At 39.8% G+C, this 233610-nt stretch overlaps 10 protein-coding genes across 13 annotated transcripts in view; 6 read left to right on the top strand and 4 right to left on the bottom strand.

The window, feature by feature from the left end:
• tbc1d1 (TBC1 (tre-2/USP6, BUB2, cdc16) domain family, member 1) overlaps positions 1 to 14782 on the top strand; it is a 41002-nt gene extending 26220 nt beyond the window's left edge. Inside the window, exons 14-21 of the mRNA XM_079263896.1 lie at positions 102 to 263; positions 691 to 849; positions 3931 to 4031; positions 4184 to 4327; positions 6231 to 6390; positions 7444 to 7613; positions 13130 to 13306; positions 13378 to 14782. Coding sequence (XP_079120022.1) covers positions 102 to 263; positions 691 to 849; positions 3931 to 4031; positions 4184 to 4327; positions 6231 to 6390; positions 7444 to 7613; positions 13130 to 13306; positions 13378 to 13626 — 1322 coding nt within the window. The 3' untranslated portion in view covers positions 13627 to 14782. The remainder of the gene's footprint in view (positions 1 to 101; positions 264 to 690; positions 850 to 3930; positions 4032 to 4183; positions 4328 to 6230; positions 6391 to 7443; positions 7614 to 13129; positions 13307 to 13377) is intronic.
• A 45066-nt stretch (positions 14783 to 59848) lies between these two features.
• klf3 (Kruppel like factor 3 (basic)) lies at positions 59849 to 73096 on the top strand. The gene is made up of 6 exons (XM_079264674.1): positions 59849 to 60093; positions 67636 to 67696; positions 68206 to 68683; positions 70044 to 70185; positions 72181 to 72347; positions 72471 to 73096. Exons 2-6 carry the CDS (start codon positions 67655 to 67657, stop codon positions 72650 to 72652), a joined length of 1011 nt encoding a protein of 336 aa, XP_079120800.1. The 5' UTR covers positions 59849 to 60093; positions 67636 to 67654; the 3' UTR covers positions 72653 to 73096.
• A 2462-nt stretch (positions 73097 to 75558) lies between these two features.
• On the top strand, positions 75559 to 89309 carry fam114a1 (family with sequence similarity 114 member A1). 2 transcript variants are annotated; one of them, XM_079264916.1, is made up of 13 exons: positions 75559 to 75574; positions 76959 to 77288; positions 77620 to 77701; positions 80644 to 80879; positions 82452 to 82586; positions 82829 to 82981; positions 83071 to 83212; positions 84903 to 84988; positions 85941 to 86177; positions 86284 to 86423; positions 87557 to 87629; positions 88149 to 88202; positions 88555 to 89309. In XM_079264916.1, exons 2-13 carry the CDS (start codon positions 76965 to 76967, stop codon positions 88660 to 88662), a joined length of 1770 nt encoding a protein of 589 aa, XP_079121042.1. In that variant the 5' UTR covers positions 75559 to 75574; positions 76959 to 76964; the 3' UTR covers positions 88663 to 89309. The 2 variants fall into 2 exon arrangements, with proteins under 2 accessions (XP_079121042.1, XP_079121041.1); XM_079264915.1 differs by having other exon boundaries at positions 83071 to 83251.
• A 33326-nt stretch (positions 89310 to 122635) lies between these two features.
• Positions 122636 to 153314, top strand: klhl5 (kelch-like family member 5; the record flags this gene model as incomplete). The annotated part of the gene is made up of 13 exons (XM_079238370.1): positions 122636 to 123228; positions 126898 to 127086; positions 133237 to 133373; positions 133971 to 134167; positions 135373 to 135585; positions 142248 to 142434; positions 144104 to 144328; positions 144879 to 144954; positions 145261 to 145347; positions 147489 to 147563; positions 147835 to 147972; positions 148763 to 148934; positions 152607 to 153314. The coding sequence occupies 13 exons, from the start codon at positions 122636 to 122638 to the stop codon at positions 152661 to 152663; spliced, it is 2346 nt and encodes a 781-aa protein (XP_079094496.1). The 3' UTR covers positions 152664 to 153314.
• Positions 153315 to 164017: 10703 nt separating this feature from the next.
• On the top strand, positions 164018 to 180264 carry wdr19 (WD repeat domain 19). The gene is made up of 36 exons (XM_079264608.1): positions 164018 to 164067; positions 165695 to 165786; positions 165890 to 165955; positions 166025 to 166150; positions 166240 to 166358; positions 166455 to 166570; positions 166697 to 166777; positions 167037 to 167149; positions 167254 to 167427; positions 167509 to 167579; positions 167663 to 167835; positions 169144 to 169264; positions 169377 to 169483; positions 169599 to 169715; positions 170013 to 170168; positions 170416 to 170563; positions 170731 to 170944; positions 172040 to 172199; positions 172351 to 172461; positions 173621 to 173730; positions 173806 to 173863; positions 174097 to 174243; positions 175261 to 175343; positions 175432 to 175515; positions 175607 to 175753; positions 176294 to 176418; positions 176563 to 176672; positions 176762 to 176830; positions 176916 to 176993; positions 177206 to 177302; positions 177381 to 177505; positions 178978 to 179059; positions 179167 to 179317; positions 179487 to 179610; positions 179696 to 179772; positions 179962 to 180264. The coding sequence occupies exons 1-36, from the start codon at positions 164062 to 164064 to the stop codon at positions 180074 to 180076; spliced, it is 4053 nt and encodes a 1350-aa protein (XP_079120734.1). The 5' UTR covers positions 164018 to 164061; the 3' UTR covers positions 180077 to 180264.
• Positions 180265 to 181707: 1443 nt separating this feature from the next.
• On the bottom strand, positions 181708 to 189968 carry rfc1 (replication factor C (activator 1) 1). 2 transcript variants are annotated; one of them, XM_079264321.1, is made up of 21 exons: positions 189897 to 189968; positions 189150 to 189272; positions 188759 to 189051; positions 188580 to 188654; positions 187692 to 187769; positions 187268 to 187618; positions 187057 to 187164; positions 186799 to 186978; positions 186480 to 186584; positions 185749 to 186160; positions 185545 to 185657; positions 185334 to 185448; positions 185004 to 185092; positions 184707 to 184844; positions 184469 to 184564; positions 184125 to 184378; positions 183910 to 184027; positions 183608 to 183753; positions 183299 to 183512; positions 182186 to 182371; positions 181708 to 182079 (listed from the first exon to the last, which is right to left on the bottom strand). In XM_079264321.1, exons 2-21 carry the CDS (start codon positions 189241 to 189243, stop codon positions 181987 to 181989), a joined length of 3258 nt encoding a protein of 1085 aa, XP_079120447.1. In that variant the 5' UTR covers positions 189244 to 189272; positions 189897 to 189968; the 3' UTR covers positions 181708 to 181986. The 2 variants fall into 2 exon arrangements, with proteins under 2 accessions (XP_079120447.1, XP_079120448.1); XM_079264322.1 differs by having other exon boundaries at positions 185545 to 185654.
• An 8805-nt stretch (positions 189969 to 198773) lies between these two features.
• rpl9 (ribosomal protein L9) lies at positions 198774 to 205010 on the bottom strand. 2 transcript variants are annotated; one of them, XM_079264736.1, is made up of 8 exons: positions 204967 to 205010; positions 204338 to 204384; positions 204108 to 204223; positions 203159 to 203254; positions 202823 to 202955; positions 201263 to 201343; positions 200614 to 200737; positions 198774 to 198933 (listed from the first exon to the last, which is right to left on the bottom strand). In XM_079264736.1, the coding sequence occupies exons 2-7, from the start codon at positions 204381 to 204383 to the stop codon at positions 200631 to 200633; spliced, it is 579 nt and encodes a 192-aa protein (XP_079120862.1). In that variant the 5' UTR covers position 204384; positions 204967 to 205010; the 3' UTR covers positions 198774 to 198933; positions 200614 to 200630. The 2 variants fall into 2 exon arrangements, with proteins under 2 accessions (XP_079120862.1, XP_079120863.1); XM_079264737.1 differs by having other exon boundaries at positions 204962 to 204981.
• Positions 205011 to 205959: 949 nt separating this feature from the next.
• On the top strand, positions 205960 to 212544 carry lias (lipoic acid synthetase). Its single transcript, XM_079238242.1, has 11 exons — positions 205960 to 206077; positions 206275 to 206450; positions 207652 to 207745; positions 208022 to 208102; positions 208275 to 208431; positions 208953 to 209010; positions 209092 to 209220; positions 209457 to 209602; positions 209681 to 209751; positions 209843 to 209954; positions 211766 to 212544. The coding sequence occupies exons 1-11, from the start codon at positions 205994 to 205996 to the stop codon at positions 211825 to 211827; spliced, it is 1170 nt and encodes a 389-aa protein (XP_079094368.1). The 5' UTR covers positions 205960 to 205993; the 3' UTR covers positions 211828 to 212544.
• A 212-nt stretch (positions 212545 to 212756) lies between these two features.
• Positions 212757 to 218277, bottom strand: ugdh (UDP-glucose 6-dehydrogenase). Its single transcript, XM_079238299.1, has 12 exons — positions 218173 to 218277; positions 217044 to 217205; positions 216394 to 216495; positions 216101 to 216301; positions 215834 to 216031; positions 215452 to 215599; positions 215073 to 215167; positions 214852 to 214982; positions 214435 to 214574; positions 213433 to 213524; positions 213227 to 213337; positions 212757 to 213143 (listed from the first exon to the last, which is right to left on the bottom strand). Exons 2-12 carry the CDS (start codon positions 217203 to 217205, stop codon positions 213033 to 213035), a joined length of 1491 nt encoding a protein of 496 aa, XP_079094425.1. The 5' UTR covers positions 218173 to 218277; the 3' UTR covers positions 212757 to 213032.
• A 6617-nt stretch (positions 218278 to 224894) lies between these two features.
• Positions 224895 to 231541, bottom strand: map9 (microtubule-associated protein 9; the record flags this gene model as incomplete). Its single annotated transcript, XM_079238342.1, has 13 exons — positions 231428 to 231541; positions 231263 to 231350; positions 230684 to 231185; positions 230424 to 230592; positions 230226 to 230334; positions 229578 to 229645; positions 229420 to 229481; positions 229185 to 229347; positions 227510 to 227596; positions 227256 to 227417; positions 227025 to 227174; positions 226144 to 226272; positions 224895 to 225014 (listed from the first exon to the last, which is right to left on the bottom strand). Exons 1-13 carry the CDS (start codon positions 231500 to 231502, stop codon positions 224895 to 224897), a joined length of 1884 nt encoding a protein of 627 aa, XP_079094468.1. The 5' UTR covers positions 231503 to 231541.
• Between the last annotated feature and the right edge of the window lie 2069 nt (positions 231542 to 233610).

Here is a 233610-nt window from a genome sequence, read left to right as displayed (position 1 = left end):
GTCTTTGCAAGATGAATATTGCCCATGTTCATTGCACGAGTCCCGATGCATTTCTGATATTTGTGCAAGCCTAATTGTCTGTATATGTTTTTGTATTGCAGCGTCGGAGAGCGACCTGCAGAACAAACGTCTGAAGTTGGACTATGAGGAAATCACTCCATGTCTAAGGGAGGTCACTCTGGTCTGGGAGAAAATGCTGGGAACTCCTGGACGAACAAAGGTCAAGTTTGACACGGAGACCATACATGCTGCGGTTGCACAAGGTACATATGCGGCTCCACAAATAGATGTATCGGTGCTTGATCAAATTGTTTTCTTCTCATTAAAATCAGCCGGTGTTTGACCAAAATTTAGCTCCATAACTTAAGTTTTGTCCTCTAATTAAAGCAGCTCTTAGCTCCTAAACATTTTCAGGCACAAACACGGTCACCCTTAAGGATTAGTATAAATTTCTTTTCAGAAATTAAACATTGGAGACATTTGAACTTGTAGTTTGACACCAATGTAGTGGAACAAAACTATCTTTATCTAACAGTGAGCTTAATTAATATGCTAACAGCAGAAATCTTCATATAAACAATAATCATCTTCTCATGTGCTGGTACCAGATCATCTCCTGCTTTGCTTTCTATGGGCAGACTTTGGGTGAAGTTTCCACTTGTCTGTATAACTTTGTCTGTTCTCTGGCAGGTGTCCCACGACAGCACCGAGGAGAGATATGGAAGTTCCTTTCTGAGCAGTATCTGCTCAGGCAGACGGTTCCTTCCCGACCTCCTTCTAACCACAGTCCATACAAGGAGCTCCTGAAACAGCTCACCTCACAGCAACACGCCATCCTCATAGACCTAGGTACCACTTTTGTTTTATAATATAAAGGAATGTGCAGCCCATAAAGTCTAAATATTTCATCCCCAGCTCTTCAAGGGAAGATGTTATACAGCTATAAGCAGAGATAATATTATTCCATAACTCTCTGACTTTAACCCTTCAGTGTGTGCATTAAATATTAAATTAAGTTAAAACAAATAATCAATATAACATACAAATATACTTGAGAAAAATCAAGTCAAGTAAATTGACTAGATAAAATTATGAAAAGGCAAAAGTGACTTGTTGAAACAGTGTGCATCAAATGAGGCTTGTGATTCATCTAAATGACCCAGTGACATTTATTATACACATACCTGGAGAATGTACATAGTATATGTGCAGCAACTTGCAGCATACCAAGGCTGAGAAACAGCACTTCACAATGGGTTTTTTTTTTCCCACCACAATGAATCACTTTACAGCAGAATTTCACTTTACTGTTCAATACCAAGGTAGTGGGATATTAACACACTGGCTCTTTATACAACACTCTGTTGCTGATTATTGGATTCAACTGGAGGATTCATCAGATGCATGTCTTGCTCCGTAGACAAATCGCATGTTAAAAAGCTGCCACAGTCAGTGGAAATTGCTTTCCAAACTGTAGAGGGTACAGTAGACTATGTGAAGAAATATTTATTCTGCAGTGTGCTGCTTGCCTCTTTAGCCATGATACCACAACGATGTGTGTCTTGACACGCTGTACATGTTCAGGAGAAATGACTCGCTTGTACATAAAGCTGTTTTTATTTTATTTGAAGCTCGCAATGTCATTATTTATTATCAAATTAACACTTGATCATAAAACCGAGCTTCATTGTATATCCCTATTATTTATTTTAATTTGTCATTTTGTCTTTTTGTTTATTTTTCCTCCTTTGTCTGCAAATGTTTGCACAGGGCCCAGAAATTTGGACCTTTTACGTACATTTTTGGGGAATTCTGTGGTGCAAAATAGCGCCAGCTGGTCCATTATTTAAACTTCCAGGAGATTGGTAATCTACTTTCTAAGAGAAAGAATGCAAATAATTATGTGGTCTACAAATGTGTTCATGAATCTGATGGAGGGTTTTTGGGGAAAAAAAACAAACTTGTCAAATACAACTTAAAAACAAATTTTAGAAATACCGTATGATTTTGTTGAATGAGACCCATGGTTGCTGTTAGTTAAACTCTTCTCTCTTAAACATGTGGTTAATTGCTGTCTTGTTCTTTTCTTTATAATGAATGAAATACTAAGTCAACAAGCAGCTCCCACTCTGCATAGACAGGCTCTTGAAGCATTTTTACTGTCTGATATATTTAATTACATCTGCAGCAACATTTTGACGATAGCCTTCCACTTTTTACATAAGTTTTACGATGAAATCTTCTAGATGCAGCAACCAGTTTATTAGTTTAACTAATATCATATTTCATTATTTATTGGTAGACCCACATCACATTTCTCAACTTTCTGTTTTAATTCAAGTTTTTTTTGTTTTTTTTTTTAGATTTACACCTGATTTATACAAGGCAAAATGCAAAAATTCCTTCATGTACTCTTGTAAATGTCGAGCTCCTGGTATCAGCTAGTTTTCTGTCATTATTTAGGGTGAGTACTGTTAAACTGTAAGGGGGGGGGGGGGGGGGGGGGGGGGGAGAAGCAATTTCCTCCCAAAGTCTTGAACTGCAAACTATTGTAGCTATGTTTATTATTTATCACTTCCACCTTCAAAAGCTCCTAACACCTGCCACCCAAAAACTGACACATACAGTACTTGCTACCTACACCCCACCCATATAACACCCACATACTTGTACATATGCATTCACCCACACATCCATCCCTGTATCACTTTAACCTCCACTGTTTTGACTGTTGACTTTGTGTCTTTTATCTGCCTGAGGTGTTACTGACTAATCAGACAAGACAGTGGTATCATAGGGACAGTTTACTATCAAGCCTTAAAGTGAAGGTGAGATGAAGAATTAAGACGTGTGCTGGGGATGTTATTGAGGCAACAGTGGGGGAGATATGAGGTCTAAAGTTGTGCGCTTGGTGTAAAGAAGCACAAGTTTCTCTAAGGGTTGCGTGTGAAGTGGAGCTGTCCTATACTTTACATTGTGTACTTACACACGTTCCTTCAGGCTGGGGAGGAAGCATGATGTTCACTTACATTTAAGCCCCCCCCCCCCCTCCAAAAAAAAAGTACATTCCAAACATACAACTCACAGAGGTGTCATTGTCTTCTTCACATGGTGTAAGTCAAAAGTCCACAATCCCAGAGTACTCATACCTGCTAATTACCTGTCTGCTCATGCTGAGAATGTTTTTTTGTTTTTTTATGGATCTAAAACCTTATTGTCTTCATGTTTTTAACACTAGTCATGTGTCATATGTTAAGCTTTTCAGACAGGCTTCACAGTCAGTATGCAAAGCTGCATTTATATTTGCATAAACTTCTTTATTTTCAGGAACAGGTTTCTAGGCTTGTTTGCTAGCTATTAGTTGACACATGGTTATGTACCGAGCTGCTTGGTTACATTAACAGTAAACTGTGAAATCTAGTATCCCAAGGCCAAGTACAGTTGCGTGTATGTTCTGTTCAAACACGTGCACACAACTATAGACTTCTGTCTCTTAAACATCATTTGCATTTGCTCATTCTCACAAAAGAGAATGGCAAACAAAAGCCAAGAACATTCAGTTAAAGCTCATTGTGTAACCATGTTTTACAGATATGTCAGTTTTATCTTAACTCATTGGCTGCCAGGCATTTTTCGTAGCAGAGGGCCCCGTGTGTTTTGGAGCATTTTGGCTCTTCTATCGGGACTGCGGAAATTTTGGCCAGGTGCGTGCGTTTGGGCGTCTTTAGGGTGAGCACTCAGACCGCATTCACATGTTGGGTGCTCACTTTGAGGGGTGCATTGTAGAGGCGTTTTGATGCGCCTTCGTTTCATTTGCAGAAACCTGAAAAGGCGTCTTTGGCAGTCAAAGAGTTAAATGAAAATGATATGGCTGAATACTGTCTTTAATGCCGATGGCGATATATGTGTTCATGTCTCCATTTGCTCCAGGTCGCACTTTTCCTACTCATCCATATTTCCAAGCCCAACTGGGGGCAGGACAGCTGTCGCTATATAATATACTGAAAGCCTACTCCCTGCTTGACCCTGAGGTAACTCTTTCCCTCTCATCATTTCTTGTCTTTCTTGTGATCTGTGTCGTTCCTTCCTCAGGAATCAAATAAATGTCAGCTGTCTTTCTGGCTTAAGTTTTAATCTCTTCCCTGTCAAGTAGACTTCAAGTTTGTTGTCTTTGTCATTGTAGGTTGGCTACTGCCAGGGCCTGTCCTTCATTGCTGGTGTGCTGCTTCTACATATGGGAGAAGAAGATGCTTTCAACATGCTCAAATTTCTCATGTATGACATTGGGCTTCGTAAGCAGTACAGACCCGATATGATTATCCTGCAGGTAAACCACACACACACATCCAGTATCTCTTTGTTTCAGTGTACCCAGTCTTTCATGTTTGAACAAAAAAGGATCAATTTTAGGGTGTTACGTCACTGTTGTGCTCAAAAAACAATGCTTGGCTTGTGTGGGAATTTATTTAGGTTAAGACTTCCAGTATTGCCCAACCCATTAAGGCCACATGCACACTCTTGACTTTTTCATCACCAAACTCTTTTGTTGCTCCGCGAGAACCAAAAACTTTTCTCATTTTTGGAGCCTTGCGAACAAAATTGCGTCATTTTGTTTGTCATGGAGGCAGTTAGACATCTTGCAGCTTGTTCTTTACACATCAGCTGAGCCATCCTTGCTTTTCATGGGGCCATGAGCAGTATTTTGTGATGAAGGTGACATTTGAGTTGGGCGGGATTAACGCGGGAAAGCTCAAAGCAGAAATCTGTCACTTCCACATTTTTGCCGATGCTGGGTTGAACAGATAGCTTTAAAGAACATCTGATTGAGGAGGTGAAAAAGCACAAAATATTCAACAAATGTAGGATTTTAAGACACTGACACTGCCGAGCACACAACCCTGCCTTGCTACAGACAAAATTTCTTGTTAAATATTAAATAATGTATCAGCAGTTCACGTTACCCACAATGCATTGCACACTTTAGCATAATAAACCACTTATGCTTTGTAGCAATACTGATGCAGAGAAGCTGTACATGCAGCGTACACATCAGATGCCTAATCTACTAATATACTGTGACTGCCGACCTGTCTATGATGTTCTCTGCATCTTGCTCAGTGACTGCTGGGATAGGCCCCCCCGCAACCCTTACTTGGCTTAAGCAGTCAATAAGATGAATGGATTTTTGTTATGTCTGAGAGAATAATATTAAATCTAACATTTGTATGTAAATATTAGGAGGTTTTGGACTAGATAAGTGCCCAACTTCTTCCAAAACCCTTTTTCGAACTTAAGAAACTTATTTTATTTGTTGTTGTTTGTTGTAACCAATATTTGTTCTTTTTAAAATCCTTTTTTTAGTTTGGGAAAAAAAAAAAAATCAATTCATTCATTCAACATGAGCTTAGTCAGTTTCTGATTGAAAACCAAATGGAGTTGAAGGCTCTATTCCTGAACTTTGCAGCTTTAATTATTTATTTCTTTTTATGTTAATTTAATATTTAGGGAAGAAGTAATCTGATATTTAACATCAAAAAACGGTATTCAACATAATAAAACAGACAATTTTGTCCTATATTCACACAACTGTTCAGTCTTTCCTTTTTCATTTCTTTCCTAAAAAAATGTAACAAAGTGAACTTTGAACTTGTTCAAAATTGAAATGATTTCATTTTAACCCTTAGATGCATCGTGTCTACTACAGTGAACACCTATTTAAAGGCTTTTTTCCATATATCCGGAAGTTAGGATAGTATATTTGTTTTTGCCACTTCTGTTGACATTAGTAAAGTCACCCAACACACTGCCACTCAGTGAAGAATAAAGTAATTTAGTATAAAATTTCATATATACACACACAAATTATACTTGTCCATTTTTATATAAGATTTTATTCTATAAATATCACAATATAATATGAATATTTCTATGGAATAGATCAAATAAACTAAAAAAGTCAACCAACATTAAAGACAAAGAAAAGTGTCTGTACATGTCTGTAGGAGTAAAATATCATACATGAAAAAAATGTGGCATTGTCTTTTATTATTCATGCATCAGAGGGTTAACTTGTGGGAAATGAGTTTAGGTTTAGTTTATAAGAATTGTGAATTTGCACAATACAAGCAGCTAATGAAACTGAAACTCTTATAGATCAAGACCAGAGTACAACATGCTGACTCTTGTCTTAACATACGACATTAATCAACCTCTGGTGTCACTTTTATCAGATTCAGATGTACCAGTTGTCTCGGCTGCTTCATGACTACCACAGGGACCTACACAGCCACCTGGAGCAGCAGGAGATCGGGCCCAGCCTGTACGCCACCCCCTGGTTTCTCACTTTATTCGCCTCCCACTTTCCTCTTGGTTTTGTGGCCCGTGTCTTTGGTAAGATCTGAGGGCTCCATGTTTCTGCACTCAACAAACACAGTCCTATAACTTGGTCACCAGATTGTGACCAGGTAAACTTACTCACTTCCTGAAAGGAGCCTTGCTGTATTGATGTAGAACAGAAAGAAAATGATGTGTAAGATCCTGAACCCAGAGTGTTGGAGGGGCAAGAACAAGGAGTGTAGTAAAAGACCAAATGAAAGAGACATATTTCATGCAAAGTAGAGAAAATTGGTTATAAGTCAAACTGAACAATAAACCAATGAAGTTGCATGGTGAGATAAGGAAGGAAATGTCTTATAAATACAAGTTTTTCCTGAAACCACGTCCTGTCTTAAGAATCGTCCTACAAATGAGTCATGGAAACACATTTGTTTGTCTTGTTCAGCAGATACTGGTGATTAATTTTCATTGACCTTTCGTTTGTGAGTTAGTGTGTGTTATCACACTCACTGCAAGTTCATCTCTCTTTAATGTCTTATCTATTCTGTCCCTCATTCCTCACCAGCAACTGTTTTTACACCTAATTTCTTACATGGTTTACTTTAACTGAACCAGACTTGCTGGCTCCTCATTCTCATCTGAGCGGAACAACTTGTGTTTGTTTATGTGCACATGAGTGTGAGGGCATCATCTATGTGCTGTCATGTGTTCGATAGTGCATGTGGGGCTCCACACCTCCTCACCCATTCCTTAATCTTGTGTATGATCTCATGTGATCCTGCCCAACCCATACCACACCTTGCTGTGCTCAAACACTGCACACACAAATCCACTCACCTCCTCTTGACTCCTCAGATTCAGCCTTGTCTATATTTGTGTTTGCTTAAGCATTAAATACTGACATCAAGTCATCCTTCTTGTGAAAAGCTTTTAAGTCACTAATAAATTCAGTAATCTTACCTGTCGACATCTGACGTTGTTCTACATTGTTACAGTACCTTTAAAAAAAACCTGTTACCTCAGAGCCTTTAAGAACTTTTAATTCTGTTTTATTCTGTTTTTGTCTATTCTTTAGTAACGTTTTCTTTTTCTTTTGCCCTCTGTCAGATATGCTGTTTCTCCAGGGTTCAGAGGTCATCTTCAAGGTAGCTTTGAGCCTGTTAGGGAGCCACAAGCCTCTAATTCTGCAACACGACAACCTGGAGTCCATAGTGGACTTCATCAAGACCACGCTGCCCAACCTGGGTCTGGTGCAGATGGAGAAAACCATCAACCAGGTAAGAAGGAGTTCCTCACTGATGAGAAAAGACACCTTTGACAACTTTAATGGAAAACAAAGAGCATTCCATTTAATTTTATATGCATGATTTAATATTTTTTTATTGGAAGTTTAAGAACTTTTGGATGACTTTGCATCACATCTTGTTATTATTCTATGAAAAGCAATGAAGATAAAACAGATGTTTGCCAACTTTAATAATCTATTCTGTGCTGAAAGATTTGTCTTTCATTACTCCCGTGCTTTCACATTGTCAACAACTCCTATAAAAGAAAAGCCTATAAATACCATTAAGGCATCAGGACAGGTATATAATGTCTCTTTTTGTTCGTTTATGTAGCTCATATCACGCCCAGAGTGAAGAGTTATAGGAGTACAACACATTTTAAAACCACAGAGGCTGCATTTATGTTGAGTCCCCTCAGCAGTTCAGCTGCTTGCCGCATTTGGGCGAGATAAAAATTCTGGATCAATGCTGACTTAGTGAAAGTTGACTTGAACCAGAGAACACCGCAGCAGCAAAGTTCACAATACGTATAAACACAGATAGAAGCAGCTCATCTGTCAGGTTTACTAGAAACAGAAGACAACATACAGTTACAATACTTCTGTTGTCTTGGCATACAAGGGGAAAAACAAAATACAAAACCATAAAAGCCAGTATAGCTTATTCCTTTTTAAAATGATTCTTCTATATTTACAAGTAGGTTTGTGGTGGGAACCTGTGGTGGCGTTTGCATGTTCTCCAACTATGCATGGGTCCTCTCCTGGCTTCTTCCCACAACCCAAAGACATGTTATAGACTGATTTGAGTCTCTGAATTCTCACTTGGAGTGAGTGTGAGTCTGACTGAATTTTTCTTACTCTGCCCGCTCGCAATTCTGTATTTGTAATAGCTGTTATAACGACTTAAATGATCCTGTTATCACAGGAAAATGGTGTTTTAAAAAAACAAAACAACACATGCCTGCACATTTATATCCTCACCACTAGAGGTAGCATGAGCCGGTGTCTGCAACCCAGATGTTTCTCATGTAGTGCAGCTCATCCAGGATAGCACAGCAATGCACAGCATCAGTGGCAAGAAGGTTCGTTGTGTTTCTCAACACAGTGTTGAGTGCATGGTGTTAATACCAGGACACACGCCAATATACTAGGAGATGTGGAGGACAACAACGCAGCAGCAAAACATCTATCTGCTCCTTTGTGCAACCTACAAAATGTCTTCCAGCAGACCAGTAATATGGATGTTTCTGGTCAAACTGTCAGAGATAGACTCCATAAGGGTGTTATGAAAGCCTTATGTCAATAACCGCCCAACACCGTGCAGTCCGACTGGCATTTCCCAGAGATCACCAGGATTGACTGATTCACCGTTGGTTTCCTGTGTTCTTCACGAATGAGAACAGGTTCAGACCGAGCACATGTGACAGATGTGAGAGAGTCTGGAGATGCAGTGGAGAGCATTCTGCTGTCTGCAACATTCTCCAGCATGACAAGTTTGGCAGTGGTTTAGTCATGGTCTGGGGAGGCAAATCCTTGGAGGGCTACACAAACCTCCACATGCAAGCCAGAGGTACCCTGACTGCCTTTAGATACTGGGATGAGATCCTCCGACTCAGTGTCAGACCAAATGCTGCTGCAGTGGGACCTGGGTTCCTTCTGGTACATGACTGTGCTTGGCCCCACATGGCTGCAGTGTGTCTCCTGTTCCTGCATGATGAAGGCATTGATGCTACAGACTGGTCTGCCTGTTTACCAGACCTGAATCCAATCGTGTCTTACCCATCTTACAGTCTGGGTTGACTGGTGGCCTGATTCAGGTTTAGGAGGCCATACTTCAGGAGAACATCCGTTGTCTCATCAGGAGCATCACCGGATGCTGTAGGGACCCAGGAGTGCATGCGTAAATGTGGCACACACTACACTCATTGGCACTCATTGTGAATTGTCTTGAGGAATTTCCACAAAACTTAAGTCAGTCTGTAACCGGATATCTCCACTTTTATTTGGAGTGATTTTGAATCCAGACCTCCATGAGTTAATGACTGATTTCTGATGATCATGCTTGTGTTATTTCATCCTCTCCACATTCCACAATACAATCAAAGATTTTCCACTGGAATATTTAATTAATTGAGATTTCTCCTCCATACCAGCAAAGTTCTCTTCACAGGTATGCAGAATAGACCATTAGCAGTTCTTAGCAGATTTTCTGTGAAAATCTGTAAACTCAACTCAACTTTATTTATAAAGCCCTTTAAAACAACCAGAGTCGAAACAAAGCACTGTACACAATATGCCAAAATAAAACAGAATTAAACAGTTCAAATGCAAATAACACGATAAAACAACAGGTCGTACAAGGAATACGGAATTAAAACAATAAAACAAACTGAATAAATAGTAATTAAAACAAATAATAAAAATAAATTCTAGGACACTGACCGGTCTTACGTTGGGTTAAAGGCCAAGGAATAAAAATGGGTTTTAAGATGAGTTTTAAAAAAGAAGGCTTGTCTAATGTGGGGTGCAAGCTTATTCCATCATGTAAACTGGAAACATTCTATTCTACAGTCATTTAGCAGACGCTTTTATCCAAAGCGACTTACATATGTGTGAGAACAACACAAGCACGAAATCAAACAGTAGAGGACATCGTAGGAAGGTACTAGTGGAACATGATGGTTTACTGAAGTTTAGCATAGCAAGTTTACTGTGTAGCACATTTAATGTAGACCAATCAAAATGCTTTGCATAAAGAATTAAAAGTGTTACAGCAGGGTGAAGAAGCGGCGATAAAAAGTACATAAATGGGTTTTAGATCATTTAGAGAAAAATATAACTACAAGTATATCTCTTCACTTTGAACGAGTTGAGTTTGATTTGCTCAGATCTAAAAGCAAGCATTTGTTTACAGTAAAAGGCTAAGACTGGATCAACACCAGAATTTCCATGTAAAGTGAGTCTTTACTGGGACTGCTACTCGTCAGCTGTGCAGGGATCACATGTATTTGAATAGATAACATTGAATCAATGGCCAGATAAGCTCTGATAGAGTGGAAATAACTGAAGTGTTGTTGTGTCACCTGGACTATGTGGGAAATCATTAAACTTCTTTCATTTGAATCATCTCTGTTTTTTTTTGTTTTTTTTTTATTTGTTTTTTGTTTTACCTTTTTCCAGAACTGATTTCACAACTCATATACTTTCTAACAGAATACAGTGACAAGGTGGATGATTATAACGCTGCTCGAGCGCTAAAACTGTGTGCCCCACCCTGTCTTTGATGAGAGCAGCTGCTGGGTGTGAGCCCATCCTTTAACTCTTACGTCATACATCAGTATTTGGAAAACTTCTTTGTCAATAACATTATATTTGACAGGCTTTCCATGTAAGAATACTTAGATTAAGGCAAGGCAAGTTTGTTTGTATAGTATCTTTCATGTACCAGACAATTAAATGTGCTTTACATCTATAAAAGCATTACAGATGCTGTAAATCATAAAGCATAAGCCGAGTACGTCGATGTGGAGGTACAATGAGAAGTCCTGATGTCATGGTAATCTGTACTGTAGCTTGTTTGCATTTATCTCTAAATTTTCCATGGAAGTTTTCCACTTTTCCACTGCCTGTGCTTTGTCTGTGGAATGACTCACTGTTTCACCACGAGGGAGTGACGTCAAGATGAAACTTTTTTTTATCCTCACAACTAGTATGAACATGATGTGGCATTTGTTATTTGAAATGAAAAGAAAATGAACTTCTGGACAAAAAGATAAAGGATGACTTTCTTATACCTTACGGATGATGCTTGTAAGTGTCCCTGTTCAGTCCTACTCCCCGGTTGTTACGAGTCGTTGTTGCATTTGATGTACTTTGGAAATGGGAAGTTGAATCTCACAAATATTCAGCAAGAAAAAATTTATTTTATAGCACATTTTAAACATAAAGGTTGATTCAAAATCTTTTACATTATGTTTGAGAAAGGAAAAAATACAGTTAAAATTTTTTTTTTTTATTCCTATAGCCATTGAATGCAGCACAGATGCTGAAGTGGGATTAAGTAATCAGAGATTTTAAACATAACGTTTAGTAGGAGTGGGAAAATCTAATCGAAAAATCGATTATTGGGATTTTTGGGCTTTATAATTTTTTTGTTTCAAATAAATGAAAGTAATCCATTATCAAATTTTTTGTCATTTTTATTGTTTTTATTGATCTTTTTACTCGTCTTTGGCATTATAGCAGCAGAATGATGGTCTGGCTGCTGTGTTATTTCCTATCTGAAATCAAGAGAAATGACGAGCAAAAAAAGTTTTATACATTTGTTTTGTTATTAATTTAAAATAATCAGCTATCAAAGAATTGTGAGAATCACAATTTAAATTGAATTGGCACCCAAAAAATCAGAATCAAATCGAATTGGGACAAAAGCATATCGTCAGAGCTCTCATGTTTAGATTGTTTGAAGGTATTTACATTTAAAAACATCTATAAATACGACTACAGCCTCATTCAGCCCACAAGAAGCTGCTCTGGTGGATTTTATCTAAAAGTCAACTTTTTGCTGACTGACTGCACATGTATAATTGCAGTTTAAAATTATTGCTTTTTCTAGGGCTTCCTGGCTTTGCTGCTGTCTGCACACCCTCTGCCCAGAGGCTGCAGCCTACAAACATGCCCGGATGAAACGGCAAACATTTCTGTGGATCTTAAGACTTTACTAAAAGAGATTTTAGTTTATCACCACAACCCTACTCAGCACGTTTTTGTTTGTTTGTTTTTGTTTGGTTTGGTTTTTGCAGTTGTTTCTAACGACCAGTCAAAGTCTGTCTCTGTTAAGCAGTTTGGAAGTAATTGATCTTGATTTAATGCTCCACCTCTCTGCAAGTTTCATCAGATTTGGGCTGCTGGGTTTGTGTTCCACGGCAAACAGAGGGCACTGAAGCGATATCTGCATTGTAGCTGCAATAATACAAACACTCTAAGTCCTGAGTATACCACAAAGAAAAGCCCTTTATAATGCATGACTGATACCAGTGACAGCAGCCTCAATGTTGAAGGTTTTCTCCTGTAAATGTTTGTTTTCCAGTCTGGCTGTAGTATTGGCTCTTGTACAACTAAGTGTGTTTGCATGCCTGCAGTTATTTTTTTAAAGAAAATGTCACAATGACAGTTGGAAATAATCCTACAAATGAACTAGTCTTGCAGCAAAAACCTGCAGCGAAACAAACAAGGCGTCTTTTTTCTCAGTTTCATAGAAATATATAAAATCATAGGATATGTTTTAGAAAGAAAAAAAAAATCAGCAGGAAGTGTGAAATGTGAAAAGTTTAAGCAATTGAGAAGTAAAGCTCGCGTTTTGCCCCAGTTCATATCTCTTTTATATGTTCAAAGCATGTTTTTCTTTGAACACTAAAAAAAAAATGACAAAGGCATTAAGCAAAGATTGTCTCAAAACAATCTGAGATGTTGCGGTGGCATTAATTGTATTGCTGCACTCCGTTTCAGGTTTGTGAGATGGATGTGTCCAAGCAGCTCCAGGCCTACGAAGTGGAGTACCACGTGCTGCAGGATGAACTGCTGGACACACCGCCGACCCTCAACCAGCAGCAGCGAGCAGCACAGCTGGAGAGAACCAACCAGAGCCTCCGACAGCAGAACCTGGATCTGCTGGAGGAGCTGCAGGTACATACAAACACAGATAAAACATCCACCTGTTCGTTGTCCATTTAAACAATCTGTTCGTCGTGCATCAGGTGTCCCACGCACGAGTCTGCAGCCTGGACAGCCGAGTGGAGGCTTTGGCCCAGTCGGAGGCCCAGCTGAAGGAGCAGGTTTCTGCACTGGAAGAGGAGAAGAACCAGCTGGTGAACGCTGTCACACACCTCCAGAACCTCCTTACCAGCCTGGGCATACAGCTCGGCCCCTCTCCATCTGAAACACACACACCCACCGCAGCATCGGACAGGACAGCGGACCCATCTCTGCTCCCAAAGAATTCCTAACTGCATCTGTTTCCTGTCAGAGCAGCAAAATCATCTGACGGAGGAATCAGTCGTGAACAACCCCGCCCCCCCCAAAAAAAGAAGGGTGTTGAGATGATTCTTGACATTGAATGTTGTAATTTAAGAGGCAAACTAGAAGTTTTTGGACCTAAAATGGAAGGAAGAGAAGAAAAAAAGCAAATATGAGAGAAGGAAAAACACAGGATAGAATGTTATCCCTCACTCACGATATGACTGCAGTCCCTTCGGTCAGCACTGTCCCACCAGGCTTTGAAAAGCAAGTTACATTTGTACCTGTAATTGTATGTGTGTATCGTAGACAGTTCATGTGTTTTTGCAGGTAGTTTTCTTTTCCTTCTCTGAGTCAGATGCATCAAGGCTCATACGGCCAAAGAATGTCCTGGAGCTTTAGCTCTACGAACAAAAACGCCACAGTATTCTGAGACGTCGTGAAGATCGTTGTTACTGCCGTGTAAGATGAAGAGGTGGCTGAAGAAATAACACACATTTCTTTTTAAATCTCTTCCAAAGGTTGAATTAGCTAAATGAACGTTTGTCTTGGATGGTGATGCAAATATTGTGTGAGAAGGGGAGGGGGTGTGCTATTTTTGATTCTTCCCTTTGCAATTCTAGTTGTGTTTCCAGACCCTGTGCATTTTACCTTCATTTAGCTACAGCCGCTTACAGGAAGCGCAACACAATAAAAGCAATCCATTTCATATCCTGTTATTTCACCTTTGAACACACGTCGATTCATCTGTGCAGATGGGGGGGAATTTTGAAACAGTAGCGCCTCCTTTCCAGCGAGGGGGGAGTACAGACTTTGACCGATTAGCTACTTTAAATTATTGCAAAAGACGCTCAGGTGTTAAACCTGTAGTGATGAGACAATCAGTCACCTGTAAATCATTTACTGTATTAAGCACACTGAATTCCTTCAAGCTGAGCTGCAGCTTGGTGTGTTTGTATGTGGATGTTTGAATGTTTCTGTGCGCGCGTGTGTGCGTGTTGTGCACTTCACTGTTTGCAATAAACCTGTTGGTTTACACTGTAAAGATATTTTGCTTTTACCCGACACTTCTTGCACAAAGCTTTCTGTTTTATTGATTTGTTTTTGTTATTCTGTACTTAAAATACAGTTCATATTCTTCCAGCACGTCTGAAGTCGGACTTGTGTGTTTGTGTGTGGCCGTCTGCTTACGGTGCGAACTTGTCAGGTGTGACATTAAAGATTCTGCCCACCTCCTGAACATGTCAGTCAATTTGCATGCTGTGGGCTTGAAACGCAGCTCTGAGCATATAGAAACACACCGCACACCAGACGTGCAACATTTGTCTTCAGGAATTCAGCCATAGATAGAAAAAGCAAGCTCGGGCAGGTTAATGTCTGTTTTAGTAGGCATATTCTGGAAGTAGATTTACACAACAGAAAATGCACACCTTGCACCTTTACAGCGAATGCTTTGTTCTGCTCCAGTGATTATGCTGGTGGAAAGGCATTCTGTGAAAGTCTAGGTCAGTGTAACTTCACTTAGCTCGTAACAAATTCCTTTTGTCCTGACATTCCTAAACTTGTGGGGGTCTTCTGACTGCATTTGCATCAAGCAGTTGAACTTTGCCTTTGTTTCAGGAGGAACTGTATGCACATTTAGCCCAGTGGCTAACTGTCTAGTTTATTGGGTACACCTTGTAATTACTTGTCAACACAAGTAACTAACCAGTCAATCACGTGTCAGCTCCACAATTCATTTAGTTATGTACAGTAAAGACGACTTGCTGATGCAGAAATTGAGCATCAGAATCAGGGGAAAAAGGGATTTAGAAGACTTTGAACATGGCACGGTGGTTGATGTCAGACTGCTTTGCTAACCATCATGTCTGGACTGTAAATTGGATTTTCTAGATACACAGGTAATAAATCCCACCTTCTGAAGGATTTTACCACTCAGGCAGGTGGCTGAAAAATCCAAAAGGTCTGACCCGAAACGCTCATTCCCCATGAAAAGCTCTTCTCAGTATCCATCACATCATCTTCATATGTGTGTGTGTGTGTGTGTGTGTGTGTGTGTGTGTAAGGACTTCATGTTTAAAACCCATCGCAGATAAAATGTTAAAAACATTTAGAAAAGTAAAAAACGTCTTTTTTAACTGAGCTGAATTCTGACTAAAGAAAGAACAAAACTAAACCTGGCTTTCACTGGTCTGAGGCTGGCTCGCTACGGGGAATGAATCTCTTTCGTAACTTTATTTGCCACTGCTTTTGTGAAACTGAGTCAAAGATAATACTTTCCCTCTAGTGTTCCTCCAGTATAACTGGAAAATCCCAGCTTGCTCCACTGTTTAGGTTTCGTGAAACAGTCCTCCGGAGTTGATGCCCAAGTTTAAAATACAGCCTGCGTTTCTCATGTTTGGAGATGGGAGCCAATCAAGTTCCATCAGTATGTGGGAGAAAAGTTTCCCAACTACTTTTTCTATAGATTAAAAAAAAAAACACAAAGCTAAATAAACAAGTTTAAAGTTTCAGTAAAAATTCAGAACAAGGAAAATGAAGAGGATTTCTTCCTGGTCTCAGTCAACATCATGGTGTGTTGCTGTCGTCACCAGTCAGACTATGGATCAGAAAGTCGGCAGTCATTTGTCTTTAGAAACACTAAACTTAGATAAAAGCAACATTTAATGTCATGTTAACTTTAACATCCCCAATTAAAATAAGTAAATAATGATAAACACCTACGTTGTTGTGTTCAAATATCGAACTTGGCCTGAAAAGTCATGTAGGAAATGTGAAACTGGGAAGTTTTGGAAATGAAAATATTTGAGAACAGAATCCTTTCTAATCTGCTATCAAGCTGCTGTATCCCATAATGGCTTTGAAGTGTGAGCGCATTAAATCTGCAGATGCCTTAATTCTTCATATCATAGATTCAACTAGAAAAGCACTCAGAGAGTACAAACCTCTGTCTTTAAAAAAATACCCGGATGCAAGATGGTGATCCGGATCACCACCGAAATTAAATCAGTTCTTCCTTTTTCACATTTTCAACAACTCCTGAAAATTTCATGAAAATCCGTCCATAACTTTTTGAGTTACGTTGAACACAAAAAAACCGACAGATAAACACCAAAAAAACATAACCTCCGAGGTAACAAGGAGATTTTGCTCCATTTTGACATGAAGCATCATACAGTTAGAGATTTGTCAACTGCAGAGCCATGATGAGAATTTCCCATTCAACCATCCTGTAGCTGCTCTACTGGTGACTATGGAGGCCATTAGAAACAGTGGACTTATTGTGATATTTAGGAAAGCAGTTGGAGATGATTTGAGCTTTGAGACATGGTGCATTATCCTGCTGGGAGTATTTCCATCAGAAGGTGGTACACTGAGGTCAAAGAGGGATTCTGACCCTGCCATCTGACGGGAACAAGTGGGTTTTATTTCATCTCTAACCAGTCTGCCCATTCTGACATTTTCATCCAAACAACAGCTGCTTGCTAAATATTTTCTCATTTTCAGACCATTCTGTGTAAAAATCCCAGTAGATCATCAGTTTCTGAAATACTCAAACCAGACATGCTGGTATGATCAACCATGTTCAAAGTCACTTAAATCTCCTTTATTCATCGTTCTGATGCGCAGTTTGAACTTCATTAAGTCATCTTGACCATATCTGCTTGTCTAAATGTATTCAGTTGCTGCAATGTGATTGGACAATTAGCTGTTTATGGTGACAGGTACTTGAGCAGGTAAAAGTAAAACGCTCGTACTGAATCTGAGCAACTGTCTGGGTTATCCAGAAAGACATGAACATCTGTATAGTTCAGGATTTAACAGTTAAAGATGTTTTTCTCAGAGGGAGGAGAAAAGAGTGGAACCTGCTGTGTTGTTTTTCTAACTTACTTTTAAAAAACTGTCTTTTTTTTTTTAAGTGTTAAACTATAAACATCTGCCTGTCAGATTAAAGCTGAGGTAGGTAATGTTGGGGAGCTAGCAAGATCTGAAAGTAGCATCATGTCTTGGCTCCTCCTCTGGTTTTGCTCCTTGCGTGAGCCGAGGCTTTTTTCTTCTCTCCGCCAAGGAGGTTATGTTTTACTGGCGTTTATCTGTTTGTGTTCAAGATAACTCAAGAAGTTATGGACAGATTTTAATTAAATTTTCAGAAGTTGTTGGAAATGTGAAAAAGAAGAACCGATTTGATTTTGGTGGTGATTAGAAACACCGTTTGGATCCAGGAATTTTTTCAAAGCCGTAGCGCAGCTTTGCGCCCTCAGACTGCTTTTAGTTTGCAACTTTTTCCACCAACAATTTTCTCTTTCTCAGCTGTTTAGCAGCAGGACGCAAATAAACCAAGTCGGGTTGAGAAAATCCTTCCTGCATTTTCCCAAGAAGAAGCAGCTTATGAAATATGAGAAATGAACAACTTTATTTCAATGTTTGGATTATAGTCAGAGTTTTTCCAGATTTACAGTAAAACTGAGGGGTCTAACTATATTTCTTATTGTTTATTATTACAAAATGTATAGACTACTATCAGGACAAGGAACCACTTCACCCAAAGTAAAAAAGAAAAAACGTTTCTGAGTAAGATTACCTACCTCAGCTTGAAGCAGGTTAAACTTAGTTTCTTTGCTGTTAACATTTCTGGTTCCTCTCCTGAGCTAAAACATTTCCCTTTTTGAACACTCCATGTTGCCAACATTTTTCTATTGAACTGTTCTCCCTTCTTCTTCACGTATTTCCTGGAACTCCTGCTGTCATGGTGACACGATGACGACAAGCCAACGTAGCATAAAAAACAAAAATCTGCTGTAAGTTTTGGACATGTTTGCTGCTCTACTGATGACCTCTGTTCTACTGCATGAGACCAGATCTTCCTTTAGGGACAGACAAAAGCCTTGCATCAACATCATACCAGAATTAATACTGCCAGTGAAGTCTGGCGGGGGATCAGTGATGCAGCTCACGTCTAGATCCAAAGCAAACAGTCTAGACAAATGGAGTTTTCCATAAAGCGGCAACAAGGAGAGTCAAGTTCTTTCCATAACATCCAGAAGCCATGTGCTGATGTGACTGATTAGCAAGTCTGCTGCACATGTGGCCCCACCCTGCAGACCACCAGAAGCAACCTCACACAACCCTAATAAAGCTTATCTACACTGACGTCTTTGTTAAGTCAACAACCATGCAGTGTTTTAACAGCTAAGAGTTTGCATGTGTGTGTGCACCTGTTGTGATAGAGCTGCTGGTAACAGGTTGAAAAAAAAAAGGCCACAAACGTCTTGTTGGTTTAGGAGACACGGTTTGTCATGTGACTGTGATTAGAACTCAACATCTGTGGACAGATATTCTCAATGCTTTGTTTGAATGAGCCAAGAGGGATCAGGATCACCTGCTGTCTGCACCGCCGCCTTCACCGTGTGTAAACAGTGTACTCAGTGCGTGCAGCATGTGTGTGTGTGTGTGTATACGTGTGTTTCTGCCAGAACGAGCAGGCTGCCAGGCCTTGTGCCATTGCTTGGAGTTTAGTTTTATTTGGCTTCGCATCTGCTTACCCTTCCACACTCCACCTCAGCCCAGCCCTGCTCTGCACTCGGCTTCGCCACATGCCTGTGTCCTCCTCGAGACCAGCATGTGCAGAGGCTGACGGAGGGATTTTAAAGCTGATGAGTCCGCGACTTTGCATCAGTTACTTTGTGGTGAACCATCTTAATGGGCTTATATTTATGGGAAATCAGTGGTGGAGAGGTTACAGCTGCACCTCAATGTAAATCCCACATTTAAAAAGCTGCTGCTTTAAAGGTGGAGTATGTAAGATTTTCAATATTTTCAAAATAAATTAACTAAAAAAATAACTACAATCATAATTAGATAGTTTTTTTTAAACATATAGGTTCCACTCTGTCCATATTTCATGTGTTATTAAATTACAAGTTTAATTAATGACAAAGACCCTTCTTAAATGTTTGCCTACCAGTAAAAAAAAAGTGCTTTTTGTCATTTGTCATTAATTAAACTTGTTCCTTAATGCTTAATGTATTGTCTATGTCTATTCATCCTGCCTCCCACCATCTTTCTGTTTACAGTTAACAAAATGTCTTGATAATATTCTGATTTTATCATTTCTTTCGTAAGCCACTCAATCTTTTTGTGTGTGTTCACACCATAAAAACTACGGCTAATTTTAATTTATAGAGCGGCTTCTTTTCCTGCTTCACAAGCAGTGCAGTTTCCCAACATTAGTAATAACAATAACTCCACACTGATGCATCCAAAGAACATATGTAGCCTATATTTCACATTAACGACAGTAAGACAATGACTCCTCCATCAGCATCATCTGTGACACAACAGCTGCCTGTGACCTCACCCTGCGTGTTGGGTGTGTCTTCCAGCAAGATCATGTTTAGATTAAATGCACCTTTACATTTACTGCCCTCAAAGCAGCCGCCTGCAGCATGATAGCACGTCCGCCTTGTTTTATGGTGCCTTTAGTCTTTTGGTCTTAATTAAGTTTGATCATTTGTTCTGCGATTAACTTGCGATCTTCATTTTTATACAAGATTAATCATATCACAACAGAAGCAAAAACTGGTCTGGTCCTTCAGTAGTTTCCTTTTCTTGTCTTTTTTTTATATACTAGACATCTTCTTAACCTTCCATTAATCATTAATGAAATCCTGACAAAGCCAAGGAAATGCCGGGGTTCACAAGAACTCTGTTATCTGGTTTCTGTTTCATATTCCAGTTTAACTCATCTGTCTGAGTCCCAGTGACATGCAACAACAAACAAAAACCATTTAAAAGAAAAACAGGTTGGGTCAAAGAAGTGCCAAAGTGTAAGGAATATGCACATGTATTCTACCCTGTGCATTTCAACATCACCGTCTGTGTGTGAGTGCATTTCTTCATACCACCTAGACATTGCACGTCCACATGTCTAAACTCCTGGTTAGCATGTCTCTGTTTCTTAATGCCTTGTTCAGTGGATTCCAGTGGAAATCAACAAACTGCATATATGTGCATGTGTGCATTCATGGCTTGTTTGAGTAGGAGTAGGTGGAAACACTCCCTCATTTCTCTTATTTTCGTATCTTTGTTCGGCGATTAGCAGGAATGACACGCTTTATGTTTTGTTTCACGCTGTTATTCTCGACTTGGTTGCATATTTTAATATAATGTGACACGACATGTCAGATTAAACAAATCAAACATTGCTTTATATGATTCCTTTCTCTTTACTGTTCATTGTCAACAAAGTGTTACCCTTTGTTTTAAAAAATAAGGATAAATCAACCAAATTTGACCGCATTCATATGGCGTTTATGACCATAACCCTTCCTTAATCTAGTAAAATCTGGAGTCCTCCAGTTGGGGAACATTATCAGATTATCAAACGATACCAAAATGGTCATTTTGGAAACATCTTCTGAGATGTCTGTACTAATGGTGCGTTCAATTTGTATCTAAATTCAAGCAGTCGAGAGTCGGCGACGTCTCTACCAGGAAGTTGGTGTTCCAGGTGTACCTGCTCAGAAAAATGGACGCTTCCAAGAACACCAGTCAGTTTTGATCATTATGATTAATAAACTATATACTGACGAGATTTTTTTTTTTTTTCATGAGCAAGCCCACCGAAACAACATAAATATTTGCTGTTTACAATAGAAAATTAACAGGCGCTTAATAAGCAGTGAAGAAATGTAGTAAAGACAACATGCAGCGCCGCCGTCTTTAAATCTGTAAGTGAAACTTAAAAGGTCGCTGTTAAAAAAGAAAAACGGGATCACGTTGTAATTTCCAGCAAAAATTCCCTGGAATTCCAGGTTTTTATGAAAACAGGAATGCACAATCAAACCTTTATAATTTTCAAGTTTCCTTTCGGAGTTGGGCTCGGAGGAGATGTGTGCAGTTTCTCCAGGTTTAGGCTTAAAATGCATCATTCTGAGAGGATATTCATATTCATCCTTATGGAAGGGTTTTTTTGGGAAAGAAAGTCTCTTTTGTTTCATTTATTCTTCACCAGAAACACTTAGCAATAATTACACCTCACAGTATATCATCTAAGTATTCCCTTTACTCTGACCCCAAAAAGTATTCAAATAGTCCTCGTGGTTCCAGAAGGATACTTACTTCCTAATGGGTAGCCTATATAATTTTTCAACAGAGTCTAAATAAAAAGGTGTATGTTTTAATATGTTAATTATGTTATGTTTAGCACTTTGTTAGCAGTGGCTGTCAGAAAGTGCTTTATAAATAAAGTTGGCTTGGCTTGGCTGAGGTGGCTTCTAATGGCTTCTAGACGGTCACCTGACCATTTCTGATGAAGCTTCAAAGAACGATAGAAAATCCGGATGCATCTGATCAGATAACTGGAGGGTTGATGGTTCAAACCCTGCCTTATTCCAGTCATATTACCCTTGTGCCTAGAAGACTTTGCACACTTTTTCTCCAGTGTTGACGACACTGATGTTTAAACTTGAATGAATGTTTGTTGTGGGGTTGGTGAAGCTGCTGGTGCAGATTGGCAGACATGTTTGTGTGGGTGGAACTGTGGCTTACCACCACCAGCATGTGAGTCAATTCTGTTCAATTCAGCTTTATTTGTGTAGCGTCACTTCACAACAAAGTCATTTCAGAACATTTTATAGACACGTGGATTTGAGCCAATTCATAACAAATAGTCTCGACGAGGAAAACCAACAGATTGTGTTGAATCTTGACTTCGATCCAGTTCCCAATCCGAGCACGCATGAGGCAATTTAAAAAATAAAAGCAGCCAATGATCTGAAAATCTATACAGCTATTTTGTTGCATTACTTTAAAACTATGAGACAGAAAATCAGCTAAATATTTAAAACACAGCGATGCAGTGAGATTCCCAGTGACACACTGACGCTTATCTATAGTTTCATTGAAAATATTTCGGTTTGTTTTTACTCAAGTTTGAATGAAAAACATCACGGCTACAAAACTAATTATTGCATAAAGCTGCATAAAGTTGCATCCTGTAAAAATACAAGCTGTGTTTTTAGATTCTGTCTCATAAACTTGACATTTTGTTTCTGAATCTGAACCGCGGCCAATTTTAACGGCAGTTTCTTGTCCCATTAATTAAAACGTCGACACCTCAATCCTCAAACCTGTATTTCCAGAAATTTCCTCTTATAAAATATTGCCCTTCTACTGCATGAATTCAGTGCTCTTTTCTGCAAGTGTAAAGTTGCATCATCATATTGTAATTCATGCATGGAGAATCACCACACTGATGCTCAAAGGTTATTTTTTAAATTGCCGAATTAATATTGTGGCGAAGTTACAAAATGTCTTTCTGAAATCCAGACGTTTTTAAGTATAAAGTGGCATAAATGAAAACTCTGAGGCAAATATAAAGCTTGGGCAAACCAAAAGATGGCTGTGAGCTGCAGAGTCTGAGTTAACAACCTCAGAAAGAGTGAGAGAGGCCCAGATCTTAAAAAAAAAAGGCAGATTGTAGTCGTCCTGCTGAGTCACAAACTGGGAACACAGAACAGCAGAGAAAACATATCCTCTCTGGAAAACTGCAAGATGATGTTTCACCATGTGTGCGTTTGTGTCGGTGTGTGAGCATGGAAGGGTGTTTCTGTTTGTTATAGGAGGTCAGGCGCCACAGTTTGGGTGTGACCACTGCTGTCCTGTCAGCACATCAAGTGTCCACAAACCCTCCCTTTACCCCCCCGTTCCCGCTCGCTGCCTTGCTCTCCCTCTTTCTTCCTCCTTTCCTCAAAGCCAGGGTGTAACCATGACTCTACTTGTCAGTTTCTCAGATCTGTAAAAGGAGAGGGGGGCCGAGTGTGTGTGTGTGAGAGAGAGAGACAGAGACAGAGAGAGAGAGGCAGCAGGCAGGTTTTCTTGAACAATAAAGCTGTGGGTTATTTCTGAACTCTGGAGAGGAAGCTCTACTCCCTTCAGGGTGGGGAGACGATTCATACGGCCCCCACCCAAATCACACACTCACATGTACATGCAGTGTGTGCACGCAAATGCTCACACACCAATCCACTGATATGCTACTCAAAATGTGCAGATGCTGACAGGCCGCTGCTGCAAATATGCAAATACAAATTTGTTGTTAATGATTTTGCACATCAAATGAAAGTTCAATGATAAAAATCAATAATATTTGGGCCTTTAGTGAGGACAAAGCATATTGTTAGAGAAGCTGTCTGAATCTTAAAGTTTTAACAAGTGTATTGCTGCATTTGACATAAAATTATGGATCTATGTGAGGATTTTTCTCATGGGTATTTTCTAACCTATATTATATAATATTAGTGCAGAAACGTCGGTCAAATTAATGTGTTTGTGAAATTTGCCATCTAATCTTTTTTTTTTTTTAGTTTTTTTTAATCATTTGATTGCAGAAAAATGCGGTCATCATTTAATGAGACATTTGTGATGAAAACACTAATGTTGTGTTTTCAAATTGCTAATTTTCCATTTCATTCTTGTTCAAACTGTGCCTCAAATTTAGTTTTTTACAGGCAAATTATGACAATTTTATCCAAAATGTCTGTAAAGACAAAAATAAATGACATGGCAGCATCATGTAGACAGGTATGGATTCATTGCAGCATTGTAATGTTCTGAATAAGCCATTTTACGGTCATTAATCAGCAAAGTAATTCAGGAACTGAGGGTTAAATAAGTGTCACACTGGAAGCGTCAGCAAAGGAAATCAGTCATAAAGTGGTGATTCTAGTTTTGCAACGGATTTTTTCAGTCTGGAAGTTCAGCAAATGTTTGATATGCACACAACGCGGCTCCATGGAAGCTTCAGGCTATGTTAAGCTTGTAATGTATGCGGATCAGTTCTATGGCAAGGTGTAAGTTTGCTGCAGGACTTATGTGCCGCACCTCCAGCAGTATACAGCTGCGTGAGTCCAGAAAAATGCCTTGGAAAATAATAAACCTCTGTTAAATGTTGTTTTATAATCTTATTTTAATCCAGGTCATATGGCTAAATACGTATCTGCAGATTTTTACATCAAGCAGAGGCCTGAACATGAAAAATAAATGTTGTCATTGCTTGTTTGTTTTTTAAAATGTATATCAAAAAATTCTCAGAATTATTAAAGAAGACACATCATACCTTTTTTCCCTCGCTGACACAATTTCCTCTGGTCTTTAAGAAATATCTGTCGCTGAACAACAGCTTCCTTTTCCTCCATGTATTCACACCTTTTTTCTTTTTTTTTTTTTCAAAACAGCCAGTATTAGGGCGTGGAGCGATCCACTCCACCCCTCTCTTCCACACTCTGCGTCTCTTCAGATCCACGGCACTTCATGCATACTATCAGCGTGTGACAGGGCACACGGTGAACAGAGAGTTCACAGCAACAAACTGCAAACCAAACTGATAGCAGAAAACTTGACAGGTAGTTGTATCATTATAAAAGATGTGATCCAGCCACAGACACCTGGTGATTCTTGTAAGCCACACATAATGAACTGTGAGTTCAACTGGCCCAGGTTGTTCAGTCACACCACTGTGCTGCACAGTGAGCAGCTAGGAAGCTAACATACAGTTTTACTCATAGATAAGTTTCACTGTCAGTCCAGGTTGTTTTTGGACTTTTCTTTTTTTTAGTTAATTAATTCATTCATAGCACTATTCTGGGTTTCATTTATACCACTATGCTGGGTTTTCTAATTCAGGGTCTCAGGGAAACTGGAGCTTTTCCCAGCAACTGGACAGGTCGCCAGTTCATCGCAGTTCATTGGTGTTAATTTTATTTTATAAAACTGCCACTGAAACGCCTCCAGAATCAAACGTGAGGTTTACAACCAGGGGAAGAAAAGATGACCTGCATTTGCTTTTTTCTTTCTTAAGTAAACTATAACAGCTGATGAGAATTCACTTTTAAGAACCAAAAAGAGCAAAAGGCTTCATGACTTTCACTTCATAGGTACCGTGAATCCAGAATGATTTCCATTGGAGTTGAAGTATTTTTCTGGGACACAGAACATAAAATGTAAATCTGAAGAGCTCAATGATGAGCACAATAAAGATGGAGATATATTATATAAAAATATACTTATCTGTGGTCATGTGTCACTATCTGTCAATTCAATTAAACTTTATTTGTATAGCGCCACTTCACAACAATGTTGTCACAGGGTACTTTACATACACGAATCAACATACACATCATTTCAAGCAAATTCATACATATCCTATCATAGAAACCAACTGATTACATCGAATCATGACTTCAATCCAATCCCCAATCCTGTGCATGCACGCAGCGACAGTGGGAAGGAAAAAACTCCATGTGGCAGCAAAATAATTCACTCTTGGTCACATGGAACTTCATGGCAATTTATTATTGAATGCACAAGTAAATTAATATTAATGATGGGATGAATTTTAATACTCCAATGGCCTGGCGACCTGTCCAGGATGTTTCCTGTCTCTCGCCTGCTTTGTTGCTAGAAAAGGCTCCAACCCCCCCTTGCAAGTCTGAACTGGACAAGCTGCTGTGTAGAAAATGAATAAATGAATCTGTTTATTATAATGATGTAGCCAAGCTCATTGACTAGATTATAGCAAAGTAATAAATCAATGCAGAGTGCCATGTAGGGAACCCTGATCCCCAAAAGCTGCAGTTTTCTATATTTCCACTTCAAATGAAAGGTCAAAACCTATCAAGTTCTGCACAATAATGACACATTACATGAATCAGGTATATTAGAACAAGGACATATCACCCACCTGTCAAAACTACAAAACAATATGGTCAAAAAGTACCTAGTTTTGGGGGCTTGGGCACAACAAACAAAAGAAATATGCAGGCAACATAACGTGTGGCCACACTGGTCCCATTTCTCAGACATCTGTGTCCAAAGTTGGTGTCTTTTGTTGTCTCGTCTCTGTGTTTATTACACGGTGTGTGCTGTTCAGTGTTTATCACCATGTTTGAGGTGATGAACCTGGACGTCAGACACAGCATGTTCGCGGACACGCCAACAGCACAGAGCTAACACAATTAAGTAAAATGCATCTCATGCTCCTTTGGTGTGATACTGTGACAATGTACCAAATGGAGCTTAACCAGGTGGAAACATTATTAGATTCACAACTATTTGTTCCTTTACTGAAAAACCTGACTAGTAAAAAAAAATGTTGAGTGTGTGTGTGTGTGTGTGTGTGTGTGTGTAAGTTATTACTGCTGATTATCCAGAGCAAAACATCAACGCAGACTAAAAAAAAAAAAAGGTTTTATTTGCAATGCATGCTGTGCTTGCTGCAGATATTTCTTGCAGAACGACAAACATCTCTCTCTTTATGGTGAGGAATGAAACACTTTAGGATCAAAGCATGTTTTCGAAAAGAAAAGGGTAAAGAGAAAGAAAAACTTCAAGGCATTTACAAGTTTTCAACCTGCCTGCACATTTCTGTAGTTTATATAACCGCAAGAAGGCATCAGTGTGGCTACTGCACCTTTTTTTCCAACATGACAACACACACTGAAAAAAAGCATACCATTGCTTATATGCAAAGCATTGGTATTGTGCAGGGAGGAGCTGGTATGTAACTGATATCAGGTGTGTCTGTGTGTGTGTGTATGTGTGTGTGTGTGAATCTAAAAGAGAGAGATCTTTGTTTTGAAGAAAAAAAAAATGAAACATGAGACAAACAGTTTGAACAGCAGAGTAATTAGAGAACTAGGAGTGGCTCGAGCCACATGCCACCTGCCTAAATTCCTGCACTTTAATTCAGAGGAATATGTCAGATGTTTCCTTGATGCCCGATGTATTTTGTTTAACACACAATTTAAACTTAAGCCAAACATCATCAGCCTTGCAAATGTGGGTGCACGCCTAATTTCATGTCATGATACCTGACGTGTCGGGTGCTTTGGGATTTTTTTTCGTTGGTTGTACAACTTCTGATCTTTGTAACCTGAAATGTGTTGCAAAAGTGTTTTTATTTTAAAAACAAGAAGAGCTGCTGGAAAAGTTGTGAATGTAGAGACATCGTCTAATTCAAACTGTCAGGGCTGCAACTTGCCATTTGAGTGTCCTAAGCACAACGCATGCACACACTTACCCTCACAGCCACTCCAAAATCAGAAAATATCAAAATTAGCAACTGCAGTTTTTAAATTTTTTTTTTTAAATTTCCACAGTAAACTCTCACTATTGACCTTCAGGTGTCAGTTTAATTTACAACCTCAAATTGTTCACTTCCAAAAAAAAAAAAAAAAAAAAAAAAAAGTCCTTACTTTACAGATTAATATTTTTTCATTTTTTTCAGCATAAATTTCTTAGAAAAACTTCAGTCCTGCTTAAAAACTATAAACATTTAAATCATTTTAAGGCTTTTGACCCGTTAAATTGTATTTTGATTACTGTATGTCACCGTTGTTGTTGTACTCAGTAACATTAAATGATATCTAATTGTTGTAGAAAAAATGTAATACTGCATCCTGTAATTTTCAGGTTTAAAATAGTAAAATTTGTGATTCTTCACAATTAAAATCAGCCCCATTGAAGTCCACTGTATAGAAATGAAGTAAATCAATGTAAAAGCTGGGGAGACTTTCTTCCGAGGAAATTTTCTGTATGCACTCAGCAGGGATGTTTGATTTTTGGGATAAATTTGTAATAACTTGCAGCGCAGGGTAACCAGTTGGAAGCACTGATCTAATTAATTAATTAATTAATTAATTATGCAGTTCAGCTCAGGAAACATAAAATCATTAAATTGTTAATGAATTACCTATGTTCCAAAATCGATTTAATCTATTTTAATTACTTATAAATAATTATGCAAAAAATATTATTTGTGTGTTCAATGACAGGTTGACTCAAAGTGCTTTACAGAGACACTGAAAATAACAAATATCATTTTAAATTAAATATAAAATAGAAATAAATATGTTTTAAAGCTGCAATTAATTAATAAAAACTGGGGAAAAAAATTAAAAGAATTTATTAAACTGATGTTTTTTGTTTTATCATTGGATTTAGTATATATACATTTATTTCCATTAATACTCATTAATTAGTTGGGACTGTAATTGATGACACATAGTAATGAATTATTTTATTAATTTAATAAATCTGTTTATTACCAATTTTGACAAATGAATGAGTCATTTAAATAATCATTTAGTTTTGTATTTATGTATTTCATTGTGACATCTTGCTCCTTTCAGAAGAAACAGCTCTGATGATAGGAAGGAATAAAAAATGATGCCACTTTTACATTACAATCAGAATTCAACACTACTTAAGTTAGTAAAAAATGGACCTGCTTGTTGCATTGTACTAAATTCAGCCTGGAAGGTATCACATTTAATCACTCTTGTCATGTTTTTGCCACCCTGATCTCCTGGCGCTCATCATTGATGACTCGATCCACCTGCTGGCTTCCTAATTGCCTCTGCTACCTCATTCAGTTCACCTGGTTTCCTTTTCTCTCACTGCCTACTTAAGCTGCCTCCAATCCCTCCTTTTCTGCCAGACAATAATCAGACCTATGTCTAGTTTTGTTCCAGCGGTCTACGGATTGTTCCTCAGTTGCCGACCCTCTGCTTCATGCCCCTGGATTACCCTCCTTGCCTTGCCCTCGACGGATACCGCTACCTTTCGGATCTTCTGGTTACCGACCCTGCCTGTCTTTGGATCTCTGAGCCTTGTCTTTGCCTGGATGAGTATTTTGCCATCCTGTTTACCTCCCAGCTGTTGCCTGGTTTCTTCTGCAGACCACTCCCCTGGACTGATCTTCTGTTCATGCTCCTCCACCAATAAACTGGTCATTTGTCTGTTGTCTTTCTGTCCTCTTCCCCCCACACAGCAGAGGCAGATGGCTGCCTGTCCTGAGCCAGGTTCTGCCGGAGGTTTCCTTCCTGTTAAAAGGGAGTTTTTTTCCTTCCCACTGTTGCCAGTGTGCTTGCTCAGGATGGGAGATTGAATTGGACTCAACTCAATCTGTTGGTTTCCTTATATAGGCTGTTATGAATTGGCCTTCATTATGTTTTCCCCTCTGTCTGTAAAGCGTCTTGAGATGGCATTGCTGTGATTTGACGCTATATAAATAAAGTTGAATTGAATTGAATTTGTCCAGAACTCCCTGTGTGTGGCTGAATTACGGATCCTCAGGGTAACTCATTACAACTCTGACTTTAAACTGAGCCTTTCGCCCAAAGACAGCTGGGATAGGCTCCAGCTTCCCCGCGACTCTTCGTTGGACTAAGCTGTTAGGATAATAAATGAATGAACGAATGACTTTATACTGGAATGTTTCTAAATCTCACCTGACAATTGCTGGACATGATTTGTTACTTCTGCCAAGGAGTTTGTGTGTTGTCGCCACAGTTTTTCTATTTGTTAGCAGCATTATGCAAAAACTAGCGGTGACTCAAATAGTTTTTTTCTGAGAATGGATCTTACTCCAATTTAAATTCCATTAAACTTTACTAGTGAACTGAATCACCTTCCAGATCCAGAATTTTTCTTTTTTAAAGTATTTTTATATCATTGCAAGATTGGGCCATTTTCAGTATAAATGCATTTAACAAGTTGCTTTGCCAAAAATACAGGAGATTTTCCCAACAGATTTGACAAGATACCCAAGATAGATCTGAATCCTGGCAAAATTCTGGATACTATGATCCAAAACTGGAAAAAAATTGATCTTTGTGTAACACGGTTGTGTCTCCAAATACCTTATATAGGAATAAATGCACTAATTTGACTGTAGGTCACAACAGGAGACATATATATCTACTAGGCCTTAATCAGAAGATGCTTGATTCGTCTGGGGAGGTAGAGGTTAGTTGCAATAACAAGGAACAGAGCCTGAGACAGAAAGCTTTTAGCAGGTACCTTGTATTAAAATAATACAAATTTATAAAACAAAAATACATACATAAAGATTAAATAAAAGTGTCCGTCACTTTCTTACAAGTGTACAGTATCCACAAAAGTACAAAATCAAATTCAAGTTAGGCTATAACCAATTATTAACCCTGAAGAGCAAGAAATATAGGTTATTTCCCTAACCCGAGTGCACTCGTTTCTTGTCGAAAATTCTCTGGAGCAAGACAGATTCAATATCTTCAGCTCAGTACCTTTGAACAATAAAGGATCTTTACAAAATCGAGTTTCCAAAAACCAAAATCATCAAAAGCATTTAACATGAGTTTATGTGAGGACAGTAATTCTAGTCCAGACACAGGCACAGGCGGTGTGATTGGCAGTGTAAGTGGCCAACAAAGTTTTTCAGGGTCAGTCAGTCAGTAGGAAATAGTCAAAGTCTGGGATGGAGCGCTGTGCCCGTAGTATGCCTTTGAGACGTGAGCGTTTCTGGCTGGAGCAGTTTGTGATGCTCTTATCCTACCACAGAAGACAGGATGGATGCGGGTAACTGCTCACACTCTGGATCAGTCCATCCACAGGTATCCAGCATCAGGGATTCGCATCTTGGTTGGCTCGCCATCAAAATTCCACTCAACCTCATAAACCTGGCCTGCCCGTGTTAACACGGCCAGAAGAAATCAAATATTACTTTACACAATCATATTTATCAAAACAGGAATGGGATGTCCTATTCCCCTTTTTAAGGTAAGTACTTATTTCAAAATACATAAAAGTATAAGTGAAAACATTCCAAAAGTATATATCCTCTTATTTTAGTGATCAGTTTCTTTAGAAATCACCAAAGCAGCAAAATTAAATAAAATGTACATCACATTGCTCTGAAAATTAATAAATGAACTCCTGGAGCAACAGTAAGCACAAAATAAAGAAACACTTTAACAAGTTAGTGACAATTCACACAGAAATATCCCCCTACTTTAACATATAAAGTGTCTTTTTTTTTTTTTTTCCCATGAGCAGCTTTTTATAAAGAACGGAGAGTGAGCTAATTACCACTCGGCCACAGAAGCGAACTCAGTTATATTTTTGGGTTGATTACTTACGAGTTATATCGCAACCTGACACTTATTTACTCATTTTTTTAGAAAGAAAAACTCACCAATTCAGGAGTTCAAACTCTTGTAACAGCTTTCGGGATGTAGATTTATCACACCTGAATGCGCTCAGCTCAGTAGCAGGCCCGTTTCCAGTGCTGCTTGTTACCAGACGGTTCTCTGTCGTCTTTTTCCAGCATGGCTGCCTTACTGTGCAAATACAAGTGCTCTGATTGGCCACAGCGTCACTGTGTAATAAAAGGAACGCTCTGATTGGCCAAACACAACTTAAGTATTAAGCGCTCGGATTGGCTCACATTCAGCTGAATGTTTAACCCTTTGCTGCCTGGGCTACACCCTCCCCTCCTGAACTCATGCACGTCCCGTTGCATGTGCTACCAGGTTGTGTAGTCACCACGGGAATATACTGGTGAGAAAGGGGTGTAGAGTCTTGGGAACCATCTAAAGCGTCAGTATAAGCTTCAGTTAACCCATGAAAAAGAGCTTGTACAATAGAGATAAGAGGGTTGCCTATTTGAGGATAATGAAACCTCTTAGGCCTCTCCCTGTGCCTTTGAGAACGCCTGAGTACAGTTTCAGACTCATGGTCATTCATTTCATCAATGAGATCATCCGACATCTCATGTGCGGCATTTACATCAGCGCATTCATGGCTGGGATTTTCCAAGTGATCGGACTTGTCACTTGGAGCAATAGTATTCTCGGGTTCTTGTGACATGCCCAGTGTGTGACACTGTTCATCAAGAAAGACTCTTGAGAGGTTTTCAGGATTATCTGGTACACTATCCCCATCAGGTGGGGGGTCTAGGGAGAACTGACTGGGTACACCCTCATTCCCTACAGCTGCTTCTCCAGCTGAATCACCAACAGCATCCAGATCAATGCCAGTCCTCTCCTCAAGACTTGAGACTTCAGGTGAGCATGACTCATCAGTCAATGGATAAGCTGCAGTGGGTCCAGGTAAGAGGTCAGCACTTTGAGGGTGCGCTTTGCAAGTTCCAGTATTTTCCCCCTCCCGGGTGTTTGGAATGTCATAAACAACAGAAAATCTAGTAGTGGTATGACACAAAGGCTCGTGGGACCAATGAACTGGAAGTTCATCCTCCCCATCACTTAAACTAACAGTATCTTCATCAGCCTTGCTCTGCCGGGTTCGAGGCCGTTGCACAGTTCTGTGCTGAGGAGGTTCTTCTGTTGTTAAAGGGAGAAAACTGCAAGGCAGCAAGAGGTCACAATGCAACGTCCACAAGGGACCCTGCTTGGTTTCAGGTCGCACGGTGTAAACTGGAAGGTCTCTGATACGTTTCACCACCACGTGGACGTCCGCCTCCCACTTATCTGCAAGTTTATGCTTGCCTCGCAGTCGTACACTCCTCACTAGAACCCTGTCTCCAACGTCAAATTCAGAATTGGTCACTTTTCTGTCAAATCTGGTTTTATTTCTTTCAGCCACCCTTTGAGCATTCTCAGAGGCTAATTTATAGCTCTCTTCAAGACGGGATCGGAGGTTTTGGACATACTGAGAATGTGACTTTTGCTGTACTTCCCTCAGAGGCAATCTATAAGCAAGCTCAACCGGTAGTCTGGGTTTACGTCCGAACATCAGCTCGTAGGGTGTGAACCCTGTTACCTCATTACGAGTACAGTTGTACGCATGTACTAAAGGTCTTACGTACTCTTTCCAGTGTGATTTCTGCTTATTCTCCAATGTACCTAACATGTTTAACAATGTTCGGTTAAATCGTTCCACAGGGTTACCTCGAGGATGATATGAGGTAGTTCTGATCTTCTGGATACCTGAAACTTCACACAGTTCCTTAATAAGTCTGGATTCAAAATCCGGGCCTTGGTCGCTGTGCAACTTTTCAGGTATGCCGAAGTTAACTATAAAGGTATCCCACAGACATTTGGCTACAGTTTTTGCCTTCTGGTTGCATGTGGGGACAGCAATAGCAAACTTTGTAAAATGATCGGTCAACACAAGGATGTCTTTCGTGTTACTGCTATCAGGCTCTAGTGTGAGGAAATCCATACACACTAATTCTAATGGTCGTGTGGATTGGATGTTTACCAACGGAGCTGCTTTCTCAGGGAGACTTTTTCTGCGCACACAGCGGTCGCAAGTCTTCACCTTGCGCTCTACATCAGCAGACATCCGGGGCCAATAGAACCTTGTTCTCACCAGATCTAAGGTTCTATCAATCCCCATGTGTCCCATGTCATTGTGCAAACTCTGCAACACTGATGCACGAAGATCTTCAGGTAAAACTAACTGGTAAGTCACCTGGTTTGCATCCTGTATCCTCCTATATAATACCTCATTGTGAAGCTCCAACCTGTTCCACTCCCGTAATAGCAAAGGAAGCTCTGGGAGTTCTTTTCGCACAGTGAGTGGTGGTTTGTCCCCTAACTCTATCTGTGTAATCACCTGTCTGATGGCAGGATCAGCTCTCTGCTTCTCTTTCAGCTCACAATGAGAGAAGGCAGGAATGACTGGCAAGCCTTGCTGATTCTCCTCAGCATAGCTGTCTGGAATCACATCAGCAGAGACAGCAAGTGACTCAACAAGAGCAAAATCACAGTCAATGGAATAAGGACCACCAGGAACCTTAATGAGGTGGTTTTGGCAAATTGCATGGACTGCATCTTCATCAACCACTTCCTCAGTGTTGAAATCAGTCAAGTGACGTGTCACAAAACGACTTATGCGTTCTTGCTCTTTCTTTGCAAGAACATCATCAGGGGGAACAGCATGGGGTCGTCGGGAAAGGCCATCGGCATCCAGATTTTGTTTGCCTGCACGAAACTGGAGTTTAAAGGAAAAGTTAGACAGAGCAGCAAGCCATCTATACCCAGTGGCATCTAACTTGGCGGAGGTAAGTATATAGGTTAGAGGGTTACTGTCGGTGACAACTGTAAACTGACTACCATATAGGTAATCATGAAACTTCTCCGTAACAGACCATTTAAGTGCAAGAAACTCCAATTTGTGAGCCGGATATCGAGACTCACTACGTGACAGCCCCCGACTAGCAAAAGCAATGGCTCTTAGTCTCCCCTCCTGTTCTTGATATAATGCAGCTCCCAACCCAGTTGTACTGGCGTCAGTGTGCAGGATGTACGGCTGCTGTGGGTCTGCAAAACCAAGAACAGGGGCAGTGGTAAGTTTCTCAACAATCATCTGAAATGCATTCTGACACTCAGGTGTCCATCGGACTTCAAAAGGTTTACTTGGGTCATGGTACTGCTCTGATTTCCAAGAAGCCTTTGACCTTCTGTGGTGTGGTGGATACCCACGGGTCAGATTGTTGAGTGGCTTCACAATAGCTGCGTAATCTTTAATAAAGCGTCGATAGTATCCTGAAAAGCCTAAAAATGCTCTTAGCTCTTTCAGAGTCTTGGGAATTGGCCAGGTCTTTAAAGCCTCAGTTTTTTCAGGATCGGTCTGCACACCCTGCTCAGACACTATGTGGCCAAGATAGCGCACAGTTGTCTGAAAAAATTAGCATTTCTCAGGAGACAGCTTTAAGCCATACTCCTTAAGACGGGTTAGCACTCGCATTAGCCTGTCCTCATGCTCCTCCAGGGACTTGGAGAAGATGATCAAGTCATCCAAAAAGACAAGAACTTCTTTTAAATTCATGTCTCCTACACATTTCTCCATTAGTCTCTGGAAGGTACTGGGCACATTTGTTATGCCCTGTGGCATGCGATTGAATTCCCAGAAACCTAATGGAGTGACAAAGGCAGTCTTTGGTTTGTCAGTCTCTTCTATCTCAATCTGGTAATAGCCGGATTTAAGGTCGAGAACAGAGAACCACTTAGATCCTGTCAGTGCCGAAAAAGTGTCTTCAAGTTTTGGTAAAGCGTATGCATCTTTCACTGTTTGCAAGTTGAGTTTGCGGTAATCGATGCACAGACGAACATCATTGTTGCGTTTTCTCACAACAACAATGGGGGAAGAAAAGGGAGAGTCTGATTCCCTTATCACACCTGAATCCAACAGTTCTTAGAGGTGTCTCCTCACAGCATCAATGTCCTGAGGATGTATGGGTCTTGCACGATGCTTGAAGGGAGTTTCATCATGGAGCTTAATATGATGCCTCACCTTATCAGTGCAGCCAAAGTCTAAATCATGGTGAGCGAATACCTCAGGTACCTCATTTAGTCTTTTAGAGATGCACTCTTTCCACTCTAGAGTAATTGGAGAATCTCCAAAGTTGAAGTTCAAGTCTGGTGTTGAATGCTTCTCTGCATTAACAGTGGCAGTCACATTGTGTTGCTGCAGAATGCTATGGAGTGCTCCAAGCTCAGCAACGACACAGTTAGGTGAGATTGTAAGATCTTGATCTGACTCATTCCTTACTGCCACAGGAATCTTCTGAGACAAGTTAACAGGTACAGTGATGAGACAACTTGTGACACAAAGGCCACCAGGCAGTGATGACTGAGAAGGATGCTCCACAATGGCCCATTTATCTGCACATGGGCTGGTTAGATTAGCAGATCCCTCAAGGACAACAGTGGAACCTGCAGGAACTACAACAGGAGTACTTCCTAGCATTCTAACCAAACCTATATTGCCATCTTTGCTCTGCCTGTATCTCATCTCAAGTGTGTTAAGTACTGCCCTATAGCCATAGGGGCAAGGTAAGTGAGTCAGAGTCTTACTGTTCAAGTACTCTTGGTACAAAGCATCAAGCGTGTTAGTTCCTACGAGCACTGGTGACTGGACACCTGGATGTACATCCGGAACTATGAGAGCAAGAGTAGGTATCTCAATGTCAGCTTCAAGAAAATCTTTAGGAAAGGTAATTAACACCTCCACATAACCCAAGTATGGGACAGGCTGCCCTGCTGCGCCTTCAACCTGTAACAGGTCATGGAGGGGTTTTGTGTTTTGTGCAGAAAGGGTTTGTCTATAGAATGACTCTGGGATGGTGGTTACTTGTGAACCGGTATCCAGCAGACAGTTACATTCTATGCCGGCTATTCTGACTACGGCTGTGCATTTGGATCCTACTAACCCTTTGGGAAGCTTGCACATGAGCTTAGATGTCTGAGTCTGTTTAAGATAAGCATGCTGCTTCTGATTTTTCTTTTTGGGACACTTTCGATCACTTTCAGTCTCCATTTGCCCCTCAATAGAGACTGTGCCTAGTTTAACCGATTAGTGGTATCAGTGGAATTCTCAATGTCCCACCTGTGTTGTTTTTCCTTCAACAGCTTCCGTTTTTCCGCAACTAAGATAGGGTCTGGGTCTTGGTTACAGTTGGGTTTGATGTGCCCATCCTCACCACATCAGAAACAGTACCAAGGTTTGGGCCTGGTTGTTTGACTCTTTGGAGTCTGCTGTCCAGAGTTCTTGGGCATATGACCCTGGGTTGTAAGTGGTTTACAATTGTGAGCTTTCTTTGTGTTGGACACTTCTTTTTTTTTGTTGCTTCGCAGTTAGGGTCACTATCTGGCTCTGAAGTTTTGCTACCTCTCTACTCAGTTGCTGTGTTATGGCACTGAGTGAGGCACATGCACCCTTTTCTTCATCACAAGTAATAACTGTCTGTGCATTAGCTGTGGCTTTCTGCTTGGAGTTACCTAAATACTGCCTCATGCGCAAAGCTTTTGCTGCATGCCGATCTTCCTCGGTGCGCAACAGCAAAAGCAGCTCAGCAAATGAGGGTGGGTTTGCCTTTTTCTGCTTCAACTGGAGTTCAGATAGTAGGGAATTATCCCAGCATCCTCTGCAAAATTGAGTTAAAAGATGTTTATCAACATCATGACTCAAAACACCACCTCTTTTAAGCGCTAGGTTCAACACAACCTGCAGACGCTGTAGGTACACAGATGGCTTCTCTCCTGCATCTTGAAAAGTACCTAAGAATTTTGCATACAGCTCATCACCGTCCTCCACTGTCCCATATGCAGACTCTAACTGCAAATATGCAACTGGTAAGCTGGTGGGACTCAAATGTTTCACTATGTCAGCTGCTGGAGGCAACAAACTTTCCAGTATCCTCCTAGAACGCTGAAGGTCTGATACAGCAGGATCAGTCAGGATCAGCTCAACATTAGAGCGCCAAGTGTCAAAGTCAGACTCATGTGCAGGTCTGGGGATTTTGCCTGAGAATGCACGAAGTCTCATTGGTGTCTGTGTCTGCAATGCATTTTCATCCCTCTTCACTATATGCTCCACCACAACTCGTTGCACTTCTGGGGGAGTATAATCAAGCACAGTCCTGTTCGGAACATTTGGTGAACGCAAGCTTTGGGCTGAGGGTCCTAGTTTGTCTCCTTCAGACTCCACCGGCCTCACATGGGGCTGGTCTGTGGTAATCTGGACTGGGGTTTCCCCAACAACTACTTCAGGGGTTGGGAGAACCACATCTTCCCCTTCATTCACAAGAGGAGTCAAGTCAGAGATGGATTCACTGATGTGAGTCATCATGTCTTTGAGGACTTCAGCATAGTCCCTTCCACTCAGTTTAGCAAGTTCCTTTAAGTCATTAAGGTATGTTTTGGTGGTGGTATTCCCTCTGGTCTGCGTATAAACACCAGCCAAAATTCTCTGGAGCAAGACAGATTCAATATCTTCAGCTCAGTACCTTTGAACAATGGGCTACATTTGGAATTCACATCCATGAAAGAGACTGAATGAACCCCATGAAGCCAAACATATATTTTGATACACAGAGTTTTTGTGATGTTTTACATCAATTTTTCTCAAAATCCTGTAGAATACAATCTGACACTTATCTTCTTGGACTTTTCTTACCATCTTTTCATGGGTCAGGCTTTAAAGAGTTAAGAAATAAACATGCAACAAGTATCACAATATAGCCATGACAACAGGACCTCAGGAAGAATAGCTGCTCCTCTGCAAGAGCTAATGGGGATCAAATAAACAATAAACACTGTCATCCATTATCAATGTAGAAAACCATACATATAAAATGAATATAGGACTAGAAAACAAGCTGAAAATGAGCTTCTTGGCGGTCCCCAGATGCTTTTCTAGTTTTCCAAGGTGAGCCTTTTGTTTACATGATTCCATGTTTTCCTCTTCAGCTGATTTCTTTCAGTTGTTGATAGTTTGATTACACCGACAAGTTCACTTTCAAGTAACATGTAATTAGACACACCCTGCTGTGCCTTTCCCTACACACCTGTGCTGGCAACATAAAGACACCAGAGACATTGTGGAACCTGCAGTAAACATAAAAACAAAAACGTGATACAGTTACCTTCACAAAGTGAGCGTGGTGTTGTCCTTACATAAAACACACATGCACAATGCATACTTCATGTGATTTCAGAGAAATGGAGAACATAATGACAGGAGCTTACACATTCACCTTTCAGCTGACAGATAAGGCGAGGATTGCAGCCTCATTGCACTATCTTGACATTTATAAAGACTGTAGATAGTGTTTATGACAGGACCAAGTAAAATAAAATAAAATTTAAAAAAAAACACAGATAAATGGCCAAATTGACCTCCTTCACCTTGTTGAAGGCACCCTCCTTGCATGTCTGCTGGGGAGCAGGGTCCTCAATGCAAAGTATCACAGCTAATCCTATCAGGACTGAATTTACATTAAATAGGTAGTGGCTTCAATAAGTTGTCTTCTGTCTGCAGTTTACATCTTAATTTCTTTCTTGGAGGTGAAATAATTACCGTGATCGACTGCAGAGAAATTATAGACTTGGCAATGCATGTGCTGGTTTAAATGGGATTAAAAGAAAAGCTTGGTTTGAACCCTTATAATTATAAAACTGAAATACATGAAAATAAACCGACTGATTCACCTTTCCTGTTCTCATTATGCTGCACGTTGACTCGCAGTAAAAAAACAAACTCAGAATTAATTTGTGTGAGACATGACAGTAAATATGTGAAAGAAGAAGAAGTGTGCACACATGCATATTAGTCCTGGCAGCAGCACAGCTCATCAGCACAGATTAGCCTGCAGAGATAATTAAAGTTTATATTTTATTATTATTATTATTTCTGTCTGAACATGTCTATTTTCTTAACAAATGGCTTCTGGCACAGGCAGATCATTCATACATATTCCTGTGAGTTTGTGTGGATGTGTGCATGAAAATAAAACTGCAGATAAATGACAATAAGATATGATTCGCTCACATTTTACGATGTAATTTTAAGAACTTAAGTAAAATTAGCTCCATAAAGTCATTTAACTCTGAACAGTGTGGGGAAAAAAACAGTGTTAAATATTTTTAACTCATTTCATTGTCAGTTTTGACTGAATTGAGTAGAATTCGCTATGAAAGACAACACTGGCCAGTGAGTATACATTTTTCTCTTATTTTAAGTGGACTGGATGTCATCTGAAGTTTAAATTAAACTCTTTAAGAGTTTTATTGACACCCTGTTTTTTAGAGTGCGTCATCACAAACACATCGGTTGACTGATGATAAAGGTTTTGCTGAAAGCTGGAACGTTTACCCGTGTTAAGGTCACTGGGTTCAATTCATGACAATGCTGCGCTAAATTTAGATAATTTCTGTAGTTGCTTTCTTGTGTTTATGCTAATGCTAAATAACAGTTTAAAAAAGATCAAACTTTTGAATTACTGAAATTAATAAGACTACATAAATTCAAATTCAATTTTTCAATGTTGTTTATTTTTAATAAGACAAACCAACTTAAAGCTTTTTGATGTTAGTGTTACATAATATATTGGTTGTTTTTGATATGTACAGATGATGATATGATTTCTGGTATTTACTTAATATTCTAATGTACATTAAAAACAGTATTATAAAGTATTCCCAATCGAAAATACTAGTGAGTTTCTAAAACTTTTATAAAGTTACAGTAAACAGGATTTTATGTCCAGTCAATTTAGAAATGTCTGATATTCTCAGACGTCCAATATTATTGGCTGATATTGGCATTAAATGCAATATCGAATAATTGTTAATGTTGATTTTTACTTATTTAATGACCCAACTTTTAGACAACATGCCCATGTTTTATATCAAACTCTTCAGATACGTCCCCTCTAACTCAAAATGACAAAATATAAGGGATGTCATGTATAGTTACTTCATTTGGTGCAACTATCTCCAAAAATATTCGTATTTGTTGATATCAGCATTGGAAAATTCAAAATCAGTATATCGAATATTGGTATAAAAAGAAAAAAAAAGCCAACTTTAAACAAAGTTTCATCAAAAATGTGTTGATGGAAGATTGATGGAGGAATGGCTGACAAGAAGTCATTCTGTAGGAAAAGAAACGGAGAGAAATGGATAAAAATGAAAAAAAAAAAAAAACTAAGTGAACTGAATATCAGCGACAACAGGTTGGCAAGTCGTGTTTATTATTATCGCAACTTTCATGTACAAGACAATTCAAAGTGCTTTACATAAAACATTAAAATCATTACAGATGGTGTAAAAAAGCAAAAAAGGCAACAACAAATAGCAAAGAATAACAATAAAATCATAAATTAGAATAAAAAAAAAAAAAAACAGGTCTTATATGATGAAAGAACCATTAAAAAAAATGAATTAAATCTGCTGCCTGTTTCTGAGTTTAAACTCCTCCAAGCCTGCAAGCAGTTGCCTGCAATTTACAGTGCCCGGTGGTTGAAATGCAATTCTTTGTAGTAAAAGATAAGACAAAGCCTAGTTGTGTCCTGTCATGCACTCGCAGTGAAAGAGGTTATCATTCCTGAAGCGACGCCTCAGCAAGTTCAAAGCAAGTCTATAAGACTTTAAGCATTTCAATCAGCAACATGTAGTAAGAGAGTGAGAATGATTGACGAATGCAGAATTCAGATCAAATGTAAAGTATTATGATAAACTCAATGGGAAATGCCAAAAAACATCATATCCAAGCCTAATATCTTTCTTTTTGCAGCTGTTGCCAGACCTGCAGCTGCAGCAGTGCAGAGGAATGAATTTAATCTCATCTGAGTCCATGCAGTTCCACTGAAATCTCACCTCATCCAGCCTCTTCCACAGAACTGAGTTTCCGCCTCATCTTTCATTGTCCACAGTCCAGGCTGCCCTACCCACATGTCAAAGCTGTTGTTATTGTGATCTGTGAAAGTGGAATGAAAAGATTTGCTTAAAAATAAACCAAACACGTAAAAACCTCACCTCTCCACTGCTCTACTTTGTTCTGTTTTCCTGCCGATCTGATTTATTGGAGACGTGATGCTAACAAGCTCGGATCGTCTGGATATGTTGGGCAGCAGATAATGCTGTTGTGACTCCTTTGACTGACTTATCTATGGCATCACAGTAAAATGCAAGTGCTCACAAGAAAGAAAAACATATGTAATCTTGTGATCACACCTTCGTCTAGCAACTGTCAGTGTTTTCACTGAAATAAATTTTCAGTCATTTTAACCCTTTATGGGCAGAGTTTTTACAGCTCATGGTGGCTTTGTTCATTCCTGGAGGTAGATTGAATTTGCAGTAAAAGAGAGGCCATTCTTTGTAGAAAAGAAAACACAACAACAGACACAATAATACAAATGCACAACAATAAAGAAAAAAAAAAAGTGGTTTCTTATCTTTCTACTTACGCAGCGACTACCAGAGAGGAGTTCAGCATCCCATCTATGAGTTTACACGTTTTTATTTGAGGCTCCAGAGTTTTTAAAGTTTTCAAGTCATTCTGTAAATGAACCAGATTTTAAACCAAGATGTTCAGTCTTTACTTATTTGTTGGTTAAGAAGACAGAAGATATGCTTTTAGAGTCGTGCTTTGCAACATGGGATTGGAAGGTGTGTCTGAACTGTGTGTGTGTGTGTGTCAATCATTACGTGTCCATATATTTGTCTTCCTTTTTCATCCTAAAATATGTAAAGCACTTTTGCACTGCTTCATGCATGAAAGGGGCTGTACAACTAAACTTTGATTTGATTTATGATGCCGTGTTAAAATAAGACATTTCATCTCATGCAGCAGCATCCCAGGTTTGCAGACGTTTGGATTCCATGACAACATGTAAACAGCTGGGGGTGACTCATTGTACTTAAAATGCCTTTTTATCTTTCTGTCTGTTGAATTACAGCCAGGGACATTTTCTATTTCTTTTTCTACTGGTTTTAATTGAAATGCAATTAAATTCAGACATTATTAGAGTTTGAGTTGTGTGGCAGACTCAGGTGGTAGAGCCGCTGGTGACCTGTTGGTCTGCCGTTTGAGTCCTATTCCCCTACGCTGCTGCAGCCCTGAGGGGCACATGATTATTCTCTGAGGACCGGTCCCAAGCCCAGATAAACACAGAGGGATACATCTGGTGTAAAACAGGTGTCAATTCAGTTGTGTGATGATCTGCTGTGACGACAAGCTTAAAGGAAAACAACAAAATCTCGAGCTCAAGTTCATAATATTAATGTCTGTGGCGATTATTTGCTTCAGTTGTCCACTAATATCAATTAAAATGAAAAAATATGTCTTTTTCAGACTACTATTGTTGTGTGATTAAAATGCAATTAGTTGAAATGAATTCATTTCAAAGCTGGTTTCCAATCTGTAAAACCACACTGTGAAATTAAATGAGTCATTTCACTGCCATCATAAACTGTGCTTCATATTCAACAAATCCTTAAAAACAGCTTCCAATATCTCCTTATTTTAGAAAAAAGAGCCTTTCCCCCTAGAATATATCTATTTTTCAAGTAAATGTAACTTACGGCTGCTAACCAGTAAGTTTTAGTTATGTTAGAAATCTGTCCTAGTGTAGATATATAATAAGTGTAGATATGATGGATGGGAGTGGGGGAGATTTGGATGTGACGTGGGGGTCAGGAGGATGGTTTTAAGGGTGGGCTGAACGGGTGGCTGGGTGGACCTGAATGTGTCCGGAAGTGTGTGTGTGTGTGTGTGGCTGTAGGTTTGTGCTGAGACAGTGTGAAGTGCCGATGTGTGGACAAGGTGGGGACTTCATGTCCCCAGGTGGGGGTGTCCTCTGTGAGTGAGGGGGCGGTGGACAATCGGTCTGGGATTCCCCTTCTGCCGCCCCGCCTCCTCTTTGTCCTCGTGCCCCCCTTCTGCATGTGGTGAGTTGGTCCCCTCTTGGGTCAGTGATGACTCTCTGGTTAGAGTCGCCGAAGGCTCTGGTTACGGGGATGGCTGTCCCCGGCTTGTCCTGGTCCTTGGGGGGCCCTGGGAGTAGGGGGCATGCCCAGTGCTGCGGGCGGCTCACCTTCTGGAGGAAAGCTCACTTTCCTCCAGACTTAAATCCCTCAACCCCTCTTCCTCCCCGCTCCCCATCACACACAGGCAGGGTATTGGGAGGTGTGCACGTGGCGCTGGGTGGTGAGAAAGGCCATCAAGGTGGTCTTGATCGCTGCACCCAGCCTCGGCTCACCTCCCAGTTTTAATTACACTTAGACACCAAACACCAAAACACTGACGACTCACATGATTAGGGGGAAGAGCATGCGGTGTATGGTGGGCGGGGCTGCTTAGGTGGTCCCTCTCCCAACACCGCGTGGCAATTCCCTCAGTTTTAATTGCAACTAATACATACTTCACAATCAGTCATAAGCGGGGGGGAGGCAGGGACGATAGGGTCTTCTCATGCCCCTGCTCTCGGGGCTTTACTGGGGGGGGGGTACGGGTGGGGGAAGAGTGCCGTCCATTAGGCCTAAGTCTGGGCTGGCCTGGCTGTAGGAGGGTTGTCGCCGGCCCTGGGGGGGTGCTGGGTCGGCTGCATCTGTGGGGTGGTGGGGGGGACGCTGGGAGTGGTGGGCGGTAATTATGGGGCCCTGATCGGGGCCATCCTGTCCTCTGCCCCCTCTGAGGTATCTCACATGGGACATGATGGAGGGGTGAGGTGAGGATGTGTGGGAGTGGGTGTATGGGGTTACAGATGGATGGTGGGATGGCTGGGGGGGGGATTAGGGTTGGGGATATAGGTGGGTAGGGGATAGGGATGTGTGAGGATGAGTAGATGTGTGTGTGGAGGGGTATGTTGGCGCGTGGGTTGTATTGGGGTGTGCCTGTGTTGGAGGAGTGAGGGTATGTGTGTGTGTGTGTGTGTGTGTGTAGGGGGGGGTGTATATGCGGAATGGGATGTGTGAGTGAGGGTGAAGTTTGGAGGGGGGCTATGGGTGGTGGAGGGGTGTTTGGTGGGGCATGTGTGGTTGGGTAGAAGTAGAGGGATGGGGTGGCGGGGTGTGAGCGTGTGTGTGTGTGTGGGGGGGGGGGGGGTGAGCGTGTGTGGGGGCGGGGGCGATTGGGGTTCGTGTGACTTGGTATGGGTGAGTGAGTAGAGGTGGGGTGGGGTTGTATATGTTATGGATGATGTGCATGGATTGCAGAGGGTTGTGTGGATGGGGGTTGAGAGGGGAGTGCGTGTTTGGGGGGGGGGGGGGGGGGGTATGCATGTATATGTGTGAGGGGAGTGCGTGTTGGGGGGGGGGGGGGGGTATGCATGTATATGTGTGAGGGGAGTGCGTGTTGGGGGGGGGGGGGGGGGTATGCATGTATATGTGTGTGTGGTTTGGTGGTGGGGGGGTGGTGTCCTGTACCCGGGGGCGCAGCTGGTGCGCTGGGGTGCGACCTGGCTGCCGCTGGGTGGCGGTCTGGGGATCCTGGTCCTCCGTCGGTGTGGGCTGTGCCCTCTGCCTGCGGGGGCGGGGGGCTGCTCACGGGCTCTTGGGGCCCTGGGGCCTGCGCTCTGTCTGCCCTAGGTGGCCGGTGCCCGGCGGGATCGGCCCTTGCCGGCCTGGGCCTGCTGGGGCCTGTTCCCCCTGACTGCGGGGGACTCTGGTTGGGCACCTCCTTCGCCACCTCCTGGGCAGATGCATGGCTGGCTCTGGAGTGGGGGGGTTGGGATCTGTACCTGGGGGTGACTGTCGGTTACCCGGGTCTCTGGGTTCTCCTGGCCTTCCTCTAGCTGTAGGCGGGCGGGGTCACATTGGCATGATCACTCTTCTCTAAACACGTTCCACTCTGAATGTTCTGCATGAATGTTCTGCATGTGTCACAGTCACTGAGTCATCCAGCAAGTTTATTCACTAACAGCAGGTACCTCTCTTTCTGTCTTTTTGACTTAACTTGCTAGTTTCTGGTCTTCATGATTGTCAACGGTTTTGTTCTCCACGAATCTAGAGTTGGCTTGTGTGGGTGTATATATTTATGTGTGTGGGTGGGTATGTGTGTGTACTTATGTGTATGTGTATGTGTATGTATGTATGTGTATGGATATGTATATATGTATGCATATGTGTGAGTGTATGTGTATGTGTGTGTATGTGTATGTGTATATGTATGTGTATGTATGTGAGTATGTATATGTGTATATATGTATATATATATATATATATATGTGTGTGTATGTATGTGTATATGTATGTATGTATATCTATCTTTATGTATGCATGTATGTGTACATGTGTGTGTATGCATGTGTATGTATGTGTATATGTATGTATGTATGTATATATGTATATATATAATGTATGTGCGAGTGTATATACATATATATGTAGGTGGGTATGTATGTGCATATACATGTATGCATTGATCTCTTTCTTTTGTTTTTTTGTTTTTTTTATGTTCTCTTTTCTGTTCTCTTTCTGCCCCTTTCCTGTCCTTTCCGGTCGGGTCCAGTAGCATAAACTCTGTAATACAAGCTATTATCCAAAACAAATTGAAAAATAAAATAAGAATCAAGAAATACAAGGGGATCATTACATCTACAAAAGTTCCCCTTGGCAAAATAAATTTGCTCAGCAGAACACAGCATCCAGAACATCAGTCTGCTTGCTTAAATGCTGGACAAGACAAAAAAAAAAAAAAAAAAAAAAAAGAAATCTGTCCTAGTAACTTATTAATCATTTTATGTAACATGGTGGAGCTGCAGAAAGCCATGCATCCATACTCAGAGGTACAACTGTTGATTGATTTAAGTATGTCCAAAGACATGCATGCTATGTTAATTGATCAATCTATATTCTCACTAGGAATGCATGTGAGTGTGAATGATGTGTTGTCCTTATGATGGACTGGCGACCTGTCCAGGGTGAACTTCTCTCCCAGTGATTGCATTATAAACAGAGTACTCTTTAATATTTTACTTAATTTTAACTTTCTCTATTATACATTCTTTACCAGATTAGGTGTGTTTTAAGTGGAATATGTTGTTTTCTTCGACCCAGCCCAGTGTAGGTATGTGCATCTTAGTGCCTTTAGGAATGGCATTTTTCAGGCATGAACAAATTTTGAGTTATATATATATATATATATATATATATATATATATATAGATAGATAGATAGATAGATAGATAGATAGATAGATAGATAGATAAATATATATATAATATGTTGTTTTTTTATGAACGTATTGACAGTGTTATATCTAATATTTACCAATTTGATCATTTATCTTAAATAAGCATTATTCTAACTTGCTGTTATTTTTCTCTTTTTTGAGACTTTGTATTTGCTGATCTCCTCCAGATGTTGCCAAATGTTATTTAATTGATCTTATTTTTAGTTATCAAGCATATAAAACCTGAGTTCAACACCTGCAAGAAACTATTTTTGCTTGTATTTCAAGGATTTGGGGGCTCTGATGGCCTTCATTATACATTCATTATACAGGTTCGAGACTTTTTGTCCACATTGTCATACTTACCTTATTGTAATATAAATGAACAGCCATGCTAGCCTACTTTTAAAATGATACTGGATCATGTAGTGCTCAGTAGTATTCTTTTTAACAATCTTTATGGCTTATTTTAGCTCTAATGTGAATAGCTTAACTGAGTTGATGTGTAATCCCTAAATACTCCGAATGAAAACTAAGTATGACATGATTTCCCCACATTATTTTAAAACTATTCTAGTGTTTTCATATAACTCGATTAGCACCGCAACATAGCTTCAGGATAACTTCAGGTTAGTTGCTTTAGTAGCTGTACTTGCACAGGAACAAAGTCTCCTCTCTAAATAGGCAGGCAGAAGTCATTATTTTTACAGGATGGCTCTTCAAACTAGTGCAGCGACACTTGTGATGCATTTATCTGGAAAAATGTTTCTGTCCTCCTCCTTCTCGTGTGACCTGTCAATCACCCGGGGTGTTAAGTCAGATTTTACGAGAAGTCAGTGTCACCTCAGCCACTCCTCTTTCACCACCCATGGATGACATGCTGCAAAGGGCCCAAGGTTGGAATTCAGACAGGAGCGAGCTACACCGAGAAGCTTCATCCTCCACACACAGGATACCTGCTCAACCAGCTGAGCTATCATCAACTTTTTTATGTTTTAGATACTTCCCATTAAAAAAAATTAAATAAACAGCCTGGAAAGCAACATCGCATGGAAGTTACAGCATTCACAAAACCTGCATTTGGTGGCAGATATGTTGGTGCCTTTGGCCAAGGAACGTTATGGAACGGTGGTTTCCAGAAAAGTAACATGAACTTAAGAATGATTTATTATTGTCTTGGAAATTCCGTCCTGCTTTTCACCCGTGGCTAGATGTAATGGTGAGCATTGAGCCACCATTTTCAGCATCCAGTAAGCAGTTGGGAGTTTCTGCGCCTAGCGCGCCACAGACTCAAACTTGGGTTCTTGGACCCGAGCCCACCTTTATAACCACTGATTCCTGGTTTTCTTATTATTATGTTTAAATCTGCTGTGAGACCCAATCTTCAGTTTATCAGCATACATGTTAGTAATCTAGCCTGAAATGAGTTGGTCATTCATTCATTCATTCATTTTCCGAACCGCTTATTCCAATTCAGGGTCGCGGGGAAGCTGGAGCCTATCCCAGCTGGCTTCGGGCGACAGGCAGGGTACACCCTGGACAGCTCGCCAGTCCATTGCAGGGCGAAATGAGTTGGTAACATTGGTAATGTGTTTTGTTGTGTAGTTATTTGGTTCAAAAAGATAAAAACAAAACATTCTTTAAATACACTGCATGTTTTATCCCTAAATATTTATTCCTTGTGGGTTTATAATGAACTTTCAGTTGTGTCCGCCTGCATTATGTCGTGAAAAGTCAGCATACAGAGTTTCATTTATGTCATGTAGCTTTTTTTAATAGACAGCAGCATGAGCAGTAAGAACCAGCATGTCTACTTTACTTGTTTTATAGTCAAACCTTCTCTCTTCAGTAGAAACACCCTCACTTTTTCCATTATGTGCATGTTGTATCTTGACGTTTGCTGGATTTACAGGTTCCAGTCTGGGGAACTTGTCGATTGCTCGGTCAGTCTCCACCAACACAGGACAACTTGATTTCTTGATGCATTGACAAAATAAAACCTCCAAGTTTAATTGTTTCTATGGTGCACAGAAAGATTGATTTATGTTTAAAGGTTTTAAAAGCATCCAAATAATCAATTTGAAGAGTAAATGCTAGAAGAGCTAGCTACATGGTAGAGACGGAGATCTGCTATCTGTTTTCTGAATAAAGAGTAATGCAGAGTGAGTGTGTCAGAGCTACAAAGACATTTATGTCTTGTCTTGTGTTTTTATACATTCCTCTTTGTCACATTTTTGTTTGGAAAGACTAGACTGTTACAACCATTTGCTTTGTCAGTGGCTACTTCTTGACATTTCAGGATTCCAGTGAACGTTGGAAAAACGCTTTGGTCTCATGTTCAAACATAAAAGCTGCTGCCTGAGCAAATCAATGCAAGCTATGCATAATTTAAGAACATGTGGTGAATATTTTTCACCATTTTATCAATGCATTTATTTATAAAAGTGTGATGATCAAAATGATACATCAAAAATTTATACCAGCAAAGAGCACTGACGATTTAGCTAGCTACATAGCAGTTTTATGTTTGCCTTATATTACTTACTGTTTGTTTGTTTAAAAGTATGTTACCGGGTACAAACTGGCCAGTCATTATACCGCGCGTTTTCTCGGTGGGCTGGTTAACTGGTTGTGTTTATGGGTTACTGGTTAACTTGTTGTGTTTATGGGTTTAAACAACAGATATTAAATGTTTTTGTTTTTTTTAAATATATATGTTCCTGAACCAAATCATCTTACTGAAAGTGAGAAGATGACTTTTAACCATTATATATCAAAATTAATAGTGAGTCAGATTTCTGATTTTCTTTATTAGCTTATTTATTATTGTTATGGGCTGATTGATACTTTTGAGTCAGAATTTAGAGACATCTTCTGTGCAGATGCAGATGGACAATATACAGGAATGAAAGACTTTTTAAGATTGTTTATTTGTTTACAATTTCACATGTTATATTGATGCAGCTTTTTCAGACCATTCAACACTTCTGGACATGACCGCATCATTATGTAAAAAACAACAAAAATACTCAGTCTTTTAAACCTGGTTGAGACAACCAGAGATCATATGTCCAGAAGAGAAGAGCAGCAACAGACATAGAGAAACTATTTCCACACTTAGTCCATTAACAGTTTACTCTGATCCATCATGTCTGTGCCTTTATTTTCCTTCGCCCTCAAACACACAGTGGGATCAATGAATCTTTAAAATTCATCACTGTGATTTAGTGATGTTAATTTTATTAACAAATGACACTTTTTAAAAAGTATTTCTGCCTGTTTTACTGATTCCTGCTAACTCGCTGCATATTTTTGGTGGCTTTAAGGCAAAGTGGGTCCTGTCGAGAGCCGCTGTTCTGCAGGTTTTCAATATATCCCTGTTGCAACACACCTGGTTTCCAAAAAATGGATCCAACAGCCAATGAAGCTCTGTACAATGAGTGATTAGTCTGAGTCAGGTGTTCTGGAACAATACATGGAAAACCTGCAGAATTGTGGCACTCAAGGACCGGAGCTGGACACCCCTGCTTTAAGGTGTTGCCTGGTTAATTTTTACATTAAGTGAGCGTAAAGATTCATGGTGTGCATGATCATAGACTGGCCTATCTGATTTTTTTTTATCCCAGTCCACCAACGTATGTTACACAATCAGTGTAAATGCACCAGTCTATGACCTTAAAGCTGGGGTAGGTAAGGTTTCGCGAGCTTGCAAGATTTGGAAGTGGCACCCTGTCTTGGCTCCACCCCCTGTCTTGGCTCCTCCCCCTCTGGTTTTGCTCCTTGCGTGATCCAAGGCTTTTTTATTCGTAGTTTTTTCCACCAACGATTTTCTCTTTCTCAGCTGTTTAGCAGGATCAGGCAAATGAATCAAGCTGAGTTGGGGAAATCCTTCCTGCATTTTCTCAGCCATGTCTGCCTTCAGAGTTTCTTTCACTGCTTTGTATTTTCATCCTAACAAGCTATTTACATACAGGGTGTGGCTATCAGGTATGCACTGCAGGAGGGGGAGGAGGGGAGCCGGGAGAAGAAGCTTACGAAATATAAGAAATCAACAACTTCAATTTGGTCCAAGCTTTTGGATTGGTCAGTTTTTACAGATTTATGGTAAACTGATGGGTCTGACTGTATTTCTTATTGTCCATGATTAGAATGAGGAACCACCCAGAGAAAAAAAAATAGTCTGAGTAAGATTACTAACTGAAGCTTTGAGAGTGAAAATGAAAATGTTCTGTATTCTGTGCAAACAGCAAACAAGCTACGAGGTAACCAGTCTTTGGTAAAAAAAAGTTAACTAATAACTGCGAAGTGACATGCAGCCGGTGAACAATTTGCCAAACTGTCAGATAACAACGAGCATGCTTGCCGTGATCAGCTTGTTCCTCCATGCCAGTTACATGATGTTATCTCTTCATCATTCTTTGCTGTCCTGGAATCTGACAGGAAAAAAAAAACATGAAGAAAACTGCTGGATTATTCACTTCACAGCAGTTTATTGTAACTTTTCTATGTTCATCTCATCCTGGGTGTGAAAGATTTATCTTATACAACACAGAAATGATCTACTTACTATGTTAATGATTTGATGACAATAAATCCTAACATGACAAATGTGAGTTTACACCTTTTAATGTGTCTCTCTATGAGGTGTTGACACATACTATAGATTTATATGATATGCCTTTACTTTATCTTCAGTTTTGTCTTCCTACAGTAGGCCTATATCTAAACTTGCACAAACTCTGTTTTTTTTTTTTTTTATTGTATCTGCTTCTTTAATACCAGCAAATGCACCTTGCTGTCTCTCCCAGTGTTTGATAAGATGCCTGCTGCCTCAGCTTTAGAAGTACCTTCAAAGCCAAATTTTAGAACATGCAGGCTTTATCAGGCTAGAAACATACCAGTCCTGGTGTTAGTAAAACTCAAGAACGATGATGTCTTAACCCCAACCCACTACTTCCAATGCCTACAATAAATGAAATACAGTTACAGCACAAAGGAAGTCAAATAGCAATCAAAACCTTTTAAGAACAAAAGGAAATGATAATATTTGATCTGATGTTGAGCTTTAATGCAACTTGTGTGCTTGGGAGTCATTGTCTATCCACTCTTCTAATCTCATTATGCAACACTTGTAAGTCATTGACAATCATGGTTTATGGAATAACATTGTCTAATCAGCATTTTGTGTTGGCACGACTACTGAGATTCTTACCGCTGCTGAAGAATAACTTGCAATATTGAATTTTTCTTTTTAATCAACTTTTTATTTATTTTATATTATACACATTAACAAAAACACATATAGACAAAAACACCATAAACAAAAATAAAATAAACATACATACACAGGTCCAGGACACGTAATAAAGTGTCAGATCTGCATTCTAATGAAACACGACTCAATATTGAACTTTTAAGGAGGTCCCTTTGTGCCAGAAGATGAAGACAAAATAGTGCTGTTTGCACTGGAAATGGACAAAAAGGGCAAAATTCAGTGAGAAAATCTTCTGTCAAGGTTTTTTGTTTGTCTGTTTTTTTTTCTTTGTCTTTAGTGTTGAGCTAAAAGTGGCTCCGGTGAGAACGGGTTGTTTCTACATCAGAAATTCATTTGTTCATTAGTTGTGCTTTTCCATGACCACTCCATGTCCTAAAGCATGCTTTTGCTGCTTGCTGACTTTAGAGGGCAGGCTCAGCTAACTGGGGGGCTGGTTAACGGCAGTGTCCAGTACTGGGGGACTGGTTATTTCCCTTCATGATGTCACAAAGGAAAAGATCTCTGACTCATCCGTTCACTAAAAAATGGGCCAAGCATGAGAGAGAGGTTGCAAGTTTTCATTTTTTGGGCCTCATACACAGAGTATAGGGACAAATATAACTGTTAGGAAACCTTTAGAAAGTGAGTTTTGCACAGTGGGGAACCTTTAATAAATGCAAAGTCATAATTCTGCTCGCAGCTGCATACGGCACACTGATGGTGCAGCTACAAAAAGAAGAGCATGCAGTCCCTAACGGTAGCATACAATAACTCTCTGAGAATACTCTTGAAAAACCCAATAATGTCCGATCTTGTGCTGCTGTTGTCAGACATTGTACTTACACTGCAAAAAGTCAGCCTTAAAAAACAAGAAAAAAAAATAGACAAAATTAAGTAAATGTTGCTTAAAATAAGATAAATTATCTGCCAACAGAACAAGAAAATTAAGCTTGTCAAGACTTCCCAAAACAAGTAAAAATACTCTTAAAACAAGAGGAATTCTCTGGCATAAAAACTACGAATTATCTTCAGTTTAAAAAAATAAGCATATTTGTACTCAATTTAAGATTTTTAATCTTAGATTTCAGTTTTTGCAGTGTATGCATTCATTTTCAGAGCTCTGTAACTGTCAAATGTTATTGTACAAGCTCTGGTCTGTCCTACAATAAACTCTGTCAGGTTGACATCTAATATCTGGAAAAACTGGCAATCATGCCTATATTTGTAATTCATCTTGCATTGCACTTCTTCTTTTATTGTATCTACCATTTTATTTTTTTTCCATTTAATTTTATTTTATTTTTTCTATTTCTATGGACCTGGATTCTGTGTCCTTAACAAAGCTTGAATTGAATTGAATTGAATTGAATTAAAAATATATGATAACATAGTTTTGAACACAGTAGTGCCCTTGATTTGCTGTGAAGCTTTTTTTTTTATTATTATTATCATTATTCAGGGTCATATAACATGTAACAGGGCCAAACATTGTTTGCTCAGTTCCACAGAAAGATGTTTTGACCTATCTCTTAATCAAAAAAACAACATCTCTCACACAACTGACAGCCAGTGATAAAGGCAAACACGCACACACCCAGGATGGATTGCTGAGTCATGTCATTACTTGATTTCATGTATAAAACGACATTTTAAAAAAATTGGCTCACTAAAAACGATCTTTTTGGTGCCACACTCTCCACACAAGCATGCACAAACAAACTGATAATGATGATGAGCATGTTGGATTCTGTTGAATTCTGCAGCAGATTTTTTTCCTTTGATGCAACTGCAGCATAAACTCTTCACTACAAAGTGTTCATCCTCTTTTTAGAACTATTTCTCATTATTTCTTTACTCCCAAACAAGTCCAAACTTTTGCTAGGAACATTTTTGGCCATTTTTTTTTTTTGAGGAAATTGTTGTGCTGGTTGCATTTTAGGCAATTTGTTGGTAAAATTGTTGGTTTCAGACAGACATTTAAGGCTTGTGTGTCATGCTTATACTTTCTTTGTTGTGGTGCAAGGACATGGACAGACGTTGACAACAGTGAACAGCCCTGTTTTTATCTGTTTTAGCTCCTTGCTGCACTGTCAGGAAGTTTCTTGATTTTTTTTTTTTTTTTTTATTCTTGCACTCCTGCTGCATATTTCCAGGAAAATGTCCTCATAGCTGTAAATTTCTTCCTGGAGGCAAGTTTTGCTTTTTTGTTTCTTTTTCTTCCCCTTGAATAAACTAAGTCAACAGGTATGGCATAATGTTTCGGTCATGCATGTTTCAAACAGAAGTTTGGTACATATTTTGTTAATTATAATTAATCAAACTCAAAGCTTTTCTTTGTTAAACTAAATAGCTGGATTAATTCTTTGCAGCATCTCTCTAGTGCATGTGACTCTGAGCTGAACTAAGTTAAATCCTTAACTCCCTGTTCATATGAATGATACAGAAACTTTTCTTTTCACAGACAATCTTCTGATTATGTTCTTTCATTTGAACTTCTAAACTTTCAAGGTTTTATATATATATATATATATATATATATATATATATATATATATATATATATATATATATATATATATATATATATACACTACTCACAAAAAGTTAGGGATATTTGGCTTTCAGGTGAAATTTATGGAAAATGCAACATGTTCATGCTACAGTGATATAATATCATAAAAGTAAGACATTTAAGTAGAAGGATGCACTACTGATTTCCTCATCTCAAAAAATTCATTCAACACAAAAGGTAACAACAATGGTAGTTACACCACAACAAAAAATTTGAACGTCTCAATATCTCGTCATGTGTCCTTGAGCATCAATTACAGCTTGACAACGACGTCTCATGCTGTTCACAAGGCAAATTATTGCCTGCTGAGGCATGGCATCCCACTCTTCTTGAAGGGCAGCCCTCAGGTCATTGAGGTTCTGGGGTGCAGGGTCTCGAGCCTCTACATGACGGCGCAGCTGATCCCACAGGTTTTCAATGGGATTCAGGTCTGGAGAGAGTGCAGGCCATTCCATTTGAGGTACACCAGTCTCCAACAGCTGTTCCCTGATGATGCGGCTTCGATGAGCAGGAGCATTGTCGTCCATGAAGATGAAATTAGGCCTGTGCTGTTCATGTAGGGGCACAATCACTGGATTAATGATGTTATTCAGGCAGTATGGGCTTGTCACTGTACCATTCACAAAGTGTAGGGCAGTTCTGTACCAAGTGGACACCCCTGCCCACACTGTAACACCGCCACCACCAAAAGCTCGCCTGGTGACAACAGTGGCTGATGCATAGCGCTCTCCCTGACGTCTCCAACATCGTTGCCGGCCATCATTTCTGCTCAGTGTGAATCGACTTTCATCAGAGAACAGCACTGAGGCCCACTGGTTCCTCGTCCAGCGTAAATGCTCCCTGGCCCATGCAAGACGATGATGCCTGTGCCTGGTGGTGTGGTCAGGTACCCGTGCAGGTCGTCTAGCACGCAGACCACGCTGATGTAAACGGTTTCGAATGGTCTGACGTGACACTTGGGTGCCTCTCACCTCTCTTAAACGTGCCTGGAGTTGAGTGGCATTCATCATCCGGTTTCTCAGGGCAGTGTTCACAATGTAGCGGTCATCAGCACGGGATGTGGCCAAAGGACGTCCACTTCTAGGCCTTTCTGTGACTCTTCCAGTCTCTCCATATCTCTGTTGCAACCTGCTGATGACACTCTGTGACACTCCAAGCTCAGTGGCCACTTCTGTCTGAGAACGTCCTGTTTGAAGCATCGCAATGACAAGGGACTGTTGTTCCATTGTTAGGTGTCGTCTTGGTCTCATGATGTCAAAATGTGAACAGCATGATGAGGACAACTGTTTAAACACCAGCTCTAATTGAACCAGGACATTCATTGGTCAATTCAAGGATCACACACCTGCCGTGATTTTTGCCGTTAAGCTCCTTGTTAGAGAACAGCAACTTGTGCCAAATTTATTGAAACATTTAACAGTTGGACATGTGCATTTAAAAGCTTAGAGAAGATCACATTAAGTTCACCTGTACAGGTTTGAATGCATTTTAGGCTTGTTGTGAAATTTCACCCAAAAGCTGAATATCCCTAACTTTTTGTGAATAGTTTATATATATATACATATTTATATATACATATATATATATATATTTGTGTATGTTGTAAAAAATAGTAGTTTCAGACCAAAGTGCCGATAATTGAAGATAGATAAAACAATAAGACATCAAATAAATCTAGCAGTATGACCCCTAAGACGAAGGTAACCACAAGCTCAGCTGCTGCTGCAGAATGTCAGTCATTTCTGTTCAGAAGGTGACTTTACCTTCAGCCTGGCGGTTCGCAGCGGTAGTTTGAGGAAATCACCTGAAACCGGACCTGACAGCAACAATCAGCCATAACAACGTTGTTCGAGATACTTATTATAAACGTGCAAACTAGCATTGGCTAACATTAGCTTACCCTCATATGGATTTTTTTTTTTTTTTTTTTTTTTTTTATTCTGTCTGAATACCATTCTGACTTCTGTGGTTCCCAAACTCTCTCAGACTTTTCCAGAATGTTTCAACTTGCTGCATCCAGCTTTCTCTTAATTTTTCTTTCTTTTAGACTGAATCTGACAAAAAAGCTGCTGACTGAGTAGCAGGACAATCCGGTAAGTATCCGCCATTGTTGTGTTGTTCATGTCACATATAAATGCCATAGCAGGACATACCATACACCTTCCTTCCTTCCTTCCTTCCTTCCGTTTTCTTAACTGCTTAGTCCAATTGAGGGTCACGGGGAAGCTGGAATCGATCCCAGTGGGTAAGAGGGAGGGTACACTCTGGACAGGTCGCTAGTCCATCACAAGACCAACACAGCGAGACAAACAATCATTCATGCTCAAACTCTTTCTTAGGGACAAGTTAGAGTAACCAGTTAACCTAACATGCATGTTTTTGGACAGTGGGAGGAAGCTGGAGAACCCACGTCTACACAGGAAGAACATGCAAACTCCACAAAGAAAGGCCACCATTCAAATCTCCCCTATTATATTATTATTATTATTATTATTATTATTGTTATTATTATTATTATTATTATTATTATTATTGTTGTTGTTGTTGTTGTTGTTATTATTATTATTATTATACATACATATTTTCTATGTGGTTAGCAACATGTGAACCAGCATGTTGCGGTTCAGACTAATAAAGGATTGAATATGAACCTGGAGGGATGTTTCTGACCTCAGTGTCCATAAATTACGTGTCATTTTCCCACAATATCTAATGCACTATAATCACTATGAGCATGACTTGTGCAATTTGCTGAAATGTAAATTAGATATATAATCTTCTATCTCTCAAAGTCTGCAGAGAAAACACTTTGTAATCTAATGAACTTCGGCTACAGTGGCACATATTTTATTTACATCAGTTCAAGGAAGGCTGTTTTAACTATTTGAAATGGCTCTTTGCCAGAGGTAGAAGAAGGAACAACACTTATTTGGAACTGCGTTACAAGTTCTTATATAAGACACCCATCAGATCTTTTGTCAGTGACATCATCACATTCAGAAAGAATGTTGTAGGTGAGATGGAAAGCTACTGGCTTCCTGCTGCCAGAGAAGGGGCATTTTCTGATTGTAATTCTTGTTTAAGTTAACATTAGAGCGAGTGGGCCCGTGGTAGGAGATCATAGTTTACTGACAGGGTAACACAACGTATTATGACATAACCATGCTAATTAATCTGTCACTTTAAACCTGTAATTCACAGAAATGACATCTCATTTGCATCTTCTTGTGTGGATATGTCACATGTAAGCTTCAACTCTCACAGGTGGGTTCACTCTGAGTCAAACTTCTGGTAATGTGACTAGTATTACTTAATGTTGGGATACAGTGTAACTTACATATTTAGCCACTAGGGGTGGCTAAATATGTAACTTTAGCCACCCCTAGTGGCTAAAGTTACATATTTAGCCACTAGGGGTGCTAAATATGTAACTTTTTACAGGTCACACCACAATGTCACATCCTGACACTCACAGACACACACACACACACACACACACACACACACACACACACACACAAAGAAAGAAAGCAAAAACAGCCCAGAAACATTACTCTGAATGATAGTTTTGAGTATCAAATAAAGCAGAAACTTGGGTACAAGTCATCAATAACTTCTTGTTAACATGAGCATCAATTAGACCTCAGCTTACGGGTCATTACAGCAGTACTGCATCCTGTTGAACAGCGTATGAAAACTTTAAAACTAAACCAGGTCAGCTGCTAATCGTTCTGTTGCTTCTTTTCTTACTTCTTTTTAAATAACTGATTGGAAATGCATTGATTGCATGCAAAGTAGCCCAACTTGCACCATGTGTTAAAGTATTGACCCCAGAAATCCTCCATAGTTGCTCACATTACGCTGATGTTTGGGTCAAAAGTTATGCGGTGCCCCTTTAATGAGGTTTTAATACAAAAAAAGCATTTAAAGACATTTATCAAAGTAAAATTTGACACATTTTATTTTCTACAGGCTTATTTCCATCTCTCTCTTGGTAAGAGTGTTGCAGTTCTTTGTTAAAAACAAGAGCTTGCTCTTCATGACATGCCTTTTGTCCTACAGTCTCATCTTTGTACATACCGACTGTAAAAGACAATAGAAGTTGTTGTTTTTGAGAGGTGTTCAATTACTGTATACTTTTTTTTTCATTTACTATACTGTCTGTACAGTCTGCGGATGGAAATAAAACTTGTGAAAAACTACTGATCCCTATATGTAAGAGTAATTTTAGAAACATTTTTCATTTCTTAAGAACATTGATTCTATACTTATACATACATATTTGACATCCATGCTGTACAATAGAGTTTTTATGTGAGTGTACCAAACTATCTTTGTTATCAGATTGTTAAATAACCAATCAGGAAGTACATGAATAGGCCCAAATTTGTAGGTGGCTCCTGCTTGTGTTGCATTGATTTGAACCTGATATTTTCTCATTTATTAATCAGTTTGTTTCTCAGTTTTAGTTGTGTAAGTACTGAAAAGTCAATGAGTAGATAATAATTCAACAGAGAAGACAGGGTTTTTTTTTCTCTATGTACACATACAGCTACTACACAACACTGACAAACAAACACACACAGTCTCTACAATATCTCTACAATAATGTAGAGATAAAGTTTATTTGTTTTATCTATCTGTCTATCTATCTATCTATCTATCTATCTATCTATCTATCTATCTATCTGTCTGTCTGTCTGTCTATCTGTCTATCTATCTATCTATCTATCTATCTATCTATCTATCTATCTATCTATCTATCTATCTGTCTGTCTATCTATCTATCCATCTATCTATTTATGTAGTTATGTAGAAATTTAAGCTGTCAGAAATGTGTTTGAGCCACATTCATTTTGGTTTAACTAAAGATGCACGACTGCATTTCCTGCTGGCTGTCTTCTCCAAACGTGAAATGAAAGTTGCAACACACACACACACACACACACACACACACACACACACACACACACACACACACACACACACACACACACACGGGCTGGACCACCCCGCCCCGGTCCCGCCCAGCGGTCCCGACCCCAAGAGGAGAACAGGCAGCGGATCATGTGACAGCAGCAGCAAACTCCGAAGCGACTACGCTGGAGAGAGGCGCACGCACACACCGTGAGACTCATACACACTCACACACACACACCCGGACAGGAGTTTCGTAACTTGGGGAAGTTTCTGCGGAGCCATCGATCACCGGGAAGCCTGTTTTTCCTCGGACCCTGATGTCAGTGACACCGCGGAGATCCGAGCGTCGTCTGCGTCAGTTTTTCAGCGGAACTGTCTAGTTGAGTTTCTCCCTGAGAGAAGGACCCTGAGCCGTCCAGAAACTACCCACTGACCTGCAGGATCACACCGCGAGCCTCCATCTGAGAAGTAAGTCTGCATGTGATGCTGCTGCTGCTGCTCGGATGCAAAGTTTCATGGTTGGAGATGTTGCTGCTGGATTATTGCAGCAGAAGCATCTTAGAAAGTCCAGCTGTTGGCTCAGATCAATGAGAAGCTGCTTGTTCTGAGTTTAGTTACTAACTAGTTTATGTAGTTTATTGAATAGAAGATTTAATAGTAATACATTTGCTGTTAAGGAGTTTATGTGTTTCAATATGTCATTTTTTAAACTAAATCCGGCTTGTTTTTTTTTAAATCAGTTGACATGACTACTGATTTCAGCAATAGTTGTAACCCAAATATAAGTCAGCAGAGGGACAGAGCCCCAGAAAAAAAACATGCTGCTGTTCATTAACAGATGTGGCTTCATTTTGATATTTTTGTTCTTTCTTTTTAGAATTAATATGGAATTATTTCTTTTTTATGTGTACTTTGTTTTAATTATAAGTTTAGGTGTAGATATTGCTGTAAATTGTGTAGTAATTTAATGTTCAATAACTAATGTTCAATAACAAGTCATCAATAACTTCTTGTTAACATGAGCATCAATTAGCCCTCAGCTTACGGGTCATTACAGCAGTACTGCATCCTGTTGAACAGCGTATGAAAACTTTAAAACTAAACCAGGTCAGCTGCTAATCGTTCTGTTACTTCTTTTCTTACTTCTTTTTAAATAACTGATTGGAAATGCATTGATTGCATGCAAAGTAGCCCAACTTGCACCATGTGTTAAAGTATTGACCCCAGAAATCCTCCATAGTTGCTCACATTACGCTGATGTTTGGGTCAAAAGTTATGCGGTGCCCCTTTAATGAGGTTTTAATACAAATTGTGTAGTAATTTAATGTTCAATAACTCTGGAAAAAAAAAAAAACTCCTGCGCTTTAATTTATCTTTTAAAAGACAAATAGACAGATTTTTTATTTTTATTCAATACCCATAAATAAAATCTTTATTTATTTATTTATTTTTTTTACTTTTGAGAAAGTACAATCAGGTAAAATGATGAAATAATTTTGATGTTTTGAGGTCAGACAGTCGGTAAAACTTCAAGCAGATGTAGAATCAAGCAGTAGTGCGAGAGTGAGAGATGATGACAGCCTGCAGAGTTACACACACAGCCAGGAAAATGTGTGACGAGTGTGTGTGTGTGTGTGTGTGAGAGGCAGAGAGCGACAGATTTAAACACTCCATCACAACTGAGTCTTTCTCTCCGTCCTTCGGTCTCGCTGCATCTTTTTTACAACACACATCTCTACCCCAGCATAAGTGTGTGTGTGTTTCTCTGTCTCTCCCTGCTTCCTGTGCTTTGTTTCAAGGCTGAGGCTTGCGTCACACATTCCACTTGGCATATGAAGCCCTTATCCTGTTTAGAGCCCAGAGAAAGAAGGGAGGAGGAGAAAGAAGGGAGTAGAAAGGGATGTGGGGGGTAGATGGGTGGAATGAGGGCAACATCTCTCTCTTATTTGCTCAACTTCTTTGTTTTAAGTCGTTCTTTCTGTCCATTGTCAAACGTCAAAGAAAAAGATGAGCTTCTTGTCCTTTTTTTTTTTCCTGTGGAAATCTTATTTATTTGTCCAACATGAGGGCGGCACACAGATATGCACAAACACACACACCCACACGCCCCAAATACTCCACCCATCCCTATGCCTCCTTTCCTGAATCAACATGCTGATGTTATCTGTTGGAACAAAATGCACACACACACACACACACACACACACACACACACACACACACACACACACACACTGCTCAAAGGGCATGTCCTAGGGAACATTAGGGCTAAACATTAAGCTCTGGGATGCTCGGTGGTTGGTGATTCTCCATGAGAAGTGAAGGGAGCAGGACACTCTGCTCCACAGACAGCCATAAACCTAAAAAGCTGAAAGTAGTTACACAACGTAACTCATGCCAGCGCACATGAGCACGCTCATACTCATGTTTTAAAGCACGCACACGCTCAACTGTTCATATGTGCATCTCTTAACCACTGGATTGAACCACCGCGACCCCCCCCCCCTCTCTCCACCACAACCACCCACTCCCTAAATGTGTGAGGTTCATTGAAGTTTTGTCATATTTTGGTTGAAACCCACTTGGTTTTCTTCCCCATTTCTGTCTCGGACTCGTTGTTTCCACTTCCAGTCTGACATAGTTTGGTCACAGCGGCTGTTTTCTTTGCCCCTCTCTCCTTCCAGATCCAAAGCCCCCCCCCAAGCCCTTTTTCTTCTCATTCTCTGGGTAGGGAGGTGTAGTGTGTGTGTGTTGCTGGGGGGAGGAGGGTGGTCAGACAGGAAACCACAGGCCCCCTGCAGCAGCAGCACAGTCCCCCCATTTGGCTTCACTCCTCTCTTCCTCCTCCTCTCCTTTACGCTCCCCCCCCTCCCCCCCCCCACCACCAACCCATCACGCAGTTTGGAAATAATAACAGTCAGACTGAACTCTCAGGGCTTCCGCTTCTCTCCCCCGTTCTCTCTCTCCTGGCACCGCCCCCCCCCCCCCCCCCCCCCCCCCCCCCTCCTTCCCGCTGTCCTCTCTTGTCTGGAAAACATCAAAACGCTGCTCACTTTGACAAGTTCCACTCGAGGTGTGTGTGTGTGTGTGTGTGTGCACATGTGTTTGCCTTTGTCACTGTTTGACAAATCCGCTGTTTCTTTAAACCTGTGTCTCCACATTTGCTTGTGTGTGTGTGTGTGTGTGTGTGTGTGTGTGTGTGTGTGTGATGACAGATCCTGTTTCCTCTCCCCTGCTGATGGCCCCCTCTGGCTTCCCCCGAGGTCTGCAGGCCTCCAGCCGCACTGTCTTCTGGAGAGGAGCTGAGAGGGACAATGTGCTTGTACATGTGTGTATAAGTATGTGTGTGTGTGTGTGTGTGGATGGAGGAGTGGGCCAGGGAGCTCATGAAGGAATCGGAGGGGGGGGCCTACAGTAAGAGGAGTCAGCAGAACATATGTTATTAGGAGAGTCAGGAGCAAGAGGTGAAGGAAGGGGTTGAGATAAGGGAGCAGTTTAGGGGTGACAGGCTGAAAGGAGGAGCAGTAAGGGGTAAAAGAAGAACTGTGGAGCATTAAGACACCAGAGAAAAGCTCCCAAAAGGTCAAAGATTGGAATAATAGCTCACCACCTGGAGGAGTCACGCCATGAGGAGCTCACATTACCACTAACAGCGAAGCATGAGTCAGGCTGCGTTGTGCTCAGTAAGTTCCACACCAAGCAGTGAAGCAATATTGCTCAAAGCGGCGCAGTTGAAGTTTGGCAATTTCAGGTTGAAGTGACACACGTGACTTTAAACAGCACTGTAGTAACACGAAGTGAGACTGATGAGGAGTAAAAAGGCTGTAAAGTTTAGAGAAGTCAGAGTCTGGAGAGGGGAAGTAAAGGCTTTGACTGTGTGTAAGCTTGTGTGTGTGTGTGTGTGTGTGTGTGTGTGTGTGTGTGTGTGTGTGTGTGTGTGTGTGTTTCGGCATGTTCTTGGACAAAACTGTTGTCTGGAGGTTTCTGGTCTCTCTGGTGATCTCATCATCTCCAGCCTGTTGCCATTAGAGCATGTGTGTGTGTGTGTGTGTGTGTGTGTGTGTGTGTGTGTGTGTGTGTGTGTGTCTATAATAATTTAGCCCTTCACTGATTTAGTGTGTGTATTCTGTTGAGCTAGCAGAAACTCAGCGAGACAGTAGCCAAAGACTCCAAGCCACAATATTTTCCCCCTCACTCATGTTGTTTTATATCATTTATAGAAAGGGAGAGAAGTGGAAGGAGAGGAGTGCGGGGGGGGGGTTGCTGTGTAATTCAGATAAAAACAGTACAGGAGGAGGTGTAGAAGACGGGAGGGTGGAGAACGGCGAGGGATGGATGTAGGACGTGTTTGCTGAGTGGGTTGGGGTTGAGTACACAGTAGCTCTACTGACCTAAAAGACAATATTTGCAGACTTGCTCTAACACACCCGCTGATGCACAAGGAGAAAAGTACTTCTCAGGAACTCCGTCATGGCTTCTTATTTACCATATCTGTGCGACAAACACTCCCGAAGAGGCAGCGAAGCAGCTGCCAGAGGAGAAATTAATCTAAAAAAAAAAAAAAAAAGAGTGCATCGTCTTCTATCTGCTGAGTCCTTCTGCTTAAGAAAGAGGATGCCGTGCAGAAAAAGCAAAACGTCTCTGATTTGTGCACATAGTGTTCAGAGGCGCTATCTGCTGCCGTACTTCCTGTACCTGATCCAGATCCATCATCACCCGAGCTGCTGTATGTTTACGTAAAGCAGCGATGAGCAGTTTAGCGCTCAAGATCATAAATAACTCGCCTTTTGTGTTTTAAATAACACAAATTTTGTCTTCAGGTGAGGAGACCTGTCAGAGGAGACATGCATGATGAGTGGCCTCTGACAGGAATGGTATGTTCTCGCGTGTGCACGAGGTCTTTTCAGGAATTAAACCTGCAGAAGAGGCCCACAGGTTGTTCTAGTATTTGTGAAAGATGGACTAAAGCAAGTGCATTTCCAAGAATTTTTCCTCTGAAGGTGAAAACATTTTTGTTCACAGACGCACATGTGGCTCTTTAAAACCCCTCCGGCTGATCTTGCTCTGAAGTCAAAAGGTAGTTGGCACTTATTGTCCTAGAGAGCTTCAAGGAGGCTCAGTGTCGGTCAAATCTTTGTTTATCTGGACTAAACTTTGGTTTTGTGAAAAGTCAGAAAGAGAAGAAATGCAGACAGGGACATAAAAAGGATTAACTGCAGTCATTTTTACACAGATTGGAAGTTATTGTCTTTATGCCTGCAGATGGAGTTTATTATAAGACCTGAATTTGCAGGCAAAAATGTACTTTATAGCTAATAATTGCAAGAAAATTCATCCTGCATTATCAACAAGTTTATGACCTGAAGAAGGATCCGCTGCTTATAATTTCTACAAAATGATAAAAATATTATTTATATGCTGAGCTTCTCTTGTGTGGGAATTCCTTCAGTTTCTTATTTTCTTCCATATTTCTAAAATAATCTGTGGTAGCATTATTTATGAGCAACATTCAGACATCCATTAGATGATTTGTACAAGCATGAAGCAGCTTTAAGGAAATTTTAATGAGCCCCTTTCAACTCTAACGATCATTTTTCAACTTGAAATATTTTCTACAGTTTATTTCTGAAACATACTGAATGAAGAGTTACTGAATTTCCTGTCTGAATTCTCGCTCAGACAAAATGAGTGTTGCTGTTTTAATTGTGGCCACTTGGAGGTATTTTTTCAGATTTTTCCCGTCTGCTTTCTGGTAGTTTCCACTGATGAAACCTTGTTTTCAGGAGTAAGGAAACTTCCGTCTGTGAGTTTTGGGAACTTCCACAAAAAGTTACTGATTTTACCCACCCAAAACTGACTTGTGTTTTATTGTGAAAGTACCTGTAAACTGCTTCCTTTCTCCTTTTCGTGTCTCATGATCTATTTGTGCTTCAAACTGGCTCCTTTAGTCGGCTCAGTGTATGATTCATCGCCACAATAGGACAATCGCTTGACCTCTAGTTGAACCGTAGTACAATTCAAATCCAGTTTAGGAAACACACGCTCAAAATGCACACACACGCACACACACACACACACACACACACACACACATATTTCCACCTGACCGAAAGCTCTTTGTTGCTTTGGAGCCGGGCAAAGGGCGAGGCTTCAGCCGTCACATTTACACCCTTCCTGATCCAGCCAACAAGCGTCCTGCTCTTCCATTGGTCTGCTCCCCATCTGGAACTGGGTTGAGCGTGTGTGTGTGTGTGTCTGTGTGTGTGTGTGTGTGTGTGTGTGTGTGTGCCTTCCAGTATGTGAGCACAGGGTGTGATGGCTTGTGTTCTTCCCCATTTGTTAATAATTAAAGGCTAACTTGTCTCCAGACTATGGACTTTAAACAGGTCACACACAAACACAGGAACACACAGACTCCCCCCGGGGTAAATTCTTTGACAGTTCATGTTGCCGTAATGCTCCAGTGAACAAACACACACACAATAACGCTCATAAACTCTCTTATTTAGGTGCAAACAGTCAACCCGACAGCACCTGGCCATTCAAAGCCAAGGTAACTTGAACCACCTTTGAAACTTCACACCGTTTTTTTCCACATACTTGACAGGTCTCAGTAGGTGGTAAGATTGTGTGTGTGTGTGTGTGTGTGTGTCTGCATGTTTGAGGTGTGATGTGTGAAGTTTCTCGCCACAACACACCTGGAACTAGAAAACGATGCATCCTGAAGTGGTGCACTACGAGCTGAGCATCTTGAAACGATGCCCACGCTGCAAACCGAGGAAAAATGGACTAAAATTGAACAAAAAAATTATTTTCTGAAGAAAGTTAGTAGAAAGAGGTTGATCTTGTGCACACACACACACACACACACACACACACACACACACACACACACACTTTGGAGTGGTCTTTCCCAACAACAACCCCTCTTTAACCTTTCTACTTTCAATGACTTAACATTTATCCCTGTGTAACGTGTGTGTGTGCGTGAGCGAGTTTAAATATTTTAGATGTTTTTCCGTGTATTTGTTTTTCTTTTTGCTATGCAGACATGCACAGACACACACCCACTGGTGCACAAGATGCAAAATACTCCCCATAAACTGGAGCATATCTTCATATTTACCATATATGTCCTACAAACACTCATTTAAACTAAGTGGAGAGAGGCTGATCATGTGCACACACACACACACACACTTTGCAGTTATCTAACAATCCCTGCTTAATCTTTTCATTTCTATGCTGAGTTTTTCTTTTTCTTACTTGACTGATAACTTGGGTAAATTTGTCATCGAGGCTCCTGGTCATGTAAAAAAAAACAGAAGACAAAGGTCAGAGAAAAGCCTGAGAATTAAATCCATGCTGATTTAATGTTTTTCCTTTGTGCTGACCTCATTAATCATCGCGTGACCTTCAGATTTATCATTTCAGGCCCACATCTCTAAGCTGAGAAACATAACTGAACTATTAAATCGCTAGATGCAGAGTGGCATAATTTATCCCACAGTTTGCAGACATTATGAGTAATTACTCACATAAATGTACCAAAGTAAGTTTTAAAGTCTTTCTGCAGGGTTGTTTGGGCTCTTTTACTTACAGGCAAATCTGCAGTTTTTGTTTTATTATTGAGTTGAAATTTAAATTAATTTTATGTTTTATTTAATTCAAAACAACATAAAAATAAATACAAAATAAGACTGCCAATTAAATATGGTTTGAATGAAAAGGAGCAGAAAGAAAAGCAATCTTATATCTGCCCCTTAATTGTCCATTCTTATTATACATTTTACAATAATCACATACAACGTCCAACATCACTGGCAGGGATGTATTTTATATTATCAGAGCTGAAGAGGGAAGAAAGCCGCGCTTCAGATTGATGGGACGTTCCGTTCAGAGGGATTACAGTCATCAGATGAAGTGATTTGCTTTCTCTTAATTGACACCAACATGTGGTTTGCATGTGTGCTGATGGTTGTGTGTGTGTGTGTGTGTTTGCTTTTGCAGGAGCCTGGCCTGTGCAGCCATGCTTATGTATGATTACCCTCTGAAGACAGACATGGAAATGGTAAGACCAGCGTTTTCTTTTTTTATGTCATTGGTGGCTTTGGGTGCTTGTGGATTTGTTTTTGTGTGCTCCCATCATGCCTGAACAAGTTGTTGATGCCCCTTTCACACCCTTCCACCACCCTCCCTCCCTTCCCTCAGATGAACACACAGGCAGATGCAAACAGCTTACACACACTTCTGCTACGTGTCTAGACAGACTGGTTCCCACATTCCTACTCTTCCTGGACAAACAGACTGCTGTACAGTGGACATTTGCATACAATGGTTACACACACACTGCCAGGCAACGGCCTAACGTACAGACACACACACACACACACACACACATGTAAGAGTTACCTGCCCATAAACAAAGTGTTTATATAATATTTTGGCTGGTTGTGGTTGTTTGTGCGGCTGAAACTTGTTTTGTATGTTATTCCAGGCAGGACGGAAATGTTTAACTCTCAACTCTTTTGTCCTCCTTCCCTGCTTCCTTCTCCCGCATCCTCTCTTTCTTCTCCTCAGCCCTTCTACTTGGTGAAAACCCCGGAGCGCTACGGAGTGATCTTTCCCCCTCCCACTCACTACTACCAGATGCCCATCTTCTCTCCAACTCACACCCCCAGCAACACACCGCAGACCCAGCTGGAGCCTGTAGACCTGTCAGTAAGCAAGCGCTCCTCTTCCTCCTCCTCCTCGTCATCCCCTCCTTGCTCTTCCGCCTCCGCCTCCCCTCCATGCTCCCCATCCCCTCCCTACAGCTCGCCAAGCCGCACCTCCCCGCCTTCACAATCCCATCAATACTCTTCACCCTCCCATGCCCTGCCGTCCCCCACCCCGGGTCTGCATTACCCCCCCATGGTGGCTCCTCTGATCCCCCAGAGCCCAGGAGTCATGGTGCCTCTGCCCGTGCTCTACCCCTCACCTCTTCCCATACCGATAATAGTCAGCCCACCCGTTGCCAGGGACGACAGCCGCCATCGAGGCAGAGAGCACAAGTCAGGTGAGACCTGATTACTGAAATGTTTAGTTGGTTTAAAAACACTGGATCCTTTCTTGGTTTTTTCCTTCCAGACATGATGTTTGTTATGTTGCATTTGTTCCACGCTGAAGCTTTGCAAAGCTGCAAACTTAGTTACATGAACAGAACTGAACTCAGACTTCAGCCTGGTTTTTCCATTTCTCAGTATGTGTGAAACTTCAATTATATATTGACTGAAGCATATATTGGTATTGTGGATTTTCGAATCATATCAAACTTTATTTGTCCAGCACTTTTCATACAAAAGCAGCTCAAAGTGCTTTAAGTCGTAAACACAAATATACATGAAGGTGATAGATAAACATCTGAGGATAAACATCCGTCGTTTCTGGATTTTATTGAAGCAGATTCACAGTTTCTGACATATTAAGCCGTCTGAGCACCACTAGAACAATATGTAAATCAGATCAGCTTTACTGGAAATTGATTCTTATCAATATATTTTAAATATTTACACCTAATTTATTCAACCTGAGCTTGAGAAGAGATGCCATAAAATTAGAGACTGTAAACTGTCTGTACTAAAGCTTAGCGGTCACGTTGTCTCCTTCCCTTTGCAAGAGTTGGCCACTGAAGACAATCATGTACAATGTATTTAAGGCAAGCCTTGATGTTTTTCCCTTAGTGATATGTGTCATCTTTATTTGTTCTTCACCAGTAACACATACACTGCTATTAACAAATCTCCTTTGTGTTCCTTTTACTTTGACTCCACAAGTATCCAAATAGACCCTGTGGTTGCTGAGATTAAAAAAAAAAAAAAAAGTATAATAAAATTAAAATAAATAAAATATAATAAATAAAATGATAAGAATTATAATAAAAGTTCATTATGGGTATGACATTTTTATAGGGGAACCCTAAAAACAGAATTCCTTCTGTTACTGGAAAAACAGATAAAAGTTTGACTCTAGTTGATGTTTTAAGTAATAATTCAAAGAGATCAGTTTGTGATTAAAGATAAAATGAAAGAAATGAATCTGTCATCTGGTTTTTACTGAAATCAAGGAACCACAATTCATTTCCTTTATTTTTAGAATAACAACTCAGCAGATTTTGTCGTTGGGAAATGATCTTTATTCTAGTTCTTTATTCTGTGGACAACTGGAGGTCACCGCGACCGGGAAGGTCTCTGCATCATGACCTCTGGCAGAGACAGACCCGGTTAAAGGCTGACTTGGTAGCAGTGTGTGAAAAGGCGAAAGATAAACAAAGAAAATACTAAGACTGAAGCTTAACACGAAGCTGAACAACAATTCTCATCCTGTTAAGCATCAGCAGGTAACCATGTTCATGAATTCTGTTTGTTTTGTCTCCTCAGTTCATTCCCTGAAGCCCGATGAGCTGCGAAGCGATGTCCCCGACCTGCACAAGCCAATCAAAACAGAGAATCATCCAGACCTCTGTCATGACCCCAGCAGCCTCAAGATGACATCATCGGTCATCAGGACACCCGACTATGAGTGAGTAGCAAGTTTTTGGAGAAGCAGCAGAGGCCGTGTGCTTCCCCTTTAGCTTTCATGGAAGCTGTGGCCAGAAACTCAGTTTCAGCCAGATCAGTGACAAAAGGCAGGTGCAGTCCCTGACACAACTTTCACCACGTTGGGACTGATGATGTGCTACAGAAAGCCATTTTTGCTCTGGTGGAAAAAGACAAACTGTACACAGGAAACAGAAATGATTTGTGATTTTTTTTTCTTTTAACAGAAGAAAAAAAAACCAGTTTGTCCACTGAGCAAATAAATGAGTCAAATCTTAAACACATCTGAGCTTATCTTGCTCTCACTGTTACTGGAGAAGTTGTCTCATCTCTTTTCACAGTTAAGAGTTTAACTCGATTCAGTTTACAGGAACCAGATTAACTCCGGTCTTTTTGTTTCAACTCAAACTGGTGTAAAATCCCACAATTAAAAAAGTCTGATCAAGCAAGTGTGTACTTTGTGACACAAAGGCAGTGAGTGTAAACAACTTTTTGTTGGCTTTTCTGGTCAAAATTGCTCAAGATTGACTCAATAATCTACATTTCCTGTCAGGTCTTGTAGTTTACTGCCTCTTAAATGCAAATGTACCTAACAGTGACTAAGTGTTTGTTCACATACAAGTATAAACACATCCATATCACACATGGGACTGTTAGTGTGTCCCTCATCTTCCACTAGAAACCCATTAACTTTGTTTTCTCAGCAACTTCTTGAAAATGATGCAAGTTCCTGACAGCCATCTTGATCTTTCCACCTCTTTCTCCCTGTTTTCTGGCTCCAAGGCTTCCTGTATTGTCTGATTTCTCCTCTTCCCTCATCCCTTCCTCCTGCTCTTCATCTTCCATGTCTTCTCTGTTTTCTCCAAAATGAAGGCTTCTCCTCAAAGAAGTAATTGCAGGTTGGTTACACATGTAATAGTCATGCTCTTGAAGTAGTTCTTACCTGTTTTTGTGAATGTGTGTGTGTGTGTGTGTGTGTGTGTGTGTGTGTGTGTGTGTGTGTGTGTGTGTGTGTGTGTGTGTGTGTGTGTGTGTAAGATGAATTCACCCTATATTTTCTGTTGTCATCAGGACGCTTGCCTTCACTGGCCATTCTTGTCACCATGCCAACCGTGAAATAAAAGGGATCTTTAAGGAAAAAAGAAATAGCAGGGTGTGACTTTTATCTGTCAACAGCTCCTTACTGAAAACACACACACACACACACACACACACACACACACACACACACACACACACACATGCTGCGCATCATACACTGTAACTAAAGGCTAAATAGGTCAGGGGTGCTTGTGTGTTTATAATAATAATGGGTTGGCCGATGTGTTTTTAAGTGTGTGTTGCGGGGGGATTTCTGCACTTTCCATTTTCATAGAATTGATTCATATTTCAACACTTGACACCTGCGCTCAACTGCCATTTAGACACACACACACACACACGCACACACACACGTACACACACAGACTGTCAGGAAAGAAAGAGTTTCTTCACATAAACTCTTTATGTTAAAACAATTCTCTCCTCTTTCTGTTTTCCTTTATTCTCTTTTTCAACGTCTTTTAATGGACTTTAATGTTAGAAAATTATAAGTTTGCTTGAACACATATTTAAAGACACAGAAATGTTGAATTCAGTCAGTGTGTCTGGGCTCAAGGATGCTGCACAGCTGTCCACTTGCAGTTTTTTATGGGACCGATGATGATTTTAGAGAGTGAATTGTTGAATAAATGTAAAAAAATCGGAAGTGTCAGAACAAAGCAAAGGTGTGGCAATCTGGAAAAAGGCGGGAGGGGTTTTTCAACTTCCTGACTGGTAGAATTTGGTATTGCACAGGAGAATAGTTGCTGCCAAAATAAACTGGTTTTGTACTGTAACATGGTGACAGACAGCTGTGGCGCCCTCTGGTGGTCAAACAATGAAAAGACTTAAAGAGCAGCCATTGTTAAAATGTTTCTCCTCTCTGTGTCCCTTTTAGGTGCAACAACCCATCAGTAATAGTTCATCCAGGCCCGAAGCATCCCCTCCCTGCCGACTCTCCTGACTCTCTGAAGAGGAGACGAATCCACCGTTGTGACTTCTCCGGCTGCAACAAAGTGTACACCAAAAGCTCCCACCTGAAAGCACACCGCCGGACGCACACTGGTGAGAGGCCTCAACTCACAGATCAAACTCAGCTCTCCCAAACATATTTCCAACATCATTCATTTTTAGCCTCTTTTCTTTTATCTTTATTTACAAACTTGGTGTTATTTCTGATCTGTGCAGGGGAGAAACCCTACAAGTGCTCGTGGGAAGGCTGCACGTGGAAGTTTGCTCGATCAGACGAGTTGACAAGGCACTACCGCAAGCACACAGGACTGAAACCTTTCCAGTGTCCTGACTGTGAACGCAGCTTCTCTCGCTCAGACCACCTGGCTTTGCACAAGAAACGCCACCTCCTGGTGTGAAACAACTTGAAAAAAGACTCTGCCAGGTTGACGGCTGGAATTACCACCAAGACTTGACGAGGTTAAAACAGCTAGCACAGTGGATTCTGACAGGAAGCAGGGAAATGTTCCTCAGGGTGCACGTTTGGACCCTTTTTCCATCATTAGCTCGAGTAAAAGCTAATGTGCACTTGCTACTCTCTGCTCAGCTCATTTTGACATTTTAAAAGGTTGCTGTATCAGATTTCTGATCAGCTCTGAAAGGTCCAAACCCTTGTTTTTAAGAGTGGCTGCAGCATCTCAGCTGGTCTGGAAGCAGTACAACCCATGCAGTACCACCTACGCAGAAAGGTCTTTGTGCAAGATCTCATTACTCTCTATGCATTTAAATACAAATTAGACACTTACGCATGTCATTTACTAGCTAGGCCAATAAAATGTGAATCTTTTCAGAATGTATCATATCAAACCTAATATGTATATATATATATATATATATATATATATATATATATATATATATATATATATATATATATATATATATATATATATATATATATATATGTATATATATATATATATGTATATATATATATATATATATATATATATATATATATATATATATATATATATATATATATATATATATGTGTGTGTGAACTTCAGCTTTTTCTTTTCTGGGTCAGCGCTGCTACCTGTTTGTAACGCTAACTCCTTCTTTGTCAGTCACATTAATATACCACACACCATATCTGCCTCTACATGCTTACACCATGAAGTGATTACAGGTAGCTAATGCTTGCTTTTTTTTGGACATGTATATGCAGCAGATTACGTGCATCTATAAAAGCAACTCAGTCTCAGTCTTGTGTGTTTTAGGTTGTGGAAAAGTGGGCTGTGTGTCTCAGTCAAATAACTGTCTCAGAAAATAACTATACAGGGGCATTATTATGCGAGTGAGAAAAAGACACCACTCAGCTGGTTAAAGTGTAGAAGAACTATATTGTTTCATGTATATGTATATGTATATATATATATATATATATATATATATATATATATATATATATATATATATATATATATATATATATATAGAGAGAGAGAGAGAGAGAGAGAGAGAGAGAGAGAGAGAGAGAGAGAGAGAGAGAGAGAGAGAGAGAGAGAAAATTTGCGAGGTGCAAAGCAGGGAAAGTTACTCTTCAATTCTGATATTATAGGAGCTGCTGTGTTTCATTCTGCCATACCGAATACAATAAGGGCTCTAAAAGAAAATCAATAATCCTATTTGATTCTGATAATAGGTCACATAATAGCAAATGTTTTGCTACTAATTACCATCATAATCATAGAGCACGATTTTATACACTTCCCAGAGAACAAAACAGTTTAAATAGCGTTTTTGTACATCTACAAATGTGCACTTTATCCATATATGTACTGTGTGTGTATATATATATATATATATATATATATATATATATATATATATATATATATATATATATATATATATGTGTGTGTGTGTGTGTGTGTGTGTGTATTAATACAGTATATCGAATACCATTAACAAAGCCAAACATTTAAAGTTGCACCATTTATGTTTTGTTTTTTTTTGCTCATCGGCTTGCAGATTGATCAGAAACCTTAAGCAGGTATCTTGGGTTGTCATTTTCCTGAGATGGTATCCATTTACATACATGTACAAGAAATACACATGGCGAATGTAGCAGTTCAGCTGATCTGCATTTCCTCCTTGATACCTTTTTTTTTTATTTTGCTTGTATATGTTTTTATATCTCTGCACATGCAAGTTGTCATACTTTGTAATTGATTATTAAGTAAAAAAAATGCAATTAAAGGTTTTTATTAAGCATGATTTTTGATACTCTTGAACATTTCTGTGATGTTGTGTCTTTAATAAACCATTTAAAACCTTTTTAATTCAATTGTTGGCAATTCAAAGGGAACATGTTAAACTGTGAACTTATATACCTGTACAGGTCTACTTGTAATTTTGCAATTTTAAAAAGAATATTCCTACCACTTAATAAATTTATTGGTAATATTTGCAGTATTGACTGTTTTTGTTTGTTCTTTGAATTATTGCCATGTTGTTTTAGGGGTAATTAGCTGTGATAATATAATTGTGATATACTGTAGTCATAAATCTATTATTATTATTATTATTATTATAAATCTATTATTAAATACACACAAGACAGATATACTGCGATTTGACATTTAGTGGGTTTAGCATTGCTTTGACACGGTGCAGTCGTTATTTATTGTAATTAATAGTGTTTGCTTCTTTTAGGGAAAACTAAACTGTTTAAATAAAAAATTGGGCTCGTCCGGGATTTGAACCCGGGACCTCTCGCACCCTAAGCGAGAATCATACCCCTAGACCAACGAGCCGTGGTGCACACTGTTCCAGTATAGGTACTTATTCATTAACAGTGCAGCGTTGTTTTTGTGTATTGTGTAATACAGGTGGATTATTGTTTTCACAGATAATACTCTCGACATACTGTAGATGTGTCTTAGACTTAAACGCCAATACAAAATGCAGCAAGACGTTTCCCTCCTGCTCACCTGTAATTTCGTTTTTGCATTGTTTATCTGGACACATACATCTCCCAACGAAAAACAAAGTAAACGGCTTAATACAAAAAAAGAAAAGGGACTGATGATAATAGACACGTTAAGCTCTATTTTATTTATATAACAGTGTCAAGACAATGGCCTTTTGTAATCATCTGACCAGCCGCAGTCGTCTTCGCATGTCTGTGTTAGACACATACAGCCTTCATAGCAGCAGCTGCTCGGGGGGCAGGGAACTATCTTGGTGGCTGTTACTCTTTGGCGCTGTCAGTGACCGCCTGCCTGCCGACGTGGCGGGGCGGAAGAGAGGAGCCGCTGGCTGGCACCAAAAGGGTGAGCTGCACTGTCACTTTTCCCTGCAAAACACAACTGTCTTTGAGCTTTATAACTTTCGTTTTAGACGTAACTTAAAGTGCGTAAATCTGCTGCTCAGGATTATAATTTAGTGAATTAACTGAAGTGCTGAAATGTGTTTTGGTCGTTGTTAAATGAAAAAAGAAGACTTCTCACAATGGGTTTGATAAAACAGCTGTGTTTGTACCCAGTTTTCTGAACTGTATTCTCTGTGTTGTGCTGTGATGGACTTTGTTTCATTTTTTTAAAAGAAACAGCGATGTAATGTTTGCTTAAAAGACTATTAAAGTTAGCTGTATTATACTAGTATTCATTTTTGAAGTTTTGCAAATTAGGAGTTTGTTGGCTGTACAGGCAAATTGTTTATTTGTTAGTAATAATATAGTTTATGGTTTAATTGTGAAAATATTTTACTAAATATTCCACTTTGTGTTAAAACTAAATTATGTTGCAGGTTCTCCGTTTAATCAGCGGTTTAAAAAAACCACATCCTTTTAAAGATCCGCTATGTCAAACATGTTTTTCTAAGCACGGACCATAGATGAAATTTAGTTAAAAGACTTTTTTCTTTCAGTAAACAAAAACAGTGAATAGATAGTGACAGAAAACAATTGGGTGACAGTCATGTGGCTGCACTTACACCTAATAACCTCAAGATGGCGTAGTTGTTATGAAATTACAGGTTAGAATAAACGAAAAACATTATTAATCTTGACATAAATCCTGATCCAAACTTTAATATATCAGTATGTAATTTATAATCTTTTCACACTTAATTTAGAAAATGTTTATAATCTTGCTTAACATAGATATTTTGTAGCATTTGTATGTTTTCAAACACTCATTTGAACTTTGTGCTGAGGTGCTGATATCTACTTCTGTCTTTAAATAGATTCTTCTGTCCAGACATTGTTGTTATTCTGATACCTATGGACATTATACCTATCCAAGCAGATCTCCTGCCTTATTATTCCTGCTAAAAATATGATTAACCTGTGTAATTTATCAAAAATCTGAATAATTAAGGCAAGGCAAGTTTATTTGTATAGCACCTTTCATGTACAAGACAATTCAAAGTGTTTCTTACATGAAACATTAAAAGCATTACAGAAAGAAAAAGCACTACAAAAGCAATACAAATAACAAAATCACAATAAAGTAATAAATTATATTAAAATAATTAAAAGTAGAATTAATATTTATTGTGCAGATGTCATAGATAGGCGCATGAGAAAAGAGTTAAGAGTAATAATCATAGAACATGTGTGAAAGACTGAAAGTTTGACCATATTGCATCCATAAATATACATTTCTAAGGATGTATTAGTAATTACTACACTTTTAAAGAGCTATCGTCTTGCAGATTACCATGTCCCAGGCCGCCGCTTCTGATGCGGACTCCTGCACAGATACCACACCTCCTCCTGAACCCCTCCATGCAGATCCCACACCCATCCCCCGTGAAAATGCCCCATCTGCCCTCGAAACTCCCTCAGATCCACTGGAGCCCTCTCTCATCCCTGAGAGTCTCAACCTTCCACGGTCCACTGAGGCGAGTGCAGCAGAGGACACCAGTGCCAAAACTGGCACATCAGAGGGTCACCTGGAACCGCCCGCTGAGGCTCAGGTGGTTGTGTGTGACCAACCAGTGAGCCTGGAGGCAGATGCAGAGACTGCTGAAAGCGATGCGGAGGTTTGTGGCTCAAGTTTCCCTTTTTTTCTGTTTGAGCTTTCCCAGGGTGTAGTATGTGTTTCAGTAAGTATGCTCACTTACACACAATGCTGTAAATGTGCATAATGTGCATATGCAAGCGTGATTATTTTCTGTTAAAGAAAAGCATAAATGATCTAGCTCTTCACTTATTCACATTTGCGTCTTTTTATGACGAGAGTTTAGTAAATCCTGGAATTAAATAAGCACACAAAATAAAAGGATCGTATAATATGGACCAAATAATTGTTAGTATCCGAATGATGTCTTTTCTAATTAACCTTGTGATTTACATTTTTCTGACTGTTTGCAGAAACCTGAAGAGAAAGAAAGAGGTTGGGGAGGTTGGGGTTTGTGGGGAAAATCTCTCCTGAGCAGCGCCACATCCACAGTCGGTACGCCCTCCTTAACTTCTTCCCTTCATATTTTATTCCCTCTTTCATTTTTTCTTCCTTCTTACTCGTGCCTCTGAATGTTTTCTACACTGGTCCATTTTTCTGTCTTTTAGAAACAATCAGACTCCCATCACAAAAGTATAGAAAAGTGACACGGATTTAACTTCTTGTAAAGACAAAGATGAAACTTTAAACCCCATTAAAAGCTTATTTGATTTTAAACTGTTTAATTCAAGCTTCAAAGCAAATTTCTGTTCAGTTTATAGTCTAAATGTAGAAAAACTTTACTTGTCTAAACTGTAGTTTGAGGATTAACTGATATAATAGCTGCATTTCTGGTCATTTTTTTTATTATTATTATTTAACTATTGTGATTAAAATAAAGCTGCTGGGGTGAACTCCAGCTTCCTCGCGACCCTTAATCAGACAAAGCGGTTCAGACAATGAATGATTAAAATAATGACATCACTAATGAAATTCATCTAACCGAACCCCTTTGGTGTTGATGGTGGGTGAAAGGGTGTATGTGTGTTGGTGTTTTATCTATTTTTATGTCAATTGTTTTATAATGTAAAGCACTTTGTATTGTTTTTAAGCACGGAAAGTGCTATAAAAATAAAGTTTGATTTGATTTGATGGATCTTAAGAAAGATGTTTCTTCATTGTGATAGACTTCCAGTTGCCGTCAGATAATCCCTTTTTCACTCTTATTGCGAGCTTTCCTTCAGTCTATTCTTACGTGGCCACAATGATAAAGAAAAATGTAAAGGATGATTTTTCTCTCCTTCATCACTTAAAAATAAACTCAAAATGTCGACAATAAAGTAAAAATGACAAGAATAAAGTTGAAATGACACAAGAATAAATAAATAAAGGACAGAATTTGACCTTATACCAGAGACAACGTGTGTGTTTTGGGGTTTTGTTTTGTAGTCTTGTCATGTGTTTTCCTGGTTTCCTGTTTTATTTTGTAGTGTTCCTCCTTGTGTTTTGTTTTTAACTTCCCATTTCCTGTTCATTAATTCAGCTGGTTTCATTAGTTCATTCAGTCCACCTGTGTCTTGTCGTGTTCCCAGTTCATGCACCACTGGTTTCACTTCTCACCCGCTGGTTCGTTGTTGTTAGTTCTTCCTCCGTGTTGCTTTTGTCATTTTCCTTTTGAATAAACATGAAACTTCCATCCTGCGACATCTGGCCGTCACGTGGGCGTTGCACCATTCACCCTCCCGTAACGGTACATCCATCCTCTTGATTTGAAAGAGAGTTTTAATGCAGTTTCTTAAAAGCCTGACGACAGGTTTATAAACCTGTTCACAACATGAATAATAATCACATCATGAACTCACTTTGACATCAAGAGGATGCACATATGTTTTATCTGGCAGGTCAGAACTCTCTCTCTCTTTCTCTCTCGGTATCTTTTGTTTGTTTTTGTTTTTTTTACTTTATTCTCATTTCAACTTTATTCTTGTCATTATGGTTGACATTTTCTCAGTGTGACCCTAATACTCTGTCATAATATACCTCCAATAAAAAAAATAAAAAATAAAAAAAACTATTGCAGAGATAATGACTTTAAAATAAATGAATTAAAAAAAAAAAAAAAAACTAACCAGCATCAGCACCTGGTTATAATGCAGTTCTCGCTAGTGATGACAGAAATGGAACGTTTAGGAGATCGATTTGTTTGGAACAATCATTCTGAATAAAATTAAAGAAATTTATTTTGCGGAATGCCCCTTGAGATGTACCATCTCATTTTCAAGGGGGTCCAAAAACATAAAACAATACAACATAATCAACAATTACACAAATTATACGCAAAACAATACATAAGATACAGAAAAAAACAAGACAAGACAAACTTGCTCGCTCCTACAGCTCTCCACACTCCTGCCCATTTACAGATGTAAGACACAAAAATGACAAAAATTACACATCAGGGGATGTCGGAATCAGTGATTATTGAACATGTCACAGAATTGGGGAAAAAAGGCAATAATGTAAAGAGCAATATGAGAATAAATTATGTTTACTCATTATTCTTTAGTTATTATTATTATTTTTATTAATTGGGTTTTTTTGGGGGGTTTTTTTCCTTTTCTTTTCTTCTCCTTTCTACTTGTTTACTTAAATTTGTACGATTACATAGAATAATCGAAGCTTTGGATTGTTCTGAAAACATCACCACAGTGACATCTGGTAGACAAAAGATGTGATTTCAAAATATCAAACTCAAGAAGTTGTAATGTTTTCATGTGTCGTTTTGTCTGCTTTACCTTCTTGTGTTGGTTTATGGTGATATTTTATAAAAGGATGTTTATTTTAACCAGTTGGTTATAAGGTGCTTCTGTACAGTTTTTTTATTGGTGAAAACCATCTTCTCGGCTGGACTCGGGCTGGGACGGTTTTGCTTCTGGCTTTGGAGAAGATTTTCTTACAGAATTCTGAAGCATTTTTAGTTTGTGAAAAATATATATAAACATTTTCATGATTTTATTTTGGACATGAGGTAAAAAGATCGACGCACACTGACTTGTGTTTCACTGCTTTTTAAGCAAGGCGCGGTGGAACAACTGCGGCTTTTCAGAACGATTAGTGACATAATGTAACCCGATGGAGCGGTCACATGACATACGCGAAACGTTTCTCATCAAGTGTTTCACGTCAGTCTCAGCACAGACTGGAATGCTGTTTCCATCTTGCCATCACCAGTTTTCACTGAATTATTTCAGTTTTTTAAGTCTGAACTTATTTAAAAAGTTGAAATCTAATATAAACAGATGGACAAAAATGCATCATCTGTTCACCCTGCCTTCCAGCTCCAGCCTGTAGAACAACTTTACATACTTTAGTTACCTTAGAGCAGCGGTGCTACTATAAAGCAGTACTCACACATTGTTTATTTTCTACATATCTTTACTTTTTCTGTGTGTGTTCAGGGCACAGCCTCACCTCTGTTAAGGTGAAGGCAGGGGAGGCTCTTCGTCTCCACAGGACCTCAGTGGGAGAGGAGGCACAAGAAGAAGAAGAGGCAGCAGAAGAGAAGAGAGAGGATGGAGGTGAAGGTGGAGGTACTGACCCGTCCAGCTCGGGGGAATCGTCATCTACTGGTGCTGCTGCTGCTGCACCGAGCAGAGGCGTTTTTTCAACAATCACTCACGCTGTGCAGAATACTGTAAGCACGCACAAACTCACACAGCTTAAAATGCCGGTTCACATAGTCTGTCAATGATGAGCAGTCTGGCTCTGAAGTGAAAAAGATTACAAAGTTTATTGAACAGACAATAAGCAGGAACAGAGTATTACAAATTCCAAGTTGAAGAGACAGTTCAGAGGTCCGACAGAGCAGAAATCTTAAAAAGCTCTAAGGAGGCCGAGACAATACTGCCTTTTAATCCCTCGCCTACCGGACGTCAATTACATGTCATCATCTGTGTTATTCTAAAGATCAGGTCAAACTGACCACTAAGTTATAATCTCCCTAATGGCACCATGGTATCTGACTTCCTAGTTGTAAAACCCCTCAAAGGAAGACTAGTTAATCAGATCCCAGATGTCTGAATGCAGACATCCCAGGGCCTCTACACATTATCTATGTCTGTAAGGGTGAATAAGCAGATACTGTGTAACTAAGCATAAGTTCTTAAGTTAATGACCTCTTCGGACCTACACAACAATCATCAGAAATGAACATCTGCTAAGGATTATGAGATATATGAATACCTAAACTAAAACAGGACATTTTCCACCAGTTGATAAGTGACTGTTTTCACAACGACTATGCTTTCTGTTGTGATGCTGCACCAAACATAAACTAGTATAACCATTCATTTATAGATTTTTATTCCATAAAGGAAAGTAGTCCAAAACACCACAGCTAGTTTATATTCAGTAAAACTAAACAACAGTTTAAATTTTAACCTAAATTCATGCATAAATCAGAAATAAATAAATATATATATATACAACTAGCTGCATTATCTTTTTGACCACACGTATTTTGGCAAGTTAAATCACTGTAATATCACTTCGTTACAGGTGTCACCATAGCAACATGTTTATCAACTGATTCAGATCAGCTGATGGTTATTTAGCATAAAGTACATCAAGGCCAATATAAAATAGTTCCATCACTTTAGCATATTTAGTAAGTTTTGTCAAAATAAATAAACATTTGTAATAAAATGTTTATGTCCTGTGATGGACTGGCGAGCTCTCCAGTGTGTACCTCTTCCTTTCACCCAAAGACTGCTGGGACCCTTAGAGCTTACCTGCGACCCTTAATCGGACTAAGCGGTTAGGAGAATGAATGAATGAATGAATGAATGATTTACTGTGTGGGATCGTGGTATAAGCGGATTAAACCACATGGATCCGTGCATTAGACGCTTTGCGAGACTCCGTGTTGTGCGTTATGACTGTGTCATGCACGGCTCCTCCTTGTTTAATCCTTACTTATATTTTTCTTTTAAATTTCATCTTTTTCCGTTCAATCCATAAAAAAATAAATAAAGTTTCGGCCACAGATTTGACAAAATTCCAAATGAAAAAAGTGAAGGAAGAGTAAAAATTTGGATTTGGTTCTTTAAGATTCATGTCTCTTGGTGGTTTTTTGCTGAATATTTGACAACTAAAGCTTCAATAACAGTTTAATCTTTGTGTCATATCCTCCTTTTTTTTTTTTTATACTTTCTCAAAGCTTGTTGTTGAAGTGGGCGTCCGTACTGCTCTTTTCTCCATCTCTAAGGGCAAGTCGGTGATCAGTGGAGGTCTCGATGCCTTGGAGTTCATTGGAAAGAAGACCATGACTGTTCTTGCAGAAAGTGACCCAGGTTTCAAAAAGACAAAGACCCTGATGCAGAGGACTGCTTCGCTTAGCCAGGCACGCAGACTTTCTCACACACACACACACACACACACACACACACACACACACACACACACACACACACACACACACTCAGAGAATGCCAGTGTCGCCTTCTAGCTGATAGAACTAATGTGGAACATGTGCCTGAGAGTGTCGTTGGACAGTATAATCTGGTGGCTGCAGTAGAAATGTTCTAGCTTGTAGTTTCTAATGTCTGTGCTGATTTTTGGACATTTTCTTTTTACTTTTTTTAGATGTTGAAAGAGGCCAAAGAGAAGGAACGAGCACGTCTGAGTAACCAGCCAATCAGTGCTCCCACAGCTCACTATGGGATTCTTTTCGACGACTACCAGGGCTTGTCGCATCTCGAGGCTCTGGAGATCCTGTCCAATGAAAGTGAAGTAAAGGTGAATCGGCAGACTCTGGACTGCTCATCGCTCTCAGAAAAACAGTCAGATTTTATATACTGAACCTGTAACCACGCCTCAACGTTTAGGTCCAAACCTTCCTCTCCTCCCTGGAGGAAGAACAGCAGCAGGAGCTGAAAAAGGAATTGGTTTTTATCAAGGAAATTTTCATCAGACAGCCTGAAGAAGAGGAGGAAGGAGAGGGAGACGGAGGACAGACGAAGGATAATGGTGATCTAAGTTCCCAAATACAGTGTTCTATCCCCTTATGTGAGTGACTCCGAGCAGCTGACGGGAGAGGCGATCCCCGAGCACTGACCCAGGATCAGGAGGCCTTTGGCAGATTTTGATTTAGTCCCTTGTGCTGAGAGTTTCCTCTGAATCTGAGCTTGTGTTTCCCCTCAGCTGAAGTTTTTAAGGAAGATGATGAAGGGCTTGTTTTTGCTGATTATTCAGTGATATTTAGTGCAGCTACAGTGATGCAGAAGCGTGCCGTAAAGTAATCCTCTGACTGAATTCAGTACTGATGCTGCAGGTTGGTTGGTTTTAGTTTCTTTTTGTTTAGTTTTTAGCGGCACAAAGCAGTTTTAATTTACTCCAAACTCCACATATATTTATTTAGTTTAGTCAGTGTTTCTTCTTTTTCTTAGCTTGTTTTTCTTCCTAATATCGACCAAATTAAACGACCAATAACTTCCAGCATTTCTGACACAAAACCAAATTACTACTACAGGCTAGGCAAGTTTATTAGCATTGTGCATTTCATGTACAAGACAAGACAAAGTTTACATAAAACATTGAAAGCGTTACAGTGGGGTGCAGGAAGCATTCAAAATAAACTTTCAATTAAATTTAAGAAATTAAATAAAGATAAAAAGCTCAAATAAAGTAGATTGCATGAAATAAAGGTTTGAATTAGGGAATAAAGAGTTTTTTATAGGAGGCAGAAACTTTAAACGTTGATTTAAACAGAGAGTTTCAGCAGATCTGCAGGTTTCTGGGAGTTTGTTCCTCACATGAGGAGCATAAAAACTCAATGCTGCCTCCTTCTTTGGTTCTAACCCTAAACGCATGTTTGAGTTTGAGTCCCAGTAAATAAAGCAAACAAAGCAATTTGTGACAATAACTCCATCAATCCCAGCCCTTCTGATCTCAGAAATAAAAATAAATTTGCCTGAAATGCATATAATAGTTCCACTTTAACTCTAATTCCTACCGTCTGATCTGAATGTTCATCTTTCTTCACAATATAAACTCATGATGCCGTCTGTGACATTATGTCATAATTTAAGGGACTAAATGGATGATTTTAAAGCCTACCATGCTGAATCTTTTATCATTTTTACACGTCAGAAGATCCAGTCTCTAAAAAACAAAATGTCCGCTTTTTGAAGTATTTGAAGTAAAGTTTTTGCAGACGCACAATAAGGCTTATCTATGTTCCTTATCATTTGCATCAGCGAGAGAATCAAGTTCTCTGCCACAGAGAAACTGTTGCTTTCTATTTGACAGTTTCTATTTGATCTTGCATGTTCAGGCAATGTCACAGATGTGCACAGTTCAGCACAGGCATCTGGTTGAATACCATACCTGGTCCTGGGTCAGTGTTCAGTGGCCCTTCCAACACATTCACATCACGGTCTCCAGAAAGTCAAGACACTCGATCATATCAAAACACTGAATCTGCATGTGTGTTGTACGTGTTCAGCTCTACCTGTAATGATACAGATTTTGGAGTAATTTGGCATGAACACAAAGAGGCAATTCCATGCTGAAGGCAAGCAAGAATAGCACTGTGATTTCAGCATGGGGGAAATCAAACTTTTGTAATGCATGAAACATGTTGGACTTCATCACACTCTGTAGATTTAAGTATGTTGCCATGACAACAGTGTTTGTGTTTGTGCCTTTTTTTTTCCAGCTGCTGATGGTGAGGAGTTTGTTAGCGTTCTTACTGAGCTGCTGTTTGAACTTCATGTTGCCGCAACACCAGATAAACTCAACAAGGTGAAACACACACAGACACACACACACATGCAGACTCAGCAAAACCAAAAACACATACATACTGTTCTCCAAGCAGGACTAAGAATATGCATTTTCAGAATAATTAGTAAATTATTTAGTCCCTGCTTCACAAGTAGTGTGCAGAAAGTACCAGCAGACTCCAAATAAACTGCAAAAAGGACAGTTTATTTATTGCAAATGTAATTTTTTTCCACAGTAAGCCTCGTGCCTATTTATTAGGCTCTGCTTGAAAATTATATGCACTTAATGAAATTAGATTATCTCTGCAACCACGTGGTCTGTTTGGATACTTTGGAGTCAAGATGTGTAAGTATTACTGGTGAAGAATAATCATAGTACAGTATGTCAATGCTGTCTCTGCAAAATCTAACTGATAAATAAAAGAGGTTACTCCAGATGGTTCAGGCAAGATCTCTAAAATAGCCATTTTATCAAATCACATCATATCTCTTCAAACTTTATTTATACAGCACTCTTCTTAGAAAAGCAGCTCAAAGTGCTTTACATAATAAACACAAATTATTATCAAATTTTTAAATAAAACCAGAGGAACATTATTAATGGATTTCCATCCTCAGGCATGGGATCTGTTTTTCATATAAAATTGCAAGTAACTGAGTCAAACAGAGTCAAATAAAGTTGAAAAACATCAGGAATACACAGATCATTACCAATAAAGATAAAGCACCATCTATTTATTGTAAATTTTATAGGCAAAGCAACAGACAGGTCTAACCTGTAGCCTTGTTGACTTTCTTTCGCAACCTTAAAGTAGTCTAAGTTACCATCTTTAAAGAGCTTCTGCATAATCAAATCTACATTTATAGACCTGACATTAGCATAGAATCATGTATATGCATCTTATTAACATACATGAGGATGGTGGTCTCTTGCTGTGCAGCACTGATGGGTGGTAATTATGCATCTCCAGGCTAGAATGAGGGCCCATGATTGGGTGAACAAGGTGGAACAGCCTGTCACTACGGAGACAGTTGGCAAGGAAACACAGAGCAAGCCAGGAGAGACATCACCTGGAGAGAGCAAAAAGGAGGAGGAGGAGATGAAAGATGGAGGAGATCAGAAGGAGAAGAGGAGTGAAGAGGAGGAAATAAAGAAAGAAGAGAAGGAGGAGGAGGAATCAAAAGACAATGACCCCAGATCTGTAGAGGTGAGGCCATCTTCCGCTTCCCCTCCAGCTCTCACCGCCTGAGTAAATTTTATGTACGTAACATACGGGTTTGTTTGTGTTTGCATCTTCATCTTCCTCTCTGCAGGCAGTTTACCTGTCATCAGTACGCAGTCTGGCAGAAGTGACGGCTCGCAGTATTGAGCAGCTCCACAAGGTGGCAGAGCTCATCCTTCATGGTCAGGAGTCGGAGAAACCGGCCAGAGACCAGGCAGGAATCCTGACCAGGTACCAGTGTGTTTATATGCACCAGCTTGTGCTACCCCTGTTGTAAAGACATGAATAATGCTTTTGAATTATCACTGGAACCCATATCATAGAAACAAGGAGAAGATTTGAGAAGGTCAGTGTGTGTAACCTTCAGATAAATCCAAACAAAACAGAAACTCTGATTATTGCTCCCAATACCTGATCAATAACCATGTTGGTGCTTTTAGCTGGTCTGTTAAAACCAGTCTCAGAAACCTTGGGGTTGTCTTTACAGGGTCATCCTGACAGCTGACCATAACTAGTTTTTATCATCTTGAGAACGATCCTTTATTGCTAAATTGATTATTGGAATTCTGTTTTCACTTGTTTCAATAAGACAACATTTTATCAATTCTTTATTGGCTTCCTCTCAAACTTTGTGTTGACTTTAAAATTTTTAAAGTTTTGATTTTCTGGGCATTACATGGTGAGGCCTCTCAGTATATTGCAGACTTGCTGTGTCTGTATTCTTCGGTCTTCAGGCCAGAGCCTCCTGAAGGTCCCAAAGATCCGGTTTAAAACAGACCCTGAAATGGCTCAGCCTTGTTCCTCCATGTGGTTGACTCAGTTAAAGATTACTTTATTCAGTGAAGCTTTTGTTTAATGATTTTTGTTTTTAATTTATTACATTATGTTGTTTTATTCCAACCATTTTATGTAGAGCACTTGATGAGTTTTATCTATAAAAACACTTTCTAAATAAACTTGATTTAGTGAAGTTTTCTTCAAATCTGTGTTTGTTTCTAGTCTTGAAAGGGATGACATGTTGGTCTTAATGTGTGTTTGTGGGGTTCTTGTTTATATTACCTTATTAGAACCTTCTCTGGTCAATCACAAACCTTGTCTAGATCCCTAGTTCTTTTTTAAGCCTGGTCCTGGTTCTATGATCCTGTTGGGATTAAAACTGAGGTTTAAATTAAGGTCAAGTAAATCATCATTGTTTAACATTAACTATTAATGATTAAGGGGATTATTATTGGTTTTGGTGACATTGTATGGAACTATTGGAAGTCCTTGCCATGTCCTAACCATGGCGCTACACAAGACTGTTTATGTATGCAAAGGTTCCAAGAATGACGTTTCCTATTGAATAATAATTCTTTTTATTTCAGATTAACACGCGCAATGTGCAAGGAGGTGGATTGTTTGGCCAAGAGGTTTTCTGATACCTTGCTTCTAGTTGGGGTAGGTCACAATGAGTGTTAAATTTAAGCTTAACCGTTTATAATCATCATGCATTAAAAATATGCCCAAAACAGGAAAGCACTTGCTTTCCTTGGTCTATTTATCTATAGCTTCTGATTTTCTGGCTTGTTTTCAGATTTAATCTGTAAACCTATTAGCTCACTCTGAAGCTTTCAGTTTTTGAAGCAGATGAGTGTGTATACATACACATATATATATATATATATATATATATATATATATATATATATATATATACATATATATATATATATATATATAATGATATAATAAATGAGATAAACAAGATATTTAATGTTGTTGTTGATATATTTTAAATGTGGTAATCAAAGGACATAACAATATAGTGTAAATAGAAAGTAAAATGTATCAGGTGACCCCTACACAGGAGTTATTTGGTGGTAGAGGTTTTCTCTTTGTACTTTCTCTTAAACATAGCCCTAATTCCTTCCTAAAATATTGGAAACTGTTAAACCATCGCTGTTGTCTCTCTTTCAGGCCCAAAGGAAAGCAGAGGATTTGAATCCATTTGTAGATGGTGTGCTGCTGGAGGTGAGACTTTTGTCCACAAATCAGCATGATGAGAATAAGGGAATTAAATAAATTAACGTTATTTGCATTATGGTGGTAGCTAAAATGTATCATTTATCTCACAAAAATATCAGATTTGTGTGTTCAGACATTTTTTTAAAAAAATCATAAAAGTACATTTCCATTTTTAGCCACATTTTCACTTCTGTTTTGATGTGTGATATGGTTGGATAGAAGTATTTTACTGAATCTTTAAAGATGCGCATTAGTTGTATTGTTAGTTGTGTTGTATTGTATGCCCTCTCACTGTATCACATTTTCAATGATAAGATGGTGATGACAATGATAAAGATCATGGGTCTTTTCTCTGCAGGGTTCCAACAGTACTGACTACATCCATAATGCATTTCAGTTGCTGCTGCCAATCCTGCAGATCTCCCACATTCAGAATCAACGCACTGCAGAGCCATCACAGCACTAAAACACATCCAAACTACTTATCAGCTTGTCTTATTGTATAGTTGTACAGTAAAGTATTAAGTCTAGATATTTTAGATTGACAGTACAGCAACAACAGTTAGATAAAAGAAAGAATAGAGAGATAACAGATTAATTCAGAATTATTAATGTAGAAATAGCCAACAGGAAGGTTGGATCTGTGTCTGCACCAGCTTGTATATCTGAATTTTGTCCATTTTTGCTGTTAACATATTGCCTTAAGAAAACAAACTGCACTAAAGCTAAGTAAAACTCTATTCTGTGTATCAAATGTTCCTCCATTTTCTCAAACAGCTGAACCAAAACCAGAAAATTACAGGCTGTATTGAAGGGATTTTACTTTGATGTATATTTATCTTTCTTTGCACGCCTTACCATTGTTATTTCAACTGAAACAACACTGATGGAAGTATGAACTGCTTTACTTTGGGTTTAAACTAATTCAGTATTAATTCATCTATACAGTAACTACTTGTTTGTTTTCCTGATAAATAATATGAAGCAACACTACCTTATATTGAGTTCTATTACAGTGTAATTAATGCTGAATAATACTTAGATAAATAAATGTGCAATAGAAACTGGATCATTTGTCATTTTAATTTTGACTAAAAATATAGTCTGTTGGAAAACTCGGCTATTGCGCTTAAAAGTGGTTAAAAATTTTATGTCTTGCCAAGAATTAGATGAATTAGGCCATTCTTTGTACATGTGAAGGTTCATCTGGTTAGCTTAGCTTAGCATAAAGAATCTGGGACAAAACGGGAAGAAATGCATGGCAAGCTTCACAGCAATTACAGACAAATAATGTGTAATAAAGAACTACTTAAAAACAGCAGAATAATGTCATTATCGTTGGGAAGCAGTTATTCAACCATTAAGAAGTAATGTTGTCATTTGATTAATAACCAGCTGAAATTCCCAGCCAGGAACACTAAGTAGTGACCTTGTAATTTCCCCACCAGCTGCCCAGTTGCAGGTATGTTATTGATCAGTAGATTTGGAATGGATATAACCTCCTGAAAGAAGAATGTAGTGAATTATCACATGCTAAATGAGCATGTCATATTTTTAGTGCTGGTATTCAGTCACATGCATTTCTCATTAGCATGAGGGGAATGCATGTAGCGCCTCAGCTGCAACGTGTTTTTGCTGAACAGTCTGTTAAAATTGTTTTAAACTGTAGATTCAAGTAGGAGCTAATGGTCACTAAACAATGAACTATATGAACAGTTTATTTTCTATATCATTTCACACATTATGAACATGTTCATAAGAACTTAATGTTAAAAAATATACTCAATGGGGTATTCTAAATGGAGATTGGTGCCAGTATGTATTGTTCAGGGGTATTCAGTTCGGTCCTACGAGGTCCACATCCAGCTGGTTTTCCATGTATTTCCCCCTTCAACATGCTTTAATGATTAAACTTTAATCTTCAACACACTTTAATCTAATTAAATGGGATTAACAACCTATCAGGTTCTGCATAGTGACTCATTAATTTAAGTCAACTGTGTTGCAGCAGCAGTATACAGAAAACCTGCTGGTATTTCAGACCTCATAAGACAGAATTAAACACCTGATATGTTGCTTTCCATTTGCTTCAGAGTTTTGGTGTGGAAATGATCCAAACTGACCAAGAATTGCTTGTTAATGAGATTAGCGACAACAATCCATTACAGTATGTGATTCATTCTTTTACATGAGGCAGACGTGTTGCTGTCAACAGAGTTAGCAGCTAAGCTAACTAGTTGGTGTGGTGTGCAGATGACAATTGCTCACAAGAAAACTGCTCATAACAGGCAGAAAGAGTCTAATCCTCACAAATTTAACAATCTTTATTTTTCAAAAAGAAAAAATATATTATCAGTCTATTACAGCCAGTTCCAGCATCAAACTGCAGCGAGGAATCCATAGTCGTGACAGTCCTGAGATTACAGAGTTTCTTCCGCTCTTCCTTCTGGTATGCCCTCATTGGCAGCTGCTCAGAAAAAGTAACTTCGGTGTTAAATCCTAACAGATGAAGGCTAAAATGTAGATTCTGTGATGACGTGCATTGTTCTGCTGGAAAATCTTGGTTCCATCTACAGATAAGGATGTGAGATTTTGACCAGACATTTAGGGAAAGCAAGCACACCTCTCACAGCAACATTTCCTGGTGGGGGCAGTCTCCTACAGCGACATAATTCACTCACACACACAAAAATATGCACAGAAATGTCTAAGATGGCTCATAATTCATCAAACCAGTTTATGTCTGAACAAGCAGATTGTGCCCTAACCAGCGCAAAGAAAAAACTTAGGGACCAACATTTCTATAAAAGACACCATGGGACACACCCACACCAATCCCATGTCCGTGTCAGAGTTGTTTGGTAGAGCAAGAGTGGTATAAAAAATAAAATAAAAAAAAAACAAAAAACTGGTATTGCAGTTTTATGTAAAGCTATTGAGTACATATCTTTTTCTCCACAGACATACTTTTCTTCAAAGTCCTTTTATATGTTACTTCTTTCCTCTTCATATTAAATCAAACTGAGCTCCAGCTTTCAGAAGCTTCTTATTTAGACCTTTGACAGGTAAATACTCCTCATTAATTCTACTTATTCTCTTTTGATGCAATCATTTCTGGCCTATAGAAACTTGAACTGCTTTAGCTCATAATCAAATTGGCTGTAGCTGTTTGTCAGCCACACATATTCCTCCATAAACAAAATAAATTTCCTACAGATCCAAAACTATTTGGAAGCTCGTCAATTTCCTAATACAGATCTGTTTTCTGATAAAGTGCCTGATAAAAGTCTCAGGATCAAACATTAAAAATAAATGCATTTTAAGCTTGAGATGGCTCAGATATTTGATTTCCAGCAGAGGCAAACTTGGTGAGTGATGCCATCATTTTTATTTGACTTCAGGGATCCTTAACACCATTCTGCTGCTCCTCCATCACCCGACATGGTCCTCTGTGAGTTAGGAGGATGGCTGCGGTGGTGCAAATTAGCTGAGAGGGTTTTAAAACAAATAAAAAGAAGTTATTTTTCCTGTTACATGACTACAACTTTGAATGTGACGTTTTTGTCTTTGTGAAACTGCAATAACAGACATGAAGAGGTATCTCTTTCAATATGTGTAAACTTATAAATATGGAGCTTACCGGTGTAACAGTGATCAGCATTTCCATCCAGCAGAGTCTGTATGTCCACTGAAAAATGATAAAGACAGTAATCACAAAAACCAGAATGTGCTTCATTAAATTCAAAGATGCGGACATGTTTTAATGTTGCTGGCAAGTGAATCAGTCAAAGAACGATCAAACTCAGAGCAAGTCTCCTGGAAATTTATGTAAATCAAATCAAAAGTCACCAAAGTATTGATGGGGGTGTTATCGTACTGTTTTTAATGTATCATTGATCAGATCAGTAGATTTAAAATGGGTATAATCTCCTGAGAGAAGGATGTAGTGAACTCAGGAAAAGTGAGTCTTCAGGCAGTGAACACTCGTCACACCTCTCATTAATGTCTTCTCAAATTTGTTTTTGAGGGCTAATACTTGTTTAAATTTTTAGATTTAGAATTGATTTTAAGGTTAAAATGTAGAGAGTTTAACACTGAGTCATGATGGTGCAGTCAAGGAGCTTGGCAATGCGGTGTGTGTGTGTGTGTGTGTGTGTGTGTGTGTGTGTGTCCTTGCCATGACTGTCAGCCTCCTGTATGGTTGGCAGTCCTGTTCATTAAAAAAAAAAAAGCATATCAAAAACTTAAAAAAGAATCTCCGTTAAGTAATTTTTACAGCTGTGCTCATATGTATTCATCCCCTTTCATTAAAGAAAAGGCTGAATTTACAACAGTCACCCAATTAACTGGAGACTTAAAAAAGGAACAATAAATAAAAATTTGAAAAATATAATTTAGTAATATAAGACACTGGGTTTTTTTTTTATTTACTTGAGTTGAAGAGAAAAAAATAAACAAATAAACAAATTGATCCTGGACAAATTAGAGCACTTTTCTGTTGAACAGTGGGACAAAATACCTGTCAACAGGTGCAGAAGTCTGACTGAGAGGAACACAAAACACCTGACTGGAGCGGAAACATTAAAGGATTGTTCAACAAAATATTAGTTTATGACTGATGTAATATGTAATAAATTATCTTATTTGTCTGCTTTTTTAAAAAAAAATAATTCTATTGAACCAGAATTAGAAAATAATGTAATGATTTTCATAAAATTTTTATTATTAATTTAGTCAATTTCAGCTTCTTTTACAGGCAGCTGTTTTTTTCCTTCTTTAATGAAAGGGTATGAATAAATATGAGCACAACCGTATATAGTTATTTTTTTGGTGACTTACTTGACCAGACCTGAGATCTGTGTGATTTGGCCGCTGTGTCTGTTGGACAGTAAATTTGTTAGAAACTTGATGAATCACTATCGTTAACACTGAATAATTAATACCATACAATTTACCTTTAGAGATGCTGATATCCATTCGCTTGCCCCCCTCTAGATCAAAAAGCATCATAAATATGAATTATTTGTTTTGTATAAAGTGAACATAAGCAGACTTTTTCACCAGTGATCAGCTGTTATTTTGGGATTTGAGTACGAGTGTATGAATTAATCAATTGTTTGTGATGGTTTTACAAAATCCTGTAAGTTAGTGCAGAGCATGGAAAAGAAAGGAAAAGGCATCTTCACTGGAAGAAAAAATGTTCTTATTTACCTTTTATCTGCTGGCTTGTAAATTTGTTCTCAGTGTGTTGTATCTTCAATGTTTCTGTTAAAAAAAAAAAACAAATATAAATATGCCCTTTTAAGACATCACAATGAATTTAGTGAGCAAGCAATGTGTGTTTTTGTGTCTTACTGCTAAAACGTTTTTTCCAGTAGATTTGTTTGATCATAGCTGCAGCTACAGTCAACAACACCATGCATATCAGAGCCAGCCAGATCACCCTAAACATGCACCGCCACTCATCTGGAAGGCAGTAAGGGATTCAGACATATAAATATTTCACATTAAAGAAATGGCCTGTGCATGCAATAATTATTTTCATCATCACAGTTTCAGCTTGAAAGGGTTATAGTCATGTCCACTACAATTAAAAAAAGTAAAATAAAGCCCTGTAAAAGAAAAATAAAGTGACATAAATTGGAAAAACAAAGTATGAAATGGAAAGGAAAACTAGTGAGTACAGGGAAAAGTCTGGTGAAAGCTGGATATCCTACTTTCATCATGAACTCTGGAAAATAACACATAGTTGTGGCTTTGAGAAAAGGGGAATAAAATGTGGTTGTGGGAGGACAGTGCAGCAATACGAAGAGAAAGAAACAAAGACACTTGCAGCAGATTGGAGTCAAGAGAAAAAGATTTGAAGGAAATTGAAAAGAATGAGTCCACTGAGGACTGGGAGAGACGGCAGCACGGAATGAAATGAGAACAGATTGGCCAGTTTTCTTGTCTCGTATTGTTTCCTTTCTCAATCCTTCCCATCTCACAGTCAAACCACACACAAGCCACATGGGGAAAAAAAGAAGCGCTGTTCCTGACACCAACCTTTCTGTGTCCATTTCCATGGCAGCTTTCCCTTTGCTGTTTCAGTCAAAACTGTTCGATTGGCAAACCAAAGGAGACACTGGCTTTGATTGGCTGATTCAGATGTGGCCAGGAGAGAAAAACAGCAGTAGTAAGCCTTCCTCTGCCTTTCATCATCACACATTTCGCCTTCCTCCTCCTCCTCCTCCTCCTCCTCCTCCTCGGGTAGGTGGAGGTACAGGGAGCTGTGATTACTGCGGCCATAAAAAGTCAGATTCAAGGTCTCTGTGTGGTTCAGTTGAAGTGTGATTGACACTTCCAGATACAGAGCTGTGAATGAAAAGACCTAAAGTTACCTTCTGATATTTTAACAGAAATAATAAGTTATAGCAATGACTGTAGGAGAAATGTCTTTACTAAAATACATTTCTGCAAAAAGATGTTTTCATAAGGGTCAGTAAATTTAGTGACATCAGAGATTAGACTAATAATAAGGTTCAAAAGCACTTTTTAGTGAATTAGTAGATCAGTAAAGTATTTAGGGGTGGGAAAATCAAATTGAAAAATCAAAAATCTGGATTTTTTTGCTTCACAATTTTAAAATTGATTTTTTTTTTCATATAAATAAATAATCCATCACAAAATTTTTGCCAATTTTAATTTTTTTGGGCATTATAGCAGCAGAATGATGATCTGGCTACTGTGTTGTTTTTCCTAATTGAAATCAAGAAAAATGACAAGCAAAACAACAAAAAAAAAAGTTTTATACATTTTTTTTTGCTTTTAATCTACAAAAATTAGCAATATCGAAGAATTGTGAGAATCGCAATTCAAATTGAATCGGCATCCAAAAAAATCGGAATCGAATCGGGACAAAAGCATATCGTCACAGCCCTAAAAGTATTTCTTCATACAGGAAGTAAAGAAAAAGTTGTTTTCTGTGTTTAACATACGACAGAAAAAGGTGTTAACCCCTCAGCTGAATGATTGATATAACTGGAAAGTAAATACCTTAATTCAAAATCAGTTCAGGTGAAAAACGGTAAGTGTTGAAGGTGATCTTCAACTTACTGTTAGAGAGTGATTTTGCACAAAAATCAATCATCTGGGTACGCTCCAGTCCTCTAACCTCAAAATGAAATTACGATACGTAATTCAGTTACAATATGCAAATGTGGTACGAACTATGAAAAGCATTGTTTGTAACAGATCATTTTCTGAGTTCTTCCTGTCCATGACCCTAATCCCAACGCTATTATTAAAAAACAAACAAACAAAAAAAGCCTGTAGCACTTCATGGAAGGACCTGCGTCCAACTGGACAGTCCACTAGCACCTTCCTACGATGTCCTCCACTGCTTGTGTTGTTCTCACTCATATGTAAGTCGCTTTGGATAAAAGCGTCTGCTAAATGACTGTAGAATAGAATAGAACAGAATAGAATAGAAATATCTGCTGGGTTGCGTTTCAACTTTGTTCATTGTTCCTCATCTAACTTGTCATATTAATATTCATCAACAGTTAAGGATAGCAGGTTGTGCAAATCTTAGCATTTAGGAAAGATACATTTCTCTGATGAAGGCAGAATCGTGAACCAGCTAGCTGGCAAATACACAACTAGACAATAGATAATATATGTTGAGTCCAAAAAAGTGATGTATCAGTAGTTGTGTCTACTTCAGCATGATAGTAATTGAGATGTTCTACACTAACACTCATTACCAGTCAGAAACCGTCCTTCAGCGGTTACATTAATTAGTTTTAGCTAATCTCATCTGCTGCCAAGGATTAAAGGTAAAAACACCATCTGCTATCTTGTAGACATGTAGAGTCAGACCATGATCCAAAATAGGTCTTGTTTTATTATTAAAGTTGTCACGGTAATTGGTTCTAAACCAATTAGAGGGATTAGAATTGTAATTTGATCATGGAGCTGTAGATGAAAACTGAGGTGATCAGCAGACTTCATTATGAGTAGAACATTCATTTCATTATAAGATTCATCCTTTAGAAATGAGGAAGAATTCAGTAGTGATGTTTCAATTAAAACAAAAAGCCAAGACTCAGTCTGGCCTCGGTGAAACTGTGTCAACAACCTGCGTTAGGATGCAAAATACCTGAAGATGACATCCTCCTCTGTAGTTCTTCCATTTCACTGTCTGCATCACAGATGAAACTGTTCAATTGGAGATGATCTCCGCCATTCCCAGTTTCTGGCGCTGAATCTGTTAAATTTCCTTTATCTTCCTGTGTGCAGATCTGCTTCCACTTTTCATGACATGAAGTCAGAGAAGGATCACAAATATCTTTTCTCTGGTCAGTATTTTCAGGCGTTCTATCTCCTTCCATCTTAACCTGATTTCCTTGTTCACTGGGTTGGTAAGGAAGGCAGAGAAAGTTCACTTTTGACACTGAAAGGATAAACAGTGTAAAAATTCAGCAAGGTCTCCTGGCGGCATGAGGCAAGAAAACAACAAAGTACTCTCAAGTCAGAAATCAGAACGAGATCTTAAAATGGAAGCTGTTGTCTCCAGTTTGTATCCGACAGGGAGAGACAGGCAGGGAAAGTAAGAGGAGAGAGACAAAAAGAGAAAATACCGAAGGCAAACAGCATGACTACAAAGGTTAAAGCAGGCTGCTCTCATGGAGAACTGTGTTTTTAAAGCAACGCGGTACAGAAACGTTTCCAAACACCTGTCAGTCAAGGTATAGAGCTTAAGCGGCTCTGATCTCTGACTCACAAAGAGGGACTGAGATGAGAAATCCTAAACTTCCCATCAAGAGCAAACAAAAAAAAGATAATTTCTTGTCAAATTTGCTTCTGATAAGAAGTTTAAACAAATCACAAATAGAGAAGTAAGCAGGTCTTCCTCGTCAACGCTTCACGTTAGCCGATGCAGTAAGAAAGGCACATGCACACACACAGACCTGTTCACATCCAACTCCAAGTTGACCCACCTCTGTATAATGTGAAGAAGTCTGGGAGACAGATGATGAAGGTCAGGATCACGAGAAGGAGAAGTTTAGTCAGCGCAGCTCTTGTCATGGCTGTGAAGTCAGATCAGACAGAAAGATGTGTGCACTTGCTCACGGTAACGCAGACATGAGGCTCATGGATCCTTCTTTCTCAAGAAACGCAGATTAACACGCACTGACATCTTGTCTGCGTCCATACAGAGTAGCTCTGGGAGACTTTTAAGAAGCCCTGGTGATTTTGTTCATAATTCACGTAAAGGAAGTCGACAAGGCATGTATATTACACCAAGCAACTTCACTTCCTATTGCACTTCCTGTCATTTTCTGAGAAAAGTGAGAAATGGAAAGCAGAGGGGACAAAGAGTTTCTGTCAGCTGAATGTAAGTACGAAGAACTTTATTTTCTGTTTTGGTGTTGATGCATGAAAGTTGGTGAATGATTGCGTTCTTCTGAAAGGAGATGAACAATCCTTAAAGGATGTTATTAATTCAGATTTCTAACACTACACCCAGTAGCAGCTGCTGCAGGGGGAAGTTTATGCACTCATGCAGGAGAGGAAATAAAGGCAAAAAAAAAAAAAAAAAAAAATCGCGGTTTTGGCGTTTCCATTAAACTTTCCTTTTCCTATGGCAAAGGAACAGGCTATCTAATAATTATATTGTTCACAAGTTTTTATCTTATTGTGTTTTCTGCACAGCCTGCATACTGTAAAACTAGAACCACGTAATACCTTAATTTAATTTGTAGTATCCTGGTTTTTTTTCCAAAGCTTTCTGTACAAAAAGAACTATGTAAAATAGTTTGTACTTGTATACGTACAGCAGAACAGTAAATATGTTTGGGAATTTTTAGGGAGGATGGAGAAACAAATTACATGGAGTATTTTGGATGGTTTGAGTATCTGCTAAGTATTTTTTTTGGAAAGAAAGAAATAAGTTTGAAATGTAGCTTAATTTCAATTCCAAAACATGTTTATTATTTCAACTTCACTCCAGTCGTCATATCTGGCTGAATATCTTGAGGGCCAGTCAGCTGAAGCACTTTAGGAGTTTTTAGGGCTCCCTGTGACTATGCCATAGAAACAAAGGCATTGTTACTGTGTGTGGGAGGTTTTTGTAATATCTAGTAATTTCTCCTCTACCCAAAGATTACCTCGGACAAGAACTGACAAATCCAGGAACTGCTCCGACACAATTCTATAAATGTTTGAACACCTAAAAATCAGCAGTTTAGAGGTGGCTCCAGGAGAGACTCCTGACTTGTATAGATCTATAGTCTTGCATGTTAGGCCTGCTTTGAGCGCATTTGACTTTCCCGGTGTTTCAGCCTTGTGAGTGGTGTCAATTAAATATTTCTGGTTGTATATGTGGTAGAGTGGTAAGGCCTTAACAAAAATAACTGAACAACAAAAGGTAAAATGAGAAAGTTAACTTTTATTTAATACTAATGCCAGACAATGCCACCTGGGGCACAGGGCTCCAGGAAATAAATGCAGGGTCGCTCCTGTTGAAATAAGAGACGTGGGAGGGAGTTTAAACTATTTATTAAATACAACAATTTAAGGCTAAAATTAGTTGGGTATAAAAACCACTGTTAAGACCTATTTAAAAGTAAATAACTATATAAACTAAAGAAACCAGGCCAGCTGGGATCACCAGTGGAGGGCAGCCTACAGGGAAGGAGTGTCCGGTGTGTTGCCACCTCTTACCTTATGAATACAACCACACTTCACGGCAAACTATAACTGTGGAGCCCTCCTATGCCCAGTGCATCAAACAAACCAAACCAAACCAAACGTGAGGGTCCCCAACCACGAGTGCCTAGCCCATCCACCAAATGGTTCCCAGCTGCCTAAAGGAAATAATTCAAACAAAAGAAAACTAAGTCAACTTACAAAACTAAAGCAAAAGAAGCAAACAAAACTGATTAAAAGAAAGACCACAATAAAATTATGCCAATAAAAACAGCAGCAGGTGGATCTATAAAAACAGAAAACACAATTAGTAAAACTACAAAATTAGTTTTTCCATTTCAAGTTCCTGTTTCTACTCATCACCCTGAGTAAAACCAAGCCAGGAGGAAGAGCACAGAGGGCAGCCAGTCACCACCACCAACACAGAATCAGTCAGCAGACAAGAAAATCAGCAGGTGTCTTTTATAGGTACCTGCTGATTAGCAGGGAGGGGCCAACCTGAGCCACATGACACTTGTGTGCTCACCACCACATATGTATAAGTTTATTAATGAAATACTCACAAAAAAAGAGAAAAACTAATAAAAATTGCATGTAAACATCTTATTCCATCTGTTGATGAGATGAACTGTGTTAAGTGTGACCTACGTCAGCGACCCAAACATCCATCTGCTGAGTGTCTGAAAACTTCTATGTAACTACAAAAAAGCTGAACAATAGAAATATCTTTTGCTTTTAAATAAATCTGTAAATAAAAACGATTTAATACTACAATTTGTGATAAACTTTGGTAAATGCTTTTTTGCTTGTTTTTGTTAATTTGTTTGTTTGCAATAATACTATGTGATATGTGCTTGTAAATTGCTATCTTATATACTTTCGTGTGTGAAGACTTGCTTTATTTTAATATGCAGCAATTGTTTTGTTTTTTTAATCACAAAAAGCACTTTGTGTTCCTCGTTGCATCAAAAGTGCTTTGTAAATAAAGATTGATTTGAAATGTTAATTATGTAAACAACTCTAAGATCATAAACTTAAGATGCTAAATCATTGTAAGTTAGATTATTTTGTGAAACATATTAATTATAAGAAATATTGCTATTCTTATTGTGGAGAGAATAGATATCTTGGCTGTTGCTGAGATGGATCAATCTTAACGTTTATCTTTTAATATTATAATCTCCTCAGTAAATAATTTCTATTTTTCTTTTGTACCATCTGACTTGATCTCTGTTGGTTGTTGGGCGTAGCTCAGATTTTATGGTTGAGTTGAGAGCCACTTATCTTGGCAGGCATGAACACAAATACACACACTCACACACACAGTGGCTCAGACAAAAACACAATCTCAAACCTATAAACACAGTGATGAGCATGGCTGGCAGGTGGAGCCTTATCTCTACTCCACAGCAGTCTGCTGCTCTCAGGACTCAGTCAGCAGCTTATGGAGGTGGATAGAAGCTGGCAAAAATTTAAAGAAGAAAAAATTCACTTTCTGTGCTTTTAGGTTCAAATAAATCTACTTGATGCTTCGAGGGTTTCGAAGCACTGAATGCATGATGCAGAAATGCATTTTATGGCAACAAGTTTAATTGATTCTGGATCAAAACAATTACGTATGGGGACACGATTTAGTGTTCAATCAAAATTAAAAAAAAAAAAAACATATAAGAATTGTTTCATGATAAACTGTAAATTAGAGAGCAGCATTCTTAGACCTCAGATACTCATCAGATTATCGATGTTTTTATTAATAGCGATTAAGTCTCTTTAACTTTACTGAAACGCCTCACAGTTCATTTATGCCAGGGGTGCCTTGCAAGCCAACCTGCAACTTTTAGATGCAGCTCTTTTCTAATTCCCTCTTCTGCATGTCATCCAGCTCAGCAGAGACCTCGTCACGAGTTTTTCATTTGATTCAGGTGTGTTGGACAAGCATTGCATCTAAAAGTTGCAGGGTGGTATGTCTTAAGGACCAAACATGGGCAGCCCTACTTTATCTAATAAAGAACTTTGCAACTCTGCACAAATTTTAGAAAGTGATCATTTACGAATCAGAATCAAACTACTTATGTTGTGGTGTTAAAGGGAAATGTATTATTCCATATTTTCAGGGGACCAGCTGGAAACCCCTCCAGGATGTACGGCTCACCATGAAATTTGCCCAGAAGACCACAGGTATGGACGTACCACATTGTTATTTTTTACTGTGTGATTGAAAAACAGATGAACTCAAACAGCAATGATGAGTGAAGAGTAAACATTGCTCTGTCAGCACAATGCCACACTTGAGTGGAGTGGAATTTTTTAAATCTGTGACAGACAATTGTTTAAATTAAATTGTTTCACTCTTTATGGGGCAAATGACTATTTTTGATCACTTGGATCTCTTTCATATTCAGCATGAAACTATTTTTTTTGTTATTGTAACAACAGAATGGAGGTCTTGGTACATACCAGAAGGACAATTTTAGGTTAAAATTTCTCATTTTAAGGTATTTCACTGAGTGTCCTATAAGGGGTTAAATTCATTCTGTAAATATAGAAGAATGTAGGGAATCTTAATGTGTTGAAAGTTCCTTTAAAGCCTCCTCATACAAATATCTCATTGTTTTATCCTCTCATATTAAGGCTATCAGGATACTTATTTTCATTTATTGCCTTAATGTACCTGTGCACCAATCAAACATGCCATTTTAAAAATAAAGTTTACTTTTAACCCCCGAACTGGGACTTCACCCCCCACAATGCCTGGTAGCACTGATCACAGGTGTTGTATATTAACTAAAACACTGTGACTCTGCATCCATCCCTTCCTGATTGATTCTCTGACTGAAAGCTTCATTACACTTTAAGTTGTATATTTCAGTGTGAGGATTTTTTTCATTCAAGCAGAGCTCTTGGATCCAAAATTTCAGGTCAACTAGTCCAGACCAGAGTCCAGACTAAACATGGAGACGAAGCATTTAGCTGTTACGCTGCAAACAAATGGAACAAACAGCCAGTGGAGATGAAACTCTCACCGAACGTAGACACTTTTACATCCAGGTTAAAAACATTTCTTTTCTAATGCGCCTATGCATGACATCTGCAACTTTTAATTAATCAGGCTTTTAATTATTATTACATAATTTATTAATTCATTGTGATTTTGCTGTTTGTGTTGTGTTTTCTGTTTTTTTTTTTTTTACACCATCTGTAAAGCTTTTAACGTTTCATGTAAAGCACCTTGAATTGCCTTGTACATGAAAGGTGCCATACAAATAAACTTGCCTTGCCTTAGTAGTCCCTGAAAAGTTGCAATGAATTCTGACACCTGCTATAATCCCTGGCAGAACTGTAGGAGTTTAGTATTGTTTGTAATGCACACCCGCTTCCCCATTTTAGCTCGCTGTCAGAACATTTGAATTATACATGGAAATGAACAGGTGCTTTGTTCCATAGTAATCTGTCTTGTCGTGCAGTCTGAAACATCTGTGATGTTCAGCTAACGGTGCACATCTATCATTTCTAACACTCCAGTCAGAGGCTTTAATGATGAACACAACACAGAACTGCAAATGCTTATGGGGCAAGAAATGTGTGTGTGTGTGTGTGTGTGTGTGTGTGTGTGTGTGTGTGTGTGTGTGTGTGTGTGTGTGTGTGTGTGTGTGTGTGTAAGGAACAATGGTAAAATCATGACTTCTTCTCTAGATTCAGTCATTTTTTCAGTATTATGAACATTAACCTCAAATCCTGCTGGATATTCTTACAGTCTGCGATGTCACAGAGACAGAGACTGTGCTTTAAGCTGTGCATTACTTCAGAAATCTGCTTTAGACAGTTTAGAGATTGATTGTAACAGTGTGTTGAAATTAAGGATTTTGGTACAAAGGAAGGTATTAAAGACCAGGTGATGCTCTGTGAGCTGAGTGAGCTGACAGCACTTCAGGCACTGGATGAAGGATGATATGATCTTCGTCGTCATTGTCTCATCGTGATGTCTGAACTCAGTTTCGGGATCTGCTCTGAATCCACACAATCGTGATTCAGACCGAAAAAAGACATCAATAGCCACACAGTTGTAAAAAATTCTCTTTCATCCATTGCACCAGGAGAAAAGTTAAAAAGATCACACAAATTTCTTTTTACTTTATCTGAGCACAGAATAAAGTTCATGGTTGTTAAATTGCATCAAAGAATAAGAACTTTTTTTTCATTGTTTGTTGTTGTATATATTCCTATTGCTGGGAGATCCTTGGAGAAATTGTTTTTAAGATGTTTCTTTTTGTGAACACACTGACAAGCTAAGTTATTATGTATACTCTGCTAGTTGCAAATTTCCATTTTGCTTTATATTGACATGACAGCTTCACTGTTGCTGCAGACCCCAAAGGTGCACTATTTGACAAACATCCAATAACACTGGAGCCGTTGGAGGTGATTTGAGCTTTGTTACATGGTGCATTATCCTGCTGGAAGTTGTCACCAGAAGATGTTGTGGTCAAAAAGGCAGCAGCAATACTCATGTAGGCTGTGGTGTTTAAACTTGGTTCAAAGTGTGTTAAGATATTACACCACCAGCAGCCTGAACTGTTGATACGAAACAGGAAGGATTCATGCTTTGGTGTCGGAGCTGAAATTGAGACTCATTGAACCAGGAAATGTTTTTCCAGTCTTCAGTTGTCCAATTCAGGTGAGTTTGCATGATGGTAGCCTCGTTTTCCTGTTCTTGGCTAACTATGGCACCCAGGGTGGTGTTCTGCTGCTGTAGCCCAACTCGACATGTTGTGATTACAGAGATATTATGTATTCAGAGATCGCTATCGTTGCCAGTCTACTCACTCTCCCCTGACATCAACAACGCATATTTGTTAAAAGAAAAAAGAAACTGCTGCTCACTCTCTTTTCCAGACTCTTTTCTCTTTAAACCCTAGAGATGGTTGTGTGTGATAGTCCCAGTAGATCAGCAGCTACTGAAATACTCCAACCAGCCCATCTGACTGCAACACATATGCTCCATTTACTTCTTCTTCATCATCCTAATGTTCAGTTTGAATTTCAGCATGCCATCTTAATAATGTCTAAATGACTTAATACACTGATTTGCTGCCTTGTGATTTGTTATTACCAATCAGTTGAATGGTTGTTCCTAATAAAATGGCCAGTGAGTGTGTATACTTGCTGTATTTCTACGTAAGTCTGAATTTTGTCTTTTATATAATCATTTACAGTTAAGGAAATAGCAATGTCACCATATCTAACCTGACCCAACTTGTGATTGTATGTTAGATTTTGCATCAGACATACAGCTGAAAGAAATTCTTCAAATATGATGAGAGTAAACGCCCCTCTGGATTGTTATTTCTTACCATTTCAATTTTTATTCTTTCTTTCTCCTGTCATGAGACGTCTCATCTAATCCTTTCTGTTCTTCGTAGACGAAGTAGTAGTGTGGCTCCTGGGATGATGGTGTCAGCCAGTATCTGTCAGTCAGCCACTTTGACTCCAACTAAAAGATGTATTGTGAAGAACATGGCTAGCACCCCGAGGATCTTTCATTGAGCACAACTGACCACCCAACTTTTACTCTGCCAACAAATTGATGACTCACAAACAAGCTTAAACCAAGGGTGCCTAAAGTGGGTTCTCGAGGGCTGCTGTCCTGCAGGTTTTTGATGTATCCCTGTTCCAACTGGCTTTTATTGAATGGATCCAACGGCCAATGAAGTTCTGCACAATGACTGATTATTTTGAATCAGGTGTGTTGGAGGGATACATAGAAAACCTGCAGATTGTGGGCCTTGAGAACCAGAGCTGGACGCCCCTGGCTCAAACCGACAGCAAATGGCTGAAAAAGGAAGAGTGAGGGATGAGAGGTAGAAAGGCAGCCAAGGAAAAGAGGGTAAAGTACAGAAGAAAAGAAAGAAGGTCAAAGGTAGCTGGAAGGAAGAAGAAGAGAAAAAGGAAGGTAAAAGGGGGTAAGGGATAGAGGGAGGGATGGAGATATAAAGAGAAAGGCTGGTGGGAAAATAAAAGGCTCATTCTGCTTGCCATCATTCTGCTTGCCTAATTGCTGGACAAGACAAAAAAAAAAAAGGAAAAATAGAAGGCTGGACAAAAGGACAGCAAATGGGAGTGATAGAGAAGGCAGACAGGAAGACGTCAAGAACGAGATGGGAAAGGGTGGAGTCGTGACATCGAGACAAAGAGAGTTGAGGAAGTGATGCAAGCAGACTTGTCAGGTGATTACAGGTGTGTTTGAGGCATGGCCCCGCTCCTAAACCTAATTAATGCATTAACTTCGTTTGTTAGTGACAGTTATATGCATTTGTAATTATCTGATAGACTGTTATACAGAGGTTGCAGCTAAAAGAATCCCAGTTCCAAATTCTGACTGCAAATATTTGAGGTTCAGGAAATGAAAAATACTTTATTAATCCACAAAGGGAAATATTTGTGAAGTCGGGGTTGAAGGTAAAGATGGGGAACCTGGGTAATTTGACTCTGAGCTCTGGCCTTGATATCAGCTCATGCTGTGAACCTGAATGGCTCACTTTAACCCTTTTTGCACAAAGAATCTTGACATTGTTGACTTGATCAGTCTTTGAAGTGGTGGCATTCTGTCATTCAGACACTGGATCACTTTTGGATTATGTTCTTGATTATTTCAGTCATGCTTGTAAAATCGAACCACTGTGTGATGTGAAGGAGATAGTGAGACGGGACTGTGCATGAAGCCAGATAATGTATTAAAATTTTGGAGGATTAAAGTCTATCAATCATGAACCAAGCAGTACCTGTAACAACGCCATGAAACCTTTGATCTTCACCAAACTTGCAATGACTAATGATAATTATGTCCTGAAGTGAGTAAACTTATAATATACTGGAGAAGATGGTAAATGGCTCCGTAGCGCCCCCTACAATATTTCAATCAATCACCCCCGCCCACTACATTGACCAACATGGATGAAATGCAGCATAATTGTAGAACCTTCCAGTACATTAAAAAAAGTCTCTTGGACATAAGGGCTAAATCAAACAGGAACTCTGCCATTTTGAAAACGGTGCCATTTTTGGAGTCATTTTTATGAATACACTGCAAAAACTCAGCCTTAAAAAGCAAGAAAAAAAATTTACCAAAATTTCGGTAAATGTTGCTTAAAATAAGATAAATTATCTGCCAACAGAACAAGAAAATTTGGCTTGTCAAGACTTCCCAAAACAAGTAAAAATACTCTTAAAACAAGAGGAATTCTCTGGCATAAAAGCTAAGAATTATCTTACCTTTGAAAAAAAAAAAAAAGCATATGTGTACTCAATTTAAGATTTTTAATCTTACTTAGATTTCAGTTTTTGTAGTGTATCTTTGTCATGCATTTTGAAGAACTCCTCCCAGGGATTTTATCCAACTGTCACACAAATTGGTCAGGATGCTCAGGAGGCATGTGTGATTAAAAGTTATTTCTTCAAATGGGGGATATCGTTTAGGAGAGGCGTGACCTCAAAGTGATGTGATGCAGTGAAAAGGAAAATTAACATAAATCCCACAAAAAACAACATAACTGCACCAAATTAGCTACATATGATCCCAGTAATATCCTTCACATATGTGCATGTCAATAACTAAATCATAAGTTAGCCCCGCCCCCTGGTGACAGGAAGTGTCCCTTCTAAGGCCTAAATGACCTGATTTTCAGTCTGGTTGCACTTTAGGTTGAGTGGAGCTTGAGGGGAGGTCGCCAGGTGAGGCGGTGGCAATAGGCCGAATGGCACCATAGGTGCAAGGGCCTTCATCGCCACTTGTGGCTTTAATTATTTTTAGATTTATTTAAGTAGGGTCATGCTAAACAGCTGAAATTGTTCTACTAGTACATATCCATTAATGTGACTCCTAGTTGTTTACATTTGTGCCATATTGAAAGAAAATGATTACATGTTGAGAGGTCTGACCTTAAAGAAATTACACCTCTTAGCATGTTACTTAAAAGCACAAACATACATAACACCAACACACTCATTTGTCAGTGAAGAAAGAAGTGTGTGAATAACATTTTCAGTTGTTGGTGAACACATGCATGAAAAGGCTGTGTTAAGTTGAAAGTTTGAAATTTATCAACTTTTACTCTTAAGAACAATAGGCACAAGCTTTTCCCACAAAATATTCTCTGGCTGCATATGTATAAAGCTCACTGATATTGTGTATTGATGGTTAAAGGTATTTTTAAACAATCACCAAGCCTTTGTACAATGGCAAACATGGCAAGGGAGTGACAAAGAATTATTGGGAAATGAAGTGTTGGCAGTGAGGATGTTCTGCCATTGAAAATATAGCAACAGGAGGAGGAGGAGGTGGAGAAAGAGGAATGAGAGCGTTATGATTTAGTGCTGTGTCAGCAGCAAGGCGTCGTCTGGCTCTCTTGAGATTAATCTGCCATGAAGCTTTATGACTTTTTATGGAAAAATTACGACTTTTCACAAAGAGATTATGATTATGAGCCATACTTTAAAGGTGATGAAGAGTTCCAGACCTATCCTGCCGGTGCTCTAATCGCTGCGTCTGTCTGAGTCGCAGTGCTTTACAACATAAATGCGTGCTCTGATTATAGAATGGCAGCAAATATTGCCCTTCACTTCTTTGCTATTTTGATTTCAAGGGAATTCAGACTCCTTTCTGTTGTCTATTGGAAAATTTCAAGGTCTTCCCTTTAGTGTGCGTGTGTGTTGGGAGAAGCCATCTATGGCACTTTAAAGGTGCCATATTTTGCACTTTCAAGAGATGACGCACCCTCTAAAGTGGGCTAAAGTGAGGTGAATTCATAGTGCTTTAAACCAGCATAGCCTGTCCCCCTTTTAGTTGTACCTCCTCCCTCTCCTTTCTCCTCTGCTGTAACCTTTCTATGGAGAAAATGCCATGTCAATAAAAAGCATTTTAACATGAGAGAAAAAAATCAATGCGTTCTGATTGCACTTTTTTTTCAAGGGGAATGAATGAGTGGCGGTGCTTCCACTTGCTGGACATTTGTTCTACAAGAGGCAGGTTAAAACGTGGAAAAAAGAATCAAAGCAGGATAGAAGTAACTGAACACAGTGTACCTTGACCCTGAAATAGAAATCCACAGATATTCTGCAAAATACCATAAATGTTTTATGGGTTAACTCCAACACTTTACACTTTAAAACGCTTTAATGGTCGCACCATTAGCTTTTATTATCTTGAGTGGCAAGTCTTGCATGGAGCTCAGCAATATAATGTCTAATAAAAATCATATAATAAAAATAATACAAACACAATAAATCATAATAAAGAGACTCAATAAAAGATATGATGAACTACAGGTATGTAGTTAAACTGGCCAGAGAATAAATCTCTTATTGAAATTAATGATCTCAACACATTTATTGTGATTTAAGATTGATAAGTTGTACAGACCTCATCATCAACAAAGTCAATGAGTTTTCTAATATCTTCTAAAAACATGTCTGACTTTTCTTTTTTTATTCATGTGAGCCTTTATTTAGCCAAAGCAAGCCCAAAATTTAGTTTCCAGTGTCTTCATTTTCTTCGCATTTAGAAAATACAAAAGAATTTGAAGTTTGAGTGTATTAATATACTTTTAAAAAGTAGGGCAAAGGCATGTTCACTATGCCTTAATTCACACTTTCTTTTCACTTCCCACTTTTAATAATTTGGGAAGTAAGTTTACAATCTGTTAGGAGTTTTGCAAGAACACTGCCCATTTTTGCTAAATATGAAAAATGTAACCACATGACTTGTTTTCATAGTGTGATTCTTCTTTTCACAGTATTTCCATGTGTTTTCAATGAACCACTGATCAATAGGCAGACACTTTCCTGCAGTCTGTATACATCGGTGGATTTTTTTAAAGTAATTTGCATGAAGCACCAGCTGACAGTTCAACAGTGGAGATTCTTTTCAACAAAGATTTTCTTAAACTCAATAAATCCCTTCCTAATATTATGTAGCATATCAAAATACCAAAACTCTTTCCAGTCTTTTTTTTTTTAACTCACTGATTCCCTGACTAGAAGTTGCATAAATCTTTGAGCCATAACTAATCCTTATTTGGAAAGGCCAAGCTTTTTGTTTATTGCTTGTTTTTATACCAAATCCTGACACCCTTACTCATCTCCAATAATTTAAGTTCTGTAAACTGTTTCTTTCTCTGAATGTCTAAAATGCCTCAGTTTAGTCTTGTATTAATTGTGTTTTTTTTCCTTTTTTCTCACTTTTTTCGATGTCATGCCCATTGTTGAGGCCTTTCATTCCATTGTAATTCTATTTATAAAGTTATCTCACATTACCCTCCCAGCCTCTGAACTGCCCTTCAGTCATTAGACAATTTCATTTTATCTGTCACTCTGTCAGTTCACCAGATGCACACTAAAGACCCCCATGTGTTCAAATTTGAAGCACTGTAGGGCAGTTCTGCATGGATACCCATAACTGGCAGCGTCCTCTAAATGCTCCCCATCATGTAATTATCCCACCTGCCTCTGCTTTGTCCCCCTGTCCAACAGGACCACGCACTTATTCCTCCCCTCTCTCATCTCTCTGAACTCATTCATATGCTAAGTCTGTTACATCCTGCCATGCATCTTTTATCCTGCAAAAACCATAGTTTTACTCTTGGCATACAGATTGTACACTGTCCACAGTTATGCAGCTCCTGGCAAAAGAAACCTGAGTCAATTCAATTTAATTCAGCTTTATTTGTATAGCGCTACTTCACAACAGTGTCATCTCAGGGAACTTTACAGACACATCAACTTGAGCCAATTCATATCAAATAGCATAGTTAAGAGAAAACCAGACAAGCTTATAAGCAATTATTTCTTTTTACAGATATTGTTCGCTGCCTTTTCTCATTCTTCCATTCGTTTTCTGAGTCTAACACATCATATCTCATCTGTGTATGTCATCTTAAATATCTGTGACTACATTTACGTGATAAATGATGCGTTTCTAATGCTGTCTCAAACTGAGGCAAACAGGGCAAAGTTACCAGAAAGATTCAAAGCAGCATCTGACCACAATTCCCAGATGCGTCCAGTGGAATATAACAAAATCCTACCAGTGATGTAAAAACAACTGGTTTCCACTTTACACCACATCATCTGAAATGGGACATTGATCAGGAATCAAACCATTTATGATAATGTCACTAATTTTCTTCATCAGTTAAATAAGCTAAAGTTTACTAGCCTTTATTCTTCAAGTAATCCAAGTGAATCCAAGAGCCTTTTAAAAAGTCTAATCATTAATCTTCTATTTGAAGCAAACTTTCGTTGCTCATATTAATGTAAATTATTCTGCCACCATAGTTTTACTGAATATTTTGGTTCCTACCCACCCTTGTTTTGGAGGGAAGAGAAAAATTGTTGGAGTTGTTGTTCTAGAGAAGTTTCCAGCAAGAGAAGCTCAGGGTGTTTTGCTGTAAATGCTATTCTGTCATTTTGGACAATAAAAGAGAAACATCAACTGTAGCTCGCCTTAATTTACAACCTGAAGATACTGGAATATGTAATCAAGAAGAAATAAGGGTTACATTAATTTAAGCAAGTTGCTAAAAGTGTACAATGTCTCCAATCTCTGATTACGTGTAATTTCTCCTGGTACCCTTTTCTTAAATATATTTCATGTTCTGTCCATCCGTGTCCATTTTCAGTAGTCCTCTGGGTTTATGTATCAATGATTTGTGAGGGTGTAAGGCAGGAGTGTCCACCTCCAGTCTTTAAGGACCACAGTCCTGCAGGTTTTCAACATATCCCTACTCACACTTGATTTAAATTAATGAGTCATTGTGTTGAGCTTAGTAAGCCCTGGGATCTATTTAATTTAAGTCAGATGTGTTGAAGCAAGGAACTACTGGAAACCTGCAGGAGAGTAGCCTTTGAGAACTGGTTTTGGACTGGTGTAAGGTGACCTTCCTCATACTAACCAGACCAAGAGCCTGCTGGACAATGTAATAATCCCAGGTTTAAAAAAAAAAAAAAAAGCAAAAGGTTTCCTTTACAGCAAAAAAAAAGGACACAAATATATCACAGCAGTATTTGTTTGCACAATGTCACATTTAGTTAATGGTCCTGCCTTATTATCACTCCAGCCAAATTAGACATAAACTGATGTCTGGATTCAGCGGGGTGAAAGAAGATATTTTCTGTGATAGCACATGCAAATCTAATTGTAATCTTCTGATTCTCTCTTCATTCCTTGAATTTGTCTGGGTATTTCTGCACCATTCCTCTCTAAAGGTTTTCCAACTCTTGTCAAACAGGCTTAAGAAATATTATATGAATGTCCCCCATTTTATAATACAGGATATTTATTTTCTGCCTGAGCCAAACCATGCACATCATCAACAAACAGTGAATTTACTCACTTGCATTGCATTTGCAGTGTGTAGTTGAAAACTTTTTCACAGGGAGAGGGGAGTGAGTTAAAGATTAGTAGTGGCTTAAATCAAAAAGACGCATAACACTTAATTTCTATATCAAGGAAGACAGAGTTTTTGTGCTTTGGTTTTTTATTTTAATGCGTTCACTGTGTTGTCACCCTATGAACACTGAAACACCTTGTTTGTAGTTCAGGTCTTTTCCTTGTGGATATATTTGCTTAATCCCCATCTGGTGGCTCATTTGGCAAACCTCAAACAGAAAATAAGCATAATCCTGACACTAAATTTTGGGCAATCTGATGACAATTTGTGGAGTACTATTAAGAGGAGAAACAAAGACATTCTGCAGCAATGTAAGTTATTAGAAACTTTATTTGCTGTTCGAGCAACAAAGCATACAAACCTCTTCTAGTGGATCTACGGGTGGAGTTTTGTACCTATAAACAAGAAGCTTATGAGCTTCATAACAAGAATTACATTCACTCCCGTCTCAGTCCAACACTTTGGCCTAAAAGGAGAAGTAATTACAGAACTTGCATGCATCAAGCCTTACAAAATTTGGGTAAGAGATATTAAAGCTTCTCTTATAGTTGTTCTGTCTTTTTTTCAATTTTTGAAATAAGATAATAGGATAATAAAATACCAGGGTTGTGTCATTGCGTTTATAGTTCGAGCTTTTATTTTCAGTGCATTGAGCTCCACTGTGTGTTATATTAGATAGTGTCTTAAGCATCTGCTGGCACAGTGCAAGATCTCTGACCTTTGTGTCATACTTCTCATAAATATTTAACACTTCTTTAAAAAAAAAAAACCTCTCACATACAGCCAGGAAAAATGTCAAACTTTAATCATAACATGGTGTTGTGACAACTTCAGTGGACTTCTCAGTTCTCCTGACATTTTGACAGTGGACGTCTCGAGACTTTTCAGACCTCAGATGATTCATCACAGGATCCAAGGCTTCATCACTTTCAACGCAGCGGCCTCTCTCTGTTCGTTTCACTGCTTGTGTCTTGGTCTCTCTCATTTCTATGAGAGCGATGGACTGTGATTGGCTCATGGCTGCAGGGCAGAGTAAATTATTAAGGCCTGCTCTTTATTTGGCCATAAATGCTCTCCCCCTCTCTTTCCATCTCTCAATCCCTTGTGTTTTAATCTTCCATTCCTCACTCAACACTCTGCCCATTTAGTTCGAGAGTGAACAGGAAAAGAAGGCACTGCAGTGAGTATGTGAGTGTGTGTGTAGGGTGGGGGGGGGCAACAGAAAAGGAAAATAACAGAGACATATGAGGTTGTGATGATGGACAGACTGGTAGAAAAGGATGCCAGAAGGGAAATTGGAAAAAGAGCTATGGAGGAATGGAGAGGGAGAGGGAGGAGTGAAGGAGGGAGTGTGTTGAAATGAATTGCACGCTCAAGCACTTTGCAATCCTCCACACCTGCCACCTGCCCTGCTTTGAGACCTGAGTTCATCACTGCAAGCACACATTCACTTTACACATAGTCTTAGAGACCACTGGCTGGACTTCCCGTGTGTATGTGTGTGTTTGCAGTATGTGTGTCTGCTTGTAAAACCAAATCAAAGAGGCTGCTGTCATTACGCAGCTATTAAACTGTCAACGGCTGAGGGCGGAGAGAAGGGAAGACGGAGGGGAGGAGACGCAGTTAGAGGCAGAGCGCTGAAAGAAAACATAGAGTTGTTTTCATTTCCATCAATAATTCAGGCTGTGTATCATCTCCTGTTGTGTGCAGCTGCAAACTTAATGCCTCAGCAATTTTAACATCATCAAACGAGCCAACACACACAATCGGAAGGATTAGGAATTGTTTGCATCTTTCTGTGGGCAGACATGTAATTTATGTAAATATATGGTTCTTCCAGGAGACATCCAGACCACACATAAAAGTGCTGGGTCGATTGTTGCTGTACTTTCTATATTTATTGATGTCTTTAAAATTCAACAAGCTTTTCCATGTTACAAACTACCCCAATCTTTTTGATCATCACTTCTCCACATTAGATGCAGCTGCTCTGAAAAAAAAAGTTTCTGTGTGTATTGTTATATTTCATCCTGTGTGATGCACAAGGAAAATACAGAATATAATCCCTTGACTTTGCTTCTTTCAGTTATTCATTTTGCTTTAATGGCCTGTATTTAAACTGTCTAGAAAGATTACCATCCTATTGATTCTCTGTAGACTAAATACTCATCACCAAATGATGGGTAGATAAGGTTAATAGATGTTTGTTGTATGCAAAGACCACTCAACAATTAGAGAGGAAAAATATCCTATTGAAGACCTAGAATAATGGGAAATGAGGGTAAATATTAGATCCAGTCAATTATGAATTACAAAGCAGTACTAATCAAACTCCCTGTATTAATACTGAATATCAAAGGCAAACTGATAACATTATCAGGAGGAAACAAGCTCATTTAATACTAATCTCAGTCTAGAAAAAATCTTTAGGATATGTAGGATATTTCAAAATGCTGACCAGTGTTTCAAGCAGACATTGCAAACCTGCTGTGCAAGTTTAAACATTTGGAGTTAATGCAAATAGGTTAGTTACTGTTCACAATGCACAATTTTGAGTTTAGTGAACCGAACCACCAAAAAGAAAGAGGAAAGAATGAACTGGCGTTATTTTAACAGCCATCGAGGGGGATTGTTGTATTATGCTTGCAGAGATGAAGAAGCCTCTGACTGAAGGCACTTGTTGTTATTGGATATGATGTGTTAATGTGTTGAGAGACTTAGTTCCAATTCCCAGCTCTGGACCAGCTTTCTTTCTTGTTAAAAAAAAAAAAAAAAGAGTTTTTTCTGGAATCAGTATATCCAGTGTGTTGGGATTAATCTTTTTCTGAAGGGAAGGATCAATACAATTTTGTGTTCTGTAGTCGAAACAGATCAATTTTCCTCAAATGTGAGCATGCTTGATTAAAAAATATATATATATTAAAAAGACTTTCAGTACATAATTTCATGACCTATAACTCATAATCAAATAACTTAATGATCAAATAGTTAAAAATCTAATTTATTAAATTGTTCAAAGCAAACAAACTTGTAGAATATTGCTAAATCCAAACTTCTGAGGTTGAAATTAAACGTTTAGGGATGTTTAATGTTGCAGTAACACAGATAAGATAGTATCACTGCTGTAAAAGTGCTGCAATGGTTGCAAGAAGAATTCAGAATGTGACAAATCAATGTTATATATTAATATGTGCAGTATGTGTGAGATGAACAACAGCCTGAGTATTGTTCTCAGGCTGAGTCATATCTGGTGGATGCTGGCATCATTACATCTGAAGCAGATGGCGAACACAAAGTGATTCATTTGAGTTCATATGATCTCACATCAGCTCATAACCCTCTGCTAACCTGCAGCAACATAATTTAAACAACACAAACCAAGGCCAACGCTGGGCTCCTCACACTGATGCCTATGTCTGCTTACAGATTTGTATGGATGTTAGGGCATAGTGTGACATAACAAGGCATTTGACAAGAATGAAGGCGAGTCAAAGGTGTTTTTCACAAAAACTGGTTTCTGTCATTATCCTTGTTGTTATCCTTCGCCTCTCCATGCTCAGGAATTGTTAAACAGATGCGCTGCTCAACAACTATGGTTACATTTTCCAGTTTTCCTTTTCCCTGCCTGCTGTTCAGCCTTCTCCCTCCTCTCAGGCAGTTAAAGGGAACCTGAACTGGCAAGCCAGACCCAAGCCATTATGTTGTGTTTGTGCATGCGGGCGTGTGCATGTGTCTGCGTATGTGCACGTGTGCATGTGGGACCAGGTGATGTGCTTAAAGGCAAAAAGTAAAAAGAAAAAGGCATGGATCAAAGTAATTGGACAGTTTGTTTCACACTTGGGTAGTCCAAAGCCCATGTGCACATAAGTGTATGACTGTGCTGATATGTTATGTGTGTATTCTCTTTTTGCCCATTTGACTCCCCCACATACACACATATTAACTCTTTTTCTCTGCATTTTGTATAAATAGAACATGGCAGTAAAAGTGTATTGGTCTGGCTTTGTGCCGTGGGAGCAGGATAGAGGCTTCTGCTCTGAAACAAGATCAGATAGAAGAGTTTGTGTGTAACGAGTACAGTACGTGTGCACTTCCCTGAGTCAAAGCACAGCAGAGATGTAATTGTGGGTCATTTGAGTATTTTGATCCCTGCCTGCTGCCTATCCATACACCAGATTACCACTTAGTCTCTTTCTGTCTTTCTTTTACTCCCACTCATTGCAATTTGTCTGCATTCAATGCCTTATATTAGTTGCACACATGAGACATGCGTAATTAATACTGGGCTTTCCATCTCTGGAATTGGGGGGGATGCTAATGGATACGAGATAATTGAAGGAGAATATCAGCAAATGGACGGAGGAGAATGTTACAGGAAGTGACTGAATGAACATAAATAAGTAGTTAAACAGCTGAATACTGGGCTGAGGTGCCAAGAATCTCTTTTGTGAGTCTTGTGTTCAATCTGATAACACTAAATTAAGACAACAGAAAATAATCAGAGAATTTGGAAAAGAACCAGCACAGCGATGCATCATAATTTCCTGTCAAGTTTCTTTCGTTCTTTCATCTCTTCTAATAGTTACTCTTCGGGAAACTGGGACAGTACAGTCAATTTGGAGCTACAACACCCTCTTCTTGAATACAGATGGAGGACAACGTATGCATAAATACAAACACATGGAAAAATATGCAGACACACAGAAAAGTGTGCTTTCCTTGATCTGTGTGCAACTGTTATTGACCGATGCGATAGAGGATAAGAAGGAAATTACCAGAAGAAGGTGGTCTGCATTTTATCCAAATCAGACACACATAAAAAAACACATGCGAGCATCTAGACTTGTGAGGACCGGTTTGAGCAGAAGGCATTCCCCATTCCATTAACTCCAACTTTAAAGTGGAACACCATCAATTTTTCACACCAATGTCTGTTTGCAGATGTAGGAGAGTGTTCCTTTCTGTGAGAAGGGAAAAAAAGTTTAATCAAAGTCTTTTGATGTTTTAGAAAAAGTGATGAAAAGAGTCAGAACACCAGTTTCATGGGATTTCAAATTGGCACTGGTTGTAGCTGAAGATTAAAGCACAACATTCACTATACCAAAGTACCCAAGACCCCGTTTCAAAGGCTAAAGCTACTACTTTTCATTCCTTAGAGCAATGGTTCTCAAAGTTTTTGGGCCACAACCCCCAAGATAACACATGCTGGTGTTTGTGACTGTGTGGATCTGTGGGACTAAACAGATAATAGCTTGATAGTTACTCAGGCAAAAAATTGTGCAAGCGAGGAATTTGAAAAGGTTGTAACGTATGACCAGGGCCGGATTAAAAGTGCATGGGCCCCTGGGCCCAGAGTGTGCCAGGGGCCCCCATCCTCATCGCAACACTGTGAAAATTGTGAATTATACACTGTAAAATGACATTTCTAACATCTCTCAGCCAATGGTACCAATAGCAGCACACTGGAGACTGTGGTGTATCTATCTGACTTTTATATACATTTTGTTTTATGTCCAAACTGCTGATGTTTTGCCTACTTGGGCCCAACATGGGCATCAAGTGGGCATATGGGCCCCTGGGCCTGTGCCCATAATGCCCATTGGATAATCTGGCCTTGCGTATGACTTCTGGACAGCTTCGAGGATATTCTGATCCACCGTCCAGTGGCCCGGTGAGGTGGAATGCACCTTCAAGACTGTATACAGTCAGGAATGGGGCCTCTGACCTCAGACATCTTCCTATTCTGTTGACTCCATTCAGAACACGATGAGGAAGCACTGTCTAGGGATCAGGGGGTGCGCTCTACTATTTTTGAGCTTGCTGAGTTGGTTAAAAAGCTCGTTGGTGGTGAGGCTACCAGAGGTGGATGAGATCTGGAGTTCCATATGGCTCATGATGTTGTGGGGCTGTCTTTGCTGACATGCCTTTGAAATGACTGAAATGAGAAATACTTTACTAATCCCCAAATGGAAATTCAATTCCAAAGGGAAATTCAGTGCAAAGCAGTTCAATTCAATCTTAGCAGTCGTGTGGACATCCCGGACAATGCTGCTAAACTGGCAGAATGGGGTGGCTGTCAGGCAGTCAGGGGTCCAAGAGAAGAAGGTCCATCTGATTGTCTAACCTGGGATTGAGAAGAAGCACTGGGGTTTTTGTCCCAGTCGTTAAACAGTAGACCAGCTCTATACCCATTTATCAGTCTTAGAGGGGGCATGGGAGTTCTCCAACCAGTGTACATTTGCTTTCTGGACTTCAGGAAGGGGACTCCTGTGAGATATGCTGCGGAAGTGGGGAGTACTGGATGATCAGTAGCTGAAAGCTTCTCTAAGCAGCTGCCTGACATGTAATTTATGTTCACAAAGCAAGAGGCAAAGAAGGTGGTTACTTTTCAGCACTTTCAGTAAGTAGCTTCTTCATAATTAAGAAATGGCCATTAACAAGAGCAGTAGAGGTCAATCCAATGTCTGGATGACCAATAAAATCAAATAAATCAGCCCACAGAAGTTCAAGTTTTTAATAGAAAAAAAAATAGCTAGGAATTAGTATCAAAACTTAAAAACAAATCATGCTATTGAATACGTGATTACTTCTAGGAATTACAAAGTATGTATATATCTAGGTTTTTTTTGGTGTGTAACACAAGAAGCAACATAAAACACTGTCATCTAACAGTCATAGGTTTTCATTTTGGCATTATCATTTGGCACATCTTTAGGGGTATACTGACAAGTTTGGCTGGATTGCTAATTCCACTGAAGCATAATCTCTAGAAGTTATACCTTGTTGTAAAGGTGAATGATCAGGCATTCCAACAAGGTATAATACAGCACAGCTGGTGTTATCAGAAAGGAGGAAAAATCAGCCAAACATAATTATGCTTAGTTTTTTTTTATAACTTTTTAAGAACTGACCACATAGGATGCTTCAGCTTTTGCTTTGTGCTTTGTTGTTTTTACTCGCTTGGAAACTATGGGAGATGGTGCTTAAAGTAGTATGATAGATTAATGCTTATGGAAAAGAATTGCTGTCTTTTGCACCTTTTTTTATGAAGGACATATCTGGAGTGTGATGAAGGGAACAATAAAAAACTGTCAGTATTGAAGTTTATTGTGAATGATAAGATAAGAAAAAAAATTCAAGTTATACCAAACATATTCGGTGGATGTAAAGGTTAATCCTGATAAGGTCGAGTAATGTGCTGTCTTAAACGATGTTAGAGTGAAATTTTGAAATTGACTGGACTCATACATTGAAAAGGGCATTGAGATGAAGTCTTTTTTAATGTCCTAAACATCTTAAACATCAGGTTTCCTTTGATCATGTAAATCCTTTCAGTAGCTATAAAAATCATTTCTGTTAAAATCAGTATTGAATATTGTGTCTCCAGATCAATATAACTTTAATCTCATACAAACACTCATGAGACATGCCTGTTTCATATGTTGGGCAGGAATGGTGTAACAATGTGTGGAGGTAATTATTTGCTCGGCTGGTCTGAGTTTGCTTTGACTCTCAAGGACGGATGGACTCGCCTGCAGCCACAGCACCAACCTACACAACGGTTACACAAACAAAATGTGTGTGTGTGTGTTTTTTCTGCCTGTGATATTGGCGCTGTGACTTGAATGAAAGTATGACTTTGGGTTTTTTCTGTGTATGCATGCAGAATGTATAGCGGGCATGTGGTTCATACGTTTTTGAGATGAGTGTTGGTGTCTAGGTGGGAGGGTGTTTTATGTGTAAAATGATGGCTTTTGCTGCATCGTGCTTGCAGGTCCACACCTCAGAGAATGAGCACCAAGGCCCACACACACACACACACAAAACCATTCCCTTGTGTGTCCCTGCATAATAGCAGCGATGGGGAGCAGGAAATTGAGGTTGAGGCAAAGAGATTGAGGAGAACGGCAGAGAGCCTGGATAAGAAGGGAAGGAGGGGTTTATAACAAAAAAAAAGATAAAAGCACAGGGAAGAAAAAGAGGGCAGAAAAGAGGAAGAGATAAGAAAAAATAGCGAATTGAAGAAGGACTTTGGAGGATGAACATCAGTCACGAGAGATGAGCTGATCATCACATTCAGGCCAGACAGATAATGTTTCACTTTCTGGCCCCATAAAATCTCTTTTACGATAGCTTTCCTGCGATGATGGGAACCTGTTTTTATTTGGCTATATGTTTGCATTTGTGTGAGTTTGACAGTGTGTAACTGATTGCTTATGGAGTTCATGAGGATTGCATGCTGCTTTATGCTTGCATGTACGAGTGTCGTGCTTATGCATAGTTGCATGTGTGAATGCACATCAACAACATGTTATTGAAAAGGAGATCATCGTGTCTGTTGTGTGTGTGCTTTGACGTTGCTGTAGAGTCATAAAGTTGCACCAGACATGCTTGAGTGAGGGCTTTGGACTACAGCAGCCAGGAGACCAATAACGTAGGCGGCTCAGAAAGGCTCTTACCAAGTGACCAATGATTAGATCCAACTGAAGTGGACTGAAGCTGAATGGCCCGTTCATTCCTCGGCTTCATTCCCCCTCAGAGCCCCATTCCCAGACTCCCCCTGAAACAAGACAGCATTTCTATCGCAAGTGCAGCTGAAATGCATTGATTTAAACTCAAGTCTTTTGGCTTCTTTTTTTGAACAGCTGTGTGTGCAATGCTCTACAGGAAGTTATCCAAATAGCTCTTCAATACTGGGGCTGCTAAACTCAGCGGCACATAAATGAAATGTGGAATCCATTCTCATTTCCCAGAACTCATACTGATATAAATATATTACCTCTCCTGCCTGGAGGTGACATGCCAGCAAAGAGGAATGCAGCCAAATTGCTGCTGACGCAGAATAAATACTCGGACAAAAATCAAGGAACCAGATCAATATGCAAGACAAGTAAACAATTCATTAATTAAGGTTTAGATTTATTATTGAAAAGCAAATTAATTACCAACTAAGACAAACTTCTGCATGCAAAATTATTTTGACACAGTTATGGATCTCATCCAAGCATGTAAATCACAGAAGTGTGTTTAGGCGATTATTCCCAGTGCACAACAGTGTGATGGTGGAAGAGATGTAAGCGCTCAGACTGTTGAACATGGCAATTTTTCTTTAAAATGTATTTTTTGAGTAAAAACAGTAAATTATTTACTCAAACTGCCCAATAAACAAAGCAGCTAAATCCTGTTTAAAGTCCCCTGAGTATGAAAATGCTGCTTGTTTTCATGCTTCCTTCCAGACATCGTTTGTGTGTGTCTGTGTGTGTGTGCGCTTATGCACCCGGGTGTCTGCTGTGCGTGTATTGACTTTGTCGTATTGATCAGATGAAACAGCAGGGTGGTCTGAATCAGTACATCCTAAAACTGAAGAACAGCCCTGTTTCTCACAATCTGGCAGATACAAGTGGTAAAAGTTAAACTGGCAATTTTCAGCCCCTCCTCCCAGTTCTTTTCTTTATTTATGGAAAAACTGAGTCTGCAGGCAGGACTGCGAGTCTGCTGGGCCAATTTATGAGTAACACATCTCCCATCTGTGTAATTCACAATCTGACCTCGGCTGTTTGACTTATTGATTTTTACTAGAGTGGCGCTCCTAAAGCATCCTTCCCGTCCTGTTGGTGGGACTGCATCCAGAACACACTGTGTTCCGGCTCTGTGGCTCCGGTGCGTCCTGTGGTTGTCCAGGGGTTACCGCCGAAGGTGAAGAGGTTCTGGCTGACTGGTCTGCGGGGGTGTGGATGGGATGGCTCCCATAGGACCTACTCCCCAGTGGTCATTATTTTCTATGAATAGCTGCTGCTGCATTGCAGATGGAGGGAAGACAAGGAAGAAAAGGAAATAGGGAGGAAGAGTGGTAATGGATGTTGAAGAGTAATGGTTTGAGGAGAGGCAGGGAAAGGGGAATGAGATGGCATAAAAGCTGTGAGCATGTGTGATTGTGGGTGGGGGATTCAAGTGAAATTTCATTTTCAAGGACATGCAGGTCCCCCTCTGTGGAGACTTTAAGTAAGTTTAAGTTGTTGTCTGCTTTCAGTATCCACTAACTCATCAGTTTGGCTCTCCAACTTATTGCAACAGACTGTCACTGTTGTGAGGTAATGAGACGGACAGAGACTCACTAAGAGAGAGGTGTGATGAGGAGCAGAGCTAAACAGCCAGACAGTGGGAGTCAAGATGATGAAGAAGATGCGTCAATTGCCTCATTACTTTTATGAGCCTTTGATGAACATGTAATGATAGCTGCAGCCTCACAAACTTTCTGTGGCACACAGGCACAGTCATTTTAGAAAACACTGTATTTTCATATTTTTCACCAAACCTTTATGAGATTAATTACTTTATGTTGCAGTATGAAAAAAACAAAAAAACAAAATATTACCTCAGCATGAATAACAATAAGAGGCAGATGGCTGCCTGTCCTTGAGCCGGGTTCTGCAGGAGGTTTTCTTCCTGTTAAAAGGGAGTTTTTTCCTTCCCACTGTCGCCAGTGTACTTCTTCAGGATGGGAGATTGAGTTGGAACCTCCAACTCAATCTGTTGGTTTCCTTATATAGGCTATTATGAATTGGCTTTCATTATGTTTTTTGTTTTTTTGTTTGTAAAGCGTCTTGAGATGGCATTGCCGTGATTTGACCATATAAATAAAGTTGAATTGAATTGAATTGAATAGTAGTTTCAGCAACTAACAGTTTTGTTGTTGTAGTCAAATACTATTATTTGATCTAAAAATGTTTGGGATACTTTCTAGGTTTGATATATTATCGTCTGCTAGGAGATTAAATAACCAACAGAAAATTAAATAGCATCTATTAAGTTGTTGCAGAGGGGTTAATAGATTTACAATTAAATTAGTTTATTGACAGTAACAAATGTTAGTTCCAGCCATAGTTTGCAATTAATTTTCATATAACACTCTTTCACACAATGGCAGGTACAGGTTTATTCTAACACTTTAAGTAGGATAATTAATTGGGTGAATAGATTGCTGAATTATGATTATCCCTCTCCTCTGCTGTAATGCAATGCACGTGGCTTGCGGTGCATTGTTTGGATGAAATGTGACATTAAAGTGTCCTTGTGGCAGATATTTGTACGTTTAATGCTTCAGCGTTGACGTCCAACTCTGAATGGACCTGCTTAGCTCTCTCGCTCTCCTCCTCTCTCAGTTCATATTTACTCCGCTTTATTCCGCTCACTCCCTCCAGTCGCGGTTGCCAGGAGAGACGCGCGTGCAGTGCGGTTGTAAAGCTGTAACGGCTAAAATCGGCACGGGATCTCCCCCGCCATTTCCTCGTGCCGAGCCCTGGAATGTCGAGTAGTGGCTCGAGCTCTTCCTCGCGGAAGGAGTTCGATGTGAAGCAGATTCTCAGGATCCGATGGAGGTGGTTCGGTCACCCCGCGGTTCCTCCGCCTCACTCCCCGCCGCTTGGAGATTACTTCGCTCCGAGGAGAACCGGCGGCAGCTCCGGAGACGGACCGTCAGTTAGCGGGTGCAGCAACTCAAATTCAGCCAGCGTAACCCCCAGCTCGGGGAGTCACAGTGGACTGGTGGCCAGCGGCAGCGCGGGGTCTAACCTGTGTAACGGCAGCAGCAGAAAGTTTGTTGATCCGGTTGGGAGTCGGGTCGGTCCGGGAGGAACCGCAGTTGGAGCCACGGGGAACTCTTGTACCCGCTCCTTCAGCCAGCCAGAGTGCAGAAGCTCCGCCGCGGCGTTGTCGTGGGTCTCCCCGCCGCTTCAGCGTCGCTCACGTCCAGTGACACACATGGAGCCCCCTGGCGAGGCCCTTGTACCCCAGTTGATGCCCGAGCCCACGGGTCATGTCGGGGCTGAGCAGGAGGAAGCGGCGGCGGTGGTGGGCTCTGAGGAGAACCCTCCGGAAACAGACTCCAGCTCGTGCAGGTTTGATGTTGAACTCGTTTTCTCTCTCTAGGGGAATTTTTTAGGAGAAAGTCATAAAAAATTCTGAAAAGTTAGTGTTTTGTAAATAAAAAAAGGTCTAAACTTTTATTTGAAAGGTTTCAAAAGTGAATATCTTCCATAAAATTGAGTTTGATCTGACACTATATGTGCTTTTCATGTAGAGGTAATCTCCCATATCAAAGTCATATCTGACTCTCACATGTCAAGTGAAGCATGAATAACCATCTACTAAAAACGAGTTGTTACTCAAAACATGCATACAAGTGGAAAAAGAAAATAAAGTCTGGTTGCCTTTGGGTGGGGTCTACTGATCTCTCCCCTCAGCCTCCCTGTAAGACATCCTCATCAGGCTCTCTTATTAGCATGCACACCAAATGCCTAAACAATAAATGCTAAATCTATAATCTATATTACTTATTTGCATTTTCTATCTTAAGTTTTTTCATACATGTGTGAACATGCATGATGGAGTGCTTCGAATGGATTTGTCCATCCAGCTGTGGTGGTGTGAAGAGGACATTTAATTAATAGTTGCCATGGAGACAGCAAGACAAAGCAATTACAGCAGTCCAACTTCTCTCGGGCGCAATTTCAGATGTATTTTGTTAATCATAATGCAGCAGTAAATGTCATGAAGCAAAGGGAGGATTGTAGACAGCTGTGTGATTTGTGTGTTTGCCATACAGGCAACATGATGCATTTGGCAGACTCCTGTCAGTGTTCCCAAGACATGCATCAAAAAATATAAATGATTCATAGGACACTACACACACATACACATCCACACATACAATTTCAGATACTTTTCAGTGGGAGTTCATGTTGATGTATATTTTAAAATATGAATGTATGATGCTCTGTCAGTCTTGGCTATGTATTTGTTTGGGTTAATACAGTATATATAGATATAATTGTCGATGGCACATGCAAAAATAAGCGTTTGAGTTTCAATTGATTTTGAGCTTATATGTTACATGTGCACATAGTCAGTCATATCCTTGCACATTTTATGGTTGCCATACCAACGTAGAGATTAGTTTTTGCAGCATGCATGTGCTGCCTTGAGCATGTTTGTTTTTTATGGATATGTGTGTGTGTGTGTGTGTGTGTGTGTGTGTGTGTGTGTGTGTGTGTGTGTGTGTGTGTGTGTGTGTGTGTGTGTGCACGTTTGTGCCTTTCTGTATGCCACTCATCATCTCCCTCAGAGCTCCTGTGTACGCTGTGATGCTCCCAGAACTCGGGTGGCAGAATCCCAGATGGGATCATGGAAAGGGATGCGCACAGAATCCCATGGCGTCCGAGGGCTCTGCTGAGCTCGACTCCTTTAATCTCCTCCTCTCTCTTATACTTTCACACCACTCCTCAATTTAATCATGGTGTGCCTCCCTTACTTGCCCTCTCCCTCCTTCTGCCCCATGTTCATCCCCGCCCACACTCAGTCATTCATTTGCCCTCTTATTGTTGTTGTGCTTGGTTGTGAATGTGTATGTATGCAAATGTGTGCATATACGAGAGAATCAGGCAGGGAGGGAGATGCTGAATGACAGATGAGTGAGTGTCCTTGCCTAGAACAGGGGTGTAAAAAAAAAAAAAAATTCTGGTTGCATGGTGAGACTCTCTTTCTCCTCTTCTTCTCTGTCTCTCTATCCAAACGCTGAGTGTCTGCCAGGCTCAGTTAAGGGGAATGGAAGGCAGCTTCCCCCCACTTCAAAGCCATCTCCTCTGGCAGTATTTAGCCACACCATTCATCTACATACACACTCACACAAACCACATGCACACACTCTTGAGCACTCGAGGGCAGGAATGCCAGCCAAAAAAAGCTTCCTTGGAGGGTTCGATCTGGATTGGGAAGAGAGGAAAGGGAGGCACAGATGGATGATGTGATGAGGTGGAATGAAGTGAGTGAATGATGAGATTAGCTGGAGAAGTAAAAGTGGAGACAGGAGATGGATATGGAAGACAGAGGCAGAGAAAGGATGACTCTTCCTATAGCATATCAGCAGCAATACATATATGCACCAGCCTAATTGGGTGTATAAATACACATGGTGTGTGCATACCACATAGTGTGCACCCGTCTTCTTAACTGTGGTCCAGATTTTATCTTTTAAAGCAAGTTTCATGTTATACATTCTGTTTCTCCTTGTAGAAATGCACATTTTTAATATTATGTTTAGAGAAACATTTATAAACAGTGATACCTCTGTCTGCTACAAAATGAAGATTGTCCCAATACTTTCAGTGCTCAACCAACCAACTACTTTAATAAATTAAAAGAATTTGAACATTTTCCACCTAAAACTTACACCAGCAGCCCAAAAATGTGGGTTTGAAAGTTCAAAACACTGGTTGTGGAGGGGGGCATTCGGCTTACCTTTTTGTATAAACACACTATGCAAGTTGAACTAATGCATATGAGTTGTAAAGTGCAGAGTAGATGGCCTACAGAACTATAAAATCTATTAAGGGAAACAAAAAGAAAAAAAAAAGAAATGAATAAATGAGAGGAGTAATACCACCTCTTAGAGACAATCAATACACATCAGTATCAGTAAAATAAAACAATGGTACACAACTAAATTGCAAATGTGTCAAAGTTATTCATCAGAAAAGATGTACATACCACCAGCACTTTGTACAAATAGACACACATGAGAAAGATTTATGGGGGTTTTTTTGCCTGAGGTCATCTTGTCTTTGTATTTGTACACAGCACATTGATGATAGTTCTCTGAGTTTATTTCTATGAGTGTCTCTCATGCTCTCTATCTTTGTGTTTATTCCTTAGAAGGAAAAATGCACATGGAGTATTGCTACTGACTCCAGTGTAATTTGCAGCAGCTCACATAATATTTCCACATCCCTAAAAGAGTGTGATTTGTGCCCTTACTGTGGAGTTGTAATTGTATCATCTTGTAGTGTCGGTTTAAACTTATCCTTTTTATGCTTTAGGACCTGTCCTGCCACTTCTCCTGTTAAATTAAAACCTGAAGTACCGCTCTTTCACTCTTGAATTAAAAGCTGGTTTGGGAGTCACGATGGCTGATAATTCACAGGGCTGCTTTGCTTTGGTACTCATCTATTAACACACACATATGCACAGATAAACTCATTCATACCTTTTTAGTCTCTTACTGGAAAATAAGACCAAGCAGTCATTATGTCTTCCCCATTGAAGCCATTTTCTAATCCCTGCTTTGTTTTTTGTTGTTGTTATAGATACAAGGAAGCCGGTTGCCATTATGGGACAGAGTTAATTACTGCACATGCTATGGGCCTTGCGTCTACAGTGGTTTAATTGGCAGGTTCTCTTTTTAAATGGTCTGATTTTAATTGGTCATTTACCCCAAGTAATTAGACCATTAAAAAGCTTTTGTGAGCTCCTGGCAATGTACACTAACCCCGCTGAAAAGTGAAGAAGAGTGAGTACATGTGAGGAAATGATACAAAGGAAAAGATGGTGGCATAGAAGGCACAAAGCAGCTGGCTCAGTTCCCTCCACACAGCTGTCTCTGTGTCTTGAACAAAAGAGAGCCGGCATCAACGCGTCCATTCAAAGCTTCTGTCTCCTCTTTGTGGCTTTGTCTGTTTGTCTTTGCGTTAATGCTTTTCTTTGTCTGTGTGTATGTGGGTTTGTTTTTCCAGGACGTCTAACAGCAGCGCAACACTGTCCTCATGCGTGTCGATGGAGCCATGCGTGTGTCCAGAGGAGAGTATGTTCACTGCTTTGTCCCACGCTGACGCCACCTTCCGCAAAATGGAGGGCTACCTGAGGAGCAGAAAGCTGTGCGATGTCATACTGGTGGCTGGAGAAAGACGGATACCTGCACATAGGTGAGGAATCGAAAGAAGTCCAACAAATCTCAATATTCTTACGTTTCCTTTAACAGATTCAACATGAAAAGTTAGCACATGCACCAAAGCATCTACAACAAGTGGCAACCTCTGGCTGTAAAAGTGAAGCCTATGCGGAAGTGCATAAAACTGCAGTTCCCCCTTCATCCACTAGGGGCTGCAAAACAGAGCAAATCCCCATAGACTCCCATGTTAAAAAGGCCAACTTCACGGCAGAAATAAAAATGTTTACAGCCTGGTAAAAAAAATCTATTTTCGGTTTAATAGGTCAGCTTTACCTTCATGACAACTGTGGGGGGAGTGAATTTTTTTTCTAACTCGCCTGGTTAAAAGTAATTTAATCTTAGTATATATTAGGGGTGTGTCTTTTTGATTGACATGTACCCGATTTCCCGCTCCCGCTTCAAGTAAGAAGAACGTAAAACAACTGCGGTTTTTAGCCAGTTAACAACGTGACTTAGCTTTAGCCTGCTTACCTCCGTTAGCTGGTTAGCTCCTGTTATCTCTGGGTTAGCTCGGTTAGCTCATAGCTACAGGCAGCTTGGAGTTCGCTCGATGTCAATCATCCACCCCCACGCTCACAGCCCCCTCTCAGCTCCACCTCTTTGCTCATATTTGTATTTTCCGGGTGAGACGACACGCATGCCCCTGCCAAGATGATGGTAGGAACCGCCCACCGAGCTTCAATTTAGCTCTTCAGAAACCTACGGGTGATGTCACGGAGGCTCCGTCCATCTCATGATCTACACATATGACGACCCCCCCCCCTCCACACATGGTGCTGTTTGGAAAGATTGTTTCACTTGCAACAGAAGTACAGTTGTGCTCACAAGCTGTCCCTTTTTATTTTTATAGTGTCTCTGTACTATATGTACTATAGTCAGCAGAGTCTCTGAGTCATGCATCAGTCACTGCACACACACACACACACAAACCAACACACATGTGCCTGCTATCCACCTCTCTCTTGTCTGTATGGGGATGTGGCCACTGGTGTTGCAACGGGCTCCATCTGCACACGGGTGAGACTAAAAAGTGGTCCTCCACAGTAGAAAGACACCATTTCAATCACTCCTTCCCCCCTTTGCCTCATTTTATTTAGTCCTCCAGGCGCACATGGTGACAAACAAAAACTCTGCTGTACAAGAAATTCCAACCAAATGGTTCCAAATGGTGGAAAGAGTGTGTTGGCGTCTGAAGTTGTGTGTGTGTGTGTGTATGTTGTCTGATGTTTGTGTGTGTGTGAAAAAAGAAGTAGGAGTAAGACATCTTAGCTTGAAAGTGGCTGTTTTGTTCACGATTGATTTATTGTATGTGTTTTATAAAAAAAAAAGCTTTTCTGGCAAGAAAACACACCTCTTCCTTCCCTCCTTGTTTCTCCATCCTACATGTACTGACAAATAACGGGCACTCTGAGAAGGCCACTTTTACTGTGCTTAGTTTCTTATTTCTTATAGAGTTGGTTGCAAACTTTGCACTCAGCAAAGCGATTTTGTACATTAAAAAAAATCCAGGACACATTTCTACATTTTGTGTTTTTGCCAGCACTGCACACAAATACACTGGCTTGCAAATCTATTTTTGTTTTCCCAACTGGCACCTCTTTTAGCATGGGTATAAAATGATTTTCAGTTAGTAAACCATTACCTTATTTTGCCTTTATTGTTTTGTATTGCAGTTCTTATGCTTGGGTTGTTTTTTTTTAGAGCAAAACCAAGAATCTGCAGCTTCTTCTGGCTTGCTTCAGGTAAATCTGATCCGCTGAATGAAAGATTACGCTGGAAGGTCAGGGAGTAAGCTGTGTGCTGCATTTTAACGGGTGGTGGGCGAGGTGGGACAAGGTTGGTTTTACAAGACAAAAGACATGGAGAATGAAGACTGTGGTTTTGAAAATGTATGTTTGGTTAACCTTATGTCTCTAAAAGAGCTGCACAAAACTGCTTGTTCTGGGTTCTGCTTTTATTTTGTAGTTTTTCCTGCTTCGTCTTGTCTCTGTTTGTAAGTTAACCTGGATTCATTTAGTTCATCCATTTCACCAATGTCTCGTTTTGTTTCTGTGTATTTATACGCCTCGCGGGTGGTTTACTTTCCTTATCCATTGAGTTGTGTTTGAGCCTGAGTTTAGTCCCTTGCCTCTTAGTTATTAAAACTACAATTCTGGAGAACCTACTCAGCTTACGCCTCATTTTTGCATTTGGGTCCACACCTCTACCTCATCCTGACAGTTTGAGACGTATTCATGAAATATTCCCATTCTGCCAAAGAATATTCTTGTGGTAGAGGTAATTAACGAACTACAGTCCATCTAGAGAGTGGCATAACAGGGGGTTTTACTGTAGTTTCATGATAATTCTTGAGCTGGTTTACTCAATACTAATAGTGAGGTTCTACAGGAGAAAACCAGAGTCAATAACTGGTTGTTGCTGGTGGGCAGGCTCTAGAACAGACAAGCTGGCTTGCGTGTTGCAATCCTTGTAGTCATGCCGTCATTGTGACTTACAGCTGGTCGGCGAGGCCTTTTTCACTACTTTCATGTTTTAGTGCAAGTTGAGAGAAGTCACAAGATTTCAGTCCCTTATGACTCGCTTGTTGTTTTTCCCCTGTCAGTGTGGGAGCAGGGACTTGCCGCATGTTGTACAGATACAGAAGTGGAAAAACAGGCACGGTGTTCAGTTTCCAGCTTTTGCCCTGCTTTTCCTGAGTTCAGCTTGTCTCTTTCCTGCTCTCCTCTTTCAGGCATTTTGTCTACTCTGTCTTTTCTATAATACCGCAACACACTGCCTGACCGTCCTGTCGCACAGTGCATTGGTAAATAAGCCGGCGCTGAGCGTAGCGTGTGTTGCTCATAACAAGTCAGAGACCCACATGAAAGATTAAATGTGTATGTGTGTGTCAAAGAGAACAAGAGATAAGAGAAGACATACCTGACTGGAATTCTGCAGAACAACTTCCTGCTGACTGTAGTGTATTTTGACAGCTTCACCTGGACCACACACACACACACAAGTAGACTCACTCTTCCCTGCTTCAGGCTATCTGTCAAGGTCTCTGTGTCACACTCAGTAAGATGTACACACTCAGTGCATGTGCAGGCATGTTTAACACACCATGAAGTCTGAAACATGCAAGGACATCCACCTATAGAGGCACACAAGGCCGTTTTAACTTGATAACATTTGTTCCTATGAGTCAGTCTACAAGTGATGCTTATTTCAAGTTAATAATCAATTACTACTGAATTGATACTGTGATCAATTGGCAAGTGTACAGTCATGTTAAAATGAAACCCTTGGAAAGGGGTCATAATTAGTATTTTTGCCTTAAAGATGACTAATTAATTAGTAATTAAAATAGTTTTTAGCAGGTATTAGCGGTACAGTGCTCTCTTTGCTTAACATCAGTGTCAAATGCTTGTCACTGACTGTTTTCATCGTGAAGATGTCTCATTTAAAGACGTGCAGCTGAACTTGGGAGATTTCGTCAGTGAAACAGCCTCTACAGACGGTTCATTTATCGTCAATCCAATATAGACTTTTTTCTTATCTCTTGCTATGTCCCTTTCTCTCATTCTTTTCCTGTTTTCCTTCATCAATTCTTTAATGAATTTTCCAAGGTGTGCATTCAGCATGGGAACTGAATTAGTTGCCGGTGTAAGATACAGTATGTGCAGACCAACTCAGTGGCACAGAAAAAAAGTTTCTCAGCTTCAAGGCGCTGCTGGAAAGTTACGGTTCCAGGAATCATCATAAATGTCTTCGTGCCATCAAAACAAGTCAGAATCAGAGTTTTCAGTTTAAAAAGTTGCATTCTTTTCTTTCTAAGAGACAGTTTCAAGAGGAATGAGAGGATAATGCTGCATATCAAATACTAATCATGTTGTATTAATATCATGTATTACTTTTGGGTACTGTTGTTTGTTACCATGACGTGTTAGTGTGAAATTTCACAGGGACTGAAAGGGTAATGGATTGTTGCGAAAGGGAATTTATTATCTGTCTTGTAAGTGACATTTATATAATGTCTCTCTGCCCTTCATCTCCCTTGCTTTCCATTATGCTGCCTAACATCTTTATCAGAGCTTTCTGGCATTAACGTTTACATTGACCTTATATTAACGGTATGTCATTCTCTCTCTCTGTTTCTCTCTCTCTCTCTCTCTCTCTCTCTCTCTCTCTCTCTCTGTCTCTCTCTCGTTTAGCTGCTGTATTTGAGTATTTGACACATGCAAACTTTAAAATGTCTTCTGTGAGAGCACCAAAAGACATTTGAAGTATACATTCAGACTGAAAAAAGGTTAATATGGCTGAGACTGTTAGATATGGTTTTTTACTCACATGCTGACATTTTTATGACTTATTTGCAAATGTTTTTCAAAGAGTTTACCACTGGTTGTGGAAGAGCAAAAGTTTTTCATCAACTATCCGTAAGCCTTTAAAATATTACCTTTTTAGAAAAGAGGAATTTTTTCCATATGCTTAGGCTCCATGGAGCAGACAAGAGCGGAGGAGCAGGCAGATGCTAAATAATTATGAACTAGTTCCTTGCTTTTATAACCTGGTCACACATGGTGTGAGCTGGCCATGTGAGCATTTTTATTGCAGTGTATCCGAGTCATTATTGTAGTGAGTGATGTGACTGGAGTTTAATATTCCCTAAATGCTTCACATGTAGGCAGTTGTTAAAATGTCAGAAAACAACTGTTTGCCAAAACAGGAAAGCTATTAAAGCAAATGACTTCAATTTAAGAACAGCAACTCCCTGGTTTCCCTTGCAGCACACCTGCTAAATCAGATGCCAAGGTTCTCCCCCAATGAGGTAAAGGTTGGATAGCATTATGCAGAAAATAATTTCTCCAGTTTATTGCAGCTAAAGCTGATTTTACCAGCTATTAAGTCATAAGGTGAACTAAGATTTTCAGATGTTGTTGCTGAATTTGTATTTTGTTTATCTGAGGTTTATTTGACTTCATTTTTAGACCCAGTGATGACCTGATCAGTCTTTTTTTTTTGTATTTCCTGATATTTTATTTCTGACATTGTTATATCTAAAAAACAAATGTTTATTGAGATTGTTTAGGTGAAAGGAAAGTCTAAATGGTGCCTGAAGGGAGAATTAGTGTTAAACATGGCATGAAATCCAGAAAATTGACGACTGACCGGTTGAGGCTGGGGAAAACCTTAAATGGGATTTCTGTGATGGGTAATAATCCTTCCAAAGCAGACATATTGTGGCCGAGGCAAAAGCAGAGGTGGTGGTGCAGCAGCAAGAAACAAGCTCAGTGTGATCCGGTGGGTGTAGGGCTTGCTCCAGTCTTAACTGGGGCTTTCTCTGCAAAGATTCTCAAAGAACAAGAAAACACTGATCAAGACTACCAAAACTAGTCTAAAGGGAAAAAAGATTTGACAGATGTTGTCGTCACTGAACTGGAAACTTCAACCTGGAGCTTAAGTAGGCACAGGTGGGTGATTTGCACCACCTCACCCAGCAGGAAGTCCCAGAGCCACACCACAGGAAGCAATAATAGACATAAAATAAACAACAAAGAACAAGATTCCTGACAACAGTTTGTTTTTCACATGACTGTGCTACTGGAGACCTCTGAGTGGTTTCTGTTTCAAGTTGCAGTCTGTTAAAGATGCTTCTTTTTGTTTGACTTTTTATACTTCTGTTGTACTTTCCTGGCCACAACCCCTGTCTTCTGTGTTCTGTCATGGTGTACTGGTGCCTCAGAGACCTACTCCAACAAACATGACCCACGTTTTTTGTACAGATTTTCTTTAAGTGACTGTTTTGTAAATGTACTTTAACCAGAAATGTACCTGAACTTTTAACACTCTGTGTAGGGTTAACAGTTAGGGGGTCCCCGAAGGTTATTTGACCATTCCCCCAAGCTTTTTATTTAAATATTCTGCTGTGTATTTCACCACCCATGTTTCTGCTATCTCAACTTCTTACAGACAGATTTTATTTGGCCTCCTCTGCTCGTACCATCATGTCTTTCCTTCTCTCTCCGGCAGCCTTTTCCCTTTTAGCCCAGGATCGTTTTGTCAACACGGTCAGAGTAGTCTGTTCCTCAGTTACAGCTGCCCATCCTCTCTGATTGATGCCTGACACTCTATTCTCTCACAGGCTGGTCCTCTCATCCGTGTCAGACTACTTTGCGGCCATGTTTACTAGTGATGTCCGGGAGGCGAAGCAAGACGAGGTGAAGATGGAAGGAGTAGACCCCGATGCATTGTGGATCCTGGTTCAGTATGCATACACAGGTACACATGCTTATATCCTTCAGTAAAAGAATAGGAATATTCCAGGAATAAGCATGCTGACAGAAAGTCTTGTCATTTCGATGGGATTACTTGTTCTTATGAATAAATCTGGAACAATTGATCTTGATTCCAGAATAAAAACTTTAATTGCACTTATACACCAATGTGCTTGGAGTATTTGAAGGTTTGATACAGTGGTAGACAGATTGAGACAGCAGATTTAAATCAGGATGCTGGTTGATAATTTTTTTTTTTTAAATCTTGATGAATTAGCTGAAAATGTTTTAGTATATTCAATAAAAAATACATCCACTGCAGACAGAGTGCAGCATGGATTTTTTTTTTTAAGCAGAGACTGTGCAGAATTAACACAGTAAAAAGTGCACCGCAGCAGATTTTTTTGAAAGGTCGCAGTAATACCACTGGTGGCAATGACCACTGAAACAACTATTGTTACACATATATTTAATATTTAAATATTTATATATATATATATTTAATATTTAAGTAATTTCTTCAGCAGAAACGGCAAAGGAAAGCTTCTACAGGTATAATTAAGCAACCTTCTTCCCAATTTACTGTTCTCATGTTGCTCAGGTCGTCTTGAATTGAGGGAAGACACCATTGAGTCTCTGTTGTCAGCCTCCTGCTTGCTGCAGCTGTCTTCTGTGGTCCAAGCCTGCTGTTCCTTCCTCATGAAGCAGCTCCACCCATCGAACTGTCTAGGCATCCGTTCCTATGCTGATGCTCAGGGCTGCCATGACCTGCAGAGGGCTGCTAACGCCTACACAATGGTGGGTACAGAGTCTTTACACCTCCACATCTTTTTCAATCTATCAAAAGGAAATTAATAAATCATCTGCACGGGAAAATAAAAAATAACATGCCTGTAGTAGGCAGACTACAGGAGTTATTTAGGTCCAGTATTAACAATTAAATATAAGAACATTAAAAAGGTTTTCTTTTATCTGCATGTATAAGATCTTTCCAGCAAGATTTCAGTCAGTGTCCAACCCTGATCTCCTCCTTAGTAACAAATTGGCTCCTCAGCCAGAGCACTCCACACACCATGCCACAACAATACATGTTTTCAGCACAGAGTTGCTATGGTGACAGAGAAAAAGCTCCTTCATCATCTTGATTACTCTTTTTCTTTTCTTCTTTCCTCCTGTCTTTACATGGCTCATTTGTACCCAGCTTCACTGTGTGTGTTTCTCCATCAGTAGCCGTGCTCTTCTGTGACTTTCTGCCTCTAAGTGGGGTTTTATAAAGATTTTATCTCTAATAGTTACATTGTAAAGGTGGCTTTATTTGGGCTTTACTGTCTCTACATGTAAGTCACTCACACCTGCGTTTTGTAGGCACACATATACAGGAGCTTACATATTCCTCCACTCAGACGAGCGCTGAGGCGGAGGTCTGGGATTGTTGCCATTTTGTGTTTTTCAAAGAGTTAAGAGACTGGTGGGGGGTGGATTCATTGCATTTTGGGTGCGCTTGAGAAATACTATCATTAAGATAACAGAACAGGAATGACCTCGATTGGAAGGCAGCGCATCCTCTCTGCAGCTGCATTTTCCATTTTTTTGTTGTTTATTTGAAAAGCAGGTCACATTTGCATGTTGCGTGTTTTTTTACTTGCCTTGACCCTTTAACAGCAAATGTCATATTTTATACAAATACAAACCACCTGCAGAATCAAAGCATCTCTTAAAATACTGTTGAATACAGTTCAACACATCATTTGCCCACTAGAGAATTTATTGATGTTCAGCAGTTTAAAAATAATGCTTTAGGAGTTATTTTGAAGAAGGATGTCGTCCATGTTTATGCAATTTTTTTCTCTCTCGCTCTCCAGACATATTCTCCTTTATATTTTTTCTTTGCCTTGTTCCCCTCCTCTTCTGTAATTCATTCATTTTCATATTTGACTTTTGCTTTGCTTCTCCTTTTAACATTCCCATCACTTATTTTTACCCTAACCCTCTGTATCCATCAGGAACACTTCCTGGACGTGGTTGGAGGTCAGGAGTTTCTTTTACTTCCAGTGGAGGAGATGGAAAGACTGCTCACGTCTGATGACGTCAACGTACCAGATGAGGAAACCGTAGTGTCTTCTTTACTAACCTGGGTTTGTCATGATATCTCTGCTCGGCAGCGCCACCTACCCTTGCTGCTGGCTCACATCAGACTGCCGCTGCTTCAGCCCCAGGTGAGAACTGCAGAAAATCCTGCTGATTGCATCATGCAAGGGAAAATATGCTGCAGATCTAATCATTAGAGATGCACTAACATCCGTTCCTGCCCTAAATGATCATTTTAACAAATCTCAATCCACCAGTTTCTTTTTTGCTCTCTTATAATTTTAAAGCTACATACGTCACTGTATCATCCTGTGTCATTAGCTGGTCTGGCCTCAAGGGAAAACACAGAGTGTCTTGGGGGGTTCATGTATCCGATGTAAGACAACAGCTGCTGGTAGATTATAAATGCCGATTAAAAAATAAAAATGATAAAATTAAAAGATATTATTTTCCCAGTACGTTACAACTCTTTTTCTCTCCACCAGGGAGCTGAGGTATGATGAGTACCAGTAATGCACCCAGAGAGCAAAGAGGACACATTCAATTGTGATTGCTCAAATTCACAGGTGATCTAGGACTCTGTTATAACAGTGTTAATATAGATGTTTCCTGGGAGACGTTGAGGAACCTCCTACAGCGCTACGTTTCTCAACATAAGTAGGAAGGCTTTCTGTGGAATATATCCTTAGTCCTTCCATTTCCAGACATGATGGGTTTTGCAAAAAGCCATGCCAAATCTCAACAGATCTATCATTCACAAAAAAGCCTCCTTCTGTGTTCCTTTCTGCAGCACCAGTGAACAAAGCGTCACACATATTTCTCATCATGAAAAGTCTTTCTCTTTATGTAGGCAGGAATCATCACGGCGCATCAGAGCATTAGGAGGATGTGTTGTTATGCATTACAAGGCTTATATAACCCAGGGGTGTAATACAAGTAGTAAATATGCCGTCTGCTGTGAGCATTTCATTTGCCACTTTGCTGCCTATTCTTCCGGAACAGGTTAAGACTGAAATCTGCACGCTGTTGGAAAGCTTTCATTTGTTAACAGAGGTGTGCTGACAGTGAGTATGCCAACATCATTAATCAGTTACTTCAGACTACTTCAAGCTCTTTTTACTTCTCTCATTGGCCTTCTCTGGGGGGGTTAGTGGCATCCTACACACCCTAATGGTTGTGGTGTGGGACGCAGAACAGCCATGATTTGGGTGGATCCTTTGGTGACGGCCTCCGTGGTTGTGGTCAGATCCCCAAGATATTGCTTCCTCCTAGCTGCATAGGGTTTTTCTGTGGGGGTATGGGATTTATGACTGGGATTGGGAGGTTGGGCTGCTTTTGTGTGCTTTAATTGTGTGTGTGTGTAAGATAATGATTGGAGTGTCTTTTTGTTTTTAGTTAGTTTGTGTTATATGCTTGGGTATGTATGGATTATTATTAATTTTGTCTTGTTGATATATAGTTGTTGTGTAAAGCACTTTGTGCTGCTGACTTGTATGACAAATGCTATATAAATAAAAATTTAATTGATTGATTGATAATGCATCTGTTGCATAACTGAAGAAGTAAAAATGAAAAAAATCACCAGTAAATTTAACTCAGGTGTGTGCTCACACACAGAAACCACCTGAGTGATGACACTCATTGGTCAGAGTGGTGTATTTTGCCATGTCTGCTCTCTCTTAGTAACAAACTGTTTAGCTTCTGCGACTGCCTTCACTGCTCAGTGGTGCATGAGCAGCAGATCAACTTCAATACCTGCCTCCGTCCAACCCAACCCGCATGCCAGCTCTGCATCTATGTACCTGACAGTGGTGCACAACAAAGCCAAATTGCTCCTGGCTTGACATTAATGTGTAAAAAAGGCCTCCTGTAGACAATAAAGAGCTTTTTCTATTTTTTTTAAATCACAATGTTCTTTGTTGCTCAGTGGATCTTGACATTCATGTGAAGATATTTGTCTTAAGAGATGAAACAGGAAAGAAAAGACAAAACTTTATCTAAGTCTCAAAGTGAGTTGGCAGCCTGCCAGAAGTGAATTACTTTTAAGGTGAAGCGTGTAACCAAATCAAAATGCTCTGACTCAAATGTAATGACTGCTGAGTACTCATAGATCATATCAATACACCAGACATGTTAATAGCTGTCAAATCTGATACAATTACTGCAAAATGAACAGTAGTACATCCTATTTTGTGTGTGTTGTTCGGTTAGTTCAGTGGATAAAAGTTAGGGAAATCCACTAGTCTCCAATTATTTTTCCAGTTAGTCGACTAATCGGATCATATGGACATTGTAGCTCATCGCACCAGCATGCAGCTGTTCTTATCACCATTAGATTCGAGCTTGGAGGTGTTACCTCTGAATGTTATGTGCTGTCTAAAATTAAATGAAGTTTAGATCTTGTAGGAAAAAAAACAAGGCAATGGGTTAAAAATAAATAATTACTGTCTGTTTTTCTTCAGCTCATGTCTGTGGCATCAAACCCAGCTACATTTCCAAGGAATAAATAGTGCTACAAAATTAAATGATGTTGGCACCTGAAACCAACAATAAATTACCCACAAGAAACAAGTTTTAGCTCACTGTTGACATCAATGTTAGCTCTTCGCAGCTAACTAGCCCAATAGCTTACCCAGAAGGGTCCCTCTTCATCAGAAACTGAATCAGAAACGATGCGAGTCCTTTTAAAAGGCTTGTGCCTCACCATTGTACCGCCATGAAGTGCAAGTTCTACCTTGCAGATTTGCCATTGCATATGCTTCCCTTATTTTTTAAGAAAACACTCCCAACCAATCCATTGCAGGCTCGCCAGGATACGGTTGTTATGGCATAAGTGTTCTGCTTACCCTGATTGCTGCTACTACTGAGCATGTGCGTTAAGGACAGAAAGGCAGCAGGAGGTACAGTGGCACTTTTGAGAGAAAAAGAAAGCTTGAAAAAAATAAACAATCAATTATTAATTTAGTCGCTGACTGTTTTGATCGTCGACTTATTGCTGCAGCCCTAAAAAAGTACATGCGTATTTTGAGCCAGAAACTAGCTACAGTCTACCCATTTTGCCTTACACCATTAACTGCTCCATCAGTCAGTATATTTCAAAGCCAGAACCACATAAATGTTGCAGGAGCTTTATGTGGAAGCTGCCAAAGTTGCTTTATGTCTTCATCTTTTGCTTTGAAATAAAATACAAGAACCATTACTCCTCCTCCTCCTGATCCCCACGTTGGAGGTCAGGTTGCCACATTTGCTTCCAACTTTCTCCTTTTTACTTCTTCCAAGATAAATGTGGGCATTTTAGCTCCTAATCTGTTTTACTATCCTCTTCAGGCAATTAGACAGACTATTACCATTATGTTTGTCATAGATCACATCATTACTCTCTCGAGTGAGTGTGGTCAGTACTGAACATGCATCTCCCTACTTTATCTAGCTGCTGATACCAAGATGCTCATATGCCATGTAGAACCTCATTCACTGCCCAAGGCTTCGGCTTTGCCAGCACGAGCATTTAAAACGTTAATTAGGTCTGATATCTTTCTTAACAAGAGTAATGTTTCCTCCTCATGTCCCTCACCACTAGTTCCCTCCATTATGTATGAACCAAACTGGCAAAAAGAAAAAAGCCTTACCATGCCCTTACTGGTTTTTCCATTATTTCTGAGTGTCTTCACATCTCCCAGTTCTGTACTTGAAGTACAATATGAAGTATGAGCACCTTAGATAGATGACTTTGCCCCGGTCAGCTAAAGTCACAGGAAGCAGTAACATAATCAGGAGGAAGATGAATGGAAGAGAAGTAAAGCGGCAGAATGGCCCTGGATCAGAGAGACTGAAAGCAGAAGAGGCTCAGAGCTTTGACTGATTCTATCTAACACTGCATCACTCCTGACAGACCCTCCCCCACCACCGTGTCAACTTGACAGATGAATCAACATTCAGTAACCTCATGAGCTGTGAAATACCAATGAAGTGACATATAAACCTCACATAAACTACCGATCAATACTCTTAAACCAATTACCCTGCTTTCCGTCTCGGCTATTGCGCAATTACTCATCTAAAGGGGGCTCAATTGACCAGATTAATATCCCTTATTGCCCGCTCCCTATTACTGTCACACAAACACAAACAATCTTCTCCGATAAGCATCTTTGGTCATGCATGGGCCACTGAACCACTGTGTAACTGTTTTCATGACATCTGAGACCAGTAGCTGCTTGGTATCATTAATAGTGTGCAAAGCCAGGCAACACATTGGCTTAAATATATAGATGTATTGTCTCCTTAAGGCATTAATGACCAAAGGTTCGTGCCTCTGCACTGTTTTCTAGTCAATGACCTTAAACAGAAGGTGAATATAATGTATTTTCCTGTCACTATAACAACCTTCACTTGTCCTAACCCATTATAACAAAATGTAAGTGGAGAGAACCTCATATCTGCCAAACAGATCAGTGGAAGCATGTCGGCAGCTGTGGTGTGTCTTTCTCTTCAACAATGGTTTTCATATAAAAAAAAAAAAAAGAACGTCATTTTTGTTTAGAGTCTTGCTCAAAGACTTTGCAAAAGGCAAAATGCAAATTCTCTACCGTCATACTGGCAGACGCTTATATCCAAAGCAACAAACATGTGAGAGGTGATCAATTAACCATAGCAATTAACCTAACTGCATATCTTCTGCATAGTTTTATGAAGCCAGAATACCTGTAGAGAACCCTTGCATACACGGGAAGAACATGCAAACTCCACACAGAAAGGCCACTGATCAAACCTTTCCCCAACCGAGGCTCAAGCCAGCGACCTTCTTGCTGTGAGGCCGCAGTGCTTCCCATTACCACTAACCACTACGTTACTGTGCTGCCCATTATACAGACAATATGCTGAAATGCTAACAGCTATATGCTTAAGTGGGCATTAGTTGTATAATGTGTGATTTAATTGTTGCATATACATCAATATATGGTGGTAATCTCAAGTGCACTAATGCATGCACAGGTGCATTAGTGCAGTAATAGAACGTGAACAACAGCAGCGCTTAGGTGTAAAAAGCCGGACCAACATATCCATACTGAATCCCTGCGCACTTAGTGGCCATACTGAAGAAGAAAATTGGCATCAGTCCTTTGTTGCTTAAAGTTACAGCATGTACAATGGGTATACCATTATGTTCTTTCCCAGTTTTAGTGAATTTCACTCTGAACATACACATTTTACATCTTTTAACATGTGGTTGGTATGTTGAAATGATTTATGAATACTCTGTAGTCATTACATGAGAATCAAAGCATTCAGTGGTAAAGTAGCACCTCAAACAATGCAGTTTTACAGCTGACATACAGAGTTCATTGTCCATTTAGAAAGACTAATAACTGGTGGCACAAATACACTGTCATGTACGGCAATTATGTACACACCACTAACTCTAAGAGGATGAAAAAAAAGCACAGTTAATTTAGTAAAATAATTACATGCCAACAGCAACACAGCTTTCAGTGATTTTTATTTTATTTTTTTTTTTAAATATTTTTCTCACGTTGACCTTGGAAACAGTGACCTGCTGCACCTTTGGTCAGTTGATTTGATGTTTGAGTTTTAGTGTGTTGGCTCTTTGTGGGGAACAGGCCTTGCAAGAGAAAAGAGGGGAAAAATGTACATAGCTTAAATATGTTTATGTCTGTGTATCACAGCAAGGGACTTTGTTGTAAGTGGATCGCACCCATGCTGTCTCTTCCAAGCATGTGCTGAGACAGAGGATAATGCAAGTTTCCCTCTGCACGCTGTGAGGTAAAGAGAAAACGGGGAGGGGAAGGAGGGACGCCCACAGCATTCGGTCTTATCTCGCCCTCCACATTCAGTCCTTCACAGCACGAAGGATAAATTACCACAGAGAAGGACAAACATGACATTCTATATCGGTCCTTCTTCTGTGCACCCACTCATAGAACCGAATGCACAAAAAAGATTGACAATAATTTGTCCCTTTGTGATTGTATGCAGAAGTATGATTTGACCCCGGCATGTAAGCCGCTTATCCATTTACCATGCTTGTTTTGGGGCTCACCACGCCTGGCTTTGAAATTTGATTTTGTAATAAGTGACCGAATCTTTCCCTTTGTGGAGGTGGGCGTTATAGAGGAGAGCCAATATAAAAACAAGAGGGCAAATGTAATTGCACTTCTCTCCTTGTCATCTCTGATCCCACTTCGACCCTACACACAAAGTGAAATCCTGAATTTACTTATATTTCCAGGAAACCTTTACCACCTGCCGCCTATTAGTACACACATAAATAAAGACACACAGTCACACACTTATTTAAATGTAAATCAGGTAATTCTTACCTCCAGGGAAAACGAACCACAATCCCTTCCTCTCTCAGGCAGCAGCCTCCGCAGGATGTAATTTAAGAAACAGTCTAGTGGATTGAAGGATTCATTCTTCGACCCCTGGCTGTTGGTGTGTATGTGTTTGTGTGACTTTGTGTGTGAGATGAGGTTAGAGGATATTGTCTACAAATCTGATGAGATGCTGAGGACAGATTAGTGTGCTAGTGTGTCAGATGATCCATGTGTGCGTGTGTTTGTGTCAGTGCATGTGTGTGTTAGGAAGAGAGATTGGTCGAATCTGATCTAATCTTTAGATCAATGAAAGCGCAGCTTTCTTTCGCCTCTCAAACCACCTCAATCAGCGGAAACATGGTAACAGACACTGGACTACACCCATCCCCGTCCTGTACTGCTTATGTTTCAGCAGAAGCCGTCACATGACTCTGTGTATTGGTTTCTTTTAGTTCTTGGCAGACCTGGAGTCCAACCCTCTGCTTCGTGACAGTGTAGAGTGTCAAAGACTCCTGATGGAAGGGATGAAGTATCATCTTTTGCCACAGCGTCGGCCCCTGCTTCAGAGCCCTCGCACCCGGCCCCGCAAGGCAACTGTAGGGGCTATGTTCGCCATTGGTGGAATGGACGCCACGAAAGGTAAAGCGATCCTTCTGTTCAAATTCAATTCAAATCCGTTCACCTTCATTTATATTGCAATAATTTCTAACAAGTCATCTCAAGGTCCCTTTACAGATACACTCCAAATCAATACAATTCATCGTAGTTTATAATTCAATAAAAATTTCTTACATGAGCCGCATTAGTCCAGTCCACGATAATTGTGTTTATATAAACCAATTTATAAGAGATCATTTCTTGGCCAAGGAAGCCAACATATTGTATTGAATATATTCAAGTCCTATCCTAAACGTGCGTTCGGTGGTAAGCAACAATAAAAAGTAAAAACATTCATTTGATAAAAAGTAAAATCCTCCAACAGAACCAGTCCCAGAAAATGGTTGTCATCTCCCTTAACTGGTTGTATTCACTATGCAAATAAACTGTGCAAAATATTAAAATCTTTAAAATGCGCTGCAGAAGGATAGATTACATTCTTTGTCAAACATAAAAACTAGAAAACCCACCGATGGTACAACTCTGCATGATTGTGGAAAAATGTGATATAAAAGTCTTTGTTCTATTAAAGAAACAGAAAAAAATAAAACATTTCCCTTTTATATTCCATACGTGAACCAAGTGGTAGAGGTGGATCAAGCAAGTTCATTTCCACAATATATTAATATGATTCAGTTCAGTCAGTGATGTGCTCTGCCAAAAAGTGGACAGTAAAGGACTAAGAATACCTTACTGACAGTCATCCTTCTATGTAGATCTTTTTGATAAGTAAACAGTAGATGGAGCAGCTAAGGGATACTGTGTCAGATTTTGGCACAATTTTTTTTCCTGTTTCTAAAATAAATGACTTTCAGATCCCCGTTACAAAATTGTTTTGATTTTATTCCTGCTACTTTCTACTTTCATCATGCACTTATCAAGTTTCTTTCACTTTCATTGGTGATAAAGTGTACTTTTGGATCATCAGCCACCCAGTGAGGTTCAATATTTTATGCACAAATTACTCACCATTCCCAGATATGACAAGATTGTTATTGACGATCCATAGGAACAACCTTGTTAGTGCAGAAATATGAAAACCAAACCGAGCAATATTTGTTTTTTTGTGGGGGGGTAAAACAAACCAAAAAAAATGGGAACAAATACAGTATTTTTCTTCCAGACAGGCTGCTAGCAGGAAGATGCCTCAAGGTACAATTTAAGTGATTCTTCTCTTTATTGCCTGTCATGTCTGGACACAGCCAGGGGTTATTTCTTGAGTTTTGTGGCTTTTTAATGGTTGATTGATAAATTAGTGTTTTATTGAAAAGGTTCTTGAAATAAGGACTGCACTGAAAAATTAGAGAAAAATGCAGCTGATGTCAAAAGACAACTTTGAAAAACCTTCAGAAACCTGTAAAACTGTTGTTTAAGGCGATTTTGGTTCTTTGAAGCCAAATATGAAAAAAAAAAACAGACGGGCAAACAAATCAGGATGGACATGTGCTTGCTTTGGTCACACATTTCAACATCACATCAGTTTAAACACCCTCAAAACACAGTGAAGACCACCAAGCATCACTGTTAAAAAAGGAACAAGCCATTATCAGTCACGGCTTGGATTCTGTTCAGTCCATCAGTTCTGGTCTGAAAATGCAACAATAGGCAATTCCATACATAAATTGTCACTAATGTCTTTCTTTTTCTTTAGGCGCCACAAGTATCGAACAGTACTGTCTGCGTCGGGACACGTGGAGGCAGGTTTCCACCATGAGTGGGAGGAGACTACAGTTTGGTGTTGCTGTTCTTGATGGGCGCCTTTATGTGGTTGGAGGCAGAGATGGACTCAAGACCCTTAACACCGTGGAGTGTTACAATCCACACAGCAAATCATGGAGCGTCATGCCGCCTATGTCCACACACAGGCACGGCTTAGGTCAGCCCCCGTTTTTAATGTGAAAATAAATTACTCACAACACAAATTGGAAAGTCAAGAAGATAAATATGCATTTCTAAACATAATTTGAGTGTGCTGCTACCATATGTTGCATATTGTTTTTGTTTTTTTTAACTAATTGCTGCAATTCAGTGTTGTAGTACAGGATAATTTAACTGAAGTCTAGTTTGTTAGTTTGTGGAATAATCTTCCCACTCACTGCTCAAGCCTGCTGTTATTAGAACAAAGTTGGATAAGGCATGTTGTACTACTTCTGTATGTTTATAAACGTGAGCCCGTGTATGACGGAAGGTGTGGATTTAGACACACATCTGGCTGCACAGATGTTCTGGCAGATAAATCCTCTTTGTGTGAAAGTGTCAGCATGCTGCTAACTCTGCACGCCTAATGCCCTGGATATGGTTGCACACAAACAATACAGGCACGCAGCCCTTGATCTAAAGGTGTGATTGTTTAAGAGCTTGTCCAAGCTGGTTGTTTTTGGGAGAAAATCATTATTGTCATCACAAACGTGTTTGTTTTATTGCAGGTGTGGCTGTCCTAGAGGGGCCAATGTATGCAGTGGGTGGACATGATGGCTGGAGCTACCTCAGTACAGTAGAAAGGTAGCAGGATACCATATCTTTAGTTATGTTATTCTGTCTCTAATTTCACCTGTATAACTCAAGAAGAAATATATGTTATATACTCCTCATGGTTTCTAACCCTGTATATAGTTTTGATCTAATCATGCTGACTTAAACATGTCATGATGCTGTCATGGTGACTGTTTATCTGGTTCAGAGGAGTTCTGATGGTTCTATTTAAAAAAAAAAAGTTTTCAACACTTTTCAGTGAATTATCAAAAATAACAAGAGCTCTGCTGCTGAAAGATGAAGTGATATGAGAATCCTTTCAACCTTGTCTTCAAGGTGGGACCCCCAGGCTCGCCAGTGGAGCTTTGTTGCAAGCATGGCTACACCCAGAAGCACAGTGGGAATAGCTGTTCTTAATGGAAAGTGAGTGATGTCACAAATAATTCATACATAGGCTACATTTTTTGCATTTGTTTGCACCTTTGATGTAACAGGCACAAGTCTAAAGAAGAAAAAGAAAAATATTATGGAATCGACAAGTAATAATGTTTTAGAAGTTTATAAAATAATGCGATGGACTGGCGAGCTGTCCAGGGTGTACCCTGCCTGTCGCCCAAAGCCAGCTGGGATAGGCTCCAGCTTCCCCGCAACCCTGAATTGGATTAAGCGGTTCAGAAAAAATGAAAAAAAGTTTATAAAATAAGCAGATTAACCGGTGACATGTAAGGGTGCCAGGGTATGGTATAAAAGAAGTATTCACCGAAAGTGTTTTGCAACCTGTATGAACAGCCAATATCAGCCGTTGAACTCTGGTAAAGTTAAAACGGGTTAAATGCACAGAAACATAAATTCTTTTAAAAAATAAAAATAAAAAATAGCACATAGTTAAAGCTGGGCGAGGTAATCTTGCTCAGAGACATCTTTTTATACTCTGGGTGAAGTGACTCCTCATCTTGATAGTAGTCTATACATATTTAATGATAATATATTAACAATAAGAAATATAGTTAGACCCCTCAGTTTACTGTAAATCTGTAAAAACTCTGCCCAATCCAAACGTTCGGACCAAAATGGAGATGTTAATATCTTTTTTTTTTTTTTTTAACTTCTCCCGGCTCCCCTCCTCCCCCTCCTGCAGCTCATACCTGATAGCCACACCCTGCATATAAATAGCATGTTAGGATGAAAATACAAAGTAGTGAAGAAGAAACTCAGAAGGCAAACATGAGAAAATGCAGGAAGGATTTCCCCGACCCGGTTCGGTTTATTTCCCTCCTACTGCTAAACAGCCAAGAAAAAGAAAATCGTTGGTGGAAAAAGCTGCGAATTAAAAAGTCTTGGATCACGCAAGGAGCAAAACCAGAGGGGGAGGAGCCAAGACAGGGTGCAACTTTCAAACCTTGCTCCCCAACATTACCTACACTAGCTTTAACTCTTCATAAGAAACACAAATAAGCTGTCGCTTTTGCTAAATGTACTGAGTGTGAATTCATTTGACATTGGATTAATTTGATTCTCATTATTCATTTACCAAACATGAATTAAGATATTTCATGAATAAAAGTAGTTAACCTTCAGAAATAAATGCCATCTGTCTTATTTCTTTTGTTTTTGATACTAAAGAACCCCGTATGTTGCCTGCTAGAATACGTTGCTCTAGGCCATTTGAAAAAATCACTTATTACCAAGAAGCATCCGTTTCTTGTGGTTCAGAGATAGTTTGCCCAACACATCACTCAGAGTCAGAGTAACCATCTGCAGTAGAAAATCTCTCTTCCCCTCTAGATACACTCTCCTATCAAGCAGTTCTGGCGAAGATAACAATATTCTCAGTAATACACACACACACACACACACACATACAATGCAGATCTTAATAGCAGGACTTGATGCATTCAGGGGTTTAGATTCTCGTTTGGACTGGAAGCCAGTTCACCATTTTGACTCTAATAACTTCTGTTGTTTTCATTATTCACTGCCTCACAGAGATGCTACAGCGAAGGGCTCCACAGATGCTAATTAATACAGAAACTCATTTCTGTGCTAACCATGCCCAGCAGTAGTGAGTGTGTGTGTGTGTCTGTGTATGTGTATGTGTACGCTCTGGGCCTGATGGAGCTCATTACTTGCCTGACTGGTCCTCTTACACTTCCTACTTTAACATTCTAACTTCACATTCATGGATGAGTGCACGTATGCACAGAAACATACTCACACAGATACACACTGACTACTTAGAGCAGGGATGCCCCAAGAGTGTTGGGCCGAGTGGTTTTGCTCAAATCATTTTCCTCTCAACAACCAGCACAACAAACATACACACATGCTTTATACTGACTGTGTCTTTCCATTGGCACAATGCATTCCTACCTCAACTATCGCAACTGAACAGTGACTCTAACCCCAAAACTAACCACAAAAAGTACACACACACACATATATGCATTCACATAACTCTTAAGAATAGTTCACTAACACAAAGTTAAAGAAAAATAAAAATTAGGAACTGTGAGCAGTATTTTGTGTGCATGTCCAGAGAGATTAACTTCTTTTGTCACTCTCAGGTTGTATGCAGTCGGAGGTCGTGACGGCTCTTCCTGCCTGCGGTCAGTGGAGTGCTTCGACCCCCACACAAACAGGTCAGAGACAGATAGCTTCATTTAATTAGAAATAATTGCCTTCTTTTACTTTGTACCTTGTTTGTTGCTGTTTTCTCTCCCTGTAAGGATATTTATACACACATCAAAAGAGCCTGTTCACCCTCTCAGGACATAATCAAGCATCTTCTGATTATAAAGTACTGTTTATATTTCCAGGAGGCCCTCAGAGGTTCTGGTTCATGGTTTTTAATGCATATAATGAATGTATACACTCATCACTCAGCCAAATGATTATCATGTCTGTTTGCAGGTGGAACAGCTGTGCTCCAATGGCAAAAAGGCGTGGCGGTGTGGGAGTGGCCACGTGGCACGGCTTCCTGTACGCTATTGGAGGTCACGACGCTCCTGCTTCATCCCTGGCGTCTCGGTTAAGTGACTGTGTGGAAAGGTGAGGTTAAACCTTTTTTTTTTCAGTTTCTATTGTTGATTGTTGCCAGATGTCTTCTGTGACCACACAGCTGCCATGTTAGTTACATAAGATGTTTCACTATCCATTATATACTACGCTTTCTATCACACACTTTTCCATCGTGCCTGAGGTCTTTTTTTACACTTCACTTTAGTGTAATTTTGTTATGAACTCCTTATCTGCTGCAGTGATGGGAGAACCATCCTACAAGCAACCGTTAGTAGCTATAGAAGAATTAAATATGCATTTTATTCAGCATATTTTCTAAAATCATCATAATCGCAAACATGTTTGGATAATAATTCATCCACAATAACTAAATAGCCCAGAAAACACATATGTTCAGCCGTTTCAATAAAAACTTAATATTATGTCAAAGAAAGAAGGAATTCTTACCACACTCCTGTGTAACATTGTCATAGTTTCAGAAATAAATGGTAACTAATTTGCATGCTGCTTATTATTTATGTGTGTATGAAATTAGCTGTAGTAGTATTTTTTTTAATGCTGTTCCCTATTTTGTGTATCTGTGTGCTAAAGTAGTTTCAGTCAGCTCTACCTTCAATGTCTAAATTACATTAATATGGATGTTTTCTTTCACTGTTCTCCAAGACATTATACCTATTAGTTACTTTTCTTTTTTTTTTTTTGCCAAAATCCACCATATAGTCTGGACTAAAAGAAGAGAAAATCTTTATTTTATATGTCTGTATTTTTAATCCCTGTAATGAGTTTAATATAATCATGTAAATGTTGTGTTTGTGTATAGATATGACCCCCAGACAGATGTGTGGACGGCTGTAGCCCCCATGAGCATCAGCAGAGACGCTGTGGGCGTTTGCCTCCTTGGTGACCGTCTCTATGCTGTGGGCGGGTATGATGGACAGGTGTATCTCAACACTGTGGAAGCTTACGACCCTCAGACGAATGAGTGGACGCAGGTACAGTGTAGAAGCACACAATAAACCCTAAAGACAGCTAAGTAAGTCCATTCTCATATACACTGGTACCCCAGTGCTCAGGAGACTGATCTGTGTTGTATTTTGCTTATTTCTACACTGACACTGAGTTTAGTTACCTAAAAACAGGTGATAAATTTAAATATTAAACAAATAAAATTGCTATATGCACACACCAGACCTTCCTCCAACTCTTCTTTGTGTATTTTAGTTTGTTTACAGGATTATTTAAATGTAGGTTTTCCCCCAAGCTAAAGTTGTCCTTTCCACTGCAGAAGGTAGAGGAGCCTGTTTGTAAGTTTAACAATGTCATTCAGCAGCTTTCAGCAATTTAAATCACACTTCAGACTGCATGTCATCTCCTGCAAAGCCTTGGAGGATTTCCAACCGTAGTTGCTGTAAATCTGATGTTTTAGAGACATACTTCACACTGAGAACAAGAGTGTTGTAGATGGTTGGTTGCAAAATAAAGGAAGCTGTTCAAGCTGGCAGACATGGATGGGGGATAAGATGAGATATGAAAGAACATGTTCAAGGCATTAAATGCCTCTTGCATGTAGTGTCATAGTGTCAGAAACGGAAACAAGCAGCCCAGTGGGTGTGTCATCTGTTCCACCATCATTTCTCCTGCTTGTTTCAATTGTGGTACCTTCAGATAACACGTTTTATAAGTTCATCCTAAAAACCGGGAGACTGTAGCTAAAATAACTATCACAGCTTCCCCTGGATGTCAAAGGATTTTACTTTCTGCTTTACAGTGTCTGGGGACCTCCTAGTGTATCCATTGGGGTATAAATATCAATAGAAGCACTTGATATATACTTAGAATTCTTGCGGTGCTAAATGGTAGTTCACCGAAGCGGTCACTGTTGTGCTGCTGCTACTGATCCGAATAAACTCAGCTCCTCCTAAACACACTCCTGTGATTCTGTTTCCACTGAGATATGTGCAGATAATATCCCTGCTCCCTGCAGAACTGAACTCAAGGAGCAAATACCTCCCTTATTCTTACTTTAATTATTGTTATCATTATTACTCTGATGATGATGATTATTCTCTGTTGCAACATGGTCAAGCAGATGTGACACAAAGGGGCCAGTTTGTTCCATGAAGCTAAAAACGTCCTACTGTATATTAATGAGTGGTGTCTTTTTATTTAAATTTGTTTCATTTAAAACCTTTTTTTTTTGTTTCTGTTGTTTCATCTTTTCTCATGGTCTGCCTTCAGAAATGATCTTTTATAGCCTGGTATATATTTGTTTTTCCATTTAGGAGTTAAGATGAATGACCTGGTGTTGTAGTGTGCTGATCTGTGTGAGGAGTGGATGATATTCTGCAGTGTTGCAGCGTAATGTAAATGTTCACTCATGCCTACAGACTCATATTTTCAGTTTATTTTTAAGCTGGGGCTTTTTCTTCTCTGTCACTCTTCATATGACTGTTGATGGTGGCACATGTCACTCTTGATTTGTGTCAGCCCGTCCCACAGTGCTGTGATGCCACACAGCTCAGCTCTGCAGGCTGAATCCCCGTCTTTTGGTCATATGAGCAGTGTTTGGTTTGGTCTTCGCTGTTTGGGTTCTTGTTACATCTCAAAGCAGTAAATCTTTCATCCTGATTTGTATTAATTTAGTTCTCAAAGTTCACTTTTGTTTTATTCTGTGCATGTTTGTTTTACGTTGTGCTTGAAGTAAAATAAATGATGATATATGCCGAACCTCCTAGCTAACACACACTCAAGGCCACAACCAGAAACCATGAAGCATTAACATTCATTTGGAAGTATTTTTCTGATTTTTGCAAAGAATTCAAGCTCAACATTGAATGAATGCAGATGGTGTCATGGGAGATGTAACATTACTGGGATTACACCCACTTAGTGGCAAGAAAACACAAATGTTTTAACTGGAGCAAAAACCACAGAACATTGTCTAAAATGCAGAAGAGCTGTCACACAATAGACCTACAGGTTCTGCAAGAAGTCGGGATTATTTTTAACTAAATGGCAAAGAAAAGGGAGCAGAATGGGTTGCTGCATTGTAGGAAAACAGCTGGTTTATTTAGAAAATGGATTTGTAATGAACCTCGATCTTTAGCCAGAAGTTACTGCAATATTTAGACAAAGCAGGTTACATGGGCTTTTTAGCATTTCTCATTTATTGTTCCTGTTTCTGGAATGTTTTGCTTGTCATTGTTTTCCCTCCTTTAACACATGACAAAGTTGGTTAAAAACACACACAGCTGGTTTATAGTTCTGATCTGAAAAGTTCTAACTCTTAAAACTACTTCTTGCATGTTTATGTCTGCCTTTCTTTTTTATGAGCAAAAACACATGTAGAGCCTCCACCGTTTTACTCAAAGTCGGCACAGGCAAGTTTTTCTAAAATGAGTTCAAATGAAAATATCGCATGAAGATATCGCACCTCAAATGCCAACCAAACAACAAATCAGAAAATGGCACTAACAGTACTTTGTAGAAATAAAACATATTAACAGAAATCAAGTATTTTCTCATCTGCATATCATTCTCTCAGGTCTTTTTCAGGAAAAATAAAACATTTTGGTATTCAAACTATATATTTATGCTACTATTTACCTACTATCTACACCAGGGGTAGGTAACCCTGGTCCTCAAGCGCCACAGTCCTGCAATTGTTGGGAGTTTCCCTGCTGCAACACACCTGATTCAAATCAATGATTAATCAGCAGACTTGTAGAGTTTGATGTCAAGCTCTGCAAAAGTCTGCTGATTAGGTCGGATGTGTGTCAGGTGTGTTGCAGCAGAGAAACTCCTAACATTTGCAGGACTGTGGGACTCGAGGACTGGAGTTGCCTACCCCTGATCTACACAAAACCAGCCCCAACTAGACTCATTTCTCTGGTGCAATTATACATCAGAAATGTCTCCTCTGCTTCATTCCAGCTGAAAGGGAGGAGAACAGTTTTGTGGGTTTTTTTTAGACAGGCATCGATTTTCTTTTCCCTTGTTTGTCTTTATGTTCCAGATCGGACATTGCCATCACTTTAAGCTATCTCACTGGAAGGTTTGGCATAAAGTGGCTTCATCATAATTCATCAGTTTCCTCTTGTTTTTAGCAACATGTTAGTGATGTTGCCCTACAGATGCATTCTACCGTTAGCAATTAGGACGATATAAGCGATGATACTGGGGTGGTGGGGGACCTAACAGAGTTTTAAGGGTTAATTGATAAGAAATCCAAGTATAAACCTGTCAATACACAACCAGAATATCCATGATGGGCCAGGAGTTTACTGAAATGTGAGCAGACACCCAGGTTTTTATATGCCCTCAGGTTTTGCTCTTTCCATCAGGAAAGCCGATTTCCGGCCAGATGCTTATGTCCACTAATTCTTCGGCAGGTTGCAGATTCCCGTCGAGTCCAAGAGCCTTTAATTTAACAAGACCACATGGTGTAAAGTCTCTCTGTCTCCTGAGCTGCTGTCAGCCAGTAAACACATAAAACACATTAGAATATGCTTTCAGGCTTTCCACCCTGATGTTCTGTTCTGTTTTACAGAACAGAAAAAATAAAATCTTTAAACTGCAAACATCAGTCAAGTAAATGTACATCTGTACTTTGTGTTCTTGTCCAGCTGTGACTGATTTTCAGGGATTTGTTTGTCGTCCTCCAGGTGGCCCCTCTGTGTCTGGGCAGGGCAGGCGCATGCGTGGTGGCCGTCAGACTGTGAGAGCAGACACACCAACGTACAATAAAGGCCGTCCTCGATGTCTCCGCTGAAAATGAAGGGATATCAAGTGAACCTGCTGCCTTTTTACTGGGAACAAGAGAGCCGTTTCAGAACTATTTTCAGGTTTTACTCTCAAATGTTATCCTCACAAATCACTGAGATAAGTTTCGCCACAGGATGGAGCTGCCACTAATACAGACGGTGAGGAGGAATCTGTAGCATCTGTCTGAATATGACAAAACAGCTGTCTTACAAGCTTGTTTTTTTTTCCCTTTCTTTTTCTTGGCTATGTTTTTTTCTCTATACAAGTCAGGACACACTCACTCACACACAGCTCTACACGGCTGCACTCAGCTTCTATTTCTGCTGACAAATAGCTGAGACAGAGAGAGATTGTCAAGCCTGCCTCATCTTTTTATCCTCTCAGCTTCCCTAACTATATCTGATACAGTGTATTGATGCTATTTTAATACATTCCTTGTTATTTTTTTTGCTTCAGTTTGCAAGTGTATTTTCACTGTTGCCCTCTGACAGATAAAAAGAGAGTTTTGACATAATCAGCACAACCTCAAACACAACAGTACTGTAAGGAACAATGAGGCGTTTTATTATTTTACTGCAACATCACATGCTTTATCTGATATTTCTGTGTGTGTGTGTGTGTGTGTCTACTCTGTTGCATCAGCTCAGACCTGAAGCGATGGTGCAAACTCTAGTGTGTAGTTTATTATCTTTTTTTTTTTTTTATAACAACGTACATGAGAATTAATCCAACCTTTTTGTATTTCTGTTCATTTTTAATAGTGAAACTGTGTTGTTCATTTTTCCCAGTTGAGATCCATTAGGTAATGTTAATGGGTTTTAAAGCCTGGCTGATAATATTCATAATCATAATAATTGTTTTTCTGTGTTAATACCTGCAGAAAATTTCTTTTTTTTTCTTTCAGTCTCCTTCAGAGCACAAGGTCAGCTATTTACAGACTCCTTTTTACACCAGGAGTTGATTTTTTGGGGTTTTTTTTGTCTCCTTCTCTTTGTGTGTGTTTTATTGTCTGTGTGTGAGTGTGTGTGTGTCCCTGCTAGATGTTCACCAATTGCAAGGAGTGTATTTTTATCTCAAATGAGAATCTTCCCTCTGCTTCCCCCCTTTCCACAGAGAGAGCAGGGGCACAATACACCCCTGCTCTCTGTTCATCCACATTTTCCCATTTCATCACCAGATATAAAAACACACATTCTCTCTCACACACACACACACACACCACACAGAGAGAAGCGTGCACCATTTTGTTTTACAGTACGATTGGATACCCCAACAAAAATGAACAGCAGACCATATGACGAGACCACAGATCTAATAATGTTGCTTCCGACGGTGCCGGCGTTTTGTTTGATGTCATGTTCAAAGCCTTATTAGATTTGAAGCTGCAGATAAAGAATCCGACTTGAGGGGGAACATAAATCAGCCTGACATACTCATACGTCCAAACTCATAGGCTGTGACAGGAAACTTGAATATTACATGCACATGCCGATTTATTTGTGCATACTTTCTTTTTTTTTTTTTCTTTTTTTTTTTTCTATTGTTGATGTACATTTAATCCATGAGACAATGAGGGGAAAATTGACATGGATAGTCAAAGCAGGCATCCTGTATGAGCTGACAGATCTGGAGCTAATGTAGCCCACAGGATGCGCTTTACATCCAGACATGACGGATCCCATGTTCTTGTTTGTACAGAGATACACTCTCAGCTGAAAGCCAAGTGCCCCAGGAGCTGTGGAACATTGGGAAAAAAAAGGAAAAAAAAACAACAAATTTGTCAGCATGACACCTAAAAAAGCTGTGATGGGCAGGATAGTAACTCCCTGCAGCTGAGCTGATGTTTATTCAAGCTTAACGCGCAGCTGCATTATTTTGTTTTCCTCCTTTTAAACCTGCCTGCTGTTTATTTAGAGTAATTCTCTCTAGACCTCAGTGGAAGTATGTCGTCTCTTCTGTGTTACGTAATGTGATTTCAAGCCGAGGCTAACAATAAAAACACATTCCAAATATAGTGAGAAATGTATATTATGTATATATAATAAATATGACAGATGTATGTAGTGTTATTGCATTCTGCTGTAAACAGTTCCCGCTAAGTAGACCACGTGTAATTGTGCGCTTCTTTTTGTACCATGAATCCAGATGATGAAGAGGTGTAATAAAGACAGTTGGTGCCACAGCTGCTTATCTTGTCTTTTCGTAGCGAATGTTACACCTCGTCTTTTACTAAATGAATTCTGTATATGCAGAACATGCCGCCGCTCAGCGGTCTTTTATACATTAAAGTCAACATGGGATTTAAAACTTTCTCTGTTGTTGTTTTTCTTAACAGCACCAGCTACTCACATTTATGGGGCAGATGTTTTTGTTTTTTTTGCAGGCCGTCTGCATTTGTCACAATCACTATAAATGTTGTTATGCTGTAAATTAGTTTATTTGTGGCTCGTGTCTACAGCAGCCTCGCCATCAGTTCTCCAGCAATGGCCTTCACACAACGCCGCTTTTGACTGCTGAAGTGTGACTCTGCATTCATTTTCCCGTGCCAGGAAGTTATTACAGATGCTCATTACTCAAAAGCCAGAGGCAAAGAGAGGCGGCTGCAGGTTGAAGTGTTTGTTGAGTAAAACTAGTGTATAGAGAGGAGAAGAAAAAAAAAAAGGATTTCTCACAATTTATAGATACTTTAACCCCGGTGCAGCGACCGGTAACCAACTGAGTGTCTCTGTTATTTAATGCAGGGTGAGCTTTAAATCATAAGTGGTTCTGACAAACGGCTCCCACTGGCAATGAGAAATGATGCCGGCGACCTTGTCTTGTGGCCTTAACAGCACCTGATTCTATTATGGCTGACAGAAACAAGAGGGAGACAGAAAGCGCTGGACTGTGAGTCTGCATGTTCAACAGCCAGATGTGGAAATATGAAGCAGACAGCTGGATATGAAACCGCACAGTTTACCACAAGTGTGCTCGGTTGTATTTACCAGGCAGCTTGAATGAGGAGTTTAAAAAGGACTTGAACAATTTTATATTCATTTCTTTAAAACAAGATATGTAAATTGTTACTTTTTTTGGGGGGGGGGGTTATACTTTATCTTTCAGAAACATATTTTATAGTTTGGGGGTTTTTTTAATATCAGGTGGTCTTTTTTTATCTAATTTCTTCTCCCTTTTGTTTGTGAAAGACTAAAAACGGCATCACAAAGGCCCTTTTTTAAAGAAACTTTAATATATTGCAGAGTGTGGAGTTGAAATTTTAACATATAAAGATTTGAGAAAAAAAGGAAAAGAAAAAAAAAACAAACAAACTGGTCCAGGAGCTGCTAACTTGTATCCAGGTTGTTCCATCAATAGATGCTTCTTACATGCTGTGTATGTCTATTCTAAAGGTTTACACCCATCTCCAGTCTATTGCAATCTACATTTGCTACATCAACATCGATATAATTATGAAAATATTATCTGGTCCTAACCAGTTTTTGAAATCATGCATGTCCAACCTCGGATGAATATGTCATTGTGTGCTGGGTAAAAACAAAGCCTAGATGTAGAAGCAGTGTGGAAAAGTACAGCTGGACTGTTTCTGTAGGGGTTAAAAGGACAAGTCGCAGCCAGATACTGACAATCAAATGATAAAATGGTCTTTGGCAAGTGTGACCTCTGTAATGGTTGATATTTTGGCAGTTTGCTGCTCTGAAGCATTCAGATACCAAAGTGAAAACACTTTAGCAATGCTGACTGATCATCAGTCTAGAAAGGCCATTTCCAAACCATTTTAACCCCATAAAGCCCAGACATATGTGATCCATACAGTTTCTGAGACATTTTGCATCACTGATCAAAGTCCTGTTGAACACAGTCAATAAGTGAATCAGCCTACAATCACTTTAAGAATGTAAAAAAAAAAAAGGGTGCCTGATCTGATGTAACAGCAGGACCTGCAGAAACTAGTCCAGGCTTTCATTTTCAGCCAGTCTGATTATTCTAGCAGTGTTTATACAGGTCTTCCTAAAAGCTGCAGCTCATTCAGAACTCTGTTGCTCAAGTCCTCACTAAGACTAAGAAAGTGGAGCACATTAGTCCAGTTCTGATGTCTTTACACTGACTGCCTGTCCATCAGAGGACAGACTGTAAAGCTCTGAATGGTTCTGGACCAAAATACAGCAGTCACCCCTGATGGCTCAACCAGACCCCCCCAGGTAATCTAGATCTGGTCTTTTATCAGTTCCCAGAGTGTGAACGACACACGGAGAAGCTGCATTCAGCTTCTATGCTCCACATGTCTGTAAGAAACTCCTAGAAAGTCTCAGATCAGCTGAAACACTCTTAAATGAAAAAGAGGCTCCTGTTCTCAGCTGCATGTAAATAGTTTTCATTCAAAAGTTCAAATCTGCTGTTTTTCTTTTAAGCTGGAATTTGTCACAGTGATCATATTTTAAGGGGTTTTATCTGTTTTTTTTTCCTTTTCTTTCTTTCTTGTTTTATTTTCTAATGTTTTAGTATGTCTGAAAAACACTTTGAATCACAAATAGACTTCTGGCTCCTAATAATACCAGGAACAAGACTGCTACATTAATATATCTTTGACATACCATATTGTAATAAATGGAAAATATTTCCCTAAAATGTCATATTTGTTTAGTCACATTTTGTTAAAGGTCGAAAATTAAAGACCTATTATTAAAGAAAAAGGTTTCTTGCTATTTTTAATGGGTCAATGTTTAAAGGCTTTAAATCTATTGTTTCACAGTAAGAAAGATTGCTGAAAAATAAAAAGTGAAAAATAATAAAGACGGTTGCATGCGACAAATAACTTCCTCTTCCTTGTTACAGCAAATCTAGATTCACAAATATCTCGAAACCTCCATTAATCATATGAACAATGTAGAGAGGGGAGGACTTATTTCCTTCCACAGTGATGTGACACAAACATTATACAAAGAAAATGTGTGTATTTATCCAAGATATTTAACAAATTTCAAGCCCCAATTGTTATTTTTGTGTGTCCTGATGTGTAAAATCTTACAATTAAAATCAGCTTTACTTTGTTTTCTGCAGTATTTGTGATATTTTCAGAGCTTATAAAACCAAGCAGAGTTCTTATATCCCAAGAATCATGTCACTAGTCCAGACCAGAGTCAAGACTGAACATGGAGGAGCAGCATTTAGCTGTCATGCTGCAAACAAGTGGAACAATCTGCCAGTGGAGATTAAACTCTCACCAAATCTCGGCACTTTTAAATGCAGGTTAAAAACCTTTAGTTTCTCATGTATGAAATCTAAACGACAACTTTTAACTGATCTTACCTCTAATTATTCTAATGTAATTTATGATTTTATTGTGATTTTTGCTATTTTTGCTTGCTTTTCTTTACAACATCTATGATTAGTTTGATTTATTCTTTGTGTAAAGCACTTTTTAATGTTTTGAACATGAATTATTCCCTACAAATAAACTTACCTATTTATAGGTTTAGAAATGAGTAGAGTGTCGACCTAAATCTGGGCTAATACCTCAATTTTTATAAATTGTTGAGCAATAACTCAAATACATTATAGCAGTGTTTCTCAAAGTCATCAGGCCCCCCTGCCCTGCCTGAAATAGACATGTTCCTCCTCCAAAGCACCTGAGTCAGATTGTTGAACTTCCTCATCAAGTTCTTTACAGCCTGTTCTGGAGCCCTTTATTTCATTCAGGTGTGTTAAAGTAGGGTTGCCTATAAAACATGCAGGTCAGGGAGGCCTGAGGTCCGGAACTGAGAAACACTGTATGAGCAAACACGAGCAAAGACAGCAAGTGTGTGGCTTGTGAAGGATAGGATGAAACCTGAGATCCTGCTGATTCACTGTGTCCTGCAAAAGAAGACTGTCCACTATGAAATATCCCTCCACAGATGGCTGTCCTGCATCATGTTGTACACACAGATGTCTTGAAAGACTGTGGATTTTTAAGCTCAACCAGGACAAAAGATACCCAGCTCATATAACATCCTCCACATGAGAGATCCCAGATTCTCTCAGAACACAGGAGTTTCTGAGACCTAAACAACAAACATGTCATTTGAAGTGAAGCTCTGTGAGATTTTTTTTGAGGCATTATAGATCAAGGAGCAGATATACAACTAATTATAACCTCATTTTCTCTGCAGCTGCAGAAACAGGAGGTTTGGCAGCCTCAGCACAGTTTAACGTGGGCGATGAATTAATCATGTTTTAGGAAAGAGTGGAGGACTGGCAGATAAAGATAAGTGCATAGAACCAATCTGACTTTTTGTTGTTGATGTTGTTTGTTTTTATTTTTATTTTTTTCCAAGATGCCACAGACGTGCACAAAACCTCGACTCATTTGGGTTTTATTGTGTGCCTGGCAAAAACATTTCACAACATTCATATTTCATCATCTCCACACAAACTATTTCACTGCTCTATTTTTATCATTTTGCTTGAAAATCATTCAGCTGCTCCCTTCTGTGCATCTTAATGAGATCTGAGTCAGCAGGGTGTATCCTGCTTCTGCATGCCGGAGCTCACCAAGAAGTATTTGTGTCACACGGTTGGTATTTCATCCCATCTCACCGGGTGGCACAGGAAAAATAAGATGTCATCCTTTCATCAACCTGAACATAAGAGCAGACGCTTTTTGATTCAGACTTTGGTCTGTAATTGGATTAAACAGGAAAAAGCATTGATGACCTTATTTTATTCCAGATTAACTAAGCGATGTCACAACCAGCTTGTGCTGGGGAAGAACTGAAGTTGAACTTTGATAACTGTCAAACAGCTTTGACACTAACGCACTGTCAGAAATAAGTAGAATGACGCTGAGTTGATGTTATTTAGGCCTTGTGCCGTCAATTTAAAGCATCGGTACAAAACTGCCATCTTTTGGATTAGCGATGAAAGTACAGTAATACTAGTCATTATACTAACGTGTAGAATAATATTTGTGAAGCATTTCTGTCTTAAAAATATGTAAATCTTAAACATATTTTTACATAAATGCCATCATACAGATTAAAGAGGCCTAACTGAACAAATTAGGTAAATGCATCTAACTTGTGGCAGCAGTGGTTTAGGAGGTAGAGCTGGTTGTCCACTGGCCTGAGGGTTCGAGTCCTGCTCCACCATGATGCAACCCCTAGGGGGGACATGATTCAGGGTTCTCTGAGGGCTGGATAAATGCAGGGGTTGTGTCAGGAAGAGAATCTGGCCTATGTGTGATAAAGGCTCAGTAGTTGGAAGCAGGTGATTTGCTGTGGTGACCTCATGAGGAGAAGAGAAAAAGACAAATAGAAAGATGGTAAATATATCTATTCAATTCAGCTTTATTTGTATAACGCCACTTCAAAACAATGGTGTCTCAGGGTACTTCACAGAAACATAAATTCAAGCCAATTCATAAATAGCCTAACTAATAGAAACCAACTGATTGCATCGAATCTTGACTTCGATCCAATCCTGAGCATGCATGAGGCGACAGTGGGAAGGAAAAAACTCCCTTTTAACAGGAAGACCAAACCTCCGGCAGAACCCGGCTCAGGGCCATCTGCCTCGACTGGTTGGTGTGGAGATGACAGGAAAGACAGATCAACATCTACAGCTGCACTTATTCAGGAAGAAGATCTGCAGAAAAAGAAGAAATATGTTAATTATAACAATACTGACATATATTTATACATGATGTCCCTTGTTCATCTAACTTGTTCGGATATATATATATCTATATATATATAGATAGATAGATAGATAGATAGATAGATAGATAGATAGATAGATAGATAGATAGATAGATAGATAGATAGATAGATAGATAGATAGATAGATAGATAGATAGATAGATAGATAGATAGATAGATAGATAGATTGAGGAGAATGACAAACTTTTTTAACTATTACACTAAACAGGTCAAGATAGGGTGAAATTAGAAAAGGGTTTTATAAATGAGGAAACAACCATCTATGAGTGGTGCTTTCTTTTCATGAAAGTATAGAAGTCGGTAGCATCTTCACAATTCTGTGGCTCTTCAGTATCAAAATCTCTTTCAAATGAGGCTGGACTACACTGATCCATGGACAGACCACTGCTCAGGATTGTCTGAACGGACAGATTACAGAGCAAAGTGTTGAACAGTAAATAATGTCAATGTTTATAAGTCTGTCATCCAGAGAACAACAGTACTGCAAGGTTGCAAGAAAACCAATGATTTCTATTTTTTTTAAAAAGAAAGAAAGAAACAGGGCTGCTTATTTGCTGTTAGCTAATCATGACATACTCCAGCCAGAAGGCTGTTGTAAAATGTTTAGTGGGTAGATCAAATTAAATTGTTAGTTTTTAGTTCAAATGAGGAGCCTTGTGTTTGGAAAAAAGATAACATGTTATCAGATCCGTAACATGGCGTGTTGGTAACATGGTTTTAGTCATTTTTGTGTACACTTCCAGTTGGAGCGATGACGTCCAAAGGAAAATGTCAGGACATCTATCATGAAGAAATGTGGAAGATTGTGAAATCCTCACAAACTTACACACACCACAGTTTTATAGGTCGTTTATATAGAAGGAGCCACATTCAGGTCAAAACCTCTCAGCGATAAGTCTTCATCCAGCGACAGTTCCAGCAATTTTGACCTAAATTTGTGAAGCACGAGTGTGGAAGTGGGCATCAGGTCAGCTCAGTTTTTTCTCTGGTAAATGGAATTTCTATGACACAGATTCGGGCCTCCCTGATCAATCATATCAGAAGATAAGGGTAAATGGACTTGTACTTCTATAGCACTTTTCTAGTCATGCAGACCACTCAAAGCGCTTTATACTACTTGTCACATTCATGACTTCATGCACACACTCATCCAACACACTCATACCCCGATAGGCACATCAGAGGCCAGCTTGGGGTTCAGTGTCTTGCCCTAGGACACTTCAGCCTGTTAGGGGAAGCCTGGAATCAATCCCCCAACTTTCCAGTTGAAGGACAACTGCTCTTCCTCCTGAGCTATCTATCATTTGCATTCTCAGTATTTATTTTCTGTCTTCCCATTTTGTAAATGGATATAATAGAAGTGAACTTTGGAATTCATTTTGTTCTTACAATAACCATATTTTTAAATCTGCTGATCTTTATATTGATCCACTTTTTTTCTTCTTCTTTTCTCTTGCTGGGAATGTACCTATTTTCTGTGGGCATTGTTGTGATCTATATGTGGACGATGCGCTCCTTTGTGGCATCTGTGTGTTACATTCATACTACCTGCATTTAGCTCTGTTTTCAGGCAGCTTTTTGTCAGTTTCATTATTTCTGTCTTTCTGCATATTTGTAATGTACCTTTTCTTATTGTGACTGCATCTAATTGTTGTCTAATTTAGTCTTTTTAGTTTTTTGATTTTTTTTTAAGTTCTATAAACAATACTTTTAAAAGCAATTTTGACTCATGCTTTGATAATGGCAGAATGAGACCAATACTGTTGAAGGGAAATTTTTGATCAGCTGTGAGCAAGTAAAATATTATAGACAGTATAAGCCATGCTCCCAAAACATGGGAGCAGGGAGTTAAACCTGATTTTGGTAGAAGATGAAAATGCTCTCAAGAGATCTTAGATAATACGACAGCCAATACATACAAAAGACTCACTCGCTCCATCTTTAGGTTTTTTGCTGTATAGAAAAAGCTCTCTTTGTGAGCTCTGTAATACATATGATGATTTATAATTATATTGGAGTCACATCACTTGGAAAAACTTTTGTTTCTCTTTTTTAAAACTTTATACAATTCAAGGTTGAAGCACCATATATAAGTTTCCAGCTTTTCAGTGGGTCGGAATTGTAGCCGTGGCATTTTGCAGGACACAGTCTGGTATTTATACAGATTGATTAATTTCATTAAATGTAGTGCCAATCGACTTCAAGCTGTCAGTCTACTACATCTTATCTTGAACACAAAGAAAACAAAATAAATGACTGTAGACTTTAGGAGGAAATGGAGTAAACAAAGCAATGTTTACATCCTGGGAAAAGAGGTGGAGGTGGACAATCAGCTTTGCTGCCATCTGTTGAAGCAGCATCAGAGGCTTAAGAAAAAAACTGAATAAATGCTCTGAAGTCTCCGATTCCACAGAGAAAAACACTGCAACAAGTTGCTGAACCTAGTGGGCGATTGTTCACACCATCTACTCAGGAACCAGCATGAGTGTTTTTAATGAGATGCTTCTTCAGGATAACTGGAGGACAGATACACGAGGTCATTCCTACCAACAGCCATTGTCCTCCAGTTGCAAACAACACCACACTGCCTGAAGATTTTTGATTTTGGGTTGAGAGAGGAACATGGGACAGACATGAGAGAGTAGCAGAGGTGTGGGGAAGACTGGAGAGTTAAAGACGATGAAGATTAAGCTACATCTGATTTTCTGACTGAGCATAATAACCATCTGCTTCCTCTTCCTTTCTATGTCTGACTTTTTATGTATCCACAGTCAAATCCTGCTTCTCCTCTTTTTAGAAAAATATAATAATCTTTGAACTGTGTGGTCTATTGGGTAGTTGCAATAGATTAAAGGGGGTGGATAACTTTTTAGGGGGCATGGTGTTTTAATACAAAGACACTGCGCATAGATGTAGTAAGTGCTTGTAAGAAGACCTCTTGCAGTAGTCTGCAGCACCACATGCTCACTCTTGTATGTTACAAAGTGATGCAAATAATAATAGAAAAAATTGTTAAATTAGTATGAGCTTGTGATAGCTACATGAATGCAAAGAATTTTTTAAAAAAAGGTTAAACTCATAGCACTAATAATAAAAGTAAAGTAACTTAAACAGTTTAATACAAATAATCAAAATAAAAAATAAAAAGATGCATGCTATTACGAGTTTAAATTATTTTGCTTCATATGTTATATTTTGTCTTTATGTTTTACATTTATATTTCATTTTGTTTGTTTTTATCTTCACATAACCCTGCATTTTGTGGTTAATGATGCTTGAAACAAAAACCCATATTTCTGGCTTTGTTCTTCTTTCTGACCTAATAGACAGAGCACAACAATAACAGTTAGAATCAAGAATATATTGTAGTAACATTGATCAATAGCTTTTATAACAAGTACATTTCTAAGCATTTCTCTTTCTTTTCTTCCCAACATCTTCAGATTATTATATGAGACATTTAATGGTAAAACCGTGAAACACCTGTTGCCGAGGACTTTAGTTGGAGACACCTTATTGGCTAATCCCTGTTGCCATGACATCGCCGTTGCAGACGCTTGAGAGCGAAGCATCATGGGAAACTCACACAACCTTTTTTAGGAAGATGTTTTGAAATGAAATACTCCTTTCAGCTTTTAAATGAATAAACTCTATCAGCATGAAGGTTTGTACCAAGACAAGAAGTAAAACCCCTGATTTTTAGTGTTTTACTAATTGCATGTTGAGTTTTTTTCATATTTACGGACTTTAGCGAGCGAGCTACATAAATGCTAACTGTATGTAGCTACAAGCTATCATGTTAGCCAAGGAACGTAACTGAAAACAAATCTGATGAATTGGGCAGATTCAACATAAAAATAACATTTCCAAATAAAAAAAAAAAGGCATTATTATTTGGGTTTAAATGTTGTATTATCTCTGTTATTGACTCATTAACGAGTTTTAGGTAGAGTAGTTCATTTTAACATTGATATTTATCACCGTACTTAAATGGAAATAGCTTCTTTCAGTGTAATTGGACTCCTGTTCAACATAACATGTAAAATTTAATTGAAAAGTTATTTTATATATTTTTTGTTTGCTTTTATCTTATCACCTGCTAATTCGTCAGTTTTGTTGTCTTATTTTCCTGCTTGTAATGCTAGAGAACAGAGATCTTTATGATCATTCATCCAGAAGCAATAAAAATCAGTTTAGCTGCTCCATACAGCAGCAGTTTAAAATGCAAACTTAATTATACAGGAGTCATACAAAAGATACATAAAAAGACAAGTTTTTATATAAAAATCTAAAAAATATTAAAAGTTACATCCCAGCTGAAAAGTAAACAACTGTATTAATAAGTGGGAAATGAATATTAATACTTTTTTGCTGCGGGAGAGTGGATATTGCCTAAATGTCAGTGTTTATTCAGTCAGTAGTGTAGTAGGAGGGTAAGTATGTATTTGGTATGTCCTTTACATCACTGTTTCTCAAATGGGGGTAGGCATACCCCAGGGGGGTACTTCAAGGCATTCCAGGGGGTATGTGAAATTTTTTTTAAAATGTATATCTTTTTATGTTTTCTTTAAAACATCCTTAAAAAAAAATGTTATATAAATATTTAATATATTTCAATAAATGTAAGTGTAAATTCATAAACTGAATTAACATTTGGACTTACACCATTTTATTTCTCCCAAAATCCCACATTCAGACACAAACTGAACCCCAAGCCAAATCATGTCACTGTCGCCTCGACAACGCAAACAATGAAGTCCTGGTAAAGCGTAGTAGAGATGTGCAAAACACAGTTAAAGTTTAATAAACCAAACACAAATGACAAAGTGCTGTATTTCATGTTTTTTCTTAACCAAAAATACTTTGCAGTGGTGGGGGTACTTGGCCTTGTAAAATATTTTACAAGGGGTACTGTGTTGCACAAAGGTTGAGAAGTCCTGCTTTACATTATCAATAGGGGACAGATCAATGCTGCAGACAGGCTAGTTTAGAAAACACATATTTTACCTTTGTTTGTGAATAATGCAGAATGGGGTTATCAACTTTCTCTCCTAATATTTCAGCACTGGTAGTAAATTAACATGTATGAAAAATCACTTTTTGGTGTTTGTTTATCCATTAAGTTGTGTAACCTGAAAAACTAGGAAACTAAACTATAGATGATTATTATAACCTGCTGTCAGTTGCTGAAAAGTACTCTTCATCTTTAAGAAATTTATTTTATATTCATAATTTGTGATCCTTAAAGAATCAAAACAAAAACCCTTAAAAATGTATCTTTATCTCCACAGAGTGTTTTTGTCCTTGCTGATAAAGCTTGGGTAGGTTCTACCCTGCTGTATAAGTGGCAGAAAAGTCTTGGTAATTACATCGCTGTTGCTGGGTGAGTAACCTAATGGGATGCAGAATATTACCCTCAAAACCATGTGATAATCTACTGCTCTTATTATAAGCTGGAAACTAGTTGAGAATTTGACTTTTTACAGACAGGACAACACAGTGAAAATATTTGATCGGCATGGACACAAGTGGACTGAACTCACCCTTCCAGGGTAAGAGTGAGACTGCATATCTTTAGGCTTCCACTTCAGTCCCATCACTTTTTCTGCTTCTCTCATTAGGCACTGTATGGGAATGGACTGGGATAAGGATGGGGATATCTTGGCAGTAATAGCAGCAAAATCCAGCTCCATCTACCTCTGGGATGCCAGTGTAAATAAAACATCTCAGATAGACAGTGGCATGAGGTATGGTGAGTGTATATTTACTCCTTTTCAAGAAAGAGAAGTTTTTATTTCTAACACTGGATTTATTTCCTTACTGCTGGTGAGCTCAGCAAGGACCAGATGTCCTTCATCTTATGGGCAAAGTCTGGCCCGCTGTTGGCTGTCGGGACAGCTAAAGGAAACCTGTTAATCTACAATCAGCAGACTTCTCGCAAAATCCCCATACTGGGTAATACATACATAACACATCTGCTTTTGGACATTTTATTACTCTTTGGTCAGTTTTATCATTTTAGTTACACCTCCCACTCTATCTACATGTTAGGTAAACACACCAAGAAAATCACCTGTGGGTGCTGGAGCTCTCAGAACCTTCTGGCTCTGGGAAGTGAGGACAACACTTTGAGCATCAGCAATCATGAAGGGGACACCATCAGACAGGTAGTGACTTTAAGTATGTGTCTATGACAGCTGTTGCTTTAAGCGTCATGCAGGTGCAATGTCAGAATGCTAAAAAACATCAAAATAAAAAAAAAGATCCAGGTATTCTTTGTAATATCTTGTCAGGCCACGCTTCACGGAGAACCAGCTGAAGTTTACTTCTCAGTGATGAAGACGGATGAAAGGTCTTCTCAAGGAGAAAACACTGTGAGCTTGTTTTTCTAACTTTCATTAACTTTATCTAACAGTATATGTTGGCAGCCTCACAGTATTAGAAGAACATTCATTATGCAATATCAGTTTATAAACAAGTATTTAAATATATGGTGTAAATCTCAGTTGCATGAATGAGGCATAACGTGGACTGCAGCGCTCACTTATATAAATCAGTTCAAATATAAATCTTACTGTAGATCAAAAGATATCGTGGCAAATGTTGACCTTGTTGCAATGACTGACCCTTCAGGTGAGCCTGACTGTGGACAAGAAGATACTTACACTTTTTATTGTCAACGACCCTCAAAACCCAATAGAGCTGACCTTTCAGCGGCGCTATGGAAATATTGTGTCCTACCGCTGGTACTGTGCATGCTCACATATTCACACTCTATTCAGCTCCGGTACTAAATCAAAGCTGAGATATCTGTGCTGAATCTTGCTCCTTGTGCTCTCTAACTGTCCAGGTACGGTGATGGGTATATTCTCATTGGTTTCTCCCATGGATATTTTGTGGGTATTTCCACACACATCAGAGAGATTGGAGGAGAGCTCTATCAGGCTCACAACCATAAAGACAGTCTGAACAGTGTGGCCATCTCTGCCGCACTGAACAAAGCTGCTACTTGTGGGGATAACAGGTATGCACGCTTTCAAAGAAAACAAGAAAACATTTCTTTGTTCAAGGTCAGCATAATGAAAGTCCTGTGTTTTTGTTGCAGCATAAAGGTCTATGAGCTGTCTGATCTTAAAGAGATCAGCAGTATAGTTCAACTGGATGATGAGACCAAAGGTGACTTTTTTTATCCACATTAATTTCAATGGATCCTCTCTTGCATTGTGAGTACAACATACCCTTCTCATCTCATCGTGTAGGTCTGGATCAGTTGAGCTGGACAGATGATGGACAACTCTTGGCAGTTTCCACACAAAAAGGGACACTTCATGTCTTCCTCACAAAGCTACCCATCCTTGGGAGCAGCTTCGGTACCCGCCTGGCCTACCTCACCTCCCTGCTGGAGGTCACAGTCTCCAACCAAGTGGAAGGGGTGAGAACACAATCACACATAAAAAAGAAGTAATAGACAGTAATACATTTTTTTTTAGTTTTTTATGCAGTAATAAGAAAGTTCATCAGAAGTAATGATGATTATGATGCAGAAATACACCCCCCCCCCCCCCCCCCCCCTATATTTCCTATATTTCCACCTGTTTTACAGCAGCCAGTTTTACTGAAGAGGCCAACTCGATTAAAATCCCCATCATTTTTTTGTTATCTGCCTCTTTTGACATCATTAGTACCCGACAGCCTTTAGGCACTAGATATAAATAGTATAAGAGCTCAGAGAAGCATCATGAGAGCTTGAACTGAAGGCAGCTGGACTCCTTATTGCCTTTAGAATACATTTAGCTTTTCAAGCTCATGGGGATACAGCGACCTGGTTGACTGGGAACCTAGACTGACTTGCATACACAGTGAATCCAGCTCAGATTATACTGTTGTAATCCTTCTCTCGCGCATCTGCTCCATATCAGTTTTCCTGTCAGTTTAGTTTTTTTCAAGCTAACGTTTGCTTAAATGGACTATTTTCTCATCAACGGTGATACATTTATTTAGGTAAAGACAGAACAGCTGATGATGCTTTCACTGCCCCAATGTCAAACTGGAGATTCCACTTGCTTACTTGGAAAACTGGTGGGGTATTATAAGCTCATTTGAATTATATATAATGTGAAATATTTAACTGATTAGTAGGATAAGGCCATTAGCAAGAGAGTTTGAACTTCCCCCAATGGAGCATGACGTGGAAATTCAAGTTGGTAGGAATGAAGATGGAGAAGCTGGTGGTTTCTTTTCTCAGCTTGGATTGTGGCATAAATGTCTTTTTCACACCTTTAAATACATTTAAACCAGTGGAGGTCCCAAACAAGGTACCATGGATTTGTTTGATCATATTTTTTTTATTTTTAATTTTGACTTCAGACACCTAAATGTGGTATATGTTCTGAAGCTTTTTATAATATTTCCCCTTTGATGAAAGTGATTGCTGGCAAAGACAGGTAGATTTGACTTAATTTACCTCTTTCCATCCAGGGTGATATTACCAAAAATGTTTTTTTTTAAATTTATCATAAAGTATTAGTTATTTAGTGATCTAATATGTCTGGCGGTTTTTGAATTGTTAGCTTTGCTAACAAGATTACAAATAATAACAAAAACAAACAAGTCTTTACTGGATAAATATCAATGAATGTAAAGAAAGGATTCAGATTATACAGTTTTTAAAACGGAGGCAGAAGTGTTTTATCAGGATTCAATTTCATATTCAGTCCCTTCCTTTTGTACTGTGTTGCAGGAAAGTCCTTTGGTCATACAGGTGGAGGTTGAGCCCACATTTATCGCAGTGGGACCGTACCACATTGCTGTGGGAATGAATAACAGAGCCTGGTTTTATGCCTTGGTTGACCAAAAACCCGGTGTGTGAGCCGTCTGTCCCAGTTATATAATAATGTTCTCTGTAAATTCACTAAACCACATATTTTTACATTTTAACTGAAAGGTTATTGCATGCCCCCCTCCCCCCCCCAGGTTTTAGCAAGCTGAAGGACATCGAGTATTTGGGGACAATAGTCAGCATGTGCCTTAATGCAGACTATGCAGCAGCGCTGTTTGAAGGAAAAGTGCAGCTGCACATGGTGAGCTACCTATCGTGCACAGGTTGCTTCTATTTTTATTGGACATTATGCTGTCACAGAACAAGCTAGAGCATGAGTAAACATGAGCAAACTCTGGATCTGCGTTGGGCTTCAGATTGAAGGTAAAGACCACGAGGAGAGGAAGCAGATGAAGCTCTTCCCCGACGATGACAGCAAAGGCCGGATCCTTTGCCATGCCCTCACCACTGACTTCCTCTACTACGGCACCGATGTAAGAAAACTCAGCAAGTCGGTCAACTAGCTGCTTCATAGGGAATGAAATTCATTATTCATTCTGTGGTTGTGATTATTTTTAATCAGAATTATGGACTCAGAAACAGAAAGTTTTGCTTTTATCCTTGTAACATCAGAGAGTAATACTGAGGTTGATCAAATGTCAGTCCCCTCTTTATTAAGAACTTCTTTTACATTTCTTTCTTTTTTTCTCCCTACCTGACCCAACATCCTTTCTTATTTTTTGTTAGTCTTGGTGTCTTAATTCAAGTTTTCCTTATTATTTTCCTCTCAGTTGGGTAATGTGGTATGTGTACTGGTGGAGGACTGGGAGATGGTGAGCAGCTACAGCCATGCAGTCGGTGTGAGAAAGGTGTTCCCCGACATTAACGGGACCCGGCTGGTGTTCATCGACGACAAGAATGACGGCTTCCTTTTCTCACCGTCAAATGTCAGTACATAAATGCATAATTACATCACCATGGAAAGTGTATACTGAAAGTAAACTAAGACGGCGTTTCAAGTTTCTTTTCTGTTGTAATATAGAGATTGAAAGGTTTTGCTTTGTAATTTTCCCTTGATGAATGATCTTAACTTGAAAAGTAAATAAGCAAACGATGCATAAAGTCATAGAATAAGAGGACTCAGTTACATCATGTCTTGTGTGTGTGTGTGTGCGTGTCCGTGTCCGTATCCAGGCAACAGTCTCCTGCATTGAGCTCCCCAACTTCTCTCCCACCATCACAGGAGTGCTGTGGGACAACTGGCATGCTGACAGAGGAGTGTTTGTGGCTTATGACGATGACAAGGTTTACACCTACGCCTTGCATAAAACTACCATATATGGTAGGGAGACGCCATCTTTCTCATGATCAGTGCCGCATTTATACCATCTGTTAAAAGATTTTTATATTTTTAAAAGCATACAGGTCTGTAGTGTGCGTACATATGGTTGCTTTTGTCCTGCAACAAAAAAAGAGAGGACATGTTTTCTTTACTGTCACTCTGCTCAGGCCCCCAGGTGGTGTTAGTGGGGAGCACTGCACTCCTCTTTTCCCAGAAGCCTTTGCTTCTGTACAACGGTGAGCTGACCTGTCAGATGACAAGCGGTAAGACCAGCGAAGTGGCTCTGAGCACGCACTCGTTCATCAAGCGCTCAGCTGGCACATCAACAGATTCACAGACAGAGCTCAGCAAGCAGCTCGCTCAGGCGCTCAAGCTTAAAAGGTTAGCCCTGCTGTTAATACTCTGCTGTCTGCCTGTGGTGGAAAAAGACTTTAAACATACTTATCTCTGCTATTTGACACACGTTTAAGTAAATTTGGACGTGACACACAACAGATTGTTCTGAGGTTTGCCTGATTTGAAGAAATAGTAACTATGTATGTGAGCTGCTTGTTTTGTAATTTTTTTTTTTTATTTAAAGTTTAATGTTTTTCTTTTAATACCTGTGCTAATGGGGAGGGAAATATCATTCTTGTTGCTGTAATTCTTGATACATGAGGTACATTTACAGCAAGAGGTTTGAGAAAGCTGAGGTTTTATAAAGAGGAATGAATCCATATTGAAAAGTTGAGATGAATTAATCACAGAGACACAAGTTGACTGCAGACAGGATGCAGCACATGGTGCAGGCAGAAAACTCTGCAAAGCGCTAGCAGCAAAGAGGACTTTTTTCTCTTCATATTTATATAATAATAAGCATTATTGACAGATAACAGAGAAGGCAGAAGAGAGCACTCACCTAAAGTGAGTGTGTGTGTGTTGATCATGGCTTACATCACTTCTCTGGAAGATTACCTGCTGCTTCACACTTGGTCTCTATCAGAGATTTCTGGGACTTAATATGACAGAGCTGGCTAGAGAAGTGTGCAGAGGTATATTGCATCCGATGCAGACGTTTACTTGTTCCTATTGAAACCCTCCAGACATAACATTTCTAACTTTGCTCTCTGTGAACAAACCAATGTTAGACTAAGTGAACCGACTGTTATTTTTATGGTAAATTTTTAGTCTCCATTTGGTGTGATTTAGGTCCTGACTGAGTTTTAGTTAAGAGTGGATCATGACTTGCATTATTTAGGTTAAGTCTTTATTTTTACACCCAAGCAAACTGCTACTAAAAGCAGAGAATACTGTTTCTAACTGTGTAAGTCTTTAAATCACTGTTTTCTCTCTGTGAGAGAGAAGCAGTTCTTCTACAACTTGATCCTCATGTGACTTTGTCGTTCTGCAAGACATCTCATCTGACCTGAAACATGAAGGCAGAAGTGACTGTTAAAACAACAGATGCTTAATTAAATAATAAACCCTTTTTTCCAGGTTTCATGAGGCGTGGAATCTGTGCAAATCCGCAGGCAGTGATGCAGACTGGGCTGAGTTAGGCAAAGCTTGTCTGGTCCACATGGAGGTGGAGCTGGCCATCCAGGTCTACCGCACGAGTGGGAATGTGGGCATGGTCCTGTCGCTGCAGAGCATCCAGGTACAAACACACATCTTTCACAGTATATCAATATATGTACTGAAACTCTGAAGCTTCATTTATAATGCAGCTAAGTATAAATAAAAATATTTTTTTTAAAAAGATCTGACCCACTTTTCCTTTGCTCTCTATTGTATTTGACTCTTTGCAGGGTATAGATGACAAGAATTTACTGGCAGGACATTTGGCCATGTTTCTGGGAGACTACAACCTGGCCCAAGACCTTTATCTGTCCTCTAGCAGCCCAGTTGCTGCTCTGGAGGTGCCTTTGTGTTCACATATGATTGAAACTCCTGTTTAAGGTTTATGATGGAATCAGTCCTGCATAGATTTATGACAAACTCATTTAAAGGCTTTTTTATAGACCCTGTCCTGTCTTAATTCATTGTGGCTCGTTTCAATCCAGTTCAAACAAATCAAATTCATATGAAAATAATTCCCATCCTGATCATATTCAGGGTAAAGGTCAACAATGGAAATGAACAAACTAGCAGTGGGAAAATCAAATTGAAAAATCGAATATCGGGATTTTTACTTCAAAAGAAAACTTTTTTTTCAATTAATAAAAATAATCCATTATAAAATTTTTGTCATTTTTATTGTTTTTATTGATCTTTTTACTTGTTTTCTTCTGTATTATAGCAGCAGATTGATGGTCTGGCTGCTGTGTAAAAAAAATGATGACCAAAGAAAAGTTTATACATTTTTTTCTTTTTTAAAATACAAAAATCAGCAATAATGTAGAATCGTAAGAATCGCTATTTAGATCGAAACAGCACCCAAAAAATTGGAATGGAGTCAAAGCATATCTGGAACAAATCTTAAACTGGAAGGGAAACCTCCAGTAGAACCAGACAGAAGGGGGAGGGGGTCTTCTGCCTCGATTGTTGGCGGTGGAGAGGACAGGATAAAGGAGTCAACAGCACCGTGACTCTAATCCAGGAATACCTGCTGGGAAAGAGGCTCACTAATTAATGACAATAATCATAAATATTTCTACGTGGAAAATAGTTTAGAGAGCAAAATGCTGGCGAGTGCTCCGTGCATCATGGGACGTCCCCCAGCAGCCTAAGTTTGTAGCAGCATAACTAAAGGGATGGCTAACGATCTCTCAGGCAAGCCCTGACTTTATCACAAAGGAAAGTTTGAAGCTTGATCCTGAAGGTACAGAGAACATCTGCTTCCCGAACCTAAACTGGCAGCTGGATCCTCAGAGAGAAGCCCGATAAACGAAGACTCTGTTTCCAATTCCACTTGAGAAACTTGACAAGTTAACCTGCAGTCTGAGAGTCAAGTGGAAAGGGAAACAAACAGCTGTGGGATTTTATAAACAATGGAGTGAATGGAATGTGTGAATAACTGTTTATGTGTAAAATGAGCTGATAGCATGATGCAGTGTTGTGTATCTGTGTGTGTATTAGATGAGAAGAGACCTGTTACACTGGGACAGTGCTCTGATGCTGGCCAAGAGGCTCGCAGAGGACCAGATTCCCTTTATCTCCAAAGAGTATGCAGTCCATCTGGAATTTATGTGAGTGTATACACACAGGACACACCATGTGTACCGTTCGATGCTGCTACTGAAGCTGTCGATCTCTTTTTGTAGCGGGGATTATGTTAACGCGCTGGCACACTATGAAAAAGGCATGACACACAATAACAAAGTAAGTGTAGTTTTGTGTTTTTGTTGTTGAACCTTTTTTTTTTTTGCTCCACACTGAGCATTATTTTCTTCATGGCTTAACCTCATGGCTTAACTGGTCACATCTCCTGTCTACAGTTGGATGTTTATATTTACAAAGAGCATCTAAAAGACAGACGGGATGATTTGTGTTAAAAAGCAGAAACTGATCTTAGTTTCTGAGTCAGCTTTCCTTATTTTCCACTCTCTGTGCAGTTCCAGGAGCATGATGAGGCGTGCCAGGCCGGTGTAGCCAGGATGTCCATCAGGATGGGTGACATTAGGAGAGGAGCCACTCAGGCTATCCAGCACCCGAGCAGAGCTCTCAAAAAGGAATGTGGAGCCATCCTGGAGAGCATGAAGGTAGACTGGAAATCACCAACATAAAGCAACATCTAGGCAACCTGAGCTCTTCAGCCAAGCCTAAGATGAGAAACCTAGGGGTAATATTCGATGAATTAGAGCATCATTCAAGGAAGTTGGCTAAAAATAGTTTTTTTCAACTACGTAATATTGCAAAGCTGAGACTAATGATGTCTCAGCGAGAGCTCGAAATGATTATACACACATTTGTGTCCTCACTATTAGACTATTGCAACAGCTTATTTACATGCCTAAACATGAAAGCACTGGCTCGTCTTCAGACGGTGCAGAACTCAGCAGCGAGGCTTCTGACTAGAACCAGCAGAAGAGCCCACATCACACCCGTGTTAAAGTCTCTTCACATTTGTTTTAAAATCCTGTTACTTAACTTTCCAAGTCCTACATGGACAGGGCCCTGGTTACATTGAAGACTTAGTTAAGCCCTACAATCCGACTCAAAGTCTAAGGTCGACTGGGAAACAACTGTTGATGGTCCCACGAACCCTATTTAAAACCCGGGGAGACCGTTCTTTTAAAGCTGTCACTCCCCGTCACTGGAATGAGCTTCCCCAGGATCTGCGCTCTCTGGATTCAGTAGATGCTTTTAAAAACCTCTTAAATACATGTAATTAATACAGGTGACACTGCTGTGTATTTATACTTTTTTATTTATTTTATTTTTTTCCACACGTTACAGGTTTTTTAGGTTTTATTGTTGTGAAGCACTTTGTGACCTTGTGTCTATGAAAAGCGCTAAATAAAGTTTATCTTATCTTATCTCATATAAATGATGCAAGACTGAAAGATACAGAAGATCATTCCTGCCAGCAGCCATCAGCCTCCGGAACAAGACCTCCTCAAATTAATTATTATTATTATATACTAAAATATTGAATTTCCCTTTGGGGATTAATAAAATATTGTTCATTCATTTCATTCATTCGTAAAAGACAGAGGTGGAGGGATTCCTTCTCATCTGATTTATGTCCTTTTTGTTCTGTTTTCTCATCATTCCAGCAATTCTCTGAAGCTGCTCAGCTCTACGAGAAAGGCCAGTATTATGACAAGGCTGCGTCAGTTTATATTCGCTGCAAAAACTGGTGAGACAAATGTCTGCACATGTTAGCATTTAGCATTAGCATTCAGCCCTTTTTCATGTAATCTCACTGTCCTTTCCTCTGTTCTCAGGGCAAAGGTGGGAGAGTTGCTCCCAAATGTATCCTCTCCCAAGATCCACCTTCTGTATGCGAAGGCTAAGGAGGCGGATGGCAAGTGGGTTCTCAGCTCCAGTGTCGTCGTCTTCTTCTGCTTACAGGTGGATTATTGAAAGTGGTCCTGATTCAATAAATACTTTGTTCGCCAGGTTCAAAGATGCAGCTCAGGCTTATGAGAGCGCGAAAGACTGGGACAACGTCATCCGCGTGCTGCTGGACCACCTCAACAATCCAGAGGACGCCGTTCGCATCGTCAGAGAGACGCAAAGCATTGACGGAGCAAAGATGGTGGCCAGGTAAGACAAGCATGGCTGCAGACATCTGTAATGACTCTCACCACTCCTTAAATCTTCGTTTGGTTTTTGATATTTTTAACAAGTCCCTTTATGGCTTTATAAAATCTTTTCTCTTTCATTTCACCACCACATTATGTCGCTGTCATCATCCCTCTTTTTACTTTCGGCCAGAAAGTTGACTTCAGACTGCAGACCCTGCTGCACAGGGTTGATGCTAACTGACTGTCTGATAAGTTCATTCATTCATTCATTCATTCATTCCGCTTAGTCAGATGAAGGGTCGCGGGGAAGCTGGAGCCTATCCCAGCAGGGTACACCATGGACAGCTCGCCAATCCATCGCAGGGCTGCCTGATAAGTTAGATGGTTAAATACCAAATAGCAAAAATAATTGATATCCAATGTCAAGCTGTTGAAAAAGCAAACAAAACCTTTTGTTTTATGAAGGCAGAACCAGCAAAGTCTTGTTTGTTGGTAAACCTCTTACAGTTTGTGTTTTCTCATTCGGTTCACGTTTAGCATATGTTTACGTGTGCGCTAGGTTCTTCCTGCGGTTGAACGACTACGGCTCTGCCATCCACTTCCTGGTTCTGTCTCAGTGCAACGATGAAGCCTTCCAGCTCGCCCAGCAGCATGGACAGATGGAGGTCTATGCTGACATTATTGGTCAGTCTTTATGTGAAGTTTATACAGATATTTTACAACTTGAAACTAATTCTTTGTATCTTTTTGTACTTTAATTTTTGCAAGTGACTCCTTTATGTAATTTTAATCAGATAAACGGTAAGTTTAGTATTCTCTGTTTGTCAGGCCCAGAGGCTACACAGGAGGACTACCAGAGCATCGCTCTGTACTTTGAGGGAGAGAAGAAACACCTGCAGGCTGGCAAGTTCTTTCAGAAGTGCGGGCAGTACAGCAGAGTAAGAGCCACCGAATCATTTATTTACTCACAACTCATTTTTATGACATGTATTTTTTATGGTTTTATTTCTTTCTGTCCTCCTTTCAGGCCTTGAAGCACTTCCTGAAGTGCCCCAGTACCGAAGACAACCTGGCTATTGAGATGGCCATTGAGACGGTGAGAACTGCGTGCTGCTGTATGTATCAAAGTAAACCAGACATTAAATTAAGTGCAAGTCTTTCTCTGTGTGTTTTCCGTCCAGGTGGGCCAGGCCAAGGACATCTCTTTGACCAATCAATTAATAGATTATCTGATGGGAGAAAGTGATGGTATCCCCAAGGTAATGTCTGTTAGAGATTTAACTCGGGAACTGTGAGTCTTCAAGCAACAGGAGTTTGTTGTCATATTTCTAATGTTACATTATTTACATCCGAAGTTCCAGTGTGTATACTTTACGTACATCTTGTAACAAACATGCAACATCATTGTTACAATTGTTTCATAAACGTAGCACTTAAAACGAGCCATGTTTGTTCTGTCCCTCCCTCCCAGGATGCAAAGTACTTGTTCTATCTATACATGGCTCTGCAGCAGTACAGGGATGCTGCTCGCACCGCCATCATCATCGCAAGAGAAGATCAGTGCGCAGGTACAGTCAGACAAAAACCAGTAACGGCATCACTGCTGGGATTTTAACTCCCTTTGGTTTTTGCACGCTTTGCCACAGGGAACTACCGTAATGCCCATGATGTGCTGTTCCGCATGTACATGGAGCTGCAGACTCAGAAAATTAAAATTCCTTCTGAGATGGCCACGAATCTGATGATCCTCCACTCCTACCTGCTGGTTAAGGTCGGTACCAATCAGGTTTATCGCGTTGCTGCTCTGATGGTAGAAGTTGTTTCAGCTGAACTAGACAGCAACTTAAGGCTTAAACTAAAGTAGTTTATATGATGATCTGTGAAAGTGTCTGTTCCAGACAAGCATTCAGAGACAAAGGGAAAAGCTAGCCATCTTTTCTGGAAGCTTTAACAGCTTGAATCATGACAACTGGACTTTTTTTTTTACTTGGTATCTGATAACATGTGAAAGGCTTCTTCAGTCCTGAAGTTTGAGCACCAAGTAAAAAAAAAAAAGTCTGGTTTCTCTTATCAAACTCTTAGGATTACCATGACCTGGATGACGGAGCATCTACAGCAACATATCCTCCTGGGGGGTCACTCCATGTATCTGCATTTGTTGGGCAGTCATTTGGGAAAAAAACTTTACTTCATGGTGGTGTTGCCGCTCTGGTCCTGTCATTTATTCTTGTTCCCATTACAGAGTAAAGTATCTTTGTTTGAAAGGAGGAATGGTTCTTTTTTATCTGATCTCAAAAGGATAACTTAATTGTGAATCCGAGCAAGACACACTGAAGCACTGAAGTGTCAAACTCCAGTCCTCGAGGGCCGGTATCCTGCAGGTTCTTGTCTCCATGCTCCAACCTACCTGACCAAAATGAATAAATAGCTTGACAAGAAGTTTCTTGACCCATTTGATTTGAATCAGCTGTTTTGGTAGAGGGAAACAACAAAAACCTGCCAAAGTGCGAAGGACTGGATCACTCAGAGGACCATTTATTATGTCCTCACCCGAGTCAAGACATTTGTATCTCTTAGAACAGCTTTTTTTTTCTATAAAGTCCTGCTTGGATCCTTTTCCGCTGTTATACACCTATTGTTCGCTATTTGTTTTGCATAAATAGATGCTCGAAGAAGAATCAGGTCCCTGTATAGGCTGTGTCTTTAATCTCCAGCCAGGTTTTATGCTCTCTTTCAGAGCTGTTAAATGTATCCGTGGTTTATAAAATGAGACCTGTGTAAACAAAAATCTATTCATCTTTCCAAAATAGTCTATGAAGACATGTTAAGACCGTCTCCAATGTTGGGTTTGACCTGAACTTAAATGTACTAAATAAAAAGGTTCAAAAAGAGCCTGAAATGTTAAATTGCTGAAAAGCAAACCTACTTCATGTGTTGATCAGCTTAGTTTGTAGTATAATCAAAGAAAACAGGGTTTGAAAGTCCATCTCAGGTTATATCGTCACGTTTCTAGCACAGCATTAATGTAAAACACTGTCAGTAACATACTGTCATCATTATTAGGTTCTTCTGTGGGCATGTTAAACCTCATACTGAAACATGTCGGTATCAAATTAATCAAAGATACTTTCTTCATCCCTGAGGGGAAATTCAAAGTTCAAGACAGCTCGTCCAAGATTTGACAGACATGTAACATTTTATCTAAAGTAGTGAGAGTGTTCTTCTCTAAATGCTTTCATGTAGATCCATGTGAAGAGAGGAGACCACCTAAAGGGGGCACGGATGCTCATTCGCGTCAGCAACAACATCAGCAAGTTTCCTGCACGTGAGTACAGAAAACTCTAAATCTTCATTGCTAATCGCCGTCTGTGAATTTTCAAACATCTGTGTGTGTGTGTGTGTGTGTGTGTGTGTGTGTGTGTGTGTGTGTAGATGTTGTTCCCATTCTGACATCGGCAGTAATTGAATGCCACCGAGCTGGCCTGAAGAACTCAGCCTTCAGCTTTGCTGCCATGCTAATGAGACCGGAGTACAGAAACGAGATCGATGCAAAGTACAGGAAGAAGATTGAGGCCATGGTTCGGTAAGCGATGAGGATCTCTCTCCCTCTGCTACACCATTTCTAAGTTTTCTTTCTGTTCCATTTTTTTCTCTCTCCATCTGTGCCTACTCACACACACACACTGCATTCAGTTCTCATTCCTCCCGGATTGTCTCTAAATCATTTGTTCCACGACCATGTTGCACCACAGGCGCCCAGACACATCAGAGATAGAGGAAGAAACTACTCCATGTCCTTTCTGTGGCTTCCAGCTGCCTCAGAATGAGCTGCTGTGCATCTCCTGCAAGAACAACCTACCTTACTGCATTGCCACGGTAGTAACACACAACTGTGTACTTTGAAATACGTAAAGCTTTGTTCCCTTTGGTTTTTTTGTAACTTTTTCTTTTTTTAAATCAGGGTCGCCACATGCTTAAGGAGGACTGGTCCGTCTGCCCTCATTGTGAATTTCCTGCTCTTTACTCCCAGTTTATTCTGTAAGTGGAAATACAGATACTAGCTATATTGTAGTTAAACTTAAACACAAACCTTCATGTGTTAAATGTTGTTTACCTGTGTACAAGCTGGAGCCTCAAACACTACAGATAAATCATGATGTTCTCTCAAGAAAACCGGTATTTGTCGTGTTCATCATATTCACGGCGATACACTGAATGTTGTTGCAGATTACTGGAAACGGAGACCGTGTGTCCCATGTGCTCCGTCAGTCTGAGTGCCGCTCAGGTGAAGAAGATCTCCGACTGCTCAGAGTACCTGCAGACGGATGTTGTGGATCAATGAAGACCGACCAGACACACCAAATAACTGATTAATATTTAAGTTTTATAGAAATGTTCAAGTAATGAATCCTGTTTTTATGTTAGAGGGTTGTTGAGCTTATTTTGTTTACATGATAATTCTGTTTTCATATTTGTAAGCAAAACATCTTGTTATGAAGTACATTTTTAATAAAACCTTCTAAAAGTAAATATTTGACAGATTTTCTTCCATTTTCCAACTTTTTAAAGGCAACTTAATCAAAGACCAAAGACAGAATACAAATAAGTCATAAAAAACTGTTTAAGATGCTGGTATTTAATCACTTTACTAAAGTAACTGTTGTGTTTTTATTCTGACATTGAGCCACTGGATCTACTCGCTTTGGGTCTATTAATAGCAGCTGTTTGTGCCACCATTTTTACGACAACTCTGCATGTGAACAACCCTTTAAACTTTAAAACTGTGGTCGAGAAATATTACTGTGCCGTGGCACACTATGAGAGATTATCAGGTGTGCCCTGAGAAATTACCCAATTTCACCTAATTGGTCTAAAAGCAGCTCTGTGTTCATCCAAACAGGCCCCAGTGAAAGGCAATGAAATTCCCTCGTGTTTACCTGCTTTCTATTCAAGAGGCTTTAACGAGATGGACTTTATATTAATTATATAGACTTTAAAAAAAAAAAAAACATTTTGGTTTGTGGCGTGCCTTGTGATTTTTTCAGTGGATAAAAAAAAATGTGCCTTGGCTCAAAAAAGCTTGAAAAACACTGTGCTAGGGCACCACGAGCACCTTAAAAGTTCCCCCAGGTCGCATCCACTTTCTGTTCCCAGAGTCAGTGGCGAGGCGGTGTTCAGTTTTTACGCTCCTCACATGTAAAACAAACTCAGCTGCTTCAAATCAGTTAAAAGCTTTTCTATCTGCTGAAACTGCTTTCCATCAAAACGCAACTTCTCAAAATGCAGCTTTTTTTTTTTTCCTTGTATTTTATCTGCATAAAGTTTGCTTTGAATGTACTTTTTGATGCTTCTTGTTTTACAGAAAGCATTTAGAGTTGTCTAATACATGAAATGTAACAAATAAACCTGCTTTGCCTGAAAGCTACATAGAAGGTGGTACACATGTAGACAGTATTAGTCATTGCTGCACCTGAGGCTAGACACTCATACACAGCCAAACGATTCTGGATGAATTTTGGCCACTTAACAGCCACCGTACAGTTGCAACAATCACTTCTGTGCCTATCTTGACCATTATATGACAGTTATGGTGATTACTGAGAAGAACAGACAGGAAAGCAAGTTCTGGCATCTTTCATGAGTTTGGGATTCTCAACATCTTCATGGTAAGTATGATTTTAGACTTTCTGCACAAATTGTGCACAGCTACATCTGAAAATGCAATGTGCGGTCTACACATCCCACTTCACATATTTGAGGAAAAAAAAAAAAACGACCATTTTGCTTTTTAGAAAAGAAAACACCAACTCGTGCTCATGAGCAATATATTTCTCTTCTCTTACAAAATTGCAGTTTACATGAAAAGGATCCTTAGAACTAACCGTAGAGCAACAGCAGACATTTGTTTTAGTAAAAACTAACAGTCTTCCTTGCCAGGGTCACATTATTTACATCCTCAACACCTCGACTACAAACTAAAGACTGAAAAAAAAAAGCACACTACTCCTGAGGAGATGCATGAGTATATACATTCACGGACATGATAGAAGATGAACAAGCAGATAATGTGCACGATTTGTCCAGTACGGAGAAACCAGATGTTTAAAGGAAAGTGTGTTATAGCCAAGTGATGAAGGACAGCTGGGTTACCTGCTGCATTTAAAAGCAGATTTATGGATTAAAGTAAGTGCAGGGCTTTGATGTTAGTTTTTGGAGACAGATCAGGACATTAAGTTCTCCTCCAGGTATTGGTCATTTCTTTGCTTTGCCCTTCCCCTTGCCTTTGCCCTTTCCAGAATCCTCCTTGTCCTTCTTAGACTCTTTAGTGGTTTTGGTCTTTTTCTGCTGCAGGGAGAAACAGGAGAGAGAAGTAAATACAAAAAAAAAAAAAAAAAAAAAAAAAAAAAAAATTCCAGATGTTGCCAGATTATTCCGATTTGAATGCACGAACTTTGATCATAGCGTCAGTTTTGAGCCTGTCTCCTTCATCCTCAGACTCTTGACCATCTGGACCCACATCATCCTCTCCCAACTCCTGATCCACCCCGCCACCACGACGGCCTTTCTTCACAACTTGCAGCGAGTATGGCGTCAGGTGAACCTCTTTGTTGTACGCTCGTGTAAAAGCTGCCTTCACCTAGAAGAGAAGCAGCAGCAAAAGGTGTCAGACTGGCCATTAAGAGAAGGAAAAGGAGAAATAAACTCACATTTTGTAACTAGTAACTGGTCAAATGAAAGCAGAAATGACCAGCTGGTAAACGGTGGAACATTTCACATCTAAAGAATCACATTTCCATCAGGAATCGTCGATTCGAAGTAATTTAAATAGTACATGAATGCAGTTTGTTGCCTTTACAGCTTGTTTGATCAACTAGATGCACCCTGAGGATATTGTTTCCTTATCTGGTGCACATGTACCTGGCCACTGTCTTCCTTTAACTGTTATAGGAGCTAATAGGGCACAGCAGAGGGTGGTTGTAGGTGGGTGTAAGGGGTGTCAAACTCCAGTCCTCAAGGGCCGGTATCCAACAAGTTTTTGTTGTTTCCTTTTACCAACATAGCTTATTCAAATCAATTGGATCCAGCAGCTTCTTGTCAACATATTCATGGATTTTGGTCAGGTGTGTTGGAGCATGGAGACAAAAAGAACTTGCATGATACCGGCCCTTGAGGACTGGAGTTTGACACCCTTGATGTAAGGGGACTATGGACTTTTTCTTACTATGGAGGGGACTATTTTGATGTAAATTGTTTTATTATGTGAAGCACTTTGTATTGTTTTAAAGCACAAAAAGTGTTATACAAATAAAGTTTGATCTGATTTGAACTAATTGTCAGAGTTCAAAGACAAGAGACAATGTGTGAACTTGGTGTTGAAGCTGTAAAAACTGTTAGAAATATTCATAAGCGAGGACATATGGCACTAAGGAGTCACCTCCATACAGCACGTCAGTCGATTTGTTTGGAAAGTAAGCTATAAATAAACTTGGATCGGATAATACTGTAAGTAACACCGGCCAGTAACAGCCTGACTAGACACTGGTAGAGTACCAGTCCAGCTTACCTTGGAGTCCAGTTTGGAGTAGGGGTCCTGCTGTCCACTCCAAACACTGATCTCCATGATGCTGTCCACGTCCTCCCTGATGAGCTGATAGTCATCCAGCAGCTGCACAGCTTGGCCGGCGCCCTCCGCTCCGTGCTTCTGAAGCGGGTGCAGCAGCGCTCGACGTAGGTAGTACAGGTAGTCCAGGTTTACCGCCTGTTTGCTGCTTAATGTCCTGCAGGACAAAAGGCAACATAAACAAATTAAAATGTGAGTTTGTTCTTTATAAAGTGTACAGAATATAAACTTTAAAAAAAAAGAAAAGCTTACTTTAAGCTCATGTGAGACGCCAGCTCCTGTGTGATCCGGGAATGTTTATTAGCGGAGGAGTTCTTCCCGAGCCAGCTGGGGAAGACTGGGAACTGAGCCATGTAGCCTCTCATGAGCTCGCCTGGTAACACACTGGCATAGATGGCCTACAAACACACACACACACACACAGACACACACACACACACACACACACACACTCGTATTTACCTCATGCTAATCTGTTAGCATGCTGCTTTGATTATACAAGTTGTGCACTCTTGTGCAGCAACAAGTTGCAACAAGCTCTCCTTGTGTGTTACCTGAGTGGGCAGCAGTGACCAGTTCTGTCCTGAGCGGATCCGTCTGTCCACCAGATCTCCGTCACAAATGGAGTCGGCCGTCTTACTGAGCAGCATCAGGTGGGACTTCATGTTACCACTGAGAGAAAAGGTGCAGCCGAGACAGCAAAGCTGGGTTAATAAAACAGTTTAGTCTCAACAACGCCGCGCTCGAGGCACGAGGCGAGCTTTCTCACCCGGCAGCAGCTGGACGAACATGCAGGTAGTTCTCCTGGACGAACAGCGGCGCCAGAGAGTAGTCGTGGAAAAACAGGTCGGACTTGTCGATGAGGCTCATGCGGGCAGTTTCTTCTCCTGAAGCAAACACCTTCCTGCAGACGTCGAACGGCCCCAGTTTCATGTCCTTACGGGCGCCGGCTGCGTCGGACTTGCACTGGTCATACGTCATCACCTTGTTCTTGGCGGACCACATGCTCAGGTTGTGAATCACCTGGAGCCACGACAGCCAGGATACCCGGTGTAAAGCAACAAGAAAACATCCCAAGACTCAAGAAAACATGCGATGCTTTGATCTGTGTACCTGTCGGACATCCTGATTGGAAGCTAAGATGATCTCATTGAGGGCAGGGGGTGGGATCTTGATCCCCTCCTTGTAAGCGAGGGACATCATGGCTCCCTGAGATGAGAGTCATGGTGTGAAGTGAGAAAGAGGAAAAAGTAAGCAAACATTTACTTAAAATAAATATTAATCTGTTGCATATTTTCTGGATTTAACCTAAAGGCTTAGATCTATGTTACATGAAGAGGATTGTGCATACCTTGATCTGCTCCACTCTCGGCCTCTGGAAGCGCAAATCGAAGCAGTAGTTGGCCAACGACCTGATCTTCTGGTGGTTGCGATCGTTGCACATGCAGATGATGGGAATCTTTGAATTTTTTATCAGGCCGATCATTTCCTGCAAGAAGAACCAGAGAAACAGGACAAAATGAGTTGCTGTAGGTATGGTTCAGCTATTTATTCCTCCTCAAACTGACATAAATGTCCCCAGTAAGCCTCCTAACAATACTGTAAGTGTGAACCTATTGTCTGACTGTAGAGAAATGACTTTATTAACCTGGATTCCTCCGCGATCCTCATTACCGGCCATGCCGTCAACCTCATCCATGATGAGGACGTGCTTACTGCTAACAGTCTGAGACGTTCCTGCAAAAGAGAGGAAGCTGACAGCTGCTGTTTCACGTCTGCATAAAGTTTTGCAGACAAAGTGGGTCGTTAATCTTAAAGAAGTGGATTTAACTTTAAACATTGATGCTTTCATAGGAATTGATAAAAAAAAAAAAAAAGGACGAGTAAAGTCGATCTATAGTCACTTTCAGCTTCTATGCACCTGAAACGTGCAGAAATTATTAAAAACCAGAAACAGAAACAATAAATGATGAATCACCTTTATAGAAGTTTTCAATACTGGTGTTGTTGAGTGACTCTGAAACAACTTCCTTCAGACTGTTTTTGCTACGAGTGCAGCTGGCGTTCATCTCCACGTAGCTGAAGCCCAGCTCCTGACGGTACGCAAACACACACACACACACACACATTTACAAAGTGCTAAACACACAGAACATACAACCTCAGACTGGCCACAACGTCAGACTGACCTCGCAGACGAGAGCTGCTGTGGTGGTCTTCCCCACTCCTGGAGGTCCAGACAGCAGAGCAGCTTTGAATCCTGATCCATCATCTTTCCCTCCAAATTTACCAAACTTTGCTACTTCACAGCAGAAAGAAACAAAAACACATTCTGTTAAGTAGATTTTATGTCATGTGCTAAAATTCAGTGAAATGGCTCAGATTTCTGCTACCTGCTGGCTTGCTGGTGTTGCTGCTGTGGTTCCTGTTCCAGTTCTGCAGCCATCGCAGCAGCTTGTTGGCGCAGCTCTGCTCCCCCTGCTGGCCAATCACAGCCTTCAGAGAGCGGGGACGGTACTTATCCACCCACAGCAGAGTGGCGCCCTCCTCAGACTGTGAGGGACAGGAAGACGAGGAGGTGGAGGAAGAAAGGCCCAGTTCCCTCCGAGCCGTGGGACCCGAGCTTCTCCCAGTCGGGGTGCTGCTACTACTGGTCCTGGCGCTGTGGCTTTGTGTCTGCCCAGTCTTTGATGGGCTTGGGGTGTGAGGAGACCTGGAGTTACCCTTAGAGGGAGAGATCTTCTGAGCTTTGGGGGTTGTCTTTGATGTCTGGCTGGGGGGAGTCCTGGTCTTCGAGGGTTTGCTCTGATTGAGAAAAGAGAAAAGAAAAGTTTTTAGATAAATAAAGTCTTTTTGTCATTTGTGACTGAATCTCCACAGATCTGAATGTCTTTATAAGCAAAATAACACTAAAAAGAGAAAGTTAACCACTGATATAATTCTGTAGGTCTGCTTTTCAGATACATCGCACCACTTTAAAGAGCTTAAAACATTTAGTAGATAAAAAACAGTGTTTACATAGAAAAGCTTGAGTTTTCCCCCAATGCCATTAAAGCCCTGGCCGTATTCAACAGCGTTACCATGGCGACTGGTATAACATATCCAGAGAGAAGCACACACTGACCTCAGCCTCTGCAGCAATCTCATATTTAGATTTTTTTCCGGGTTTGGTTCTGATCAGCTCCAACAGACCATCTTCATCCAGGATCTTGGTGCCAAAACTCTCCGCCTGAGCAGCGCGAGACACAGGAGGGTAATACTCAACCATTTTGAAACATGTTTAGAGGATAAAAACAGCACATAAAGAAAAGAAGGAAGACAACGATGTGAAAAACAATGTCGACTTTTCACTCCCTCCCATCTATAACTCATGTTGCAGAGGAACAAAACCTCTTTTCGCCTGTAAAAGTTTGTCTCTTTAATTTACAAGGTATGCAGGTCACCTTGTCCAGCTTAGACACGCCGCTGTCTCGGCCCTGGACCAGGTAGGTGGTCTTCTTGCTGACATTGCCCGTCACCTTGCCTCCGTAGCGCTCGATGAGAACTTTGGCATCATCTCTCTCCATCGACTCCAGGACTCCCGTCAGCACAAACACGCAGCCCTCCAGACAGTTCTCCTCCCCCTGGAAAAGAGCGAAACACACCAGTTAGGAAGAGGCGTCTTCTTCGGGGTCTTGTTGCTGATGGACGGCGAGTCCCACCTTTGGGATTTCCTTGGATCCCAGAGCTCGAGGGCCATCTCTGTTGAGGAAGTTTCTGAAAGCGGAAGCGTTGCTCTTCTTCTTCTCTGCGTCATCTGGACTTGTGCTCTAGTTGCAAAGCAGAGGAAAAGAAAACTTTTTAAATACAGCGTGTCACGTCGTCTTCACATGTCTGCTAAATGCGACTCAGTTTGGCATCTGCATGGCTCACCTCGGGTTTCTTAGGAGAAGTTTTAAGGGCTGTGGGTGTGGTTGTGAGCTTTTTTTCTGAGACTGATGAAACAGTGGGCTCCTTTTTTGGAGAAATTTTCATTTTTGTGAGTGAAGAGGCCATTTTATTCTTTGCTTCCTCGTCCTTGACTTCGTCTTTTTTCTTCATCATGGCCAGTTTCGAGCTGGTTTTGACTGGTGCGGGACTCTTCTTGGGCGACGGACTAATGACATCCTCTGACATGCTACGACTGTTCTTCATTAGACCGCTTGTGCTGCCAGCAGCATCACCAGCGCTGCTCTTTTTGGGAGTTGTGGTTCGGCCTCGACTTTCATCAGAGCTTTTACGAGGCTGGGTAAGGATAAGTACAGGATGTTATGTGAAATGTTTCACTGAAAGGTAAGTGTGTCTATTATTCCTTTACCTTCTTAGACTGTGGCTCCGCATCCAACATGGCTAATGTTTTTGCAAACTCCTCATCCTCATGTACTTGCTTCTCTAGCTGAGTGAAGATGAAAAGAAGCAGGAATCAGAAGCTGAGCTAATTTTTACATAATATTAAAACTAAAAATGTTTTTTTAAACAATAAAATTTACTGTAGTTTCACATTAAGTCATTTAAAATGTATCATAATTTTTGGTTGAAATGGGACCTTATTTCCTTTTTTGATCAGTATTAAAAAAAAATCTAATGTTAAAAAACAAAAGATAAATAAACATTTTCTTCTACTGTTTGGTGGATGGATTAATGCTAATATAACAGAGTCTAATCCAAAGCTTGTCAGTGCAGGTATGTAGTGAATAAATTAAAAAGAAAAGTATTTAGTGAAGCTCAGTGAAAGTAGGCATTTAATCCAACTCTGATAATAAAAAGAAAAACAAGGATTCTAATTCTCCCACAGGAAAACCTGAAACCTAATACTTTATAAGACTTTTTCTACCACTCGTTCCAGTTTTAGCGAGTTAGTTTCCATTTTCTGCATGCAGCTGACAACGTCTAAGATCCCCGTGGTTGATACCGCTCTACTCTGCTGAGCATCTGGTGGTTTTTACATGAAACACTCATCCATCAACAGCTGTGAAGACAACTGTAAACCTGCAAACATGAATGTAAACATAGCTTTCAAACCCCAAAGACAAACTGTCTTCGTAAAGGCTCTGTGGGGGACGACGAATGTTTTACACAACAGTTGCACCTCTTTGTGTCTGTAGCTCTGAGTTTCAGTCATAACTTTCCGCCAATATAAAACTGCACGGCGTGAAAACTTGTCTAAGCTGTTGAGGAGCCGACAAGCAGCTGCTGATCAGCGTACCTCCATTTCCTCTTCCATCTGCAAATGTCGTGCGATCTCTTCATCACTTATCAGGTCGTCTGAGTCTCGAGTTGGCTGAGGAATAAGAGGAGTTTAAATGAAAAAGGATTTTCATTTGACAGAGTTGTAAAAGGATTAAAAAAAGACTTGAGTGAGAAAAAGACATCATCGGCACTCACAGCCTTCCGTTTGGTGCTGGCAACCAGCTTTTTGTCTGAGCGATGAATCGTCCCGCTGCCGAAGTAGTCAAGAACTGAGGTGGGAGTGTGTTTGGGCTGCGGTGGTTGTGCTGATTTAGGGGTTGCAGGTGCAGGAGGACTCTTCAACCCAGGTTTCCCCTGGCTAGAGGAGGGCTTCACGGGAGATTTTGTCCCCTCTTTGGCGCCTGCATCCGACATTAAGCTTTTGCCAGTACCGTTCTGTTTGGATTTGGAGACCTTTTTCAACGACTGGAAGTTGTCACTGTCCGAGTCTACAACAAAAAAAAAAAAAAGAAAAGAAATTTGATGCATTTTAAAAAGATACTTTTATTTTCTTACTGTTAGAGAGATTAAAGAAAATGCTGTTCACCTGTTTCAGAGACATACTGCACAGGATTCTTTTTAGGGGCTGGATCTGCTTTACTGGTTGTTGCTTTCTGTTTGGAAGATTTCTTTGACTTCATCACAGGTCCCTCCTCTTCCTCCTCTGAGTCTAAACAGAATAAAACACAAGAATATGTTGAAGGCAGTCCTTAACTCCATGCAGCTTTGTTAATTTAAACTAAATATTTGTTTTTCTAAAATAAAAAAAGGAATAATAATAAGTTTGAATTCAACAGGCTGTTCATCAGTATTTCCAGCTGTTTGACAGCATTACGTTTAGTACTAGCATCACACCTACAAGTGTAATGTAATGAGGTTTGACCCTAGAGGCACTAGTAGTTGTTTATAAATGGAAGATTGTACGCGCATACGCAGCAGGGTTTTCACCAACAGAATGGGGATTAGCGGTTAGCAGCGTTGCTTTGTGGTAACACAAAAGTAAGTTAAGAAAAGACATCAATGGGTCGTCATTCAAGTATCAACAATATGAAAACTAAAAAAAGAAAAATTCATATACTGGCCAAAAGCAGGACTGGAATTAGGACATGACAGAATATTTCTGCAATTTTTTCATGCACATAAACAATCCTATCAATAAAAAAATAATTTGGAGTCCAGAAGTGAAGATGGTGTGAACATGTTATTTAAAGTTTTCTTCACTTTGAATTCAATTACAGCATTAGTCTTACTCTTCACTCTCACTCCTTCTGTAACAGCACTAGATTGGCCTTACCAGAGACAATTATTGCATGCTTCTTGCGTTTTTTCTCACTGTCTTTGCGCTGCTTTTCTGGTTTGGAGCTTTTGACCTAAAAAGCATCAGTAAAATTAAATCAGGATGTGCAACATGAGGAGGTAGATGACTAATTGACATGATGGAGGACTGAAAAAATAATTTTCTTGCCTTGGTGGTTTCTTTCTTTTTCACTTCCTCATCTGTAGACTTTTCAGACAGATTTTTCTTCTTCTTCTTCTCCTCCTGGGCTCTGATGTTTCCATTTGGGGCTGGTTTCTGCACCGCTGGTTTGGTTGATGTCGGTGCAAAGAACCGCCGAATGTCCTGTGCACACAAACACACACAAAGTGCATTATTGCCAAATGTCCTGTGCACACAAACACACACAAAGTGCATTATTGCCAAATGTCCTGTGCACACAAACACACACAAAGTGCATTAATAAGTAGATATGACAGATTCACTCAGACAATCCTCCACAAACAGCATGCAAACAGATGCTTCAGCAGTTCAAACATTACACTGACCCAAGTTTGAAAGAAGATATTAATAATTAGCTGCTAATAAATCAGACACATGCACGCTTTTACGTGGTAATTTGTTCATCGTTAACTTTAATATACAAGTTAACAAGATGAACCCTTTTAGCTGTGGCTAACACTTGGCAGTGCGTTTCTACAGCTGCTTAAACATGACAGCGTTTTCTCTTCATCTAATATCCTGGTTTATTAACGCAGTTTCTCGCCTTAACGAACTAAAAGGCTGAAATGTGCAACGTACCATTTTAAACAGGTCTTTTTCGCAGAGTTGTCGCAGGTTTCTTATCAGAAAAGCAAGAAAATCCTCCAAGTGCTTGGCGCGAAGCTGAAATCTAAGCGGTCGCTAGGAGATGACGCACCGGTAGCTGGTTGGCTTCTTCTTCTTCTTCTTGCGGTTCCGACAGACTGAACACCACGGGGTGTATTGCTGTCCCCCTCCACTTAAAGGGAAATGCACCTCGCATCTACTCATATTCGATCATGAAGTCCGGAAGAGGTTATGAAGTGGAGCACAGCCTCCGCTACGCCCTTACAGTTCACATTTGGATTGAGGAGAACTTTTAATGATACTGAAGAGAATCCTAGCTTCATGACATCAATAAAAAGAGCTCTTCTGAAGTCCGCATATTTCTCACATTCCAACAGCACGTGATGAACCGTTTCTGACTTTCTACAGAGGTCACAAAGACCATCTTGATGTTTTCCTATTAGAGCTAGATTATTTGCCAGGCCACAATGTCCAAGTCTTAATCGCGTGAGGATAACTTGCTCCCTTCGGTTTTTCCCACAGATTGGATTGCAGGATTTTACACTCTGCTGGATTTGGTGGTAGTGCCTCCCTCTTAATTCCCCGTCCCATTCTTCCTGCCATTTCCCAGAAACATACTCGTTAACTATGCTGCGACACTCGAACTGCCCCAACGAGACCCTAACCTCCACCTCCAGCTGCTTTAGAGCCTCCTTAGCGACTGCATCCACAACCTCGTTTCCCTTGACGCCCACATGGGCCGGAACCCAAACAAAGCCTACACTCATACCGCGCTGTTCTATCCTATGCAAAACGACCATAATTTCACATATTATGTCGGGCCGAGCACCAACGCCCCCCCCCCCCCCCTCCAGCGCCATCAAGGCTGACATAGAATCAGAGCAGATAACGACTCTCTCCTCCCTACTTGATTCAGCCCACAATAATGCCCACAGTATACCCACAAGCTCCGCTGTGAATACCGATAACCTGTCAGGAAGCCGACGACACTGCCTCATCTGTAAATTGGGTACATAGAAACCAAATCCTACCCTTTTTGTGTCTGGGTCTCTCGACCCATCTGTATAAATTTGAGTGAAATCACCCCACCTATTCACAAGATGCTCCTCCACATAAACAGAATAATTAACTGCTGAGCCATCATTCATTGCCTTATTGACAGATGGATCAACCTCTGCCTCCGGCCAGAGCCACTGTGGGACTGAAGGCCAACAGACAGGGGGCGCTATCCCTGCTGTTTCCAACGCGAGATCTCCTAAAAGACTTTTAACTGACAGGACAAGGCTACTATGATTAAGTCTCCCTCTCCCCCCTACAAATTCCCAGCAATCCGCAAGCAGAGAAGCCGAAGGAAGAGCTGTACTGGCTCCTTTTAATTTAATGCAATAATTGAGAGTCAATTTTTTACGTCTCCAACTCAATGGGGCCTCCCCCGCCTCAACCAACAACGCTGGGACAGATGTGGTCCGGAAGGCCCCAGTACAAAGCCGCAGCGCCTTGGCTTGAACCACATCTAGCAACTGTAACACTGACTTTGCCGCAGAGCCGTATGCAATGCAACCGTAATCCAAGGCAGACCTTATCATAGCCTTATACACTGTCATCATTGCCCGCCTGCCAGCCCCCCAAGAAGACCCTGCTAGGCACCTTAAGATGTTGATGATTTTCCCACACTTACTTACCAATTTGAGGACATGTTCTTTATACGTCAGCCTCTGATCAAACCATACTCCAAGAAACTTAAAAGAGGCAACTCTTTCTAAAGGCTGCCCGTAGAGCTTTAGACCATACTCAGCTAACTTCCGTTTCCTGCCAAAAATGACAAACTTAGTTTTAGCCACAGACAACCGAAAACCCCATTTGGTGGCCCACATCTCCACCTGGTCAAGAGCAGCCTGCATCCGGTTGATCAAATACTTCACATTTCTCCCTCTCTTCCATACGGCTCCATCATCTGCAAAGAGAGAATGCAAAGAGAGAATGCTCAAACCCACTCCCAACATTACTGAATTTACCATTATGTTGAAAAGAACAGGACTGATCACACTACCCTGTGGTGTTCCGTTATCCACATCTACTATGCCAGAGAAAGAGCCTCCCACTCTTACCTGAACATGTCGAGACCCAAGGAAATCTTTAATCCAGTTAAACATTCTACCACGAATACCAGCGTCATACAGCTTTATAACCAAGCCCTCCTTCCAGAGCATGTCGTACGCTTTCTCGATATCAAGAAACACACTAACAAGAGCCTCTTTGTTAAAGAGAGCTTGCTTAACATCCCTGTCAAGGAGCAAGACCGAATCCATTGTCCCACGACCAAGCCTAAATCCACTCTGAGCGGGAGAAAAATAACCAGACTTCTCAAGTCTGTGTACCAGGCGGTCAGTGACCATTCTCTCCATTATTTTACAGATTACAGCAGTCAGGGCAATTGGCCTATACGACCCAGGGCTTTCAGCTTCCTTTCCAGGTTTCAAGATCGGGACTATCACTGCATGCTTCCACTCCACTGGGAGACACCCCTCTTGCCACACTGAATTAATGAGTGCTAACAGCTCACCCAAGGTCCACTCATCCATGTGTTGAAAGATCTCGTAACCCAGGCCGTCTCTGCCAGGAGTGGAGTGGTTTCCTCGCCTAATGGCTTGCTTAAGCTCTCTAATTGAGAAGAAGAGGTTAATTGGGTCACTATTATCATTATTCCTGCTCAGCTTATACCCCTCTTTATTCAACATACTCCTCCTCCTGAGCTGGCCTTCAGGACTTACATTGGACTCACTGTGGACCTGCTGGAAGGCCCTTACTAAAAGCTCTGACTTCTCCTTTTCAGTGACAGCCACAGATCCCCCTTCAGAAAGAACAGGGATAGACAAAGCTCTGTTGATCCCAGCCATACGATAAATCATATTCCACACCCGACTAAACGGAGTCTCCCTACACAGGGTCCCACAAAACTTTTGCCAGCTTTCCCTCTTGGCATTCTTAATAATCCTCCTGGCTTCAGCACGCCTTCTTTTATACTCAACTGCAAGACTTTCAACGGGATTTTTCCTTAATTTTTTAAACGCATTATTACGCGCTCTTACTGCTTTACTGCAGGCCTCGTTCCACCACGGCACCATCTTTCTTTTTTCCGTCTGCCCTTTAAATGGGATGGACTTTTCTGCAGCATTTTTAACCACGTTACAAAAGGACCGATTCCATTCTTCAATGCTGCCCTTACTGTCTATCTCCTCCATTCCAGTCGACAGATGATCCAAAAAGGAGTCCCAATCAGCTCTATTATAGCTAAATCTCTTTACAATATTACTATGGTCAAGTTGTGCATCAGCTCCGAGCTTGATCCAGATGGGGAAATGGTCACTTCCTACAGAAGTGCGGTCTAAAACATCCCACCGCCCACACCTAGCTAGCTCACCTGACGACAAAGATAAATCCAAACATGATGGTTCTCCATTACCCACCTGAAAGCGGGTTGGTTTTCCATCGTTCAAAGTCACCAAATTATACTTATCTATCAAGTCTTCAACAATCACTCCATTACGGTCTCTACTACTGCTGCCCCACAAAGGGTTATGAGCGTTGAAGTCACCAAGCCACATCACTGGGGGGCGCACTTGTTCCATTATTCTTTCCAACTTTTCACCATCTAGAGGCAGACAAGGATTATAAAAATTGATAAGGGAAAACTTCCCTGACCTACACCAAATCTCCACCACAACACACTCAAGCTCCGTAGTCACATTAACCCTCCTATACTGAACTCCTTCCTGAACAAAAGTTGCACAGCCCCCACCCGACCCATTCACCCTATCCTTGCGTAAACAAACATACCTTGGCACAACAAAGTTCAAATTTGGCTTTAACCACGTCTCTTGAACACACATCACATGAGGCCTATCACTCAGCTCTTCCACGTACTTTTTAAATTCCTGCCCATTAGCTGTGAGGCTTCTCGCGTTCCACTGGACAATAAAAATCATAAGAAGGCTAAATATCATCTCCATTTTCCGGTCGCACTCCATCAATGTTGGCCCTACTAGAAAACACTAATCTATGAAGAGCAGCTGGCTCAATCCCGCCAATTTGGGCCCGGTTTGCCGCATCCACCACACATCTCACTACATCAGAGTTATTTTTACACAACTTTGCACTACTGATTACTTCCACAATGAAAGCCAGGAAATTAACCCTATTGATCACCACTGTGTCCTCCGACACCTCAGCAGCTTGGGGAATCGAGAGCCCATGGCTCTTTGCCTCAGCACTTGCACTCTGCTTACTTACCTGTTTTGCAGCCTCTGCATAGGAGATTCCCCTTACATCCTTGTACTGCTGCACCTTCACAGCTTGCTTATATCGCTCACAGTCCCGGCTGCCGGCTACATGGCCTCCACCACAACTTCCACACTTCAGTAAACTTACCTTACACGCAGCAAACTCGTGGTCTCCGCCACATTTACCGCACCTTCGTACACCCCGACATGCAGCAGCTATGTGCCCATAGCGCTGGCACTTAAAACAGCGCAGCGGCGGCCTTCTGTGCGGATGCACCTTATAAGATACACATCCCAAGTAAACTCGTTCAGGCAGCACCTCATCTCGAAATGTAAGCACCACAACTCCTGTATCATGTCTCGCCCCATCTCTAAAGACTTTAATGCGATCAGCACTAATCACTTTCACATTTTCGATTCCTTTAACCAACTCATCCATCGCTATTTCCAAAGATACACCATACACTACACCCTTAACGCCCGGCTTTTTCCCAGGGACAAATCCTTCCACAGGCCTATCTCCCAGCATTACCAGCCCAGCAGCGGTGGCCGCCTGAGACGCAGACGTACAAAATACGAGCAATTTGCCATCATTCAAAATTTGTGCATGCTTAATTCTCCCCAACTCGTCCCTCAGCATCCCTGCTAGTTTGAGAGGATTCATAGAGTGGAAACTGCCCTCTCTGAGCTTTAGAATTGTTTTAAACTCATCTCGCCTTTCTACTCTTGTCACTTTTGGGGCGCCTCCTGAGCCCGACTCCTGATCAGACTCCTGAGACAACGAACTTTGCTTGCTCCTTTTCTTAGATCTCCGTTTTTTAGAATCCTCCCAACAACCGCTCCTACCACCACCACCTCCTCCATCCTCATCATCCATTTCAAGGTAAAGTTTTAGTTATTTACAAACGATAATCTGCTTGTTTGAATTGCGAACGCTCTTCCTTCTGGAACCACCCGGGCCCAGTCCGTCAGTGCGTCACTTAACGGGCCTTTCTTTTTGTTGAGTCAAATGAAAATTAAATGAAAAAAATACTTTATTAATCCCCAAAGGGAAATTCAATATTGTAGTATATAAATATCTTGAGGATGTCTTGTTCCGGAGGCTGCTGGCAGGAATGATCTTCTGTATCTTTCAGTCTTGCATCGGACCTGAAGAAGCCTCTCACTGAACACACTTTGTTGTTTCATCACTGTTGTGGAGAGAGTGTGAAGAATCCTCCATCATCTTCATCAGCTTGTGCAGCATTTTTCTTCGGACAATCAGCTCCAGCGGCTCCAGAGTTACTCCAAGCACAGAACCAGCTTTCTTGATCAGTTTGTTGTTTCTCTTCAAGTCTCTGGTTCTGATGCTACTACCCCAGCAGATGCTGCAAAGCTGACTGCACTCTCCACGACTTAGTTATAAACTCATGACAGTATGGAAAACCCCATAGCTCAAACAATGTATTCCTATTGACATGGTATTCCCTTGGACTCAGTTGTCTCAGTCTGAAGTTACCTTTTGCAATGTTTTGCCTCATTTTTGCACTTTTGATTTAATTTTTTTTAATGTGTTGCTCGAACTATTCACAATTGTTCCCTTATTTCAAATGTTACAATTGTAAAAGCACAGCCATGTTTGTTATATTGTATATATCCACTTGTATGTGAGTTATCAGATAAAATAAAAACAAAAAATAAATAAAATAAAAAAAAACAAACTCATGACAGTTACCTCAATATGAGAAAGAAAGAGAAAGAAAATGTTTTTATTATTTTTATGAATAGATTTGCAGAGTTGTATAATAAGAAACAAACAAAAATGTAAGATATTTTTGCATTTTATTTTCAGATCAAATTCAGACTGAAGTTTGCCCAATTCAAGCCAAAGTTATGTAACCAGGACAGCACAGTGGTTTATAGGACTGTCTGAGTTCAAATTGCATCACCATGTGAGACCCGAAGAGCAGGTCAAAAATCATGAAAAAGTCTTTTCCTTCCATCCATCCCTTGGCAATCTCCTCTGATCAGAGCCGGATTAAAAATGCACAGACCTCTGGGCCCAGAGTGTTCCAGGGGCCCCCTTCCCCATCACAACATTGAAAACTGTGAATGATACACTGTGAAACAACATTTCTAACATCTCTCAGCCAGGGGTATCAATAGCAATACACTAGACACTGTAGTGTAACAATGTGGCTTTTATGTACATTTTGTTTCGTGTCCAAACTGCTGGTGTTTGGCCTATGTGGGCCCCAAGTGGCCATGGGCTCCTGGGCCTGCGCCCATAAATCCATTGGATAATCCGGCCTTGCCTCTGATTCAGGGTGGTAGTGGGACTGAAACACCTATCTCAGCTGGGCTGTTATGAAGCGAGGGGAAAGGTACACCACAAACAGGTCACTGATCCATTACAGCAGGGCTCCCCAATCCTGGTCCTTGAGGACCGGTGTCCTGCAGGTTTTCCAAGTGTCCCTGCTGCAACACACCTGATTCAGACTCAGACAAGCTTTGCAAGTGTCTGCTAAATACACACTGATTCGAATCAGGTGTGTTGCAGCAGGGACATTTGGAAAACCTGCAGGACACCGGTCCTCGAGGACCAGGATTGGGGATCCCTGCATTACAGGGTCAAGCCAGTGTCTTAATTAAATAAATAAAATGTACAAAGTACAACTCAAGTATGAAAAGCTGTAATCAATTTTTTAAAAATGTGTTTGAAGTGAGAATTAGAAAGACTGTCAAATCTGTAAAGTATGGCAGCTGTGTATTAGAATGATTATTCAGTATATAACCATACACGAAACCTTCATGCATAAAAACAGCTCTGATATGAATTCAGATGGAAATATATATTTTACTGCAGGTCATTTACTAAGAATTCACATGTTGGTATAAAAAACCTGGGATGTCACAAATCCCCATGCAGATATGCTTTTTTTTATTGTTTATTTAGTTGGATGTAAAAAGTCAACTAGCTCCAATATCAGTGTTTCTACATCCTCACTCCGTCATTTTGGGTCCTCCGGTGATGGAAGTACATCTTTAAAGCTTTAAAATATTTGTCAGAAATGATACTCAAATCCAACTTAGTTACTGGATTGTCAGTTCACTGCACGTTTATTACACAGTGCAAAATCAACCTCTAGTGTTAAATTCTGCAAACATGCAAGTCATTGAAAGTTGTGGATTATACTACTGCACAGATAAAAAATGACTATCATTTAAGTGTCAAATTTGACATTAAAACCTACCTAAATATCACATAATCTATTTCTATATTAAATAGTTTTGCTCTTGAACTTTTCACTTTGAAAATAATGGATAGTTTTGGCACTAGTGGTCCAAATGTTACTTTTTTCCCCCATTCAACATAGTTTTTATTTACCTTGAAATATCAGTCTAAACTGAGGACTCAGTACTACATTTTATGTGTTGAAACTTTGAAAGGATGAAGTGAAATAGCCACACACTCCAAGATGAGGCAGACTTCTGATCTAAACCTGCTCTAACCACTTTCTAACCAGCATAAAACATTTCCAGCTGCTGCACACTTGTACCAGATAAGTAGACGTGTTTGAGCAAAACTGCTGAAAATAATTTAATTTGAATCAGGTGTGTTGCAGCAGGAAAACATCTAAACCTTGCAAGATTACAGTCCATGACTAGAGCTGGACAATCTGACTTAGTGCATCAAAAAGCTGATATCTAAAGAAACTGGATTCAAGAGATACTAACAACTTTAAGTAGAATTCGACAAAAGGAGATTATTTCTAACATGCAAAATGAGGAAAAACAAGAGACCTGATAACTTGGAAAAGATGGTTATTTATTGGTCTTAACAGGACATGTGAACATTTAGTCAACATCAGTCTCAACCACAGTGGTCTTCTCACTGACGTAGATGCCATCCAGGAACTTCCTGATGTCCTTCTTTCGGACTGTGGTGGCCTGCTGGATCAACGCCGCTACAAAAGAAACAGAAGAGACGATCATGAGAACAAAAACTGTATTTCACGCAACATGCAGGGGGTTGAAACGACATGCTGGACTACCAGGGCCTGATGGTGAAACAAGCGCCAAGAACGAAGGGATTCAGTTGCCAAGAAAAGAAACGACTAAACAATGCTAAGATACAAGTTGGCAGTGAGTAAAGACAAGCAGTCATTTGAAGGCAAGGAAGAAAGTTGGATATTAGATATAAACCATTTGCAGTCATGCTGTAGTGGTGTTGTAAACTTTTCACCTTAGGGAGCATTCACATCAGGATAGTCTGCTAGACTCGGTCCGATTGGGACTCGGCTCAGTTGTAAGGGTGGTGTATCCATGCAGACCAAAAACGCGTTCAAGCTGAGCTTTGTGCCAAACCTTTACAATAATATATCCCCATTCCCACTAAAGGTGGCGCTGCGCTAGTATTTAGCAAGAGACGAGACAAGACTGGCATGGAGAAGAAAACTGTTGCGAGTTAAACATGGAGACGAAACTATCACTGTTTTGTAGGAGTGGGAAAATTGAATGGAAAAATTGAAAATCAATTTTTTTGCTTCATAATTTTAAGAGATTTTTTTAGGGGGAAAAAAATTGTTTTTCCCCAATAAACATAATCCATTAGATAATTTTTGTCATTTTTATTGATCTTTTTGTTTTCTTGGACATTATAGCAGCAGGATGATGATCTGGCTACTGTGTGGTTTTTCTGTGGTTTTTCCCAATTGAAATCAAGAAAAATGACAGGCAAATTTTTTTTTAATACATTTTGTTTTTAATCTACAAAAGTTAGCATTGTCAAAGAATTATGAGAATTGCAATTTAAATCAAATCGGCACCCAAAAAAATCGGTATCGAATCGAATCAGGACAAAAGCATATATCGTCACAGCCCTACTGTTTTGGTTTTTTTTTTTTTAAATTGTGTCTTATGCAAGTATACTGCAGAAATACTCTGCAACAATGGACGCAGTACGAACAGCAGACGAGGCAGAGGACTCTTAACACGATCGCTATCATTACCCACAATACAACACTGTCAAATGCAGGGAGTGACTTTTTGTAGTGCTTCGTGTATTTGGTTCCCTTGAAACAGACCGAGTCCGCTTCTTTGGTCTGAATCAGAATCAGTGTGGCGCATTCACAGCTCCCCAAACGAAGCGGACTTTCAGAGCAAACGGATTCGGATTAGAATAAAAAAGGCTGATGTGAATGTTCCCTAAAACTAAGCAAAAAAGATTTTGATGTAATAAAACAAAACAAGCCAGGTATCAAAATCAACTAATGATTCAGTGTATTTGTTTTCTACACAAGCAAGCACCTTAGTTGAGATTTAAATCTCTTATGAAAACACAATTTATCACTTAGTTAAAACACATACAGCTGGATGATGACTCGGACCTCGACCCAGCGGCTGGGTCAGGTTAAATATCCTTATTCAGAAAATGCAAACAGCTCCTGATAGAACAAGTTGCTGGATTATATTGTTAATAAAAACAAACATGCCCTGCTGTGTTAAACATAAAATAACATGAACAGCAAGAAAACACTGATTAAAAAAAAAAAGAAAAGAATCAGACACAGAAGGAACAGGAAGCATATTAAAGCAGAGGTCTCTCCCTGTAGGAGAGAGAGGCGGCTTCGACGGCATCCTCTAACCTCGACAGATGTTACTTTTACTGCTCTGGTTCCACTACTGTTCCCTTCTCAGACACATAAATGCCGTCCAAGAACTTTCTGATATCCTTATTTTTGACTGTGGTGGCCTGTTGGATCAGAGCAGCTGGAACAGAGGAGTTGGGAGGGATAAGCAGCACATCGGTAGTTCGGAGATTAAAAAAAGGTTTTCTCAGACTTTAAGAAACTGATAAGAAATCGACTTGAAACTTGAATTGAAAAGAGAAAATAGAAAATAAAACCAAAAACAAATGATCAAATAAGTCAACTGTGGCATAAATAATACAAATAAAAAATCATGTCTCCTGACTGAAGTAATCTGTCATTAAGTGCATTAAATGCAGATTAAAACTAAAGTAAACACAGGATTAACCCATAGGATTGGGGGTGTGTGTGTGTGTGAGAGAGAGAGACAGCAATTCAAATCTAGTTTGACAAAATTAAGTTTTATTTTACATGCCAAGGCAGCACCAATGAGCAGGTTCCTGCCAGACTGAATAAGGATGCAAAATGTTTGAGTTCATGTTTGTAAGAAGGATCTTTGAGGTAATATGTGTTATTTCATTGCTAATCAATTAAAAAGCTACACAACCAATGTGAAAGAACTGTGGAGACAAAGGTGGACACGTACCTGAGTTTGACACCAGCTCAATGTCATTACCCTCGAGGACCAACTCGTCTTTCTGGGCGGCTGAGACTGAACACATCACACCTGAGAGCGGAAGTAAGAAAAGAGCATTTTACTCTGCAGGTTTACCCAATTCACCATGTTGACATGTGGGACTGAGAAAATCCTTAAAAATCAGAACATCACAATCCCAGAATATGTTGTATAATAACCCAGGTTTAGTCTACGTACTTATTCGAAAAACTTCTGATCTAAACCTGCTTTAATGAACTTCCTGTTAAAAGGTTTAACTTTTTCCTTCAACCCTCCAGCTTCAGAGACAAACAAAGGTGTCTGGTTATTGGACCGTTTTAAGTACCTCACAGACTAAACTTTCACGTAGCAGTTCAGCTACTCATGCTTCATCTGCCTACGGCTGGCTACAGCAACACCGTGTACACCCCTGGCTAGGCAGCGTTGAGAAGGAGGGAAGATTCATGCGTTCACAGTATTAGTTTATTTATAAAGCAGCCATTAAATAATGTCTTGCCACCATCATCCAAATGTACCTTGAGGTACTATTGAAGTATTCAGATAAATACGTATTAAATATCAAGCAAAAACTGCAAACCAGTAAACATCAGCTTTACCAGGCCAACTGATGGGGAAGCCATGAAACCACAGTGTTCCCTTGTTTCATTTTATTGTGTAATGCACATGGAACAAGTATAAAATTAACTATAATTAAAGCACAGACGTCAGACGAAGCAGCAAGGCTTGCTTGCTGGATCCTGGCTATAGACCTAATCTTTGCTGTCAGGCTTGTTGCCAAAGATATATGGTGAAGTGAAGTCTATGAGACTGTAATGTGAAGTCTGCTAAACCATGTGGGTGTCTGCTGCCTGGGCCTCTCATTATTTCCCCCACAGCAGGCCGACTGTGTCAGACTGCATTTTTGTAGGACGGATGCACCAGGTCTCTGACTCCAGCCAATATATAAAAACTTTCACCTCAAAGTACTGCCAGATGTTCACCAATGCTGTCCATCACATGCTAGGGTATCTAATCAAGCATCTAACTATCCCTCTGATGGCAGGGTTGGACACCTTTAAGTTTAAACACCGATTAGATTCAAATGGTGATGAGCTTTACCAGTAAGAGTCCTTTGCATTCATTAGTTGGGTGACCATTTCCATTTAAAGGGAAAAAAAAAGTCAAAGTAACAATGAACAGGTAGGTTAGTTTAAGACACGAAACTCAAATTTCTATTTTCCTCTACATTAACCTGATGAAGAGCAACTTAGATTTAAAGATTATCTGAACTTAATCCAGATTCTGTGGCCCTTCAAATGTGTGCAAGTTTTCAGAGTTTAGATTATCTAGTTGCTCCGGATACTTCTTCTCCATCTTCGCATAATTTAACTGCATATTTCCTCTCCTTGCAAGCTTTCAGTGACGTTTTGTTTCTTTCAATTTACTTGAAAGCCAATGTATCTGCAGGACAGCCACACTGGCTGTGTTTATCTATCTTGCACACGTGTTGTTTTCACAGGTTTGGCCAGTCCACAATGCACAGTGACTCACCAGCCCTCATTCTGACGCGGCGGATGTATTTCTCCCCCAAGAAGTTCCTGATCTCCACCAGAGTTCCACTCTCCTGAATGACCACGTTGATGGGGAAATGGGCGTACACAGAACGCATTTTATACCGGAAACCCTGTAGTCAAAGACAAGCGAGTGTGTTACTGAGCAGGACTGATGAAGCTAGCAGAATTTATTGTTCTTCAACGATAAAGGGAGCATCAAGCTGTGTAGTCGCACCAGAAATACCAGCTAGAAAATCCTGGTCATCCCACCACAGAGTAGAGTAACACTGATATACACATCCGTTAACACAGTAAAGATGAACACTAATCTCACCAGAGTGACGCCCTTGATCATGTTCTGGACATGGCTGCAGATGGTGCGGACTGTGGCCAGCTCCTTCCGGTTTCCCCACCATTTATCCACACGAAGCTGTGGTACACAGAGGTGACTGATCACTTCCATCCAACTGTACAGGCATTGCTTTGCTCAAGTAAACAGGCAATAACAGATCATAGAAACCTGAACCATTTCCGAAACATAAATCCTTTTATTTCTGACACCAGTGCCATTTTCATGAAAAGGACGAGTCCACCTCATGGTGTAAGAATTGGACAAGTCAAGCTGCAGATTTACTTTGGACACAAAGGGAATTTCTAATCACATAATCTACGAATTTAATTGAAACCAGAGATTTGGATCACTTGTACTTTTTTTTTCTCTCTCCAACATTTAAGCCAGATGAAAACAGCTGTTTTCAAGCCTACATGCGATCACAGCATAGCCTGGCAAGCCAGACTCTGTACCAACTTGGAGTCTGGGGACTCGCTCGCATCAATGGATTTCTATGGCGGGAACCAATCAGAAAAATGGCGGACGTAATGTCAGTCAAGCAGCAGCCTACGATGTCCGAAGTGTTCATCAGAGCGAACGCAACAAAAGAAAATTAACATGGCGTCCAGTACAGAAGACATAAATGACCCGTGTCGTTTTTGCTGCGAGGTTAAATGGTGTTATTGGTAATTCGCTGTTGCTTTTTTAACCTAATCGTAGAAGAAAGTAACTTCTTGAATGCTTGGAGAATACGTGGTGACACAAGGCAAGAGTCTCCTCAGATCAACCTGTTAGTGGCTAGTTTGTTTCAGAACGATATGAATCTCCATGAAGGGAAGGGACTCCAGACTGAGTCGCTCTGTACTGCATATATAGAGCCCTTCAGTCTGGCGTGCCAGGCTAATCCCACATGTAGTCTAAATTCTTATCTGAGCATCTTCCCTCTTCCTACCTTCTTCTGTTTCTTGCCCAGCAGGCTGAGCTCCAGGTTGATGTGGTTGAATTCCCTGGTGAGCTTGCCACGGGGCCCTTTAACAATTACTGTTCGGCCCTTTAGCCTCACCTCAACTGTCAAGACCAGAAAGCAGGGGCCAAAGAGAGAAAACATTAGAAACCATACTGGACAGAAGTTTAACTTAGCAGTCTGCAACCATTGGAGATTGGGTGTAAATGGTTTCTTACCATTGTTGGGGAGGTCGACAGTCTGACTGCTGAGAATGGTCTTCATTCTGCGAAGATAAAACATGCATTTTAATCCCTGGACTGTGTGTAAACCAGAACATTTGATCCATAACATCAATTTGTTTTATAATTTCACAATCCGGGAACAACAGATCTTCTAATATTTCGCAAATACAGTCAATTTAACTAAAGTGTAAGGTCTCAGTGATGTTGGAAAGTGCAAAAACTTCGCAAAAGAAACTGAGCGCTGCCATACTGAAAGTTAGCACCGATGCTAACATAATGCTACAGTCACCCTATAACAGGTTGCTGAGCATTATATAAATGGTTACAGCATTTTAGTTTAAAGTAACCAGGACGTCACCAAAACCTTATGAAGTACAAACATAATTTTGACACGTAATACTGTTCATCAACCAGCGGCCATTAACACAGTGTCGGGCCTCTAAACAGGCAATATGAAAATCTAGTCATCTCCTTTCAAACATAAAGTAAAGGTTTAATACAGATAATGTTATGAAAATCAACACTATCCGGGTCGGATAATTGAAAATGAGACTAAAAGTGAGTTTAATTGAGTGAGATGAAATTAGATGAAATCCGTGAATTGATTTCGCTGCTAACCTCACCTCGCCGGTAGCAGAGGAAAGGAGGAAGGAAGGACGTCACGACGCAGTTGTAGAGACGTACGTTACGTATCAGGCATTATGTGTCAAATTTCGATTAATATTAATTTGATTTATTAAATTTTTTGGGGATTGTAGAAGTATGCACGAAATTTTTACATATGACCGAAATTTAGTAAAATATTTTAGCTTCAAAGAAAAACAGCTACACAGACGGTGAAGCTGTTTCAATGCTGCGTTCAAGTTTAATCGTACAATTTAAGAGCATATCAATCAAGTGTGGGGACACATTCAAGGCTAAACGTAATTTAGCCATTCTGGACTTACTTCAGCTTTGATTAAAAGGGAAACAAATTGTTAAGTGACACCCAATTTGACAAAAACCTTTAGACACTGTTTCTCAAATGGGGGTACTTCAAGACATTCCAGGGGTTACGTGACATGTTTAAAAAAAAAAAAAAAAAAAAAAAGAAATATATATATATATATATATATATATATATATATATATATATATATATATATATATATATATATATATATATATATATATATATATATATATATTTATCTTTTTATGTTTTCTTTCAAACATCCTTAAATAAAATAATAACATTATATCAATATTTAATATATTTCAATAAATGTAAGTGAATATTCATAAACTGAATTTACATTTAGATTGACACCATTTCATTCCTCCTAAATTCCTCATATCCGTCAGTCACTGTTGCCTTGACAACGCAACGGAGTCCTGGTTGAAGCGTGGTTAATGTTTGATAAACCAAACACAAATGACAAAGTGCTGTATTTCATGCTTTTCTTAACCGAAAATACTTTGCAGTGGTTAGGGGATACTTGGCTAAAAAGATCTTATATGAGGGGTACTGTCTTGCAAAAAGGTTGGGAGCCGCTGCCTTAAGATAACCTGCCTTCCTCATTCTGCGTTCATGACTTGAACGCAGCACCAGACCAAACAAGTCGCTCGCTGATGTTTGTTGTTAATGACAGCAGCCTGCTAGCAGAAGTCATGGCGTTGCTTAAACAAAGTTGTTGTGTCGCTGGTCGTTTCTCCACAAACCACCTTTGGTTGAGTACTAGATCCATCCCACATGTGAGTTTTTCATGTCACTTCTCGGATATGTTTTAAACCATTCAATTTCATGGTTTGTGGTTGGTCTGCGCTCACCGGTGAAGCCGGGTCACAGGCCTTTTCACCAGCAGCAACCTCCTGTGTTGTCAGTTTTGTGACCCATGACAGGTTGTGTCCTGTGTTTTTTCATAACCATCTGTCCTCCATTTTCTCTACAGCTTTATACCAGCAATCTGACAACTGCGGCCAAATCCTCTCCTGAGCAGATCGACAAGAAGAAGGAGCTTCTAAGTGTAGACGGGCCTGATCTGCAGGACTTTATTTCAGGGGAACTGTCTGAGAAAAGCAAGTGGGCCGAGTACAGAGGCAACCTGAAGAGACAGAAAGGAGAGAGGTATGTCCACTGGGACAAGATTTGCATAATTGTTATTACTGATTTGATGAACTGGGTATAAAGATCAACTTTATGGCAAGGATTACAACTGCACTGTATCTGACTCTAGCAGGGTAAAATAAACGTATTCCCAGTAAGTTATCCAGCCATGTCATACTCGTGATGTTTCAGAGGCTACATGCAGTGAGATTTGATTTTGAGTGGGTCAGAACAGTAAAATAATAGCATACTAAGTCTCTACTTTTCCCTTTTTGATGCAGATAAGTGCAAGTACATTATCAACATGTTTACATTTAATGAACTATGGTTTTATAAAACATAATGAACAACCTGAAAATCCTTGAAAAAAATTCAATGTAGTCTCAACAATCATACCTCATTGTATGATTTACATGTGCATCACAACTAACAAGTCACAATGAATCTACAAAATCACTGACATCTGGAAATAAAAATACATTATCTTGCATTGTGATTAGAGACACTTTTCAGAAGCTAGAAGTTATTTTAAATATGACACATTTAAATTTCCACATCTGTGTAGTAATCCTGACCACCTGAATTTCCCTTAAATTATACTACAAACCATAGTGAGATGATTAGGCAAGACTGACAAACAACGTATAACAAGTTGTATCCCTGTCTTGGATATGTGTTGTATTTAAATATTTAAGAAAAAAATCAACTTCACATGCACAAATTTGGAAGAGTAGTTAGTTTTATTTTTTATTTTCAATGAAATTAATGTCTCTTATTTAATATAATGACATTTTAATCTCATCTGATGGTAATGTAGAAGACTATTTGCATCAAACAGGTTTGCTTTTACATGTTTTGCTTTTTTGTAATATAGATTTATAGGTTAAATTAGGTCTGATGTGAGTTTACAAAGTGTAGACCTGAGCTGTGTGTTATAGCCAGCATAAATCAGGCAAAATGGATTTAAACTGGAGATTGTGTCAATATTTATCTTGGGTTATTACTTATTCTTTTCAACAGTTTTGTTCTAAGAGCTGCATGCTGTAAAGATTGTATATTATAATAGTAGTACTTAGTATCACTGATTATTTTCAATATTTCTAGCATGATGCACATTATTTACTGGGATTTCATTTTTAGGGATTATTAGGGTTTATTATTTTATGGATGCTAAAGAAGAATCCATCCTCTCCATTTCTAAACTTTGTAACTTTCCTTTTAGGCTGAGGCTTCCTCCGTGGCTGAAGACAGAGATTCCCATCGGAAAGAACTACAACAGGCTGAAGAACACGCTGAGAGACCTAAACCTGCACACAGTCAGTGTCATTTTTGTGACTCCGAGTTACCCATAAAAGTCATGTATAAGATGTAACCGATTGTCCAAAAAAAAAACTACACTCAAACATGTCAGTTTTGACTTTCCAAGTGTTCATTAGCACCACGTTACAACAGCAGAAACTGAAGGAACTTTAACACAGACAGCAATTCTAAAAATAGTTGTGTTTGACATGTTAAATTAGTAACACATTGATTAGAGGCGCGAACATCAGTTTTTATGCTTTTGCCGACGGCCCCCCTGTCTGCTTTCTCAGGTGTGTGAGGAGGCCAGATGTCCAAACATCGGGGAATGTTGGGGAGGAGGAGAATATGCCACAGCCACTGCCACCATCATGGTGAGTTTTCTGTTACAGAAAAGGGAGCAGTGATTGATAACAAACACTTGGCTCTGCAGAATTTTACAGACATGTAGATTTCCTCTTTTTCATGAAGCTGCATTTGGTGCTGCTCCAGCAGTAACAGAACAACTTAGACAACAGAGGATAACGTCTTTCTCTCTGCATGCAGCTGATGGGGGATACCTGCACCCGTGGATGCAGGTTCTGCTCAGTAAAGACGGCTCGTCAACCCCCGCCTTTGGACCCGGATGAGCCGTTCAACACAGCCAAGGCCATCGCCACCTGGGGGCTAGACTATGTGGTTCTGACCTCAGTCGACAGAGACGGTGAAGCTTGTCATCTTTATTGTGTTCGCCTCATATTTGTAAATCTAACTTTCCATCTAACTGTTAAAAGATTACAAAGGTTGTATTAAATGTCCACAAATTTGAACATTTATAAAGCAGCTTGGCTTTGACATGATTAGCTAACATGTCTAACAGCTTGTTCTAATAACTCGGGGTGGGAAAATCTAATAAAAGAATAAAAAATCTGGATTTTTTTTGCTTCACAATTTTAAAATCGATTTTTTTTGTTAATAAATTTTTTAAAAATTCATATAGATAAGAATAAAGCATAATGATGGTCTGACTACTCTGTTGTTTTTCCCTCATTGAAAATAAGAAAAATGACGAGCAAACAAAGTTTTGTCCATTTTTTTCTTGTTGTTTTTAGTCTACCAAAACCAGCAATATCAAAGAATCATGAGAATCGCAATTTAAATCGAATTGCCAAAAAATCGGAATCGAATTGAATCGGGACAAAAGCATATCGTCACAGCCCTACTAATAACACGATTTAATTCCAGATATTGCTGATGGAGGAGCTTCACACTTTGCTAAAACTGTTAGTCACCTGAAAGAAAGGTAAAACTCTCTTCCACTGGGTTTATCTGCTCTTTCCATTGTGACGTGCCAAAAAAGATTTAACCAGTGCTTTTTATCCAGAAATTCTCAGATCCTGGTTGAATGTCTGACTCCTGATTTCCGTGGCGACCTGGCAGCCGTGGAGACGATCGCCCTGTCTGGGTTAGATGTGTACGCCCACAACGTGGAGACCGTGCGTGAGCTGCAAAGGTACAAAGACTCAGCATTTTACCTTGTCTGTTATCAGTTCATTATCATCTGGTTTCAGTGTTGTAAGCTAATAAACCAACTTTTCTCTGTAATGAGGAAACTTTTTATTCTGAATCCGTCCGTTCTACAGTCTGGCAGCAGGTGGCGCCACATATTCTTATTGCTGATGCATTTAGTAAGAGTGAAACATTGCGGTTGTTTTCTCATGTTTCCCCCCATATTCCATCTATTTACAGGTACGTGCGCGACCCCAGAGCAAACTTTGACCAATCGCTGAGCGTCCTGAAACACGCCAAGAAGGTGAAACCCAGCGTCCTCACTAAGACTTCCATCATGCTGGGACTGGGAGAGACTGACCAACAGATAATGAACACTCTGACTGGTGTGTAAACTCTGCACACGCATACACAGACTCCAGTTTAACTGCAGTTTACTGATAATTATTGTGTGGATGTTTCAGAGCTGCGAGAGGCAGGAGTGGACTGTCTTACGCTCGGCCAGTACATGCAGCCCACTAAACGCCACTTAAAGGTGAGACATGCGACTGTTTCTCCAGCAACAAGAAGTCTGAAATGCTTGTTGCTTGGATACGTTTTTTAAGACGGTGTGTGTTTGGGTTTAGGTGGAAGAATACGTCACTCCTGAAAGGTTCGCTCACTGGGAGAAAGTTGGGAATGAAATGGGCTTTGTTTACACAGCTAGTGGGCCACTGGTTCGATCTTCCTACAAAGCAGGTGAGCAAGTCTGCCATCGTGCAGTTTATAGAAATTCAACTATATTTCTGTAGACATGTTGTGCAGCCAAACACAATATATCTACTGTTAAAATGAGCGTGACAAGTAAAACTTAAATATTTTAAATAGCTCCAATTCCTACTAAGATTGCGCTTGTACATAGTGATTCAGTAAAAATAGCTACTTTTTGTTATAGTTTATATTAGAAAGGCAAGAAGGGAAGTGAATCAGGTTTCCAGTTTTCAGGAGAAATAAAAAAACAAAAAAAAAACCAAAGATGGCCTTCTAAAGACTCGCAATTGTGTTCTAGTCTTATCTTCACTGATCCATTGATACGATTCACTGCTAAATGCAGAGAGCAGTGTGTTTCGGCTGATGTTATCAGTATAAAAGTTCAAACAGGAACTGCTAGAGCAGTTCTGGCCTCAGATAGTTTGTGTCACTACTTCCCATAATGCAATGCAACTACCGCAGACTGTTGCTGTGTTCGAATGTCCGCACTCTTTCCTAACCACTCATTTACTGCATAGGGCTACATTATATAGCACACTATATCATGCTCTCATTCTGTTAGCGATTCAGATACAAATCTGGCGGTTTTCTCCCCGTCGTGGATCACGTGACTACCGGCTGGCACCATGGCAACCACTTGTTCCATATCCAATCCAATTATTTTCTATTTATTTTTATTCTTTTTTGTTGCATATTTATTCAAGAAATAAGGATATAAAATTATCTAAAGCTTTTTTTTTTTTTTTAACCCTCTTTGACGTCTGTGACACTTTGAAGTCTTGCCTGCAATGCATTGTGGTCTACATTGACCCGTCCTAGTGACAATTGATGCGTCTTTTCAAGATGCATTATGGGTAATTTTGAGTGCACTACTTTTTTCTCTGGACTGCCTCTGAGTAGTGATGATTGTCTATGAAACTATAGAAATGCATCTAAAGTCTTTTAAATATTGCATCTATTAAAAGCCTAAGTTGGTGCTCATCTAACAAGTTCAGGTTTATTTAACAAGCCTTTTGTGTCCAAATAATCAAGGTTTCATTTCAGGAATTTAAAAAAAAAAAAAAAAACATCAGAAATTGGAGCTGCATCTCTAATTATAAAGGATAAAAACCACAATCTTACATTTAGGACCAACTAATTTATTAAACGTAAGGATGACCACCGAAATGAAATGAAGAATAAAATACTTACACTTAAGAGTGTTTTTTTTTTTTTTTTTGATTCATGCAATATTGTTAAGATGAAATGTAATTTAGGCCTAAAGCAGAAAGATAACGTTAATTTTTTTTTATTTTTTTTTTTTATGCTTTCATCATTTAATAAACACATCCAGTCTCTCTCTGTGTTGTGAATGCAACTAGCTGGCTTACAAAAAGGAAGAGATAACTGTAACTTCACTGAAAATATGTTTGAGATTTAAGTTGATATATCCAAGAAATTATTATATAACTGAAATGTAGAATGATAAAAAGGAAAGTTGATGTATGACTGACGGGGAAAAAACTTTTTTTTTTTTTAAAAGCAAACTTCATGGTGGTGAGGTGCTGGAAACCTGCTGAGTCAGGAGTCAGATAAATGAGTAGGAGTCTTTTCCTGTTCTGTGATGCGTTTCACAATGAGCCGAGTCACCAGCGTTACCGGTCAGAGCCTAAGTAGCTGTGATCCTCCGGCTTAAGAGACAAAATGTTCAGAGGAACTGATCCTGTTATAACTAGAAATTTTTAGAAAGTCAGAACCATATTAGAATAAGTTGAAAATGTGAGTATTAACCCTTGATTTTTTTTTTTCTTTCCTCACAGGCGAGTTCTTCCTGAAGAATCTACTGAAGAAGAGACAAGCAGAAGCAACAATAGCAGAATGAACAACCTGTAGAAGCTCGAACTGTCATCTCGGTCTGAAATAAAGTATCTGAAACTAAATATGCTTCGTTCACCATAATCGTTTTCAGGTGGACTGCAGGAAACATTAATTATAACTCAACAAGTTGTAGGAATTTGTGCAACATAGAGGGTGCAAAGGTGACTAAAATAAATCCAATCAAGTTCAGGGACCACGTTGTTTTCTGCCGTTTTCTGTTGTGTTCACCTGCAACAGTCCAGAGATCCTGTTCAGGAAGATCAAAGACAACATGTAGACTGTGTCCATGTAACCCCTCCAGGATAAAATACAACCTGATATGAGCAGAAACTGTACTTTTTAAGTCTTTGCTCCTCAGAGGCTCGTAAATTCACCGTCTACTGGAGCCAGATTTGGAAGCTTCTGACTTGCAGTGCTTTAACATCTGCTGCTTCACTTGTCATTAAATGAAGCAGAAGTTGTTTTTGACCAAAGTCTGTAAGTAACTCAGGTGAAGTTATGCATGCTATCATTTTAAAGGCTCTGTTTAACCCTTCCTTAGTGAGTCTCAGCAAAAAGCTGCTTCAGACATGGGTTTATTTGTGTTGCACTGAAATTCTGAGGAATTTTTTTTTAACCAGTTTGAGGCAGATTTGTGGTTGTTTTACATAAGATCACTAAGACAAAACAAATCTTTTAAATGTATATTTGTATTTACAGAATTAAAAACATTTTCAGTGTGTATTTGGTTGTTTTCTATTAGTTTGATCAGCAGCACAAATTAGGGACACACAACACTTTATTGCATTTGCCCTTCTGGTAAACATTCTCTGATGCAGAAGACAAACAGACTGACGTACAGTAAGATGATTTATAAAAATATTTGATTAAAAAGTATATAAAAATTTAGCATCTACTATAGGATTATATAGTACATAATATAAGACAGCCTTCAACAGTGTTCCTTAAAACCGGATGCAGCAGACATGTTTGCTAAATGTTCAGCATGTAAAAAAAGTAAACCGGGCATCTGGAATGGTTGATCAAAGACTTGATTCAAGGTTTTGCCAGCTTCCATCCCGCTGCAGGGAGCAGCTAGTTCAACCCTCCGGATCAGGAAGAGAGCAACAGAGGAGGCAGGAAACCCCGTTCAGGTTCTTTTCTTCTGCTGCTGAAATAAAAAGGCTGAGAGAGGAATGTGTTGCTTATCATGCGGGAGAACAATCAGCTTCAGACTTTTGCCTTCTTCGTGGCAGGTTCACTGCTGGCGATGCGAGGGCCAGTGGTTGCCGGGGTGTAGGGGATTCGCACTGATGTCACTTTCTTGCCAATGGTCTCAATCTGCAGCCGCAAAAAAGTATGTTAATTTTCTGTTTATCATACATTTGCCCTGCATGTGAACCCCCCCCTTGCTGCCCACTCACCTGGAAACCAATGCACTGGAGCTGATCGTGGAGGTGATCCAGAACTCTCCGACCATCAAATATGAAGGCTGGCTTCAGCATCTTCTTGTAGATCTTCTCGTAGTCCAGTTCCTGTGGGAGTATTGTACAAGTACTAGTGTGAAATTCCCATTTACAGAAAATTTCAAGAGAAAACGGCTTATGAGATAGATGAATGTCCTTGTGACCTTAAACATGTCCCACTCAGTGCAGATGACCAGTGCGTGTGCACTCTGGCAAGCCTCATATGGGTCTGAAGTCACAGTCACCAGCTCGGACACTAAAATGGAAAGAAAAGTAAAGGTCAAGTAAAGGTTATCCGTTTTGATGATCGTCACAATCCTGACATCTAAATTAAATCAATGAAACTCCAATTTTTAACACAAGTGACTGTGAGTCAAAGAAACACGAGAAACCACTGATGTGTCTTCACTTTCCTCTGTAATGTAACTGATTCACCACTTTGTGACATCACTGACGTTAAGTGACATTCACGCGTCTACATGATGTCAGGTTGCCCTGCAATCATGAGTTTTACCTGCTGGTAAATAATCAGTCCAACTTAATGGTTTACAAACCTGAAAAAGAACCTTGCTACACATCTGACCTTCTAGTTCACCTGAAAAGTTAAGAGATAAGGAATTTTACTGGGCTGTGAGGTAAAGCTGCGCAATCAATCAAATATAATATGAGGGTGTCCACTTCAAGACAAGATGATGAGAGGGAAGCTTCTGATCAACGGGACAGGTAAAAACCAATTCAGCTGATTAGGAAGAACTGGTTTTAGAAGGTGAGATGAGGAGCAACAGCAAGTACAAACTGAAACGTGTCATTTAACCAAAGTCAGTGAGAAATTGTATTTATTATTCCTTATCTTAGTATTACTCTCATTATCATTTTTACTAGCCTTGAACAGCCCAGTACCGATGCATAAACATCTCACAACATCCACCCAACACATTGTGAATGTGCACAAAGACGTTCTGATGCATGCAACCAGGAAAATCAGCCCTACACATCTGCAATATTCGGTTGTCCTGAAAGTTGCAGCAAACGCTCCAAAACGCCAGCAGCATGGGTTAAAACAAAGCCTAAAGTTTAAATGGGCTTCCTCGTGACTCTGCAGCTACATTTAGCTGGACTTCATTTCAGTTAAATGCCACAGCAAGGTTAAATATCTAAAAACACACCTCTTTCTGGGTTGTCCTCCGAAATGTTGGGCTGGGAGAGATCGTGAATGATTTGCTCTTTTAGAACTTTGGGATCATAGATGAACAGCTTGGCTCCCTCATCCATCAGATACTTGGATATGTAAATACTGGACGACTCTCTGCAGTTGCGAAACACACCCACACACACACACACACACACACATACAAAGGCATCAACTCTGTGCAGGGTTACAGTTCACAATGATATGTTTTTGGCATGCATTCAAAGTGGAGTAAAGTAATCCGCGGTGCTTCTGCATGTTTGTACGTGCAGTTTACATTTAGTAGTTCAACACGTGTTTTTTTTTCCATTTTCAAACATTATCCTGTTTATGTTCAATTTATTTGACAGTTATGAATTATAAAGTAAGTATAGGCCAGAATTAAGAGACCAACCTTGTGTCCCCTGTGTCTTTTTTAAAGGAGAAGCCCAGTAGAGCAATCTTTTTCCCAGTTACAGTGTTAAAGAGGCAGTCGATAATCCTGCAAGCAAAGCGGCGTCTTTGATACTCGTTCATGTCGATCACCTGAGGAGAATCAGAAACACAGATGAGGAGAAGAGGGTAAATACGAAGAGTGAAGCCCTCCAATCTGGTGATGCTCTGTGCATTTCTCACCTGCTGCCAGTAAGAAGCCACCTCAGGTAGGTTGAGGGCCTCACACAGATACACCAGATTAAGTACATCTTTCTGGAAGCAGCTCCCACCAAAACCTGGCCAGAGCATCACAAAATGTTTCTGTTACACAAGTCAGTGTGCAGCTCAATTTATTGTTACAATCTTTTAGCAGAAATGCTATTAAATAGTATAGATTACATTTACATTAGAGCAGAATCACATAGAATTTGTTTCACTGCAAAAGTGACTTATATCACAAGATGCTCACACTATAAAACGTTCTTTCACACCTGATAGCCGCTATCTGGACTAGATGTCAGCAGATGTCGATACGTTCTACAAACTGGACCTTTAAATATTTTGTGGGGATGCTTCTTACCAACGCTGGCTTTCAGGAACTTGCTGCCTATTCGCTGATCCATACCAATCGCCTTGGCAACCTCCTCCACGTCAGCTCCTGTAGCCTCGCACAGAGCACTGATGCTGTTAATGCTGCTGATTCGCTGAGCCAGGAAAGCATTGGCTGCCTGAAACCACACAGAAAGGTTTTGTTGTTTTTCTTCTTTTTTAATAAAAAAATGGCCTAACAATTACAAAATAAAGAAAATAAGAAAATACAGAAATTACAAACTGCTCTTGTGTTATTGGGTGTTAGTCTGGAAAAAATATATATATATATATCCTGAAAAAACATGGAGGTTTTTTTAACAACTGAACTGAAAACAGGATTATTGAAATCTGGATTTGTTGTCTCTACACACCAGTTTGGACAACTCAGAAGACCAAGTGTTGGTGGTGATGATCCGTGTTTTGGGGACCCAGTGTTCGTATACAGCACAAAGTGCTTTGATTGCTCTTTGGCCTTCGGCTGTTTCATCTCCACCAATCAGGACGCGGTCTGGCTCCTTTAGATCGCGCACTGCCGTCCCTTCTGCCAGGAACTCTGGGTTGGACAGCACCTACAACAGTGACATGTTTTTAAGAAACGAGAACAAACAGAGTGGGTTTTTAAGTCTGACAATACGCACCTGCAGGTTGAGGCTGGGTTTGGTGTTGGCGTCAAATATCCGTCTGATGCTTTCGGCAGCTCGCACGGGAACCGTGCTCTTCTCCGTGACAATCTTGTAGCCATCAGACACCTCCACAATCCGCCGAGCACACGCCTCAATGAACTTCAGGTCAGCCGCGCGACCCTTCCCCATCCCATAGGTCTTAGTCGGTGTGTTCACCTGCAAAAGAGGAACAGACACAAGTAGTTGTTAGAGTGAGGCTTAGCCATTTGAGCAAATTGGGTGAGTGTAGCACAAACGGAGGTACTCACAGAGATGAAAACGAGGTCTGCGTCCCTAATGGCTGAGTCTATGTCTGTAGAAAAGAATAAATTTTTCCCTCTACATGACTCAACCACCTCTTTCAGTCCTGGCTGTAATGAGAGGAAATGGGAGGCTGCGTCAGTGAATGTGAGTCGGGCGGGTTCGGTGGGGGGATTTCACACGTGTAAACTCAGAATGACCAACACTAGTCACGATGATGTAATACGTTGTGGTTGGGGTTGACGTAGAGAAGTTGCAAAACAGTCTGGAACTCATTTATGTCTCATTTATCCCATGATGTGAAAAAAAATAGAATAATAGTTGGAGTGGTTGCTTAGCTATGCATATGACCTCAGCACAGTTATCAAGTGTAACTCAAGAAACCAACAATCATTTTGGATTGTCGGTTTCTGTAAGAAGTGGCTTCTAAATAATGAGGTCTGACTACTGCAAGTGAAACCAGCAGTGATATCACAAGTTAAAAGGCACACCTTGCAACTAGATGTCAAAGGTGAAAATGCAACAAAGAAGGATGCAAAGCAATATTTACTCATGATAAACTGTGACCTACAACCTCTTGTTAAAGTTGCACAAGAAGTTGCACACATAAACCTAGTGATATTTGTTCTTTTTATTAATAATAAGGCTGATAAGCTACCTCGTAAATGGGCAATGTGTCAGAGTTCCAGGCTTTGATGCGGGATTCATTAACGTCCACAACAGTCACCGTGATCTCTGGACACATATGGGCGATGACGCTGCATGTTGGGCCTCCTACATATCCAGCTCCAATGCAACAGATCCGTTTTATCTGAAACATCTGTTCAAAAGAAACACACAAAGAAATTATACACATAAACCTAGATTAAAGTGTATATCTATCTCTGGCAATAAGCAACCAAACTAATCAGTCCTTGCTGTCTAGTTTAGTGGCCACTAGATCACAGCAATAACCCTGTTAATGGTGAAAGAAACCCTTCAACAGGGAAGGGAGAAAATAAAAAGCCTCCTGCAATACTTCTACACAACAACATATCAATGCAGAGAGGCAAAATTGAGGAAAAAAAACTGTAATCTTCACACATTTGTGAACTTAAATGCCAACATTTTAAATGTCTGCTGCTCTCCAGTAAACTGCAAATGTAATGTTCGATCATTTACTAGTGTCTGGCTCTCAGTTCATTTCAGTTTAGGTAACTCAAAATCAATTTACAGTCTGTTAATGATTAGTTGGAGTTTTGTCCTTAACAAGAAAGTTTATTTCTAAGCATTACTGGATGTATTAAATACAGGTTTAACCACCACAAATTAAACTATTTAATTTATCCCCTGCATTTAATCTAACAATCAATCTATTTAAAATATATATCAATGCTCAAATTTTTTTTGATGTAATGCTCAACCAGTCTGCCAGCACCACAGTGATGGTTACCAGTCGTACCATTACAGCCAAGTAGGAAATAAACCCGTCTGCCAGCACCACAGCGATGGTTACCAGCCGTACCATTACAGCCAAGTAGAAAATAAAGAGGCTTTCATAATTTGGGCTCTGCAGCTCCTGGCAGAGAAGAAAAATGAGTCCTTTATCCCAAAAACCCTTCAGCTTGTTCACGGAAGCTGCCTCCCAGATAGAAGGCTCGCTGTTTGTCAGGTACCACACAAAACAGACCACAGATAAACTACTCCACCTCTCCTTTCTAAACTAAGTAAACTTAAATTAAATCAGTTAAGTGTAAATGAATGGACTCCAGTTGCTAGCTAGCAAATGCTAGCTAACGGTACGTTACCTTTGGCAGCTCAACAGTCTGTAAACTTCAGGAATGCGCAGATAAGGCTGGTTAAATTTATTCTTGAGGGTTTAAATTAAGTTTTTTTTTTTTTTTTTAAATCTCCGGAGACACGGCGGTGCTGCAGACAACAAACGGAAAGCAGCGCTGGACGGACAAAACTCGGACCGAGAGCGTTCCTCTGGTAACTTTTCGGGACAGCCTTTAATTTAACGGAGCTGCTTGTGTCCGCCCACCAAGCACGCGCACACCTACTTCCGGTGCGGGTTCTTCAAAGTAATGCACACAATGGATTCTTCTGGCTGCGGTGGAGAAAGGGATTTGGTTTTGGGTGGAGGCGGCAAAACAAAAACACATAAAAATAGCATGAACTTACACCTATATATTAAACTTAAAAAATAAATAAATAAATAGACTAAAAAAAAAAACAACCCTAAAATGAATATGAATTGTGTAGTTTAAAAGTGAGGCAGACTAATGGCGCCAAGAAGTAATAAATGCTTGCACGAGTTTTTATAATATCAAGATCCATCCATCCATCCATTCATCTTCTGCCGCTTATCCGGAATTGGGTCGCGGGGGCAGCAGCCTAAGCAGGGAAGCCCAAACTTCCCTCTCCCCAGCCACATTTGCCAACTCTGCAGGGGGGATCCCGAGGCATTCTCAGGCATCCCTCCAGCGTGTCCTGGGTCTTCCCCGGGGCTCAGCCGTCCAGGAGGCATCCTGAGCAGATGACACCTCAATTGGTTCCTCTCGATGCGGAGGAGCAGCGGCTCTACCCTGAGCCCCTCCCGGATGACCGAGCTTCTCACCTTATCTCTAAGGGAGAGCCCAGCCACCCTGCGGAGGAAACTCATTTCAGCCGCCTGTATAGATCGTTCTTTCGGTCACGACCATAGGTCATGACCATAGGTGAGGGTAGGAACGTAGATCGACTAGTAAATCGAGAGCTTCGCCTTATCTATATCTAGATATTTTCACAAATTTGTATTCTAACCCTGTGCTTATATGCAAATACACTACTCACAAAAAGTATAAGATATTCTGCTTTTTCTATGACGTCAGGATGAATCTAATATACAACCTTTACAGGTGAACTCTTACTTTCTCCAAACTTTTGGATGCATATGTACAACTTTTCAGAGTTTGCCCAGCATGCTGTTCTCTAACTTTAGTTTGTTCGGGCAAGAAATTAAATGAGATTCTATTATTGATAGCACAGAATTATCATCTTCATCTTCATCTTCAGCTGCTTATCCAGGGTCGGGTCGCGGGGGCAGCAGCCTAAGCAGGGAAGCCCAGACTTCCCTCTCCCCAGCCACATTTGCCAACTCTGCGGGGGGGATCCCGAGGCGTTCCCAGGCCAGCCGAGAGATATAATCCCTCCAGCGTGTCCTGGGTCTTCCCCGGGGTCTCCTCCCAGAGGGACATGCCTGCAACATCTCACCAGGGAGGCGTCCAGGAGGCATCCTGACCAGATGCCCGAGCCACCTCAACTGGTACCTCTCGATGCGGAGGAGCAGCGGCTCTACTCTGAGCCCCTCCCGGATGACCGAGCTCCTCACCCTGTCTCTAAGGGAGAGCCCGGCCACCCAGCGGAGGAAACCCATTTCAGCCGCCTGTATACGAAATCTCGTTCTTTCGGTCATGACCCACAGCTCATGACCATAGGTGAGGGTAGGAATGTAGATCGACTGGTAAATCGAGAGCTTCGCCTTCTGGCTCAGCTCCTTCTTCACCACGACAGACTGGCGCAGAGTCCGCATTACTGCAGACGCCGCACCGATCCGTCTGTCGATCTCGCGCTCCATCCTTCCCTCACTCGTGAACAAGACCCAGAGATATTTAAACTCCTCCACTTGAGGCAGGACCTCACTCCCAACCCGGAGAGGGCAATCCACCCTATTCCGGTTGAGGACCATGGTCTCAGATTTGGAGGTGCTGATTCTCATCCCAGCCGCTTCACACTCGGCCGCGAATCGCTCAAGCGAGAGCTGGAGATCACAACCAGATAAAGCCAAGAGGACCACGTCATCTGCAAAAAGCAGGGACCCAATCCTGAGGCCACCAAGTCGGATCCCCTCAACACCTCGGCTGTGCCTAGAAATTCTGTCCATATAAGTTATGAACAGAATCTGTGATAAAGGGCAGCCTTGGCGGAGTCCAACCCTCACCGGAAACGAATCCGACTTACTACCGGCAATGCAGACCAAGCTCTGACACCTGTCGTACAGGGACCGGACAGCTCGTACAAGGGGGTCCGGTACCCCATACTCCCGGGGTACCCCCCACAGGAGCCCCCAGGGGACACGGTTGAATGCCTTCTCCAGGTCCACAAAGCACATGTAGACTGGTTGGGCAAACTCCCATGCCCCCTCCAGGACCCCAAAGAGGGTATAGAGCTGGTCCACTGTTCCGCGACCAGGACAAAAACCACACTGCTCCTCCTCAATCCGGGATTCGACAATCCGGCATACCCTCCTCTCCAGGACCCCTGAATAGACCTTACCAGGGAGGCTGAGGAGTGTGATTCCCCTGTAATTGGAACACACCCTCCGGTCCCCCTTCTTAAAAAGGGGGACCACCACCCCAGTCTGCCAATCCAGCGGTACTGCCCCCAATGTCCACGCGATGCTGCAGAGGCGTGTCAGCCAGGACAGCCCCACAGCATCCAGAGCTTTAAGGAACTCCGGGCGGATCTCATCCACCCCCGGGGCCTTGCCGCCAAGGAGCTTTTTGACCACCTCAGCGACTTCAGCCCCAGAGATTGGAGAGTCCACCCGTGAGTCCACCAGCTCTGCCTCCTCATTGGAAGACGTGTTGATAGGATTGAGGAGGTCTTCGAAGTATTCCTTTCACCGACCCACTACGTCCCGAGTTGAGGTCAGCAGCTCCCTACCTCCACTGTACACAGTATTGATGGAGCACTGCTTCCCCCTCCTGAGCCGCCGGGTGGTGGACCAGAATCTCCTTGAAGCCGTCCGGAAGTCTTTCTCCATAGCCTCGCCAAACTCCTCCCATGCACAAGTTTTTGCCTCGGTAACAGCCGAAGCCGCATGCCGCCTAGCCCGTCGGTACCCATCAGCTGCCTCCAGAGTCCCACAGGCCAAGTAGGCCCGATAGGACTCCTTCTTCAGCTTGACGGTATCCCTCACTGCTGGTGTCCACCAACGAGTCCCGGGATTACCGCCACGACAGGCACCAACGACCTTGCAGCCACAGCTCCGGCTGGCCGCCTCAGCAATAGAGGCACGGAACACAGCCCATTCGGACTCAATGTCCCCCGCCTCACTCGGGACATGTTCGAAGCTCTGTTGAAGGTGGGAGTTGAAGCTCGCTCTGACAGGGGACTCCGCCAGACGTTCCCAGCAGACCCTCACAACACGTTTGGGCCTGCCAGATCTGACCGGCTTCCTCCCCCACCATCTGAGCCAACTCACCACCAGGTGGTGATCAGTTGACAGCTCCGCCCCCCTCTTCACCCGAGTGTCCAAAGCATGTGGCCGCAGGTCCGACGATACGACTACAAAATCGATCATCGAACTGCGGCCCAGGGAATCCTGATGCCAGGTGTACATATGGACACTCTTATGTTGGAACATGGTGTTCGTTATGGACAATCCATGACGAGCACAGAAGTCCAATAACAAAACACCATTTGGGTTCAGAGGGGGAGGACCATGCCTCCCAATCACTCCCCTCCAGGTCTCGCTGTCATTGCCCACGTGAGCATTGAAGTCCCCCAGCAGAACAATGGAGTCCCCAGAAGGAGCACCCTCCAGCACTCTCTCCAAGGACTCCAGAAAGGGTGGGTACTCTGAACTGCTGTTCGGCGCATAAGCACAGACAACAGTCAGGACCAGTCCCCCCACCCGGAGGCGGAGGGAAACTACCCTTTCATCCACCGGGGTAAACCCCAACGTGCAGGCACCAAGCTGGGGGCTGATGAGAATGCCCACACCTGCTCGGCGCCTCTCACCATGAGCAACTCCAGAGAGGAAGAAAGTCCAGCCCCTTTCGAGGGTACTGGTTCCAGAGCCCAGGCCATGCGTCGAGGTGAGTCCAACTATATCTAGCCGGAACCGCTCAACCTCGCGCACAAGCTCAGGCTCCTTCCCCACCAGAGAGGTGACGTTCCACGTCCCCAGAGCCAGCTTCTGCAGCCAGGGATCGGACCGCCAGGGTCCCCGCCTCTTGCTGCCGCCCAGCTCACATTGCACCCGACCCCTACGGCTCCTCCCGCAGATGGTGAGCCCACGGGAGGTGGGGCCCATGTAACCCTTTCGGGCTGAGCCCGACCGGGCCCCATGGGCGAAGGCCCGGCCACCAGACACTCGCTCTTGTACCCCACCTCCAGGCCTGGCTCCAGAGGGGGGTCCCGGTAACCCGCGTCTGGGCAAGGGAACATTCATGCCCAGGTTGGTCGTCATCATAGAGGTCTATGAGCCGTGCTTGATCTGGTCCCTCTCCTAGACACCTGTTTGCCATGGGTGACCCTACCAGGGGCATAAAGCCCCCGACAACATAGCTGCTAGGATCTTCTGGACGCACAAACCCCTCCACCACGATAAGGTGACGGCTCAGGGAGGGGGACACAATTAAAGTTATTTAAAACCTGGTTTGATAGAAATGAGTTGTCATTGAATGTGTCTAAAACTTGAATCATGGTATTAAGAAGTAAAAAGAGGTAAATTAAGAATAGATGGCATTGAAATCCAAAATGTTTTTTAAATTAAAATTGTAAGGGTTATGATAGATTCCAAATTAACCTGGAAACACTGTACATTACATCAGGGTTAAAAAAAAAAAAAAAAAAAAAAAAAAAAATATATATATATATATATATATATATATATATATATATATATATATATATATATATATATATATATATATATTGGTATCTGGTATAAAACTAAACATTTATAAATAAATAAACCTTTGTTTATAATTTTTATGTGAAAAAAAAAACTATCTGGTATAAAACTAAACATTTATAAACAAATAAACCTTTGTCTATAATTTATTGTACCTTAATACCTCTGTATATGACATACTGTATTGAACTGTGGGGTGGCACCCACATGATAACACTTAATGACATCATTTTATTACAAAAATGCGCCATACACCTGATAAATAATGCTGGATATCATGATCATACACATCCATTATCTATTAAATCAAATCTCATGAAATTTGATGATATAGTTTACTATAAAGCAATACAAATTATGATTAAAGCTAAACAAAATGTTCTTCCAAAAGGTGTCCAAAAATACTTTGGTGATATTTATTTTTTGAAGCTCAAAGAGACTGTTGTAAATTTATTGTTCCAAAGTCCACGAAAGGTGTTAAATAAAGATTCTTGTTTTTTCAGGGTGTTTCAACTTTGGAATAAACTCAGAAATTAGGATTTTCTTTATTTCTATTAAAAAAGATGATTTATCCATTTTTTTAAAAAATATGTAACTGCATAAATTGTTTATCTTTATGAAAGTCACATGTAGTGCATTTTGTTTTGTTAGTATTTAATTTAAGGTAGCTCTACTTGTAAGTGTACGTTATTTTAGGCGTACAAGCGTTTTTTCTGCCTATTTTGTTTCGTTGCTTGAATTTTTGTTTGGACATACTGATTGTCTGTGACTGTTACAAAACAAAATAAACTAAACTAACTAACAAGATGAATTGCTAAAACAAAGGAACAAAACAAAAGAGGTGTCTTAACCACGAATCAATCACTAAATGTTCTGTCTCACTGACATCACGTATGTAAACAGTCCTCTTAAAAAATACATTTTAGTGTTTTTTCTCAAACCCTTATTTTATTCCCAACAGAACATAAGCAACATATCAGGAAGTGAGACATTGTACCATTTTTAATGGAAAATATTTGCTCATTTTAAATTTGATGGCATGAACGCATTTCTAACGAGTTGCAACAGTGGCAACAAGAGCCTGTCAAAGAGACAGGCACAGACAAAAAACATCAGGAGGAACATTGAGAACTGACCTTAGAGTCAAAATCACCTCAGAGTCATTCAATCATCATCTTCTTCTTTTAATTGGATCTACGTGAGTTTCACATGTCCTACAGATGTGTTACAAGTGGTTAAAAGTTTAAAAAAAAAAAAAATCTTTTACATGGTTTCATTTCCACAGCCACATATTTAATAAAACAAGTTATTTTTAATCACATGATCTATTTTCATAATCATATGAAACATTTTGTATGTGTCCCTAATCTCTGTTATTATACGATAACCAGAGCATGTTTTCAGTGACATTATCAGTATTTTATTTTTCTTTGATGGGGGCTGAAATAGTGACGATATTTACATTTATATTTCATAGTTTTTCCTCACATTATGTATGTTGGTAGTTGTTGTCAAGGCTAACACATCCATTCTGTCATAATGAAATATTAATTGATATAAAAAAATACTTTCAGAAAAAGATTCATTTGTTTAACAATAAACAGTAAGCTTGTTGACTGAAGGTTCAATATGTTGTAGTGTTTATTCCTGGTATTAAAAGTACATTCATCATGGTGATCACAAATAGTAAAAATATTAATTAAAAACAAGATTGTTCCCTGAAACAGACATGTTACTCTTTCTTGTACAAATATATGTTCAAAATTTTACCATCAAACACAAAACAACTATATAAACTGACAGCTGTAAATCGGAAAATAAAGTTTAAAAAACATGTTTCAGAGGTCATTTTCTGAATGGTATGGTTTTATTTGGAGGACTCCATGGCGGAGGCGGACTGTCCCAGATTATTGCTTTGATACGTTCTTCCTCTTTCAGTCTCTTCTGTTCCAGATCCTTTCTTGTCTGTTGGAAAAAGAAAATTATCCTGAAAAATAACAATTTATTATTCTCTATCTCAGCCAGGCAGTTAGAAACCTCTTCATTTTCCACCGATCTATCTCTTTACTGTATCACAGGTGTTTCAGCCCTGAATCATCAAACCGTACACACATGGAGGACAGACGGACAGACTTAGGAAGGGAAATAAGAGTGGAGGAATGATCCAAAGCAAGTGACTCAAATTCAAACCCATTGATACTTTAAACTTTAAATTATTACAATATATATATATATATATATATGTATATATATATATATATATATATATATATATATATATACACACAATAACAGCTGAGCAGACTCTACATAACTTCAAAGGTGCATCACTTTAACCGTAATATTCCTGATACCTGCTTTAATATAAACTTCAAAAGAGGATCTTTATTATGTTACATTTCTTTACTGGGGCTACTTGACCCAAAACAATGCTTATACAACTTTTATCCATAAACATGCGCTACATGTAAAAACTTAGATCTTTGCCTATCATCTGCCTTTTGGAAGTGAAGCAATGTACAGCACATGCTTGCAGACAGAAGCAACCTGTCCTACAGATCATTGGCTTAAGGGAATGATTTACTTTTTTGCTTTAGAGAAAAATAATCTACAAGATCTAAAGCCCTGCCTTTCATATGCTAAATACTGGGATATGCTCCAGCTTCCCTGCAACCTTCAACTGGAATAAGCGATAAAGAAAATGAATGAATGATCAAAGACAAGATGGACAAGTTTATGAGGATCTGAAGTATTTTTTGTAAATTTATCCAAAATATAAATATTTTTTTTCTTAATGGCTAGAATGAAAATAAGATGATTCGAGTTGATTTTTATGACACTGAAGCGTGTTTTAGATGGGATGATCTGTTTTTGTGTGAATGTGGGTTAAATAAACCTCATATCCACTAATTCACAATGTACTGGGTCATCACTGCAGATTCTAGTGGGTTTTTCATGTCTTGAGGTTTTGTTTGTTTTTTTTCTTTTGTTTTTCCTCACTGATGTTTTTTTTTTTTTTGTAAAATGGAAAAGACTGAACTAAATAAAAGTTTGAAAAAGTACAATGTCAGCCATCTGTGGTCATTTTACTTACCAGCCAGTTTTCATACATCTCTAAAGACATTTTATCTCTTTCTTCTTTCATGTATTGCTCCTCCTCCACTTTAGTTCGGATCCCTTTGCGTTCCTCTGTGAGTTTTTCCTTGAGAACATGCTTCTTCCTCTCACACCTTAATCAAGTTAAATAAGAAAGATAAAAGACAGGTTGTCTGTCACTGCCATCTACTGGTTGACACATTTCACAACCAAACGGCATCATCTGTGTTGACTTTCATTGTTTATGTGAAACTATTTTCCTCAGAACTGCAGGATTTGAGGCAGCACAGACACATAACTTTAGTTTTCCTGTCACATTAACCGCTGGATGAAAGTGATTGATAAAACTTTCTAAGAAAAAGGGAAGACTTCTGATTGATTTCGCGGCTCTAATGGTTCAGCAGCTGCAAGTCTGTCCTGGATCAGGTGTTTAAGACTTTACATTCACAATGAGAGAATTCAATTTAAATTCTATTTATATAGCACATTTACCACAATCTCCGTTGACCAAAGTGCTGACCAAAATAAAAATCAAGTATGCATGCCAAAGATATCAATAAAAATATTTTTGGTTTAGAAGAAAATACTATAAGAACAGGTAAAGCACAATAAAACAGTTATAAACAACAATAAAACCCAAGTGAGACAAAAAAATGAAGTTAGTAAAAATTTAAATAAAAAATAAGAATAAAAATAGCCAAGATATCCAGTTTGCCAGGTTTCAAATGTGGGAAATGGGGAGAAAAAATGGGCTTTTAAACTGGACTTGAACTGCTCTAGGGAACCTGAAGCCCTAACAGCGAAAGGAAGGCTGTTTCCCAGTCTATCCCAACAGAATAACAATAATAAATGATAAAAGACTGAAATAATAATTCACACTGACCAGTCTGAAAAAGCCGAAGTGCTGTCTTTCTTTCTCTCATCTTCTCTCTCTTGTTTTTGTTGTTTAAGTTTGTTTTCTGCCTCTCTCTGTTTCCTGTACTTCTCTTTGAGCAGATCATCATGCTCACGCTTCCATTTTTCAAACACCTTAAGAAAAAAGAAAACGAGCTCAATTGAAGAAACAAAACAAAGAAAACATGCAGAGTATTTCATCTCATACTTCACTACCTGTTTAGCAGACTGCCTTTTTTCCTGCTTCTCTTCAGTTTCTCTCTGCTCTTTTCTCATCATATCTTTCTGTTGTTTGGCTTTTGCTTTGAGGCTTTCCGCCTTCTTTTCCTTCCAAGCTTCATAGGATGCAACAGCATCTTCCTTTTTAGACTCTTTTTGCTGTTTGTTGACAGAAAGACTGTAATTAAAATTCACCCGCTAAATGATTGTGTATTTATTTTAACCTGTATAAATGGTCAATTGTGAATCACCCTTTTCTCTTTTTCTTTCAGAAGCTCCTCTTTCTTCTTCTGCTGCATCTTCTCTCTTGACTTTTCTTTTTTCTTTTGAAGCCATTCCTGCAAAGACAAGGAAAATATAACTGAGAATATTACGTGAATACTCTGACATCTAGTGTTAAATAATCAGCTGTCAACAATCATTTCAAAACTATTTAAACACTAGCTGTAGCATTTTACTATTTAAGAAAAGTTAAAGATTTAAAATTGTATTTTTAATGTACAAACTGATTTCTTTGTGCCTGATGGCTGAAAGAAATGCCTAAAAAGGAAAATATTGTGCAGTTTTTTAGTGGCATAATCCCTGTGAATTTGAACACATTTGGACAGAACAAAATCCGATAAAAGACCTCTCTTATTTTATTTCCCACCACTGATAAGAAACTTGAAGCACGTTGTGATGTCAAACCCAAGCACTTCTCCCTGCCAGTGAAGGAAACAATCGCTGTGACAAAGATCCACCTCTTTGAATTCCTAGCAAGCATCTGCAGTCTGTTGTGATTAATCTCCTGAACTGACTGTGCTAACTCTACAAGGCCTCAGTTATGAGCAAAACACACCACCTCTTTGGTTTTTCACTGGAAAATTCTTTACACTCTGACTAAATCTGAGTCACACAAGACCCACTGGATAATTTTTCACTGTGAAATCCCAACAAGCAAATCCCTTAAGGTGTAATGCTAGCAGAACTGTGGCTAATACAGTTAGCATTGCAATACCTGCATTTTATCACAGTCAGTGTTAGATAGCCTATTAATTATCTGATGTAAAGAGTTTTCCCAGAATAGACCATCTCCTCTTTCGCCACTATATTTGATTATTTTTAGTGAAAAGGAATCAAATTCAACCCAGTTACAAAGTTAGCAGTCCCTTCCAAGCATGCAGCAGAGCTGGTTTCATCTTCAGACAATAAAAACAATATTAAAAACAGCCCAATAAGATATTTGTCACCCGGTCATTTTTTAAATCCACTTTCATCCCACTACTCTACACTACTAAATTCTTTATTTTATAGTACAGTTTTGTAAAAGGTCATTGCCAGATACAGTATCTGGAGAGTGGCGCGCAGAACCCCAGAGCCTACTTCTTATCTCAAAGTCCTGACATTACTGGACTGTTCTGTTCTCTGCATTTGTTAAAAAAAATGAGAGATATACTGAATTTGAACATTCAGCACCTTTACATCTGCAACTCTACTCTGCGTCATTTAATTAACCAGATGTACAAAGTTGCTCACAAATATGTTCGAGAGGAGTCACATTCGTTTTTGTTCTGTCTTCTTTTTTATTCTTTTTTTAAGCCATGTTTTACATCATAAATGGCAAATATCCAGGTCAGTTAATGATGGAGATAGCCACAGCCATGCTTGGATAAACCATCTGAGGAGCTAAAATAAAAACAAACAAAAAAAAACCTTTTAGAAATCACCTTCTACCTAAAACAACTCTACATGCTACATAGGCATCTGTATTGTAGACAATGGAGTGTATGATAGTAGCCCTGAGCACAGAGACACCCTCTGACTCCAAACTGCACTGCATCATTGATTTGAAGAAAAAAAAAACACACAGGAGAACACTGTCTAGATGCTTAATTAAAGCATTTTGGACATTTGTGATACCAGGAGAGACGACACACCCACACTGACCTGGTAAATGGCAGCTCTGATAGAATCTGCTGCTTGTGGTTGAGACTCCTGTAGGGAGACTTTACGGTCCAGAATTTTTAGAGTCCCCAAATACTTTGATTCCACCTTCTTGGAGCACACACTGTGGGACCTTTCAGGGCTCTTAGAGCGAGAGCTTGATGTCCTATTTCAGTAAAATCACACGATTGTCAGTAATCTTCCTGTTTCATACATGCTGCTCTGTTAGTGCACTGACCTGGTATCAAATGATTTTTCAGGAGTGTGAGAAACCTGGTCAAAGTGATCTCCTGTGCATTCCTGAACAAACAATGAATTTAGATTAAAAGACTGATTGTTTTTTTCGAACAAAACTGAACATTACTATCTTTCTACATAAGGATCAATGCAACTTACATTAAATTCTTCAAACGTTGAAGTGTAGTTTGTCTCTTGTTCTTTGCTGTCATCAGACACAAAGCCCTCTACAATAGTAAATCAAGTTTCAAGATCATCTATGACTAAAATTAATAATTTCACAGTGCGGAAAATAGGGGTGGGAAAATCAAAGCAGATATCGGGATTGTTTGTTTCACAATTGTAAAATCCATTTTTTTGTTTAAAAAAAAGTTTTTTTTCAATTAAATTAAAATAATCCACTATAAATTTTTTGTCACAATATTGTTTTTATTGATATTTTTACTTGTCTTCTTGGGCATTATAGCAGCAGAATGATGATCTGGTTACTGTGTTGTTTCTTCCTCATTGAAATCAAGAAAAATGGCGAGCAAAAAAAAAGTTTTATACACTTTTTTCGTTTTTAATATACAAAAATCTGCAATATTGAAGAATTGTGAGAATCGCGATTTAAATCGAATTGGCACCCAAAAAAATCTGAATCAAATCGAATCGGGACAAAAGCATATCATCACAGCCCTAGCTAACTATATTCATGTTGTTAAGGATAATGGTGTTAAATAATCAAGTTTTCAATTTCAGTCAAAATAATCGCGATTATAATTTTTGCCATAATCGAGCAGCCTTAGCGGAAATACCTGTTCTTACCTCTGGATCCAGAATCAGGCGTGGACTTGGTGAGGAGTAGTGACTGTTGGCTCTTATTTGAAGAAGATTTGCTGGGGTTACTTGAAAATGTAGCATCTCCATCAGTGCACTAACATGACACAACACAACAAATGTGTTGACTTTAGCTGAAAGTAAAAAATAACAATGTGATAAAAAAATATTAACTGCAGCTCTTACAGTAAAATTAGTGGATGTGGCGGTCGAAAGGGGGATTGATGTAGAAGACGTTTGGGGCCTGCTCAAATCCTGAGATCCGCTTTCCTCAACCGGCTTTTCTGTAGCTTGAAACCTCAATCCAAAAGTTCGTTGCCGAGGCTTGGGTCGAGGTGGCTCCCTCTCTGTAAGGCTATCTGAATATAACATCCATGGAAAATACAAGTTTAAATCTACATAACTCGGTATATTCTTATGGAAAATACTGTAAAATAAACTAATACTGACCAGGAGAATTAGTGTAGAGGGGAGGTGATGACACCCGTGGAGTCACCACAGGGTTCCTCTTATTCTCCTCAGGACCAGGAGTGTTTACAACACTGCTTTCAGATGGTAAGGGCAAAGATAGAGTGTCATCTGATGTTAGATGTGATAGACTTGAGTATCCTTTTGTGATCTCAGGATCAGTAGACTCTAAAATCCTATTTTCAAGCTGACTGTTATCTTCACTGACATTTGTGGAGATCTGTGGGGGGAAAGAGCCATTATAATGGGCCTGTTCATCAACAGAGGATCCTGCTGGCTCATTTTCTTGTCTTTCTGATGCTGTTGTGTCGTTTGGAGAAGAACTTTTTCTTTGAGTTTTCAGGAACGAAACTTTCTTTGTCCTACTTTGCTTGTCTTCATCATCTGAAAGATCAAAGCTGTGAAGTCTGGCTTTACTTTTCCCTGCCTTGAATGCATCAATCTTCTTTTTTCTTGATTTAAGGAGCTCGTTCAAAAAATCTGAGACAAGGGACATAAAAGGAAAGTCAGAAAATGACTAAACTAGATTTTAACGTTTTGATACTCTGTCAACTCACCGTCTTCATCATCATCAAAGTCGTCAGAGTAAGAGTATTCTGTTTTCGTTTTGCTTGCTCTGGCAGTCACAGCAGCCTGAAGTTCATCCTGCAACAACATAACATCATTGTTTCATTTGTCTGTCTTGTATAACCCAATCACTGAGCATTAACAAAGACTCTCACTTGAAATGTTGTCCTTTTCGATGTTTTAGGGGTAGTTCTATACGCAAGTGTAGTTACTTCTTCATTTGTCATCATGAAAATGATAAATAATGACTTTGGTTGAACGCGCAGTAATTAGCATGCATGCTAGCTGGTGTCTGCTAAACGTAATTAGCAACTAAGCTACCAAAGTAATGACAAAAAGCTCAGCTAAATTAACATTGTGTTAAATTTGATTGTGAAGCAGTTGTCTCCTGTTTCTGCACCCAATCATACAGCTAAAAAGTTATAATATACAAAGAGCCAGACAAGCATGGTGCCGTGAGCTAACAAGTTGTTGACGGTAACCCCGGGAGACGGGCTGTCGAGTTCCGGTTAAATATAGCGCATGCCCACAACATAACTAATTTTTTTATTTTATTTATTTTTTTAAATGTCCTGTTAATTTAAATACTCCAGTAAAAGTATGTTTTTTGTTTTGTTTTTTAGGACTGTATCTTATTCGTAAATTAAAATTGTTTATGTATTCACAAAAAAGTAAAACATCACTGCTTTTCTCGATGAAAATGGAGCCCAACTAATTAATTTCAGGTAAACGTTTTCTTGATAAATTATTTCCTGCTGATTATTGAGACTACTTCATGAGATATTTATATTAATTTTAAAATGCTTTCTCTAATCAACAGCACTGAATCCTAAAGTTGTCATTTAAAACAAATTTTAACACAAAAATTAAATTAAGAATCAAATTGGTATTTACTTTTTTCAACTTTTTACTCTACTTGAATAATAATAAAGCTTATTATAATTAATGAAACAGATGAAAAGATATAAGTGCTCAGTTTTCCTTTAAGGCAATTTTTAAATATATTAACTCAAATTTTGTACAGCACTACAGAGAAAAAATGCAGTTTCAAGAACAGTGCGACAAGTACTTGTGTATGAAGCATTTCTGCAGAAAAAAGTAAATAGTTAAATGAGTAAGCTAGCAACAAAAACACAGCGAAACAGCAGTTTTAAGTTTTTATTTTTTGTTGTAGCAAAAGTGCATAGTTTAAGCCCTTTGACTCGTAGTAGCAGTGTAATTTGGAGTCTTTTCTGATATCAAATAGTCCTTGTTTATACAACCCATGGTGCATTGATCTCAATGATGCACCATTGGTTTACCCCTTCATTTAAACAAATGAGTTTACAATTTATCTAATAAGCTTCCCCTGCCATCCCCAAAACAACAGCAAAGATTCAGTACAAAATGGTTGATATGCTGATGTAGAAATAAGTAGTATTAAGAATTCATTAATCACAGATGTTACAGCTCTGTACCATTCAATCCACAAAGTAACCAATGAATTTTCTGACATTACAGACACACCGGATGCAACAAAGTCCTGATTAACTTCCAACAGCAAAGAACATAAAGACAGATGTGCACAAAATACAGTCAGACTGGAAAAGAATCTCCTAGTGTGGTTTATCTGCTGGTGGCTCTGAGATTAATGTATCATTTAAATTGAACAAAAGTTGGATAAAATAGAAGGGAAAAAACTATTTTTATTGCAAATAAGTTTGCTGCCTTACTGAATAGAGACCCACTAAAATACACATGAACAAACATATCACAAAAGGCTACTGCAGAACATACATTTAATCTTTTTTCTTGTATCTTTATACGCAAAACATTTGTTTGCAAAAGTGCTCTAAATTTGAAAACAATAAATTTACATTGGCACCATTTGAACGTCCATCACTATAGTAGATCGATGAGTAATTTTATGATACAGGAGTTGAAGTAGAAACTTTGGAAAGCTCCCATTGGGTACACAGCTCAAACAGCACAGCAGACTCCTTTAAGGAATAAGAAGCTAAGTTTTTGTTCCACAATTAAAGGTAGCTCAATTTAAAGACAAAATAATTACAGTACAAACAAAACCCTTTTACTGTGCTTAAAAGGTTTTGTTGGAGCTGAATTTATGGTCCCGAAATTGTACCTTGTGATACATTTAACATTCTAAAAATTTGACACGTAGCTCTGCTCTGCCACACACACACATACCACAGTAACATAACTGATAATGGGGCATGACTATAGTGGACCTGGTTCTTGACTGGTTCTGGTTAAGCATGTGATCCAAGGGCTGACAGTAAACACAGAAGACTAAGTAACTGATTTTATAAAATATGATTGTTACTGTAAAGGAAATCCC

Source organism: Telmatherina bonti, assembly GCF_933228915.1.
Source record: "Telmatherina bonti genome assembly, chromosome: 3".
Lineage (NCBI taxonomy): Eukaryota > Metazoa > Chordata > Actinopteri > Atheriniformes > Telmatherinidae > Telmatherina > Telmatherina bonti.
This window is presented reverse-complemented; position numbering and strand designations above follow the sequence as displayed.

What these genes read in the sequence shown, in the direction of transcription:
- klf3 (XM_079264674.1), top strand. Translation starts at nt 67,655, where the DNA reads ATGCTTATGTATGATTACCCTCTGAAGACAGACATGGAAATG. An exon ending in AGGCAGAGAGCACAAGTCAG is followed by an intron (nt 68,684 to 70,043) that starts GTGAGACCTGAT and finishes TTGTCTCCTCAG; the next exon opens with TTCATTCCCTGAAGCCCGAT. An exon ending in ACACCGCCGGACGCACACTG is followed by an intron (nt 72,348 to 72,470) that starts GTGAGAGGCCTC and finishes TGATCTGTGCAG; the next exon opens with GGGAGAAACCCTACAAGTGC.
- fam114a1 (XM_079264915.1), top strand. Translation starts at nt 76,965, where the DNA reads ATGTCCCAGGCCGCCGCTTCTGATGCGGACTCCTGCACAGATACCACA. An exon ending in CTGCTGAAAGCGATGCGGAG is followed by an intron (nt 77,289 to 77,619) that starts GTTTGTGGCTCA and finishes GACTGTTTGCAG; the next exon opens with AAACCTGAAGAGAAAGAAAG. An exon ending in CAGCGCCACATCCACAGTCG is followed by an intron (nt 77,702 to 80,643) that starts GTACGCCCTCCT and finishes GTGTGTGTTCAG; the next exon opens with GGCACAGCCTCACCTCTGTT.
- wdr19 (XM_079264608.1), top strand. An exon ending in TCTCCAACCAAGTGGAAGGG is followed by an intron (nt 167,836 to 169,143) that starts GTGAGAACACAA and finishes ACTGTGTTGCAG; the next exon opens with GAAAGTCCTTTGGTCATACA. An exon ending in AGTGCGGGCAGTACAGCAGA is followed by an intron (nt 176,673 to 176,761) that starts GTAAGAGCCACC and finishes TCCTCCTTTCAG; the next exon opens with GCCTTGAAGCACTTCCTGAA.
- rfc1 (XM_079264321.1), bottom strand. Translation starts at nt 189,243, where the DNA reads ATGAAGTCAAAGAAATCTTCCAAACAGAAAGCAACAACCAGTAAAGCA. An exon ending in CAGCAGCTCTCGTCTGCGAG is followed by an intron (nt 185,449 to 185,544) that starts GTCAGTCTGACG and finishes GCGTACCGTCAG; the next exon opens with GAGCTGGGCTTCAGCTACGT. An exon ending in ACTCCAAACTGGACTCCAAG is followed by an intron (nt 182,372 to 183,298) that starts GTAAGCTGGACT and finishes CTTCTCTTCTAG; the next exon opens with GTGAAGGCAGCTTTTACACG.
- rpl9 (XM_079264736.1), bottom strand. Translation starts at nt 204,383, where the DNA reads ATGAAGACCATTCTCAGCAGTCAGACTGTCGACCTCCCCAACAATG. An exon ending in TGGGCAAGAAACAGAAGAAG is followed by an intron (nt 203,255 to 204,107) that starts GTAGGAAGAGGG and finishes TGTGTACCACAG; the next exon opens with CTTCGTGTGGATAAATGGTG. An exon ending in TGAGCTGGTGTCAAACTCAG is followed by an intron (nt 200,738 to 201,262) that starts GTACGTGTCCAC and finishes CCTCTGTTCCAG; the next exon opens with CTGCTCTGATCCAACAGGCC.
- lias (XM_079238242.1), top strand. Translation starts at nt 205,994, where the DNA reads ATGGCGTTGCTTAAACAAAGTTGTTGTGTCGCTGGTCGTTTCTCCACA. An exon ending in AAGAGACAGAAAGGAGAGAG is followed by an intron (nt 206,451 to 207,651) that starts GTATGTCCACTG and finishes CTTTCCTTTTAG; the next exon opens with GCTGAGGCTTCCTCCGTGGC. An exon ending in GATAATGAACACTCTGACTG is followed by an intron (nt 209,603 to 209,680) that starts GTGTGTAAACTC and finishes TGGATGTTTCAG; the next exon opens with AGCTGCGAGAGGCAGGAGTG.
- ugdh (XM_079238299.1), bottom strand. Translation starts at nt 217,205, where the DNA reads ATGTTTCAGATAAAACGGATCTGTTGCATTGGAGCTGGATATGTAGGA. An exon ending in CAGACCTCGTTTTCATCTCT is followed by an intron (nt 216,302 to 216,393) that starts GTGAGTACCTCC and finishes CCTCTTTTGCAG; the next exon opens with GTGAACACACCGACTAAGAC. An exon ending in CTGAGTGGGACATGTTTAAG is followed by an intron (nt 213,338 to 213,432) that starts GTCACAAGGACA and finishes ATACTCCCACAG; the next exon opens with GAACTGGACTACGAGAAGAT.